The sequence below is a fragment of the Equus asinus genome, chromosome 4 (genome assembly GCF_041296235.1).
Source record: "Equus asinus isolate D_3611 breed Donkey chromosome 4, EquAss-T2T_v2, whole genome shotgun sequence".
NCBI classification, from domain to species: domain Eukaryota; kingdom Metazoa; phylum Chordata; class Mammalia; order Perissodactyla; family Equidae; genus Equus; species Equus asinus.
In genome coordinates this window covers 62,461,493-62,749,107 of record NC_091793.1, presented here as the reverse complement: position 1 = coordinate 62,749,107, position 287,615 = coordinate 62,461,493, and the positions used below count along the sequence as shown (strand labels likewise).

At 49.8% G+C, this 287,615-nt stretch overlaps 2 protein-coding genes and 3 long non-coding RNA genes across 30 annotated transcripts; 2 read left to right on the top strand and 3 right to left on the bottom strand.

Annotated features, from left to right (window-relative positions):
- The first annotated feature begins 33,439 nt into the window (after positions 1-33,439).
- TEX51 (testis expressed 51) lies at positions 33,440-36,778 on the top strand. Its single transcript, XM_070506608.1, has 7 exons — positions 33,440-33,638; positions 33,737-33,811; positions 34,049-34,138; positions 34,500-34,583; positions 35,713-35,788; positions 35,876-35,921; positions 36,731-36,778. Exons 1-7 carry the CDS (start codon positions 33,440-33,442, stop codon positions 36,776-36,778), a joined length of 618 nt encoding a protein of 205 aa, XP_070362709.1.
- A 128,751-nt stretch (positions 36,779-165,529) lies between these two features.
- On the top strand, positions 165,530-168,344 carry LOC139045074 (uncharacterized). The gene is made up of 3 exons (XR_011502733.1): positions 165,530-165,814; positions 166,158-166,239; positions 167,638-168,344. It is a non-coding gene; the product is annotated as an uncharacterized lncRNA (long non-coding RNA).
- A 2,050-nt stretch (positions 168,345-170,394) lies between these two features.
- Positions 170,395-181,598, bottom strand: LOC123285349 (uncharacterized). Of its 2 annotated transcripts, none has more exons than XR_011502735.1 (4): positions 181,471-181,598; positions 178,589-178,694; positions 170,923-171,012; positions 170,395-170,530 (listed from the first exon to the last, which is right to left on the bottom strand). It is a non-coding gene; the product is annotated as an uncharacterized lncRNA (long non-coding RNA). The 2 variants fall into 2 exon arrangements; XR_011502734.1 differs by lacking the exon at positions 181,471-181,598 and adding an exon at positions 179,511-179,639.
- A 624-nt stretch (positions 181,599-182,222) lies between these two features.
- BIN1 (bridging integrator 1) lies at positions 182,223-237,614 on the bottom strand. Of its 25 annotated transcripts, none has more exons than XM_044769179.2 (20): positions 237,292-237,523; positions 211,049-211,129; positions 204,423-204,477; positions 204,098-204,192; positions 203,508-203,603; positions 202,303-202,410; positions 201,422-201,514; positions 197,489-197,574; positions 197,211-197,286; positions 196,431-196,513; positions 195,011-195,055; positions 193,131-193,278; positions 191,587-191,715; positions 188,299-188,406; positions 187,805-187,828; positions 186,670-186,777; positions 185,667-185,756; positions 185,327-185,437; positions 184,947-185,048; positions 182,223-182,794 (listed from the first exon to the last, which is right to left on the bottom strand). In XM_044769179.2, the coding sequence occupies exons 1-20, from the start codon at positions 237,373-237,375 to the stop codon at positions 182,687-182,689; spliced, it is 1,830 nt and encodes a 609-aa protein (XP_044625114.1). In that variant the 5' UTR covers positions 237,376-237,523; the 3' UTR covers positions 182,223-182,686. The 25 variants fall into 25 exon arrangements, with proteins under 25 accessions (XP_044625114.1, XP_070363489.1, XP_044625115.1 ...); XM_070507388.1 differs by lacking the exon at positions 237,292-237,523 and adding an exon at positions 233,914-233,964; XM_044769180.2 differs by lacking the exon at positions 195,011-195,055.
- Positions 237,615-241,174: 3,560 nt separating this feature from the next.
- Positions 241,175-287,157, bottom strand: LOC139045075 (uncharacterized). Its single transcript, XR_011502736.1, has 3 exons — positions 286,906-287,157; positions 283,357-284,089; positions 241,175-241,762 (listed from the first exon to the last, which is right to left on the bottom strand). It is a non-coding gene; the product is annotated as an uncharacterized lncRNA (long non-coding RNA).
- Positions 287,158-287,615: the final 458 nt, after the last annotated feature.

Here is a 287,615-nt window from a genome sequence, read left to right as displayed (position 1 = left end):
AGTAGCTAAGGATTATACATATCCCAGAAGGAGAAGAGAGAGAGAAAGGATCAGAGAGTTTATTCCAAGAAATAATAGCTGAGATCTTCCCAAATGTGGGGAAGAAACTGGACAAGCTAGTACATGAAGCTAATAGAACTCCTAATTATCTCAATGCAAAAAGACCTTCTCCAAAGCATATAATATTAAAACACTCAAAAGACAATGACAAAGAAAAATATTAAGGGCAGCAAGACAGAAGAAAATAACTGACAAAGCAACCCTCATCAGGCTTTCAGTGAATTTCTCAGCAGAAACCCTGCAAGCTAGGAGAGAGTGGAATGACATATTCAAAATACTGAAAGACAAAAACTATCAGCCAAGAATACTCTATCCAGCAAAATATCCTTCAGATATGATGCAGAAATAAAATCTTTACCCAACAAAAGCTGAGGGAGTTCATTGCCACTAGAGCTGCCTTACAAAGAAATGTTGAAAGGAGCCTTCCTACCTGAAACAAAAAGGCAAAGCTTTGTTTGTTACAAAGCTTTGAGCAAGGAGATAAATAGACAGAATCAGAAAATTGCAGATCTATATCAGAATAGATTAGTAAACACTTAATTATAACACAAAAAATAAAGGGAAACAATGCATCAAAAATGATGATAACCACTTCAATCTGGTAACAAACTCACAACATAATAAAGGATCATTTGTGACAACAAAAACATAGAAGAGGAAGAGGAGAAGGATGGAACCTGCACAGGCTAATGGAGATGGGAGGCTATCAGAAATGGACTATCTCATCTATGATAACTTTTATACAAACCTCATGGTAACCACAAAACAAAAAATCAGAGGAGAGTCACAAATCATAAATAAAGAGAAAACTGAGAAAATCATTGCAGAAAATCACTAAACTGAGATGGCAGACAGAAATACAAGGAAAAAGAAACAGTGGAAATATAGAACAACCAGAAAACAGGAGATAAAATGGAAGTATTAAGCCCCCATATATCAATAATCACTCTAAATGTAAATGGATTGAATTCACCAATCAAAAGCACAGAGTGGTTGGATGGATTAAAAAACAAAACCCAATAATATGCCATCTCCAGGAAACACATCCAAGCTCTAACGACAAACATAGGCTCAGAGTGAAGGGATGGAAGACGATACTCCAAGCAAATGGCAAACAAAAGAAAGCAGGTGTTGCCATACTTATATCAAACAAAGCAGACTTCAAGCCAAAAAAAAATAAAAAGAGACAAAGATGGGCATTATATAATGATAAAAGGAACATTCTATCAAGAAGACATAACACTTATTAATATATACACACTTAACAGAGGAGCACCAAAGTATATAAAGTAACTATTAACAGACATAAAGGGAGAGATTGACAGCACTACAATAATAGTATGGAACCTTAACACCCACATCAGTGGATAGATCATCCAGACAGAAAGTCAACAAGGAGACTGTGGACATAAATGGAACACTACACTAGAAGGACTTAACATATAGACAGCATTCCATCCAAAAACAGAAGAATACACATGCTTCTCAAGTACACATGGAACATTATCAAAGATAGACCATATTTTGGGAAACAAAGCAAGCCTCAATAAATTTAAGAAGATTGAGATCATGTCAAGCATCTTTTCTGACCACAATGCTATGATACTAGAAATCAACTACAAGAAAAAAACTGGGAAAGTCACAGATATGTGGAGAATAAACAACATGCTACTGAACAATCATTTGGCCAATGAAGAAACCAAAGGTGAAATAAAAAATACCCGGAGACAAGTTAAAGTGGAAACACAGTATACCAAAACTTATGTGATGCAGCAAAAGCAACACAAAGAGGGAAATTTATAGCAATGCAGGGCTACTTCAACAAACAAGAAAAATCTCAAATAAACAACTCACGCTATACCTAAAAAACTAGAAAAAGAAGAACAAACAAAGCCAAAGTCAGCAGATGGAAGGAAATAACAAAAATCAGAGCAGAAATAAACAAAATAAAGATTGAAAGAACAGTAGAAAGGATCAATGAAACTGAGAGCTGGTTCTTTGAGAAGATAAATAAAATTGATGAACCCTTAGCCAGACTTACTAAGAAAAAAAGAGAGAAGGCTAAAACAAATAAAATCAGAAATGAAAGAGGGGAAATTATAACAGGCATCACAGAAATGCAAAAGATTATAAGAGAATACTATGAAAAGCTATACACCAACAAACTGGATAACCGAGGAGAACTGGATAAATTCTTAGAATCATACAACCTCCCAAAATTGAATCATTAAGAAATAGAGAATCAGAATAGACCAATCACAAGTAAAGAGATAGACACAGTAATCAAAAACCTCCCAAGAAAACAAAAGTCCAGGACCAGACAGCTTCTCTGGTGAGTTCTACCAAACATTCAAAGAAGATTTAATTCCTATCCTTTTCAAACTATTCTGAAAAATTGAAGAGGACAGGATGCTTCCTAACTCTTTTTATGAGGCCAACATTATCCTGATACCAAAATCAAATGAAGACAACACAAAAAAGGAAAATTACAGGCCAATATTGCTGATGAACATTGATACAAAAATCCTCAACAAAATATTAGCAGATCAAATACAATACATTAAAAGAATCATACACCACGATCAAATGAAATTTATTCCAGGGATGCAGGCATGGTTCAATATTTGTGAACCAATCAATGTGATACACCTCATTAACAAAATGCAAAATAAAAATCACATGATCATCTCAATAGATGCAGAGAAAGCATTTGAGATACAAAATCCATTTGTGATAAAAAATCTCAGTAAAACAAGCATAGAAGGAAAGGACTTCAACATGATAAAGGCCATATATGACAAACCCACAGCCAACGTCATGCTTAATAGTAAAAAACTCAAAGCCATTCCTCTGAGAACAGGAAAAGACAAGGATGCCCACTCTCACCACTCTTATTCAACATAGTACTGGAAGTTTTAGCCAGAGCAATTAGGCAAGAAAAAGAAATAAAAGGGATACAAATTGGAAAAGAAAAAGTAAAACTGTCACTATTTGTGGATGACATGATTCTATATATAGAAAATCCTAAAGAATCCACCAGAAAACTTTTAGGAATAATCAATGAATACAGTAAAGTTACAGGGTACAACATCAACCGAAAAAAATCAGTTGCATTTCTATACACTAGCAATGAACTAGCAGCAAAAGAAGTCAAGATTACAATCCCATTTACAGTCACAACAAGAAGAATAAATTATCTAGGAATAAATTTAACCGAGGAGGTGGAAGACCTATACACTGAAAACTCTGGGACGTTATTAAAAGAAATCAAAAGAGACATAAAGAAATGGAAAGATATTCTATACTCATGGATTGGAAGAATAAACATAGTTGAAAATGTCCATATTACCTAAAGCAATCTATAGATTCAATGCAATCAAAATGACATTCTTCATGGAAATAGAACAAAGAATCCCACAATTTGTATGGAACAACAAAAGACTCCTGATAGCCAAAACAATCGTGAGAAAAAAAGAACAAAACTGGAGGTATCATACTCTCTGATCTCAAATTATATTACAAAGTCATAGTAATCAAAACACCATGGTACTGGCAGAAAAACAGACACACAGATCAACGGAACAGAATTGAAAGCCCAGAAATAAACCCACACATATATGGACAGCTAATCTTTGACAAAGGAGCCAAGAACACACAATGGAGACAGTCTCTTCCATAAATGATGTTGGGAAAACTGGACAACCACATGCAAAAGAATAAAAGTAGACCAGTATCTTGCACCATACACAAAAATTAACTCAAAGACTTGAATGTAAGACCTGAAACCATAAAACTCTTAGAAGAAAATACAGACAGTACATTCTTTGACATTGGTCTTAGCAGCATCTTTTCAAATACCATATCTACTCACAATAGGGAAACAAAAGAAAAAATACACAAATAGGACTACATCAGGCTAAAAAGCTTCTGCAAGGCAAAGGAAATCATCAATAAAAAGAGAAGACAACCCACCAACAGGAGAAAATATTTGCAACTATATATCCAACAAAGCGTTAATTTCCAAAATATATAAAGAACTCATACAACTCAACAACAAAAAAATGAACAACCCAATCAAAAAATGGGTAGAGGATATGAACAGACATTTTCCAAAGAAGATATACAGATGGCCAACAGGCATATTAAAAGATGTTCAACATCACTAATTATTAGGGAAATGCAAAAATGAATTTTACCTTACACCTCTCAGAATGGCTATAACTAGCAAGATGAGAAATAACAAGTATTGAAGAGGATATGGAAAATAGGGAGCCCTCATACACTGCTGGTGGGAATGCAAATTAGTGCAGACACTTTGGAAAACAGTATGGAGATTTCTCAAAAAATTAAAAATAGAAATACCATATAATCCAGCTATTCCACTACTGGGTATTTATTCAAACACAAAATCAACAATTCAAAAAGATTTATGCTCCCCTATGTTCACTGCAGCATTATTCACGATAGTCAAGATGTGGAAGCAACCCAAGTGCCCATCAATAGATAAATGGATAAAGAAAATGTGGTGTGTATATACACATGCACACACATATACAATGGAACACTACTCAGCCATAAAAAAGACAAAATTGCACCATTTGCAACAACACGGACAGACCTTGAGGGTATTATGCTAAGCAAAATAAGTTAGACAGAGAAAGACAAATACCACATGATTTCACTCCTCTGTGGAAGATAAACAGACACACACATGGACAGGGAGAACAGATTGGTGGTTACCAGAGGGAAGGGAGTTGGGTGAAGGTGAAAGGAGTAAAGGGGCACATGTGTATGGTGACAGATAAAACCAGACTATCGGTGGTGAACACAATGCAGTCTATATCAAATCTGAAATATAATGATGTACACCTGAAATTTACCCAATGTTATAAGCGAATATGACCTCATTAAAATAATTTTTAATGTGAAATAAACAGGCCTCTGATTATGTTTTTCTTTCAGCAATTTATCAACTTGACATAAGAAAATGCTTAAAAGGGAAATGTTTCTATGCTGCTGTACACTTGTACTTCATTGTGTGTACTGCCTACTCAACAGTTGGCCCTACTCAACAAATCAGTCCTTAATTTTGTAAAAGGAATAAAACTGAATTTTTTTGAAAAAAATTGCTAAAGAGTCAAAGAAGCAGAAAAATGTACACATAATCAAGAATAAACAAGTCAGTAATGTAGATGCACAGATCACTTAAGTTTTGGAATTAGAAGACAATGACTTTTTTTAATTATTTTAAGCGTATTAAAGAATTGAGAGGAAAAAATGGATAGAATGGGTGAAGAATTTCAGGAGAGAAATTTAAGCTATAAAATGAGAACCAAGCTGAAAATCTAGAACCAAACACAATATCTAAACGAAAAATATGTTAGACGAGTTAAAGTCAGACAACATAAAGAAAGAGGATCAGTGGATTCCAGGCATGTTCACAAAAGTTATACAAGCTAAAACATGCAGAGAAAATTTTTTTTAAAGTGTCTGACATATATGGGACAATATTAAATGGTCAAACGTAGGTGTCCTGGAAAGAAAGAACAGAGAGAAATGGGGCAGAAGAAATATCGAAGAGAAAATGGCCAAAATTTTTCTAAAACTTGATGACAGACCTAAACTAGAGATCAAAGAAGGCCAACTAGGATGAATCCAAAGAAGACCACTCCTACACACACCACGGGCAAAGGGCTGGAAACAAAAAACAGAAGAAATCTTTTTTTTATTATTGAGATATAACTGACAGACAACATTATCTTAGTTTCATGTGTACAACATAATGACTCGGTATTTATATATACTGCAAATTGATCACCACAGTAAGTGTAGTTAATATCTGTTGTGATGCATAGTTAAGAATTTTTTTTTCTTCTGATGAACACTTTAAGATTTACTCTCTTAGCAACTTTCTAATATGCAATACAGTGTTATTAACTACAGTCGCCATGCTGTGTGTCACATCCCCAGGACTTATGTATCTTATAACTGGAAGTTTGTACCTTTTGACCATGTTCACCCATTTCACTCACTACCTACTCCACCTTTAGCAACCACTACTCCATTTTCTGTATCTATGAGCTTGGTTTTTTTTGTTGTTTTTCTTAGAACCGACGTATAAGTGAGATTACATGGTATTCGTCTTTCTCTGTCTGACTTATGTCACTTAGCATAATGCCCTCAAGTTCCATCAATGTTGCCACAAATGGCAGGATTTTCTTCTTTTTTATGCCCGAATAATATTCCAGTGCATGCGTGCATGCGTGCGTGTGTGTGTGTGTGTGTGTACCCCACATTTTCTCCATTCACTCATCCCTGGATGGACACTTAGGTTGTTTCCATATCTTGGATATTGTAAATAATGCTGCAATGCACATGGGGGTGAATATTTCTTTTCAAGTTAGTGTTTTCTGTTTCTTCAGATAAACCCCCAGAAGTGGAATTGCTGCATCATATGGTAGTTCTATTTTTGATTTTCTGAGGAGCCTCCATACTGTTTTCCATGAGAAAATCTTAAAAGATCCAGAGACAAAGGGAACTTTACATTTAGGGGAACAACCACATTTCAGACAGGAAAAAAATGAAATTGAGAAGACAAGAACGCAATCTCTAAAGTAGAAAAAGGGGAAAAAAGCAAACTTAGAATTCCGTGTCAAATAAAAATCACTTCTAAAAATTCAAACTTAAAAATGCGTTTTTCAGACAAAAACAAAAAATGAGAAAACTCTTTGCTAGCAGACTGACACTACAAAAAATGCTAAAGGAAGTCCATCAGACTGAACAGAGAAATGACGCCGGACGAAAACCAAGATCTGCCAGGGAGAAATAAAAGGTACCAGAAACGGTAAACATATAAAAATATTGTTCTTTTTTTTTTTTTTTTGAGGAAGATTAGCCCTGCACTAACATCTGCTGCTAATGCTCCTCTTTTTGCTGAGGAAGACTGGCCCTGAGCTAACATTCGTGCCCATCTTCCTCTACTTTATATGTGGGACGCCTGCCACAGCATGGCTTGCCAAGCAGTGCCATGTCCACACCCGGGATTCGAATCAGCGAACCCCAGCCCACTGAGAAGTGGAAGCTTCGAACTTAACCACTGCACCACCAGGACGGCCCCTAAAAATATTGTTCTTAATTAATTTTTAAAAATTATTTTCTGTTCGTGGCAAAAAAAAAAATACATAATAAATATGTGGGATTTATAATATATAGAGAAGTAAAATATAAGGCAATAATAGCTAAAAAGGCTGGAGGGAAGAGAAAATTACTTTATACATTAAGTAATAGAATTACTTATGGTAGATTGTGATAGAGCAAATAATAATAATAATACAAAGAAATATAGCCAAAAAACCAACAATGGAAATATCTTTTAAATTACTTAAATATTTACTCCAAAAGAAGGCAGGAAAGGAGAAACAAAAGAATAAAAAATGAAAGGAGCAAATAGTGAGAAGACAGACTTAAATCCAACAATTTCAATAATTTCATTAAATGGAAATTGACTAAGCATTCAACTTAAAATGCAAAAATTGTCAAACTGGATTTGAAAAACTAATTCCATGTTATTCATAAAAGACAAAGTTTAAAGCTAATAATCAATACAGATTGAAAGTAAAAGCCTGAAGAAATACATAGTTCGGGTGACATATCACTCCTAATGTGTGTCCCCTGATAACAGGGCTTCAGAATACACGAAGCCAAAGTTAACACATTGAGCAGAAGCAGACAAATTCACCCCTAGAGTTGAAGATCTTAAAACTCCTCTCTCAATAACTGATTTTAAAAAGCAGATGTTAAAAATCAGTGGTATATCAGTGAATGAAACAACACAATTAACCAATTTGATCAAATTGGCATCTATAGAACACGGTACCCAGGAAATTCAGAACACGCGTTCCTTTTAGGTGCACATTGAACAGTCACCAAAATAGACCGTGTGCTGCTCAGTAAAACACGTCCCAAAGGAAATGTTCCAGAGCGTGTTCTTAGATACTCTCAAAGTATAGTAGAAATAAATAAACAAGAAATTATTTTAAAAATTAACTCCCCCAAATATCTTGAAACTTGAGCAATTGACTTCTACAGAACACCTGAGTCAAAGAAAAACTCAAAAGAAAATTATAAAACATTTTTATCCAAATGATAATTAAAACACATATTAAAATGTGTGAAAAGCCACAAAAGCACAGCTGAGAGAGGAATTTATAGTTTTAATTCCATGTATTAGGAAACAAGAAAGTTCTAAATTAGCTTCCACCTCAGAAGCTAGCAAAAGAAAAGTAGATTATGTCCAAAGCAAATAGAGAAATAAAAAACTAATAAAAATGAGAGAGTGAAAAATAAGCCGATGGAATGGAAAATTGAATGGCCATGAAGAAAATCAGCAAGGCTAAAAATTATTTCTTTGGAAATACTAATAAAATAACACAAATTGTCAAAAAATAAAAGAAAAAAACGCAAATTACCAATATCAGGAATGAAATAAAATCAGGACTGTCCTGCAGACATTACGAGGATAGTAATAGAATATTATGAATAACTGTGTATCTATGAATTCGTTAACTTCAATGATGGGAAGTTTCTTGGAAAATACAGCTTTCCAAAGCTGTCACAAGAAGAAATAGAAAAATCTGAACAGCCTTCTAACTATTTTTCTAAATGGAAACCATAATTTAAAATCTTCCCACTTTAAAAACAAACAAAAAAATCCTCCTAAAGCAGACAAACAATACTTCAGACCCAAATGGTTTCATTTGTGAATTCTACCAAACGTTTCAGAAAGAAATAATACTAATCTTACACAAACTCTATCAGAGAACCAGGGAGAGACATTCCCAACTCATAATTTTATAAGACCAGCATAATCCTAATATTCACACCTGCCAATAACATACAAGAAAAGAAAATTACAGACCAACGCCCCTCATAAAGAGACACAAAAATCTTCAACAAAATATCAGCAAATTGAATTCAGAAATAGATGAGAAAGATAACATATTGTGACTAATGAGGTGTATTATAGGGGCGGAAGGTTGGCTGAGGTCTGAAAAATCAGTGTAATTCAATACATCAGCAGAACAAAGGAGCAAAACCAGGTGATATTCTCAACAGATTCAGAAAAAGCACTTGTTAAAATTGAGTAGCAGTTCATAATAAAAACTATCAGCAAATACAGAAGAAAATTTCCTCGATCAGGAAAGAAGCATCCATGTGAAAAACACATAGCCAACATGTATACAATAAAATGTTAAATCTTTGCCCCCTAAGACTGGGCACAAGGCAAAGATATCCAGTCTTGTCATTTCTATATACTATTGAACTGGGTAGTAGTTCACTAGAGCAAGAAAAAAGAAAAAAAGAAGGATTTGAAAGGAAGAAGCAAGGCTTTCTGACATGACTGTATAAGAATCCAAAAAAATCTACAAACTACTTGAATAATTAGTGGATCTAACAAGGTACAGGAGAAAAATTCAATATAAAATGATCAATATTGTTTCTAAGCACTAGCAACAAGCACATGAAAAACGAAATTTAGGAAAAAAATACCATTTTCAATAGCATTGAAAAAAATCAAATGGTGGGAATAAATTTAACAAAAAGTAATGTGCAAGACTTCTATACAGAAGAGTACATACCATTTGTAAAAGAAATTAGAGAAGACCTAAATAAGTGGGAAGACATCTTGTGTTCACGAATTGGAAGAGTAGGGTACAGATGCCAATTCTCACCCCAGTCGACCTATAGATTCACTGGAATCCCAGTCAAAACCCCAGCAGGATTTGTTGCACAAACTGGTAACTTGATTCTAAAATTTACATGAAAGTACAAGGGCCCAAGCCATCAAAAAAGAGAACAAAATTGGAAGAATTATGGAACCTGATTTCAAGGCTTGATCTAAAGCTACAATTATGAAGGCAGTGTGGTATTAGTTTAAAGATAGAAAATAGATCAAACACACAGAAGGAGTCCAGAAATAGACTCACAAAAAATAACCAGAAAAAAATCAACTCTGGATTTTACTTCATGTAGTTTGCAAAACTTTCTTCAAGATGGATCATAGACTAAAAGATAAAACTGAAAATACACCTGAAGGAAAAATGGGATAATATTTTCACAGTCTTAGGATTTCTTAGACAGGTCACAAAAGCATTAAGCATAAAAGAAAAAACTGATAAATTAGACTTCGTCAAAATTAAAATCTTCTACTCATCCAACAAAAAGAAAAGACAAGCCACAGACTGAGAGATAATAGTTGGGCTGCATATATCAGACAAAAAAGCTATCTCCAAACTATATAAAGAACCTTACAAATCAATAAGAAAAAGACAACCAATTATTTTAAATGAGATAAAGCACACGCCCAAATAGCCGATAAGCACATGAAAAGGCGATCAACATCATCAGCAGGGAAAGGCAATGACGCCCCCACACACCTGCCGAAAGGGCTAAAATTTAAAAACTGACAAACCCAAGTGCTGATGAGGAGGTGGAGCAACTGAAGCTCGGGTACACTAGTGGTGGGGTGGTGAAGGGTGCAAAACGCTTTGGGAAACTGATTAGCAGTTTCTTTTGAGGTTAGACTCAGACCTACCCACACCTAAGAATTTAACCAAGAGAAATTAAAATGTAGGCTCCCAAGAGAACTTCCGTAAGGATGTACAGCAGTTTTATTGATAATAGCCCAGAAATAAAAAGAAAATTGTCCATCGACAGGAGAATGGATAAATTTGACATATTTAAACAAGAGAAGTCCCAAAAAAAACTAAAAGGATGAGCCACTGATACATGGATGAATCAAGTCTCGAAAACATCATCTAAACGAAAGAAACCAGACACATTCTGTAAATAGGATGTTCAAGAGCAGGCAAAACTAATCTACAGTGAAAGAAATCAAAACTGGTTACTTTGGGGCCGGCCCCGTGGCCGAGTGGTTAAGTTTGCGTGCTCCGCTTCAGCAGCCCGGGGTTCACCAGTTTGGATCCTGGGCGTGGACCACCACACTTCTCACCAAGCCACGCTGTGGAGGCATCCCACACAGAAGAACTAGAATGACCTACAGCTAGGATATACAACTATGTGCTGAGGCTTTGGGGAGGAGAACAAATAAATAAAAGAGGAAGACTGGCAACAGAGCCAATCTTCCTCAAAAAAAAAAAAAAAACTGGTTACCTTGGGTAAGAAGAGTTAAAGGTAATTTCAGGGCTGATGGAAATAGTCTAGATTCTGATCTGGCCGGGAGTTAGCAGGAGTGCACGCTTATCAAAACTACTGAACCATAGACCGAACGTCTGTCTATTTCACTCTCTGTGAAAGCCGCCTCAATTTAAAGGTAAATAATAAAAGTGTTTTAAAGAGAAGGAACGACAGAGGAAACTTGGAGGCGGGCTGCACAGGAAAGTCCTTCAGCCTTCTGCTACAAACGGGAGCAGAGAAGCAGTGACTGATGAGGCAAGAGCAAGGAAGACAATTTTGTTTGTTTGTTAAGACAAGAGAAATGCCAGCACAGCTGCTGTTGTGACCCAGGAGAGGGACACGCAATGCTGGAGTGATTTCCTCCAGGAGACGGAGGACGTGGGCCCCGGACCACAGCAGCGGGACTGACTTGAAACAGGAGCAGCCCAGATGGATCATCCACGTACAGGGCGGGAGGGCACCGTTTTTACATTTTTAAATGGTTAGGGGGAAAAAATCAAAATAAAAATAGTATTTTGCAGCATGTGAAATTTGAATTTCTGTTTCCACACGCAAAGTTTTGTTGGAATACAGCTACGCTCGTTCATTCGGGGACTGCCCGTGGTGGTTTTCCTGTGACAGCAGGCAAGCTGAGTAACTGGGAGAGAGACCGCCCAGCCCACAAAGCCTAAAATATTTACCGTCTACCATCTGGCCCTTTACAGCAAAAGTTTGCCTGCTAACATGACTGCTGGGCAGAATGAAGCGTTCACTGAAGGACTGTGAGACGCATCGATGTCATGCTATGTTTCTCTTTATCTGTAAATGTGGCCATAAAAAACCAGGCCCCTAGTTAGGTCACAGTTTGGTTGTTGATTGAATTAAATGAGATCATGTATATAGAGTGCCAGCAAGAGTGAGTACTCACTCAACATGAAAACCCCAGCCACCTGCCACCACTTTGTCCTCCCGGGGCTAAGATGCGTGGATGATGTGAGGTTCAGAGATTGCGGTGGGACTCGAGGCAGACGGGGCTGCTTCCTGAACCATAGCCCCCGAACAACCCTCTCCTCCATAAACTGGCTTTTTGCATCTCCATCCCCTGAGAGCAGTTTTCTGTGGCCCTCTGGGTAGCTGGTTGGCTTTCCTACCCCAACCTGAACTCAAACTGCTCTAACCAAACGCTCCTAATCCGCACTGCGAGAGGAAGCCGTGACCCAGCACGTGTGGGCTCCGAGCCCAGGGTTCCAGCCCCATGCAGTGGAGTGCTCCGGAAGAGCCCCTGCACCCTACCACCCCACCCCCACCGCAGGGGTCCTTCACAACACAGCTGTGTAAAACACACGCGAGAAAGAGTTTAGGGGGATCCTAGGCGTCACTGTAATGTCCCATGAATGAGCATTGCCATTGCCTTTTTAAGACATTTTAGAAATTTTAACCCAGTGGCAAAAAAAAAATCATTATTTTCCTAAATTTAATTGATTTAGTAAACTCCTCATGGTTCGTTGGATTCAATCCTGTATCTGTGATCTTTCTGGGTCCATTACACTCATGGGATTCAACTTCATCTCTTCTAACTCATAAAAATCTCATCAAAATGGAAATAAAACGCAATTTGAACTTACTAATGAAGATGCCTGCCTTGGCTCCTCAGCACTCTAAATTAATGGCCTCTCACCACCCCCTCTTTGTTGAGGACACTTTAGTCCTGTGCCAACTAGAGGGAGAAAGAAGAGGTCGTTGTCATGAGTGGCCCTGTCATTCCAGCTGAAGCACCACCCACGCGGGACCCTGTGGAGGGAGGTGAGCCTGTCCACGAAGACACCACTGGCTACAGCCAGCTCCCCGTAGAGATTTTTTTTAATGAAAGGAAGAGAAAGCACTGTCCCAATTAAGGAAAAGTGTAAAACCAATTCTGAGCTGGCACCTGCACCCTGTGCGATGGGCCACATGCCCAGGGCTGCCCCACACCCATCCCCGCTTGTGCTCCTCCCACACACCACGCATCCACCAGGGACCGCCTGAGCGTCCACTCAGGACAGGCCTTGCAAACTTGTGACAACCTGGGATGTAAATATGATTACCACCACTTTCAAGTGAGAAAATCGAGGACTGAAAAAGTGTTTAGCAACCTGTTCCCACTCACACAGCCAGCAGGGCTGATTATGACATCACAAGGTCACGTGATGATGAGCAGCATCACTGGCCTATCCAGCATCTGCTCCCCGGCCAGGCCTGGCACCAGGTGCTCCAGGCTCGATCTCAGTCAGTCTTCCCAGCTGCTCCAGTGGTGGGGATGGTTATCAGCCCACTTCACAGATGGGCAAATAAGGAGAGACGCACTGGCTCCCCGAGGCCACAGGGCTAGACGGTGGCTGACCCGTCTGACCCGGGGACAGTGGAGTCCCTGCTCGGTAGCCCATACAGCCTCCCATTACCACCCCCACACCTGCCCCTGGAGATGCCCCCAAGACTAACATGAAGAATGGACTCCCTTCTCTTAGAACACACAAGAAAGATTGGTACTTCTCAAGTTGACATTTTATTTAATCCAGGTGCCTCGGAGCATACCCAAACTTCTCCCCAGGAGGAGAGACTGACAGCACGTCCGAGACCGGGGGCACATTCAGCCTTTCCAGTCCTGCTTCCCAGCCTAAGCTCTGGTCTTGGATCCTGCCCTGTTCCCAGACACTGAGAGGGGAAAGAAAGTCCTTTTAACTGGTCCCCGAGACTCGTGTCCCCAGAGGTCGTCCATCGGGCTATTCACTGTGTTCTGCTCCCCAGGCCTTCTGGAAGGACTGTGCTCCCTGTCCCCTTAAATTAGATGACTTACCCTGACCAGTAAAAAAAGAGATAAATAATGTGTGCCACATCAGGGCAGAGGTGTTAAGAGGAAGTGCACAATTCCCCACATTTCTTTCCACGTCCCAGTGATGAAGGAACCCATGCTGAAATGGGGCCTCTGTTAGCCCGGATGCCTGAGTGACTATGCAGAGCGGAGACCGCTGCCAACCTTCATTGTGAGGAACACTACATTCCTGTGTAAGTAAAGCCGCTGAGAGACGCGAGGTCGTTTGTTGATGCAACATAACCCAGCCACACACAAACATACACTCCTACAACCCCCACACATGTACACACACACACTCCCACAAGCCCCACACACACACTCCTAAAACCCCGCTCGCCCTAGGATCTGTTTCCCTACTTACAAGACTTCTAACACCAAATGTGTGGGCTTTCCACACCAATCAATTCTCCAGTTCTCTGTGGACACCAACTGGATGTGTTACAATTTAATTCAGTTCTGACACTAACTACCCAAAGTTAGCACAGACCCCACAGGTTAAGGGCTCAGTGCCACAAGACTATTCCCGTGTCAGACGCCAGTGGGTCTCCCGACTCCTCGCGCTTCTGTCTGACTTGGCTACAAATCAAGGGCTCCCACAATCCCTTGCTCAGGTTTGGTGATTTGCTAACAACTCACAGAACTCAGGCAAACGGTTTACTTACTGTTACCAGTTTATTGTAAAGGACACAAGGGAACAGCAGAGGGAGAGGCACATAGAGCCAGGTCCAGAAGGGTCCCGAGCACAGGAGCCTGTGTCCCTGTGGACTCCGAGTGAGCCACCTCCCAGCACATGACACCTTTCACCTCCCAACACTTTCACCAGCCCGGCTCTCCAACCCCCGTGGTTAAGGGTTATATGGAGGTTCCATTACGTAGGCGTGGTTTGTCACATCATTGGCCATTGGTGATCAACTCAGTCCCCAACTCCTTCCCACTCCCTGGAGGCGGAGGAGTGGGGCTGAATGTTCCCGCCCTCTGATCACATGGTTGGCTCCTCTGGACACCAGCTCCCATCTTCCAACAGTCACCTCATGGGCATAAGCTCCGGTGTCCTTGAAAGGGGCTTGTTATGAGTGGCAGAAGATGCTCCTCTCACCCCGTCGCTCAGGAAATTACAAGTGTTTTAGTTGCTCTTGTCCCGGGATAAGGGGACGAAGACCAAAGACCTGTGTCAGTCACCCCATCCGCACACACTACTGCTTCCCTCCCACTCCGGGGGGCGGGAACGTTTGCTAAGCATCAGCAAAGTCCTGGTCCTGCGCTTGGCTGCAGGGAACAGATGAAGAAGGCATGGCCCCTGCTCCGACCAAACAGACAACAGGGAGACGGATATGTAGTCAGCAAACGCGTTTCCACTCCTTCCGCGGGGCAGGGACCACCAGGGCAACGGCTAGCTTTCGTTTTTTCAGAATCGTCTTAATAAAGTTGCGTAAAACTACCTCGTCCTCGTTAATGGTGGCAGATTAACTCCACACTCCCTCCACTCATTCACCCTGTCATCTCCATTCCTTTTCTCTCCCGTCCCATCGCCATTGCAAGGGCGTGCTGTGTGCCGGGCTCTCCTCCAGGGGCAATGCGGTGCCTGTGTGGGTGTCCACCAGATGAAAAATAGAGTTTGGACAGTCGAGGCATAGGAACAGCAAAAGTGAAAGAAGGTTAGAGGCAGTCTCTGCACGTTAGGTGTGCTGCCAGACAGGAGGTGCCCAGCAGGGAGTGTGGCTCAAGGTGTGACCGGCAGGTGAGCAAGGCCTGACTGGAACCTCCACTCGCATGTAATTCGCTGGAGCTGCGCACCTTGGGGCTTTTAAAGGACTTTGCCTTGGGGCAGCAGGGAGCTAGTTACTGGCCTTAGCTGGAAGGTACGTGACCAGGTGTGCCCTGGAAAGATCTAAGGGCGCTGTGCAGAGGCGCTAAGAGCCAAGCCAGTGAGAGGCCTGCTGAGCCGTGGCAGGGGTGAGGCCTGGGGCGCTGGGCGGGGGCAGACAAGAGACGACTGACATTTCAGAGCTAAGATAGAGTTGCCTCCTCACCGCTCTGTTTTCAAAGTGTACAGAGGTTCCTCAAAAAATTAAAAATAGAATTACCATATGATCCAGCAGTTCCACTTCTGGGTGTTTATCCAAAAGGATGGAAAGCAGAGTGTCTAGGAGACGTTTGCACACCCATGTTCATAGCAGCACCATTCGCAATAGCCAAGAGGAAAGCAACCCAGTGCCCATCGCCAGATGAGTGGACAAACAAAATGGAGTACGTGCGGACAAGGGCTATTACTCAGCCATAAGAAGGAAGGAAGTTCTGACGCACGCCGAAGCATGGATGAACTTGGAGGACATTATGCTAAGGAAAATAAGTGAGTCACAAAAAGACAAATACTGAGTCATCCCACTGATATGAGCTACCCAGGGTCATCAAATTCACAGAGGCCGAAGGTAGACTGGTGGTTGCCAGGGGCTGAGAGGAAGGGAAAAGGGAGTTAGTGTTTCATGGGGACAGAGTTTCCATTGGGAGGATGAAAAGGTTCTGGGGACAGATGATGGGGATGGCCGCATGACAATGTGAATGCGCTTAATGCCACTGAACTTTGCACTTAAAAATGGTTAAGATGGTAAATTTCATGTTAAGTGTATTTTACCACAATTTTTAAATGTGGTGTATGCATGCAATGGAATATTATTCAGTCAACCATCCATCCATCCATCCACCCACCCACCCGCCCACTCATCCATTTTTCCACCCACTCAACAAAAATTCCTTCCCATCTACCCTGTGTCAGACCCTCTGCTGGGTGCTGGAGGCCCAGAGAGAAAGCCAGGTCAGCAGCTGGGACAGGCACTACGTTGCAGGTAGACAAATACAGCACAGGATGAACCCGGCTGGGCCTCAGAGCCGCCCAGGAAGCCGGTCCCTGGCTCCCTGCGGTTGGAATTCTGCTCTGTGCACATGGCCTCGCCTAGAATTGCCTCCTACGTGTGTGTCTGGACTCCCCAACAGGACAGTACCCTTGGGGACAGGAAAGTGGCATTTATAGATTTGTGCCCCCCCACCAGTGAGGAAACTGCTGGCTGGAGAAGTTTGCGTGCACCAGGAGCCTCTTGTCCTGGATGCAGCATCCAGCACATTCGCTGGGCCCCGGAACTCGTCTGACTCCCTAACACGTCCTTCCTCCTGATGGCAAAGGTGAGTGTGAGCAAGGGACACAGAGGAAATCTGCTCCTAATCGGTTGTTTCTTCTGCCATTTTGACATCTATTCCCCTGTGACAGCTTCATGTAGTGGCTTTTCAAATCACTTTAAATCTTGCCATGTAATTAAAGAGAGGCCTGGTGTTCTCCCACTTGCTTTGGCTTTAGGAGCACATCGGGCAGGAGACGAGGGGCCAGCATCCCCCTGTAATCACCTCCCTGACCAGCTCAGAGGCCCAGGGGCTGGGTACTCAGCCCAGACTGGGACACGTCAAAACGAAGAGGAGCGAAGCACCCCAGGCCTCTCTCCACACAGCTAACGTGACAGTGCCTGACGCTGGATTCACGGGGCCCTCACAGGATCCACAGGATGGCGCTTTGTGGCCCCAAGGAGCAGCTGTCACCACAGCGTATCATCTTCAGTTCTGCAGGCTCCAGCTACAGGGGGGTGTACAGTGATCATGGCCCAGGAGGAGAGGGTGAGGCTTAAAAGCATTACTGCCACCGCATGCCTGGGGTCCTCCTGGCAGGGGCAGCTGAGACTGCCCAGCATGAGCCTGTCAGAGAGACGTGTGGGCTAAGCACAGCACAGTGTCGTAAATGGTGTCTATCCATTAACTTCTCCCATGATCACAACACACCCTTTACAGATGAGGAAACTGAGGCTCAGAGACACAGAGCCTTATGCCCAGGCACTGCAGCAGCCAGACGACTACTTCTACACACACTCTGTCCGTGATGGCTAATCTGATGTCTCAACTTGGCTGGGCTAAGGGGTGCCTAGATACTTGGTCAAACATTATTCTTGGTGTTTCTGGATGAGACTAACATTTGAATCTGCAGAGTGAGTAAAATAGATTGCTCTCCCTAATGTAGGTGGGTCTTGTCCAATCAGTCGAAGGCCTGAATGGAACGAAGCTCAACCTGCCTCCTGAGTCAGAGAGGATTCTCCTGCCTGAAGCCCTGCAGACTGCAGCACCAGCTTTCCGGCTCTGCAGCAGCTTCCAGCCCTGGACAGAAGCTGCAAAGTTGGCTCTGCAGGTTTTGGATCTGCCCGCCTCCATAATCGCGTGAGCCAATTCCATACACACGTGTACATAAGCTCTATTGGTTCTTTTTCTCTAGAGAACCCTAATCCACCATCTCTGACCACACACTGCCGGCCTCCAAGTTGGGGAAAGGCTGGAAAGAGGAGGAGGGAAGCCACCAAAGAGGCCGTCGGTGCTGGCAAAGGGGTTCTCACCAGGCCCCGTGGGTCCACCCTCCCCTCCCCCAGTGGCTGCCCTGGGTTTCTGCTGGGTCTCAGATTCCTCCTATGGGAACCGGGAAATATAAACCCCAGAGGTGACGTGGGCCGAGAGCCAGGTGCCTAGAGGGCCCCCAGCAATGACTGCTACTTCCTCTGAAGCACAGGCTTGGGCTGCTGCTGGTTTTCTGGGCAGCGGCTGTTCTGTGCTTCCCAACAGGGGCACCTTCCAGAGGGTCCTGAGCTGGGACTGGGGTGGGCTTGCGAGCTCTGGGCCCCTCCTCGGCCTCAAGCCTGGAGCTTTCACCCCCATGGAAGGGGACACCCTGTGCGGGGGGCGGGGTGGGAGGTCAGGGCCTCCCTTGAACCTGGCTCCTGGTCACATCCCGCACCATCAGATTGGGCTATGGGACTCACATCTTGTTTTTCTACTCTTACAACGTTTCTGCCTGGCCGCTTTCCCTGTGCTGACTCAGCAGGGAAAGAGACCGTCTGGGCCTCGAGTGGAAGCGCCCTCATCAGGCCGCCAGGGATGTTGCTAGTGTTCTTCCAAGGACGACTTCGGGGTGGGGGTGGGGCTGTGTGGGACTCCAAATGCTGCTCCTCCTGCGGAGGGTCTGGGCAGCAGGCAAGCAGGGACATCAGGGTCTGAGCTGGAACATGCTTCCATGCCTTGCACTGGACTGAGGAGCAAGGCCAGGTCCAGAGAGGCTGAGGAACCTCCAGATGTCCCAGAGTAGCCTACCCCAGCCTCAGCTGACCAACAACCCAGGTGCAAGTCGGGGGGGCACCAGCAAAGGGCCTCTGCCCAGGCGTGGCCTGGCACAGCCAGGCTCCATAGGACTAGTCCTGCCACGCATCACTGACTCTTCCAGGCCCAGTCCACTATCCTGACCCTGCCAGGCCCATCACCCAGAGCCCCTCCTGCCCCCTCCCAAGTGCTCAGCCTGGTGGTTGTGAGCTGGCAGACCATGCAGTTCCGTCCCCACAGTCCCCAGCATGCCCTGCCTAAACCAAGGGGTGTGGGAGCCTCCTGCTGGCCCCCATCACAGCAGGGGCCTGGGCCCTGCCCCTGCCGCTCCCTGGAGCTCCTCTTCTGGAGACCATCCCTTCAGCAGTGGATCATGCCTGGGCTCCAACATCTGGTTCCTGCCGGCCCCCTCTTTCTCACCTCCCCACCCCCTCCTTACCTTCAAGAACCCCCCAGCCCCTGCTGAACCGGTCAGGCAGCCCCTGCTCTTCTCCATTCCTCCTCCTGACCTCCAACCTCCCTACTCCTCGCTCCACACCTCCCTCCCCCACCCGCCCCTCCTCATTAGGAGTCCCTCAGGGCTCACAGGCATGGCTCATCTCCCCTTGGGCAAATGCACGTGGTGTGGCCCCAGCAGCCAAACACTCAATCTATTTTTTTTCCTGACTCCGACATTTGGCCCTTGGCTTCTACTTTAAGTTCCCAGTAGTCTCAGATCTCCAGGAGGGGCCCTCTCAGGCCCAAACCCCCAGTAGCCACATGCTGCACTCCAGACCTGCGCGCACACAGGTGCGTCCCTGCAGAGCGTCCTCCAGCTCCTGGCTCACAGGGAGGTCGAGTCCTCAGACCACCTCCAGAGTGCATTTCCTTCCCAAGTAGCTCACAGTCCAGCTGAGTGTTACACTCGCACAGGGAGTGGGGGAGCCAGCCTCGCCCTGCACAGTGATGCTGCAACGGAGACTTGGTCTGCCCTGGATGGGGAGGGGCTCATGGGTGGGAGATGGTGTCTGTGTGCATATGTGTGGTATATGCATGTGTGTGTAGTGTGTGGTATATGTGTGTGTGCATACGCGTGTGTGGTGTGTAATGTGTGTGATGTGTGTGATGTGTGTGGTTATGTGGTTTGTGTGTGCATGTATGGCGTGTGTGCACACATGCATGACTGCTTTGTGTGTGGTGGCAGTGTGTGTGTGTGTAGTGGTGTGTGTATGTGTATTGGTACATGGGTGGGATGTGTGTGTGATATGTGTGTGCGTGTGTGTGTGTGGTCTGTGCTGTGTATGCACACATGCGTGCACGTGCTTTGTGTGTGTGTTATGTGTGTGTACTGATGTGTGTATGTCTTGTGGGATTTGTGTGTGTGCATGTGTGTGACATGTGTGCATTTGCATGTGTGTGTGTGCATGCTTCTGGGGCTGTGGGGGGAGGGCCGCCTTAGACGAGGAAACCATTTCTTCTCATCACTGCTTACGGGGGCTGAAGGGCAGAAGGGAGGCGTCTGCAGACACACCAGTGGAAGGCAGGAGAGGAGCTTTCCTCTTGGAGCCACCATTTCTCAGCTGTGTTGCTTTGGGTGCATTACTTAGCCCCTCTGAGCCTCTGCTTTCTCTTCTGTAAAATGGGGATCAGCACACGGGCCTTGCAGGGTCACACATTCTCCATGTGTGAAGAATCTGGGCAGTGCCCGGCGCCAGGAGGCCTCAGTCCTGACAGAGCCCAGCCCTGAGCCCATGGCCCCCCAGGAAAGCGGGAGTTAAACACTCAGCCGTCAGCCAGAGAGCAGGGAAGCCCTGCCGCTGGCTCAGTGCCGGGAACGGTAAGTGCAGCGTGATTATGTAAAGCGCATAAGCGATTTCCAGCATAATTAAGATGGATGGCTCCAATAATCCTGCAGGGCCCCATTCCGAGCCGCAGTACCAGGCGTTCACAGGGAGTTTTCGTGCGCTTTGCTTCAGTGAGCACTGGGGCCCATTAAAGAAATGCGTGGAAGACCAGGTTCTCCAGCCAACTGCCCTGGACCGAAGGCAGCAGGGGCCTCAGCGCAAAGCCCCAGGGGAACTCGGCAGAGCCCCCGTGTCCCAGGGGAGCCGTGGTAACCGCACCCTGCAGGACAGAGCCCTTCTCACGCTCCCTCTCAGACGCGGTCTCCATCACCCATACGCCCCTCTGCTGGACTGAATTGTCCTGCTACCCACCTCGTAAGAGAGGAGAGCTCACAAAAGAAGAAACTGAGGTCCCCAGAGGTCGTGTGTCCTGTTCAAGATCACCAAAGACAAGATCAAAGTCAGACAAAGGGACCTAAACGTGATGGGGTTCAGTCTTCCCCCGTGGCAGAAGTCTCTTCTGTGGCACCCGGCCAGCCTTCCGTCCTGTCACAGCTCGAGAGTGAGGGTGCTGAGGAGTCCACTGCAATAATATTGACTGCTGGCAGCCAGCGTAATTATTATTATTGCTATTGTTATTATATGCAGTGCTTACTATGTGCTAGGCTCTGTGTCTAGCCCTTCAAATTAACTATTTTAAATAATCCCCACAAGGACTCTGTGAGACAGGCATTGTCGGTGTCCCCAGAGGGGAAACGACATGCCCGAGGCTGGTTAGGGATGCGCTGAGACGCTGCCTGCATCTCTCTGACCTGGAGCCCACAGGGGAGGCGGTCAGCAGGTTGTTCCTCATGAAGATACGAGTGGTCTGAAATCTACCTATCAGAGAACCGTGCTCCCTCACAGCGGGGGGTCCCCCTCTGCCCCTGCAGAGGCTCTCCTGACTCCATCCACTCTGGGGGCCTCCCACCCGCACGCCCACCCCAGGGCCCAGCCCCATCTCCCCAAGAAGGCGGGCTCCCATATCTTCCACCCTTCCTGAGAAGGCCTTGGTTCCTCACTGGGCCTCACTCTCCCCATGGCTGCGCCAGCAAGAGGGCTGCCCAGGAACCGGGGCAGGACACTGCCCTGCACCCCATACAGCACCCATCCTCTGGGCCCTCCCTCTCCTCTCAGTGGTGGGAGTGCAGGCAGCACTGGCTCCAGGTCAGAGACCTGGGTCAGTGCCTTGCTCTGCCCATCACTAACCGGGCAACCTTGGACGGGCCATTCGAAGCTCCCTAAGCCTCGGTTTCTCCATCTCTAAGATGGACACAGAAGTGCCTACCACACACGGCTACCAGGAAGACTGAGGGCCAAGATGTCTGCAAAGCTTGATCACTGTCCACTGCCAGCCTCCCAAGCCCCATGCCAGTTCTGCAAGAGGCTGAGGCAGGTGGGAGTGCATGGGGGAAGGGGCCCTGCTCCGAGGGGTTTGGCTCTTTGCCCCTGCAAAGCACCCCTGGGGCTGCAGACTTCATCAAAATGCTAGGATGGGGAGAAACAGCGAGGAGGAGAAGATTAAGCTGCAGATGGTCAGTGCCTTAGAGCCTGAGTGGATTGATGGGGCCTCCTTGCTGCAGGAGGAGCCTTCCAGGACAGCTGCCCAGGCCTTGAGAGAGGCCTGAAGTCCAAGCCCCAGCTCCTGCGACTCTGCAGAGCCCACAGGGACAGACTGGGAGGGACCAGCTTTCCATGACACCCCACAAGCCCTCCCTCAGGACCATGACCCACAGTGCCATGGGGAACCTAAAGAGTCTTCCTCTTGGTCCTGGCCTCAGCCTCTTTGGGCCCCAGGCACACCAAGCCTCAGGCCACCTCATCTTACCCCGCGTCACTCAGACCAGAAACTGCCAGACACAGCCAGCCGTCCTTGGTGGGCACTGGGTGCCTCCTAGGGCCTTAAACACTCTCAAATCTCCCCGGGCGGAGTCACCTGCTTGGTCTAACGCTCCTGGGCTGCGTGGGGCTGTGTGCAGAGCAGGGCTCTGGCCGGGGCTCAGATGGCCTCACCTCTGTGAGGCCCCGGCAGACCCCTTCCCCTCTCTGAGCCCCGCTTTCCACACATATAAAATTAGGGTAGCGACACCCACTCACCTGAGCTTGCCCATGCGGTGGGGCTCCGTCTGCGGAGCACACACCCAGACTTCCTTTCTTTTCCCATCTCAGCCGCCCTCCAGCCGAGCCACAAAGCCCTGCAGGAGGGACAACAGGGGACGAGACAGTGACCAGAGTCACCAACTGTCCCCAAATAGTCCCTCCTTGGGTTTCCTGAGGACATGACAATTACCTAGGCTGGAGCTTTGGGTGGGTTTAAAACCCTTTTAAGATTCTATAAGTGACTTTTGATAATAAAAATTAACAAGCTGGAAAAATAAAACTGTTCACCCAGACCGTGGATCTCGGCATCAGAGACATCTAGGTTTTTCTCTGCTGTCATCACTGTGCCCGTAGGAGTGACTCAGCTGGCGCCCATCATGTGGGGATGCCCGCACCACCTCACATGTGGGCTGGGTGGTGATCACCCCTGCTGGTTGCCAAGCTTCACCACCTCTCCTCAGGGCGGGTCCTCAGCAGAAGCACTGTTTCTGGCCACTCTGTGAGGTGACATCTTTGTAAGGTGACCACATCTTTGAGGTTGGGAGAGGCGCTGTGACTAGATCGGCCCATGACACGTGAGTGGAGGTGGCACCTGCTGCTTCCAGCTGGAGCCTATCAGGACCCACACGAGACCAGCCCAGGGTCCCCTCTCCCTTTGGCGTGGTGCCTACAAGGTCCAAGAGGGGGTGCTCCAGCTGCCCGGATCTCTGAGTGGCTCTGATGAGCAGAGCCCTGGTCAACCCATAAGTCTGAGTAACACAAAGGACAGGTCTTTGGGTTTCTTAGGCCACGGACAGGCGGGAGTGTGGCCAGGACAGGAACCTGCCTACCTGGACTGATCGAATTACTGTAAGGATTAACTGTGACCATGTGCAGAAAGCACCTGGCTCACAGCTGGTCCTGAAATGACAACTGTGTCCCCATGAAGCTTCAAATTTGGAGGACAAGTTCCTTCCTTCCCCAGCAAGGAAGTCAAATATCCCCAGCAGAAAGGATGTGCACTCGTGCATACTGAGATGTCCGTGAGGGGGAGCAGGTCTTTCCCCCAAAGCCCTGTGGCTAGGAAGGCATGAGAACACTGAGGCTGCAGGCTCAGAGCCCGGAGCAGCGGTGGGAAGAGGCACAGGGAGCAGGCAGCACGCCCCCATCCCCACCATGGAGACCCCCAGCGCAGAGGCACCTTCTTCACCACTTCGCAGGACCTCATATCAGAAAACAAACCCACAGCGCTGAGGAATCCCTGGATCCAGCTTCAGAGAGGGAGCATGAAGGGCAGCAGGGAGAGCTGGTCATGAAGCCGGGAAGCGAGGAGCAGGAGCAGGAGCTGGCAGGCAGCAGCGTGCCACACCCAGCCCAGCCTCCCGCAGGGGAAGGCAGAGCCCTCCCAGCCACCTCTCCAGGGCTCTCCCCTGGAATCCCCTCCAACTGGCTGCAGAGCCGGGGATCCAGCCCTAAGGACAAGAACAACCAGCCTTACTGCATAACCGCTGGGGGCTCGACCCTGGGCTCCACGTTCCACATCCACTACAGTCCACTCTTCGCCTTCCCAGCAAGTCCTGAGGGCACCATCCGCACCTCCCCCGTGTGGAAGGCTCTTCATTCTGTCATCTCTGAGGAGCTCCTAGCACGGCCCTTGGCAAGCTGCTGGCACACCACATATGTCATTTCACAGACATGTGGAAAAGGCCACATGCTGCACGTGACACCCGGGGAGGCTGGGAAAACTCACCCAGCAGCCAGGAGCTGGGGCTTCTCCTCTGTAACAAGGCCTCTCAGAGAAGAGGCCTGGCGTGACTTATTCCCAACAGCTTAAATGACTGTTCAAATGCCAACAGCAGTCAGCTCCCATGGTCTGTGCTGGCTAGCTCTTAGATGAGAAGCAGGTCCTAGTGTGTACACTCATTGTGTGTGTGTGTGTGTGTGCATGCATGTGTGCCTGGGGTGCTAGTCATGTGGCCGTGCTCCCAACAGGAGGAAGACCCAAACACTACTGTCTGGTACCTCATGTTTCCGATGATGCTGAGAGGCTCCCTTGAGGAGCCGTCCCCTGGCACACCGGTCTCTAGCAGGAGGATTCCCATTGATCGTGCATATCTGAAGGGCTCTGAGCCTTGAGCATCACGCCTGATATATAGTATGCACTTTATGATGCTTAGCAATTGTTAGGTGGCAACTGGGACCTGCTGCATCCGGGTCCTTCCAAAGAGGAGCAAAAGGACTCAGAAGGAATTGAGCACCTAGCTTATGTTAAGCATTTCGCATATATCTTCACAAAACCCCAGGAGATGGCATTCTGATTATCCCCATTTTCAAGATGGTGAAACTGAGGCTCAGGGACATGTGGAAACTGGCCTGAGATCACAGAACAAGGAAATGTCAGAACATGATTTCAAACCCAGATCAGGCTCAGGGAAGATCACGTGCACATTTACTCCCCTGGCTCCTCATTTCCACCAGGAGGAAGTGTCATGATGAATCTAGTCAGCCTCTTCACCCTGTCCCCCTTGCTTCTCGGATGGTGGTGGCAGATGGCAGTGGTCACAGCATCCATTCACCTGGTGGCCTGAGCCTGTGACCCTCTGTTTGGCTGACCAAGTTTGCATAATCAGGGTCCACTTGGAGACCCAAAACTTCACACACAAGTCCCCGGGACTGGGGACCTGCAGGCAAGAGCAGGCCACCAGCACTTTGGTTTCCTGCCCTGACTGAGGCCTAACCCAGCTTTGCAGAGACCTAAACTATACACACTATTGGGCTTCCCCTGTTGGTGAACAAGTCTGTTGGTTGCGTTTTTTGCATAGAGCCTGTGTTCCCCATAACTCGTTGCATAAATGGGAACAGGCCAGAGGATGGTTTTCCTCTGTGCCAGGAGCCTTAGCTGGAAACACTCAAGTGGCCAAGGGCCAGAGTCATAGGAGGCTTCCTCACGCACATCTCGGTATCCAGGCTGAAACATTCTCAGGCTGGACTCGGCTGGACTGTTCACCAAGTGCCCACATGTGGCCTCTTCCTATGGCATGGGCTTCTCCCAGAGTGGCGGCTGGGTTCCAAGAAGAAACTTCTTGCTTCCCGAAAGCAAGAGTGAGCTTTCCAACAGAATCAGCAAAAGCTGCATGGCCGTTTCTGAAACTAGACCTGAAAGTCACAAAGAATCACCCCCGCTGCTTCCATTAACGTCAAGGAACTCATAAGGCCAGCCCAGACCTAAGGGAGGGGAATTAGACCCAGCTCTTGTCGGGGAGTATCCAGTTCCCATGGCCTGAGAGTATGTGGGTGGGAGACAGGCCACTGCCGTCCTTGGAGAAATACTGCCTGCCGTACCCCGGAAGGGAAGAAGTGTGATTAGTCAGATATGGGGACCAGAGCCCTCTCCTCTTATAACAGTGCTCCTGATAGCTCTACTACCCTGCTCTGACCAGGGAGCACCTCAAACAGAGGGGCAGTCACTCAGCTGGACCAGGAGGCACTGGACCCCCTGTAGTGTCACCAGTCCCAAGAAATGGGCGTTGGAAGGCTGGAGCTTCATTCTGCCCAGACAAGGAAAACACATGCTGGCAGAGAAGGAAGTGAGCACAGCTCTTGCAGCACAGTTCTACCAGCAAGTATGGGCAGGGAGCCTCCTTCATCCTTCAAAGTGGCATGTGCTCCTGACTTCAGTGTGCACCACGGCAGCCTCCAGGGCCAGCTCGTCAGAGGAAAGAAGTTCTAGTCCTCAGCAGAGCCATGGCCTTCCAGCAGCCAAGGGCCCTGGCCAGCCCCTAATAAACACCAAAAACCAAGGTGCATCCCAGGGTAGGGTGGACACATCCCATGCCTGGGGGTCCTCTGTCTCTTCTCCAATTTCTCCAGGGAAAGCAAATACCCGACTTGGGAACTGGAGCCTTGTCCCATCCAGATCACCTTTGACCCATACGAACGCAGCCATTGTCTCTCCCTGTCACATTTATCTCAGATTGTAGACCTATCTTCAAGACTTCTGGAAAGACCCCATCCTTTTGTGCAAGAAACCTCATGAGAAAGAACTTACTGGAAGGAGAGGAGATGAGCAAGCTTGCTTCAGCGGCTGCTGTACTTCCCCATCAGAAGAGAGGAGGTGGCATCGGGAGCTCCTCAGAGCCTTAAAGCACGGACATTCTGCTCTGGACTTGTGGCTGAATGAGAGGAGCCATTTCTCCTTCTTCTCCAGGGCTGTGCTTGGGGCCAGGGTCTCATAATAGCAATCAGGAGAGTCCCGGGCTCTCGGCAGGGAGCCAGAACCCCCAGCATCCAAAACAGGGAAGAAGAAGCTGAGAACATGGGGTGTGGGAATGGCGGTGGGAAGCTCACCTCCACAGAGAGGAGCAGACACTGCAGGTCAGCTGCATGAACTGTGCTCACCACCACATGGGGGACATGCCCTGGGGACTGCCCAAACTACTGACGGCAGGAGAGGCAAGAGAGCCACAACCTCGCAAAAAGGAGACGACCTGAAGAAACGCTATGGCAATTGTGACCCTATATTTAAAAGCAGGCTGGTCAGGTCTGGGGGGAACACAGCTCACACTGAGTTTTAATGGCACTTTAAATCAATAACAGAAAACATGTTCCAAATCAGCACACAACTAATTACCTAATGAAAACACAAACACGGCCATCACAGGATCAGAGGACGCAGAAATCACTGTGGGACGGAGAAAACTGAGTGGGCTTTATGGATGCAGGGGCTGAGCTCAGTGACCATAAAATGGAAAAGCTCAAGAGATATGGGGTGTGAGTGTGGAGTGGTGAGCACTGGACTGGAGCACACAAGGTCTGAACTTGAACCCCCATGGGGTCCTACTCGGAGCCTCAGCTCACTCCTGGGAGGAATGCACGGGCCGCACTGAGTCCCGTTAAGGCCATACACCTCTAGCCCTGCATGATTCTCCAGAAGCAGCAAGGACATGGCCAGGAGCCCCTTGCCTTGTTGACCCTCCAGCCATGGCCCCTGATTGTGGAGAGAATGTCTCTGCCCAGCTTCAGGGGTGGACAGGGGTTGTCCTACAGATGCCTGAGGTTGCCTCCTTGAGTACCAAAGGATGGTGGCTTCAACCTTTCCCGGAAGAAGCATCTCATTTCAAATTCCTCCCAATTCCAGTCAAAATTCTTGTGATGGTCATTAAAATTACATGAGTGACTTCATGCAATTTTAATGTTCTCTACCAACAAATTCTGCAGGAGAAATCCCCCCAGGCGTCGCCATTGATCATTCTAAGTAGATACAACAAAGCGTTTCAAGACAGCAGTTTTAACCGGAAAGAAAATGAAATGAATATTTCATTTATGATAGGTCATCTGGTCAGGAATTTTTTCTAATTTTTTCGTTAAAAAATCAAACAACTAAATCCAGCCTCTTGTAAAGGCATTGACCAAGCAGATACCAACCTCTTAGATTTATAAAACATTCTTTCAACCAAGTTTCCTTGTAAGAACTGATCAGGATTTACCAGTCAATAACCTCTAAGACAGTTTTGCCAACCAAGTGAGTTAATTTGGTCATGCACTTCTCGAAGACAGATGCCCTCATAATGTTCTTCTTGTCCCCAGATCTCTCACTGCTACTAGCCTAATATCCCCACAACTCAGCAGCCATGAATCAAATGCTTGCACCTGGAAATTGAGAACCTCTCAGAAGATTCCAGGAGAACCCAGAAGCATTACAAAGTCTAGATCCAGGTGAATTCAAGCCAAAATGTTAACGAGTAAAGAGGACTGGATGTGCTCTTGCTGTCCAGTGAAGAATCTGGCTGGCCTTTGTCCCTGGTTCCTAGGAGGTAGCTTCTAATTTCTGAATGATTGGAGTGTCTTTGCTACTTACGGTGCAATTAGTGCCGAGTTTATGCTAAGGAGATGACTCAGGGTGGGGGCTGGCCAGGCCAGAAAGACCAAGAGTTTTGGGACTCGAGCTACATGACATCAGCCCAACCTCCAGGGGAGGGAGAGAGATGGAGATCAAGCCCAGTCATGTAGCCCGTGATTCCATCAACCATGCTTACGGAACGAAACACCAATAGAAGTTCTGGATGCTGAGGCTCAAGTGAGCCCTGATTGGTGATGCTCATCAGTGTGCCAGGAGGGTGCCACATCCCAAGGTCACCGAAGCGTCACATCTTGGACCCTCCCAGACTTTCCCTTCTGTGTCTCTTCATTGGGCTGATCTTGATTTGTGTCCTTTATAATAAAACTGTGATCATGAGAATAGTGCTTTCCTGAGTTTTGTGAGCCTTTCTAGTGAATTATTAAAGCTGAGGGGATAGTGAGAATTCCCATATTTGTAGCCAATCGGTCAGAAGTGAAGATGGCCTGGGACCCCAGAGCTTGTGGCTGGTGTCTGAAGGGAGAGCAGTCTTGTGAAGGACGGTGCCCTTAACCTGCCGAGTATGCGCTAACTCCAAGTAGTCAGCGTCAGGATGGCCCTGCAGCTGTGCCTCCAACTGGCTTACCTTCACACTAAGGGGCTGTGGGGAGGCACAATTTCTTAGCCCAAATTGGTGACTAATCGTGTGGGGAGAGGGGCTGAAGACCCCACTACAGGTCCAAAGAGCAGATCTTTGGCGTTTAGTGTGTAGTAGGCAGAATTCTGAGATGGTCCCCAGGATTCCCGTGCCTGGTGTCCGCACCCAGTATGATCCTCCCCCCATGAGCATGAGGCGGCACTGTGAATACGGGGATTTCACTCCTATGATTAGGCTATGATATATAACATCACGATTTCAGCCTTGTGAAACTCTGAGTAGAGAACCCCGTTCAGCCGCGCCCAAACTTCTCACCCATAGGCACCATGAGAGGATAAATGGGTGTTGTTTTAGGACACTAGGTCTGTGGCAATTTGTTATGCAGCAATAGGAAACTAATATGAGGGGAAATCTGTACTGGTAGGGGAAGCAGAAGGGTATCAAACGCAAACTTTGCCAGCGTCAAAGGTGATCTAGCTGCAAATTCTGTCCAGCCAAAGACAGAGAGGTGGTCTGAGAGGAGAGCCATCAGAAGGTGAGAGAGGCGTGAAACCATCTGCTAGGATGGGAACGTAAAGGAACTCTTGGGTCAGAGGGAAGATGTTCGGCCCCAAAAGAAGTTTGATTTCTGTCTTCAAACCCTGGATGAGCTATCCCGTGTCAGAAGTATTAGATGTGCCCAAATGGCCGGAGGCACAGATGGATGTGGTCTCAACATAAGGAAGAGGTTCTCACACCCCAAGATGCCTAGCAATGGAGTGCTACCTTATTATTTAGACTCCTAATTCAGTTAAAATTTCTAATTCATTCCAAGGACACAACATACAATTGAATTAAATTAGAAATAGGAGAAATCAAGGCAAACAAGCAGAGACTGGAAAACGAATAGGTGGAGAGATGATACAAATCATGGAGGTGGGGGGATTCAAAGCTCCCCCAGCCCACAGCCTCTGTGACTCTACATTGAAATGTCACTTCAAAGAGTCAGTACCACCTCAGCTGATTGAGGCTAAGGCTGTGGGGGTGATCTGAGATGGTATTGTGCCAGGGACAAGGTGACACCTGAATCCTGCCCTCCTTGCAAGCCTCCCAAAGGAAAAGCATGAACCAAGGAAAGAGAAGATGCCAGCACACTCTAGGCTTTATTGCCAAACCTCAGGCAGAATTCTGCCAGGCATGACTGCCCCCTGTCGAACACTCTCTTACTGAAGCAGGGGTTTCCTGACAGCCTAACGCCAAATCACGCTAAACACCTACTCTAATCACTTCACTCCAAAACAAAAGCCCGAGGCTAGGACCTCATCACTTCTAATTTGAGAAAAGGCTATTCCCACCAGGGAAAAGCAGAAGCGAGTCAATAGACCAAAGCAAGCCAGGAAAGGAACCCAATGCCCGGAGGGAGCTGACCTAGGCCACCCACTCCAGACCTTTCTCCAGCCAGGGAGAGCCAGTCTGGACTGTCTGTCATCCTGGGGTGTCCTCTGACTGTTTGATGGAAGTTCTCTTCACTTCTCTGCAGGATGAGCTCCTCCACTTCCTGACTCCCATGGCACCAGCTTTCCTGCTTGATTTGCTCATTTAGTTGGAGCACATCCACCAGCAGCTCCCTGAGAAAAGGCAGCAGAGGTCAGTTTTAAACCTCCCCTGGCTGAAGTAGCATTCGTCTTCCTTCCTCTTTGATTGGTGTTTTACTGAGTGAAGAATTCCAAGATGGGACTATTTTTCTCAGAGCGTGAAAGCATTGCTCCACTGTCCACTGCTTTTTTTTTTTTTCTTAAGATTTTATTATTTCCTTTTTCTCCCCAAAGCCCCCCAGTACATAGTTGTATATTCTTCGTTGTGGGTTCTTCTAGTTGTGGTATGTGGGACGCTGCCTCAGCGTGGTCTGACGAGCAGTGCCATGTCCGCGCCCAGGATTCGAACCAACGAAACACTGGGCCGCCTGCAAAGGAGCGCGCGAACTTAACCACTCGGCCACAGGGCCAGCCCCAAGTCCACTGCTTTCTTAGATGGCTCTTGAGAAGCCTGAAGACATTCTGATTACTGGTCCCTGTACAGGGTCCATTTTTTCTGTGTTTTTCTTATTCCTAGCACTGGATGCCTTCTCAGAGGACCCTTTCAATCTGGAAATTCATGTCTTTCAGCTCTAAAATTTCTTCCTTGAAGCATTTCTATCAGTTCCCTGTTCTCTCCTCCCCACACCCAGGCTGGGTGGGTGACCCAAGGGGTGGTGGTGAAGGTCGTAAGCAGCAGGCTCGCATGCTGTGTACCTCTGAACCCCACCCACGCATCGGGGCAGGGAGCACCCGCTTTTCCCAGCCTTGGTTCCCGGGGATCAGGGCCTTCCTTTCCAGAAGCATTGCCTGAGTAGAAAACAGTAGGCTCATCCCCTCACCCCAAACCTGCCCAGAGCCAGTGGGAGAGCACGGTTCAGCAGAACTCGGACTCATCTCCTCGCCACAGAGCACCCCCCCCGCCCCCCACCGCCCCCCACCGCCCCCCACCGCCCCCCACCACCAGCGCGGCCTGAATTCACCCAGGCCACCGCCGCTTCCTTGGGCAAACCTCATCGCCCCTCCTCCCGATCCCTGCGCCTGTTTGTACCTCCCACCCGACTTCTCTTATAAATAACTTCCTCCGCCCACCCCCCGCCCCCACCCCGTTGTCTCTGTGCTTTCTTTCTGAAACTTGTGTTGGATGCTGGACCTCAGGAACCGATTGTCTAATTTTACCTTTTTCTTCCTGATTTCTCAACTCTGTCTTTTCGTACTGCTGCCCGGGAGATTTCTTAAACTTTATCCCCAACACTTCTATGAAATTTTAAATTCCTGCTGTCGTATCTTTAATCTACAACAACTCTTTCTTGCTCTCTGACTTTTCCTTTCACAGAGCAGCCTCTTCTTGTTTGGGGAAAGCAATACTTTGTCTATTTAATTGTAGTGGGTTCTACATTTTCTTCTGCTTCCCACCATATCTTTGTACCCTTTCTTTTCCCTGTGGTTTTTGTTTGCTTTTGTTTTGAATTCTTGCTATTGGTTTTTTCTCTTGTTCCTGTTAGAAGCATTCCTCAAATGCCTGATGGCTTCCGGCTGCCCATAATCCAGCTTGAGGCACTCAGAAGCTGGCTAGAAGCACAGTGTGGAAGGACTAAGCTTACCAGCTGAGGAGTGACAAGGGTCCCATCGGCTTTTTCACTACTGAAGAATACAGAGTTTTTCTTTTCTTCAGTGCATGTTGCACACAAGAACTGCTGCCCCAAAGACGGCTGGACTTCTGTCTACACTGTGGTGGGAGCGGCTGTCCACGCCCCTTTGGCTTGGCCAGGCAAAAGACAGCTGCAGTTTTCATGTGCCATGACAAAGATGTGTGAGGAAAAATGATCCCTCTGTGCTGCCTTCTCCCGGCCTCTCAAATTTCAGCCTGTTGAACTATTCCATGCACCATAAATGCCATCAAGAGAGCCGAGCACCAGCCACAAGGCAGCGCAGCCATCCCTCTGGTCCTCCCAAGAACCCTCCCTGAGGACCATCTGTGACTCCATCTTCAGAGGAGGGTACAGAAGCCCCGACTTGGGTCTGACACCAAAGCCTGGGTTCGTGCCATGGCTGGCCCTCACCTTACCCTGTGGAATTTACTTGTGTTCTTCAAAAAGAATGGGGTTCCCGGGGAGACAGGGCACCAGCATTCCATGTGGAACTGCCCGACAGGGTGAGAAGGGCACAGAGAGAAGACCCCAGAAGATGCTGCTTCTCCTGCTGGGCTGTCTCCTGCCTGCCGCCAACGGGAGGAGCTGCTTCCACTGCTGGCCAGAACTGCCAGCCTTGATAGACTACGACCTGCAGATTCTTTGGGGCACTCCAGGGCCCCCCGCAGAGCTCTCCCAGAGCCTCCACTCCCTGTTCCTGGAGGCTCACGACTCCCCGGAAGCCTGGTATCTTGGTGAGGCACAGCCCCGAGACGAGGCAGGGAGGCTGGCTCTGCACCTGGCCTGGGGTCTTCCTCCCCTGACTTCCCTTTGTCCCGCATCCTAATCTCAGATGAGGATCATCTGGAGGAAGAAACAGCCAAATTGTTCGATCACGTAGATCAAGCCATTAAGAAGTTGCGAGATGGTGAGGAAGCCACCTGTCCAGGGCCCAGGGCTTGGGTTAAGAATGCCCGGCTGCGGGGCGTTCCCCAGGATGCCATTGGCCTGGGTGGGGAGACGGATGCAGCGTCTATCTGGGTGCTGCACGGAGTTTCTGTTTAGGAAAACTGGTTTGAATTCCCCACCTTAAGAAAGTTACGTGATTGATTCCACCTGTGAAATGTGGGTGATAAACGCACCCTGTCCCTCCTACTCCACCCAGATAAACCGTTACTTCTGGAAGAGATTCGAGTCCATAAGCAGCTGTTCTGCGAGAGGCTGGATGAAGTATCCGAGGAGTTGATGGAGAAGGGTGAGAGGTGGGGCTGGCCCCTGCCCACGGCCCGGCCCCCTCACCGCCCAGCCCTCCACCTCCCCAAAGCCTCGAGGAGAGCAGAGTCCAATCTGTGGCCCCCTTCCAGGCCCCTCCCCCAGGAGCCCCATCCCTGCCCCCTACTGGGCACCTGTCCATACCTTCCCCAGCTCCACCTCCTGCTCACACCCTGACCCCTCCCGGCTCTGTCTGCCTCCCCCCGGCGCCTCAGTTTCTCTACCGTCTCACCCTCCCGGGCAGCCTGCAATGCATCCTGTGGTGAGTATCTCTGCGGACGGGGCCTGGGCAAAGGGTGAGGGGCGCCTGGACCTCTCTAAGGTTCCTGCCCATCCTCTCACAGACCTACTCTTCCCACGGGAGGTCATCAACTGTGCCAACTGCAGGACACACTTCCTCACCTGCAAGGACCCCACCCTCTGCCCAGGTCAGTGGTCCATCCGGCCACCCGCTTCCCCCACTCCACCCGCAGGCCCATTGTTGTCTCTATCTGAACTGTCTTCCTCCTCTGCCCAGCCCTGACCTCTTCCTGCTCTCCATCCTCACTGGTGAAGGTAGCCCCTTCTGGGATCTCTCAATTCCACGTGTCCAGCCTCAGAGCCATAGGGCCACCTGCCTCCAGGACATCTCCACTGGAGGTCCTCAGGTCCTCAAAGCCAGCATGCCTGGAGACATGTCCCAGCCCATCACCACCCCAAAATCTGCTCTCCCCTGGGGACCCCTCAGCAAACAGCCCCACTCACGCCCTCAACCTCCTAAACCAGGAATCTCCCTCCCCCTTACTCAGCACACGTAATCACCAAGTCTTCCTAAATGATTCTTAAATATGTTGCCATATTTTCATCCCAATGTCCACCACTCTTCTCCAGGCATCTTCATGTCACCTGGATTATGGCAACATCTCCTAGCTGGTCTTCCTGCCCCTCCTGGCCACATCTTCCTCAGCAACCAAGGAACTTTCTCAAGGAGCAAATCCTAGCTATAACACTCCCTCTTTATAACCTTCAGTGGCTCCCAATTGCCCCCAGACAAAGCCCACCCTCCTGGAAGGCCCCGTGTGAGCCGTCTCTGCTGACCTCCCACCGCCCCTGACTCCCCAGCCACACTGAGCTGCTGACACACTAGACAGCTTCATGCTTCTGTCCTTGAACATCGTGTCCGCTGCCTGGAACACAGTTTTGCCTCTTGACCCTCTGAACTGAACTCCTACTTGTCTTTCAAAGTCCAGCCGGAAGTCCTGTTGCCCAGGAAGCTTTCCCCCGCCAGCTCCCACCCACCCCCTAAGGCTTATCAGCCCCCTCGTGACCACTTCTCCTCTGCCCTGTCCCCTTCCCTGGGACAGCACACCGTGACTGTTTGCCTGTCTCCCTCCTAGAGAGCAGGGCCCTGTCTCACTCGTCTCTAAAGTATTCCGGGCACACAGTAGGTGCCCAGTAAGTGTTTGCAGGTGAGTGACTGAGTGAGCAAGTAAAAGAAGAGAAGAATGTGGCCAGCTCTCTGAGCCAGGACGGCGCTGACTGTTCCCCTAACGCCTGGCTCCCCTTTCACACCCCCAGCCGTGACCCGGAGGACCCTCGTGTGGGCTGTGAGCCTCGGCATTGCTCTGCCCCTGGCAGCCATAGCTGGAGGTGGGTGAGTGACTTCTCCAAGCCCCAGCGTCCCTGAGGAAGACACAGCTACTCCTTGACTGACCCAGCTCCCCCCTGTTTCCTGGTCCAGATGTTACGTTTGCTGGCGCAAGAAGAAGAAGAAGAGGGCAGAAGAGGTACTAGGGAAGGGGACCCCTGCAGGAATCCACGGCCCCACAGAGGGAATGCCGCCTCTGCCTTGGGGGTAGGAAGGCTGGAGGCCCCAGCTCCGGCTCCTGGGGTCTGACATCCAGAACAGAGTAGGATCCAGGGTCAGGACTCACAAGGACCACCCATCAGCCTGCCAGTGTGAGCAGACTCAGCGGGGGCGAGGGGCCCAGGACACAGCAGCTGCCGAGCTCTGGGTCCCTACCAGATGCACAAAGTGTCCTCCGCCCATAGCTGCCATTGTCCCTCTGCAGACTCACTCTCCACTCTTTGCCACCCTGCTCCCTGACCCGTACAGGCTACCCACATGGCCCCTTTGGCCTCAGCTCCTGGTTGGGTTCGGCCAGCTGGAGGTCAGAGGGTCAGAGGCGAGGCCCCGCAGGGGTCAGGGTTGGAAAGCCAGCTTCTTCTGTCTCAGCAGGGACCTGGCAGCCCACTCATCTCCCACAACTGAGCAGAGGCCGCAGTTGCTGTTAGGAAGCTCTCTCGTCTCTGGGTTCCGGTAACGCTCCCTCCCCTGACCCCTCCCACCTGGGGTGGTAACAGCTCTGAATTTCCCAGGCCCAGGAGATCGCACATTCTCTTGTGGTTTCCCTGCGCCCGTGCCTTGTAAATGTCCGTCATTAAAACACCCTCCTAACTTTCTGATGGACTGTGCCATCTCCTTCCTGCTGGGCCCTGGGCAGACTCGGCCAGCACTCTGGTCTTCCCCACGTGGTCCCGTGGGACTGTTCCATCTCCTCACCCTCCCCCACTGGTCCCCACCTTTCCCTTCCAGAAACACCACTCTGCCACTCTCCTGGTCCCAGCAGCGGTGGCGGCATAGGCTCTCAACAGCCTCACCTAATTCCAACACCAGAGACGACGGCAGGGGTGGCCTGGGTCCCTCGAGGGGTCCCTGTGTCTGAGTGTGGAGCAGAGGCAGCAAGACACCAGCTGAAGGCCCCAGCTAGAGCAGGGAGTGGCAGAAGAGCACAGGAAACAGGCTCCAGTCACAGTGACAGCAGCGCTCACCCGCGTCCTAGCCAAGATGTCGCCCTGAGACACTGAGGTCCCCAGGGGGTCACTGGTGCTGCTGGCAATGAAGTTCCCCTGGCTCTGCCCGTGGGAAGACTTTGCACCCTCTTCCTCCATCTCCCTCCACTTCCCTTTCCTTCTTGGCCCCCGAGGCCACCAGGTTAAATGGAATCCCCTTGTCCCCCAGGCCCAGCCTGGCACCTTCCCCTCAACCCCGTGCCCCACTCACAGATTCTCCCAGCCTCTCGGCCTCAGCCCAGGCTCTCCCCTGAGACTAAATGGAACCTCTCCAGCAAACTTGAGCCACCAGGTCCAGGGCCCTGGTCAGCAGGTCAGCTCCTGGGGGCTGAGGGAAGCAGGCCTGAGGCTAGAGCTGTGGACAGGCAGCCCGGAACCTGGACTCAAATCCTGGTTCTGACACTAAGGCTCTGGGTTGCCCCCTCTGCATCCAGTTTCCCCATCTGAGCATGGAGAGAGGGATGCAATGCTATTGCCACGCTGGTATACCCTGACCCTCGAACCCACTGGGTTCATATTTGCCATCCCATATTTGCTCATGCTGTGGGTCCAGATTCTACATGCTAGTTCCCCTCTCCTCCTGCAGTCCATGGAAATCCTCCCAGGACCCATGGGCTAGCTCCTCAACAAGACCTCATGTGTCCCTAGGCCCTGCTGCTACTCCCCCTGGAGCTGGCGGCCAGGCCAGAAGCAGGCTGACTTCGGCAGCAGCATCCCATCCCACTGGAAGGGCCACTCCTTGGGCAGGGGCGGGGGCACTGCAGGAGACCCAAGCAAGATGTAAACAGACCATAACCACACAGCCAGGGGAGGGAGCGCTGTGACTGTCAGCAGCCATGGGTGCCCAGCTACAAGCATCTCCAGCTCCCCCAGCGGGGGATCCGGGAAGGCCTCCCTGAGGTGACGTCTTCAACTGCAGAGAGGCTGGGGAAGGCAGGGAGGGAGGGAGGAGCATTTCATTGAAGGCTCAGGGTTGCAGCGGAGGTATGAGAGATCCTGATAGGGTCGAGCAACTCCAAGAAATGCAGTGTGGCTGGAGGGAGAGGGCCGGGTGAGACGTGGTGAGAGGTGAGGCCCGTGGAGGCTCACGAGCCTGTGCAGGCCTGAAGGGAGCCCGAGAGAAGAGCCCGGGACAGCAGGCAGCAGGGAGGGCTGCGGGAGAGGCAGTGGGGTGTTTGCCAGTAGCAGGCCCGAGCCCCGGGGAGAGGACAGAGACACAGAGTGGAGAAGGGCAGGTGCTCCCTGAGCAGATGTGGCTGCAGGGGCTGGGAGCTGAAGCACCCCTTCCCCCCAGCCCCGCAGACCCACCCCGCCTCACAAAGCTGGGGAGGGGTCCACAGCTGTAAGGCGTTTTGGAAAGCAGAAAGCACCCCAAGGACATAGCCGATGCTATGTGGTGAGGATGAGCTCGTAACCATTCTGGGTGACGGGGCCAGAGACCCCAGGCGCTGGTCATGGACGTCCAGCAGACTGGTTCTCCCCACACGTCTGTGAAAGCTGGCTGCCACCCAGGACCTAGGAAAGGCCAGTCCTCGTGTGGAGATGTCATTTTCCTACTTGTATTTAAATTGGGACTTAGACCCTCCCCTCAAAAGTACCCAGAGCAACTGTTCTCTGATGCATGCAGTAAAAATAGGAAAGCCTGGTTATGATTCATGAGAAGTGTGAGTTGGTGTGTTTGTATGCACGCATCTCTTATCAACAGATTTTTATTTGTGGGCATATTTGCATGAAAACTCGCTATTGAATCCTGCTAGAGCAGGAAGATTAGGGAATTCTGAGTCAGGTAAACCTTGGTCAAGGTATCGGCTCTGGGGGCTTTTGCTTCCAGTTACGATGGAGCGGCTCGTCGCACAACACTCCACCAAGGGCAACCAAACGTAAATATGTCACAAGTGCGAAACAAAACCAGAAGTCCTGGCACAGAAGAGGTAGGGCCAGTGGGTCCACGGTCCCAGCAGGCAGGCGAGCGCTGTGCGGCCAGCCCATGCTCCGCGGCGCGGCCCCAGCTGCGGGGAGCTGCAGAGGCACAGGAGGAGAGCCCTGGGGGCTGGGCTGGGGACCACCTGGAAGTTCTGAGAAACCTACAGAGCATGCAGCATCGTCATGAGAATAAGAGGGAGAATTGGGAGCTCCAGCTTGCTCATGTACAACATGAGGGTCCAGATGGCTGAGCAGGGAGGCGCAGAGACTCAGGCACACCGTGGCCGTCTCCTCTCCCACCCTCCCCGTGCACATCCAGGCTTGAGCAGCACAAGGCTACAGACAAAGAAATCAGGCAAAAGATCTGAACTGCAATTGATCAGAGATTCATGTGCTGGGGAAATAAAAATTGGAGTTCACAACCCACACAGAAAGACCAGCTTTGACAAATATCTAGGGGATTGGTTGGAAAGGCAATAGCCTAAATGAGGGGGATTGCCAGATGCAGACCAATCCTTACAAGTGTGGAGCCTTGACAAGATCAGAGACCGATTCTTCCTCCCCATCACTGCTAGAGCATGAAGTGAATATTTGCTGAAGGAAAATAATATCGCCTAGAGCCACAGCTGTATTTCATTTACAATAGCCAGTATTCAAACAAATATTAACAGAAATACCAAAAACAGAATCAGGGGGAAAAGAAAACAATAGAAACCAACCTACGAGTGATGCAGATGTCAGTTATCTGATGTAAATTTTAAAATAACGGCGATTGATGCATCCCAAAATAATTTTTCCAGCTTTATTGAGATAAAATTGACATACAACATTGTGTTAGTCTAAGGGGTAAAATGTGTCGATTTGATGCACTTACACATTACCAATGGTTACCGCCATAGCGTTAGCTATTATCTCCATCACCTCACATAATTACTGTTTCTTTTTTGTGGTGAGAACATTTAGGGTCCAGTCTCAGCAATTTGCAACTATGGAATGCAGTATTGTTAAGTATAATCACCATACGGTACCTTAGCCATATGGTACCTTAGATCTCCAGAACTTATTCATCTCATAACTGGAAGTTTATGCCCTCCTACCAACAACTCCCCATTTCTCCCACCCCCCAGCCCCTAACAAGCACCATTCTACTCTCTGTTTCTATGCATTTGGCTTTTTTAGATTCCACACGTAAGTGAGATCATACAGTATTTGTCTTTCTCTGTCTGACTTATTTTTCACTTAGCATAATGCCCTCAAGATCCATCCATGTTGTTGCAAATGGCAGGATTTCCTCTTTGTCCGGGCTGAATAATATTCCATTATATATATAATGTCGTCTTTACCCATTCCTCTGTTGACAGACACTGAGGTTGTTTCCATGTCTTGGATACTGTGAATAATGCTGCAATGAACATGAGAGTGCAGATAGCTCTTCAAGAGCGTGTTTTCATTTCCTTTGGATATGTACCCAGAAATGGGACTGCTGGATCTTATGGTAGTTCTATTTTTAATTTTTTGAGGAACCTTCATACTGTTTTCCATGGTGGCTGCACCGGTTTATATTCCCTCTAACAGTGCACAGAGTTCCCTTTTCTCCACGTCCTCACCAATACTTGTTACCTCTTGTCTTTTCGATTGCAGCCATTCTAACAGGTGTGAGGTGATGTCTCACTGTGGTTTTGATTTCCGTTTCCATGATGATAAGTGATGTTGAGCATCCTTTCATATACCAGTTGGCCATTTGTATGTCTTCTTTGGAAAAATGTCTATTCTAATCCTCTGCCCACTTTTTAATCAGATTGTTCAGTTTTTTCCTATTGAGTTGTATGAGTTCTTTATATATTTTGGATATTAATCCCTATTAGATATATGATTTGTAAATATTTTCTCCCATTCCATGGGCTGCTTTTCATTTCGTCAATCATTTCTTTTGCCGTGCAGAAGCTTTTTAGTTTGATGTCATCCCACTTGTTTAGTTTTGTTTTTGTGGGTTTTCTTTTGATGTCAAATCCAAAAAAATCATCTCCAAGACCAATGTCAAAGAGCTTTTTCCTTATGTTTTCTTCTAGGAGTTTTACAATTCCAGGCCTTATGTTTCAGTCTTTAGTGCATTTTGAGTTAATTTTTGTGAGTGGTGGAAAATAGGAGTCCAATTTCATTCTCCTGGTTATCCAGTTTTCCCAACACCATATATGGAAGAGAATATCCTTTCTGCGTTGAGAATTTTTGGCTCCCTTGTCAAATATTGGCTGACCACATATGTGCAAGAGTCTGTTTCTGGGCTCTCAATTCTGTTCCATTGGTCTGTGTGTCTGTTTTCATGTCAATACCACACTGTTTTAATTACTATTGCTTTGAAGTATAGTTTGAAATCAGGAAGTGAGATGCCTCCAGCTTTGTTCTTTCTCAGGATTGCTTTGGCTGTTCTGGGTCTTTTGCGGTTCCATACAAATTTTTGGACTGTTTTTTCTAGTGGAAAATGCTGTTGGAATTTTGACAGGGATTGCATTGCATCTATAGATGGCTTTGGGTAGTATGGACTTTTTAATAATGTTAATTCTTCCAGTAAATGAACATGGTATATCTTTCCATTTATTTGTGTCTTCTTCAATCTCTTCCACCAAAGTTTTATAGTTGTTTATAGTGTATATAGTTTATAACGTATAGATATTTCACTTCCTTGGTTAAATGTATTCCTAAGTATTTGATTGTTTTTGATGCTATTGTAAATGGGATCTTTTTATTTATTTCTTTTTCAGATATATCGCTTTTAATATATAGACACACAACAGATTTCTGCATGTTGATTTTGTATTCTGAAACTTTACTGAATTCATTGATTAGTTCTAAAAGCTTTTTGGCGGAATCTTTAGGACTTTCTATATATAAGATCATATCATCTGTAAACAAAGACAATTTTACTTCTTCCTTTCTGATTTGAATGGCTTTTATTTCTTTTCTGCTTGATTGTTCTGGCTAGTACTTCAGTACTATGTTGAATAAAAGTGATGAGTGCAGGCATCCTGTTTTTCTTGATCTTGGAGGAAATGCTTTCAGCCTTTCACCTTTGAGTATGGTGTTATATGTGGGCTTGTCATATATGGCCTATATTATGTTGAAGTATGTTCCTTCTGCCCAATTTGTTTAGTGTTTTTATCATGGAAGGATGCTATATTTTGTCAAGTGCTTTTTGTGTATCTATTGAGATGATCATATGATTTTTATCTTTCATTCTATTAATGTGGTGCATCACGTTGATTGACTTGCATATTTTGAACCATGCCTGCATCCCAGGGGTAAATCCTGCTCGATCATAGTACATGATCCTTTCAATATGGTGTTAAATTTTGTTTACTAATATTTTGTTGATAATGTTTGCATCTATATTTCATCAGAGATATTGGCCCGTAATTTTCTTTTCTTGCGGTATCCTTATCTGGCTTTGGTACAGGGTAATTCTGGCCTCAAGAAATGGCCCATTAGTTTCGTGAACTTGGATGTCTAAATCTCTCCCCAGGTTTGAGAAGTTCTCAACCATTATTTCCTTAAATAAGCTTTCTTCCCTTCCTCCCTCTCTTCTCCTTCAGAATGCCAGTGATGCATACACTGGTTCTCCCCAGGATACCCCATAGGCCTTCTTGATTCCTTTTCATTCTTTTTTTCTTTTTTGCCCCTCTTATTGGGTAATTTCAGTTGATCTGTCTTCAAGCTCACTGATTGTTCTACTTGGCCGAGTCTGTTGTTAAAACTCTTTATTGGATTTTTCAATTCAATTATTGTACTCTTCAATTCTAAAATTTCTGTTTGGTTCATTTTTGTGTTTTCTATGTGTTTCTTGGACTTCTCATTTTGTTCTTGTATTGTTTTCCTGATTTCATTAAACTGTTTATCTGTGTTCTCTTATGGCTCTCGGAGCATCTTTAGAACAGTCATTGTGAATTCTGTCAGGTAATGCATGGATCTCCATTTCTTTGGGGTCATTTACTGGAAGTTTGCTTTGTTCCTTTGGTGCTGTCATGGTTCCCTGATTCTTTATGAGTCCTATAGCCTGTGTAGGTGTTTGCTCATTTGAAGAAGGAGTCAGCTCTTCCAGATGTATGGACTGACTTCAGTAACGAAAGACCTTCATCGGGTGTGTGGGGGGCGGTGGGGAAGACATGCTGGAATGTGCTCTGACCCAAGTCTAATGGTGCAAGGCACCAAGTTTTGGGGTATGTAGTAGGACCAGATTTGGAAGAGAGGGAACAGGCATAGTGACTTATTGGCTCAGACCATTGGGATCCACAGCGTTGACAACAGTGTGGTCCTTAGCAAATGCAGCAGGGGTTCCGCAAGGCTGCAAGGCTTTTGGGGTCCTCAGCAGCACATCCTCATCCAGCGCCACCAGGTCCAGGTGATGTCACCCATGCAAAAGTAGTTAAGATGACTTTTCAACAAATGGTGCTGGAGCAATGGGTCATCTATAGGCATCTATGAGCCTGAACTTAAGTCTCACACATTGTTACAAAAATTAACTCCAAATCGATCATGGGGTTAAATGTAAAATATAAAACTTTTAGTGTAAATCATAGAAAATTTTAAGAATCTAGAAGAAGAATTCTTAGTTGACACCAAAACACAATTCATGAAAGGAAAAGTTGATAAATTGAACTTCATCAAAATGAAAACTTTTGCTCTGTGAAAGACCCTGTTAAGAGGATGAAAAGACAGGCTACAGAGAAAAGATGTACAAACCACATTTCTGGCAAAGGACTAATATCTAGAATATATACAGAATTCTATTTTTTTTTTAAAGATTGGCACCTGGGCTAACAACTGTTGCCAATATTTTTTTTCCTGCTTTATCTCCCCCCCCGTACACAGTTGCATATCTTAGTTGCATGTCTTCCAGCTATGAGATGTGGGACACCGCCTCAACGTGGCCTGACGAGTGGTGCCATGTCCGCGCCCAGGATCCGAACCCTGTGCCGCCACAGCGGAGCGCGCGAACTTAACCACTCGGCCATGGAGCCAGCCCCTAGGATATATACAGAATTCTTAAAACTCAGCAGTAAAAGTCAAATAATACAATTAGAACATGTTCAAAAACTATGAGAGACATTTCATAGAGGAGGATATACAAGTGGGAAATAAGCACATGAAAAGATAACCAACATCATTAGACATTAGGAGAATGCCAGTGAAAGCCACAATGTGACACCAGCACACACCTATCAGAGTGTACACTGGCACTCTAACACCAACGATGTCAGGTGCTGCTGGGGACATGGAGCGAGCAGATCACATACGGTGCTGGAGAGAAGGTAAGACCGTACAGCCATACTCTGTGTGGGGTGGGGCATGGGGTGTGTGCACACATGCCCCCAGAATCCACAGGTTTCTAAGCACTTTCACTAGCAGGGTCGTAGGGTGGCCCTCCTCTTAGCCAGTATCCAGATGCCACCAACATTCCTGCTGATGAGCAGGGAAGTCTTGGAAAAAGGCCCTTTTTCAGGATCTGGCAATGTTCTTGTGTACTTCCAAGCCTGACTAGTCAGTCTGGAGCATCCTAGACAAGAGCCCCAGCTCCCAGCGGGGCTGCCCTCCACTCTCCCCTCCCAGCCGTCAGCAACACCTCCCAACCACAGCTCGGCCTGAATCTCCTGGTGTTGGTTTTCCAAATCTGCCATGTGCCCCCTACCTTCTATCTGTGGTCACACTGAGCCTCTCCCTCAAGGAAGCTCGTCTCATATTGTCCTAGCTCCACCACACACCCATCAGAGACTCTGCTGGGCAGGAGGAAAGCATCTGAAACTTCTCTAATTTCTATTCTATGAAGATGCTTGTCACTTTATCTCATTTAACCGTAACAACATGGAGTAAGCATTATAATCCCCTTTTCGCAGTTTGCAGTTGAAGAAATTGAGACCCAATGAAGATGTTACTTACTCAGGCACGTCTTCTTTCCAAAGAGCATTCCAGACTTTTCCATGGAGTCTGAAAGCTGGAAAGGAGATGTGGAACCTGGGAACTGAGGTGAAGTCTTACCCTCCACCCTTGCATTCCCGCCCAGCAGCCATGATGTGTTGCCTCTGCCGGTGGTCGTTTTTAGCAACTAAAAGGATGAAATCTAGTCCTCTCACGCATGTTTCCTTTCTCCTGCCACTGCCTGGTTCACAATGGAAAATGCCCACAGCTTTTCTAAATCAATTTTCTGGTTTCTGTTTCTTACTCTCTCACTTATTGAGCACCTTTGGTTGCCAGGCAGTGTGCTAGCTTCATTGCATAAATCATGCCTGGTCCCCAACGTAACCCCATGAGGATTAGGTTATTTTCCCATTAGGCGTCAGACCCAGCTCTGCTCCCATCAGCTGGCTCACTATAACGTGTGGACGTGTGTGGGTGGCATGCACTGGCAGACATACCCTCAGAATACACAAGATTCATAGAATATACATACATGTGGTCATATCTCAGGCCAAGGCCCAGAGACGTTAAGGAGCCAAAGGTCTCCCAGCTGGTTCACGAGCCAAGATTTTAACCCCAGCCCATCAGCCTTCAAAGACCCTGTACTAAGCTTTCCTGCTATCCTGACTTCAGAGCGAATCTGCTGCATGCAGGGGATCAGGAGGGGGCGCCAAAAAGATGCAGAGCTGTTTCGAGGGACTAGAACCTTAGCAGAAACGGGGCCGGTTATTGAGAAATGAAAATGTAAGGCTCATCCTGTCAGAGGAAAGCCATCAGCAATCTATGGTGTTAGCTGATGGAACCTCCTTGACTGGGGTCCACCTCCTTGATGAAAGAGACGTCTAAACAGAGACAGGGGCATATCTTCACTTTTCTTTGCAGCTAAGGATCTGGATTTTTCTATGACTCAGGAAATTCAGAAGGCTTTCACGTACGTTCATAGTTCTGGGGTGGGCAAAGCCTTACCTTTACCAAAGTGCCCATGTGGACACATGGAGACCACCAGACACTCCTGGAGACTGAGCGCATATTCCGCAAACACACAGCCTGCCAAAGGAAGGGAGCCGTCGGAAGCTCCCGGAAGGAGCGGCCATAGTTAGAGATGGTTCATTGCCTCCCCTCCCTGCTGCTGGCCGCAGGAACGGGGTCCTGCACGTCGCCCAGCTGTTTCACATCACTGACATCTTTATGACCACGTTTTACATGAGAACGTGCCACCTTTCTCCCCTTCTCGCCCCAGCTCTGCCTTCCTCTTGGGACCTCTTTCTTGTTTGTTGGCTTCAGTGTGATTTGTCAAATCTCCCTCTAACTGGGCAAAGGGAATAACACCTGCATGTGTAGGGATGGGGCTGGAGGGCTACAAGCAATAGGAGGGTATCTCCAAGAGCGAATTGAGTCTGTTCTTGTGATTCCCAAAAAAAGAAACTGAGATGTGGAGAGGTCAGCACTCAGCTGATTGGTAACAAACAGAACAAGGTGCCATCTCCTGGTCCAGTGCCCTTTCCATTGAGGCATGAGCCCTTCTTCAGGAGTGATGGAGTGTCATTCTCCATCTCCAAGCCATAGGAGCAAAGAACTCTAGGCCCAAAGGGCCCAGGGGGTGTTTCTTTCTGGAGTTACTGCTCTAGCTCCACCACTTTTTGAAGACAAAAGTGAAAGGGATAAAATGACTCTGAGAAGAGGGATTTGTTTGAAGTTCTAGAACTTTCTGACTTCTGGGGACCAGTCCATGCTTGAGTGAGCTGAATGGTGAGGGAGGGAGGAGGCAATCTGGGAAGCAAATATCAACTCCATGGAACCAAGCAGTATTGAACATACCACTTATTGGTCAGCTACCGTGTGCCAGGCAGGTGATTAACGTTAGCCCTTTTTAATCTCCACCTTGACCACGTGAGCTGTGGACCCTTATCCCTATTTTGATGATGGGAAATCCAAGGTTCAGAGAGGTTGGGTCACCTACTCAAAGTCACGTAGCTAGTCAATTAACAAGCTGGGTCTGTGCCAACCCAGAGCCCTTGTTCCTTCTAATGTACCACATTGCCTCCAGCGATGGCTCCCCAACAATGAGACAGCTGCCTCCAAGAGGCTGGCTGCTCACCCAGAAAGGGTCAGGCAGAGGGGAATGGACTCCAGGACTGTCAGCTCTCTCTGACTCTGACCCTTGGACACCATAGTTAGAAGCACAGATGCTGCACCCAGGTTATGAGGGTCCCATCCTGGCTCCATCACTCTCTAGCTGCATGATCCAGGGCAAGTTACTTAATCTGCTTACTGCTGACCCCCCAGAGAGACAGCCAAACAACGTACTGATCTAGCAAAGTCAGGTTTATTGCTCCTTGCAGTGAGGGGAGCCACAAGGAAGGGCAAAGGTGGGATACTTATAAGGTTTGGGTGGTCCAGTTCAGTGTAGCTCTTCCAAAGCATGGGACCTAACTGGCATTGTGCAAAATTCATGATACAATAGGATTGGTGGACACAGCAAGGAGGGGACTGTAAAACAAGTCCTTGGAGTGTAAACAGATATTTGATGAGCTCAGTTGAGCAATCCATTTTGCTTAGAAGGGGCTACCCTCTTGAGGGAAAGTTGAATAGTCTATTACCCAGAAAAATGGATTTTCAGGAAGTTCTGAAACAAACCACAAAGTTATTTGCAACTTCACCTTCCTGGGCAAGAATGTCCTGCAGTAGCAAAGTCATGTTAGTGTCAAATGTCCAACAATAAAGTCACATTAGTGCAGACAGTAAGTTCTGGAGTGTGAATTATTTCAGTTCTTACTCCTGTTCCTCAGTGTTCTCATCAGCACAATGGGGAGAGTGGTGGCACCTCTTTTTTGGGGCTGCCGTGAGAAATAAGGTCATGTGTATAAAGACCTTAGACCAATACATGGCACTTGGTAAAGATATTAGTCTGCTCATGCTGCTGATATTGAACATCTTAATCTCAAGTTCGTGTGCTGATGCACAGTCAGCCAATCAGACATCAGTGCTTGCAGCTGGAGAAAGGTTTATTTGAATTGGCCAAAACGAGAAGGTGGGAGGACAGGTTCTCTCAAGTCCACCTTAACAAGAGAATAAAGCAGAGTTTTACAGAGCTAAGGGCTTGGCAGGAGGAGTTTCAAGAAACAAAGGAGTCCCCCGTGTTTCTTTCCCTCCAGATCAGCCCTTGGGCAGTCTGACTTCTGGGCTCAACAGCAGCTGGGGACTGGTTATCTGGTGACGGGGTAACCTCCTTGAAGGTCTTCTTTTTCTTCTGCAAAACAAGCTCATAAATCCGATGATCCTTGAGTCACCCATCAGGTTAGACAAGGAAACAGCAAATTAACAAGACTAACTTCTTTTCATCTATGTCTGTGTTGGGAAGAGTTGAAAGGTAATCTTACTGGATATTTACGGTAACCCTCAGGTACCTGGCTTCATGGCCGTAACAAAGTGCCACAGACTAAGTGGCTTAACAGACATTTATTTCTCACAGTTCTGGAGCTGAAAGTCCAAGATCAAGGTGTTGGCAGGCTTGGTTTCTCCTGAGGCCTCTCTCCTGGGCTTGTTGATGGCCATCTTCTGGCTGTGTCCTTACTTGGTCTTCCATCTGTGCATGTCTGTGTCCTAATCTCTGTTTATAATAAAACCAGTCATATTGGACTAGAGCCCACCCTGGTGATCTCATTTTATTTAATTACATTTTTAAAGACCTCACCTCCAAACACAGTTGCATTCTGAGATACCTGGGAATATGGGTTCACACAACACCCATAGCTTCAGCTTATCGATTTTATGGGGGAACACGATTCAGCCTGTAACAGCAAGAATGTGCTGATATGATCATTTCATCGGATCCCTCAGCTGTCATGTGCCCAAAGGGCCAGACTAAGCTCTGGCTATGCTGGGCTATTTCTCATTCCTCAGACGTGCCGTTTGCCTTACCATGCTTTTCCTCTCTGCCCCCTTCAGCTGGGTAATTCCTACTCAATTTTAAGGGCTCCACTCAACCCCTCTTTTCTCTAGGAACCCCCCAGGACACCCCAGGCCAGCGCAGACTCCTGCTCTCCACAGCCTTCCTCAGCTGCCTTCTGCTCCAGCACTGACCCCGCCGAAGTGCCATTGGGGGCGGTCTGCTGGGTGGCGTCTGTCTGCTCCACAGAACATGGAACGCAGGCTCACTGCCACGGGTACCTTCCCACCTGCCTCGTCTTGTGCCCCTAGTCCCTGGCGCCAGGCCTGAAAAATGCTTAACTAATACTTTTTGAGTAAATCAATAAGCAAACAATATGAACAAGTGAGTAAATTTCCCTGGTTGTTTTTCCCTGACGAGTTACTGAATTCATTGGTCACTTCATACAAACGGATCTCACAGTTCCTACGAACGGGCGAAAGAAGACGCAGCAAGAGGACACCTGACTGCAGAGACGTGGACCCTGGTCTTAGTTGGGACAGGATTCCTCCCCATCATTCGTTTGGGGTGAGCGGGGCACCGAGCTGTGGGCAAAGGGAAGGGTGCTGGGGCGGCCCAGGCTGTTGCTCCTGTCAGGTGAGGGGTGGAGCTGGGGAAAGACCTTCCCCTGCTGTGAAAATATGGCTCAGCCCCGACATGCTGAAGGGCGGCTTGGCTGTTTATTTGCATCACAGGCATTCTGTCCTTCTTCCGGTCCTCCACCTCCGCTTCCAGTGCGGCTGCAGCATCACCGAGTCCCTGCCCCAGTTCCCACCGCCTATCCACCCTGCCCTTGTGTCTCTCAGGGAACAGACCTCACACTCAATGAGGGGGACACCAGTGCTCGGCACTGCTCCTCCCTCGAGCTCTTGGGCTGCACGTGAGCCTGGGTCTGCTAAACTCCTCGGGGTCCATTGGTGGCCCCGCTGGCTGCTTCCTGGAGGGACCAGTTCCTCCTACCCACCCCTGTCTTGGTACACGCCCTTCTTCCTGCCCAGAGCCCCCAAAATGCACCAAAATGTTTGCAATGCCCACTCCACCGCCTCACTCAGGATACACCTCAGCTCGCTGGCCCGTGTGGGCTACATCTGCTTCCTTCCTTGTTATGACTTGGCTGCTACGACAAATTCCCACAGTCTGGGCGGCTCAAACAAGAAACACTTATTCCTCACCGTTCTGGAGGACGCAAGTTCGAGATGAAAGGGCCAGCAGATGCTGTGTCAGCTGAGAGCCCACCTCCTGGTCTGCAGACGCCGTCTTCTCACTGTGTCCTCACAGGACAGGGACAGCATGCTTCTCTCCCCCACCTCCTTCGAGGGCGCTGTTCCCATTCCTGACCAAATCAGCTCCCAAAGTCCCCTCCTCTTGATGCCGTCACATTGGGGGTTAGGATTTCAACACATGAATTTGGGGGGGACATAAGCACCCAGTCCAGAACATTCCCCCTTCTGAAAACTGGGGGACACTGGCCCTCCCAACACCATGCCACCTCTCTGTGCTGCTGGCGACTGGAGGTGGCGCCAGGCTCTGCAGACACTCACCGGAGCACTCACAGAGGAGCAGCCCCAGTGCTTCGTGGACCTCACGCCTGACCCTCGCCCGTGCAGGTGCAGACCCATCCCCTTGGCAGCCATAGCAGCGTGCACCTGAAGGGCTGCCTCACACTTACCGTGGTGACCATCAGCTTGGCTGAGCCGAGCCCGAATCCCTGGGACACTGTTCCCTAGTACTTCCAGTTGGGATGGGCCATGGGAGCACAGCGACCAGTTTGTGGTTTATGCTCGGGGTTGGGGACGGGGGGGGGGGGGGGGGGGGGCGCTGCAGGTGCTTTTTCAGCTCACACACGTCACTGCTCATTTGCTGACTCAGCTCGTCAGCACCAGTGGCTGGGCCTGAGCCACTTTCCCTGGAGCCTCCAGTCCAGGTGTGGATTCAGCTCTGTGACTAAGGCCACCAGCTTCTCTGGCGAGACAGCTCTCTCACCATGTTTGAGGGTGGTGGGAGCCCTCATGGGCTCCCCCTATTACACACTGTAGGGGAGGACAAACTATTCCTCTACCCTTCTAGGTTCTTCTGGCAGGTCTATGAATTAAATTGACACAAAACAGAAGAACAGGAAAAAAGCAAACAAGTTCAATATCGTGCACATGGGAGAAACCCAGGAAAACTGACTAACTTGCCAAAATGGCCAAAGCCACCACCTTAAATACCATCTTCAGCTAAAGACAAAGGAGGATGTTGCGGGTAGTGGTTTGGGACTTCAAAGGGGAGGAAGGCAATTCATATGGTGATGGGAAAGCAAATGTTTGGGAAACAAATGTTGACCATTCCCTGCAGAGACAGTAAGAGGAGAAGAGGACTTTGATCACAAGGCCCTTGCAGGGCTCCTCCCTGTCTACCACCCCTAGTTCATCATAGTATGGTTGTCTATGGTGACAACTCCTTCCTGGGACAGGCCTTCTATCTTGAATATTTTTAGGCAGTTAGGGGGAAGGTCGAAGTTTCTTCCGGAGTCTTTTATTTTTAAAAATGATCAAGTCAAGGGGCCAGCCTGGTGGCATAATTGTTAAGTTCGTGCACTCCACTTTGGCACCCTAGGGTGTGCAGGTTCCCATTCAGACATGGACCTACACCAGCACTCATCAAGCCATGCTGTGGTGGCGTCCCACACACAAAATAGAGGCAGAGGGCCACAGATCTGAGCTCAGGGCCAATCTTCCTCACCAAAAAACATAATCAAGTCAAAGAAACACATTTTGGGGTGGCAAATTCTGCTCTCCTTCTTCCCATCCTCACTGAGCACGTCAACCTCCAACAACAGACACACCAACAAGGGCCTTCCAGAGGCTGCTCAACCAGCTCACACAGCCACCGCAGCTCAAGCAAACAGCTGGCAGTTCTGCTGCTCTGACTGAGTCCTGGCTGACTGACACACTTACCAAGCCAAAGTCTGGCCACAGTGTTCAGCATGCCGGAGTCAGGGCTGGGGGCTGGTTGGATGCCCCTGGTGGCCAGTGGCCGGCACGTGTGGAGCCTGAGCCCGTCTCCTCTGGAAACCCTAACTAGCCTCAGGGACAAAAACTGGACTCTTGCTCCCAGCTCCCCACTCCCCACATTTCAGCACACCCCCCCGATGCCCCATCCCCACCATCTGTTCTTTGAGCACATTTTCTACTGACGGCTCAGGCCACGGCTCTGTGCTCACCAATCGCCCCTTCCGGGCACCTCTGGGGTGACGATCATTGTGTATGGGGTTTCTATGTGCCAGGAGAAGCACAGAGTCAGTGCCAGTGTCAGCCCCCAGTGCCTGCCACCACGGCCCACTGAGACGGCTGCTGTGTTTCTCCCCATTTTATAGGTGAGGAGCTTGAGGCTTAGAGAAGTTGAGGACTTGATCTCATCACGTAACAAGAACGTGGCAGCGCTTGGGTTCCAGCCCAGGACCGTCTGCCTGTGTGACCATTTCACCAGATGGCCCCCTAGGAGCCGCCCCAGGCCTCTTGCTGGTCTCCCCATGTTTCAGTCACACAGCTCTAGGCCAACCCTTGGACCCTTTTATAGACGACCGAGCACATTCATTACATGTGGCTTCTTGTTAGCTTCCCCTCACACCAGATGGGAGTGGCTGCCACCTGGATGCAGCTTCCTTTCTGATGTGAGCAGATGTTACCTGGGACGCCACCACCCAGACCAGGCTTGGCCTCATGTGGAGCAGGCAGGACCCCCAGAGGGGGCTGGGACTAGGGAGTAGGGGGTGGTCATGAAAGGCCTTCAACCTGAGACCAGAGGGTGGGGGTCAGCCCACAGGAAGAGCTACAGACAGCCCTCCAGGCCAGAGCATGGCACGTGCAGGAGCCCTGAGGCAGGAGAGAACCTGGCCTACGGGGGGACAGTAAGCATGGTGGTGCCCAGTGGGTGAGGAGGTGAGAGGGACGAAGGCGGGGGCCGGGGCCCAGATCATGCAGAGCTGTGCAGTTCATGCACAACATTTGGATTTTTTGAGTGTGATGAGAAGGCACTGGAAGGTTTTATGATCTGGCTGATGCCTTCAACGGCTAATGGTAGGGAGTGGAAACACAGAGTTCAGAGTGGGGAGGATGAGCGTGGGGGCTCCCTGAAGACCAGGAAAGAAAGACCACCGTCCCTTCTCTGGAGATGTGCAAGGCTCTGAGCAGCACCGTGTGCCCGGGCAGACCCTCCCCCAGGGAAGCTGAGCAGCAGCCCTCGGCTGTCCATTGAGCAGGTCGCTCAGGATGGAGACGATGGACAGGCGGCTGCGAATTAAAAACCCTCATGTGCCGGAGCGCTTGTGGCTTAGGCTCTGCGGATCCTAATGCTCAGAGAAGAGTGAGAGATACCAGAGTGTTTGTAAAAACAATTCCTAAAGGGTCTCCGGTTTCCAATGGAGGATTGAATACATTTACCTAACTTCGTCTTCCTGAAACTCCATTAAACTATATTGAAGAATTTCTTTTTAATCATAAACCTGTAGGGACGAGGAGAAGAGGAAAGAAGACAGTAGCAATTAAACTTGGTAGCTGGAGGGCAGAAGTATGGAGGCAACTGAACTAGCAGACCTGAGACAGCCAAATCTGAAGGCAGAAATAGAGAAAAAGGAGACTGTGGCGGAGTCCTGAGAGCCAGCGGCAGAGCGAGGGGTGGGGGGCACGCAGTGCGAGCGGTGGGCCTGGCTGCAGCAGTAAGGGAGTCAGCACATGGAAAATGAAAGCAAAACAAAACGGAACGCTGACTGAAGTCAACCTGTGGTTATTACCACCATGCGTGGGCGATTTTAAACAATATTTCTGGTAAAATACTCCTTATAGTGTTTCCACCCCCATTCCCATCCGTCTCTGCTGGGAGTTCTCAGGACTGGCAGCACCAGAGCCCTCTGCCCTCTGGGCAAGATGAGGCTGAAGGAAAGGCTGACGAAAGTGCTCAGAAGCCCCCTCCCGACAACCCTCCTCCACCTCCTAGAAGCCTGGGTGGGGGTGCCAAGCACAGGGGAGGGCATGAACATTGGGCCAAATGGGTGGTTCAGTGACCGTGTGTGTGGGATGCTGACGCCGAGTGCCCCAGGCCCTGTATCCAGAATGCCGGCAGTGGACTCTGACTCGACCATTAGCCATGTCTTTTATTTTCTAATGTTTGATTTGTGGGGCCTTGCCAGCCCTGGAGGGATCTGCAAAGAGAGAGCAAAAGACTCTCCTTCAAGGACACCTTCCGAATGCAAACCGAACATCCAGATCTCACGCCTCAGCCCCTCCTTTCTGGGCCCTCACACTCCAGACTGCCATCCGCCTGCCCTCATCACCTCAGGGTCAGATGCCAAAGGTGGGACCGGCCCTACGCCCCAGAGCCCGCTGAGGTTACCCACACTACCCAATCCTAGGCCTTCTTAGCCTGCTTCTCTTGTTCTTTCCTGTAGAAACCACCATACAGGCTCTTACCCGCGTTTTTCCCTTGTCCCCTCTGTGGGCTGACGACCCTGGTGCTTAACCATGTGGCCCTGCGTGCTGTGCTGGGCCTCTTGTTCCCAGGGATCTGTGACTGTGAAAAACTTCTTCCTTCATGACAGGCATTTCTGTGTCTGCGTGTCTTACCATCCACTGGCCGCTTTCTATTTCTCAACCTGGGTGATGGCTTGGTGGATGTGCATTTCATTATTGTTTTTTAACTTTTTATTAAGACTATGATAGTTTACAACCTTGTGAAATTTCAGTTGTGCATTATTGTCAGTCATGTTGTAGGTGCACCACTTCACCCTTTGTACCCACCCCACCCCCCCCTTTCCCCTGGTAACCACCAATCTGTTCTCTTTGTCTACATGTTTAACTTCCACCTATGCGTGGAGTCATACAGAGTTTGTCTTTCTCTATCTGGCTTATTTCACTTAACACAATTCCCTCAATATCCATCCATGTTGCTGTGAATGGGACAATTTTATCCTTTTTTATGGCTTAGTAGTATTCCATTGTACATATACACCATATCTTCTTTATTCAATCATCAGTTGATGGGCACTTAGGTTGCTTCCATGTCTTGGCTATTGTGAATAATGCTGCAGTGAACATAGGGATGCATGGGGCTTTTGGAATTGCTGACTTCAAGTTCTGTGGATAGATAACTACTAGTGGGATGGCTGGGTCATATGGTATTTCTATTTTTAATTTTTGGAGAAATCTCCATACTGTTTTCCATAGTTTCTACACCAGTTTGCATTCCCACCAGCAGTGTGTGAGGGTTCCTTTTTCTCCACAACCTCTCCAACATTTGTCACTTTTTGTTTTGGTTATTTTTGCCATTCTGCCAGGTGTAAGGTGATATCTTAGTGTAGTTTTGATTTGCATTTCCCTGATGATTAGTGATGATGAGCATCTTTTCATGTGCCTATTGGCCATCCATATATCTTCTTTGGAGAAATGTCTGTTCATGTCCCCCGCACATTTTTTGGTCAGATTGTTTGATTTTTTGTTGTTGAGCTGTGTGAGTTCTTTACATATTATGGAGATTAACCCTTTGTCAGATACATGACTTGCAAATATTTTTTCCCAATTATTGGGTTGTTTTTCTCTTTCAATCCTGCTTTACCTTGTTTTTAAGAAGCTCTTTAGTCTGATGAAGTCCCATTTGTTTATTCTTTCTATTGTTTCCCTTGTCTGAGAAGAAATGGTGTCCCAAAAGATCCTTTTTATACTCATGTCAAAGAGTGTACTGCCTATATTTTCTTCTAGACGCCTTATGGTTTCAGGTCTAATCTTTAGGTCTTTGATCTATTTTGAGTTTATTTTTGTGAACGGTGAAAAAGAATGGTCAATTTTCATTCTTTTACATGTGGCTGTCCAGTTTTCCCAGCATCATTTGTTGAAAAGACTTTCTTTTCTCCATTGTATGCCCTCAGCTCCTTTGTCGAAGATTAGCTGTCCACAGACGTGTGGTTTTATTTCTGGGCTTTCAATTCTGTTCCATTGATCTGTGCGCCTGTTTTTGTACCAGTGCCATGCTGTTTTGATTACTGCAGCTTTGTAGTATGCTTTGAACTCAGGGATTGTGATGCCTCCAGCTTTGTTCTTTTTTCTCAGGATTGCTTTAGCAATTGGGGGTCTTTTGTTGCCCCATATGAATTTTAGGATTCTTTGTTCTATTTCTGTAAAGAATGTCACTGGGATTCTGATTGGGATTGTGTTGAACCTGTAGATTGCTTTAGGTAGTATGGACATTTTAACTATGTTTATTCTTCCAATTCACGTGTGTGGAATGTCTTTCCTTCTCTTTATGTTGCCATCAATTTCTTTTAGGAAGGTCTCGTAGTTTTTGCTGTATAGGTCTTTCACTTCCTTGGTTAAATTTACCCCAAGGTATTTTATTCTTTTTGTTGTGATTGTGAATGGGATTGTGTTCTTGAGTTCTTTTTCTGTGAGTTCATTGTTAGAGTATAGAAATGTTACTGATTTATGTAAGTTGATTTCATACCCTGCAACTTTGCTATAGTTGTTGATTATTTCTAAAAGTTTTCCAATGGATTCTTCGGGGTTTTCTATATATAAGATCATGTCATCTGCAAACAGCCAGGGTTTCACTTCTTCATTGCCTATTTGGATTCCTTTTATTTCTTTTTCCTGCCAAATTGCTCTGGCCAAAACCTCCAGTACCATGTTGAATAAGAGTGTTGAGAGTGGACACCCTTGTCTTGTTCCTGTTCTCAGAGGGATGGCTTTCAGTTTTTGCCCATTGAGTATGATGTTGGCTGTGGGTTTGTCATGTATGGCCTTTATTACGTTGAGGTACTTTCCTTCTATACCCATTTTATTGAGAGATTTTATCATAAATGGATGTTGGATCTTGTCAAATGCTTTCTCTGCATCTATTGAGATGATCATGTGGTTTTTGTTTCTCATTTTGTTAATGTAGTGTATCACGTTGATTGACTTGCGGATGTTGAACCATCCCTGTGTCCCTGGTATAAATCCCACTTGATCATGGTGTATGATCTTTGTAATGTATTGCTGTATTCAGTTTGCCAAGATTTTGTTGACAATTTTTGCATCTATGTTCATCAGTGATATTGACCTGTAGTTCTCCTTCTTTGCATTGTCCTTGTCTGGTTTTGGGATTAGGGTGATGTTGGCTTCATAGAATGTGTTAGGGAGTGCTCCATCTTCCTCAATTTTCTGGAATAATTTGAGAAGGATAGGTATTATATCTTCTTTGAATGTTTGGTAGAATTCTCCAGAGAAGCCGTCTGGTCCTGGACTTTTATTTTGAGGAGATTCTTGATTACTGTTTCAACTTCTTTACTTGTGATTGGTCTATTCAGATTCTCTATTTCTTCCTGCTTCAGTTTTGGGAGGTTGGAAGAGTCTAAGAATTTATCAGTTTCTTCTAGTTTGTCCAATTTGTTGGCGTATAGTTTTTCATAGTATTCTCTTATGATCTTTTGTATTTCTGTGGTATCCATTGTGATTTCTCCTCTCTCATTTCTAATTTTATTGATTTGAGTCTTCTCTCTTTTTTTCTTAGTGAGTCTGGTTAAGGGTTTGTCAGTTTTGTTTGTTTTTTCAAAGAACCAACTCTTTGTTTCATTGATCCTTTCTACCATCTTTTTTGTTTCAATTTCATTTATTTCTGCTCTAATTTTTATTACTTCTCTCCTTCTACTGACTTTGGGCTTTGTTCTTCTTTTTCTAATTCTGTTAGGTCTCATTTGAGATTGCTTATCTGAGGTTTTTCTTGTTTATTCAGGTGAGCCTGTATTGCAATGAATTTCCCTCTTAGGACTGCTTTTGCTGCATCCCAAATGAGTTGGTATGGTGTGTTTTCATTTTCATTTGTCTCCAGATAATATTTGATTTCTCCTTTAATTTCTTCTATGATCCATTGTTTGTTCAGTAGCATGTTGTTTGGTCTCCACATTTTTGCCCCTTCCCCAGCTTTATTCTTGTAGTTGATTTGTAGTTTCATAGCATTATGGTTGGAAAAGATGCATGATATTATTTCAACCCTCTTGAATTTGTTGAGCTTGCTTTGTTTCCCAAGATATGGTCTATCCTTGAAAATGTTCCATGGGCACTTGAGAAGAATGTGTAATCTGCTGTTTTTGGATGGAGAGTTCTATATATATCTATTAAGTCCATCTGGTCTAGTTTTTCATTTAATTCTGTAATTTCCTCATTGACTTTCTGTCTAGATGATCTATCCATCGGTGTTAGTGGGGTGTTGAGGTCCTCTACTATTATTATATTGTTGTTGATATCTCCTTTTAGTTTTGTTAATAGTTGCTTTACATACTTTGATGCTCCTGTGTTGGGTGCACATATATTTATAAGTGTTGTATCTTCTTTGTGGAGTGTCCCTTTTATCATTATAAACTGCCCCTCTTTGTCTCTCTTTATCAGTTTTGCTTTGAAGTCTACTTTGTCTGATATAAGTATGGCGACACCTGCTTTCTTATGTTCATCATTAGCTTGGAGTATTATCTTCCACCTCTTCACTCTGAGTCTCTGTCTTTGAGGCTGAGGTGTGTTTCATGGAGGCAGCATATTGTTGGGTCTTGTTCTTTAATCCATCCTGCCACTCTGTGTCTTTTGATTGGAGAGTTCAATCCATTTACATTTAGAGTGATTATTGAAATGTGGGGGCTTAATGTTGCCATTTTATTGCTTGTTTTACAGTTCTCTTGCATTTCCTTTGTTTCTCGTCCCATGATTTTTGGACTACCAATTCAGGTAGGTAGTTTCCTATATTGGCTTTCTTCTTATTTGTAATTTGTGTCTTTATTCTTGTTATTTGTTTAGTGGTTACCATGTGGTTTGTGTAAAACATCTCATAGATGAGATAGTCCATTTTCTGATAGCCTCTTATTTCCTTAGATTAGGCCTTTCAATCCCTCTCCTCTTCCCCTTCTAGGTTGTTACTGTCAGGTTTCTTTTTTCTTCCTTCTTGTGTTGTGAGTTTGTGGTTAAAATGACAAGATTATATTTATTCTTGGTGTTTCCCTTCCTTTTATCTTTAAAGTTATACTTAGCCCTTGCTAACCTGTTGTGATGAAGAGCTGCAACTCTCTGATTTTGTCTTTCTACTTATCTCCTTTGCTCTGGGTTTTGTAACCCCTTTCCTTTTCTTGTTTTTTCAGGTATGAGGGTCTTCCTGAGCATTTCTTGTAGGGGAGGTCTTGTGGCAATAAACTCCCTTAACTTTTGTTTATCTGGGAAAGTTTTTATTTCTCCATCATATTTGAAGGATATTTTCACTGGATAGAGTATTCTTGGCTGTAAGTTTTTGTCCTTCACAGTTTTGAACATAGCATTCCACTCTCTTCTAGCCTGTAAGGTATCTGCTGAGAAATCTGCTGACAGCCTTATGGGGGTTCCTTTGTAGGTTATTTTCTTCTGCCTTCCTGCTCTTAGTATTTTCTCTTTGTCAGTGACTTTTGAAAGCTTCACTACCAAATGCCTTGGTGTTGGTCTTTTTACATTGATAAAGTTTGGAGATCTACTGGCTTCTGTCACATGGAGTTCCATCTCTCTTGCCAGGTTTGGGAAGTTCTCAGCCATCATTTCTTTGAACAGGCTTTCTGCCCGCTTCTCCTTCTATTCTCCCTCTTGGATACCTATAATCCCTATGTTGTATTTCCTAAATTGAGTCGGATATTTCTCAGAGAGTTTCTTCATTTCTTTTTAGTCTTAGTTCTCTCTCCTCCTCTCTCTGAAGCATTTCTATATTCCTATCCTCCAAATTGCTAGTTCTGTCTTCCATATTATCAACCCTACTGTTCAGAGAGTCCAGATTTTTCTTAATCTCCTTCATTGTGTTCTTCATCTCCAACATTTCTGATTGGTTCTTCTTTACAGTATCAAGCTCTTTTGTGACATAGGTCCTGAATTTGTTGAGTTGTCTTTCCGTATTCTCTTTTAACTCATTTAGTTTTTTAATGATGGCTATTTTGAATTCATTGTCATTTAGGTTATAGATTTCAGTGTCTTCAGGATTGTTTTCTGGGTACTTGTCATTTTCCTTCTGTTCTGGAAATTTAATATATTTTTTCATACTGCTTTATGGCATGGATTTGTGCCTCCACATAGAGATGAGTTTAGTTACTGATTCCACTTGCTTCTGCTGGAGGGGGAGGGGAAGTGGCTGTGTAATCTGCACTGAGAAGGATCCCTGTCAGCTGTTGCTGACCAAACCTGAGCCCCTCTTGTGATCACGGTGGCCCTGTGGGGTCTCTCATCAGCTGTAGGGACAATCGCAAGGGGGCCTTGGGTTGCTGGTGCCTGCTGTCACAGACCGCCTAGATACACTCCCTCCTTAGGGTCTGCAGTGGTGTTATGGGCTTTCACAGCGGCTGGGAGCAGGTTCACCTAGACTCGCAGCTCTGCCACCATCAGGTACCACAAGGTCTCACTTATCCACTATGGGCTACAGCAGAGCTATGGGTATCTACTGCAGACTGTGGTTAGCTCACCCAGCTGTGCCACTTCTGCCTCAGGGCCTTCCAGCCTTGTGAATGCCAGGCGGGGCCTCTCCACTAATGCTGCACAAAGGCTTTCCCTGCAGCTGCTGTGGGACCATGGATTTTCCCCCTGGACCATGGAGCAAACTCGCTGGGGCTCAAACTTGCCACCACCCACTCCCACAGTCTCTCTGGGTCTCCCTTGCCCCCTCAGGGCCACAGCAGGACTTTGTGTGTTAGAGGCAGCTGGCAGGTTGCTGTGCCAGCTGGGGTCCTTTTGCCCCAGGGCCTCCCAGTGCTCTGAATGCTGGGCGGGGCCTCTCCACTAATCCCAAGTAGAGGCTTTCCTTGCAGCTGCTGTGGGACCGTGGACTTTCCCGCTGGGCTAAGGAGCAATCACAGGGGCTTTAGGTAGAGCTGTAGTCACCTGTTTCCACCATCGCACCACCAATGTGCATGCATACCTGCTCTTGGTGCCATGGCCATGCTATCAGCATGTCAGCTGGTAGAAAGTCATTTGCAGGTACGAGGCTGTCTGGGGGTAGGCGAGTTTTCAGCTATCTCCACCCCCTCCCGGGGGGAGGTCCATCCACCTTCCTATGTATAGCGGTGCAGGTCTCTCAGGCGTCCTGAGATCTGTGTGGATATCCTTTGTTAACCGATGAAAGTCCAATTAGCTGTAGTTTGAAGGGGGACAGACAAAGAAAACTGCTCACTCTGCCATGTTGCTGATCCATTATTTTTTTAATTTAGATATTATTTAAATAACATTAAAAGTCACCCTTTTAAAGTATACAATTCTGTGGTATATTCATAGGTTATGTACCCAACGCCACTATCTCATTCCAGAACTCATTCATAACCCCAAAAAGAAGCCACATATCAAGGGGAAGATCCAAGATGGCGCCATGAGTAGTCCTCTTTGTCTCTCCCCCTTCAAGTCTACAATTATTTGGACACTTATCGCTTGACAAAGGATATCCAGACAGCATCTCAGGACGTCTGAGACACCCACGCGACTATACATCGGAAGGCGGACGGACTTTCCTCTGGGAGGATGTGGAAATAGGTGAAAACTCTCCAACCCCGACGAGCAGCCTAGTACCCACAAGCGGCTTTCTTCCAACGGACGCCCCCAGAGGATCTACACACATCTAGGGCAGGAGCGAGCACACAACAGAGGAGCGACAGTGGAAACAGGTGACCAGAACCCTACCTAACCCCCCCGCAATTACTCCTAAACACAGAGGGAAACTTTGGAGTTGCACACCTGAGCCCATGGGGAGAGTCTCTCCCCGCCATTGGTGGGGAGACCCCGCCTGGTGTTCGCGGCACCCGGAGGGTCCCAGAGAGAGTTGCTGAGGGTACGGAGGTCTCCCAGCTGCCGTTGCCCGCCCTGTGGGAGTAGGGATTGCCGGAGATCTCGGAGAGGACCGGGGCTGGGGGAACTTTCAAAGGCCGGCTCTGTGACGGAGGGGAAGCTCTGGAGTTCCGCCCAGGCAGCAGACAAAACTCTCTGTCTGCCATTAGCAGAGGGGCCACGCCAAGCATTCACGGCTCCGGGAGAGGCCCGGAGAGAATCCCAGAGGGCGGGGTGACCCCCAGCTGCCGTTGCCCGTCCCGTGGGACTAGGGATTGCCGGAGATCTCAGAGAGGACCGGGGCTGCGGGAAGTTTCAAAGGCCGGCTCTGCGACCCGGAGGGGAAGCGCTGGAGTTCCGCCCGGGCAGCAGACAAAACTCTCTGTCTGCCATTAGCAGAGGGGCCACGCCGAGCATTCACGGCTCCGGGAGAGGCCCGGAGAGAATCCCAGAGGGCGGGGCGAACCCCAGCTGCCGTTGCCCGCCCCGTGGGACTAGGGATTGCCGGAGATCTCAGAGAGGACTGGGGCTGGGGGGAGTTCCAGAGACCCAGCTTCGTAGCCTAGGGGGAAACCCTACAGGCTCACAGCAGCCTTAGGGAAAGCCTCTGCACAGCACCAGTAGAAGGCACCCAGCCGCCAGCCATAAGGCTGGAAGACCCCAGGGCAAAAGCAGCATAGCTAGGTGAACTAACCACAGACGGTAGAAGATGCCAATAGCTCTCCTGCGACCCATAGAGGACAAGTGAGATTTTGTGGGTGCCGACAGCAACGGAGTGACAAATATAAGTGATCCCACCCCTGGCCGCTGGAAAAGCCCATAACACCGTTGCAGACCCCAAGGAGAGAGCACATCTAGGTGGGCTGCAACAGTAGGCACCAGCAGCCTGAAGCCCCCTCTGTGACGGCCCCCACGGCAGAGGAGGGAATCCAAAGGGTCACTGTGGCTACGAGGAGGGGCCCAGGACCAGTTAGCAACTGCGGACAGGGTTCCTGGTTGGTGCAGTATAAACAGCTGCTCCCCCACCGCAGCAGGTGAAACAAGTGAAAGGAGCAACTAAACTCTATCTCCATGTGGAGGCACAAATCAACAACATCAAGCAATATGAAAAAATACATTAAATCTCCAGAACAGAAAGAAAGTAACAAATACACAGAAAACAATCCCAAAGAAAATGAGATATATAACCTAAATGATGATGACTTCAAAACAGCCATCATTAAAATTCTCAATGAGTTAAGAGAGAATTCTGATAGACAACTCAACAAGTTCAGGAGCAATGTCATAAAAGAGTTTGATACGATAAAGAAGAACCAAACAGAAATATTGGAAATGAAGAACACAATAGAGGAGATTAAGAAAAATCTAGATGCTCTGAACAGTAGGGCCAATAATATGGAGGAAAGAATTAGCAATTTGGAAGATGGCAATATAGAATTGCTGCAGGCAGAGGAGGAGAGAGAAGCAAGACTAAAAAGAAATGAAGAAACTCTCCGAGAATTATCAGACACAATTAGGAGATGCAACGTAAGGATTATAGGTATACCAGAGGGAGAAGAGAAGGAGAAAGGGGCAGAAAGCTTATTCAAAGAAATAATGGCTGAGAACTTCCCAAATCTGGTGAGGGAGATGGATCTTCAGGTGACAGAAGCCAATAGATCTCCAAACTTTATCAATGCAAGAAGACCAACTCCACGGCATATAGTAGTGAAGCTAGCAAAAGTTAACAACAAGGAGAAAATACTAAGGACAGCCAGGCAAAAGAAACTAACCTACAAAGGAACCCCCATCAGGCTATCAGCAGATTTCTCAGCAGAAACTTTACAGGCTAGAAGAGAGTGGAATGATATATTCAAAAATCTGAAGGACAAAAATCTACAGCCGAGAATTCTCTACCCAGCGAAAATATCCTTCAAATACGATGGAGAAATAAAAACTTTCGCAGATAAACAAAAATTAAGGGAGTTCATTGCCACAAAACCTCCTCTTCAGGAAATCCTCAGGAAAACCCTCATTCCTGAAAAATCCAAAAAAGGAAAGGGGCTACAAAACCAAGAGCAGAGGAGATAAGTAGAAGGACAACAACAGAGAGTAGCGGCTCTACATCAGAACAGATTAAACCATGGGACGAGAAACAAAGGAAACTGAAGAAAACCGGAAAACAAGACACAAAATGGGAGTGGTAGGCCCCCACATCTCAATAATCACTCTAAATGTAAATGGATTGAACTCCCCAATCAAAAGACACAGAGTGGCAGGATGGATCAAAGAACAAGATCCAACAATATGCTGCCTCCAGGAAACACACCTCAGCCCCAAAGACAAACACAGACTCAGAGTGAAGGGATGGAGAACAAGACTCCAAGCTAATAATGAACAAAAGAAAGCAGGTGTCGCTATACTAATATCAGACAAGGTAGATTTCAAAGCAAAACAGATAAAGAAAGATAAAGAGGGACAGTATATAATGATAAAAGGGACTCTCCACCAAGAAGACATAACACTTATAAATATATACGCACCCAACACAGGAGCACCAAAATTTGTAAAGAAACTCTTAATAGAACTAAAAGAAGACATCAACAACAATACAATAATAGTAGGGGACCTCAACACACCATTAACACCAATGGACAGAACATCCAGACAGAAAATCAACAAGGAAATTATAGAATTAAATGAAAAATTAGACCAGATGGACTTAATAGATATATATAGAACACTTCATCCAAAAACAGCAGGCTACACATTCTTCTCAAGTGCACATGGAACATTCTCAAGGATTGACCATATTTTGGGAACCAAAGCAAACATCAATAAATACAAGAGAGTTGAAATAATATCAAGCATCTTTTCTGATCATAATGCTATTAAACTAGAAATCAACTACAAGAAAAAAGCAGAGAAAGGTGCAAAAATGTGGAGACTAAACAACACACTTCTCAACAAACAATGGATCATTGAAGAAATTAAAGAAGAAATCAAATTTTATCTGGAGACTAATGAAAATGAGAACATGACATACCAAATCATTTGGGATGCAGCAAAAGCAGTCCTAAGAGGGAAATTCATCGCAATACAGGCTCACCTCACTAAACAAGAAAAAGCTCACATTAGCAACCTCAAACGACACCTAACAGAACTAGAACAAGAAGAACAAACAAAGCCCAGAGTCAGTAGAAGGAGGGAAATAATAAAAATAAGAGCAGAAATAAACGATATTGAAACAAAAAAGACAATAGAAAGGATCAATGAAACAAAGAGTTGGTTCTTCGAAAGAATTAACAAAATTGACAAACCCCTAGCCAGACTCACCAAGAAAAGAAGAGAGAAATCGCAAATTAATAAAATTAGGAATGACAGAGGAGAAATCACAACAGATACTAATGAAATACAAGAGATCATAAGAGAATACTATGAAAAACTATATGCCAACAAATTGAACAACCTGGAAGAAATGGACAAATTCCTAGACTCCTACAATCTCCCCAAACTGAATCAGGAAGAAATGGAGAATCTGAATAGGCCAATCACAAGTAAGGAAATAGAAATGGTAATCAAAAACCTCCCCAAAAATAAGAGTCCAGGACCAGACGGCTTCTCTGGAGAATTCTACCAAACATTCAAAGAAGACTTAATACCTATTCTCCTCAAACTGTTCCAGAAAATTGAGAAAGATGGAGAACTCCCTAACACATTCTATGAAGCCAACATCACTCTGATCCCCAAACCTGACAAGGACAACACAAAGAAGGAGAACTACAGGCCGATATCACTGATGAACATAGATGCAAAATCCTCAACAAAATTTTGGCAAACCGATTACAGCAATACATCAAAAAGATTATACACCATGATCAAGTGGGATTTATACCAGGGACACAGGGATGGTTCAACATCCGCAAGTCAATCAACGTGATACACTACATCAACAAAATGAAAAACAAAAACCACATGATCATCTCAATAGATGCAGAGAAAGCATTCGACAAGATCCAACACCCATTTATGATAAAAACCCTCAGTAAAATGGGTATAGAAGGAAAGTACCTCAACATAATAAAGGCCATATATGATAGACCCACAGCCAACATCATACTCAATGGACAAAAACTGAAAGCCATCCCTCTGAGGACAGGAACAAGACAAGGGTGCCCACTTTCACCACTCCTATTCAACATAGTACTGGAGGTGCTGGCCAGAGCAATTCGGCAGGAAAAAGAAATAAAAGGAATCCAAATAGGTAACGAAGAAGTAAAACTCTCGTTGTTTGCAGACGACATGATCTTATATATAGAAAACCCCAAAGAATCCACAGAAAAACATTAGAAATAATCAACAACTACAGCAAAGTAGCAGGGTATAAAATTAACGTGCATAAATCAGTAGCATTTCTATACACTAACAATGAACTAACAGAAAAAGAACTCAAGAACTCAATCCCATTCACAATCGCAACGAAAAGAATAAAATACCTTGGGATAAACTTAACCAAGGAAGTGAAGGATCTATACAATGAAAACTACAAGACTTTCTTGAAAGAAATTGACGATGACATAAAGAGATGGAAAGACATTCCTTGCACATGGATTGGAAGAATAAACATAGTTAAAATGTCCATACTACCTAAAGCAATATACAGATTCAATGCTATCCCAATCAGAATCCCAAGAACATTCTTCACAGAAATTGAACAAACAATCCTCAAATTCATATGGGGCAACAAAAGACCGCGAATTGCTAAAGCAATCCTGAGCAAGAAAAACAAAGCCGGCGGAATCACAATCCCCGATTTCAAAACATACTACAAAGCTACAGTGATCAAAACAGCATGGTACTGGTACAAAAACTGGTCCACAGATCAATGGAACAGAATTGAAAGCCCAGAGATAAAACCACACATCTATGGACAGCTAATCTTCGACAAAGGAGCAGAGGGCCTACAATGGAGAAAAGAAAGTCTCTTCAACAAATGGTGCTGGGAAAACCGGACAGCCACATGCAAAAGATTGAAAATTGACCATTCTTTTTCACCACACACCAAAATAAACTCAAAATGGATCAAAGACCTAAAGATTAGGCCTGAGACAATAAGTCTTTTGGAAGAGAATATAGGCAGTACACTCTTTGACATCAGTTTCAAAAGAATCTTTTCGGACACTGTAACTCCTCAGTTGAGGGAAACAATAGAAAGAATAAACGAATGGGACTTCATCAGACTAAAGAGCTTCTTCAAGGCAAGGGAAAACAGGATTGAAACAAAAAAACAGCTCACTAATTGGGAAAAAATATTTACAAGCCACTTATCCGACAAAGGGTTAATCTCCATAATATAGAAAGAACTCACACTGCTTAACAACAAAAAAACAAACAGCCCGATCAAAAAATGGGCAGAGGACATGAACAGACATTTCTCAAAAGAAGATATGAATATGGCCAATAGACACATGAAAAGATGTTCATCATCGCTAATCATCAGGGAAATGCAAATCAAAACTACACTAAGATATCACCTTACACCAGTTAGATTGGCAAAAACATCCAAAACCAAGAGTGACAAATGTTGGAGAGGTTGTGGAGAAAAAGGAACCCTCATACACTGTTGGTGGGAATGCAAACTGGTACAGCCACTATGGAAAACAGTATGGAGATTTCTCAAAAAGTTAAAAATAGAAATACCCTATGACCCAGCCATCCCATTACTGGGTATCTATCCTAAGAACCTGATATCAGAAATCTCAAGAGTCCGTTGCACCCCTATGTTCATCGCAGCATTATTTACAATAGCCAAGACGTGGAACCAGCCTACATGCCCAGAAACTGATGATTGGATAAAGAAGATGTGGTATATATACACAATGGAATACTACTCAGCCATAAAAAAAGACAAAATTGGCCCATTCACAACAACGTGGATGGACCTCAAGGGTATTATGTTAAGCGAAATAAACCAGTCAGAGAAAGACGAACTCTATATGACTCCACTCATAGGTGGAAATTAGTATATTGATAAGGAGATCTGATCGGTGGTTACCAGGGAAAAGGGGGGGTGGGGGGAGGGCACAGAGGGGGAAGTGGTGTACCCACAACATGACTAACAAAAATGTACAACTGAAATCTCACAAGGTTGTAATCTATCATAACAATGAAAAAAAAAAAAAAAAAAAAAAAGAAGCCACATACCTTAGTAACCATTCTCTAGTCCCCAGCTCAGCTCAGCCCCAGGCAGCCACTAATGTGCTTTCTGTCTCTATGGATTTGCTGTTCTGGACACTTCACATAAACGGGATTAAACAGTGTGTGGAATTGGTGCCCAGCTGCTTTCCCTTCACGTCTTGTTTTCAAGGCTCATCTGCGTGCAGCATGCATCATGACTTCATGCCTCTGACTGTGTGACTCCCTCGTATGGATAGAGTGCATTTGTTTACTCATTCACCAGTTGAGGGACTTTTGGGTTGTTTCTCCCTTTGTAGCTATTATAAACGACACTGCTCTGAACATGTGTGTAGAAGTTTCCGTGTGGACATGTGTTTCCAGGTGTCTTGGGTACATGCCTAAGAGTGGAATCACTGTGTTGTATGGTAACTCTACGTTTAACTTTTTGAGAAACTGCCAAATTGTTTTCCAAAGAGGCTGCACCATTTTACGTTCCCACCATCAGCGTGTGGATTCTAATTTCTCTACATTCCCATCAATACTTTTTATAATTTTAAAAATTAAAATTAATTATTTCCTCCCTTCATTATTCTCACTCATGGGGCCACTTACTTTTCTTTGGTAGCACTACTTACCTCAGCTTCTAATTGTATATTCATTTGTTCTTTAGCTTGTTTAAAGTCTGTATCCCCTGGTTAGGCTGGGAGTTTTATGAAAGCTACTGGCTGCCACAATCAGCACTTAGCCTGGGGCCTGGCACATGGTTAATGCTCAATAAGTAGCTGACAACTGGATGGGTGGATGATTAACCCCTAAGATGGAAGAAAGAAGAAGGCGTGTGGACTTGCCCGCCCCAGGCAGGGTCAACCGCGGGGCAAACAGCCCGTCCCTCCCACCCTGTGCCAGACCCTGGGGTAAGCACCAGCGGCACAGCGTGACCAGGAAGGGACCCTGCCTGATGCCTGAGGCAGGCCTGTAAGGCGGCATTTCCCTGCATGTGATCAGCCCCATGATGGAGAGAAGCACAAGATGACTTCGAAGCCCAGAACAGACCCACCTGCCCGGCACAGAGGTCAAGGAGCCTTCCCGAAGGAGGTAACACTGGTGTGATGGTTAGTTTTACGTGTCAACTTGACTGGGCTAGGAACGCCCAGAGAGCTGGTAGAACACCATTTCTGCGTGTGTCTGTGAGGATGTTTCTGGAAGGATTAGCATTTGATTCAGGAGACTGAGGAGAGAGATCCGCCCTCACCAATGTGGGCAGACATCATCCAATCCGTCGAGGGCCCTAATAGAACAAAAAGGGAGAACTTTCTCTCTTTCTCTTCTAGGCTGAGACGTCCATCTTTTCCTGTCCTCGGACACGAGAGCTCCAGGTTCTCGAGCCGTTGCGCTCCGACTGAACACACCACCACTCCCCTGCTTGCCGACGGTAGGCTCTGAGACCTCGCTGCCTCTGAGTGCGTGAGCCCGTTCCTAAACAAATCTGTGCGTATCCTATTGGTCCTGTTTCTCTGGAGAACCCAGGGCTGAGGCAGGTGGAGGGAAGAGAAGCAGAGTCTGAACTGAAACCCACTGTGGGATCTCACTTGACAAAAACACCATGTCCACCGACTTACCATCACTCCTCTTTTTCCTACGCAGCCGAAAATTCTTACTAGTGACAGATATTTGGCTCAGGCCACAGAGGCACGCTACATTGTCCTTGGAATGTCCTGTGCGTGGGCAGCGTAATTTGTGCTGGGAGAGGAGAGGCAACAGCAGGGGAGGGCGGAGGGGCCGGGAGCCCACACCCACACCCCTGGCCGGCCCTCCCTCTCTCTGGGGCAGGCAGTGGCCTCACCCCGGGGACCCAGTGAGGTTCTCGCTTCAGGACTCCCCTGAAATCAACGACATCCTCCATGCACAAGGCAACCAGCCTACATCTTCCACAAAGCTGTGACCACAGACCATAATTAGAACCCCTGCCTGGGTTGCAGGGGACATTCCAAGGGCCCTTTGGTGTCCCCATTTTAAAATGAATGCAAATGTCTAGGAGAAAATTAAGTGGGAAACACTCTCTGGTTGGGAACTTTGTAGCTGAACTCTAAAAGGGAATATGAGCCCCTCACAGCCAGGACACGGTCTTGGGGAAATTCGTCTAAAGGGTCTGACATGGTCTCAAGGCTGCCTCCCAGCTGCGTGGCCCTCTTGCCCCCACCTGGGCAAGTGTTCCCACCTGGACACCTCCTGCTGCTGGCAGATGCTGCGGGAGACTGCTCCCAGCTTCACTGTAACCCCGCACAAGACAGAGCCTTGCAGGCCCAGAGGGCAGAGCACAGCCCAGGCTTACATGAGACGAGGACCCTCACACACTCCCAGCGTGTTTGAGCTTGACCAACCAAAAGATCTGTGCCCCTCCTCCATGAGGCTCCCAGGCCTCGCCACACTCAGCTCCCTGACCTGAAGGCCGCTCTGCCCTGACGCCGTGTTTGGGATGGTTCTCGAGCTGGCCCCGTGCACAGTCTCCTGGATGACTGCGTGCAAGGGAGAGAGGGGCAGATCCGGGAGGCAGGGGACTGCGCTGCCCAGTGGGGGTGACTCGGGAGGGAACAAATGCCAGCAAGACGATGATGGCGGCGATGATGACAGCCGACTTCCCCAGAGCACTTTCTCTGAGCCGGCCCCTACGCACATGATCTCAGTTCGTCCCCTGGAGGCTCTGAGGTTGGAGACACTGTTCCTTCTCGGCAAATAAGGAAACTGAGACTCAGAGAGATGTGGCACCTTGCCCAACGTCGCACAGCTAATAAGGACAGGAGCCAGGTCTGTGTGACTCTGGAACCTGCGCTCTTGACCCCGTGCTCACCCGCGGCCCCTGGACGGCTCTGCTCCCAGAGGGGCTCTTTCCCCAGCTCGGGGAGGGGAGGCCTGCACACTAGTGACGGCCCAGCTACATGGTCCTGGTGGACGGCAGGCGGCTGCAGGGGACAAGTGGAGACGGTCTCCCAGCACCGTCAATGACTGTGGGAGTCAAAGGAAAGAGCGCCTTCGGAAACTCTAGCCTGGAAAACAAGCTGAGGGGGAGGCCACACCCCGCACTGCGCTGCCTGTGCTGACACAGCAGAGGACCGTGCTGACACAGCAGAGGACCATGCTGGACCGCAGGCCCCGGGCTCGTCCTCCTCCCCGCCCTGCCCTGTGTCCTGCTCCTGGTGACAGAATGGCATTGGGTGCTTGTGCTGCACCCCTACAGGCTGCATGTCTCACTAATAACCAGGCATCACCGAGGGCTGGCCACTCTTGTGCCATGAGGCTGGCCTGGCTGTGCTCTGTGCCCAAGGTGAACAGGGAGCAGAAGCTCACCCCTCTGAGCCGGCCTGGAGGGTGAGGCCCCAGAGGGCCGCTCTGCATCCCAGCCCCCCGCAGAGCCGGGGTGCCCCCGGCAGGAGAAGGGAGGACACTCCCCCACCTCAGCTCACTTACTCCTCACGACGACCCTGGGAGGTGGATCTGATACTTCTCCCAGGCCTGATTTCCACCCCTTTCAGGATCACCTCCCTTTGGGAAGCTGGGGGTGGCAGTGGTTTCTCACCAACGACTGCTCCTCCCAGTCTAAGGGAAAACAGCCCAAAGGTCTTCCCCGGGTCTCCTCCTGGGCACAGACCCCGACTTCTTTTTATAGTGCAAATCAACCACTGCCTACCCACCCTTAGGGGAGCTGCAGGCCCTGTCCACAGAGCCCCCTCCCTCCCCAACAGCCCACTCCCCCAGTCTGAGACCCACCCTGGGGACTCAGGCAGGAGAAGCCAGCATGAGCTCAGGGCACAGGTCCACTGCATTTAAGCGCTCTCTCCAGGGAGAGTTTGAGCTACGCCCTCCATTGCCCTCTGTGTTCTGGATGTGAGCAGGTAACCGTTCTCTCTCTCTCTCTCTCTGTCACACACACACACACACACGCATCCCTCCCATGGGTAAGCATGAGCCCTCCGAGGGGATGCAGCCTATGCAGAATACACCGATGGACCTGGAGTCAAATCCAGTGAGCAGACAGGTTTTGTTTGGACCACAGAATATTTTCTAATTGACTGCAAATTTTTAAAATTCAGGAGATTTCACCCTAAAATCTTGATTTTCAATTTTTCTTCCAAAAACAGAATATAGAGCCTTCGGGGGCCCAGGTTTGAGGGAGCCAGAGCGAAGGCTCCCAGCAAAACAATGGCAGCCAGGGCCAAGGAACCCCGACCCCTGGGGCCAGGGCAGCTTTCCCCAGGCCGTCTCACCCACTGGTTCATCCCTGCTGCTCCGACCCTGGCAGCCCCAAGCTTTCGCTCCCAACCTAAAGCAATAGGAAGAGAAGAGTCATTTCCTTAATTCCCCCACATAAGCAAAAGGCTGCCCCCCGCAAGGTGGAGGTAGTGCGGTGACTTATTACACAAGGCTGCCTCTTTCCTTTCATGCATGCTCCCCATCTTCCCCACTTTCAAACTGTGTCCTCTCTAACCCTCTAGGAGCAGGCGCCGTGAAGGCCGGAGGCTCTTCATGTCCACTCTCGGCTACACAGTGGCCCCGCCGGCTCTGAGAGCCCTGCGCAGAAGGGCCAAGCCAACTCTGGGACGCCACACCATCTTCCTCCCTAGTTGTGGCAGGCAAGTGGGACAGCCATTGAGTCAATCACACCTAGTGCCTAGGGGAGGCCCCGAGGCCCCGAGAAATGGGCAGGGGGGCCCTGCCCGCCCATCATGTCGGCATCGAGCTCAGGGAGATGGAGGTAGACTCATTCAAAATTTGGGGATTTTTTGCTTGCCCCACCCCAGGCCACTCCCCTGTTTTTGGTTCACTCAAAAGCCCCACCTGAGATAAGGCCTCGGTGGGTGGGTGGGCTGGCAGTTCACAGAGGGTGCCCCGTTCACAACTCTGCGGGGCCTTGCCTCGCACACCAGCCTCAGTGCAGAGACACTCGTCCATGAGCCCCACCCTCCCCAGGCCCTGAGGCTCTTGCAGTGCCAGCATTTGGGCAACATCACCACGTCTGGGCTGCCCCAGACTAGGCACTCTCCCCCCACGCTACTTAGGGCCTTTCCATAAGGCCCCAGCTTCCAGGAACTTAGCAGCTACAGGGAACCAGGGAGGTGGCCCAGCTAGGGGGCCAACGTGAGCTTGACCAGCCCAAAGCCCCTGCTCACTGCATGTCCCCAGACATCCGACAGAACGCAGCAATACCCCCAAAACAGCTACCACATCCAGTTTGGTCAGAAGAAGGTATGTGGATATAACACAATCATTTAAACGACTTCAAAAAGTGTCTAGTCAAGACCTCACTTGAGTTCTGTAAGGATTCAGTGAAGGTCTAGATTGGGGGGAGGAAATTGTGACCCACTGCGGGGCAGGGCTGGGGCCTGAGTAAGGCGGCGAAGGGTGGAAAAGCGACCAGGCCAGTGGCAGTGTGAGCCATTCAGGGCCCAGGAAAAGCACCCTGTCACCTTCCATCTGCGCCCTGACGTTGTAGCCCTGACGACAAGGGCTTTCCGTCCGTCCACGATCCTTGTCCTCACCGTCAGGTTGGAACGCTGACTAACGACCTCAGCAGGGAAGGACGCCCAAGTTCGTGAGCTGGGCTCTGCCGGCATTTTCCCCACAGCCTCGCCACGCGCGTCTTACTCTAATGCTCACCCTCAGCTGCAGCAAAGAGGAATCAATAATTGTGTCTGAATTTGCACACGCCATGGAGCCGTTCATCAGGGGCTTCCTGTCACAAACGCCTTCGGAGGTTGACCGCTACGACTCCGTTCTCCGCAGCAACCGCCGAGCGCCCACCGTGCCAAGCAGCGCCCGAGGCACCAGGGAGGCGGGCACGCATGACGTCATTCATACCCTGGAGGAGTCCACGTCTAGTAGGGACACATGTGAGAACTCACTACAGTTCAGTGAGATCGACGACGATGTAAAAACTCTCACCTACGAAATCCAGCTCTGTCTGAGCAAACCCATCACTGTACGGACCTAGTCAGAGAAGCCACCGCAAACAGGGACAGACAGATCTGGAAACAGAATGAAGACCACATATTTTCCAAGGCGACTGCTAACTCCGTTTTAAAGATCAGCTCTCTTCTGATTAATTACCTAAGAAAAGAGAAGATAATAAGCCCATTTAAATGGAATTTTGTTTAAATACATGGTCTGGCATAAGATTTAATGAGGCCACTTTTTGAAGAGTGTTTAAAATTACAATTTTTGCTAAAAGAACATTTGTTGAGGTTCAATAAATCTGTTGCATGTGGATGTGAATTTTTTTTTAATAAATCAAATCTCCCTTCAGTAACTCAAGGCTAACACTGACAATAACTGTCTGATTGCAGCCTTAATGGTACTGCGACGGGGACAGTACACAGAGTGCGTGTCAGGCGTTTTACAGTTAATAGCATCGCCTGTAGTTAGGAGAGCTGATCAAGAGAAGAGAATGTTTATTATTCCTATAATTAAAAAGAACAAGTCACACTCCATCTTCATTGAAGGAAAATGGTCCTGTTAGGATGTTTATGTGAGCCCACCGCCCCGTCATCATTCTCCTTTTTTATTATTCTCTCGGAACAGCTTGCAAGGCCTCCGACTGGAGCCTTCAGAGGCCAAGTGAAAACCCAACAGAGAAGGATGCTGGCTCCAGGACCACGGGCCACGGTTCTCTCTGACACCCCACTTAGTGAGCCTGTTCAGTCATTGCCCACCCAACCCAGCACACAGGCCAGTGCCCTAGCCGTTGCTTCTTGGCTTACCATCTGTTCTCTCTTGAAGGAAGGTGTATCAGTCAGCTATTCCTGTAAAACAGACCACTCCAAAACTCCGTTACTTAGAACAACACTCATTCACTATTCTCACATCTGCCGGTCAGCTGGGAAAGGTGGCTGGTCTAGGACGGACTTGGCTCAGCTGCGGGTCTGGCTGGGTTTGACTTCTCCCTGTGGGTAGGGCTCAGGTCTGTTCCAGGAGGGGACAGCAGTTGCCAAGTGGAAGCTCCCGGCATGAAGATGTTGAAAAGACAAAAGCAACACCACAAGCACATTCCAAGCCTGTGCTCACCTTTGATGAGCTAACACTCCATTGGTCACCGTTGGTCACACGGCCATCTCAGCATGCCTCCATGCAGCTGGAGAATAGTTGTCTCCATACCTGCTGACTACTCCTTGACGCTGACACAGCGCGTCCTATCTCTATTCAGAGAAACGCATGCATGCCTTCGCCGAACGCCCCAAAGCCTCACCCAATCAGAGTGCAGCCAGGGTCTCAGGACTGCATCAGGGCCACATGCCTCCTCTTCACCCAGAAACCAAGAACCGCAACTGGGCCAGAGACCTTTGAAACGCTACTGGGAAAATACTGCCCGGGGAGGGACTGTCCTTTGATTAGGCCCTGGATCTGCTCCCTGGAAATAGCCCCAGTCTGGCCCGTCCTTCCTGAGTTTATCCCTTCCCCGGGGCAGCCTATGGAATGCGGTGAACAGCGGCTGGATACGCACAGAAGGGCAGGCCAGCCGGCCCTCGACGAGCCCCAGTGGGGCGGGGATGGTCACCACGTGCGGGGATCACACAGACAGTGTTGGTGGAGGTGCAGACGGGAGGGCTGCACCTGCCCACACAGAAGAGACTTCTCTGAGCAGGTGACCCCCAAGCTGGCACCTTAGACGTGAGCAAGAGTCAGTCTACTATAAGGACCAGGGGAGGGAAGGGCAGACGGGCAGAAGGCACCACACGTGCGAAGGGCGTGGCAGCTGGGAACGGCACGGGACAGTCAGTGAGTTTAAATCCATGCAGGGAACACCCATGGAGGGTCTGCATGAGTGTGTGTTAGTGAGTGTGCATGTGTGTGCATCAGACAGAGGTGGGCAGGGCAAGGGCAAGCCCTGTGGACGGGGCTCTGTCTGCCAGGCGATGGGAACCCATTCGGGACTTCGTTCATAAGGAGCATGCTCCCATCATACTCACAACCCAGCAGGAGGACAGGACCAGGCAGGGACAACAGGAGCGCCCGAGCTGGTGTCATTAGGCATAACTAGCCCCAGAATGCTGAGAGGCCCGTGTGGCACGTCGCATCAAGTCACACACTTGATGAAGGAGCATGGCCGTCTCCCGGCATCTCAAGCCCTGCCAGGGCCTCAGTGATGAATACAGAGCAGCTGGAGTTTCCTTTCCCATCGGACCTTAGAGCTCTGGGGTGTAACGTAAATAACCACATCACCGACAGCACTGCACGGAGGGAATCAAATCTCTGCTGAAAAACAAAAAAAGACCTCAGGCCCTCCAAGGCTTGTGCTGGAAGAAGATCTCAGAGGTGAGGGCAACTAGACCAACCCTGAAAGGAGTCCGGCCTCCCTTGTCCAGGGTCTGAGGCTCATTTCCACCAACACTGGCACCCCGTCCATGGGCGATTCCATCCTCCTTTCACATTAACCGCACTTGGCTTCCCAGACCACAGCCAGGAGAGGTGGACATTTTGAAAACTCTGCTGAATCCTGAGGGAGGTCAGTGGGGAAACAACCGAGAGAACAAGGTGCCCAGCAACGGGCGGACTCTCAGGCACAGGCTAGGATCCCGGCAACCGAGCATCCTCCGGGTCGGCAGCACTTCACGTACCACACCGACCCTGCCTGCAACCCTGCGGACCACTCTCCCCTCCAGGAGTGGCTCCCCACTAAATCTCAGGCCTGAGAATAAGCTACAAGGAAGGACATCATCCCATTACTCCATCATCACTAAGACCCACGCCTGCAAGGGGCAGTGATGAGGCGCAGAGGGTGAGGGGATCCTTGAGACTGTTTGTGCAGGGTTGTTAGGGACGTTTCAGAGGGGATTACAGATGGCGACTCCGCCCCTCACTCGCCTCCGGGTAGTTAGGAGGATCCTTGGAGGCAGGGAGCCTGGGCACCTGGGAATCCGGACACGCAGGGGGAGCGAAGCAAAGGGCCCAGGAAGGCTGCCCTAAACCACCGCATGTGCCTGAGTCTCACCTAAGCGCCATCACTTACCAGCTGCTTGCCTTGAGCAAGTCTTTCCATTTCTCGGAAACCTGTCATCTCATCCAAAAGCCAAGGTTATTCCACCAGCTCGCAGGGCCGTCGTCAGGAGTAAATGAGATCATTCTGAGAACATTTCTAATAGACGGACTGGCCCACGGTGGGCCTGGATAATAAATAGGCTGCATCTCTTCCGCAAACTCCATTCATTGTCAGATCGGGAAGAAAGTTCTAGAAGGTCACGTGATCCACCCCAGGGTCCCAGCTGAGAAATGGCAAAGACGGGCGTTGAGGGCAGGGCCACTTCCACCAAAGCCCATCTTCTTCCCCTCTCTGGAAGGAGCTGAAGAACAGTAGGCAAGAGTTACCAACCGTTAAGGGCAGTGTCTCCCAGGAGAGAAAGGATCATTAGATCATGTCAGGGCCTCTAAGCCCCACACAACGGCTTCTGCCAGCTGGCCACCCCGACTCCATGAACTGTCACAAAGAGTAAACGAGATAATGCATGAACACTCAAGCCACAGAGTAGAAGGTCAACAGTAGTGGCCGTTACGATGTTCTGATGACACAGGGTTGCCTCTCTTCTGTACTAATTTTCTGTGGTGGGTAACAACTTACCACACACTTAGTGGCTTAAAATGACACTCATCTATCCTCTCACAGACTGTGGCTCTGGATGTGGGCGTGGCTCACGGGGAACCTCCGTCAGGTCTCACAAAGCTGCAGTCAGAGTGCTGGCTGGGGCTGCCATCTCGTCTGAGGCTTGGGGTCCTCTTTCAAGCTCACTGGGAGAATTCAGTTCCTTGCTGCTGTAGGACTGAGGCCATCGGGTCCTAGAAGCTGTCTGCCACTCCCTACCACGTGGCCCTCTCCACACATGCAGTTTGCTTCTTTAAGAACAACAAGTGGGCTATCCCTGAAACATGAAGCTGGCTGATACTACTTAATTATAACAGAACATTTTGAATTTAGGCGAAATGGCGCGTTCGGGACATGAGAGTGTTGCTTGGCTTTTAGCCTATCTTCTTAGTGTGCTGGTGACTTCCTTGGACTGGGGCAGTCCTGCCCTGCGAGGCCTGGCCATTCGCCTTAAGAGTCCAAACGTCCCCAGTTGGCCTGATGGATGGATAGGGTCCAGGCCTCCTCGATCCAGGAGGAAAGCAGATTTTAAGAGCTAGAAATGCATCTGACCACACGACAGGACGCTGCTGCTTGGGGGCTGTCCTGGGAGCACCGCTGCCTAGGATGCTTTCAGTTACAAGAAAATGGAAGCCTAAGCCAAGCGGGCTTAAAAGTAAGGAGGATTTGTGATCCTAACAAGGAGAGAGGCTGGAGGTAGGGCAGGCGGAGAGTTGTGTGAGCCTCCAGGTCCTCAGGGACCCAATTCATTTTGATCTCTCCACTCCTGCTCCCTGTGGCCTCAGCTTCATGGTAGCAATATGGCTGCCTCTTCCCTAGACATCACAGCCTTACTCCTCTCCGGCCCTGCCCTTAAGAGGCAGGTACGTTTCTCCCTCTGTGCATAAGGCTTCTAAAGTTGGATAAAAACGGGAATACCACTGAGAGTTGACATGGGATGTGTCCTACTGTGCTTTGTGTAGAGGTTCAAAGGCCCTGGGTCTCCTCCGGCAGAGCCTCGGACTGTGTGGTACCTGGGCAGGTGGCATCAACAGCTGCCTCATAAATGCCGCTGTCCTGAGAGAAAACCCAGAACCAGCCTGGGAGGGATAAACAAAGCAAGTGAAGAGAGAGACTCTTGGCTTACAAACACCCAACCCCACATCAGGCTACGGGCAGCTCCAGGTGGGACTGGAAGAGGGTGGTCGGTGTGATGTGTCAGCACAGCCGGCCTGTGGTCCTGAGCTAGTTAATCAAATGCTAGCCTAGCTGTTACTCTGGAGGTATTTTGTAGATGTGGTTAACAACTTCAATCAGCTGACCTTAAGTAAAGATTACCTCTGTAATGTGAGTGGGCCTCACCTAATCAGTTGAAGGCCCTAGGAGCAAAACTGAGGTTTCCTGAAGAAATTCTGCCTCAAGACTGCAACATCAGCTCCTGCTGGAGTTTCCAGCCTGCTGTCCTGCTCTACAGATTTCAGACTTGCCAGCATATGTGTGTCTGCGCGCGCGTGTGTGTGTGTGTGTACATATATATAAGGCAACAGGACCACAAACAGACTGGACTATGAGTCTTTTTCCATGAAACTGGCTGTCGAAAACCTCCACTGACACAGAACCCGACCGGACTCTGACCAGGAAGAGTGTTTCTTTACAGCAGGGACACACGGAGTGGGAAGAGACGGGGTGGGAACCGGGCAGCCCTGGCTGGAATCCCAGTGGGATGCACGGGGTGACTCTCTCAGCCTCTGTGAGCTTGGAGACTCGTCTAAAGACGTGGGATACTGACCCTCAGCAGGGTGGCGGTGGGGACCAGTGAAGCCGTGGATGAAGGCCTGCCACAGACGGGCAGCTTGAACGACTGTGTATTTCTCGCAGTTCTGGAGGCTGGAAGGTCAAGATCAAGGTGTCAAGAGGCTTCATGCCTCCCGAGGGGTCTCTCCTGGGTTTGCAGCCTGCCCTCTTCCCCTGGTCCTCACATGGCCTTCCTCTGCGCACACACCCCTGCTGTCTCCGTGTGTGTCCTCCTCTGCAGACACCTGGGAGACTGGACGAGGCCACCCCAACAGCCTCATTCTAACTTAGTCACCACTTTAAAGGCCCTGCCTCCAAACAGTCACATTCTGTGGTACTAGAGCCCTGGGCTCCAACATTTGACTTTGGGGGGGACACAGTTCAGTCCACAACACAGAGAATGTGGATTTGTCCCAGAAACTGGGGAATGGGCCGTGGCGCAAACCTCATTGGAGGACAAGTCTGCAGAAAGGCAGTTCGCCAGAAATCGGGCCTCTTCTCTGGGCTGGCCAACTTCATCCATCCGTGACACGTGCCCGGAGTTCTCTCAGGAGCTCACACCGTCTTCCCTGGAGGAGGGGAAAATCCAGGACATCCCCAGAAGCGACTACTTTGCTGCTCCCCGCCCCGCTCTGGGTCCTGAACCCCTGGCCTGGGTGAAGCAGAGAGGCACCCCACAGCCATGGTCTTTGTATGTTCCCACCCCTTCCAGCCAGTCTCGGAGCAGCTAAGGAGACTGGCCGGTGGAGTTAGCTAGTTTTTGGATGTTTTGGGCATGACTCTGAAATGGAATATTATGTAGCAAATAAAATGTCAAAGTTGTTTGTTAATTTTACTTTTAAAAGATCAAAGATTTATAAAATCATGCACATCACAATTGCATTTTTAATTAAATTACGTATTTGTATGAGAAAATTCTCAAAAATCCCATGTTATGATGCTTACAAGCACCACCTCTACATGCGAAAATTTCACATAATTTTTTCTGGTTATGCATGTTTTCTGCTATGGCCATGCATCACTCATGGGGGAGACAGTTGAGTGTGGGCCCTACAAGTTCACAATGCACAAACGAGCTTTCACCACCCAGTCTATGGATTTTTGTTCCTGGCAGCCCAAACTGACTCAGACAGAAGCCCCCATCCTGACGTCAATTACCCCAGGCCAGATTGGACGCTCCCCCGTGTGGAGACTCGGCCCCAGCTGGTGAGGTAGAGAGGCCAGCAGACACAGGACATCTCAACAGATAATTTCTTCCCTGTTGGGCTGGCGCTCGTGACCCTTGAAGACAGGAGCTTGGAGCCCAGTGGAGAAGCTAGATGGCTTTGGGCACCTGTTCCAACTCAAGTCTGAGGGGAAGACCATGGCTTCTGTAAGGAGGGTCTCACAGATTTGCTTTTAGACAATTTCTCACTTTTTTTCTCCCATGGCCAGTCCCGTCACTATGCGAGAGGTGTGTGGGAGGAGGGCAGCTACAATAAGCCCTTAATTAGTTGTGAAATCAGTCCCAGAAATATGACAGGATTTATTTGGCCAGGAAACAGGATTCTAGGTCTCCACACTAGAGGTTTGTTATTTTTAACATGAAGTCAAGAGAGGAAATTCTCTCAAGATAAGGACCATAGTCAATTTGAACTCAGTTGCTTTCTCAATTTTACAGCAGTAGAAGCTTGGGAAACTCAGGGAGAACCATTTGAAAGGAGAAAATCAAACCATAAAAAACCTCCTTTCACCCAGGTTGGGAGTGGATCAGAACTCAAGCAGACGGAGTACAGGCAATGGCATGGAGGGCAGGTGTCGGAGACGGAATGAGAGACAGGAGAGGGCCAGGTCATAGGGACTTGCGCGAAATGCTGAGGTGCTTGAAATTCATCCCACAGGCAAGTCAGCTCCAGATAGCTCAAGGCAGAGGTGTGACATGGTCTGATTTGCAGTTTAGAAAATGAAGGAGAGATGATAGCGAAGGAGGAGTCAACAATGACGCCCTGGTTTCTAGCCATCGCCAAGAAAGAGAAGCTGCGCTGGGGAGCAGGTGGAGTGGGGTGGGGTCGGGGGAGATGGCGAGTTTAGTTCAGGGCGTGTTGACTTGTGACCTCTGTGAGACATCCACGTAAAGCATCCTGGACACAACTGGTTGTATAATTGTAAAGCGCAGGAGGAAGAGCTCTGGGCCGCAAACACGGCTCTGGCAGCCATTGGCATGAAGCGTATACTAGTTCTTCCTCAACACTAACAACCAGATCATCAAGGCGTCCCGTTTCACACCCTCAGGCCTCCTTCTCCCCAATTCCTCAACTACCCAAGAGCCGCGGTGGCTCACTCAGACCAAAAGGGAGACAATCCACAACGCGGCAAGGGCCCCAGGGCCTGTGGCAGAGAGGACTGCTCTCCCCACGGTGCACGGGCCAAACACGGTTCAGGGCTGTGAGGCTGGCACGGCAGCCACGTAACAACAAAGCCGTGTGCCCGGTCAGCACGGTCTTCTGAGGGAGGGAAGTGTGCCTCACCACCCCTTGCTTCCCTGCCAAGCGCAGCCCCAGCGGCCCCTGACCTCGCTGGTTGCCTCCTCTCCCAGCTGCTCTCTCCCGCAGCCCCGCTGTGTCTGAGCTGGCTCAGATCGCTGCCCTCCGCGACTGCGCACCAGCCCCCCTCCCAGCAGCCCCAGGCAGCTGAAGCCATTCGTTCTGTGCCGCTCTCAAACAATTCCACTGCCTCTACGCCCGCCCGTGTGGATGGCTTAGGGTTACTTCTTGAGTACGCTAATGACTCACAAAGAGCACAGTCCACATAATTCAACATTCTGCAAGTACCAAAGGGAAGCCATGGAAGTCTCCTCCCGCACCGGCCTCCTGGACTCCGGGTTCCTCAGGCGGCCAGTAATGGGCTTCTGGAGCCCAGCTCCAGGCGCACTTTCTGGCTGCATAAGCATCTACACACACAAAAAGCAGGGGGCTGCACAGCCTGGTCTGCACCTTGATTTTTTTCATTTAATAATATATCTCGGAGATCGTTTCAAATTAGTGCTTAGAGAGCATTCTCATTCTTTTTACAGGTGTGTTATGGACATATACTAATATCATAATTAGTATAGCCACTTCTCTATTGGTAAACACTTGGCCTGTATCCCTTGCTTTGCTATTGTCAATAATGTTGTGGCTAATAACTATGCTCAGATGTCATCTCACACATATGTAACAAACTCCGTAGGATGACACCCTACAAGTGAAAAGGCTGGGTCAGTGTTACTCTCTCTCAGAAACCACCCAGGAGACTCGCCAGCACTTCTTTCCTAATACCAGAAAAAATAAAATATAAGCTAGTGTCATCAGAGAAGAGAAGACAAACAGCAGACACAAGATGGCACTTGCGCCCAGAAGACTTAGATACGGCATGGGCAAGGCCAAGTAATGCACGGGTGTGGCGGGTTGGCCTCCCCAGGAGGCAGACCCTGAGATGGAGTCTAAGGGGCAGGGGCATTTCTCAGGGTATTGCCTGTGGAATCTGCAGCTGTGGAAGGGAGGGGATGAAAGCTGGAGTGGGCAGGGGAGAAGTCAGGCGGCCATGTAGGCCAACACTGAAGTGATTCGTCAAAGGTGCACTGCATGGGGCCAAAATAGCTGACCCTTATTACCCTGTTTCCATCAGTCAGTGGTACTTGCTACCCCTGACAAGGGGACCCTGAAGCTGAGGGAATCCCCTAGACAGCTGAAAGCTTTATGCCAACAGCACCCATAACAGCTTGGGCAACAAGCCCTTCCCTGAAGGGAGAGCTGAGCAGTGCATCTGCATGTCCATCTCAGCAAAGGACAAGCCGTCGGAAACAGCAACAGTTCATAAAGAAGCAGATTAGAAAGAGCCTGGGAAACATTCCTGTGTAGGGAGAGATGCAGGACGTCAAGGGAGCCCATGGCTCAGTGAAACTGGTAGTGGGATCCTCTGCTGACCCACAAAAAGACAGCTGAATGGTATAAAGGGCGTGACTGAGTGATCAAGGTGTGAACTCCAGGCTCTGACCTGCAGGATTCTAACCCTGACACTAACCAGGTGTGACGTGGACAAGTAACTTATTTTCTCTGGACAACCATCTCGCTTCACTCAACTGCTGGGAGCTGCTCTCCGTGGTGCTGCTCAGCAGTCCTCCCCACCCTCTGGGCCTGGAGCCACACAGGAGAAAGCTCACTGGGTCGAGGGGAACTCCAAGATGATCCAGTTTAACCTCTCTGAGCTTCAGTCTCCCCATCCATAAAGTGCAGGCAGTAAAACCTACCTTCCATGGCTGTATGAGACTTTGATGAGGAAAAGATATCAGTCCCTGGCACACAGCAGGAAACAGTAGCCGCCTGGTTTAATATCGTGGTTATGGAAAGAGGTGACTTTAGAATTTGAAAATTCAACCTTCGTGAAAACAGGGCTACAGCTGATCAGGACCTCAGCCTTCTCTTTCCCTCTCTTCTCTCTGCCCTTCTCCTTTTCCTTTCTCCCTCCCCATCCTCCCCTTCTCCCTGGAATTCTCTTCTTGCTAAATCCGTGCCTTCCTTTTCCTCCTTCTTCCGTATTTCTCCCCTGCCCTCTCCTCCTCATCCTGTGCATCACGTCACAGGGCCTGAGTCTTAGGGACTTGGAATAAGTCAGTAAAAGCAGTCTTCAATACTTCAATGCATCATGCCTCCCTGTAAACACACTCTCTCCCCATGCTGTCACTATTTCCCCAGCACCTGGCCACATCCCCTTCTCCAAGGCTCTGCTACCTACTGGCTCTCAGTCAATCCAAAGACAGGTCATTATGTTTCTATAGAGACTCTGAGTTGAAAATCCTGGGAGATCCAGAGCAATGGAACACCACTGAGGTGCTTCAGGCCCACATCTGAATATACAAGGACGTGCACAATTGTGTGTAAGTTCACATAACCAGACTTGGTGCTGCATTTCTGGGAGACTGAGAGAAGTTTGCAGAGTCTTCAGGTCCTCAGCAAAGCTAGTCAGTTTCCAAGTGGCTCTCAAACCCAGTGGTTCTCAAAATGCATCCCCAGACCAACAATGTCAGCGTCACCTGGGAATTTGTCATAACACAAATTTCCAGCCCCTATCCAAGATATTCTGAATCAGAAACTCTGGGGCTAGGACTCAGAAACTTGGGTTAACAGGCCCTCCAGTTGATTGGGGTAAACACTCAAGTGTGAGAATGACTGCCCCACACTAAGAATTTTAGGGGGTGGGGTTGTGTGGTGGGCTATACAGAAAAAGCTGGTCCTGGGCAGGGCATTCAGCTTCTCAGCCTCCTTCCACCCTCTGCAACAACTAGTGTCACCTCCATTGTCTCAGTGGACCACTGCCACATTAGCATCCCTGGTTTGCCCAGACCCAGGTTCCTCAGCTGCTAGAAGATGCTTCTCAGGGCACAGCTCTGATCATTCACTCTCCTGCTCAGACACCTTCAGTGTCTCCCCTTTCCCCTAGTGCCAAGTCTAAACTCCTCAACAAGGCCATCAGATGAGCACTCAGACCAAGAAGCAGTGTGCCCTCTCAATTCATCTCCAGTCACTCCCAACCCAGATCCTGTCACTGAATACACTGTGCCCACTCAGCAGTCTCTTCACCTGAAATGAACCAACAACCCATTTCGAATCTGACGTCATCCATGAAACTTCATTCTCTCAGGTTCTTTCCATATTTCTGCATCTCAGACCCTCCTTCTTGTGTTCATCATAGGAACCTCCATGGGAAGGATTTCCTTTTTCTAAGACCCCTAAAATCACATTCCTTTGTCTTAGCTGGACAACATCAAGTCTACAAGGAGAAGGATGACCCTCTGAATAGAGGGACTGGCAAGTAGGACATGCCACAGTGAGGACACAAGCCTCATGAGGACAAATGTTTTAGAAGAGAAAACCACCTCCCGCATAAACCATAGAGGATTTTGTAGAAAAAAATTCAGCACTTAATAAGCTGCCCTACTGTTGGCAAAAATTAGTATTAATTTTAGTGGCCTCAAACAGTGACATTAATAATCATGTCAGTGGGTCTCTACTTCTGCCCTTGCAAATTTGCTAAGTGGCAATTAAAAAGCCGGAATCTCTTTCTGAGTGACAATGTTAACAAGGATACCATGACTAATTCAGAGGATCCCAAATGTTAAGGGAGTGCCTCCTCTCCACTGAGAAAACCCCAATTATGACTAAGAACTCCAGAATTTGATGAAGGAGGGGCCCAGAGAACGGCCAGACCCACTGGAGATGGGAAGCGCCCCACGGGGAAGACCACAGGGGAAGCCCATCAGCTAGTCGTGTAACAGCCAACACACACAGCTTACTATGCGCCAGTCACATTCCCAGCCCTTTACACTCATTGCCTCATTCAGTGCTTACCCCTCCTCCACGAGGGAGCTGCCGTCAGCATTACTATTGGCAATACCTCCTACTGACGGATGTATTGTGTATTCACTTTCACTCTGATTTAAATAAACCAACGTTGACTTCAATGGCTCCAATGAACCCAGTTTTGATTTTCTGGTTTGTTTACAACTAAACTGTAGTTACTGTGGGGTTGAGCCATCATTCATTCATGCATTCATTCATTCATATATTAAGTCTGGAAATACATATTAGGTGCCCACTATAAGTGCAATACGGTGTCTTATTGAGCATGTAAAATGAAAAAGTTCATGATACATGTGTCCAAAAAGTCCTCTTATTTTCCTCCTGGGAACACAGTTTAACTGCATTTTTGAGTGCCCTGGGAGTTAATCTGGGGCTGTGTGACTGAACTAAGATGAAGGGACAGAGGACAGAAGTGGAGTACACCACCTCCAGACTTGGTCCCCACAAATCTCCACTCCGTTTGTTACCAAACCAAAGTGGGTTCGCCTCTGGGCGAGTTAAATCAGACTGTCCTCCAGAAGTGGTTGTCTCACGAGGTAAAGCACATTTGCAGCAAATGGGAGACCAGGAGGAATCATTTCCAAACTCATAGCGTCCCCAACTAAAGGGAAGCAGGGACTTTTGTTTTGGACAGGGAATGAATATTCAAAAGGGAGAGGTGGGTGTTCATTTGCACAGGCTCAGTCAGAAAACACACTTCCACATACACTGTGGGTTACACTAATAAGGCCTGAGCTCCTCCTGGAGAGCTCTTAGCATTAAAAATAAGGCCAAGGTCATAGGTGCAGCTCTCGTGGTGAGGCCTGGTCTGGTTCAGGATGGTTGGTGATTGCATCTCCCTAACATAACAAAAGGGAAAAAAGCAATTTGGAAAAACAGTTTATATGCTTCCAAACCCAGCCTTGAGTTCCTCAGGGCAAGTAGGCAGCGAGACATTCTCTTTTCTTCGTCCGGAACGTTGGTGGCCCCATTTTGAAGATGGCAGGACCACGAGAGAGAAGGAACACAGTCCTTGAACGGCTGCGTGGAGCAGGTCATTCACCAACCACATCAGAGTCAAGTATGACAAATAAAAATGGCAAGCAGTAGGATATATTGGAGTATATGAGGAAGCCATTTGGTGTAAACCTAATTCGGCCTGACTTTGTTTTTTCCAAAAGGGCCTGACTGTGGCTATTGAGCACACGTTGCATATCTGCTTAGACATTTCCTATGGCCAGAATAAAGGCCCTTGAGATAAAGGTGCAACTTCCCCCCACATTGGCATTTCCTTAGGGATAAGCATCTTTCCTTAGGCTAGGAACTGATTGCTGCACTCACCTTTGACCACCCAGCTCACCTGTGACCACTCAGCTCGAGACAGCAGACCGGCCATCCTGCTGTGTTCACCGAGACAGCAGACCTACCTGATATTTCCATCAATCGCTGTGCCAACAGAGCAGTCTCGCAACTATTGTAAAAGGGACATTTCAATCCTATGTGAAACATCCTGTTTGGGGGTATATAACCACTCTGTGCACCCCACTTCTTTGGTGCCCTTTCTTCCTTTGGGAAGAAAGGCCCCGGGCCATGATCCTCAGATTTCAGCTCAGAATAAACTCACCCAAATTTTCATTTATAGATTGGTTATGGATTATTTTCATCGACACGTAATTAACACTGTTTTGTGTCTCCAGCTGCTGAGATTTGGAGGCTTTTTGTTACAATAACTACCATTGCTTCCCTAATAATTATGATAAGTTTCTGAGATTTTGAGCAACCGATGTTCAATTTTTGATGTCAACATCCTTGCTGTACTATTTACAAGCTTTGCGTCTTTGAAGCAAATTATTTAACCTCTGTCAACAGTAATTTACACATTGCAAAATGGGTCTAAGAAAATTTAAAATATAAATAAAATATAAATACCCCCAATGCTGCCCCCGGCTTGCAATAAGTGCTCAATTAATGGTGTTTAGTTATCTCCTTGCAATCCTTCAAGTTCAAAATTTCACAAAAGTGAATAATACTGAACGAAGGAGGAAGATGACTGTGTTCTCCTCCTTCCCTTGGGAGCAACTGAGTCCAGGATTTTGACGGTTTGGCTTCACACTTCTGTATTCAGCAGGGAATGCTTTATTTACCTGGACGTAGACTAGAATAGGTGTGAATTCCTGGGTAACAGTTCTACAGGACTGACATTAGCATTTCAAAAAGCTGTCAAATGGCTGATGGGAAGTGTTTTCACACACTGTCTAATCTCCTTTCACACATCTCTGCTCCAGGCCGGATGCTTTTTATCACCTGCAGAAGGAATTGAATAGCTGTGAGCTCCGAAGCCATGAGGCTCACATCATATTTTAGCATTTCAAAGAGAAATCAAAGGAGCCTTTAGAAAGCATATTTCTCAAAGTTATACCTGAGTTTTTCAGCCTTGTAGGAAGTAAGTTTTTGTCTAAGTCCAGAAACAACTGAACTAAGAAATATTGACAAACCACAGTTTCACAGCTAGAGGACCTCAGGGGTCAGCAGGGCCCCTTCCGCCATGTGTTGATGACGTGGCCCCTCAGCCTCTGCTACATGCTGTGGGGGAGGGGAACTCAGCTGCTGGACCCCACTGTGGGACCACTCTCACTGAGGAATTTTCTTCTCCTAGGGAACATATGCTTCCCTAAACATCTGCCAATCTATTCTGGTTGTATGCTTTATGTAACCACAGGACTGTCGATGAAAATAATCCATAACCAATCTATAAATGAAAATTTGGGTGAGTTTATTCTGAGCTAAAATATGAGGACCATGGCCTGGGGCCTTTCTTCCCAAAGGAAGAAAGGGCACCAAAGAAGTGAGGTATACAGAGTGGTTATATACCCCTAAACAGGATGTTTCACATATGGTTGAAATGTCCCTCCCACAATAGTCACAAGATTGCCCTGTCGGCACAGCGCTTGATGGACACAGCAGGTAGTGGGGCTGCTATCTCGGCGGGCGTAGGAGGAGGCAAGTCTATTGTCTCGAGCTGGGTGGTCACAGGTGAGCGCAGCAATCAGCTCCTAGCCTAAGGAAAGATGCTTAATCCTTAAAGAGATGCCAATGTTGGGAGGGGGAAGGAAGTTGCACCTTTATCTCAAGGGCCTTTGCTCTTGCCATAGGGACTATCTAAAGCAGATATACAATGCATGCTCAATGGCCTCGGTCAGGCCCTTTTGGAAAGACAAGGTCAGGCCAAATTAGGTTTACACCAAATGACTTCCTCATATTCTCCAATATATCCTATTACTTGCCATTTTTATTTGTCAGGACCAACAGAAGAATTTGCCACCCCCAAATATTCCTCTTTGGCACAAGAATTATTTGGTCCTAATTATTTTTAAGAACCAGCAGACACAGTGAAAGCTCTGAAAACCTAGTAGAAGTTACTCATTTGTAAGGAAAATTTGCATTTATAAGAAACATCTCCATCTGCAAGGGTACGGTCCTCTCTGTGCCAGGAAGGAGAGGATGACTAAATCTCTTGAAGGCCTTTAATACACAAGGCAATGACTTAAAATCTACAGAATGACTTTACTCTTGTTCACTATGCTCACTTCATCTTAACAACAAAATGTTAAAGCTATGGTGCTTTTCAGCAGTGGCAGGACAGCTAGGACGATGAGCAGAAGAGATCATTTTGATCAGCCAAGCGACACATCCCGCCAGTGCTTCCGCACACCAGCTGCCCTCCGGGACACCTGAAGCCCTACCCCATGCCCTGGCTCAAGAAGACAGAGTTGAGAGCCTTTCCTTCTGTCTCCTTACCACTCAATTGCATAATAAACTGCTTCTTCTCTCACAGACGGGAGTGCCACAGCATTGGCTTCTGTGCACATCAGGGGGAAAGCCCTTGCTGGGTGACAATAAAACAGAATGAGCTAGGTTCCCTGTTAGGGGACAACCCTCAGACATCTCAGGGCAACTGTCACAAATTCCCTTCACTTCCACTTCTACTATCCAGCATCCTCATTCCTTTCCTTTGTCCCTGACAAGCCTTGATTGGGTCCCTTCCCAGAAACCCTGGCCACTCTCCTGCTGGTGGATTTTTGCATTTCAAAGAGAAATCAAAGCTCCCTATCTTAGAAGTCCCAGCTCCATATGAGACTACACAATGCCAGTCCCAACCTCCTCCACCGATCTGGTCACTAAAATTATTCAGGACCTATACCAACTCCTCTCAACCCTGAAGTTGTGCCTCTGGTTTCCAGAACCCAAATGACACAATTTTACTCACTACTAGTGAATTTTATTTGAAGTCCTCATTCTATATTATTTGAAATCTTGATACTGTAGGGGAGGAAGATGATTTTCCCTCTACCGTTCTGAGTTCTTGGCGGAGCCCTCCTGTAATAAAAGGCAGATTAACAAGAGAAAAACAGAAGTTTATTAACATGCGTACCTCATGCATACATGGGAGATTCCCAGGAAAACTGAGTGACTCCCTGAGATGGTCCAAGTCACTGCCTTAAATACCATCTTCAGCTAAAGACCAAAGAAAGATATTGGGGATGGGGGGTGTGAGGGCAGTGGCCAGGAGAAGCTAGTTATAGAAGGTTACCGGGGGGTCGGTCTGGTGGCACAGCTGTTAAGCATGCACATTCCACTTCTCAGCGGTCCAGGGTTCACTGGTTCAGATCCTGGGTGCAGACATGGCACTGCTTGGCACACCATGCTGTGGTAGGTGACAAATAAAAATGGCAAGCAATAGGATATATTGGAGAATATGAGGAAGTCATGTGGTATAAACCTAATTCAGCCTGACCTTGTCTTTCCAAAAGGGCCTGACCGAGGCTGTTGAGCATGCATTGTATATCTGCTTTAGATAGTCCCTATGGCAATAGCAAAGGCCCTTGAGATAAAGGTGCAACCTCCCTCCCCCTCCCAACTTTGGCATCTCGTTAAGGATTAAGCATCTTTCCTTAGGCTAGGAACTGATTGCTGCGCTCACCTGTGACCGCCCAGCTCGAGACAACACACTTGCCTACTGCTACGTCCCCCAAGAGAGCAGACCCACTACCTGCTGTGTCCATCAAGCGCTGTGCCGACAGGGCAATCTTGTGACTATTGTGGGAGGGACATTTCAATCATATGTAAAGCACCCTCTTTGGGGGTATATGACCACTCTGTACACCTCATCACTTTGGTGCCCTTTCTTCCTTCGGGAAGAAAGGCCCCGGGCCATGGTCCTCAGATTTCAGCTCAGAATAAACTCACCCAAATTTTCATTTATAGATTGGTTATGAATTATTTTCGTCGACATAGGCATCCCAAATACAAAGTAGAGGAAGATGGGCATGGATGTTAGCTCAGGGCCAGGCTTCCTCAGCAAAAAGAGAACTAGCAGTAGTTAGCTCAGGGCTAATCTTCCTCAAAAAAAAGGTCACCAGGAAAAACAGTAAACAGGGTGAGGTTTGTTATGCAGATTGAAAACAGTACCTTCTCCATTGATCAGAGTTTCTTGTGATTTAGAGTTGTCCTGATACTGTCTCAGCACAGGGTTGACATAGGGAAGCCATATGGTAGAAAAGAAACCATATTGTAACTTTGAATGACCTCTGATTAGCTAACCCAGACATGCTCTGTAGATTTTTATGGCCCCTCCCAGCTGCTTTAAGATGATAATTTTTGTTCTTTTGAGCTCCTTAGGAATGTGATGACCCCCAGGCAGAGAGTCTATGCTGATCACCATCGTCAATGACAACTGAAAGATCAGAGTACAGGACATTGCTCCATTCTCTGATGCACATCCAGTAAACAAAGGACTATCAGGAACTGGGACCAGATGCCTCCCTCACCCAGAGACCAACCCCCTATATGCTGCCTGTAGTCTCTTTTCTGTAAGACGGTTCTTTTGGACATTAGTCAACCATCTTCCCCCTTACTAGCAAGCTGTAATAAATCCCTTTTCTTCCACCATCTTGCCTCTTTGGCTACTGGCACATCTTGCAGCAGGCAGACGACTCACTTTGGGCAGTAACAATCCTTCTCTTCCCTGCTATAGAAAGGAAAACACCCTTACAAATGGAGATTTGTAAGTATTAACATGCAAATGCACAGGAACCACCCCGCCCAGACTTTGGTCTTTCCTGCATTGAGTGATACCCTTTATGTGGTGAGAGTCAAACATCCCACATAGCTTACTGACCACATTAACATGCCTTTGTGATTCCAGCTCTTCACCACCATAACTTTACTAGTCTAGGAAACTCTTTTTTTTTTTTTTTTGAGGAAGATTAGCCCTGAGCTAACTACTGCCAGTCCTCCTCTTTTTTGCTGAGGAAACCTGGCCCTGAGCTAACATCCATGCCCACCTTCCTCTCCTTTATATGTGGGATGCCTACCACAATATGGCTTGCCAAGTGATGCCATGTCTGCACCGGGATCCGAACCAGCGAACCCTAGGCCACCAAGAAGCAGAATGTGTGAACTTAACCACTGCGCCACCGGGCCGGCCCCTAGTCTAGGAAACTCTCACCCAGGAAGATAAAAATTGCAAATAACTTTATTGTTCAATCCATGCACTTTCTGAAAGACCATCAATTCTTCAAAAGAAAAACCAAATGCCAATTTACAACCTAACACTCTTTGGAGACTTTGCCCCAAAATTGTCTCCTTGCAATGCCCACCAGTTCTAAATTTTGTGTCATGATCCTTACCCAAACCTAACCTTGTTGCTAATCAAGACTCTCCTTAAACCAGACTTAAAATCTCAGTAAGTGTCCCAGCTTCACCCTTTCTCCTCTGAGACACTAGGACTCAGCTGTCAGGGTAGGGTTTTCCCTTGCCACAGTAAGCAACAAATGCCTTTGTCTCACAAACAGGTTATTTTGGTGACATTTGGGAGCTATTATTCAATAATAGCGGGGGAAAATAATGCCCATCTCACAAAACCATTAGGAGGATTAAATTTTTTTTTAATTTAAAAAAAGAATGTTAATTGCTGTGTTTGTGCTACAGGCTCAATAAACACAGTACCTGCCCCACGTTAGATACCTTGAATATAATTAATCAATAGAATTGGTTAATAACAAGCAAGGCATTAAGACTTTCCCTTCCCTGAGCCTCAGATCTGAGAAGCAGAGGAAGGAAGTTGGAGGCATAGACATGGGAGAGAGATGAAGACAGGGGTTTCACACCTTTCAGCGAGGTGTCACTGTGTAAATGCACTACTGTCACCAGAAGGCTTGGATGTCTAAGGTAACAAAGGGCAGCTGCCTGCCGAAGGTTCATGCTCCCCTTCCTGTGGATATGGGATATGACTGGAGAGAATCATCAGCCAGGACAGTATCACTCAGGCTCATGCATCCAGGTAGGGTCTGTCTCCTTCCTCCTGCAGGGGTGGAAAATTAACTTTCCCTGTACCTTTCTAAGTTGTCAGCTGAGGCCCTTGTAAGAAAAGGCAGCTTAATGAGATAAAAACAAACAGGTGTTCATTAACATGTATATCTCATACATACATGGGAGATACTCAGGGAAAAGTGAGTCACTCAAAGAGGTGGCTTAGAATTCAGGCTTAAATACCATCTTCATCTAAATCAAATCAAGAGGAGTGCTGGGTGGGGCGGGCAACTCATGGGAAGGAGGCCAGGGCGAGCAAGGTAAACAAGGGTGAGGTTTGTTTTACAGATTTAAGTCAGTGCCTCCTCCATCAATAAGATTCTCTTGTGCTTTAGGGTCAAATTTCTCTTCCTGGTACAGAGAGGGAGACGTCCATACAAATGGAGATTGCCTTTATAAATGTACATTTCCCTCATAAAAGGGTAACTTCTGCTCTATTTTCAGAGCTTCTCCTGTGTCTTCAGTTTCCCAAAGTAATCCTTATTCCATAGAGGTATATTTAGGGGTGGCATGTTCTGGTCTCGTACTCCACCAGTGGAATGAGACGGCCAGTGATGTGGGTCAAAGCCAAGACAAGCTGCTTAAAAAGGGTCTTCGTTCTTTGCTTTATCCTTCTCCTTCTGCTGCATAAATGTCGATGAGCGTGATGGATTGGTCCCACTCTCCCCAAGGCAGTAGTGTCTCTAAGCTCCAGAATTTCACATTTCTGAGGGTTAGGAAACACACAGCTCCCCTCCCCCAGCCCCTGTGTGAGCCACACCATCCTGGCTTCAATCACCCCCACCAGGCCAATGGTTTCCCAAGTGGGCCCAGAGCAGACTCTCTGTTGCGTCCCACACCTGCATATCCCACGGCTGCTGGACACCTCTGCCGCGTGTCCCAGAGACACTCTCAAGCCTGAGTCACCGCCTTTCCTGTATTTGCACACCCCAGTTCATGGAAGGGCATCATCAGCCACAGGGGCCCAGAAACCAGAAGCACTGGGAGTTCCTCTGCCTCCTCACTGAACCCAGGTTCTGTCACCACCATGTTAGCTGCCCCACTCGGGTCTGGGTCATTCCTGCCCGACTGCCACTTACGCCCCATGACTCCTCCTCTGACTGGGTGCCCACGCCCTCCAAAGCTCCACTGCATACAGTTCTCCTACTACCCATAGCCGCTGCCTGGCGATCACCTGGTTACAGGAACAGTCACCATAAGCATCCCATCCAAAGACTAACACGCAAAGCATCACTGGGGGCTGCGCTGAGGACGCTCAGCCAAATTGGCCTAAGGAAGACAGAGGGGCATGAAGACCAGGCACAATCCCGTAGTTACACTTGGCTAAGAGCTCCCATCAGGGAGAGGAAGGCTCCAAAGTCCCCGGACGGCGTGCACAGTCTGTGGCCTGGAGCTGTCCCTAAGGGAACTGTGCAGAGAGCACTGCTACCCCTCAGGCTCAGTGAATCTCTTCACCATGTGCTCAAAGTCCTGAGCTAAGCTGACTCCTCCAGGGAGCACTCTGGGCAGACCCACTGCCCACGTGGCCAGGAGGCTGAGGCCCAAGGTGGCCAGGACACTTTGTGGAAAGCTGACTGAACAAGAGGGGTTTCTTTTCTTCTTCTTCTTGGCTTTATTGGATTTTTTTTACAGTTGTATAAATAGCACATGCTCACTTTTAAAAAAAAGGCAATGCTGGCCAGGTGGCATAGTAGTTAAATTTGTGTGCTCTGCTCTGGCAGCCCAGGGTTCACAGGTTAGGATCAGGTGCAGACCTACACACCACTCATCATGCCATGCTGTGGTGGTGTCCCACATACAAAGTAGAGGAAGGTTGGCATAGATATTAGCTCAGGGCCAATCTTCCTCACCAAAAAAAAAAAAGCCAAACAGCATAGAAAAGCGCAAGGGGAAAAAGTAAGAATTGCCTGAAATCATCCCGCTGTGACCATCCTTGCACGCGTCTCCCTGGCAGGTTCAGTGTTTAAACACAGTGCTCAGACACTTATGTTTAAGTTCACGTAAATGGAGATTTTTTTGTTGAGCCGGTGAAGTGAAATGTTAAGAGCGGTTCTCTGGAGCCAGGCTGCCTGGGGTCCAGCCAACTTACTAGATTTGTCACCATGGGCAAGTCATTTGACCACTCTGTGCCTCAGTTTCCTCATCTGCAAAATGGAATTATTAGTGTGGTAGCTCCTTCATAGGGTGGTTTAGAGGACTGGATGAGCGCCCTATGAAACAGGTACCATCGCCCCATTTTATGTTTATGTTTGTCTTCTAAACATGGCGTCTGCTTCCCTGGTACGCTCACCTGCACACTTAGACTGGCTGGAGTGTGCCGAGCCTGTCTTGTGATCTTTTCTGCAACAGTAGGAGACATCCAGAGCCCACTGCCCAACACCCGGGACATCCTGTCTTCCCTGTGGGTCCCCGGGTTCCCCGCCTCACAGCCACTCCCGGAGGCCCCCAGCCACAGCTGCTGGTTGAGGCTGCCAGCTGGAATCACCCCCTCTCCTGCTCCCACCTGTCCCTCTCCAGCCTAAGCCATCTGGGCACCTGCAGCCGGGGCACAGTCCCCCCGGAGAGGAGGCTCACTCTATTGGCAGACACAGCCCCCAGCTATGCTGGCCCGTCATGCACCCTGCAGGGGCCCCTCACTCGCTGTGCACCCCCACTTCCCACACCCCTCATCCGAGAAGGATCAGCCACCTCCTGACAGGCTCCCACCTGCATCTCCACCTGGCTCCAGCTGCCGCCACTGTCCCTTGTGGTCCCTCAAGCTTAGGATCAACTCTAGGCTGGCATGGCAGCTGCGTCCCCCACAGGGCTGTTGTCTCACTTCTCTGACCACCAGGGAGTCCTGTGCTCCTTGAGGGTCCTGACAGAGCAAGTTTCTTCCCTGAACCGCACCTCAATTTCCCTGTGATAAAATGGGACTGTTGCATGAAAAGGCCTCCAGGGTCCCTTCCACCCTGACATTCCACACGGAGACCCTGCCCCGAGCTGTGACACAGACTCTGATCCTGTTTTACGTCCCCAGGAAGCTCTGTCCTGCTTTTGGCCTTTTGTCAGCAGCCTATGCATCCTTCACCCCTTCCTCAAGCGCCCCTCTTCTGAACTGGCCCTCAGCCCCTCGGTGTCCTCCTCACAGAGCCACCCAGCACGGGCAGTGCTACAAGCACGGGTCTCAGCACAAACTCTTATTCTGAAACACAGCCAAGTCCAGGCTCTCCTTCAAAAGGAGACAACACAAAACCGAGGAGGCTGGTGCCGTTTTCACTGTTTCCCCCGTGTCGTGTCAGTCTCAGCCTATCGACTCTGTGTGAGAATTTCAGCTATTCTATATTTTTATTTTAGCCAGAAGAGTGGATGTGTGGTGGTATTTCATTGTGGGTTTGTTTTTTATTGTTGTTTTCTTTTGTATTTCTCATGACTAATGAGAATGAGCACCTTTTCATATACTTACTGACCACTGTAATATCTTCTTTTGTGAAGTGCCTGCTGAAGACTTTTCCCCACTTTATAATTTGGGTTATATGTCATTTTTCTTATTGACTTACAGGAGTTTATTATCTATTTTATATATGAGTCCTTAGTCAGATATATATACTGCAAACATTTTCTCTAGGTCTGTGACTTGCCTTTTCACTTCCTGATGGTGTCTTTCGATGAGCAGACATTATTAATTTTTGTGAAATTCAATTTGCCAATTTTTCTTTTCTGGTTAATGCTGCTGTGTTCTGTATAAGCAATGTCTGATTTCCCGAAGTTTATGAGTACATTCTTTTATGTTTCGTTCTAGAAGCTTTATAGCTTTACCTGTCACATTTAGGTTTTGATTCATTTTTGTTTATGGTTTGAGAAAGGGTTCAAGGTTCATTTCAGTTTTTCTTTGAGGATATCCCATTGTTCCATCACTATTTATTGAAAAAAAAAAAACCTTTTATTTATTGCCCCCAGTGAATCGCTTTGGTGACTGTTAAATATCAGTTTTCTGTGCATCTGTGGATCTATTTCTGAATTCTATTCTGTTGCTTTACTCTTAGGTCTTAGGACTAAACTACCTTGATTTCAACTTCACAGTAAGTCTAAAACTCAAGTACTTTAAGAACTCCAACTTCATTCTTCATCAAAATTCACTATCGGTGGGCTGAGACTGACACAACAAGCGGAAACAGTGACAACGGCGCCGGCCTGCTCAGTTTTGTGTTGTCTGCGCCTCCTTTTGAAGGAGGGTCTGGACTTGGCTGTGTTTCTTAGCTATTTATTCTAAATCCTTTACATAGGTTTTAGATTCAGCTCATGAATTATAATTTTAAAAGTCTGCTAGGATTTTGATTGAGATTGCATTGAATCTATAAATCTATTTGCAAAGAATTACCATCTTAATAATATTGAGTCTTATGATTAAAGATATTACAACTCTCTAGGTCAACTTTTTTCAGTAATGTGTTATAGTTTTCAGTGAAGACATCTTGCATATCTTTTACTTTATCTTGAATATTTTTTTAAATTTATTCCTAGGTGTCTGGCATTTTTAAACACTGTTATAAATGGGAGTTGTCCGTTTTATTTTCCAGTTGCTTGTTGCTGGTATATAGAAACACAACTGATTTGTGTCACGTCCTCTGAAAAAAAGGGCACTTTTCCTTTAACCCTTTCCAATCTGTATGCACTTTATTTCCTTGTCTTATTTTATTTCACTGTCTAGCATCTCCAGTATGATGTTTAATAAAAGTTATAAGGCCAGGCACCCTATATTGCTTCTAACCTAAAGGAAAAAACATTCAATGTTTCACAATTGAGAATTATGTTAGCTATAGATACATCTAGATACTCTTTATCAAATTCAGAAAGTTTCTTTGTATTCATAGTTTGCTGAAAGGATTTATCATAAATTGGTTTTTGCTTTTATACAATGCTTTTTCTAAATCTTTGGAGATGATCATATGGTTTATCGCCTATGTTTTGTTAACTTGGTGAAATATAATAATTTAGAAATGTTAAACCAACCTTGCATTCCTGGATGAACCCCAGTTGGTCATGTTATAGTATCCCTTTTAAATATTAGTCAATTTGCTTTGCTCATATTTTGTTAAGATTTTTGCATTTTTATCCATTGATCTATAATTTCTTTCTTTCTTTCATCACATTTTAGTGGTTTTAAATATGCTCTCCAGGTGGGACATCAGCAAAATGGCAAGCTAAGAAGCTCCAAGCTCTCATTACTCCAAGGAAATGTAAAAAAGGAAAAAAAAACAGAAACTGTCTGAGCCAACTTCATCTGAGCTCTGAAGAACAGTCAAAGATTTAGAGCAACTAAGCAAATACCCAATCAAACAAGAAAAGCATGCCATCCTCAAAACAGTAGGAAAGTTTGGTGATGTTTGTACTTGCCCTTACCGGACTCCCTCCCTGGAGTGAGAGAATCTTGGTCTTCAGCAGTGGGACCCAGTTTCCACTTTTCTCCCTCCACTAGAGGAAGCAGAGCAGACTGTATTTACAAATTCTTGTTACGTCTGTTCTAACCTGACCAGGGGATGCTTAAAAGACTGGTGTGGGAGGCTCATCTGTGTCTTGCATAATTCAGAATGCTGGTAGAAAAGGCAGTGGGCATTGCTCAAAAAAGCTACAAGGGGATTGCAAAGGCACAGACTCCTGGGACAAAAGGTTATAGGTGGAGACATACACTAAACCATCTGAGGCCTGGAGAAGCTGGGATGAGACTTTTTAGGAAACTAGGACATTAAAAATCAGCCATATATACAGAAGAATCTAGAAAACCACTCCCATGACAGACAAGATGTGTGCTCAGAAAAAACCTAAGAAGACCTTAATCTTCGACCTGGAGCTGATCTCTAAGCTCAGAGAAAACTTATCTAAGTGGTGAAAGAGTGCCCAGCAGAGAGCCAATCTGAAAATACTGGGAGGTGTGGTTGTTCTCTCTTTGGGGGTGGGGTTTCTTAATGTTTTTTTGTTTGCTTGTTTAGGTTCATGGTATTCAAGGAAATATCTGTCAAAACATCAGCTGAACCAAGCTAAAGGAACAAGATTTCAGTGATCACACATAACGAGGAATAGTCTGAAAAAATAATCCGGAGAAGTCTGAAAACAAGTGGACCAGCCTTTAACAATAAAAAAAAAGAGAAAAATGCTGGGAAGGGGGAGAATCTATTTTCCAGAGTTACCACATTATAATAGTCAAATTAAGCAATATTCAATAAAAAAAAAATCAGAAAGCATAGAAAGAAACAGGAAAATAGGTCTCATTCAAAGGAATGAAAGAAATTGATGGAAACCATCCCTGAGGGAGCCCAAAGGTCAGAATTACTGCACAAAAACTCTTTTTTTCTTTCATTTATTTGTTTATTTTCGGATGTACATCATAATATCTTTCGAATTCTTTGAAGATTACATCATGTTCACCACCTGAATGCACAAAAACTTTAAAATCACTGTATTAAGTATGCTCACAGAGCTAAAAAACCCACAAAGAACTAAAGTAAATGGGGAAACAATATATAAACGAATCAGAATATCAACAAAGAAACAGAAATTATAAAAGGGAACCAAACAGAGACTCTGTCAGACAGAGAAAGATAAATAGTGTATAATCTCACTTATATGTGGAAGCTTTAAAAAAAGCAACAACTCATTGATACAGAAAAGAGATTGATGGTTGGCAGAAGCAGGGGTAGGGAGATGGGTGAAGCGGGTGACGGTGGTCAAAACATACAAACTTCCAGTTGTAAGATAAATAAGTCCTGAGGATATGGTGCACAGTATGATGACTATAGTTAACAGCACTGTATTGTGTACTTGAAAGTTCCAAAGGGGAGATTTTAAAAGTTCTTGTCACGGGAAAAAATTGTAACTATATGTGGTGATGGATGTTAACTAAACTTATTGTGTTAATCATCTAACAATATGTACATATGTCAAATCTTTATGTTGTACATCTAAAACTATGACAGTGTTATTTGACAATTATATCTCCATGTTTCTAAAAGATTAAAAAAAAGAAATTCCAGAGATGGAAAGTACAATAACTGAAATGAAAAATTAACTACAGAGGTTCCACAGCAGATTTGGCCAGGCAGATAAAGAACCAGCAAATTTGAAGGTAGACTATCAAAATTATCAAGTGTGAGGGGGCTGACCTGGGGGCACAGCTGTTAAGAGCACACGTTCTTTTTCAGTGGTCTGGGGTTCTCCTGTTTGGATCCCGGGTGTGGACATGGCAGCACTTGGCAAGCCATGCTGTGGTAGTCGTCCCACATAGAAAGTAGAGGCAGATGGGCACGGATGTTAGCCAGTCTTCCTCAGCAAAAAGAGGAGGATTGGCAGAAGATGTTAGCTCAGGGCTAATCCTCCTCAAAAAAAAAATTATCAAGTGTAAGGATCAGAAAGAAAAGAGAATTTTAAAGAAACATGCAAAGACTAAAGGACTTGTGGGACACCATCAAGCAGACCAATCTACTGATTCAATGAAATCCCTATGAAAATTCCAACGGCATTTTTTTGCAGAAAAATTCATGTTAACATTCGTATGTAATCTCAAGAAACTCTGAATTGCTAAAACAATCTTGAAAAAGAACAAAGTTGGAAAAGTCACACTTCCTGATTTCAAAACTTATTACAAAGCTATAGTAATCAAAACAGTGTGGTACTGGCATAAAGACAGGCATAAAGACCAAAGGAATAGAATATAGAATGCAGAAGCCCTTGCATATATAGTCATTTGCTCTTTGACAAGAGTGCCAAGGAGGAAAGGACAGTCTTTTCAACAAGTAGTACTGGGAAGGCTGGATACCTACATGAAAAGAATGAAGTTACACCATATACAAAAATTAACTCAAAATGGATCAAAGACCTAAACACATAAAGCTAAAACTATGCAACTCTTAGAAGAAAATATAGAGCAAAATGTTCATGACATTGAATTAGGCAATGATTTCTTGGGTCTAACACCAAAGGCAAGGGCAACAAAAGTGAAAATAGACAAATTGGACCTCATAAAAATTAAAATCTTTTGGGGCTGGCCCCGTGGCCGAGTGGTTAAGTCCGCGCACTCCGCTGCAGGCGGCCCAGTGTTTCGTTGGTTCGAATCCTGGGCGCGGACATGGCACTGCTCATCAAACCACGCTGAGGCGGCGTCCCACATGCCACAACTAGAAGGACCCACAACGAAGAATATACAACTACGTACTGGGGGGCTTTGGGGAGAAAAAGGAAAAAATAAAATCTTTAAAAAAAAAAATTAAAATCTTTTGTACGTCAAAGGACACTATCAACAGAGAGAAATGCAACCCACAGAATTGGAGAAAATATTTGCAAATCATATATCAGATAAGGGATTATGATCCAGAATCTATAAAGAACTCCTAGATCTCAACATCAAAAAAACAAACCCAATTCAAAAATGGTCAAGGGACTTGCATAGATATTTCTTCAGAGAATATATACAAATAGTCAACAAGCACGTGAAAAGATGCTCAACATTACTAGTTCTTATGGAAATGAAAATCAAAGCCATAATGGGTACCACTTCACACCCACTAGGATGGCACTTATCAGAAAAGCGGAAAATAACAGGTGTTGGTGACGCTGGGAGAAGCTGGAACCCTTGCTCCCTGCTGGTGGGAATGTATAATAGTGTAGCTTCTGTGAACAGTTTCTTCCTCAAAAACTTAAAAGTATGATCTAACAATTTAACTTCTAGGAATGGACCCAAAGAATTGAAAGCAGGCCCTCAAACCGATACTTGTAAACCAATGTTCATAGCAGATTATTCATCATAGGTAAAAAGTGGAAACAATCCAAGTATTCATCAGATGATGAATGGGTTAACAAAAAAGTGGTATATACATACAATGGGATAGTATTGAGCCATACAAGGAATGAAGTTCTGATACGTGTTACAGCATGGATGAACCTTGAAAACATTTTGCTAAACTAACTAAACCAGACACAAAATGACAAATATTGTATGATTCCCCTTATATGAAGTACCTAGAATAGGGAAATTCATAGAAACAGAAGCAGCATTGAGGTCACCAGGGGACTGCGGGAGGGAGCAACACAGAGTTAGTATTGAATGGTACAGAGCTTCTGTTTGGAATGATGGAGAAGTTCTGGAAATGGTTAGTGGTGATGGCTGTGCAATATTGTGAATGTACGTAATGCAACTGAGTTATACACTTAAACATGGCTAAAAAGGTAAATATTATATTATGTATATTTTACCACGATTTAAAAAAAAACCCATGTCCACAAATTTTTATATTTGTCCTTTCAAGTGATGGAGCCTAAAACCCTTTCCTTGAATGTACTCACGTCTAACATATAGAATAAAGCAGAAGTGATGATTTACAACTTAAGAGACTAGGTCCTAAAAGGCACTATAGGTTCTTTGCTCTCTCACTTGAACTGCTCCCTCTGGGGGCAGTTAGATGCCACGTCATAAGGGTGTTCCAGCAGCCTGTGGAGAGGACTATCTGAGGCAGAGGTCTCCTGCCAACTGCCATGGGAGCGAGCCATGTGGGAACAGATCCTCCATCTCCAGTCAGGGCGTCAGATCACTGCAGCCCCTGCCAACATCCCATTGCCATTTAAGGAGCGATCCTGACCCATAAACACCCAGCTAAGCCTCTCCTGAATTCCTAATCTACTGAAACAGTGAAAAAAGTTGTTTGTTATTTTAAGCCTCTAAGTCTGGGGATAATTTGGTTTTTGGCAATAGATAATTTTACTCAATACGTAAGCTTATAGTTCATTTTCACTTAGTGTAATCGCTGATGGGTTTGCATTGAATTCTACCATCTTGCTTTTGGTTCCTATTTGTTCCCTCTGTTCTTTGGTACTTTGTTTCTGTGTTCCACTTTCCCTGCCCTTTTTTGGATTTATCAAGTAGTTTTATATATTCCATTTTATCTACTCTATTGGCTTTTAGCTGTAACTCTGAAATTTTAAGTGGTTCCTTTGAGGATTATAATAGGCATCCTCAAATTATAGCAGTCTAGCTTGAATTAATATTATAGCATTCATATAAAATATAAGAACTTTACAACAGCATAATTCCAGTTAGCCCCCATTCTGCCCCTGGTGCTTTTGTTGTCATATATTTTCCTTCTACATATAGTATTAATCCCATCATATATTTTTATTTTGTTTTAAATAGTCAATAGTCCTTTAAGAAAAAGACAAAACATCCTTTTATATTTACTCACATATTACAATTTCCAGTGCTCTTTCTCCATTCTTGTTAATCTGACCTTATATCTGGGATCCTTTATATTTACTCAGAAACACTTTCTTCAGCATTCTTTGTAGCTTAATTCCAATGGCTACAAATTGTCTCAGTTTATATTTGTCTTAAAAAGCCCTTTTTTCCCCTTTGTTTTTGGAGGATATTTTCACTGGATGTAGAATTCTTCACTTCCAGCTTCTTATTTTATTTCAACATTTTAAAGATGTCCTTCTTTGTCTTCTGTTTCCATTGCTCTTCATGAGAAGTCAGCCTTCATTATTCTTGTTTTCCCCTTAAAGTCATATTGCACACACACACTGCAACTGCTTTTAAGATTTTCTCTTTCTCTTTGGTTTTCAACAGTTTGACTATGATGCATGTAGGCATTTTTCCTGCTTGATATCTGCTGAGCTTCTGCCATCTGCAATTGATGTCTTTCATCAATTTTGGAAATTTTCACCCTTTATCTCTTCAAATATTTTTTCTCTCTCCTCTACTTCTGAGACTTCAGTAGCTCACATGTTAGACTATTTGACATTGATCAGTCTTAGGGACTTTGGGGTAGGTTGTTTTGTTTTGTTTTTTACTTTCCTTTTCCCTCTTACTCATCACTTTGTTTAATTTCTACCGACTTGTCTTTTAATTCACGGATCTCTTCTTCAACCACATCCAGTATAGTGTTGTCAACCCAACAGGCTTTTAATTTCAAGGAGGACATTTTTGTAGAATTTCTACTTTTAAAATTTCTTTTAAGTTTCTATTCCTTTGATGAAACTTCCTGTCTGTTTACACATTTTGTTGACCTTTTCTACAAATTCTTTAAATAATTTATAGTAGTTATTTAATATTCTTGTCTGCTAATTCCAACCTCTAGATCATTTCTGAGTTTACTTCTATTAACTTCATTCTCATCATTGTAGGTTGTATTTTTCTACTTCTTTGCATGTTTGGGTTTTTTTTTAATTATATGCTGGACATTTTCAATAACACTCTGTAGAGATTCTGGGTTATATAATCTACCTCATAAATAATGCTATGTTTTGTTCTGTTGGGCAGTAAATTCCTGGCAAGAAGAGTATATTTCAGATTTATTCTTAATCTTAGAGTATTTCCTCCAGAAATGTAGACTTTTCACCTTAGCTCTCACCATTCTGAGATTTACATTAAAGGTCTAGTATGTTCAGCAAGGTCGCTCTGCCTGGGCCAGAACTCCAGTGTCTCCCCACCACTTTGCAACCTCAAAAAACTCTGCTTGGGTCTAATTCCATGTTCTGATTATGTTGCTATGTAACAAATTACCCCCAAACTTAACAATTTATTTTTTTTCCACTTTTTCTCCCCAAATCTCCCAGGACTTAGTTGCATATTTTAGTTGTGGGTCCCTCTAGTTGTGGCCAAACTTAGCAATTTAAAAAAACATTTTCTTATGCTCTTCAATTCTGTTGGTTGGGAATTCATGCACAGAAGAGTAAAATTGATTTGTCTCTGTTCCACATTGTCACAGGCCTCAGCTGGGAAGGTTCAAAAGCTAAGTCTACCTTGACAACTTGGGCTGGAATCTCCTGACCTATCTGGTGCCTGGCTTTAGATGACCTGAAGTCCACAACTACTGACCAGAGTGTCTGTCTAGATGTAGCATCTCCACACAGCTTGGGATAGCCAGAATGCTTACATAGCTGCTCATGGCTCCAAGCACAAGAATTCTAAAGAACAAGATGGAAGCTGAACAGTCTTTTGTTGCCCAGCCTGAAAAGTCACACATCATTTCCCTGTTCTTTACTGTCTGAAGCAATCACAGCCCATCCAGACTCAAGGGGAGAAAAACAGCCTCCATCGTTTGATAGGAGCATGCCAAAGTCACATTTAGAAGAGCATGTGGGATAGGAGATACTGTTGTGACCATATTTACAAAATACAATCTGCCACAGTCCCCCAGCAGCTGTTATTGGCTTCTCAGAGTCTTTCATCACACATGAGAGAATTGGGATTTGGCAAAGTTCCTAGGGGATTTTAGCAGCTTCTTCTGTGTGGTTCGCTCCTCTCTGGTGCCCTACCCATCAAATTCCAGCCACTTAGCAGCCTCAAATTCCAGTCTCTGTTTCCTCTGCTCAATAAGACTTCAACCTTCTACCTGAGCTCTATTTTCCTATCCTGTGGCTTGAAAATTGCCCCCAGAGTGAAAGCCAGGGTAAATGCAGAGCTTATCTCCCGTGCTTCTCTCTAGACTCACAGTCCAGCACTGTCCTCTGTTCAATGTCTGAAAATAGTCATTTCAAATATTTTACTCCATTTTATAGTTGCTTGCTATGAGATGGTGGGACAGACAAACTCTAAAATGGCTCCCAGTTACCTCTGACTCTTGGTGTTCACATCCTTGTGAACTCCCTTCCCTTGAGTATGGGGAGGATCTAGGCAAGTAGAATATGTCAAAGATGATGGGATTTACACAGTCATGTGTAGATGATAAATGGTCATGTTATACACGACTGTAGACCTTGTTTCACTGCAGTCTTTCTCTTTCATTTGCTGGCTTTGAGAAGTAAGCTGCCATGTTATAAGCTGGCTATGGAGAGAGCCATGTGGCAGGGAACTGGCCATGGTCTTTGGCCAACAGCCAATGCGAAACTGGGCCCTTAGTTCAACAGTCTGCAGATGAACTAATGAGACCCCATCCATGCCCAACACTTTGACTGTAGCCTTGTACATGACCTGACAGGAAAACAAAAAACGTGCATCCACTCCTGGATGTCATCTGTGGGCAGAGGTGTGAATGTTCTGATAGTTCCAACCTCTGAGTGTGTACAGTTGGGGTACTGTGGCCAAGGCCATGCCTATGACATCTCAGAGAAAGGTGTCTGGCTGCCCTCCCTCCAGCCTGAGAAGGGCAGCTGGTCTGAAGAGGATGTGTGTCCTGAGGCCCATCCACTCCAGAATCAGGCCCGTCTACACCCTGGTCCCCCTGCCTTTTGCACTGGGTCTCTGATTTGCAGAGTCTTCTATCCTTCCTCTGGTTTCCCATAGCTGTTCCTTCTGTGCACCCCATCCAAGATCGACACAATAATGCCACCACCTGTTTACAGGTAATCTGAGCTCCCCACGGGCTGGGGCTGCATCTTAATCATATATGCAGAACAGAGCCAGACACACAGTAGAAACTCAGGTGTTGAAAACAGTAATGAATTCATGAATGGATGGATTCATGGATTCATGGAAGGATGGACAGGTGCGTAAAAGGATAAATAACTTTTATCTCCCAGTTCCCAGGTCCTATCCCCACTGCCTAGAAGTTCCTTCAATTTGTTCCCAGCATCCTCTCTCTGACTCCTGGTTCCTGGCAAGACATCCATCTTCCTCCACTGCCCGGTAGGACTCAGAGTTGCTCATAGTTTCAGGTTCCCCCTTCTGACAGCAGGAACTTCTTGCCAGCTGGAGCTGCCCCAGGCAGGACACACTGCCAGCTTGACTCCCTTCCTTCTTGAATCCTCCCAGAGAGCCAGCTTCCTGCTCACCCCCACGCCCTCCATAAGTGATGTCAGAGTCATCCTTGTCCTACTACTCCGAAGATTCCTGAGCTGCAAACCAAGCATGCCTTGGCTTCCCAGGGAGCACAGTGCAGTGGCAGAGGCACAAGCTTTCCAAAGGGGAACGGCCTTGGGTTCAGAGCCTACCTCTCTGCCTCTCTAGCAGGATGAATCCTGCAAGTCACTAACAGGATTTCAGTTTCCTCATCTACAATTTTACCCGGCTCACAGGGTTATTTTGAGGATTAGAGGAGGTGAACGTAGAGTATGTGAGCCGGTACATAGTAAGCTTTCAATTAACATGTTTCCTTCCCTGGCAAAAATAACCCTTCTCTAGCAGACCACTGGACCACTGAATAAGAGCCCCCTAGATTCCTCTACCCTACTTGCCTCAGCCACTCCATCAGCCTGCTCTCCGCCCCGAGACTCTCTATGGGGTTTTAAAGGTGTGTTAAGGTCTTGTGAAACAAGTGGTAGCTCTTACTATAATATATGGCTCCATTTGACAAGGGGAGACTGAGGCCCAGAGACATTAAGCACCAAAGTGGATCAAAGATGGCTGTGAATTCCTTGTCACTCTGTTTTCCCTCTCCTTGAATCTGGACTGGCCCTGGGACTCCTTAATCAGTAGAAGTTGGTGGCAATAATACTCTGCTTGCCTGGGAAATGGACGGGAAGTGAAAACTTCCATTTCTTCCCTCTTGGAACATTCCCTTTAAGGATGCTCCCTCTGGGAACACAGCCACCTTGGAGTGGCCACATATGGGCACTACCCACAGTTGGCAGCCCCAGTAGTGCTCCAAGTCGACAGCTGTCACCAACTGCCAGCCATGCAGATGTGCCATCATGGATGTCCCAGCCAGCTGGGCCCTCAGACAGTAGTAGCCCCCACCAACACCATGTGAGGCAGAAGAACTCACAGAGTTGCAAGATGATAAAGTGGCCTTTTTAAGCCACTGGGTGTTGGGGTGGTTTGTTGCAAATATGTAGCTGAATGAGTGCATTGATGACAAGGGTCACACACAGCTCATGTCTGGGCCTCCAGGGCCTGTCCCAGCTGCGTAGGGAGTAGTCAGGTCTTTGTTGGGGCAGACACACCTCTCTCACCTACCCTGTGCCAGAAGTGCTTTGATGCATTGCCCTCCATAGGCTGCAGAGCCGAACGTGGGGCTCTGTCTCCCCCTTGCTGAGCAGAGCGGGCACTGCAGAGGGCTCCCTGCCAGGTCTGCATCCCTGGCCACCATCGGCCCTCCCTGGCGCTGGGCGGGCAGCCAGCCCCAGAGACCTCCCCCTGCCAGGAACGCTTGGCTGTGAGGCAGGGCCTGCGGTGTACTAGCCCCTGCTGCCAGGGCCACTATCAGAGCAGCCAGCCCCTTGCGCTCCTTGGGGCTGCCAAGGGGATTTGAGTGAAGAGTAGGAGGCATTTTCCTAAGAATCAGGAGCTTCCAAGTGGGAGATGGAGTGCAGGGCGGGCAGTGGAGGGCAACTCGTCGTCTAAAAGCCTGCCAGGCAGGGCCAGAGGACATCAAGTGGTCGTTCCCTCATCGGGATGAGACATCACAGGGCCGGATGGGGACAGTGGGGAAGAAGGAGTGGGGATCAGGAGGCTGAGGCGGGTCAGCCAGCCCCGTCCCCTCTACCCACAGGGCATGCCACCCCAAGTGTAAATTCTGGATTTTTTATTGTGGTAAAATACACAAAACATAAAATTTACCACTTTAACCATTTTTAAATAGTACATTTCAGGGGTATCAAGCACAGTCGTAAGGTTGTGTAACCATCACACCCACCATCTCCATAACTCTTCTCACCCTCCACAACTGGAGCTCTGCTCCCCTTTAGCCCTCCCCCAGCCCCTGGTGACTACCCTTCTCCTTTCTGTCTCGACGAGTTTGACAACTCCAGGCACCTCATAGAGGTGGAATCATACAGTATTTGTCCTTTTGTGACTGGCTTATCTCACTTAACATAATGTCTTCAAAGTCTGTCCGTGTTGTGCATGTGTCAGAATTTCCCTCCTTTTCAAGGCTGCTGCATAGACCACATTCTGTTTTTCTAGTCATCCATCGGTGGACGCTTGGGCTGCTGCCAGCTTTTGGCCATTGCAGACAATGCTGGGATGAGCAGGGCGCACACAGGCCCTAGGCTCTGCTCGCCTTTCTTCCTGGATGCTTTTAAAAGTACTCATTTTCCCTCCATTGACTGTAAAATTTGGAGATGTAATTATTCCCGCCTGCCTACCTGGCTGAGGCGAGATTAAGAGGCCCACTCCCAACCTCTGGCCCTGACCTGTCAGGTCTGCTCCAACACCCCCTCTGTCCTACTGAAAAAAGCTGGATGCTAGGGAGGGACAAGGACATGTCCATGGTCACACAACACTCCACAATGGAGGCTAGCCCGGCTCCCAGGCAGCCTGTCCTGCGGTGGGTTCCAGGGCCCCTCCACAGCCCTGTCTCATGGCCCAGAAGTGAGAGGGAGAGAGAGTTGAGGAGGAAATGCAGGAGACGGTGGAGAGGAGGACCCAGCAATTCCCGTGCCCAGCAGGGAACGCAGCAAGAGAGCAAGAAGTCCTCTTCCTGCGGGAAAGAGCACCATGACCAGTGAGAGGGCCAGCCCAGGGGCATGGTGGTTAAGTCCAGCACGCTCGGCTTCAGTGGCCTGCGTCCAGTTCCTGGGTGCGAACCTACACTGTGGCCAAGCTGTGGTGGCAGCTCACATAAAAAGAGAGGAAGATTGACAGCAGATGTTAGCTCAGGGTGAATCTTCCTCAGCAAAATTGAAAGAGAAAAACTGAAACTGGGGACAGCAACCCAGTCATCAAGAAAAGGGTCTATTATTCCTGAATGGGAGGGTGCTGCTCTGTCTCCACGGAGAGCAAAGGGCGAAGGAAGGAGTGTTGCCCGAAGAGAGTGGAGGCGGGCCAAGAGGCGTCCAGGAGAGAGTCCTGGTCTACCCCTGACTTGCGAGAGCAGCTGCATCGGCCCTGCTCTGGTTTGGCGCCTCCACCTGCACACGAGGACAGTGCCCCGGGTCACTCCTAAGTGAGCGCTTCTCTTCTTCTCTAAACCCCATGGTCCCAGTGAGTGTGTGAAGACACTCCTGCTGCTGGGGTTGGAAGAGGGCAGGGCCTGCCGGGTCATCAGCACATCTTTAGGGAGCGAACAGGTAAGGCGTGATTTTAAAAGCCTGCAAGTTTTAGAATCCGCTCCCCAGCCTCTCCAGCCATGGCGGCTGGCTCTTCTCAGCCCCAGCCCGCCTTCCAGGAGCCCGCCAATGGCTGGGCTAAGGGCCCATCCTGGGCCCCAGGCCCCTTTCACATGCATTTCTCCACCTCATCCCCTCCCTTCAGCCTCCACCTCGCACACGGCTCTGTCTGCTTTAAAGGAGCTTTTTGGGTGGTCTGCCCAGGACCCCACTTTCACCAGCTAGAACTCTGGGGAGAACAAGGAGAGAGGGCATCCCAGGACCTCCCTCTGGGGAGCAGGAGCCACTACAAGCGGAGGTGATCAGAAACCAGACAGCTTCCCCACGCCTGCTCCTCTGTCTGCTTTCTCCCAGCTCCTCGCTTTATGCTGAATGGCCAGTCGGGGGAGCATCCGCACTTGGTCGAGGGTTCTGGCACCATGGCTGTGTTAATTTAATTCCGGTGAGGAGCCCCTGGGAGCCAGGGTCCTGTGTTTGCGTGGCTCTGCAGGACCTCTGGACTCCTGCTGGGCCCACCGAGTGAGGGCAGTGGCTCCAGACAGTCCTGAAGGAGGCTGAGGGTGGGAAGACTGGCACCGCTCAGGGGAGAGGCGACAGGGAGGCTCACACCGAGAGGAGGGAATGTGGCAGCAGTGTGCCGCATCTGACTGAAATGTAATTAGAGCGTAATGTGAGCTGGAATGAGCGAGGACTCCTAATTGATAAATGCGTTTCTGCTCCCTCACGGCTCCCAGCCCAATGCCATCACAGGGGCTGTTCACACTCTGGCACTGCCGAGCAGGCCAGGCTCCCCGACCCACACTGCAGGGCAGCCGGGCAGCCGCCGTGGGGACGTCACTCTCCAGGGAAGGCCTTAGCCGAGACTCCCCGAGGTTCCTCTGCTCCTCATCGCTGGGGTCACATCGGGTACCAGAAGCAGGAGGAAGAGCCCACGTGGGGAGTCCTCCACATGTGGTCTCTCCATTGACCCTCCCAGATGGTTTCATGTTTTCATATCCATTTTATAGGTGAGAAAACAGGCTCAGAAGCTGAACAACTCTGCGCTGTCACCAGCCAGTCACTAGAGGAGCTGGGGTTGCACGCAGGAACATCTGCCTTCAAAGCAGGGCTTCTTTCCACGGCTCTAATGCCGCCCGCACTGCATCCTCCACAAGACACACTTCTCAGGAAAGAGCGAGGGCACCGTCTGCAATAAAACAGCTTCCCGACCATGGCAGATTCATCCAGAAGACATCCGACCTTGCAGAGCGATGCAAGGCTTTCTCCCTGGAATGAGAATTTTGAAAGGACAAACACAGGGGCGGGGCATCGTTACTGGGCGCGTCTCCGGTTCTTCCACTGCTGTCTGCGCCCATCAGGCCTCTCTTCGCTTCTCCACTATCCCTCCAATATATCTGGGGATTTGGGAGGGGTTTTGTTGGTTGCTTCATTTAGATAGAGCAGGTTTCTGTGGCTCGCAACCACAGAACTTTAACACACATCTAAAGAGGTCTGAGAGGTGTATAGACAGGGGCGTCGGGCATTCTACTCCAGCCAATTGCTTACAGCTTATCGTTCCTCATTCCCAGTGCTCACCCACTCCAGTTGGCCAGTCCGTCTCTGCTAAAACTGAGCTCACACAAGCCTGTACCCAGGCCACTCTTCTGCATACAGGACTCCCCCCGCCCTCAAACTCCTCTTTTCCTCCAACCAAAGAAATTCTACCCATTCTCAAAGATTCATCTCAACTACCTCAACATACTCTGAACAACTATATACCAACAATCCAAAATAATAATCAAGCCCAATGTACCTTGCTTTGTATTGCCATTTACTTGGTTCATAAGGCCTTTGATCACTGAAACCTCGTACTGTCCTGGCCCGTACAACAGAGATGGTCAAGCACAGACTGAGGACAGAGCAGATGCACTGAACTGCTTGCGAGGGTGGCCTGGCAGAGACTGGTACCGCTTCATCAAAAACTCTGTTACCTTTTGCAGCTACACTGCTCGTCCCAGAGCCCCTCGTGGTCAGGCATGGACACGTGACTGTGTTCTAGCCAATGGGATATGAGCAGAAATGATGTGCACACTTCCAGCCCAAGGCTTTAAGAAGTGGGAGTGCCCACCCACACCCCCCTTCCCCTTTCTTCGGCTACATGCAGACAACGATGAGGCCCTAAGTTCTGAAGCATCGTGCGGAGGAAGTCTCCTGCCAACGAAGAACACCTGCTTTGGACAACTCCATAAACGAGAAATAAACTTCTATTGTACTTGAGCCATCCTACGTTTTGTGGTCTGTTAGGGCAGCTAGTACTCCCTACCGGCCACAGATGATGATCACCATGATGCTGGAGAAGGTAATGGTGGCTGCAGTGGTGATGATTGTGAAGATGGCTGGCAACTGTGGGGATGGCAACAATGGTGGCAGTGATGGCGACAGTGACAGTTTCAATGATTATAATGATGTGGCTGGTACTGTTAATGACTGTGACAGAATTATAGCAATAGTAACTTAATAGGCTGCTGATGAAGACTTCCCCTGTCACCACAGAACTAGGACTCAAAGCTGAAGGAAAAGAGTCATGAACTTCTCCCTATTTAAACAGGTCACCAATATTTGGGCAGCAGGCACTCCCTCAGAGACCGGCAAGAGTAGGCAGACCCAGGCCTGCCTTGATCAACTACCCCCCACTTCCACCCCCACCCACCTACATCTGTGTAAATGACTGAGGAGGAGGGGAAAGGAGTCCCGTTGCTGAGGATGCAGTATGTGTGTGGTGCTAGGCTCCTCCCTCCCTAGCCTTGCCCCACCACAAAGCCAAGATTTGGGTGTGCGGGAGGAGATCACCAAGATGCCTACAATGAGGAAGGACCTGCATGTCCTTCTCCCATTGAACATCAGCCCCTGGATCAGGCCCGCGCATGACAAAGGTCTGTGGTTTCCACCTGGGCTGGGTGAACTGAGCTGGACCACTCCACCAGTGCCCTCCCCACAGGGCAGACATCCAGAGGCAGGAGGTGAGGGGATGTTCTGCTGGTGATGGGAGCTGCGGGGGCATGAGTCAGTCCTCACCCAGACCTGCCATGCTGGGGCCCTGAGAGATGCAAAGGGTCTGCGGGGCCCTGCAAAGAGCCCACATCCCTCAGCGTGCGACGTGCAAATCCGTGAGAGAGCCAGATGCGGGCATCCGCCAAACAGAGCGTACCCGTGCCTGTTCCTGGGCAGTGAAGGCCACCCCAGAGGGGCTGCGACAGCAGCAGTCTACATTAAAAAGGAAAAAAAAGAAGTGTGTGCCTCTTCACTCCTTCCTCCTCACTGTCGACATGGGAGTAGCAGGGACTTGAAGAGGAGAAGGCGGGGTCTCCTGATCAGACTCCAGCTCCCCCTCCACTTCAAGAAGGCAGGCCCCTGCCCTGGGGCAGTTGGGAGAGGGGAGGGCACGATACTTTACTTGCATGACAGTGGGATGCTAACTCTGGTGGGCTTGTGCCAACAGAAAGGACAAGATCCCGGGGTAAAGGCAAAAAGGAAACTGTGCAAGATATGCTTACAGGCCGGGAAGGGGAGAGTCCACAGAGGACAGATAAGGCGTTTGTTGGGGGAAATATAGCCTTTTTATACTGCTACCCCACCAACTGGAGTCGCCAATGGACTGGTCACGTGAAAAATGGGAACAGAGGTGATTCATCACTTTTTTCATGAAACGTTTACCAAATGGCCACTCACTTCCAGGCCACGTGCTGATGGGGATAATGTTGGCAGTGACCACCACAGTGAAAGTGATAATAGTTCGTGAGGGTCTCACTTAGATGCCTAGGGCAGTCTGAGTTCCCTCGGCCCCTGCTGGACCCTGGGCCTTCTCCCCCTGTAGTCACGAATATTTGTCAGGATACTGGTGCACACACTCTAATAGAGACCCAATTTAATAAAGATTAAGCAGGATGGACGTTTATTGCTCAGTCATGGAAACATCCAGGTAGCTGACCTTGGCCAGTAAGGCAGCCCCAGCTCATCAGTCTCTGTCTACCCACTGCTCTGCCATCTTCATCAGCTGGCTTCTATCTCCAGCGCAGCTCCGGCCCTCGGGTCCACGTCCAGCCAGTCAGAAGGAAGAAAGAGAAGGAGAGGCCACACACCTTCATTTAGAGGGCATGACCCAGAAGCTGCAGGTGTCATTTCCACTCACATTCCACTGTGTCACATGCTACACCCACTAGCAAGGATGCTGGACTGGCATCCATTACTATGTCAAAGGAAGAGAAGGTTATTGAGGAACAGATAGCAGCCTCTGCCACACAAGGGTAGCTCCATTAGCCAAAGAGACCTTTTAAAAACTATAAATTGGATCCTATCACCCCTCAAATTAAAATCTTTCTAGTCCCTTAAAATAAAATTCAGTTGCCCGCCACGGCCCACGAGGCCCTGTGAGATCTGGCGTGTGCCCTCGCTCACACCTCAGCTTGTGCCTCACCCCTTATTCATGATGCTCCGCCCGCATGGCCAGATTCTGGGAGACTCCTGGAACATCCAAGCGCCGTGCCATGTTGGAGCCCTTGGGTTTTCTGTTCTCTCTGCCCAGAACGCTCTCCTCTCCGCTCCGCTCAGGCCGTTCTTCCTCCTCATGCAGGCCCAGGTCAAAGGGAAGCTCTCGGACGGCCTTCCCCGTCCACTGTATGTAAGGCAGGCCCCCGCCCGCCCACCAAGTACTCTCCAGTGTGTCTCTTTAGCTGCTTCCTTCAGGGGTCTCATCACCCTCTGTAGTATCTTGCTTCTTTCTTTGTTTTCTTATTTACTGCACTTCTCCTCACTGGAATGTAAGCTCCCTGAGGACAGGAGCCCTGTCTGGTGTGTTCGTGGCAGAGTCCCTGAACCCAGCATGTGTAGTGACACAATAAATATTTGTTAAACACCATTGCGGTTCCGATACCTCCTCCTTCCTCTCCAACAGTAACTCTGTCAATCCATATTCCCCATCATGCCTGAAAAGTAGGCAATTTGGCCCCAAGAAGACCCCTGAATCCATCTCCCCACCAGCCACTTGGTGGAGAATGTCTGGCTGACTCCTAATTCTTACCCCATGAAGGCACCACACAGAACAAGAGAGAGAAAAATGGCACGCGGTTCCTGATATTAAGGCCTGGAAATCACGTTGCTAAGAAACACAGCCCTGTGAATGTGTTGGGCTCTTCCCCCGAGTGAAAAAGTGAGCGGGTAAAGCAAGGGGCTCCGTGTGAAGAGGAGCAGGAGCGTCACCCCCTGAGGCTAGTGGTTTGGGCAGATGAGTAAATGTGAAAATAAAGGCCTAAGGCGAGGAAGTGGGCGAGCCAGCCGCAGCTGCAGAAAGCACTCAGAGTGGCTGTCAGAAGAGTGAGCTGTTTTCTCAGCCCCAGCTTCACTCACTGCATGAACAAGGACAAATGGTGCCACCTCCCGCAGCAGAAATCTCTCCATCTGTTTTCTATGAGGGTTGGACTGTCATGTGTAAGGTCCCTTTCAGTTCCGATGGTCCGTAGGGAGGAAAGGCTTTCTCCCTCCCTCTTCAAACCCAGCAAGCCACTGTGCTGAATGGCTTCTGCTCCAGGCTCCTCCTTTCCCCACGACTCTGTGGTTCTTTTCTAATCAAACTCCTGTTTGGTGCATCTCGGAGCATCGAACACGGCAAAGGAGGCTGGAGAAGGTCCCACTGCTGGTCCAGCGAGCTGGCGTCTGTGAAGCAGCCAAGAGTGGCTTCTTCCCTTCTTTGGATCCTCTGCCACAGGAAGGCAAACATCTGGTGCTCTGTTCCCTGAGCCGCACACCAGCAAAGGAGACAGGAATCACTTGCTCAACAGGCAAGAAATTCCTAACACATGTGGAGACCTTTGATATCAAGATCCCTTATTCATGCCCAGGGAACACTGTGAGAGCATTCTTTCTGACTTGGGGGAAAGAAAACTCCAAACTACTTGTCGGGGTTCCCCATCAAGGTCTATCCACAGAATAAAAAGGGAAATCCCACCAAGAGTTGGGAACCAGAAGGACAATAGAAAAAACGATGACCAGATATTAAGCGTCTATTTCAAATCCATCCCTGGATTAGACGCTGTGAGTGACGATGTCCAGGATGGAGTGACAGCTTTAAAATATCTTTACATCTCCCAACCTCTAGGAAATCACAGGATAATGCAGACTGAGAGGAGGTCTATGAGGGAGATGTGGAGGTAATTTTCTTTCAGAAATGGACTTCGAAAAATGAATAAATTTCTAGAAAAACAGTACAGACATAAGGAGTAGAAAATCTGAAGAATCCTATAATGATTAAAAAACCTAAAACTTTAAATTAAACAAAAATATTCCCACAAAGCTCCAAGCCAAATGGCTACCCCAGAAAACTGTAACAAACCCTTAAAGAAGAAACAAAGCCATTGTTATACATAAACTTCCACAGATATAAAAATGGGAAACACTGCCCTAGTCATTTCACTGGACAAATTCATCCTTAAATAGAGTGCAAAAATACTTTTAAAAAGGAGCAAAATAAATCCAATGATATATAGAAATGGTAATATGTCATGAAATGCAAGGCTAGTTTAACACTCCAAAATCAATTGACGTAATTCATCATATTAACGGAATAAAGGAGAAAAACCATATGATCCTTTCAAGAGATACCAAAAAAGATGCGCGTGATAAATTTTAAGATCCGTTTCTAATAAAACTCTCAGTAAAGTGAAAATGAAGGGAAATGTCCTAAATCTGATGAAGAACAAAATTAACATCACACTTAACAGTGTCAGAACCAACACTTTACCCCTAGGGTCAGGAAGAACACAAGAACAGCATTCTTACCGCCTCTACCCAACACTGAGCGGGAGGCCAAGCAAAGAAAAAGAGGTAAAAGGCATCAAGACTGGAAAGGAAAAAGTAAAACTCTCTTTGTTCACAAATGGCATGAGTATATGTGTTGACAATACAAAAGTAAAAAGCTAATAGTTAAATTTTGCAGGAAAGCAGGATACAAGGTCAATCAGTATATGAAAATTGATTGTATTTCTGTACACTAGCAATAGACACTTAGAAATTTAAGAGATAACGCCATTTATGTTAGCATCAAAAAATATCAAGTACCGAGGAGGTGATCCCACGCCATGCTGGCCCTAGCCTGGGCCTGCTCGTGAAGGCCACTCAGCACATTTATCCTAGCTTCCTACTGCAGCACGACAAGTTACCCACACACAACACCAATTCATCACGTAGTTCTGGAGGCCAGACCTTTGCACCAAGCAGCTGGATTCTCTGCTTAGGGTCCCACAAGGCTAAGGTCAAGCTGTTGGCCGGGCTAGGTTCTCATCTGGAGGCACTGGAAAAAAATCCACTTCCGACCCCATTTTGTTGTTGGCAGAATTCAGTTCCTTGCAATTGTAGGACTAAAGTCCCTGCTTCTTTGGCTGTCAGTCAGGAGCTCCTGGAGATCTCCCGCAGTCCTTGTCACAGCGCCACAGTGACTAGCCAGAGAACATGTCTACTTTTAAAGGGCTGACGTGACTAGGTTAGACTCACCCAGATAATCTGCCAATCTAAGGTCAGATGTGCCATACAAAGTAACCTAGTCACAGGAGTAAACGTCATCATCTTCACAGTCCTCGGGGTTGTGCGCAGCTCGAGGGTGATCTCGGGGAACATTTTAGATCCTTCCCAATACACTCCGCCCTCTGGCCCCTAAATATTCACATCCTTCCCAAATGCAAAAACAAATTCACCTCCTCCCAAGGGTGACAGCATTCTCAGCCCATTACAGCATCCAATCAAAGGCTAAAAATCTATAAATCTCATTAGTTCAAAAGTCCAAATCTCATCATATAAAATATCTACTCAGGGGTAAATGAGACTCCCGGGTGTAACCCTTTAGCGGCGCTCTTGGGCACACTTCTGCTCATCTGGGAAATTAGAGAGTTATCTGCCCCAGCACTCCCGTCATACAAGCGTGGGACAGCTATAGGGTGAGAGTTAGAAGCATTCTGGTTCAACTAAGGGGGAAATGGAAGGTAAAATAGTCACCAGTTGAAAGCAGTTTTGAAATCCACCAGGCAAACACCAGCAGGAGGTCCTCCATTGGCCTCAGGGCCTGCGAGTCAGCCTCTGGGGCTCTGGGCCCCACCTCTGAGTCATCCTTCCTCTCCCACCTTTGAAAGGGAACACATGTTTCCAGCATGCATTGTGTCCATTAGACAAAAGCCACATTCACAGATCATTTCAAGATAATCCCTCCCCTTTCGTGGACTTCCTCTGAGATGGCTAAGGAGCAAACCTTCTGAGCATTCTAGAAGCCCTCTGGTTTGACTGAGAAGACCCATGAGGAGCTCCCTTGATCCTGGAGATTGTCTGTGGCTGAATGTTCTGACCTTCTTTATCTTGTCAAGGTTTCAGCAACGGGCTGGCCAATCACATACGCGGCCCTTTCTCTAAGGCACACTTCCGGCAGTCACTTATGACTTTTAATGTCTTTTGCCACGTAGAGAAGGGGAGAATTTTCAAAATCATCCAGTCCCAGTTCCTCTTTGTCCAACAGTTCTTCCCTCAACTTACCTCTCTCCTCTCTCATTTCACTAAAAGCAGAAGGAAGATGCCAGGAAGTACCTCAAGCACTGTGCTTTGAAATCTCCTTAGCCATCTACGCACGTCCACCCCTTAGGGTTTTGCTCCCGCATAACCCCAGACAAGATTTTGCTAAGATTTCCTAACGAGGATGCTCCTTCCTCCCATTTCCAGTAACGTTCCTTACTTAATTCTGAGCCCTCACCAAGAGTGTTCTCAAATTCCAGATTTCTATTAACTGGCTGTTCACCGCTAATTTAGGTTTTCTCTCAGGCAATTTAGGATTTCTCTATAATGCTCCCTACTTCCTTCTGAGGCCTCACCAGCCGCATCTTTAATGTCCATATTTCTACTACCAGTCTGTTCAAGGCAATTAAGGGGGTTTTCTTCCATATTATTTCCAAAAATTCTTTCAGCTTCTGTCAATTGCCCAATTCCAAAGAAACTCCAACATTTTTATTTAAATTTTTTGAGATCAGTGAATGTTCACATGTAAGAAATAATACAAAGAGATCCCATGTGCCATTTACCCAGAGTCCCCCAATGGTTATATCTTACAAAGTATCACAACTGGATAGCGACATTGATACAGTCAAGGTGCAGAACAGTCCAAAATGATCCTCATGCCACCATTTTATGCCCACACCCAGCTCCCTCTTCCCTGGTCCCTGGCAACTACTAATCTGTTCTCAATTTCTGTCATGTTGTCATTTGGGGAATGTTATACAAATAGAATGACACAGTAGCTAACATGTTGAGATGGACTATTTTTCACTTGGCATCACTCCCTAGGGGTTCCTCCGAGTTGCTGCCCGCCTCAGTGGTTCATTCCTCCAGTCGCAGAGTAGAATTCCACGGGGTGCAGGCGCCACAGTTTGTTTAACCACTCGCTCCCTGCAGGACATGGGTTTTTGCCATTTGGGGGCTATTAAAGCTGCTATGTACAGTTTTTGTGTGAATATTTTTCATTTCTCTGAGATAAATACTTGAGTGTGATGCTAGGCGCTATGGTAGTTAAGTGTTTAGTTTTTTAAGACACTGCCAAATGATTTTTCAAAGAGGCCGTAGCGTTCTACATTCCCATACACAACATAAGAGCGATCCGCTCTCTCTGCTTCCTTGCCAGAGTTTAGTGTCATCATTATTTTTCACTTTAGCCATTCTGAAAGGTGTGTGATGATACCTCATTGCACTGTAATTGGCCCTGACTAATGCGTGGACATCTTTCCATATGCTTGTCTGCCATCTGTACATCTGATTGGTGAGGAGTCTGTTGTGATGGTTGTCCATTTTCTAATTAGATTGCTGCACAGTTGTGAAAGTCCATTATATATTCTAAATACTAGTCCTTTGTCAAATATGTCGTTTGCAAATATCTCCTCTTTGCGCTTTCATCTTTTTTTCTTTTCTTTTTTTTTTTTTTTGAGGAAGATTAGCCCTGAGCTAACTGCTGCCAATCCTCCTCTTTGCTGAGGAAGCCTGGCCCTGAGCCAACATCCGTGCCCATCTTCCTCTACTTTCTATGTGGGACGCCTACCACAGCATGGCGTGCCAAGCGGTGCCGTGTCCGCACCCGGGATCCGAACCAGTGAACCCCGGGCCGCCAAAGCGGAACATGTGAACTTAACCGCTGCGCCACCAGACCGGACCCTGCACTTTCATCTTAACAGGATCTTTCATAGAGCAAATCTTTTAATTTTGATAGAGTCCAATGTACCAATTTTTCATTTTTGGTCTTTTTGGTGTTAAGTCTAAGAACTCTTTGTCTAGCCTCAGATTTAAAAAATGTTTTCTCCTATGCTGTCATTGAAAAGTTTTCTAATTTTACATATCCATTTAAATCTATGATCCATTCTGAGTTAATTTTTGTACAAACCGTCAGATTTAGATCGAAGTTTTTGTCGGTTTTTTTTGTTTTGTTTTGTTTCTTGCCTGTCTATATCAAATTTCTCCAGCACCATTTGTTGGAAAGGCTGTTATCCCTCTATTGAATTGCTTTTGCACCTTTGTCAAAAATGAGTTGAAGATACTTTTGCATGTCTATATTTGGGTCCTCGAACACGGTCCACTGACCTATGCGTCTGTCCCTCCGCCAGCACCACACAGTCTTGATTACCATAGCCGGATGGGAAGTTCAATATCGGGCGGAGTGATTCCTCCCACTCTGTACTTCCTTGTTAAGATTGTTTTAGATGGGGCCGGCCCCGGGGCGCAGCGGTTATATTCGCACGTTCCGCTTCGGCAGCCCGGGGTTCACCGATTCGGATCCTGGGTGCAGACATGGCACCGCTTGTCAAGCCATGCTGTGGCAGGCGTCCCACATAAAATAGAGGAAGATGGGCACGGATGTTAGCTCAGGGCCAGTCTTCCTCAGCAAAAAGAGGAGGATTGGCAGCAGTTAGTTCAGGGCTAATCTGCCTCAAAAAAAAAAAAAAGGATTATTTTAGCTATTCTAGTTCTTTTACCTTTCCATATAAACTTTAAAATAAACTTGACCATGTCTACAAAAAAAACGCGTTGGAGTTTTGATAGAAATTGCACTAAACCTGTCTATCAAGCGGGGAGAGTTGATATCTTTACCACGTTGACTCTTCTAACCCATGAACACGGTGAGTCTGTCCATTTATTTAGATTTTTTTGATTATTTTCATCAGGATTTTATAACTTTCAGCGCACATGTCCTATACATATTTAAAGTTTATACCTAAAATTTTCACTTTCTTTGGATTGGCTGTAAGTGACATAGTGCTTTTGATCTCAGCTTCCATATTGTTGGGATATAGCAATGCAATTGGTGTTTGTGTGCTGATGTTGGATCCTGCAACCTCATTCAGCTCACTTGTTAGTTCTAGGAGGTTGTTTGATTTTTTTCTATATTCCTTGGGATTTTCTACGTAAATGATCACGTCATCTGTAAATCTAGACAGTTTTATTTCTTCCTTTGCAATCCGCATGTCTTTTATCTCTTTCCCTTGCCTGGTGGCTAGGACTTCCAGCGCTGGATTGAGTAAGAGTGGTGAGAGCTCACCTCCTTGCCTTGCTCCCGATCTTAGAGGGGAAGAATTCAGTCTAAGTCTGATGTCAGCCGGAGAGTTTTTGCAGAAGCTCGTTATCAAGTCGAGCTAGCTCCCCTCTATTTCTGACTTGCTGAGACTTTTTACTACGAATGGGAGTTGGACTTTGTTAAATGCTTTTTCTGAATCTTAGCGTGTTAATACAGTAGATTACAGTGACTTTAGAATGTCTAACTAACCTTGCCTAACTGAAACAAATCCCACTCGGTCATGGTGTATGGTAATTGTTATATGTTGTCAGATTTGGTTTGCTAACATTTTTGAGCATTTTTTGCATCTAATTCATGGAAGATATTGGTCTGTAGTTTTTTGAGTCTTTTGTTGTTACCATTGAAGTGTTTTTGTCTGATTTGGTATTAGGATTGTTAAAAACAAGAAAACAGGCCCAAAATGGCTCACTTCAGCTAAGCCCACGTCACTAAGCAGAGACTGAACTTCATTACACTTTCGGCCTCTCCTGGATGTGGACCCTTAAACCAGTCAGTCAGGAGCCACCGGCTCAGCGCTAGTGAGGGCATCTGCCCGATGGACCCCGTCAGCCCCTAAAGGAAAGTGACCTGGCTACAGCAATCCACTCTTCGCTGGTGTAACTTTGTGCCCCCTTCCTTGTGGCTGGACAAGTCTTCTGGGGCTCCTTTCTATCTGCTGGACGGGATGCTGCCCAACTCATGAATTGTAAATAAAGCCAATGAGTTCTTTAAGATGTACTCGGTTGAATGCACTTTTTAACAGGATAATACCAGCCTCGTAAAATGAGTTAGGAACTGTTTCCTCTTTTATAGTTTCTAGAAGAGACTGTAAAACCGGTGTTTATTTTTCTTTAAATGTTTGGTAGAATTTTCCAGTGAAACCATGGAGACCTAAGGATTTCTTTTGGGAAAAGCTTTTTAATTACAAATTCAATTTCATTACATTGTTTCATCTTGATTGAGTTGTGGTAGTTTGCAGTTTTTGAGGAATTGGTCCTTTTGGTCTAAATTGTTGAATTTATGAGTGTAAAGATAGTCACAGTATTTTCCTTATTATCCCATTTTTAGCTACAGGCTCTGTACTTATATTCCATTTCACTCTTATATTGATGATTCCTGTCTTCACTTTTTTAATCTTTCTCAGTCTTGCTGGACATTTATCAATTTTATTAATATTTTTTTAAAAACCAGCTTTTTTGTTTCATTGATTTTGCTCTATTGGTTTCCTGGTTTTTTTCTGCTCTTACGTTTATTATTTCCTTCCTCTGTTTACTTGACATTTATTTTGCTCTTCATTTTCTAGTTTCTTCTTCTTTAATTTTTTTCCTTTTTTTTTTTGGCTGAGGGAGATTGGCCCTGAGCTAACATCTGTGCCTATCTTCCTCTATTTTATATGTGGGATGCCACCACAGCCTGGCTGACAAATGGAGTAAGTCTGTGCCCAGGATCCAAATCTGCTGACCCAGGCCACTGAAAGAGCATGCCAAACTTAACCACTACACCATAGGGCCAGCCCCTTTAGTTTCTTTAGGTAGACATTTAAATTATGATTTTAAACTGTTCCTCTTTTCTTATGTAAGCATTTAGTGTAGTAAGCTGTAAATTTTCCTCTCAGATTTGCCTTAGCTCTGTCCCACATATTTCAATATCTTACATTTTCATTTAAATTTAGCTTTTTGTATTTTTTATATTTCTTTGAGACTTATTCTTTGACTCATATATTACTTATACGAGTGATTTTAATTTCAAAGTGCTTAGAGATTTTTCTGTTGTATTTCTATTTTGATTCCATTACAGTCAGAAAAACAACTCCATGTGATTCCAATTCTTCTAAACTTGAGGTTACTTTGTGGCCCAGAATATGGTCTATCCTGATATCTGCTCCCTGGATGCCGAAAAAGTGTGTATTCTGCTGCTTTCTGGAGCGTTCTGGAGATGTCTGTTAGGTCTAGTTGGTTTCTGGGTTAAGTCCCTAATTCCTCTGGGTCTGTACTCTGTCATCTCCGCTCTACTCCTGAGCCCATCCAGAGAGTTCTTTATTTTGGTTATTATATTTTTCCATCTTCCAATTTCCATTTGATTCTTTTTTATAACTTCTTTCTCTTTGCTGGTATTTTCTACTGTTTCATTTGTTTCCAGAGAATTCATGATTGTTTGTTGAAGCATTTTGATGATGACTGCTCTAAAATCCACGTCAGATAAACCAACACCTGATTCATCTCAGTGTTGCCCTTTGTTGATTGTTTATTCTCATTCCTGTTGGGGTGTCATCGTTTCTTAGTATGATGAGTGATTTTCAATTGCAATCTGGACATTTTGGAAATTATATCATGAAACTCTGGCTCTTATTTCATCTTCCCTTTTTGAGCAGGCCGTCTTTCTGTTGACATGTAAAGGGCCAGTGGCTAGGTATTTGCAGCTTCCCACTGGGCTCACTGACAGCACTCCCGCAGAAGCGGGGCAGTGATTGGCACCGTCTCCATGCAGGTGGGCGGGCTGGCAGCTTGGCTCCTCCCTCAACCCCCAGTGACACCTTCCAGGTAAAAAGGAGGCAGCAAGTGGTACAGCCTCATTGCTTCTAAGTGGGGTTGTACGGTCAGCTCCCTGCTGGGCCCTGCGGCCGCCTGGAAGGGGCAGGAGAGGCTGACTCATACTGCCTGTCTGCTGCAGGGTGGAATCCCAAGATCAGGGGAGCTGGCTGGTGCCTGCAGGGGAGGGGGAGCTGAGTACCAACAAGCCCGCTTCCCATCACCTCATTCCACTTCCTTGATGCCAGAAGAGAGTGGAGGCTCGTCCTGCTACCACTGCCTCGTTAAGTTTTGTAGGGAGGAAAATGTTCTTCCCCTGCTGTCGCAGGCTCAGTGGCTGGGGTCCCTGAATCAAACTAATAAAGACAAATTAACAGGAGAAAAAATCGTTTATTTATGCATGTAATGTGCATACATGCAGGAGAACTCGGTGATGAATATCTCAAATGGGCGGTTAGAATTCGGGGCTTATATGCCATCTTAACAAAGGATAATAAATTTTGTAGAGAAGTGACAAGACAAAGAAAAAGGGTTTGGGGTTCCCAGGAGCAGTAAATTGGAAAGGTGAAAATATGGGGGAAACTAATGGAAGATGAGGATTATCTTAGTAAGGATTGTTTATGCTGACCCAACTCGGTGCCGACTTTCTGTTTCTAGCGATAATGACTGTTTTCCTCGTGCGTCCCGGTGTAGGCGAGAGGAGGAGGAACACCTTCACAAAGGGAAATTTACGCCCTGCTTTTAGGCAGAAAAGAGGAAGGTGGAGAGCTTTTCCTGTGTTTGCTGTTTCTCGTTGCCTTCAGCTCAAAGTAACCCTTATGTCAAAGTGCCCTATTGGGGGTGGCATGTTCTGATCCCCCCCAGTTTCACTGCTGCTGGTGGGGGGGAGGTTCACCCATGGCTGGGCCGTCTTGGCACGCCCCTGGCAGGGGGACTGAAGTGCCACCTGCTTCCACACTGCTCAGGAGGACCCCTGCCCAGCCACACTGAAAGTGTGCTGCCGTTTTCAGCACTGTGTGGCTGGAGTAGGAAGGCTGTTGCCGGAAGGTTTCCTGTTGTTAGGCAGCCCTGTGCCTGGGCCTTTGGCTGGGAGGGAACAGGCTTTTCTTGGAGCCTTTCAGTCTGTGTCTGCTGGTGGGTCACGGTCAGAGGGTCTACAGTGCGCTGTGGGGGAGATGTGAGAAGCCACAGGACACCAGGGAGCTCACTGCCGTGTCCTTCCCCGCGTCCTGAGCCCCTCGGCAGTCTGCCTTCTTTGCGCCTGTCAGAGACTTCCCATGGCTGGTTGTTGTGTTACCTCCCAGGTCTTCTTGGTGTATGAGGAAGGACCAGGGAGGAACAGCATTGCTCCAGGTCACCAGAACTGGACGTTACCACCCATACCCACATTCTAGGGGTTTGCCGCAACAGCACCACACTTTCATACCAAAATTTGTATTAGTTTTCTGTTGCTACATAACAATTACCACAAACTTAGTGGCTTAAAACAACACTGCCTCACGGTTTCTCTGGGTCAGAAGTGCAGGCACGACACGACTAGATTCTCTGCTCAGGGTCTCACCGGGCACGCAGGCCTCATCTGGGTTCAGGGTCCTCTGTCAAGCTCGCTGGTTGTTGGCACGATTCATTTCCTGGCTGCTGCAGGACCAAGGTCCCCGTTCTCTTGCTGGCTGGGGGCCAGGGACCACTCTGAGCTCCTAGAGGCTGCTTTCAGGTCCTCACCACACGTCGCCTTCCACGTCGTCAACAGACCGCCTCCCGCAGGTTGATACTTCTCATGCTTTACATCTCCTTAACTTATCCTTCTTCAGCCAGCCAGAGAAAACCTCCCGCTTTAAGGGCTCATGTGATGGGTCAGGCCCGCCTGGATAACGTGTCTGTCTTTAGGTCAGCTGTGCCACACGGCAGCCTAGTCACAGGAGTGAAATCCGTCGTCCTCTCACTGCAGGGATGATGTGGAGCCACACACCAGGGGGCAGGAAATTCCGGGGAACGTCCCAGGGGATCCTGCCCCCACAGCATCTCTCCCCAGCTCCCTGTTCACTGACATCACACTGTCAGCTTGAAATCAACCATGGCGGGAGTATTTACACCACAGAAATTAGCAACTGCTGTCAATCAGGGCTCCCCTCCCTCGCCCCTGAGAGCAGGTTTACCAGCACACTGATGAATAAATTGAACACACGATGTGCGAGACCTCTACCACTGAAAACTGTCAAGCATTCTGAGGAAAAATAAAAATGATCTAGGGCCGGCCCGTGGCCAAGTGGTTAAGTTCACGCACTCCGCGTCAGCAAATTCGCAGGTTCAGATCCTGGGCGCGGACATGGCACCGCTCATTAGACCACGTTGAGGTGGCGTCCCTCGTGGCAGAGCCAGAAGCGCCAACAACTAGAATACACAACTATGTACTGGGGACTTCTGGGAGAAGAAGAAGAAGAAGAAAAGGAAGATTGGCAACGCATGTTGGGTCAGGTGCCAATCTTTAAAAATGAAATAAAACAAAGAGGATCTAAACAAACAGAGGAGCTGTGCCTTGTCCATGGGTTGAGAGACTTGGTGTTGTGACAATACCAGTTCCCCACAAATGATCTGTAGGTGAAATCCAATCTCAAGCAAAATCTCACTGTGTGTGTGTAAATTATTATGTGGTTCTAAAATTAACATGAAGGGGCCAGCCTAGTGGTATAGTGGTTAAGTTCATGTGCTGTGCTCTGCTTTGGCTGCCCAAGGTTCACGGGTATGGATCCAGGGCACAGACATACTACCGTTCATGAAAACCACGCTGTGGCAGTGTCGCACATACAAAATAGAGGAAGACTGGAACAGATCTTAGCTCAGTGACAATCTTCCTCAAGCAAAAGGAGGAAGACCAGCAATTGATGTTAGCTCAGGGCCAATCTTCCTCACCAAAAACAAACAAACAAACAAACAAACAAACAAAGGAAAAAATACAGTTAATATGGAAATGCAAAGATCTAGAGTAGCCACGACAATTCTGAAGTGGAAGAACAAAGTGAACAGACCACCAGATTTCAAGGCTCACTCTAAAACCACAGTAATAAGGGCAGTGTAGCCTGGCATAGGATAGAGACATAGACCAACGGAACAGAATTTTTTAAATCCCAGAAAAAGACCCCCACATATATTGTCATTTCATTTACGACAGAGGCAGCACTGTGATTCAGGGGGGAAGGAGGATTTTTTCAATAAATGATACTGGATAATTAGATATCCATATGGGAAAAAATAAACCTTACCCTTCCCCCCTACAAAAATGAATCTGTGATGGATCACAGACCTAAATGTGAAAGGTGAAACACCAAATCTTCTAGAGAAAGATATAGGAGAATAGCTTTATAAACTTAGAGTAGGCAAAGATTTCTTAAACGGAACACATTGAAAAATGAAAATAAAATTAGAATTTATTAAGACTAAGAGCTTCTGTTCACCCAAAGACATCATGAAAACAGTAAGAATATGACATGGACCGGAAGACATTTGCGTTACATAATCCAGCACAGGACTTGGATCTACAGGATTAAAGAACTCCTACAAGTTGGTTATTTCTTAAGACAGTCAATCCCATAGAAAAATACGAAAAGCCTACAGTCTTTTCTTTATAAAAGAGAAAATCCAAATGGCCATGTATATGAAAAGGTGGTCAACATCATTACTCCCATTAACCAATTTAGGGAGGAAAAATATAAATTAAAACCATCACAGGATACCACTATATTCCTAGAAAAACTAACAGGGACTGACAGTACCAAATACCGGCAAGGAGATAAACTCTCATACGTTGCTGGTGGGAATGTAATTAAGACAACTTTTACTCTATGACCCAGCAATTCCACTCTTGGGTCTGTTCACCAATAGTAATATAAAAGAATCTTGATAGTGACTTTATTCATAAATGGGAGACAACTCAATTACCCATCAGCAGTAGCCTGGGTATACATTTTACGGCATATTCATACAAAGGAATACGACACAGCAAGGAACAAAAATGAGCTATAGCCACACACAAGTGAATCACTCCCATATAATAATGAGTGAAAGCAAGCACAAAAGATTATATACTATATGATTCCGTTTGTATGAAATTTAAGAAGAGGCAAACTAATCCTTCTACATATATCAAAGGCATTTTGGGGATAATTAGGGTAATGTGAATAAGTACTGGATATCTGATGGTATTAGATGTCTGTTAGTCTTCTTAGGTGTGAAGATGGTATTGATGGGGATTTTTAGGCTGCTTAATTTTAAAACAGTTTATGATGAGGATTTTAAGGCTGGTTACTTTTAAAACTAGAGATAAGAAGCAGGCTCCAAGGAGTGGAATTTGTTTGCTCTTTGATCAGAGGCAATTGCATTTGTAAAGGAAATCTTCATGCCTCCCTCTCTGGAATTTGTTTTCCCCTTGTTGGGAAAACATTTACATTTCTAAGGGAAACCTCTATCTGTGAAGATGCCTCCCTCTCTGAGCCAGGAGGAAGGGGGGATGGCCTTATCTTTGAAGACTGTTTGGCAACCTCATGTAACTGACCCCCAACCCCAAAATCCTCCTTTGTCTTTAGCCGAGGATAATATTTGAGCGGTGACTTCTGCCATTTACTCAATCCGGTTTGATTTGTGGGACCACCAAAAGGCCAGACCAAACGGGCACTAATAAAGAGATAACTCACACACACCTATGCCTTAAATATTGGCCCCAACCCTCAGTTCGGGGCAGCAGCAGCAGCAGCAGCGGCAGCAACAGGAGCTCTGACTGCCCGTGGGTCCTGTCCCCACGCACCAGCTCTGCCTGCCCATGGGTCCTGTCCCCATGCCAGCGGGGGCAGCAGCAGCGGCTCTGCCTGCCCATGGGCTCTGTCCCCATGCCAGCGGGGGCAGCAGAAGCAGCGGCAGCAGCAGAAGCTCCGACTGCCCATGGGTCCTGTCCCCATGCTATTCCACACTATTCTCTAAATAAAAGAGCACTACTGCCAGATCTTGAGAGTCTAAGAAATCTTTCTTTCGACTCCTCGGCTCACCGACCCCGCATCAGTATTATCTTTCATCTGAAATAATTAAGAGTAAAGTGTCATGGTATTTGCAACCTATTTTTAAACAGTTCTTGTGAGTGTGTGCAAAGCAGAAACTAAGATCGTCTACTATTTTTATTTAAAAAAAAATAAAGCTATTTCCATTTTGGAAAAAATAGGAAAGAACTACAGATTTCTCATAAAAAAACAATATAAACACTTCAGTTTGGAATAAATTTCTAATCAGGGCATAAAGGGAAAGATTGACATATTTGAGTATATTAAAATTAAGAACTTCTTTCATCAAAAGATATTGTTAAGAGAGAGAAAAAATAAGCCACAGAATAGGAGAAGATATTCATGAGAAGATATTCGCTTTACAATAATTCATTAGGCTGCAATTTATATCTTTTATGTGCTTCTCTATAAGTTTTTGTATTCCACAAAAGCAAATAAAAAGGCTGAAAAAAGATATTGGGCTGTAGAGGACCAGGCCGGATTCGACTCAGCCAGCGGTGGCTCCCAGGAGGTTTTTATTATGCTTGTTAAATGGGTCATTTAGCTGCAAGGAGGAATCCCATTGTTGCCTACGGAAGTGTTAAAAACAAACAAACAAACAATAAAACTGACAAGCAATCTTCTCCAAAGTGCTGGGGAAGAAGAGCCCAAGGCTGGGAAGAGGTGGGGCCCCACTTGGGGGGCACCCCCCCCATCCCGCCCGGAAAATGTGACACATGATGAAGCTAATTAATTTTCCCTGATTGGCATGAAAGTTAATTTGCCCAGAATTATTCATGCTGGAGAGTTCCAATTATTCATCTCCAGCAAAATGCAAATCGAATTTTGTGCAAAGAGAACAAGGAGGAGGCCAGAGGGAAATGGTGGGGTGTGGTGGGCAGGCTTGGGTTGAGGGAGAAGCGGGGAGCCAGGTGGCTGGGGCCAGCCTGCCTTCTCCCTGAAGTCTTCTCCCCTGGGAAGACACACTGAGACAGAGAAGCACATTGGAAGTGCCCACTGTGAGGCAGCTGCATTCATCGTGTCCTGATGCTGACTCCAGAGAGAATACTGATGCCAGGGAGATCCCAGAGACGCTCGCCCAGCCAGTGCTAGTGCTGGCGACAGTTGCATAACAAAATAAAATGTGCTCTATACGCATCCTTGCCTGTGATGGGTGTTCAATAAATGTTTGATGATTCACTGCTGCATTATGCACCTTCTGGCAGACCGCTAAAAAAGTCCCTCTGTATGAACAATAAAATTCATTAAGTTATGCAAGAAATATTTGTTACACAGCTACTCTGGGCCCAGCCTGTGCTGGGTGCCAGGGATGCAGCGTTTACTCCCTCCTGGAGCCCACTGTCTGGTGCTGAGACCACAGCAGACCATTAGAGCGGCTGGAGACATTCTTAAGGAGGAAAGATGTGCAAGACCTCTACCACTGACAAACACAAAGCGTTGCTGAGTGAAAACGAAGGAGACGTAAACAGGCGGACATGAGAAGGACCCAGATCAATCAGGGAGGTCTTTAAAAAAAAAAAAAAAAGATCAATCTCCTCTACTGGCTATCAAAACATTATAAAAATTATGATGTATTGTCAGAGTTCTCCACAGAGAATCAACAGGATGGGTACATGCAGAGAGAGATTTATTTTAAAGAATTGGTTCATACAATTGTGGAGGCTTGGTAAGTCAAAATCTGCAGGGTAGGTGAGCAGGGTGGAAACCCAGGGGAGAGTTGCAGTTTGAATCCAAAGATAGTCTCCTGGCAGAACTCCTTCCTGCTTAGGAAAGGCCAGTCTTTGTTCTATTAAGGCCTTCAACTGATTGGATAAGACCCACCCACATTGTGGAGGGCAATCTGCTTTACTCAAAGTCCACCAATTTAAATATTAATCTCACCCAAAAACACCTTCACAAAAACATCTAGAACAATGTTTGAGCAAATGTCCAGGCACCATTCTCCGGCCAAGTTGACACATAAAATTAACCATCACAGAGGGCAAGAAAGCAGAGTGTTGGCACAAGGATAGACAGATAGGCCAATGGACATATTAGAAATTCCAGAAACAAACTCACAAATAAACAAACACTTGATTTATGATAAATGTGATACTGCAGAGTGCTGGAGAAAGGCCAGCTTTGCATCAGATGGTGCTAGGACAACTGGATTTACAGATGAAAAAGAATAAACTTGGATCCTTCCCTCCCCGCTCTCAAAAATCAATACCAGGAAGATTGTGAAAAGAAAAATGATAAATATTTGAGCAGCCAATCTAGGAGAATATCTTCCGTGACTTCAAGGGAGAGAGAGATTTCTTAAACAGGACACAGCAGGCACTAAACATAGTAGAAACGATTAGTAAGTTTAACTACATTAAAATTAAGAAATTTGGTTTCTAAAAAGACTCTATGAGTAGTGTGAAAAGCAAGCCACTCAGTGAAAAAAGGTGAGGAGTGACAAAAAGCCTCCTCCCAGAATATGTAAAGAATTACCCGAAATCAATAAGAAAAAGGCAAAGAACCAAGTCGAAAAATGGGCAAAAGACTGGAACACACACCAGATGAAAAAAGAACATCCAAACGGCCAACAAACATACAAACTCAGTTCATCCTCACTGTTAATCAGGGAAATGCAAATTAAGACCACAGGGAATAATGCCACACACCTGCCTGACTGGCAAAAGTTTAAAAGTCTGACAATATCAATATCAGTGAGGACATGGAGCAACAGGCCTTTTGTACATTGCTGGTTGAGTGTGAAATGGTGCAGCCACACTGGGAACAGTGTTGGTAATATCCAGTAAATCTGACCCCGCAATTGTACTCCTAGACACAGACGCTACAGAAATACTTGCTTATGTGCACTAGAATACATTTTGGAAAATGCCAAAATAGCCAAAGTGGCCACAACACAAATGTCCATCAGTGGTAGAAACGATAAAGAAACTGAGGTATATTCATGCAAGAGAATACTATATAGCAATGAAAATAAATGAATCATAGATATACAGATACACAACATAGATTAATCTTCAAAACACAATATTCAGCAAAAAGAAATCAAACACAACAGAATATCACTGTGTAATTCCATTGTATAAAGTTGAAAAATAGCAAAATTAAATTATATGTTTAGGAATGCATAGCTAGGCAGTAAAACAAACACAAAAAATTGATAAAAGGAATGCCATGGAAGCTGAGAGTGTGGTTACTGCTGAGGGGAGGAAGGGAGGATGACTGGGGAGGGTCAGGCAAGGGCTGCTGGGAGTGGCGGTACCCTATTTCTTTGCTTGGGGCAATTACACAAGTGTTTGCCACAGGTAGTTAAGCTATATGTTTGTGTTTTACATACTTTTTTGTATGTTTACTATAATTAACAGTAAAAAATGTTAAAACATTTCAACTTTTATATTGTGCCATAAAAAACAAAACATTCAATGGATGAGTTAAATAGCATATTATACACAACTAAAGAGAGAATTGGTAAACCGGAAGAGAGATTTGAAAAAATAACTCAGAACACAGCACTGAAAGACAAAGAAATGTGAAAATATGAAAGAGAGGGTAAGATCAAGATCAGAGTAAAAAGAACTTATTTACATCTAATCAGGTTTCTAGAATAAGATAGTAGAGTTTCAAGAAAAGATATTCAAAAAGATAATGGCTTACAGTTTTCTAGAATTGATGAAAGATACACATCTTCAGATTCCAAGGTCCAATAAATCCCAACAGAATAAATGAAAAGAAATCCAAATGCAGGCATTTTGTAGTGAGAGTGCAGGTAGCTAGAGACAGAGAGAAGATCTTAAAATCAGTCAAGAAGAGGAGAAAGATCGGTTACAGAGAAACAAGAGTGAGATCAGTTAGTTTCTCAGGAAGAACAAAGGAAATCAGAAAGACTGTGGAATAACATCCTCATGATGTTAAGAACAAAGTGATTGCCCACACAGAACTTTATACTCAGTGCGTTAGTTTCCTAGTGCTGTCATAACAAATTAGCACAAACTGGATGGCTGACAGGAACAGGAGTTTACTCCTTCACAGTTCTGGGGGGCCAAAGCCAAGGCGTCGACAGGACCGTGCTCCCTCTCAAGGCTCTAAGGTCGAGTCTTTGCTGCCTCTTCTTAGTTTCTGGTGGTTGCCAACAATCCTTGGCATTCCTTGGCTTGCAGCTGCGTCACTCCAGTCTCTGCCTCCAGCATCATATGACCTTCCTCCCCGTGTCCCTGTGTCCGAATGTCCCCCTTCTTATAAGGATACCCTCGCTGGATTAGGAACCATCTTAACCCAATACCACCTCATCTTAGCTTGATCACATCTGCAAAGGCCCTATTTCCAATGAGGCCACATTCACAGAAACCAGCAATTAGATCTTCAGGGGCCACAAATCAACCCACATCACCCAAAAAAACTATCTTTCAAGACTGAGAGAGAAATTCAGAAATTTTCAGACCAAAAACTGAGAAAGTTTGCCCTCACAGAAATAAATCTGAAGGATATGCTTCATACAGGAGTAAAATGATTACAGATATAATATGGGAGATATAAGAAAGAATAGTGAGCAAATAAATTTTTAAAATGTGGATAAATTCAGAGGCTGGCCTGGTGGTGCAGCAGTTAAGTTCGCACGTTCTGCTTCAACAGCCTGGGGTTCACCAGTTTGGATCCCTGGTGCAGAACTACACACTGCTTATCAAGCCATGCTGTGGCAGGCATGCCACATGTAAAGTAGAGGAAGGTGGGCACGAATGTTAGCTCAGGGCCAGTCTTCCACAGCAAAGAGAGGAAGATTGGCAGCAGATGTTAGCTCAGGGCTAAAGTTCCTCAAAAAAAAAAATGTGGACAAATTTAAACAATCAACTTATAAAGCAACAATAATAATGTTTTATTTACATCTATTCAGGAGAAAAGAAAATGTACATCTACAAAACAAAACAAAAACTTGAATAAAAATGTACATGGCAGTATTATTCATAATAACCAAAAAGTGGAAACAACTCAAATGTCCATCAATGGATGAATGGATAAATAAAATGCGGCATATCCGTACAATGGAATATTATTCAGCAATAAAAAGGAATGAAGTACTGACACATGCTGTGACGTGGATGAACTTTGGAAACGTTAAGTTAAGTGAAAGAAAGCAGTCACAAAAGATGATACATTGTATGACTCCATCTGTAGGAAATGTCCAGAATAGGCAAATCCATAGAGGCAGAAAGTAGATTAGTGGTTGCCTGGGGCAGGGGGAGGGGAAGAATGAGGAGTGACCTCTGTGGGCATGGGGTTTCTTTGGGAGGTGATGAAATGTAAAATTAGATTATGGTAATGGTGTACAACTGTGTAAATATACTAAAAAACATGGAATTACACATTTTAAATGAGTGAACTTTACAGTATGTAAATTATATCTCGATAAAACTTCTTTTAAAAAGTGAGAGAGAGAAAAATATTGAAAAACAATAGCATATAGCTGCTAGACCTTCAGCCGTCGCATAATTGTCCCAACAGGAAGATGAAGGCAAGGAAGGAATGAGCTCGGCCGTACTTTAAAGAGGCTTCCCAAAAGGACTTGCTTTTGCACCTCATTACCCAGAACTTACCTGAGCTGTCACACAGTGAGCAAGGAAGGCCAAGAAACATGGTTTATAACCGTACACATTATGCCCCAAATTTATGTGGAGCTCAGTTACAGCAGAGCAGGAGCAGAATGGATGGGGAAAGGCAAGCAGCACAGCTTCCACATCCTCTACCTTTGTCTGGTGAGATCTCACGCCCGAACCCTTGAAACAACACGACAGACAGCCCCGAGGGGGACTACCTTTAATCTGCTTCAACCCGTGTGCTCGTCCTGTCAGAGAGAACTGAATCCAAGCTGCGTGAGGACTCTGGGGCCTACGTGCACTTTCTGCTAAGGCTGCCACTCAGAACCACTTCTGTTTGCACCTTTCACCCTTGCGGCCCTTGGGACCTGCAGGAACTCGGCCAGCGGACACTCAGCCCATGGCAGAGAGGCATTCTCTGCCCCCCACAGGCCCTGCACGTGTGCTGCAGACTGCCTGTCTCTAGCCTGAGTTTATCCTTTTTCTGGACATTACTACAGCAGGAGTAAAAGCATCACACGCCAACAAGCTAAATTGTTGCTGCTGTTTCACCAACACGGCACGTGGCTCACATCCTGAGGTTCCCAGGGACCTGGGGGCTCCCGTGTTCCCTGCTGCAGAGTGAGGGCTGTCGGCTCTCCACCCGCAGTAGCTCTCCACCCGCAGTGTCTCTCTGCCTGTGGTGTCTGTGTGCTAAGCGTGCAAGCCAGACTCCTCCACTCTCAGGTTCTGCTCCTTACAGCACCTTGCCTCCAAATTCAGTGAAGAATAGATGTGGAAGGTCATTTCAAAAAATTCCACCATAAGATATAATAATCCTTACTTACCAACATAGCTTTAACTATATAAAGCAAAAATTGGTAGAATTACAAGGATAAATGAAGAGCCACAATCATGATGGGAGGTTGTAACAGGCATTACTCAAAAACAAGCTGACGGGGGCAGGGGGAGCAAAGATGTAGAATAATTGAAAAATGCAATAAACAATTTTGATTTAATGGATACACTCATATAAATCCTTTACCCAAAAACTAGAGAATGCATATTCTTTTCAAAATCTTATCATTGAAGACACCAGTAAAATAGATAAAGCCTTGACAAGAAGGACTAACGGAAAAAAGGAGTATGTCCAGAATAAGTGACACTGATTGGGAAAGGGGGAGGCACATAACCACAAACAGAGCAGAGATCATTTTAAATCATTAAAGATTACTAATAACTTTATGTGAAAATATTTGAAACTTAGGTAGAAAAAATATAGTTACCAGAAAAATATAAATTACCAAACCTGGTTCAAGAAGAAAATTAAAAACCTGAATGGGCTTTTAGCTATTACAGACATTGAATTCGTATTTAAAATTCTATCTACAAAATAGACTTAGTTTAGACAGTTTTCCTAGTGAGTTCTGCTATACTCATTTTATAAGACTAGTAAACCTTGAATACAAGACAGGGAAAGAACAGATAAAAAAGGAAAATTATAGCCAATCTTACTTTTGAATGTGAATACAAAAATGCAAAAAATAAACAAATCCAGAAAGAAATATCATAAACATTCAAATTCAGACATATATACACCATGTGTGAATATATGCTAAAAGAGAAAAACAGCAAAATAATATCAGTAAATGAAGAAAAATCATTTTATAAAATTCAATGCTCATTTATGACTTAAGAAAAAAAATCTTAGAAAATTAGAAATGAACCCGCATTAACGTGGCAAAAAGCACATCTCAGAAGCCTGCAGCGGCAAGTGTCAATAGCACAACAGCAGGTGCAACCCCTGGGAGCCGGGGACAGGACAAAGACGCCTGCTGTTGGCTCCCTGTGCTCAAGGCTATCACCACTGCCATTTACCATCATCCTGGAGCAACTGGACATCAGAATTACATCAGGAAAATAAGTGTAAGGATGAGAAAGGAAGTTTCACAAAGTCACTATTTGCAGATGATGATTTAGAGATGTCTTAAAGAGATCTACAGGAAAAATAGTGGATCGACTGAGAGCACTCAGCAGGTTGTTGGAGTATTCCTATCCAACAGCAACAACCAATTAGAAAATTAAATTCTAAAAAAGACATACTGAAGGAGTGACATCAGCGTCATGGTGGAGTGAGCTTGCCTGGGACTCTCTCCCCTCCAACATACAACAAAAAGGAGCAACCATATTCCAATAGAAAATATCCTAATAGCACAGAAATCCTCAGAGAGTCACAGCACCCAAACAATGGAGGACGGAGAGGCTGGAGCACCCCTCTGACGAGCTGGGACAGGGTGAGAGAGAACTTCGCTCCCTCCCCTAAAGACTGGGATCGTTGCAGCAGGAGGCTCTGTGAGAGAAGGAGTCGGGGAGGGGCCGTATGGCCACAGGATCACCCAGGACTCCCTAGGGCCCTTGCAGCCTAGAGGGAAGCCCTCTAACGGGGCAAAAGATTTCACGTGGGGTGACCTCATCAAGCCGAGACCCCAGGAGACCAGATAGCAAGAGCTGATCAGGAAATCCAGGTCTGCACACAAGAGAAAGCACACCCCCCAACTCATCGCCGCTGTGCCATGCCCTCTCGGCTGAAGGTAGAGGGCTCAGAATATGGGGCTCTCAACCCCCATCTAGTGGCGATAGGCTGTAACTGCAACCGAATAATATCACAATGGGGAACACTCATACTTCCAGCATCGGGCAATTCATCAAAATGCCAGACCAGAGGGAAAACAATAAACACCCAGAATTATGCTCTGAGGGCTCAGAAGTAAGTAAACTAAACAACAATGAATTCAGAATAACTATTGTCAAAAAACTCAATGAAGTAAAACAATATAGAGAAACGATTCAACGAGTTCAGGAGCTACTTCACAAAAGAGATTGAAACTATAAAGAAGAATCAATCAGAAATACTAGAGATGAAAGACACAATGGAAGAGATAAAACAAAATACTCATTCGCTGAATGCTCATGTGGACACCATAGAGGAGCGAATCAGCATAATCGCAGATAGACATGGTGAAATGCTCCAGACAGAGGAGGAGAGAGAGCTGAGACTAAGAAGAAATGAAGAAGGTCTCTGAGAAATATCTGACTCAGTGAGGAAATGCAGCATAAGAATTATAGATATCCAAGAAGGTGAAGAGAAGGAGAATGGAGCAGAAAGTGTGCTCAAAGAAATAATAGCAGAGAACTTCCCAAATCTAGGGAATGAAAGACAAATGTGTGTGGAAGAAGCTTTTTGGATCTCCCAGATTTGTCAATGTAAAAAGACCTACCGCAAGGCATATAGTAGTAAAACTGGAAAAAATGAATGACAAAGAAAGAATACTTAGGGCAGCAAGGCAGAAGAAAATAACCTACAAAGGAACCCCTATCAGACTTTCAGCAGATTTCTCTGCAGAAACCTGGCAAGCTAGGAGAGAATGGAATGACATATTTAAAACTTTAAAAGATAAAAATCTTCAGACAAGAATACTCTATCCAGCAAAAATATGCTTCAGATATGAGGGAGAAATTAAATCTTTCCCGGAGTAACAAAAGCTAAGGAACTTCGTAGCCATGAGACACCCCCCGACACACACACACAAGAAATCCTCGAGAAGGTCCTCATACCTGAAAAAAGGAAAAAAGGGAGAAAAAGGGTCACAAAACACAGAGTAAGGAGACAGATAGAATCAGAATAGGATAGCAAATATACAACTGTAGCATTAGGATAAAGGGAAGGAAAACACCAAAAACAAAGACAATCTTGTCACTTTAACCACAAACTCAGAACACAAGTTTGAATAAGATATGAGAATAAAAACTCAGGAGGGGAGGAGGAAAGGGACTGAATCAGTTTATACTAAGGAAATAAGAGGCCATCAGAAAATGGACTATGTTATGCAGGAGATTCTGAATACAAACTTCAGGGTAGCCACTAAACTTAAAAGCAAAACAGAGACAAATAATAAATAAGGAAAAAAACTAAGAAACACAGCATAAGAAACTGCGGTAATCAATAGGTAGACACACAGGACGAGAAACAAAGGAAATGCAGGAAAACCAGAAAACGAGTGACAGAAAGACAGCATTAAGCCCTCATACATCAATAATCACCCTCAATGTAAACAGAGCTCTCCAATAAAAAGACACAGAGTGGTGAGATGGATCAAAGAACAAGATCCAACAATGTTGCCTCCAGGAAACACACCTCAGCTCCAAGAACAAACACAGGATCAAAGTGAAGGGATGGAAGACGATACTCCAAGCTAATGGCAAACAAAAGAAAGCAGGTGTTGCAATACTTATATCAGACAAAGTAGATTTCAAGATAAGGCAGGTAAAGAGAGACATAGAGGGCCAATATATAATGAACAAAGGGACACTCCATCAAGGAAAAATAATTCTTATAAATATCTATGCAGCCAACACAGGAGCACCGAAGTTCATAAAGCAACTATTAACAAACCTAAAAGAAGATATCAAAAATAACACAATAATAGTAGGGGACCTCAACACCCCACTCACATCATTGGACAGATCATCCAGACAGAAAATCAACAAGGAAACAGTGGAATTAAATGAAAAGCTAAAACAGTTGGACTTAATAGACATATATAGAACACTCTATCCACAAACAGCAGAATACACATTCTTCTCAAGCACGCATGGAACATTCTCAAGTTTGGACCATATGTTGGGAAACAAGGCAAGCCTCTATAAATTTAAAAAAATTGAAATAATAACAAGCATCTTCTCCAATCATATTGCTATAAAGCTAGAAATTAATCACAAGAAAAAAGCTGAGAAAGGGACAAGGATGCAGAGATTAAACAATATGCTATTGAACAAGCAATGGATCATTGAAGAAATTAAAGAAGAAATCAAAAAATATATGGAGACAAATGAAAACAATAACATGCCATACCAACTCATATGGGATACAGCAAAAGCCATATTAAGAGGTAAATTCATCGCAATACAGGCACACCTTAACAAACAAGAAAAATCCCAAATAAGCAATCTCAAACTACACCTAACTGAATTAGAGAAAGAAGAACAAACAAAGCCCAAAGTCAGCAGAATGAGAGAAATAATAAAAATCAGAGCAGAAACAAATGCTATGGAAACAAAAAAGGCAGTAGAAAGGATCTATGAAACAAAGAGCTGGTTCTTTGAGAAGATAAAATTGACAAACCCCTAGCCAGACTTACAAAGAAGGATCTATGAAACAAAGAGCTGGCTCTTTGAGAAGATAAAATTCACAAACCCCTAGCCAGACTTACAAAGAAAAAAAGAGAGAAAGTTCAGATAAACAAAATCAGAAATGAAAGAGGAGAAATAACAACAGACTCCACAGAAATGCAATGGATTATAAGAGAATACTGCGAAAAACTATATGCCAACAAAATGGATAAGCTACAGGAAATGGATAATTCTTGGACTCCTACAATCTCCCTAAGCTGAATCAAGAAGAAGCAGACAATCTAAACAGACCAATCACAAGGAAAGAGAATGAAACAGCTATCAAAAGCATCCCAAAGAATAAAACCCCAGGACCTGACAGCTTTCCTGGAGAATTTTACCAAACTTTCAGAGAGGATTTAATACCTATGCTTTTCAAGCTATTCCAAAAAATTAGGGAGGATGGAACACTTCCTAACACATTCTACGAGGCCAACATCACTCTGATACCAAAGCCTGACAAGGACAGCATGGAAAAGGAAAACTACAGGCCAATATCGCTGATGAACATAGATGCAACAATTCTCAACAAAATTTTGGCAACCTGAATTCAGTAATACATCAAAAGGATCATACATCATGATCAAGTGGGATTCATACCAGGGACAGGGGTATGGTTCAACATCCTCAAATCAATCAACGTGATATACCACATCAACAAATTGAGGAATAAAAACCACATGATCATCTCAATAGATGCAGAGAAAGTATTTGACAAGATCCAACAGCCATTTATGACAAAAACTCTTAACAAAATGGGGATAGAAGGAAATTACCTCAACATAATAAAGGCCATATATGACAACCCACAGTCAACATCACACTCAGTGGGCAAAAACTGAGTGCCATCCCACTGAGAACAGGAATGAGACAAGGATGCCCTCTATCACCATTCTTATTCAACACAGTACTGGAGGATTTGGCCAGAGCAATTAGGCAAGAGAAAGGAATGAAAGGAACCCAAATAGGGAGGGAAGAAGTGAAACTCTCACTGTTTGCAGATGACATGATCTTATATACAGAAAGCCCCAAAGAATCCATTGGAAAACTATTAGAAGTAATCAACAACTACAGCAAAGTTGTAGGGTATAAAATCAACTTACATAAATCAATAGCATTTCTATACTCTAATAACGGGCTAACAGAAAAAGAACTCAAGAATACAATACCGTTGAGGGCTGGCCCCGTGGCTGAGTGGTTAAGTTAGCACACTCTGCTTTGGCAGCCCAGGGTTTCGCAGGTTCGGATCCCGGGCACGGACATGGCACCACTCATTAGGCCACGTTGAGGAGACGTCCCACATGCCACAACTAGAAGGACCCACAACTAAGATATACAACTATGTACAGGGGGAATTTGGGGAGATAAAGCAGAAAAAAAAAAAGAATACAATACCATTCACAATTGCAACAAAAAGAATAAAATACCTTGGGGTGAATTTAACTAAGGAAGTGAAAGATGTATACAATGAAAACTATAGGACTTTCCTGAAAGAAATGGATGACGACATAAAGAGATGGAAAGACATTCCATGCACATGGATTCGAAGAATAAACATAGTTAAAATGTCCATACTACCTAAAGCAATCTACAGATTCAATGCAATCCCAATCAGAATCCCAATGACATTCTTTACAGAAATAGTACGAAGAATCCTAAAATTCATTTGGGGCAACAAAAAGACCCCAAATTGCTAAAGCAATCCTGAGAAAAAAGAACAAAGCTGGAGGCATCACAATCCCTGACTTCAAAACATACTACAAAGCTACAGTAATCAAAACAGCATGGTACTGGTACAAAAACAGGTGCACAGATCAATGGAACAGAATTGAAAGCCCAGAAATAAAACCACACATCTATCAACAGCTAATCTTCGACAAAGGAGCTGAGGGCATACAATGGAGAAAAGAAAGTCTTTTCAACAAATGGTGCTGGGAAAACTGGACAGCCTCATGTAAAAGAATAAAAATTGACCATTCTTTTTCACCATTCACCAAAATAAACTCAAAATGGATCAAAGACCTAAAGGTAAGACCTGAAACCATAAAGCTTCTAGAAGAAAATATAGGCAGTACACCCTTTCACATCAGTATTACAAGGATCTTTTCAGACACCATTTCTTCTCAGACAAGGGAAACAATAGAAAGAATAAACAAGTGGGACTTTATCAGACGAAAGAGCCTCTTAAAAACAAGGGAAAGCAGGATTGAAACAAAAAAACAACCCACTAATTGGGAAAAAATATTTTCAAGTCATATATCCGACAAAGGGTTAATATCCATAATATATAAAGAACTCACACAACTCAACAACAAAAAAATTAAACAACCCTATCAAAAAATGGGCAGGGGACACAAACAGACATTTCTCCAAAGAAGATATATGGATGGCCAATAGGCACATGAAAAGATGTTCATCATCGCTGATCATCAGGGAAATGCAAATTATACCCACTAGAATGGTAAAAATAACCAAAACAAAAAGTGACAAATGTTGGAGAGGTTGTGGAGAAAAAGGAACCCTCGTACACTGCTGGTGAGAATGCAAACTGGTGCAGCCACTATGGAAAAGAGTAGGAAGATTTCTCAAAAAATTGAAAATAGAAATACCATATGACCCAGCCATCCCACTACTGAGTATCTATCCAAAGAACTTGAAATCAGCAATTCCAAAAGTTCTGTGCACCCCAATGTTCATTGCAGCATTATTTACAATAGCCAAGATGTGGAAGCAACCTAAGTGCCCATCAACTGATGATTGGATAAAGAAGATGTGGTATATATCTACACAATGGAATACTACTCAGCCATAAAAAAGGATACAGTCGTCCCATTCACAACAACATGGATGGACCTTGAGGGAATTGTGTTAAGTGAAATAAGCCAGATAGAGAAAGACAAACTCTGTATGACTCCACTCATAGGTGGAAGTTAAACATGTAGACAAAGAGAACAGATTAGTGGCTACCAGGAGAAACGGGGGGGTGGGATTGGGCACAAAGGGTGAAGTGGTGCACCTACAACACGACTGACAAATAATAACGTACAACTGAAATTTCACGAGGTTGTAAACTATCATAACCTCAATAAAAAGTTTAAAAAAATAAAATTAAAAAATTAAAAAGACAGACTGACCTTAGCAACAAAACAGTCAGGTACCTGAGAGTGACTCTAACAAAATATGTGCAAGGCCTTTAGAGGTGAAAATTTCAAAAACTTTATTAAAAGAAAAAGAAGGCTTAAATACATGGAGAGAGAAAGCACTTTCATGTAGGGGAAGGCTCAGTATCAAAATGATGGCATTCTCCTCTAAATTAATCTATCAGTTCACTGCAGTTCCAGCTAAAATCCCAAATGATTACAGATGCAAAATATTATGCCATTTATTTAACTACCCTGCTCTCCCCCGTTGCTTTTCCATTTGCAAGCTGTGGGCTCCTGGTCTGATTTCTTTCCCTCCTCTTGTGCTAACTAAAGGAGTTCTAGTCTTTAGTCTCAGAATGACAGGATCTTATAAAATGTTGGCGAAAGAAATCTCAACAAGAGGGAAATTTTGCCTTTCCCAACAGGTGCATAAAGTAACATTATGTATCCTTACTTTTTTATTTTTGATAAAGTCATCTTGAAAGATGCCTGGATTTCAGAAATTATCACTGTGGCCAAAATAACTTTTAACTCCTAAAAATGTGATTCTTATCCCTTTTCTTCCTTAATAATTTATTTGTCCTGGTAAAAATGTTTAAATTGACATCCTTGATTCCAAAAGATAAGTATTTGGGCTTTTATTTTTAATTAAGACAGAAGATGAGTATTTCTACTTTCCTCTTCTCTTGCTTTCATAAAACTTTAAAAAAATAAAATCTCTAAGTCTGTGGAATTTCTCATCTGCACAAAAAAAGTGAACATTTCACCTCATTTAAATTAATAGTGATGGAATTTGATAAACTAATCGTAAAATTCTTTTGGAAAAGTATAGCAAACCAAGTTTAAATAAGAAGGACAAGGGAGTGGTCTGTGCCTTTCATACGTGAAGACTTCATAAGCCACACAAATTGTGACAACACGGTATTGTGCAGCGTGACAGGCTGGAAACAGACAGGCTGTCTCTGCTCAGATGCTCCCTTCCCTGACCGCCCTCTGAATGATGCCTCCCTTCCACACCTCTCCACCCCCCAGTCCTGCTTTAATTTCTTCATGGCACCTCATCACCTTACTTATCAAATACTTACTTGTTCATACAGGTTTCATGTATCTTTCCTATTGAATATAAGGAGTATTACCAGAGATAAAGGATTTTCCTAGTAATAAAAGAGCCAATTCATCAGGAAAACATAACAATGTTAAATGTGTCTGCCCTTAATAACAGGGAAAATTAAGAAATACATGAAATTAAGAAAATATATGAAGCAAAAACTGACAGAATAAATGGAGAAATAGACAAATCTACAATCATAGTTGTAGATTTTAATGACTTTCTCCATAATTGATGGAACTTTAGACAAAATATCAATAAGCATATAGAAATGTAAACAATACTTCAACCACCTTAAGCCAGGGCTTCTCAACCTCAGAACCACTGACATTTTGGGCCAGATAATTCTTTGTTGTGAGGGGCTGCCCTGTACATGGTGGCACATTTAGAAACATCTAAACCCATCTCTACCCATTACCAGTAGCACCTTTCCTCCAGGTGTGACACCAAAAACATCTCCAGATGTCACCAAACGTCCCCTGGTTGAGAATTGCTGGCTCATCTAATGGACATTTATAGAGCACAGGAACCAAGGCACTGCATTTTCAAGCATACATGGAGCTTCCACCAAAATGGACCACACATCTCAAGAGATTTCGAAAGACTGAAATTATGCAAGAATGCTCTCTGGTCAAAATGGAATTAAGTTAGAAATCAGTAAAAATATCAGAAAAATCCCTAAGTAAACAGAGTGATAAAAACAAAATATCAGTATTTAAGGAACACAGCTTATGCGCTCATCTTAGAAAAGAAAAAAAGGTTTAAAATCAGTGACCTAAGATTCCACTTTAAAAACTAGGAAAAGAAGTGCAAATTAATCCCAAAATACATGTACAAAAGAAAATAATAAATGTAAAAGAGAAATCAGTAGAAACAGAAGGCAAACAACCAACAGAGAAAATAAAACTAAAAGCTGGTTCTTTGAAAAGATGAAGCCAATCAGTAAGCGCCTAACTAGACTATGAAGACAAGGAGAGGGGAAAACACACAGCACCCACAGCCACAAGGGGAGAGAGGACGCCACTACAGACGCTACAGACACAGGAAGGAGAACACAGAAATGCTATGGGAAACTCCCTGACAACAAACTGACAACCTAGATTAGACGTCAAATTCCTGGAAAGATGCAAATCACCGTAACTAACCGGGAAGAAATAGAAAATCTGAACAGACATTTCTGTTTTCAAAAATGTTTTGTAATTTAAAACCTTCCTCAAAAGAAAACTCCAGGCCTGGACAGCCTCCCTGGTGAATTCTATCAAATCTTACACAAACAATTTCAGGAAAGAGAGAAGGAAATACTTTCCAACTCATTCCATAAAGCCAGTATCACCCGCCAATGTATTTCAAGGACCATGAGCAGGAGGAGTTTATCTCAGGAATATAAATTTAGGGTTAACATTAAAAAATAACTCACCACGTTAACACAATAAAGGAGAAAAAAGTCATATAATTATATCAATTGATACATAAAAAACATTTGGCAAAATATAACATCCATTCATGTTTTAAAAAAAAAAAATTAAGGATATCAACCTGATAAAAGGCATCTACAAAAAACCTACAATTAATATCATACTTGATGGTACAACACTGAATGCTTCCCTTCTAAGATCAAGAGCAAGGCAAGTATGTCCACTTCCCATTTCACTTCAGCATAATAACGGGGATCCCGCCCAGAGCAAGAGGTGGAAAAAATAAATAAAAAGCCATGAAGATTGGAAAGAAGTAAAACTGTCTTTTTTCACAGAAGACTTCATTGTTTACACGGAAAATCTTAAAGAATCTACCAAAAACAGTAAGAACTAGTAACTAAACTTAAATTTGTAGGATACAAGATCAACGGGAAAAAACTCTTTTCTTCCTTGTCCCAGAGGATTCAATCTCTTTTTTGATTTTTATTACAGCTTTATTAAGGTATAATTGACATATAATAAACCATACATGTTTAAGTCATACAACTTGGTAAGCTTTGATACATGTATACACCTGTGAAACCAAAACCAAATCAGGATAATAAACATGTCCATCAGCTCCAAAAGTTTCCTGGTTCCCGTTTGTAACCCTCTCCCTCACACATCTCCGGACAACACTGGCCTGCATCCTGTCACTACAGATGTTTGCATCCTCAAATCTAACATCAATGGATTCACGTGTGTAGTATGTACCTGTTTGTCTGAATCCTTTCACATGGCATAATTCTTTCGAGATTCACATGTTATAGCATGTATCAATAGTTTGCTCCTTTTTATTGCCAAGTAGTATTCCATTGTATGGATATACCACAGGTTATCCGTTCACCTGTTGTGGACTTTTGAGTGGTTTCCAGTTTGAGGCTTTTACAAATAAAGCTGCTAAGAACAAGTCTTTGAATCAACATATGCAATTTTATTTCTATACATGAGCAGCAAGTAAATTCGAAAATAAAATTTAAAGTACAATACCATTTATAATAGCATCCAAAAAAAGCAAAAATTGCTTTTATTTCTATTCGAAAAACATTTTTAAATTTTTATAAAAATCTTTCTTAATAGTATAAAGAACTAAGCCTTCAAACTAACTGGAAGGCTCAGCCGCCTCTAGCTTTCTCGCCTGGAGGGTCCAGATGACTCTGCATGGCGTCATTTGGCGTGGGAACAGCTGTCAAGCAATGGTTATCATTGCCTCGTTGCATCCTCTATGTCTCTGTTTCCGAAACCAAACATCATTACACATTTACTGAGAATATTTTCTGACTCATGGGTGCATTATATGAAGTTCCAGGTTAATCATACTTTGTTTTACAATTTCAAGAAAGAAGACGAGAGAGGAGGAGGGAGAGAGATAAGGGGAATAAATGATGTAACGCTGGATATTGCCTCTTACCGAAAGCTGAGACTTACAGACGTGTGGTTCCAGAGAGCCTAAGGCACAGCCTCAGATGCGTGAGTAGCAAGTCTCAGCTTATTCTTCTGATGGCCGTAAGCTTATTTGTTTTTCTTTTTTTTAACGGTGGTAAAATACACATAACACAAAATTTAGCAAACTATTTTTAAACGTACAATTCAGTAGCATTAAGTACATTCATATTGCTGTGCAACTGTCACCACCATCCACTCCAAGAACTCCTTACATCTTGCAAAACTGCAACTCTATGCCTCTTAAACAATAGCTCCTCCTTCCACCCGCCCCTGCCCCACCCCCTCCCGCCCCCCACCCCCACCCCCCAGCCCCTGGCAGCTGCCATTCTACCTTCCGTCTCCATGATGCTGACTACTCTAGGGAACTTATACAAGTGGAGTCGTACAGTACTCATCTTTTTGTCACTGGCTTATTTCCCTTAGCATAACGTCCTCAAGGTTCATCCATGTTGTGGCATACATTAAAATTTCCTTCACTTTTAAGGCTGAGTAATATTCCATTGTATGCACGTACCATGTTTCGTTTATCTGTTCATCTGTCAGTGGACACTTAGGTTGCTTCCATCTTTTGGCTATTGCAATAATGCTGCTACGAACATGGGAGTACAAAAGTCTCTTTGAGACTCTGCTTTCAGTTCTTTTAGTGGAACTGCTAAATCATATGGCAGTTCTGTTTTTGATTTTTTGAGGAACACTGCCACAGCAGCTGTGCCATTTTATGTTCCCACCAACAGTGCGCCAGGGTTCCAATTTCTCCGCATTCTTGCCAGCACTGGTCCTTTTCTGTTGCGTTTTCTCTTTTGCAGTAGTCATCCTAATGGGTGTGGGATTGTATCTCGTTGTGCCTTTGATTTGTACTTCTCTACTGATGCATGATGTTGAGCTGCTTTTCATGTGCTTATTGGCCATTTGTGTGTCTTCCTTGGCAAAACGTCTATTTAAGTCCTTTACTCATTTTTTAATTGGGTTGTTTGTTTTTTGTTGTTGAGTTGTAGGAGTTCTCTATATATTCTGAATATTAATCCCTTCTTAGATACATAATTTGCAAGTATTTTCAGCCATTCTGTGGTTGCCTTTTTACTCTTTTGATAGTGTCCTTTGATACACAAATGTTTTTAATTTTGATGAAGTCCAATTTGTCTATTTTTTTGTTTTGTTACCCATGCCTTTGGTGTTATATCAAAGAAATCATTGTCAAATTTAATGACATGAAGATTTTGCCCTGTTTTTCTCAGCTTTATAGTTTTAGCTCTTACATTTAGGTCTTTGATTCATCTTGAGTTCATTTTTATGAGTGGTATAAGGGACCAACTTCATTCTTTTGCATGTAGATGTCCAGTTTTCCCAGCAGCATTTATTGAAAAGACTGTCCTTTCACCGTTGAAGGGTCTGTGCATCCTTGTCAAAAATTATTTGATCATATGTGAGGGTTTATTTCTGGGCTTTCTATTCTGTTCTGCTGGGCTATGTCCTTGTCTTTTCTGGCAGTACCACACGGTTTTGATTATTGTAGCTTTGTGGTGAGTTCTGAAATCAGGAAGTGTGAGTCCTCCAACTTTGTTCCTCTTTTTCAAGATTGTTCTGGCTGTTCATGTTCTCTTGAGCTTCCATATGAATTTTAAGATGCATTTTTCTATTTCTGCAAAAAACATCATTGGGGCTTTCGTAGGAATCACATTGAATCTGTAGATTGCTTTGGATAGTATAGCCATCTTAGCAATATTAGGTCTTCTAATTCATGAACATGGGATGTCTTTCCATTTATTTACGTCTCTTTAAATTTCTTTCAGCAATATTTTGTAGTTTCCATCGTACAAGTCTTTAACCTCCTTGGCTAAGTTAATTTCCAAATATTTTGTTCTTTCTAATGCTTTTGTAGATGGAATTGTTTTCTTAATTTCCTTTTAGAATTGTTCATTGTTAGTGTATAGAAATACAACTGATTTTTGCACATTGATTTTGTATCCTGTTGCTTTGTTGAATTTGTTTATAAGTTCTAACAGTTTTTTGTAGAATCTTTAGAGTTTTCCACCATAAGATCATAACGTCTGGAAACAGAAATAATTTCACTTCTTCCTTTCCAATTTGGACACCTTTTATTTCTTTTTCTTGCCTGACTGCTCTGGCTAGAACTTCCAGTAATATATTGAACAGAAGTGGTGAAAGTGGGTGGCCTTGCCTTGTTGCTGATCTTAGAAAAGTTTTCAGTCTTTCACCATTAATTATGATGTTAGCTGTGGTTTTTCATATATGACTTTTATTATGTTGAGATAGTTTATTTCTATTCCTAGTTTGTTGAGTGCTTTTATCAGGAAAGGCTTTTGGATTTTGTCAAGTGCTTTTTCTGCCTCAGTTGAGGTGATCACGTGCTTTTCTTTCCTTCGTTGTGTTAATGTGGTGTATCACCTTGATCGAGTTAATATGTTGAAATTGCATTCCAGGCCTAAATCCCATTTGATCATGGTATATAATCCTTTTAATATGCTGCTGAATTCCCTTTGCTAGTATTTCGTTGAGGATGTTTTTATCAATGTTCACAGGGATATTGGTCTGTAGTTTTCTTTTCTTGTAGCATCTTTGTCAGATTTGCTATCAGGGCAATGCTGGCCTCAGAATGAGTTAGAAAGTATTTCCTCCTTTTCAATTTGTTGGTAAAGTTTGAGAAGGACTGGCATTAGTTCTCATTAAATTTGGTAGAATTCATCAGTAAAGCCATCAGGTCAAGGGCGTCTCTTTGTTAGGAGGTTTTTGATTACGATCCTATATCTTTACTAGTTTTAGGTCTATTCAGATATTCTGCTTCTTCCTGATTCAGTCTTGGTAGGTACTATGTTTCTAGGAATTTGTCCAGTTTATCTAGGTTATCCAATATTGGACATACTACTGTTCATAGTAGTCTCTTATAATACTTTTCATTTCTATAGAATCGGCAGTAATGATCCCACTTTCATTTCTGATTTTAGTAAGTTGAGTCTTCTCTCTTTCTTCTTAGTCTTATAAGCTTATTTTTAAAGTGTGGGTTTGCTTAAAACGAGCTCCCTCAGAGGGTGAGTGAGTAAGTGGGTAACTGAGTGAATGCATCATATAAATCCCCTCTGAATATCCCACTGCCCCCCACCCACCATGTACGGACACTGAAAACAGAAAAACAAGGCTCAGAGAAGAATAAAATCTTGAAAGTCAGTTTTCCGTAGAGACTCATTCAGAATATTGCACACCAACCTCCTGCACCCAGTCCATTCTCAGTCTTAGCCTTTTCTTTCCAGCTCTTTGAAAAGTCGTCCCCAGTCCTGAGCCAGTTTCTCCTGGCTGGAGGAAAGGCAAGCACCTCCCGTTTAGCACAGACTGGCCAGCTGCCTTGGGCCCACATCCCCGCCCTCCCTGCAGTGGGGCTCGTTCCTGCCTCGGCCAGGGTCCTCTTCTCCTGCCCTGGTGCAGCCTCACGCTGCAGCCCCTCCTCTCCTCCAGGCACAGGCCTCTGTGTCCCAGGCTGGGGCATTGCTTCAGGGAGTGACTGATCCAATGAAGTTATCCAGGCTAAGACCCTAATGACCACAGCAGCTTAATGGTCTGCCGCTCATAAAACACGTGAATTTTAATTCAGTCTGAATGCATTAAGCCAAAGGAGGAAATAACCGAGTTTCATGTGCCGTGGCAGGTTGGTGGAAGGAATGGTTTGGGATGTGCGAAAGACCGTCTTAGTAATGGCCCTGGTATTGAGCAACAGCTGAGAAACTGGAAGCCCTGGAGAATCCTTGGAACATCAGCTGCCACAAGGCTCAGGGCTGGAAAGTGGGAGAGAAGAGGGATGGCAGAGGCAAACTTTGGAGCAGCCGAGGATGTATCACAAAATATTTCCAAAATGCCTGGTCCGTCCTTTCGCCCTCCCTCCAAGGATTTCAAAAGAGAGTCTCAACACATAGCATGCTGGGTACGTTGGCCCCAACTGGGAGTCACTGAAATCAGTTTTGACTTGTCTGGTGACCAACCTGCCCAGTTTGCCTGGGACCTTTTTAATTTTAGCACTGAAAGTCTCATTTCCCAGGAAACCACTGAGTTCCAGGCACACTGGGATGGGTGGTCACCCTGGATCTGAGAGAGACCTTTGGGATCCCACTGAACCCACCCTGCCTTCCCAGAGGTCCGCCTGTCTCCCCCGAGCTCCCATCCTCCGAGGTGGCACTCCAGTGCTGGCTTTTGCATGGCTGATAAGACCAATTATACCAAATATACGGCCTGACACAAGCTAGGCCAATCAGAGTTTGAGTCCCAGAAACTGAGGTTGGAATTCAGAGAGAGCAACAACACCAATGGCAAGAAGATTTGTTAAGGTGATTCGAGTACTTACCATGTGCCAGGTTTTGTTCTAAACGCTCTGTTCGTGGTACCTTATTTAATCCTCACGCTAACCCCGTGAGGTAAGTGCTACTGTTATCATTTTGTTGCAGGAATTACGTGGCACACCCAAGGTGGTGCAGCTAGTAAATGGTAGGCCTGGGGTTGAAATCCAGGCAGTGCATTTCCAGGATTTTCTCACTCAAATATTTAGTCTACCCAGCTTGCCCCCTCTACTTGGTTTCTACTAGGAAATGAGTCAAGTCCCAGCTGAGCAGCCATGTTTTTCCATGGTCTGGAGGAGCAGAGAAGGCCAGTGGCGGGGAGGGGGGTGGGGGAATGTGGAGGGGGGTGAGAGACAGAGAGGAGGGGTCCCGTGCCCCCAGGGCTGGGAGCCCCTCGCACCTGACCACATCCAGGTTTGGTTCCAGCACACCTCGGCTTGGGCGCCTCCCACCCCAGGGCTCTGTGAGACACCTCTGAACCCCTACGTTTGTGTAGAAGCTGGTGGGGCTAGGTTTCTGGTTCCACCAACCAAGCAGTCCAGTCTACGAAGACTAAGAGGTGATAAGGGATGGTGGTCAAGAGCAGCTGAGAATAACACTTGCTGAGCGCAATCCTGGCTCCCCACTGCCTAGAGAATGTCCCTGGACAAGTTCTGTGATGGCTCGGAGCTTCGGTTTGCCTCTCTGTAAAGCATGAGCACAATTCCTCCTTCATACTCGTCCCTGGGAAGACTGAATGAGATGAACTCTGCAGAAGAGAGATCTGTCTCTCTGTGAGCCACCTGGCAGGGTCTCCTTCTCCCCCGGGAATGGGGCATGGTCCCTCTCTACCCCGCGCAGGGGATGGCAGGGAGAGCCAAGGGCTTCTGGACAGCAGGCTCTGAACCTCTGAATGGGGGACTCAGCTGGGCTTGGTCCTCACCTCTGCCTGACATCCCTGAGGGAGAGCAGATGCCCCAGGGGCGGGGCGGGCCCAGAGTGATCTAATTTGAAGCCTGCAGGACTGGAAAAACTGAATCCTTTGACCCAAGTGGCAGTGAGTGCTGGCAGAGGACTGGAGGAAGGCTTATTAGCAGGAGGCAAAGCCGGGCAAAGACTAACTGTGCCTCCGCCCCTCCACGTATGCCACTGAGAGCACTTCCAGCCCCACCACAGGAACAGCTGTGATCACTAGGAAGTTCTCCCTCGGAGCCAGCAGTAGGGTTGAGGGGACACACACAGGCACACACACACCCCCACGCACGACCTGGAGGCCACGATGAAAGTTGAAGCCTTTAAAGTTAGATACAGGGCAGTGGTTCTCAAAGTGTGTCCCTGGACCGGCAGCATCAGCAGCCCCTGGAAATGTATTAGGAAAGCAAATACTCAGCTTCCCGCCCCAGATCTGCTGGATCCAAAGCCTTGGAAGGGCCCAGTACTCTGCTGTAATAAGCCTTTCACATGATTCTGGTGCAGACTCAAGTTTGAAGAGCACAGATCTGAAAATAATGGAAAGAAAACAATGGCTTGTCACGAGGAGGCAGAAACTCCCAGACTCAAAGATTATAATCAGACAAGATCTCTGACCATGAGACCAGCCTGAAGCAAACACAAGAGGCCAAGCCTGGCTGATCACACTGTGATCGCCCCAGCCCTGCGCAATACCCAGACCAGCAGGAAGTGGGCAGTGCTGCAGCCTGCAGACAGAGCTCCCCAGAGCCCGGATCAGAGGCCTCACAGGGGGTCCCGAGTCTCGCAGGGGGCCTGCGGGGGCTGCTCCGCGGGTTGGCCCTGGAACAGTCCCCAGTCCTGTGCGAGCTGTAGGCCCATGACAGCCATGAGCACATTCCCGTGCTCCCCTTCTCCAACACGCAGAGTTTCTTTCTTAACAGCTATCCTGTTCCCACTCCGCCACTGCACATGGGGTGTGCCGGGCCGAGTGGCAAGTTTTTCAGCCATAGGAGGCTTCACTGGAAGGCATTCCACCTGGACTGAGTGGAGTAGTGTCCAGACGCTGAGGTCCTGGAGCAGCATTCCGGGGTGATGACATTTCAGCATCGTCTCCCTTGGGGAGTTTCCTGTGGGTGTGAGCAGGTATGGGGGATGTTAGCAGCCAGGAGAATAGACCCCGGTGGACACTGACAGCTGCCTCCTCTGTATCCCTTTTACCCTTCTTGACTTTCATTCAACTATCCACCATCCCCCACCCCATGATTCAAGGGAAGCCAGCCTGCTCCCTGGTTCCAGGCGCTGGGCCCAACTTGTGCAAAGGTTGTCCAAACACCCTCTGCAGGAACCGGCTGGGAACGTGGTCCCAGCCAAACACAGCCTCCGGCCCACAGAACAGACGCACGGCCCAGCTCTAGGGGAGGGGCAGCTAGAGTCTTCTGGGCAAATGTTTTCTTACTCTTAAGAAAGGCCCACTGGAATTCTTTCTCTTTCTTACATCAAAATTTTCCCTCTCTTCTGGCTTAATCTCATCACAAAGAAACATACTCTCATTCCTCTCACCTTAAAAAAATACTCTCTTGTTCCTTTTCCCCTGCTAGTTACCCCCATTTCTCTGCTCCCTTTGCAACAAAACTCTTAGAATCGCCCATACTCACTGTCCCCAATCTCTCTCCTCCCGTCGTCCCTTAAATCCACTGCCGGACTCCCAGCCCCACCACTGCACTCACGCTGCCTCTGTCAGGCTCACGACACCTGATGTGGCTGAACCTGATCTCAGTCCTGCTCCCCGTCCACCAGACAGCCCTGGACACAGCAGTAACCAGCTCCTTCATGTCCCTCTTCACTAGCTCCCAGAACATCACGCCCTCCTGGCTGTCCTCCTACCCCACGGCTGCTCCATCTCCCTCTCTGCTGCTGAGCCCTCTTCCCTGACTCCTCCTGTTGGGGTTCTGGGGCTCAGTGCGCACTTCTCTCTTCTTCCTGCACTTCCTGTTAGTCTCATTCAGGCTCATGGCTCCAAGGACCACTCATTTGCCCACAACTCTGGAATTTAGACCTCCGCCCCAGACCTCTCCTCTGCGCTCCAGGACCCCTGCACACCGGCCTGTCCGCATCTCCACAGGATGCCCCGTGGGCACATCATCCCTAACAGGTCCAACGTGAGCGCTCCCCCAAGAACACTGCACCGTGTGGTGGTGATGACAGCTCCATCCTTCTGGTTGCCAGACCAAAAACCTGGAGTCAGCCCTACTGCTGTCTTCCTCCCCCGCCCCCCCAGCTGATCCTCCAGAAAATTCTACTGGCATTGGCTTCAAAACCTGTCTAAAGCCTGACCACTCCCACCACCCCCATTGCTATCACCCTAGTCGAAGCCTAGATGACTGTGGTAGCCTCTTAACTGGTCCCCCTGCTGTTCCAGCAGCCAGAGGGAGCTTTTCAAAATGCATGTCAGATCATGTCACTCCTCTGCTCAAAGCTCTGCAGTGACCCCACTTTACTCAGTAAAAGCTGAAGTCCTTACAGAGGCCACCACCTGGCCCCATCACCCCAACCAGCGTCTCCTCCTGTCTCCCCTCTCCAGCCTCCGCTGCAGCCACACTGTCACCCTTGCTGCTCCTGGGACCGCCGGGCGCGTGTTCACCTTCGGGTCTCTGCACCAGCTGCTCTCCTGGTCTGAACACTCTTCCTCCAGGAAACGTCTCCATGCGGCCACCCCTGATTAGCGTATTGAATCCCGGACCCTGTCATCCCCTTCACCCTCTTTGTTCCTGTGACTCCCTAAAACCCCATCGTAGACCGATTGCCCGTGGGTACCTGCGTCTACCTCCCCTGCCAGAAAATGAGCTTCATGAACAAGGCCCCTCCACCTGCTCGCCCACTGACTTTACTCCAGCGCCTACAATGGCACAGTGCATGCAGCAGGCACCCAGTAAATCTTTGTTGAATGAATTAATGAATGAATGAGATGGTTTCCCTTCCTCTGGACAATAGATAGAGGCACAGACGCAAAGGCCAAAATGTGCCCCAGCCTGAGGGCTGCTCCCATGCGTAGGAGAAGGCAGGGAAGACTGGGCAGGATGGGTGCCAGCCGAGGCACTGAGACGCCCCGCCGGTTAGTTCCCGGTGCTGGCTGAGCTGCTGGAGCCGGGATTTTGCTGCTGGCAGCTAACACGCCTTCCGTGTGGGGGGTTTGACAGTCGTTTGCCAAGACTTCAAGCAATCGCTCCACGTGGTATGGAATGAAAGTAGTGACTGACAGCCGGCGGGTCGGGGTCAGGGCTGCTGGGTTTCAGATTTGCCACCCCATCAGCCTGTGAAACCCCCAAAGACTTGCTTTTCCTTCTGCTGACTTCTGTTGGCCACACTGCGGGCTCCCACGCAGGATTTATTCTAATATCATCTGATGTCAACAACGGCCCTCATTAGCATGCACCTCAATTAACGATTCAACAGGCAGCTGGAAATAAACCCCACGCTTGCTGGCCACTCAGGAAGTGTCAGCCATCAGAGGACACAGAGTCAGATCCTCAGTTCCAGCTCCTCATGTCCTCGTGGATGACCTGGGCTGAGCCCCAGGCTTCTCTGAACCTCAGTTTCTCCACTGTGAAATGGGCAGAACTGAGATGATGATGTCTGCGCACTGTTAGCCCCTGGTCTCAGCATGGTGGTCCCCGGGGATCTCGGGACAGTTTTGCTGTCATTCTACTACTCTACAGCCTCTGGGCCTTATGCCACCTGTGCTACCAGTCTAACCTCCCCCGCCAGCCTTTAGGCCACTGACGTGGCCCTTTCTGCCATCCACACTGGTCGTCTACATGTCCCTCTGCTTGACCAGGGCCGGGCGCCTCCCAGAATGCTCACCCCCTACTTTCTTCCTACCCGAACACCAACCATCTTTCTCTTTCCAGGGTTCTCCTGGTTCCTCTGGGAAGCCCTCTCTGATCACCAGCTCAGCTTAGGCTCTCCTTTCTCTTGGGCCCTACAGGTTTTGGGTCTATCTCCCGTCTTTAGACCACTGTGCAAACGGTGTAGAGTAAAACTTCCACTAGGCTCCTCAGACTGCTGACCAGTCTCATGCCTGCAGCTTGCAGAAGTCTGCCTGTGAGGCAAAGCAGTGATGTGATGAGAACATAGACTGCATAACTGTGTGACTTTGGGCAAGTTACTCAACATCTCTGAGCCTTAGCTTGGTTGTCAAGAAAAATGGGAATAATAGCATGTGTTTATGGGGACACTATGAGGATTAAAGGTGAGAACATATATAAAGTACTCAGCACAGTTTCTGGACCCCAATAGGCACTTAATAAATGGAAACCAACATTGTAGTCACCATTGGAAGGGGCTTCTTTCCTGTCTGTCGCAGAACCTACGTTCCAAGTGTTTTCACTAGACTGTGCTAACCGATGCTTTAAATTAATTATAAAATATTCCAGTATCTACAAAACTGCCTCTCTCTATGATGGTTCTAACTGTGCAGAGACGTCAAAGAGGGGACGTGAGCACTGCCACCACCTCCTCCCACCATGACACTGTTCTCTACTGAGCCTGCGTCTAGCTTCTTTCTTGGCACAGTTCTCAGAGCAGACACTGCTACAAATCAGAGTTGGCAAATGGTGTGTAGTAAAGAATGTGGCTGGTCTTTGTCCTCGGTTCCCGGGAGGGAACAGCCAAGTCCTTGGGATTTCCTGAGTGGAGGAGTGTCTTGGTTATTCACAGTGGACGCAGATAGTCTGTGCCAACGAGGTGAGTCGTGCTGGGCCCTGACACAGTTTCTGGAAGGAGCTGGCCACACCAGAAAGACTAACCATGTGATTGGAGGGTTGGGGCTTTGAGTCACATGATATCAGCCCAGCCTCTGACCTCTGGGAAGGGGAGAGGCTGGAGATCGAGTTCAACCACAAGGCCATGATCAATCAATCATGACTATTAATGAAAGTCCAATAAAAACTCTGGACATGGAGGCTGGGAGAGCTTCCTGGCTGGCGAACACACTGAGGTGCCAGGAGGGTGAGCATCGGCACATTTGGGGCCCTCCCAGACCTTGCCCTGTGCATCTCTTCATTTGGTGATTTGTATCCTTTATAATAAAACCACAATGATAAGTATAGTACTTTCCTGAGTTCTGTGAGTCACTCTAGTGCATTCTTGATCCTCAGGTGGTTGTGGGAACTCCTGATTTGTAGCCACTTGGTCAGAAGTACAGGTGGGCTGGACCCTAGGAGCTTGGAGTTGGTGTCTAAAGCAAGGGGAGTCTTGTGGAGGATGGTGCCCTGCCTGGGAAGTCCGTGCTGACTCAGTGGTTCGTGTCAGGATGGCGCCGCAGCAGAAGAGAACAAAGGTGAGGCTTTTATCTCATCAGTCAAACGCAGATACTGTGGGCCGGGTATGGGCCCAGCTGTGGGCCAGACCAGGCACCTACAGTGGAGGCAAGAAGAAGATGAGGGACAGTCCTGTGGTCCCACCCACAGGTGCTCAGGAACAAAATCAACCCAGGGTCAGCATGCAAAGCAGAAGCCGGGCCCGAGCCGAGCTGGGGATATCCGAGACCTGGAGAGAGAGCAAGAGCTGCTGCGTCTGTCCACCTTTGCCCAACTCCCTAATGCTCTTGTGGGCCACCCCCGACCTGCGGGGGGTGGGAGCAGCAAGGATTCCAGCTCCTGATCTTCTGGCGGACAATCCTTGGAAGTGACCCCATTGTCCACAGTGGCAACCTCAAAACCCCACCTGATATTGGCCTGTCTCCTTCCCTGCCTCAGTCTGCCCTGTTCCCTCTCTCCTGCTTCCCTTCGGGCTCAGCTCCCAAACAAGCTCCCTGCACGCGAGTGCTCCTTAGAGTCTCTTTCTAGGAGAGCAGAACTGAGGCCGGGCCCCCCCATGCTGTGCTCCATAGTGCAGCTGGGGTGGTCGCAGCCTCCCCCGCCTGGAGGGAGGGAAAATGGCGGTATGGCCCTCCCCAGGACAAGAAGGTCCTGGGTGGGGCAGGGGGGTGGGGGCTCCAGGGCCAAAGGGGAGTTCTGATAACAGACACACAGGGCAGAGTGTTAGAGTGGGCCACAAACACAGCGGGAGCCACTTCAGTCCTTCCCAACACAAAGGCAGAGCTGGACAAGAGGACCCCAAGGACCCTGCCACAGGGAAGGGCACGGGGAGTTCAGGCCCCACTGGGACCCAGGGCAAGCTGCTGTGTCCCCAGGCTGGAGTCCTAATGACCTCACGATCTGGGGCCCTTGCCAGGCCCACCTGCAGAGCAGCTCCCAGCCTATGGCAGGGCCGCTTCCCTGCCTGTGCAGACCACACCATCCAAGGGTGCTTTCAAGGGGCGAGGGTGGGCGCCCACCCTGCTCAGTGTCAGCCAGGGAGAAGCGGAGGTTTCCACAGCCGTCCACCTGGGGCGCCCCGTTCTAACTCACAGAACAACCCGCCTGCGCCACCAGAGGCTCTGACTCCCGTCACCCCAGAGAGCTCGGAGGGAAAGACCCCCAGGAGAAGAGACCCTGGAGAGCGAGGCTTGCGGGAGGAAGCATACCACCATCGGCTTCACTCTCGGGGCCCTCTCCAGAACCCACCGCCAGCCCCTCACCTGGGGAAAGGTCCAGCAGAGACTTTAGGGGGTGAGGGAGAGTATGTGGGAGGACCGCTCTCTATCCCCCCAAAAGGGGGCTGTGGAGCGGATGTCTCCCCAGACCCTGCTTCCCCGGCTGGCTTGTGGGCTCCTGATGGGCCAGCGTGTCTTGTGCTCTGTATGCTGGGCCCTCCAGGGGGCTGGGCACAGAGCAGGTGCTGCTGAATGGATGACAGCCCAATGCCTCAAGACCCTCGCTCTCCACTTCCACAGCGAAAGCCGCCTTCCTTCACAAACGCTCTGCAGTGTGTCCTCTTACGTGGCCCGAGCGAGTGCTGGGCCCTCCCACGCCTGCATTGCGCCTGTTCATGCCCCGCCCCCGGAGGATGCCCGCCTCCAGCCCCCTCCCACTATCCATCCTTAAAGGACAGGCCCTCTCACCCCACCCCGCCCAGCAGGAATTCTCCCCTGGCTTCCGTCTCCCTCTGCGTTTTGTGGCACGCAGTGAAAGGTCCGCTTTGTGGCATGCAGACTTTCAGCTCTAGATGCCCCTGTGGCAGAGTCAAAGCAAAAACAAAAAAAAAGTCCATGATAAACAAAAAACCAAATTTCCATTAAAGACGGGATCAATATTACTGATTTTTCTTTTTGCCTCAGGCTCCAATATGACTTGGCACTAATCCTGTCTTTATTTAAAATTTTGATATTTTATTTATCATGGAAATTTTGCCTTCTTTTTTTAAAAGATTGCATTAAAATAATATATATATATGGATTACTGAGTTCTTTGGCGACCTTCTAAATTTTGCGCCAAAGGCGACTCCCTCACTCCCTAGTCTCCGGTCCCAGCTGTGCCCCAAGACGACCGTACTGGACCTTCTAAAGGAGGGTGGCTCCCAGCCAGCCTGCTCCCTGCTGACTTCACAGGAGGGATGAAAAGCAACCTGAGCCAACAGTCATGGAGACAGCCTTGGGCGAGGCGATGAGACCAGAGAGGAAGAGAGAGGAGAGAGAAAGAGACATGCAGAAAGAGAGAAGAGGAGACGACAAAACATTAATGAGAAGAGAAGGGCTCAGGGTCCCAGCCACTGATTGCAGGAGTTTATGCAGATGACTCCCCGCCCGCGGATGCAGCCCTGGGCCCTGATTTGAAGGCTTTCCCTTCAAAGAGCTAATATTTGTAATTTACCAGTCACACACCAAAGAGGGTAATTCAGTAGCTTCTAAAAACAAATCTATGGTTTACTTGAATTCTCTAATGAGTTGATATAATCTCCTCAGGGACCTAAAGTACAAATCAATTTACAAACGCGTTTCTCGCTCCCTGCAGTGGCCCGCCACGTGCACTGCTGAGATTATCTGTGACAGAAGACCCCCCCGCCCCCGTAGAGGAAGACGGCCCTCCACACGCAGGGTGACCAGGCGTCGCAGTCTGCTCAGCATAGTCCCACTTTGCACCCGTCGTCCCCCTGTAATTATGAATAGCACGCCCTGTCACTCTCAAAACTGGCCCAGTTGGGACCAGTAACCTGCGTGGTCACCTGGTCACTACATGATGGCTGCATGAGTTCTCTGAGCCTCACAGCACTCCTCTGGGGAGGCAGAACAGCTGGAATTATCTCTACAGATGAAGAAACCCAGGGTCAGGAAGGTTTGGATCCTACCCAAGGTCACAGAACTACTAAATGGAGGAGACGGGATTGGAAGATTGATCTACGTTCCGTGTAACTACTACCGGCTTCGAGGAACAACTTACAGCCGACAGACTTCAGAACCAGGTCAGAACCCGCACAGATGCCAAGCCACAAATACACCCTAAGGCACCAATAATGCGTAGGGCTCCTGGGCTTTGCAAACCAGACAAAGGAGGCCACTGGCAGCTAAATGAGCCAGTTTAGTTTGTCAAAACCCAATGTTCCCATAATGGCAGCCCCTCCTATTTTCCAAGCGGTAGATTTGTGCTATTCAACCAGGACAAACTCTCCCCTCTCCCGAGTCTCTGTTCCACAAGGCTGGTGCTAAGTAACCCCCTATGAGCCAAGCCCATTTTCCTCGGGGGAGCTAGAGTCAGAGCAGAGAAGGGGACAAGATGAGGCAGGAGTGATGGGCAAGGGTCAGACCACGTCAGGCCTTGAAGGTCCTGTTAAGGGCTGTGGTTTCAGTTGCAAGAGCAATGGACAGCTACTGAAGAACCGTAAGCAGGGGGCAATGGAAGGCGATCCAGGGAACTGAAACCCCACAAGAGTATACAGTCTGGCAATGGAGGTGAAACTGATCAGACTTGCTTCAGATTGGCTCTGGGAGGGAAGAGGAGGAGGAGGAAGTGGGTTAAAATGACTCCCAGCTTCTGGGCGGAAAGCTTTCATCAAAGAGGAGCAGGTTTGGGGGCCTCGAGCCGTGTATTCTATCCTGTGTGGTGGGCCAGAGCTGAGGGGCTTTCAGAAATCCGTGGTAGCAGCCAGGTAAGCAGCTGGGTATTTACGCAAAGCTCTGGGGAGAAGTCTGGCTAGAGATTAAGGAACGGCAAGTCACCTGCATATACACGGTAATTGCACCTCATAGCAGCTCCCAGGGCGTGGGTTCACTCAAGGCCATGGCCTCCAGCAGGGTTTGGAGTGAGGCCAGAGTCTGGCTCATTCCTTTGCCGAAAAGACAGCTGGCCAAAGGAACTATAAGATTGCTTGGAAGCTAGAGTATTTGCACACCAAAACAACGTCTTCCAACACTCCATCCCTTCTATCTCCTCAGACCATTTAGTCTTTCTGGGCTATAGTGACCACCACCTTGGCCAACCCCGAGCTGTCCAGACCCCCAGGTCTAGATCCTCTCTTCTTGGAAACTCTTCAGTGGGCTTGTTTCCAAAGTGCTCCCCGTGAGCCCAGGAGGTGGAGGAAGCGCTGGAGGCCGGGCACCCCAGCCCCTCTCTGCGGGGAGCCCCCTTCCTCCAGGGCTTCTCAGGCCCAGCAGGCTGCTCGGAGGTCGGAGGTCGGCTGCATCAGCCCACTGAATCCCCACCACCTCCTGGGAGACCAGGGTCATCCCCAGTGGACAGACAGGAGGTCAAGGCACGCTGCCCAGTGACACAGCTGGCAGGAGAAGGCTCGCACTGGAACCGGCACCTCCGAGACAAGATGGCACGAGTGAGTCACGGGGGACGTGGCCCAGCGTGGCCAGTCGGCAGCAAGTCAGAAGTGCACACATTTAGACCTTCGGCTCCGGCTTCACTTTCAAAAGGAATTTTTCCGCTTTCGTTTTCAAAGGGAATGTTTGAGAATTCTTGTTTGTAAAGGTTTTCAACCTTTACTTCAGCCGGGTTGTCACCCCAACATATCAGTGCCAAAAAAAAGTTCACGGACAGTGAATCTGCTGGAATCAGAAACTAAAATTCATAGGAAATAGTATGGAGAAAAGCTTGTATTTAGGCTTTGTTTTGAAAAATAAAAATAAAGATTATAAAAATAATATGATTTCATCTTATCTTAAATAAAACCTGGCTTATTAGTATAATGACTCCTATCTTCTGTGGATTTTTTTTTTACCTTTTATTATGAAAAATTTCCATCAGAACAATAAAGAGAATGGTACAACAAAACTCCATTATCTATTACCTAGATTTAACAATTGCTGACAATTTTTATATTTACTTTTACAGATATTGTGACATTTCAATGTGAATCTTTTTAAAAATGACATTTACTTACATAGACACAAAATTATCATCACACTTAAGAAAATCGATAAAAATTTCCTAATATCATCTAATACCCAGGCCACATTTAAATTTCCCCCTAATTATCCCAAAAAATGTCTTATGGTTGGTTTGTTCAAAGATCCAGTCTAGAACCACTCATGGCATGCAGCTGCTGTGACGTCTGGGTATCTTTTAATTATATATTGCACTGTCCAAAACGGTAGACATGTGCCACATGTGGCTATCTGAACTAATCAAAAATAAATAAATGATAAAAAATGAAATAATACTAAATGCAGCTCCTCAGTCTCACTAGCCACACTTCCAGCATGTAACAGTCACACCTGTGATAGAACATTTCCATCATCGCAGAAGACCCTACTGCACTGGGCTGATCTAGAACGTGCCCTTGTTCTAGGTACCCTGGCTGTCATCTTTTTATATATGACACTGGCCTGTGGAAGAGATCTGGCCAGCTGTTCTGTGGAATGCCCTCGCTTCTGGATTTGTCTGCTTGTTTCTCAGAGCATCGTTTAACTTGTTCCCCTACCCTCTGTTTGCCTATCAACTCCGCCCTAGAGCTAAAGCTTGAGTGAATGCGGTTCTCGGAATGCACAGCGAAAGCACCCTGTTGATTGGGGCGGAGGAGTGATTCTTCCTGCCGAGCGTGTGCTGACAGTACCGTGGTGGGACCAGGTGCCCACCTTACACTGCATCTGTCCAGTACAGTCACACAGCATCCCGGCCTCATGGCTTGGACACTCAAACTGTTCTGTTCTAATGCACACAGGATTTCTCCAAAGGCACATTCAACTGCTTCACAAAATTTTGCACCTTCTGCAAGACCCTAATCTGGCTCCACAGTGTATTTGTGCTGATCCAGCCACCACTGAAGGGCTGGGCAGCGGGAGACCTGATAGCCAGGAGGCAGCAGAGGGAGGGCCTGAGTCAGACTAGGGTCCCACGCACGAGCCCGTGGTGAGCGTTCTCACCTGACGGCCACATCAGCTGCCTCATACACGCTCACAGCTGTGGCCTCTCAGACTTTTTTAAATACCTCCTTTAAGGAACTCTGATAAACAAAACTCAAAACTTTTAAGATAAACCATGGGGGATTTTTTATTACTTATTTGAATTCTTCACTTTAAAAAATTGTTAAAATGCATTGAAAGGTAGAAATCATAAGAGAAAAGTCATCACAAAGGTCTAAACCAGTACAAGAGACTCATGAAATAAAGTATGTTTCAGCCACACAACGGAGTACCAAGCAGCTAAAATTAGGAATGAGGAATATCTCTACATACTGATATGGAGAAGAAATAAATAGGCAAAAGAAGCAAGCAGAATATTTATAATATGGTACATTTTATGTGAGAAAATGAGAGAGAAAATAGATGAAGACGATGATAGAAAGATAGATACCTTGATAATTTACTTATAGTATCATAAGAAACAATGGAAGGATAAACCAAAAACCTTCTTTTAAATAGTTATCTATTGGGAGAAAAAACAAACAAGATTATGGAAGCAAGACTTCTACAGATGTAACTTGCTAAATAGTTTTTATTTTGGACTTTAAATATTTTACATAATCTTTTAAAATTTAGTCCCAAAAGAAAAACAAACAGTCCCTTAAAATTTGAAAGTAAACCGAAATGAATGAGCTAACTGCGTAGAAAGCGTGTGGCAAGACTCGAAGTGGCTTTAAACACAGCATCTTGACTCTACATCCCAAGCAGGAGATATTCCACGGGTAATAAAAAAGGAAAGAAACCGTAAACTGCATTCAGTAGTTATATTATTAGTATTGATATTTTTATTAAATGATTATGATGCCAGCATTAGACACCAGAATTTTCAGCATAAAAATGATATAGTATAAAATCAAGGAAGTTAAGTAAAAATCCTGTAATCTTAAAAATGAATTGGAAATAGCAGTATGAACTCCTACTGTATTTTTCTCTTAAACAATAGTCTCCTAGTTCTGTCCACTGAAAGGGCCTGGGAGCAATGACACCCAGTAACAATGAGACACTTAGAGGACCACTTACCAGGGAAGTTGGCTAAGTCCATGTCTAGGGTCAAAATGTACAAGAGACTGGGTCATCTTCCCGTACCAGAAAGCAAGGGAGCCATCGAGATTGATGAGGTCACGTCAAAGTGACATACGACAGCACAGGACCCCCGGAAGCGGCTGTTCAGTAATGGAAGGGTCAACGGATGGTTGCAAGTCTCATCTGGGAGAGGGGTGGGGACTACAGGGTGAGGGCAGAGAGGGAGGACCCCAGCGCCCACAGGGCTCGCCAAGGTGGGCACAGCGTGAGGGCGGGCTTCAAACCCAGCCTAGTGGGGAGAGCCTCGTGTGCAGAGAACAGAAGAGTGAGCACGCAAGAACCTGCGTGTCTCAGGGGCCCCACCATCCGCAGGCTCCGGAGCAGGAGTGAGTACCCAGCCGGCGTGGGCGGTGCTTGGCCGCCAGACTCAGCCTGCACGAGGCACCAAGAGCAGGTGTGGTTCAGGAACTACCGGCCAACCGCTCTGGAGAGGCGCTGCCAGGCCGGGAGCCGGGAGCCTGGGGTCGCGCCGGGCACACTGCCCAAGCCCCTGCCTCTGCAGACCCGTACCCCGATGATCCCCGGCTTCTGCAGCCCTCGCCACCACCCCCACCCGCGGTTCCAGCCCCTTGGGAATCTTCCCAGCAGCCGAACCCACCGCCTCCTGCCCGGGCCTGGGCTCAGCCCCTCCGCCAGGGACCTGCCAGACCCTGCGTCATTGCGTCACCTCGCAGGGGTCTTCCCACCCAAGACTGCCTAGGGGGCCCTCCCTCTCCCCGACGGCCTCTGGGTTCTAAGCGGAAGCTGGCTTTGCACAGAAGTACCCCCCGACCAGGCCGTTTCCGCCTTGCTGGGGGTCTCCCTGCGCCGCCCTGCAGTCCCTGCGAGCTGCTGCCCGGCGCCCGAAGCCGGGGTGGCCTCCCCCGCGGGTGGTCCTCCGCAGCGCCCAGCCTGCCATCGCCCGCTCGGCCCGTGGGGGGCGTTTGCTTGTTCTCGAATCACGTGGGTCCCCCGCGAGCGCCCTGGTTGGCGCCTGGGACCCGGTGGCCCTGCGCCCAAGGATGTGCGCGGGCGGAGACGCAGGGGCTCGGCCGGAGCTTCCTGAAGAGCCCTGCGGCTTCCCCCCGCGTGGGCGCGGCTTTCGGTGGGCGCCCTGGGATAGCGTCCTCGCTGACGTTCGGGGCCGTGAGACTTTCCGCCTCTGAGCGGCTGCTGACTGTGGCATCCCTGTGGTCTTACTGTTCATCTCCCCGGAGACAGTGAAGTTGAATAGTTCTCACGTGTTGATATGGTATTAGACATTCTCTTGGGAAGTGTCTGTTCACCTTGATATCGAACCTGAAATGAGTTCGCTCACCCCTTGTGCACCTGGGTGTGGTGGAAGAAAGGAATTTTATTTTTGCACAGGGTTGAGCAAGGAGAGAGGGCAGCTAAGGCTGAAATCCCAAACTCCCGGAAAAGCTAAAAGGAAGGGTTTTTATTTGGGGTTTTAAGTAGGGGAGGGGGAGCATATGGCCTTGCTGGTCCGAGCTTTCTCACCAGCCTGTCTTTGGCCTTGAGACTACTTGCAGAGAGGAGGGAGCCCGTGAACCTGCTGGTCAGCAGCTTCCTCACCAGCCTGTACCTCTTTGCAGGGAGGAGATAATCCAGGTGCTTGTCCTTGACGGTGTCTGTCTCCATGGAGGATAGTGGATTCTGGAGCCAGGAAGCCAGAGAGTAAGCAGGAAATGAGTGTTTGGGTTTTAACCCCATATATGCTGGGTTTAATGTGGGGAAACTGATATCAGGGTCGATATCAACCTTTTTGCCCATTTTTCCTGATTTATTTGAATTGATTCTTATGTCGTCTTGGTAATCAATGTGTTGTAAATATTTTACTCATTTCTGTTGTTTTTTCATTAGTGGAATTTTTTATTTCTTGATTTTCGTGTTATCTATTTCAGTGCTTTCAAACTACCTGTGGTTATGGATCAGTTTTTTGTGGGTTTTTTTGTCTTTCTTTTCTGTCAGTGGCAAACCAATATGTTCTAAAATAAATTGGATTATTAATAAAAATTTTTAAGTGACATTCACAATCTAAGCCCCATTTTTTAGTTACTAGATTAAACAGATATAAAGTATACTGTCAGATTTACATAAACGTTTCTAAAAGCTGGCTTCCAGTGTGTCCACTCGCCCAGTCACCAACTGGAGCCGGAGTTTACAGATGCCCCACTCTGAGGTTTTCCTCCTACCACTTTGAAAGCAGCTGAGTTTTTCTTGTTTTTCTCCTCTAGGCTCAAGGCTTTTTAAGAAATGTTTAAGAAATGTTTCACTATCGCAAGGTCATGAAGATATTCTCTTTTATTTTCTACTATCTTTATAGTTTTACCTCCCATGTTTAGATCTTTACTACATCTAGAATAGATTGTGTATTGTGCAAGGTAGGGATTTCATTTCCATTTTTTTCTCATGGATTTCCACTTGTCATTTATTGAGAAGCTTGTGATTCACGTTGTCGTATCGAAAGTCCATTAATGTGTGGGTCTGTATCTACAGCCTACATTTTGGTCCATGGTCTGTCTATCATGCATCATGACGTGCTGCCTTATTACTACGACTTTAGAACAGGTCTTGGAATCTGGTGGCTGAAGTCCTCCTCCCTTGTTCTTTTTAAGCATATTTGTTTGGCCTTTGCATCTCCATACAAATTTTTGAATGAATTTGATAAGTTCTACCAAGAAGCTTGTTGTAATTTTAATTAGAATTGCATTAAATCTATAAATGTATTTGGAGAAAATGACACATTTAACACTACTCGGTCTTCCAATCCGTGAACACGGTTTCTCTCTCCATTCATTTAGGTCTTTTGAATCTTTCCACATTAAAAAAAAAAAAAAAGACACAGGAGTCAATTTGAAGGGGCTTGCACTGGCTTAAGATGGGACCATTTGAGCACCAAACAGTGAAGTGAAACATGACAAATATATAAAAGTCCATGAGTTCATAGAAACACTCTTAAAAACTCTTTGGTCACCATTAGAATTTGTTAGGATGTCAACTCATTACTCTGAAAATTTACAAGTTGATAAATAATGGGACAAATCAAGCATTCATTCCGTCTATCTCTTACAGACTATATTGCAGAGGAACCAAAGAATCCATGAGGTGAAATTCCGATGAACTTTCTAACAGGAGAATCCGGTTGACCCCACCTGAGCTTACTGACCTATCCTGTCACAACTCAAAGTAGAAGAAAGACGATGAGCCTCCCCACTGGGCCACGATGGAAAGCACAGCACCATCTACAAAGGGTTCTTGCCTTTAAAAGTAAACCTGAATCCAATCAAGTCTCTGAATCCAACCACTAGCTTTTAAGAAATACAGAAGACAAAGGAAGAAGTTAAAGAAGGCCTCTGGGCAGCAATCAGCCACATCTAGGATACAGGACATCCTAGAGATGCAGAGAACAAACTAGTTTCTCCAAGAAATCAATGGCATTTTTAATAAGAATAAAGAATAAAGCAAAAAGAACCAAGGATATTTAAGATATACCCAAACGCAATGTGTGGGTCTTGTTTGGATCCTGATTCAGACAAATGAACTCTAAAAGACCTTGTTAAGAATTTGATCAGGCTAAGGGACTATGGGATTTGATAACTCGTGTATTAAAGAATGGCCCTGCAAATGTTACTCTATCATAAAAATGTAACCACTCTAATTGAATTTAGAAGCAATATTAAAATTATTCTTTTGGTGATGCTTCCTAGATGTATTAAATAAAATATTTAAAGTAGCAATTGATTAAACTGCAAAACAATAAAGAATTTGATCGTGAACTGTATACCAGATGATATTTATTGAGGAACAGTGTTTTAATTTTGATCGGTGTGATAATGCATGGTGTTAGTGTTTTTAAAATGCCCTTGTTAACTAGAGATGCATAATGTAGTATTTATAGGCAATACATACTGTCTGATTTTTTTTAAAGGACTCCAGTTTTTAAAAAAATAATATGAGAGAAGGGATAGCTCAAATAGAGATGGCAAAACCTTGATAATTATTGGTTGGGGGATGGGTACATAAGAATTCTTCATTATATTATCCTCTTATGTGTATGCTTAAAATTTCCCAATTAAATGTCTCTTATTGTTTTGAAGTTAAAAACAAATAAATCCAAAAGTCAGATAAGGAGCTAAGACAAATATTTGCAATTTATATAATAGTCAAAAGGTTAATATATGGTCTAGATAAGCTGTTCTTACAAAATGTTAAAAGTGAGCACTCTAATAAAAAAATGAGTTAAAGACTTGAAAAGGCAATTTACTATATTACAAATGGCTAATAAGCTTACAAAAATTAGAGAAAGTCACTAATTATTAAAGGAATCAAATTAAAAGAGTGATGAAATATTATCTTGAAATATTTTTTACATCATTGGAATGTGATGAGAAGTAGACACATCTGTACCACTGCTGGCCGGATTATAAATTGTAAAAACTTTCTGGCAGATAATTTGACAACATGTATCAAAGACCCTTAAAAACGTGTGCCCTGGGCTCCTTGGAGAAGTTGCTGTTTCTAGGACTGGGGCAGGAGATACTCAAGACAAGACTGGAGTACTTGTAGCGCCAGACAGTGAAGGGGTGTCAGACAAAAATTCCTCACAATGATGGGGTTACGTCAAAGGGACCCAGGAGTCAAGTGAAAGAGCTCTCAGTGACCAAAGTTGCAACAATTTGAGCCAGCAAATAACGCAGCATTGGATGATAACCCAGCCTGTGAAATCAATAGCCATGAGTCCCTTCTGATAGAGACGAACAACTGAATGAATAAATAATAACATAAATGGGGGAGAACAGACAAATCTCGCGTACATTCCAAATAATTTGTGTAACGCTTCTCCCTCAAAGAGGAGGCGCCTAACTCCCCGTCCCTTAGGTATGGGTTGTGCAAAGTGACTTCATTCCGAAGACCATGAAAAGAAGGGGAAAAGAGTAACTTTACAGTGGAGAAACCTAACAAACCTCAGCCAGGTGACGCGGAGGTCAACATCAACTGTGACAAGTCATACTGAGAGTGTGCACCCCTGCTATGAGGTCATGAAAAGGGCATGTCACCTCTGTGGTCTTCAACCCAAAACACATAACCCCAGTCTAATCATGAGAAAAAACATCAGACAAATCCCAACTGAGGGGCATTCTACAAAATAGCTGACCCCTCAAAACTCAGAAACAGGGAGGTCTGAGAAACCATGCCCGCCAAGAGGAGCCTGGGGAGACACAATGACTAACGTCCCGTGGGATCCAGCGGAGATCTGAATAAAGCATGGGCTTCAGTTAAAAATCCTGTTTCAGTGTGGGTTTGTTAATTGTAACAAACGTATCACACTAATGTAGGAGGTTAATAATAGAGGAAATTGGGTGCGGTGGATGGCAATGCTCTGTACTATCTTCACAACTTTTCTGTAAATCCCTGTGTTCTAAAATTAAAAGTTTATTTTTAAAAATGAATGCCCTTTGACCCAGAAATTCCATTTTGGGAAGTGTATCCTGAGGAAATCGATAAGGATGTAAACAGAGAAGAAGTCATAGACGTGAAGGTTGTAACAGTAGAACCTGGAAATAGGGTGAGAGCCCAACGACAGGAGAGGTCGGTGAGCGACAGTCGGTCCACACAGCGTACGGACAGTCACCAGCCGGCGGAAGGCTGCTCCAGATACGCATGGAGCTGAGGTCTCCATACTTAATTGTAATTACAAAATAATAGATAGTGCTATTATATTTGAAAGTATAGTAAAATATAGGTAAATAGAAAGACCTCAAAGTACATACACAAAGAATTAACTGAGGCTGTGTTGCTTTGGGGCGTTTTCTGATTTTTCTTTAATGAGCAGGCTGAAATTCCCAGGAAGCAGCTGGTCTGGCCAAACTAGTAGGTTCGCAGCTCACGTCCACTCTCACTGGTCAGTGCCGGAGCTTGTCACCATCTGTGCTGTTTTGGCTGTTAAAAACTTTTGAAATCACTTCTGTAATAGAATAATAATATATTCATTTTTTAAGCCTTATAGTATGCAATTCTGTGCAAACTCTTCTCACACATTCGAGATAAAATTTTATTTGTGAATGTTCTGTGCAAGTTTCCAAAAAAGCCAGGGGAATAGAGGGACCCCTGTGCAACCCTGGAGGAAGCCAGCCAGCCCAGTCCTGGGTGATGTTGCCCTCCCCTCTCACCCCCTCCTCGGCCCCACCCTCCCCGGCACTTTCAGTCTCTCTCCTGGGAGGAAAGTAGTCAACTCAGAGGGGCAGGGCCTAAGCCAAGCGTGGACAACGCCCTGAGCCACAGCTCCTTCCCGCCTGAAAAACTCGTTAAGCACCTGGTGACCCCGAGTCACTGGGCTTGGCCAGCAGTTGCTGTTACCTGGCCTTCCCTCTGTGACAGGCGTGCTTCCTGCATCCTTCAGTCAGGAACACCTTCGGCTGTCCTTAGTCGGGCGACCTGGCAAGCAACCTGGTGGAGACAGGAATTAACTTGTGGAGGGCTAATGGTGATGAAGGTATTTCTGTCCGTAGCAATGGAAATGAGTTTTATCCAACGGAGAATAGAAATCTCTGTAATCAATTATTTGAACTGGCTCTCTTGTTAATTCGTAGTTAGATAAAATCTTTGACGTGTGTTCATTTTATATTTGTATGAGAGTCATGACTTTACTTCAGTGAAAATTATCCGTAAGCAGCTTCCGAAGTCCCCCAGGACACCCGGGGATTCGCTGGTCAGAGCCCGTACTGAGCACCGGAGACGGGCACTTCCCAGCTGAGCTCGGCCGTCGCCTCCCGCTCCCTGAGTGAGCCCCAGCTAGCAATGGGACTCCAACTTCACTCGCCCTGTGTCTCTATTTCTAGTTTTCTAATCGTTACCGAACTTGTGTTTGTGACTTTATTTCTGGCTCATGCGTGACTGATAAGTTATTCTCCATTCTTGGCAACAGGGGTTGGCAAGTTGGTTTTGTGGTCTGGCCATTTGGTGATCTCTATTACCGAAGGGACGATAGAAATCTAGTCCCTCTTGGGTGAGAGACAACAGAAAATCCAGCTTGTTAGTCTTTTTACGTTTGTCTATTTTGAGCTCAAGAATTTAATGCCCCCTGGGAAGAAAAACAGCTCTGTGGGATCTGGGATTAGTAAATTTTGTGTTTTCTTTTGGCCTGTGGCTGAAGTGTGGACCTGAAGCGAAAATCTCTCTGTGCGTCTGTGTGTCCATGTGTCTGTGAGTTTATGGCTGAGAAAGGCCTTGACATCTTGGTGTGTGAGTGTGAAATATGCTAGATTAATATGGCTCTTAAATTAAGGGAGCTCAGTTATGATTAGTTTAGAGAAAAAAATTAAGCATTTATATAAATCTAATATTCCTAACTCATAATACTTTCAATGTGTTAGGCTTTGGGGAAATATCCTTCATAAAGAAACTGCTAGCTTAGAAACTTTTTATAAATTCAAATTCATATAAATAAGGTAAATCAAATTAGCTTAATAATTTTGATTTTAAAAAAACAGGTAGGTTTTTTATCATCATTAAGCATAATGCAAAGAAACATTTTTTGTTTGATTTCTCCTGAAGAGAATAGTTAATCTGAGCTTCCTAAATAGTTCACTGATCAAAAAGCTAACATTACTCTTAGAGGTTACAAACTGTAAATTGATGTTACTCTAAATTGAATCATTATTCACACAAACTTATCATATGTTTTGTGGTGTATCAGATTAAGTAAATTTCCAAGATCTTCAGATAACTTAAAACCTTAAACTGGTATTGAACGGAGCTAACTAGTGATAATCATTGGCTACTTACTTAGGTAATTTCTAAGTAAGATATAAAACTAAAACATAATTACTGAGCATGACTTTACATACTTTTGCTTCCTATTTTTCTATGTTACAGAAAGACTGTATATTTGGGTCACGTTAGGACACGTATTGGTGTTTCCACTCTAAGAAGGAGCAGAGGGATGCGTGTGGATGTCTGAGCCCCCACCCCCCATCCCCTCCAACCCCCCACCTCGCGTGAGTCTGCTGGGTGGCCGGCAGGCTTGCGTGGGATCATTCTCAACCTTCCACCCATCTGCCCAGTTTTTTCTGTGACATAGGAGTTGGTTACTTTGGGTAAAAGTTATCATTAATATGGGTGGTTAATGTTATACACGAAGCAGCAGTAACGAAGAAATACAAGTGTGTATGTGCTTCGGTTTTGTGAGGCTGTAAAGAGCAGTTTTGTTCCCAAAGGTGAAAGGTCACCCTGAAGGACAAAACTGAAAAGTGAATTTCGTTTCCCTTGGCTTGTAATACCTGAGTCTGAAAGGAAACCATGAAATACGTTAACGTTTTGGCCCAGTTCACTCCCCGTTGATGGACTTGCCGCCTCAGTTTACTGATTAGAGCCTTGGGCTCCAGCGTGAGAGGTGGTTCCTCACCCAGGGTTCAGTCTGCCTGGACAGCAGAGCCTGTGTCTTACCATAAAAATTGCTGTGCTTTATGTTGACTTTATGTCCTTGATTATTCAAAAACAAAACACACACAAAACCTCACTCGTGAAAGAGATGCGCTTCCTCAAAATCATATCACCTCGCTGTTCGCCTTTACAACCTTTCGTTATTACTAGACGGGTGAGCAAGACTTGTTTCTCGCTGGCCGGGCCACGCTCCTGATCAAGGCCCTGATCTGCTGTGGCCAATCTCCGGATTCCCCCCCTCCCCCCCACTCCCCCGAGGTCAGATCCTAAATATAGAAAGGATGAAGTAAAACCTTCAGATGTCTTCACCTAGAACATTCTTTGAAACTTCCCAGAGGCCCTGGAAGCTCACAGTGGTTTGCTCTTCCACCTTATGAAACAAGGGGGACACTAGGAGTAACGATGTTTGTTTAAAGGGTCCCCAGAGCTGCCTGGGAAGAGGTGTCACACCAAAGAGACCCTCAGCCGCCCAGGGTTATTTTGTGTTGGTAAATGTCCTCGATATAAATACTCCAGAAGCTGCCGGCTCTATGGGAAGGCCTGAGGCCGGTCAGCGTCCTCACCATCCACGGCATCTTTTACCCTCAGGGAGACACTGACCAAGCTGTGGTGTAGTTATTTCCCAACAGAGACGCCTGCCCGCTCCAGCTTTGTATCACTGTTGCTGCAATAAATGAACCACAGTGTTGTCTACAAGTCACTTTTAGATGACTCTTCTGTTTGTCTGGAAGCTCCGCTCTCAGCTACAGGCCAGACCCTGTGTCCTGCATAGAAGGGCAGCCTGAGGACACTGACACTCCAGTGACTCCCCTCCTGGGGACAGACTGCTGAGCTGAGCTCGCCTGGACGGCCGTCCGCCCACACCCGCGGCTGGATCAGGATTTCTAGGACTCAGATCAGAGCAGGAGCTTCTTGAAAGCAGGCAGTGAATGAGAATGGATTGCTCAGGACTGAATGAGGCCATTTTATTGTTGTTATTTCTTGGAATATTGTTGATGTTGCTTTAGCCTTCTTTCGTTTATAGATCTGTGAGGAAACCATTTCTCTTCCTTCTTAGCCTACAGTTTAATTGGTTTTGCTTTTGTAAATTGAAAGGAAACAATTACATTTCAGAAATGACTAAAGTCCCTGGGTACCCCATCCCCATGTCCCTCCCTCCTCAGAGGTAGCTATTAATCTGAATTTTATATGTATTATTCCCATGCATTTCTAAACACTTTGTTATATGTAGACATCCATTAGTGATAGATGGCATAGTTTTGCAAGCTTTCAATCTTCATAAAATTGGAATCTATCTCGGCTCTCCTCTGAGCGCCCTTGTCCAGGGGGAGGATGGTGGACGTCGTTTCTGAGGTTTGTCCGCATTGATGTGTGTAGCTCTTGCGCGTTCATTTTCCCCTCTGCGTGTTCACTGGGTGACCACACTACCCATTTCCTGTCGGTGGACGCTTGCGCTGTTACCATTGCTCGTTTGTATGAGCAGAGCTGCACTAAACGTTTTGTACAGGTCTCATGACCTACTTATCAAGTAGAAGAACTTCGCATGGAAACGGCACTGTTTTTAGCTGCTAAACAGTTCACAGCTGGCATAAAAAGAAACATTTTTATCTGATTCTCATTGACCACCCCCCCCCCCCCCCAGAATTCAGAAACTTGCTTAGTTCCCTCAACCTTTCATGGAAATGTAGTTATTGTTATAGGTTCAATGAGAAACTGCCCTCCTTTTCGTTGGGCTGTAATTGGACTGTGCATTTGGGATGCGATACTCGGGGATGATGCTCAGTTAATCTGGTATGATGAGCCACTGTATCTAGAGAATCAATGCCACGAGGCCCTCCTGGGAAAGCGGGCCGGTCCCAGCCCCACAGGTGGGAGGAAAGGGAGCTTCCGCAGGTCAGGAGCATTCCCCCGCCTGCGGGACTCGGAGAAGAGAGGAAGCCAGCCAGTCATCTGGTGGTGACAGCTCCTTGGGCTCTGCTTCCTAGCTAATAATAGAGGCTTTTAAAAATCTGGGCTGACGCTCATGAAAACATCCAGACAGAAGCTCATTCCAGGCCCTGGCAGTTGCTCAATGCTGCACAGCTCTCTAGATTTGAAAGCAAACTCAAGGAGGTCTGCAAATTAATGAGTATTCTTACTGCACCCATGTAAATAATCAGGCCAAACCTAATGAGACGTTTTGTTTTGTGATAAAGAATAATTTTTGGAGATTATTATGATCCTGGGAGAGCAAGAAGAATGTTTTAAAAAATTGTGAGAAACTTTAAATGGGGGAAAAAATTACTGTGTCCCTTCCGTGGCATTCCGGCCATCAGCTAGTGGACCCCGGGGACTGTGGGACTCGGTGGGGCGCCTGCCTTTGACTGTCGGGCTGGGCTGTCTCGCCGTTCTGTGCAGACCGAGGTAGCTGGCGCAGGGCGGCGGGACTGCGTGTGAGTCCCGCTCAAGGCAGGCCGTGAATCCCGTCCAGGAGCGACTAGAAACTCCAAACCTCCGGTTCTCGTTTAAACTGCCTGAATGAAGCATCTTACTGGTTCCTCATTAATTCGTTACATAAAATGTGTTGCTTTTCTATTTGTATGAGACATACGTATATACATATGTATGATTTTACCATTTTAAAAATATTCTGTAATTCTTCTTAATTCACCCAACAACCCTGTGACTTGTGTTGTCACCATTTGACAGGAAAACAAAGTGAGGCCCAAGCAGCGTGGCACCATAAAGGCTGGACACGCATCGCCAGAGCCCAGCTCTTAACCACCCCAACGCCTGCTTCCAGGGCCTGAAGACACCCCAGACGTGTGCCTGAGCCATCGCCCGTTGTCCTCAAACCTTCTGAAGTCACCGTTTCCTCTGCTCCTGAGTGAAATGGCTCAGTGTCCCTTCCTGCAAAGTTTGAAAATCTCAGCTCAGCTCGGCCCCACCATCTCCCAGGACCTTTGCCGGCAGAGGCTGGGGGAGAGGGCGTTTTCCCTGCGCTCTCTCTGTCCTCCTGTCCCAGGAAATCCCTCTGCCCTAAAGCCACTCTCCGCTCCGCCCTGGGTCCGCTCCTACGGTGCTCCTTCTCCCTGATTTCCTCAAAGCCACACTGACACACTGAAGGGTCAGAATTAACGGTGGTGGGATTTTCAGCCCAGCACAGAATTAGAAACGAACCCGGAACTAGTCCTGGGCGTCCTCCAGGCTCCTCGGGTGTTTGCTGCCTGGTGTCCTCGCCGGCGGTCCTCCACCAGGCCTGGCTCACTGCCTCCTCAGGCCCGTCTCCCTCCAGCCTCTTCTCCTTCTCTCCACCCTTCCCCTTTGGGGGTCCTCACAGCCACCACCCTCCTCCCCCACAGGCAGAGGCACAATTCCCTTATCATGCGGAACAACCCCTCTCTTTGGCTTCTCCCCTCCAGGCCACGTGAGGGAGGAAGAGGCAGCCTTCAGAACCAAACATGATTATGAGGTATTTTGTTCCCCACAAATGACCATTGGACTCGGAGGAATGCTTGCTTCCGTTCCGACTTCAAACTGTAGGCATTTTTTCAAATAGAAGTCGTTTTCTTCCTATTACACAAAAATCAAATTCCCACAGAAGATGATAATCTGTCAGCGTGGAAGGCATCCAAACCACGCTGCCGCCACCTGCAGATGCTGGCCAGAGGGGAAGTTCTGGAACATGCTGAGCAACTCTAGCCTCTTGTTAGATTAAAGACACACACACGACACACGATTCTAAAAGATGAATCTTCACTCGGATGAACTGCTGGCGGAAAAACTATGGACACACATCCTGCAAGGTAACCCCTGCCTCGGGATCTCAAAACATTCGTGTGAACAAAAGAAAGATTGGCAGGTTGCCAGACAACAGGGGGCATCAAACTGGCACACCAACAGTCGGGCAGAGACCGTCTGCATGAGCCTGCGTCCGCGGGGGCACCTCGGGGCTCTGCCCACGGTCGGCTCTGCACAGCTCAGCAATTTGATTACAACCGATCGCATCATTGGCCTCCTCACTCAAATGTGCGGAGGCTGGGTTCCAGCCTCTAAGTGGCTGCTGGAGGTCCTGCAGAGTGCTCTGAGCAGAGTCAGGACGTATTCTGCTGTCCCTTCACCTGTCCACCACCCTGGGTACCATGTCAGAACACGGGCTGACATGGAATGAGACAGCCGTCGGCCGTGGCAGACTCGGAGCCTACAGAGCTGACCAGGCTCAGCCGTTGGGTCAGATCTGACCAGGTGAAATGCGGCCAGGAGAAACGCCAGTCTGCCCTTGAGTTTTTAAAAACCACAGTCCAAAAGAGACAAAACCAGAAACAGGTTACCGGGGCGGGGTGATGGGATTATGACTCATTTATTCCAGTTTTTAGTAAGCAATGCCCTGTGGCTTCTGCAACAAGCAGCAGTGGCCACGTGGCAGGGACCGAGCAGAGCATGATCGAGCATGGCACTCTCTGAGCACCGGAGCCTAGGCCTCGACCAGGAGCCAGGGGACATGGAGGGCTCACTCAGGGGGATCAGAGGAGCGGGCCAGCTCCATTCCCTACGAGCCGTGCCACAAGTGCCATGACAGACTGATGGACGGATGAGGGTGAGCTCAGAGGAGGCGGCAGGAGAGCGAAAGGCGCATCTGTGAGGGGCACTCAGCCTCAGCGTGGCAGAGAAGGTGGGATGGCGGGCAGAGGCCACACCCTCAGCCGTGCTACTGAGACAGTAAATCCAAGGCAGGGAGCGGAGGAAGACGGGGCAGAGAGATGGTCAGCGTCTGGGTAAGGGACTTGGTCTTGTGTGGGAAATGGAGCCTACTGGAGGGTTTAAAGATGGGAAGGATGTGGTCAGAAATGAGTTTCTGAAAACTGGTCCTGGCAGCCATGGTGCCCTCCAGGGATGGACAGAGGGAGACGCCACATAGGCAGTGAGACCCAGCAGGACACTAGCGCCATTCCTGCAGGAGGAGATGACAAGGCCTGAACGTGGAGGGGGATGGGAAGAAACAATTTAGAACTCTTTAAGAGGCCAGAGGACTAGGTGACAGACAGAGGAGCATGAAGCACTCAGGAACGCTTCAAGTAACAGAAACCCCCACAAATGTGATGGGGTGATTTCACACACAAAAAAAAGATCAGGAGACAGCAGTCAGGTTGAAATGAACGTGGCTCTGTAATGCCATCCCTCCACCTTTCCCCTGCACCATCCTCAATGAGTGGCTCTTTGTCCTTAAGCATGTGGCCTCGGGGTCACAAGATGGCTGCTGCACCTCCAGCCCTCATTCCAAGGCAGGGAAGAAGGCAAGGGCCTTTCTCTTAAGAAGGCTTTGACTTTTCATTTGGGAAGGGATGCAGCACCCATAGCTGCAAGGAAGGCTGAGCGACTTCAGTGGAGTTCATTGGTACCCAGAACAAAATCAGAATTCAGTTAGGGAGGAGGAGCAGATGAGTATTGGCTGGGCACTTAGCAGCATCTAGGGGGCGCCCCCGGTTTGACAAGCCAGTTTGGAGGCACATAAAGTTTGAGGTGCCCATGGGCATCCGGGGAAGCTGGGCAGTTAGATGAAGTTAGCTTCAGGGGCACCTGAAGCTTGGGTGAGGACGGTCACCTGAAGCCATAGACTCAGGATCACCAGCTCATAATGAAAGATGACCTTCCGGAAGTTTCCGAGTCCATTCCACGAGTCTGCTCTAGAAACTGCACGTCCTCTAGACCTACCAAAACAAGAACGGGGCATGGTGTCAGGCTTCCAGAAGAGAGAAATCCCATTGCCTCAGCTCTGGGACAGTTTCTGTGGGTGAACCTTGGCCCCCGTGAGCTGATGCGCTCCTCGGGGGACGGCTGTGCCTCCCTCCTGGTCCCCTGGCAGTGCACACAGGGCAAGACTAAACACACAAGGTCGACAGACAGAGCGGCAGGACCTCTGCTCACGCTGTGTTCCAAGCCCTTCCTTTAGCAAGGCTCGCCGTCCATCTTTGCCACTGTGGTTGACATAGCTGCTGGCATGGAGATGCGCCCCTTGTGCCTTCTCCCACCAGCACTCAGGACCCTCATCTGTGATCAGAGCTGCCAGGAAGGTGGCCTCCTTGCTCATTGTTAATCATCCATTTAGTTAGACCGACAAGGGCCTTCCCTCAGTGACTGGCCCTTCCGCACAACCAGAGCCAGGCCTGGACTGTCCCTGGCAGCAGCCTGCCCGCGTCCTCCCACGGGCCCACAGTGGCCCCTCCTGGGGAGCCCAGGGACCCAAGAGCAGGCCAGGCAAGGCTGTCTGGACCATCCCTCCCCTTCTCTCTGCCTCACTGACCGAAGGCAGCTTCTGAAGAAGGGGGATCTTCTCAAACGAAGGCGTTTTGCAGCTCCTCAGCAGTCACGCCTGCAAAACCCCTTCTTCCTCCTCTTGCTGTTGGTGGTCAGGCCACCCCACCCCCGCCTCCCTGGCCCCTCCTCCATCCTCAGCCACAAGCTCTCCGCAGGTGCCCTCATGTCCCCTGGTCCCAGGCTCCACCGCGATGCCCCTCAGCCCCTACCTCTCTCTCCCAAGCCCCAGGCTCCCCAGCGAGAGCTTGAATCCCACAGGCATCTCCAACTCAGCCGGCCTCGCGCCCAGACCTGCCCACTGCTCCCCTTGCATCTCTCTGCCTGACACAGGCGTCCCCTGCACCAGCTCCTGGGGACCCGGTGAACTCCGAAGGCTCCACGGAGACTCCTCCTCCCATAGAGACCTGGGTGGAAGCTCCTGTTCGTCTCCAGAACCTTGAACACAACACCATGACAGCCCCTGCTGGGGTCCTGACAGTTCTTGTCTGCTTTCCCCCAAACTGTGAGCACATCAGGGGCAGGAACCACTTTTTTTTCCCTTCTTCCCCCCAAAGTCCCCCAGCACATAGTTGTATACTCTACTTATAGGTACTTCTGCTTGTGCTATGTGGGACGCCGCCTCAGCATGGCCTGATGAGCGGTGCCATGTCCGCGCCCAGGATCCGAACCGGCGAAACCCTGGGCCGCAGAAGCAGAGTGTGCGTTCTTAACCACTCGGCCACGGGGCGGCCCCAGGAACCACATTCTAAGCTTCTCTGTAATCTCAGTGCCTATGTGGGAAATGGTGAGTGAGGGAAGGAATGAATGAGCAAGTGAATGAATGTTCAGGACACTGGATCCACAGAGATGCAGGTGCATCCCCAGCCACACGAGCCTCCAGCTGGCTAAGGAAGCTCACACTGCTACACCGCCTCCAGCGCTGGGGCGGGTTCTGGGCACGGAGGCGCGGGGCGGGTCAGAGCATCGGATGAATGCTCCTCCTGGAACACGGAGCAGCAATCCGCACGGGTCTCCTTCCCCCGTCACGCACTGACCCACCTGAGGTGGACCCTCTGGATGGAGTGAGGAAAGTAAGGGTCTCCCAAGTGTCACACACTCACTCTCACGACACACTCACAACACACACACACCCCTACTTGTAGTCTCCATCCAGTCATGTTCCCTGGTCTCATGGCTCTTTCTGGAAGCCATGGTGGAGTGCACATTCTGGAGTGCACTGGTCTGAGCTCCTAGAATCCATCCCCCCTTAACCTTGGAAGCCATACTCCGATTTTTGGTTAGGTGTCCACCCTCCCTCACCCAGGCTGGCCCCACCTCCAGCTCTAGGCCTTGTAAGTGTGGGGCCAATCCAGAGGTCAGCCCAGCTCAGGCTTCAGGCCAGCTGCTAACCCACCTGGGCAGGGGCTGCACCCGCATCCCTACCCCAGAAGCTGTCTCTGCAGGGCCAGTTCCCTCCCACCTGCTACAAGGAGCTCCCTGCAGGCCCCAACACTATGAGACAGAGCAGGGCTTGTCCTGACAAATCACCCAGCCGCAAGGGGAAGGACCCCCTTGAGGATGAGGGGGTAAAGCTCAAAGCCACCATCTGATACACCTTTGAATCTCATATTGTGATGACCCTAAGGCAAATGCTTTCTCCTGCAGAATGTGTCTAAATTTTTCATTCTGAAATAAAAGTGAAGACACTGCTGTTGGCACCATGGCTGCATCCCCCACATATCCAGCCCAGGGTTTCACCAGTTCGGATCCTAGGCGCAGACATGGCACCGCTCATCAGGCCATGCTGAGGCGGCGTCCCACATAGCACAAGCAGAAGTACCTCTAAGTAGAGGATACAACTATGTACTGGGTTCAGAAGCAAAGTGGAGCTAGCCAGGTCTGGGCTTCAAGCCTGGCTCCACCAGCAATTAATTAGCTGACGTCCTTGGACAAGAGAATTAACCTGTCAATGTGGAAGGAAGGAATGAAAAGTTAAAGCCTTCAAAGCAGGAGTAACCAGAAATGAGCTCCCATGCCCCACTTTGCTCATAGAAATTATGGTTGACACAGCCAATACTGTCAGCCACAGGAGAGGGGAGGGCCACAGCAGTGACGATCTTGCCACCTGAAACAAAGTCCAAGGGTTTTACCCCAAAATAAAGCTATGCTTCTGACATGCATCCCCTTCACCTGATTTATGTCGAGAAATCCCTTCCACGTGGAATTCCAGCTGGTCCCCAGGCCCATGAGCACAACTCCAGTGGCTTCTGGGAGAGCCCCAGGCCACTGCTACGTGTGCCACATGCTGCTCAGAGCAGCCCACGTCGATGAGGAGCTGAAGAACCGGGGCTGCGCACCGTGGGGGCCTTGACCTTGGAAAGGACACAGGCAGCTAGAAGGAGGAGAAGCTGGGTGGGCGGAGCTTGCCCTTCATGGCCCAGCAGGCTCAGGGCTCCCCTAGGAGCCTGGGGCCAACCGCCCAGGTTCAGAAACCAGTCCCACACTCACCAGCAAGCCACCAAACCTCCTTGGGCCTCAGTGTCTTCCTCTGTGGAGTGGCGTCCTAGCACCTGACCCCCACGCCCTCCTATGTATTAAATTATGTCACTTAGGGTGGCACCCAGTGGACACAGAGCTGGCTGTTCAAGCCGGTCTTCCCTTTCCATCATCCGGCCCCATTACCTGCATCCTAACCAACCACCAGTAGAAACACCAGAGGACAGGGCCTGAAGCCAGTGGTCAGGTCTGGACCCAGGCGAACCTAAGAGGAGGTGGTGGTCATGCAGCTGGCAGAGGGACTGCCAAGAATCGAGCCTCTTGCCCAGCAGCACCTGGCTGGGGCGAGGACCTGGGGGAGGACTGGCTCGGAAGAAAAGCCACAGATAATCACAGTTCCATCGCACCGGACACAGAAACGGAGAGAGAAAAAATAAATGCACACGTTTTCTGAGCGTTGACAGCTTTTGTTTCATTTTGGTTTGAACACTAAGATTTATTTCAAACGGCACACAGACGGGCTGCGGAGCGGGGTGTCTGGGCCCCGAGGTCTCTGGAGAGACGGGACCCCACCCGCAGCAGCTGCCGGGGGGGAAAAGAGGACCCTCGCCAGGCAGCACGCGGAGCCCCCGGCGGCGCGCATGCGCGGCGAGCCCGGCGGGCGGGGCGGGCGCCGGGAACTCAACTAGGGGACACAGCAGCTTCAGGAACACTGGTGACGCCACCGGACTTGCCGAAACCAGGCTCTTTGGAAAACAACCTAACCCTCGGGAGCACACCTCTTGGCTTAGGTCTCTCCTCTGGATTTCCCTTTGCTTTTCAAAAGTTTAAAAACAAAAACGGAAAAAAACACACATTTTTCGGGAAAAGTGTTCTTCACACGCCCAGAGGGCTGCAGCGGCCGCCGCCCTCACTGGACTCGCTCGGTGAAGTTCTCGGGGAAGACGCCCCGGCACTGCTCCAGCTCCTTGTGCTGGTTCCAGTCGCTCTCCTTCACGCCCATGAGCCAGCCTTCATCCTGCGGGGAAGGTCATCCAGGTCGCACAGGGATGGGGGAAGAGGCACGTGGACTCTACAGGTGTGCATCTCGCTTGGGACACGCTGGGAGGACGTCTTCTCCATCTGCCGGTTCATTCCCTCTAACCTGTCAGCCCGCCTTGAAGCACGCCTCGAAGCACGCCTCCTCCAGGCAGCCCTCCCTGCCACTCCCACGGGACCCACACGACCAACTCCAGGAACCATGCCGCCCCTCAGCGGGCAACTACGGCTGTCACTGGGGAAATCTCGCCCCTCTGGGAAGGCAGTCTGACTGCTGCACTGGGCTCATGTGTCTCAGCAGCTCCCTCAGTCCCAGGCCAAGGAGCCTCCCACCATCCGGTGCCTACAGAGGACACGTGCCCGAGGAGCACATCAGCTGTCCTTCTAGTCTTCGACACACTATTCCAGGACATTCTGCTGAGCACTGACCAGTGAAAGGCTTCTAGAGTGGCCTGAAGCTGCCCCACCCTGCCCTCCAACCTGAACTTGGCCTTTGCTCCATACTGACCCCCCCACAGGAGTCACCTACCCCAGCCATCACAACCTCTCCGGCCAGACCCTGACCCCCAGGCCTGCAGTGACCCTACACCCTGCCATGGCTGAGGCCATCGCTGCCCCTACAGCTGGGCCATGCCTGGGACCCCCTGGGTCTTTGTTATTTCACTCGTGTCATCACCTGCCTTGTCACAGACCCTATGGATGTCCTATCTGAGCCACTGCCTCCCACCCCAGATGACCCCCACTGTGGGCCAGGGGCCAGGATTCTGCCTTTTTTATTTTTAAACATTGGCCCTGAACTAACATCTGCTGCCAATCTTTTTTTCTTCCTCTTCTCCCCAAAGCCTCCCAGTACATAATTGGATATTCTAGTTGTGGGTCCTTCTGGCTCTGGCATGTGGGACACTGCCTCAGCATGGCTTGATGAGTGGTGCTAGATCTGGGCCCAGGATCCAAACTGGGAAAACCCTGGGCTGCCAAAGCAGAGCACCCAAACTTAGCCACTCGGCCATGGGGCCAGCCCCTGCGATTCTGCTTCTGAAAATCCCACCCAGCCCGGGGCTGGCCCACCGAGAAGATCAGTGGGGACCTAGAGGTTTAGGCAAATTGGCCGATTCAGCAGCAGGGCCAGGAAAGCCTGTTACTCAAACCTCCCAGCCCACTGTGGCCTCAGGAAGTACCTGGGGTCCTCAAGTCCCAGCCTAAGACCCCCATCCCAGGTTGGCCCCCTCCCAGACCCAGACTCAGCCACGCCAACAGTTAAACCACAGGGGTGTGCTGATGGGTAAGTGGGCCCTCTGAAAGCAGAAGGAGCCCAGCCAGGACCCCAGGGACTGTGGGTGTCACCTGGGCATCAGCATGGGCACCCTGACCACACTGACACTCCACAAAGGCTCACTCGACACCCACATGAGGCTCCTGCTGAGGGGTGGCAGCTACGTGCATAAAGCAGCTGTGCAAACCCAGGAGGGCCCTTCTGCCTTGCTCAGCACCAGCCCCAGACCCAGCGGGAGGCCCTCTGAGGACATTAACCAACGAGGAGAAGCTACAGCAGGAAGAAAAGGGTCTGGAAGGCATCTGGGGTGAGTAACAGCTGGAAACACGGCTAGGGGCGTTCAGGATCCTGCCAGAGGCCACACGCTGCCCCTGTGGGTCCTGTGTGCACAGGGGCAGGGTCAGCCTGGAGGGCGAGGCTCGCAGGGCCAGTGTGAGCTCAACGTGAGCTGCGGAGCAGGCCCCTTGGTGGAGGGTTCATGAGGGGCAGCCAGGGATCCTGTCCTGGGAGGGAGGCTGGGGGCGGCAGGGAAAGGAGAAGGGGAGAAATGATGAAAGAAAGCAGACAACGCTGGAGGAAAGGAGGGAGAGGGAAGCAGAGCAGACAGAGTTCTAGGAAGAAAGAAAATGAGAGACTGAGAGGGAGTCAGGCAGGAGAGCCCAACAGAAGGCGAAATGTGGCAGGGGAGACAGGCCAAAGGGGCAGGAGAGAGATGGGAGGAGCCAGGCAAGAGAAAGAGGAGCACGGAGGGAGGGAGGAGGGAAGGGACAGGCAGGCCCTGGTCCCTGCCGTGGGGCTCTGCTGCCCCCTGCTGGCCACTCACCACCACAGCGGGCCCAGCCCCAAACCAGGGCCTCACCTGCTCCTCGGGGTTCTGGAAGGGGATCACCAGCACCACATCACCAGCCTTGAGCTGCAGCTCGTCTGTGTCAGTGGCCGTGTAGTCATGCTGGGCCTGCACCTGCAGAGGTTGGGGAGAGCTTGACACCCTTCCCTCAAAGGCCCCGGGTCCCACCTGCGGGCCTTGTGGCTCTGGGGTGATGCACCGACATGGTGACCAGGAGCCTGTGACAGCAGCAGGACTAGGGCTCAGATGCCACCTGGCCAACTGGGTAGCAGGGGTAGTAGGGGCAGGCCAACTTGGGGCCAAGACATGGCCTCTGGGGTTCAGGGTCCCCATCTGAGGCACCAGGGGACGGTGGCAGACAGCAGCTGTGGGGTCTGCTGGCCTGGGCTCACCTTGAACATGAACCCCGGGGGCAGGTCCACACGCCCAGCCACGCTGCCGCCCTCCACGGTACCGTTCACAGCTGCAGAGAAGGTCTCCACCACGACGGCAGGCAGAGAGCTCTGGGGAGGAAGCACAGGTCAGCGTGGGGCGGTGGGCCCAGGGGGTGGCAGGGCCCCGGGGGCAGGGAAAGGGGTGTCTGTGCTGGTTCCTCGACAGGAACCACGACCTGGACCAGCACAGAGCAAGGAGTGCAGGTGAGACACAGGGCTGGGAGCCGCGGGCGGGAGGACAGAGGGACGGACAGACAGCAGGGAGGAAAAGACAGGGCCTCGGTCCCTGTCGTCTTACGGAGGCTGCTTCACTTGCTGCCGTCTCCCGGGGCTCCTGGGCTCCAGCCGCAGGTTGAGTCCCACCCGCCACCTCCGAGGCCTCCGATGGCTGCAACATAAATGCCAGCATGGGTCAGACACAAGACGCGCGCCACGACCGGGACAGAGGAAGGGGCCACGGAGGGCGGCACCCTGAGTAGCAAGAGCTGGCCAGTGCCTCCACACAGGTCAGGGAGCCCCTGGAGGAAAGGCAGGTCCCGGGCTGGGGACGCAGCTGCAGAGGGTGCTGGCAGGCACGAGATTGCAGAGTGACCTGCTGCTGAGAAGCCCAACACAGGCCCCTGGGTGCCTCCCGACCCTCGCTCACAGGCCGTGCCCTCTATGCCCAAGACCTGGCCAAGCCTCAGCTTCCTCCCACCCGACCAGCCGGGCCCGCCCCTCACAGGTTGGCAGGGGTCTGCTGAGTCAGCACGTGCCCGTCCCAGCCAGAACACAACTCAGGACAGGCCAGAGCAGCCTTTGCCCAGCCCTGGACGCCTGCTCCCCAAGGAGGGAGCAGCACAGCACCAGGCACGATGGTGGGGCACAGGCAAGGCAGAGTGGACGCTGCCGGCCTCAGTCAGGCTGACCTCAGCCAGCACCAAAACTCGGCCACCTCCGAGCTCCGGGAGCAGGCACTCAGCCTTCCTAGCCCCCATTTCCTCATCTGTAAAAGGGGGAAATGTGTCTGTTAGGGTGAAGATTAAAGGAGAAAATTCTGGAAAGTAGGTGCTCTAAACGCTCTTCCCTCCCACAGCAGGGGCTGGGGTGGGGCTGGCAGGTGGGAAAGGGGCTGATCTGACCCCAGCCACCCCTAGCATGAGCGACAAGCCCCATCCTAGGCCCTCCTGGCTCACGGACCTGGCCTCACCCCCACGCCCATAGTGGCCTTGTCCATCCTGTGCCCCGTCCTCTGGGCTCCCCCTTCATGCTACACCCTCAGAAACCAGGGACAAATGAGGGGCAGGCAGGTGGGCACTTACTTGGGCAGGCCCCAGCTCGGCCGTCTGGCTGGGCCAGGCCACAGCAAAGGTGCCCTCGGCAGCACTGGGCTCCCTGGAAGGCAGGCCGCCCGCTGGACTCTCTGTGGGCTAGTGATGGGCCGGGGAGAGCAGGGCGGGGGCGGAGGCGGGGAGAAGGTGTTGACAGGGGCACGAGACAAGAGAAGACTGTCATGAGCCACCCAGCGTTGACAAAGGGGAGTGAGGGGTGCCTGTGGCACACAGCCTGGCCGAGCCCAGGAGGGGCAGACGCAGACCCCTGAAGAGACGCCCACTCCCATCTCCTCACTCCTACCACTGCCAAGGGGATGGACAGGCGCAAATGTGCCACCCGCAGCTCAGCACAGCGACGTCCATTCGGCAAATGGCTCTGCTTGCTCACCCCAGGCTTTCTCTGGCCTCCTCCAGAGAGAAACTCTATTGTGGAGCTTTTTCCTCCGAGCTCCCAGGATCTTGGGCTGCTGACACCTGCACACCAGTGCCCCCACTCCTGCAGGAGCTGTGTCACCAGTCATTGGGCAAGTCCCATGCCCTCCCTGAGCCTCTCTGTCAAGCCACCAGGTGACGCCGACACGTGCCGGGCAGGCCCTGCTCACAGAAGGGCCCCTGACCTCACCCTACCTCTCCTGCCTGTCACGTCATCCCTCCATCCCTCCTCTGTCCCACCAGCTCCAGATGCCACTGCCCTGCGGGGCCCCTGATGACAGAAGGCTCCTCCAGGGCAAGGCCCCTCCCCTCCGCGGCCCTCCTAACCCACAGGCCTCGGCCCAGCAGGAGGCACCCTCTCCAGCCTGGATGGCAGCTGGTCACTGTCTAGGGCCACTCACAGGCCCTGACAACTGGCCCAACCATGGAGGACCCTCTTCTCAGGCTAAACCAAGGAGCCCCTTTCCATGGAGCCTGGCTGAGGGCTCTGTGTCTCCACGGGGGCGCGAAGCAGCAGATCAGCTGGAGACGAGGCAGCTGCGCCAGCTCCCTGTGCGTGTGAGCACGGGCCGGAGCATGTGTGTGCGTGCACCTGTGAACCGTCAAGGTGCAGGACGAGGCGTGGCGGGCCCAGCACACACAGGAGAGCAGCTCCCCCCCTGGGGGTGGCCACAGAGCACACACGGCTTACCTCCCAGAGGTCCCAGGGAATTGGCTGAGCGCAGCAGAGGGGAGAAGGACAGAGTTAGCACAGAGGTTAGAGACGGCAGTGGGCAAGCATTCCCCAGGGTCACCACCCCACGCCCGCCCCAGGGCCCTGGAGCCCGGCAGACACGGAGCTGGGCTCTGAGGTCTGCGAGAGCCAAGTCCTGGACACGTCTCAGGGGGCTGAGACCCCAGGCAGAGGAGCACCCAAGCACGGGGTGCTGCCAGGAGAGGGGCAGGCGCTGAGACAGACCGCCAGCTGCCAGGCAAGTGTTCAGCTGGCCCCGCCTCAGGGTCCTTTCACTGGCCTGGGTCTGCTCTCTCGCCTTCCCATGGTCAGGCAGGACTGGAGGAGCCATGGGCCAGGGTATGAGTGGGAGGACAGCCTGGTGACCCCAGGACTCCCAAAGGCCTAGACCTACAGAGGCCCGCGTGGCCAGCGAGCAGACACGAGCCCAGGGCTGGTGGGCTCAGACCAACCTGACCAGAGGGCGTGGGCGCCTTCACGGGACTCGCCACAGGCGGGAGGGGGTCAAAGTCCAGGTCCAGCAGACTGGCCTGCTCCGAGAAGGGGCCCGGGGCCTCAAACTTGGCGGCAGCAGCAGAGGAGGAAGGCAGTTAGTGACAGGTAGGGACCGTCGACACAGGCACACACAGCAGGCACTTGCACTCAGGGACACGTCCAGCCCTCACACGAAGGGGTGCTGCCCACGCCACACACCCTGGCACAAGCCTGCACCACACAGGATGAGGCCTGGAGCCCACCTCAGACATCGGCCACAACTGCCGCCCGACCAGAGCCAAGCCCCCAATCCCCCCGTCTCGTTCTGCAGGCAGACTCAGGCTGCCCTGTGCCTGCGCTTCCTCTCGGCTCCCTGGGCCCACAGCTGCCCCACCTCGTCCCTCCCCGAGATGTAGCACAGCTACAGCCGGCTGGACAAGACAACCTGTGGTCCCCCCGACCTGGAGGGCCTCTAGGACAGGCACAGGCCTCCCCTCACTGCCCCATACGAACAGGTCACCCTGTGGTGACAGCTACCCACCAGTCAGCTCCAGGGAGCGAGGCCAGGGCTGAGGCAGCACACGTTGCCTAGGGGCCCAATCTTAAACATGGGGGTCCCCAGCACCTGGGGGACCCATGTTCAAACTGCAGATCCTGCCCCCACCAGCAGAGAGTCCCACTCAGGGGGTCTGAGTGCAGGCCAGGAATGTGCACGCAGCAGGCATGGCCCCAGGAGGCTGGGAGGGGGCCCTGTTCACGTTGTGAGAAACCAGCCCCACTGTAAGCCGTGCCAGACAATTGTGGGAAGAAAGGGTCTTTCTCAGAGCCGCTCACAAGGCTGCCAGGCTGGGTCCACAGGGGACATGCTGCCCTCACAGGAGGAGGGCCTTGCTCAACTGCTGCAGCCTTCATGTTGGACGCAGCTTTCCCTTTGGAGGCCATGGAGGACTTTGCCCAGGTCCTAGAGGACAGAGCTGGCTCGGCCCCGGGGCCTCCTCCCCCACCCTCCTGCAGCGCTGGCAGGCACAACCCCACAAGCCCAGGCGAGCCCAGCTTCCGGGCACCCAGCACTGACAGCAAGCACCCTCCAGCCTGCCTCCACCGGAGCCTCCATCAAGAAGGACCCGAGAGCTGAGAGCGTGGGGAGGAGCTCCCCAGAGAGGCCTTCATAGCTGAGCTGCAGCCTACAGGGAGAGACCAGACCTTCGCCCTGAGAAGGCTTGGTGCCAGCCATCCCGCAGCTCGAGGCAAGGCCTCCATGCCGGCCAAGTGCACTCACTTTCCAGACAGGGGACCCCAGGCCCTGAGCCCCTGCCCCAGGCTCACCCCCAGCTCTGACTTTCCTTTACTTTGAGCCCTGTCCCATGAGCCTGGGGGAGGGTGGTCACTGCTCAGTCCCCACAGCCGTGCCGTCTCAAAATCACTGAGTGCTCAGGACACCACGAGTGCACGGCCTCCAGGTGCCCTCCCCCCAGCTGGTGGGCAGCACTTCTCTCCTCTAGGTAGCCCCACCACTCGCCCCTTCTCAGAAGTCAGCCAAGTCCAGACAGCCACCCGTCATGCTCCAAGCGGACAGGGTCACCAGGCCAAAAGACAGGCTGTATCATCCCTGCCCCTCCTCCCAGGCCAGCCTCCCCACCCTGCAGGACAGGGACTGTCCTTCGGCACGGGACACAGGCTACTCACCACGACCCAGCAGAGCAGTGGTGTTAGCACAGCATCATGGCAGGGGACCAGCCCACCCCGGCCCCAGGCAGCAGCACCCACAGGGCACACTCCCGCCCTCGCCAGGCAGAGACCCAGTTCCCTGAGCAAGTGGAGGAGGCAGCAGGGGAAGCATGCAGTGAGCATGGAGGGGCACACCCAGTGCGTGCGGTCTGGCTGAGGTCAGGCCCACAGGTTCCTCCCCCGTTAACTGGGGACAACCGCCTCTGAGAGGACGGCTGAAAACCCAACCAGGTCGTGTAGGTAAGTGGCTGACACCATTCCCTGCTCAGCGTTCACTCACTCTTGCTCACCCCATCTCCCTCGTGTGCAACCTCACCAGCCAGCAAGCATCTCAGTAGCAAGCTACCCTGGAGGTCCCTCTCCCCGCTCCCCCCACCCCGGCTCCAGGAGCACCTCGGCCAGCCTCGGCCACCTTCTACAGAGAGGGGCTCCTGCACATCCAGCCCTGGGCCAGGGCTTCCCCGCTCTGCCCACCTAGCGCCTGTATTCAAAGTTCCTAGTTCTAACCTGAAGTCCTCCCTGGGGGCTTGAAGCCCCTCGCCCCTAGGCCCCTTAGCAGAGACCACTGTCCTCAGTTCCCAGCTACCTCTCCATCCACACTCACCCCTCTCGCCCGGCCCCTCACCTCCAGGCCTCAGGGCTTGTGCAAAGGAGTCTGTGGGAGGCAGAGCCCAGAGACCAGGCAGTGCTCCAACACGGGCCCACGTGGGATTAGCCTGGGAGCAGCCAGTCACAAGAGGCGAGACCCCACATGGAAAGGGCCCTGGCTGTGAGGCCTGGACACCAGGCTCCGAATGTCTAGCACACTGTGGACCCTGCAAGCTGAGCAGACAGTGTGCAGCCCACTCCAGTGCTCCCATGGTCACCTTCCCTGCTCGGCCCTCCTTCTGTCCATCTGTAACAGGCATTACATGCCTTCTTAGGGCATTTACAAGCAGCAGCTCTGCTCTGAAGCCCAGCCACCACCCCACATCCAAGGGCTGCCAGCAACTCTGGGAACTAAAGTCTAGGTGCCTTGGCCAGACCTTCCAGGACCTTCCCAGCTGCCCCTGCTGCCTGCTCTCACTGCCTCCCACAGCGGCACCCTCCCAGCACACAGAACTCCCAGAAGTCCCTAAGCCCTTCTCTCACCCCTCCTGGGCTACGTACAAGCTGCTGTCTCTGGCTAAAGCACTGTGTCTGCTCGTAGCCGCCTGCTCCAGGAAGCCTTCCCTGACTGGCCCAGGTCCTCCGTGTTCACTGCCCCTTTCGACCAGAACATCAATGGAACCGCGAGGCCATTGCGGAGCTGTCTGTCTCCACTAGAACGGTTCACCTGTGTGCCTGCGTCTGGCCACAGTACATGCTCAGAGATGGATGAGGAATGATGGAGGAAGGGATGGATGGATGAGCGAGAGGGAGGCTCAGGGTCAGTCTCTCCAGCCAGCTTCTTGGCTCTTGAGGCAGAGGCCCAGGGCGTGGGATGAAGAGGGAAGGCCATGCACGCCTGAGAGAGCAAGAGGAGGGAAGAGAGCTGGGCCGCGGCGGCCGCGGCTGACCTGGGAGGGGGTGGTCACGCTGATCTCAGGGACAAACGTGTCGTCAAACAGGCTGAGGATCTGCTCCTGCTTGACCTCCTTGGACGGGGTGTGTTTGGGAGGCGGAGGGACTGGTGGGCCTTTCCGGAGCTGTGGGTCGGCAGCGGGTGAGGGGGTCGTGTGGGGAGGCACAGCAGAGCGTCGGGGATGGGGACAGACAGACAGAGACAAAGCCACAGTTAGTCACACCCAGGCCACAGCCCCACCCAGGCAACCGAGAAAGACAGAGCAGGAAGAGTCACTGCTCCCCAAGATACAGACGCCAGGACCCCACGGCCACCCTGGGGGAGAGTGAGGCAGGGCATCCAGGAACGCTGTGCAGAGAGGAGAAAGGAGGGGGAGGGGAGAGGACGGGAGGGGAAGAAGAGAGAAAAGAAAAAGAGAGCAGTACAGAAGAGGGAGAAAGCAGGGAGCAGCCGCCCGGGCCACCCAGGGCCGCTGTCGGAGGGTCTGGGCTCCTGCCCACCCAGGTGAGAAGCTGGAGAGAGAAACGTGGTGGAGAAACAGCCCGGGTGCCCGGCCTGCCCTCCAGCCCTACTTTCCTGAGCCCAGACCCCTCTCTTCACCTCCTGCAGGAGGCCCCCGTCAGCCTCTGCTGTCACATGTGGAGGCCGTCACCTGTCAGGGCCGGCATGGAGCCAGCAGAGACCCAGGAAGAGGGTCACACGTCTGCCCGTGTGGGGGGACCTCAGGCATGTCACGCAACCCCCCGAGCGTGGGTTTCCTCACTTGTCAGCTGGAGCGATGGCAGCACCTGCCTCAGGGGGCTGTGAGGATTCAGTGAATGAAAACACGGACAGCGTGGGCACAGTGGCCAGCCCAGATAAGCGCTATTCAAGTGTGGGCTCTCATCACGGCTCTTAACATCATCATCCTAATCAGCGTGGGCCGGGTGATGGCCTAAAACCAACAGAGCCACTGCCAGCAGCAGACGCTGGGGAGAGACTAACAGGGCTGACAGGCCAACAGAGGCCACCCTCCTCCCTCCCTTTCCAGCTCCTGGGGATGCTGTGGAAACCTGGAGAAAGCTGGGGGCACGGGGCCTGGCTTCTCCAGGAGGGGCAGTCCAGAAGCACAGAGCCTGCGACCCCTTGTTCACCTCACAGTCTCCTCACTGAGCCCTTTCCCTTGCTGCCCCTTTAAAGATCCTGCAGGGCCCCATGCAAGGGAGACGGCCAGGAGGAGAGAAAGGCAGTCACCTCCGCAGACTCTAGATGCTGGGAGCTCAGGGCCCAGAGCCTGTGTCTCAGGAGGGAAGGAACATGGAGACAGCAAAGTACCCCGCAGGCCAGGGAGAGAGGGAAGGGAGGGCACTGCGCTGGGGGAGGAGGACGCACAGTCACAGATGCCCCGGAAGGAGGCCAAGGCCACCAAGATGAGCCTGGGCCGGGCAAGGCATGAGTGAGGCCAGGGTCCAGACCCAGGCAGAGGACAGAGGACTGGGGAGCAAAGCAGGAGGAAGAGACAGAGGACGAGGAGACAGGCCCCTGGGACATGGTGCCTACCTGTGACGGGGACTTAGGGAGGGCGGCCCCGGGTGTGGCCACACTGGCTGGCTCGGGCTCATGGTTGACTCTGATCTCGGGGGTGGCGGCAGGGGAGCCATCTGGCGGAGGTGAAGGGCTCTTGTTCCCTTTGGCAGGGGCATTGTCGCTGTGGAGGCAAGACAGGACAGGGAGCCTGATGGAGGAAGGCCACAGTGTAGGAGACGGAATGTGTAAATACACAGGTGTGCGTGTGACGCACTGTGCACGCGCAGATGCCCCACGATCCAGGTGTGAAAATGTGTGTGCACATGTGTATGAGCTTGCGTCCATGTAGATCAATGTGGGAGACTGCGGGTGGACGTGTGTCCACAGATTCACTGTGAGAATGGGATGTCCACGTATGCATGAGTGTGGGTCCTTGTGCATCCATGTGTGACCAGCACGTCGGTGTGCATGAGGATGGGTTGAAATGAAAGGAGGTAGGCAGGAGACCACAGGTGGTCGCAGCAGGGGCCTGCCCTGGAGAAAGGGCTGGTCTGCGGTGCCCAGGGGAGCGGCCCCCTGAGGCCAGCCCAGCGCCCACAGACCTCTTGGGGCCCCACCCTCCCCTCACCCAGAGGCCGAGCTCCAGAGCGGGAGAAAGCCAAACCTCCTAGAGGCAGAGAGTCTCCTCCCAGACATCACACAACAGCCCTGTGCCCAGGGCGGGCCCCAAGGCTCAGCCAGACCACAAAGGCCTCTGGGCTGGGGCGTCCCCCACCTCACAGCCCTGCCCCGGGGCTGCCACCCCCATCCAGACCAGGCCTCACTGTCTCACCAGTGCTCCCACAGGCCCTGCAGGGAAGGCGCCCGGGAGACCACCGGCAGGGTGTGAGGGAGGGCACCAGCCACCGTGGGGGTGGTCGCCAGACGAGAGTCTGCGGCCTCCAGGCCAGACGGTTCAGGACCAAAAACAAGGGCGAATGTGTGCATAACCCGCCCCGTGGGTACAACGGGAGCAGAAAATAAAAACCTGTATTTGTACCTGCACCAAGAAACACTAGGCCAGGCACTGGCTGAGACGAGCTGCTAGCCACAGGCGGCTGCTCAAATTTATACCTAAATTAAATGAAATTAAAAATTCAGCTCCTCAGGCACACTGGCGACATCTCAAGTCACCTTGACAGTCACCTGAGGTGAGCGGCTACTGTGGTGGACAGGGCAGGTCATGGAAGGAAACGAAGGGAACCAGTGACCATGTCACCTGGGGTGGGGTGGGGTCACACGATGGAACAGATGTGTGAGCGATATCCATAGTACCTTCTTGTCTTTATTGAATTTATGTTTTCTGGGAATGTACTTGCCTTGCGTCACTTAACAACAGGAATATGTTCAGAGAAACGTGTCGGTGGGCGATCTCGTTGTGCGAACGCCACAGAGCACGCTTGCACACACCTAGATGGCACAGCCCACTGCACACCTAGACCGTGCGGCACTAATGCTACGGGGCCTCATCACACGTGCGGGCCATCACTGACTGCCACGTCGTTATGCAGCGTGTGACTGTACACACGAACCTAGCACACACACACGTAAGTTTACAAACCGCCCGTGCTGCAGCCTCTTTCCCTGAGCCTCCCCAGGCCCCTGCTGGCTACATTCTCCACCTGTTAATGCCCCTGGGGCGCGGCCCGGCAGACTCGGTGCTGCAGAGGACGTGCTGCCCTGCGCTCGGCTGTCCGGCCGCCCCCATGCCCCCAAGAGGCCCTCTACCCCCAACACGCACACGGCACAGCAGCCCGGCCATAGCCGGCCCTCGGGAAGGCGGGGTTAGTGCGCCCTTGGAGAGGGCTAGGCGCATGCAGGGGCCGGCGGGCCGGGCTGGCCCAGCCGCACAATGCCGCACTCACTGCCGGTACCTGTTCTTCTTTCTGCGCAGCCGGGAGAACAGTTTAGTTTTCTTTCTGTGGGACGGACGGGACGTGGAGGCCTTCATTTGAGGGAAGTGCCAGATTCGGGGCTGGCCTGTCCCCTTCCCTCATCAGCAACCCCTCTGCTCAGAGGACAGCAAACGGCCACAACCTCTGCCACCACCCGAGGCCACGAGAGGGCCTGACCCTGAGCGCGGGCCGCCTCCTCCCCAGGGCCTGCTGGCCTCGCCACTGCCAGGTGCCCTGGAGCGCTGCTGGCCAACAGAGCACACGAGCCAGCAAGCTGGAGGAGGGCACTCAGGGGCTCAGAGGACCAGGAAGGAGTGGGTGGCTGGCCAGTGGGGGCTCCCGGGAGAGGAGGTGACTGGGCCACAAAATGGGCCACTATGCTTTCAGGGGGTCACGAGGCTCCACATCCCCACCTCTGCCCTCAGACCAGCCACTGTCCAGCAGGAAGGAGCCTGGCCCACGTGCAGGCCCAGGATGGCCACCACTCACCGCCCTCCTCACCCATCCTGGACACCCCTTCTGTCCCCTCCAGGCCAGGCAGCTGCAGCGCAGGGGGGCCGGTCCTCCTGGGACCTGGGACCCCGTCCTAGTCTCTAGGCCACCCTCTCCCCAAACCCTGCGCTGTCACCTGCAGGGCCCCTCTCTAGACCACGTTTTATTTTCAGGGGCGAAGAAGAGCAATAACATTCACTGAACACCTTCGCAGCCCTAGGTAGTGCCCCAGCTGCCCCAGCAAGCAGACAATCACCCCCTCTCATAGACAGGAAAGCGAGCTCCCCGGTGCTCCACGCTGAGCGACGCCCGGCCACAGAGGAAACGAAATCTGGACTCGCTCTTGTTTCCCCTGAGCCACAGCCAGGGGGCAAGGCACTTGCCCTCCTCGCTCACAGGCTCCCCTCAGGAAACAGGGATCTCCTGGCAGGGGGAGGACCCCCACCCCACCCCGAGGCCAGAGCCAGAACAGGAACGAGGACAGCTTTGCGGTGTGCAGAATGCCGCCTTCCAGGGACTGGAACCTCCCAGGAGCAGGAGAAGGAAAAAGTGGCGCTACCCCTCTGCTCTAAGAAGATGGCTCACTTCCCAGAAGGCTCCACGTCCGTCAATCATTTAGTCCCCACCCCCCCACCTCCGAGCTGAGCAGGCGCCCTGACTGCTCCTGCCCCACAGATGAGGAAGCCAGGACGGTGATCTGCAGACTGACCTCTTCATGGGACACCCCGGAGCTGTAGGGGGTGCCCTCCGCAAGTCCCCTGAGCACAGGGAGGCAAGCCAGAAAGGCGAATCCCAGAGGGACGCAAGAACAAGCCTCGTCTGACCTTGCATGAGTCAGCGAGCACCAGGCGCCAGCCCCCACCACACCTCCCCACGCCCATGCCGCAGGGCAGTGGGCGCCACATACCTGGGCTGGGCCTTGACCGTGAAAGTGTTGCTGCCGTGCTGTTTCTCCAGGCTGACCAGCACGTCGTTGAGGTTCTGGTTGAGCTGCAGAGGGCAAGCAGGTGGGGGTGGTCTGGAATCCGCCACCATCACTTCATCCCTCTGGACCCTAGAGGCAGAGCCAGACCCACCCACTGCCCAGAGGGAGGGAGCTGCCAACACGGGGTTTCTCCAACTCGGCTTTAACAGTATAACCGTTAAATTAAAATGAAAATAACACAACAGAGGAGTGTAGGCTAATCAGACCCATTGTTACAACAGATTCTGACAGATAAAGCAGACTTGTTTCAATATGTTAAGCAACATGGGAGAAAAATTAAAAATTGAGAAAATTCTAGGAATCTATTATTTGCCTACAAATTGGGAAACTACCGTCATTCTCTGACACAGAGCCCCCTTGGTCAGGGTAGCCTGAGAACACGTTTACTGTCACAGGGGGGCTGGCTCTGTCCAGGCAAGGAGAATAGGTCTGGGAGCAGGGCACAGGCCGGGGCCTCCCCTCCCGCCCCTGCTCCCAGCCTCCCCAGCACACCCAGCCCCTCCCAGTGGCCCAGACTCTCTGCTTCTTGAGGGTGGGGGCTAGGCGGCTCCTCCCAGAGCCCAGAGGGGGCACTGTGTTCACTAGTATGTGCCAAAGCCCAGCAGGAAGAGGGAGCTCAGCCTGCCACTCCATGCCTCTGAGCCTGGCCCGTCAGGGGGGAGCACGGCGGAGGCCCTGAGGCCCACAGTGACCAGGGCATACCTTACTCATCTCCTTGTGGAAGTTTTCCTCCAGGCCCGCAATGCTCTGAAACGTGTTGACATAGAAACCTACACGGCTGCAGGAGCGGGGGGAAAAGGGCAAAGTGAGCACACAGGTCAGGGTGGACAGCCCAGGAGAGCCACACACGCTGATACACCTCCACTACCACCAGAGACACAAACCCTGAGGGCACGGGGCACCCAGGACAGACACACGTGACACAGCCACGCAGCCTCGAGGGGAGGCCGAGGCTCAGCCCTGCCACCTCTGGCCCTCACCTGTTCCACAGGGATGGCAGCTCCTCCTGCAGATCCACATTCATCTCCTCAAACACCTTCTGGGCTTTGATGAGCTCCTCCTCGGCCTGAGGGGCAGGACAGGTCATCCCCCTCTGCTGAGCCTCTGTCCCAGCCAGCCCAGGCCCACCCCCAAGACCTGTGCCACCCAACCTTCCTCTCTGGGACCAGGACTCTTGGCAAGATGGAGGCTGAACTGGATGTGGACGCCCAGGGAAGACCCCTCAAACAGCCCCTCAGGCCCTTGCAGCTAGGCCAGTGGGGGCTGTTCCAAGAAGGGGAGAGCAGAGCAGCCATGGCAAGAGGGAGACCCCCCCTATCTGGCCCAAGTAGGCCACAGGGGAGGCAAGGGATGAACAGGGCACAACAAGAAGGCAAGAGACAAGGGGCCTGGGGGGCACAGTAGGGGCACAGAGGCAGACCCAGAGCCAGTCAGGTGGGGGCCCTGCCCGCTCCCCCGGGAACCCCTCTCCAGCTAAGTGTCAGCCTGCTGCCCAGCTCTCCGGGCCTTGCTGTCCCCTCCTGAGGATTCCTTTCCCCTTTCTCAAGACGGCTCCCACTCAGCCTCAGCCACCAACCTGCATTTCACCTCCCTGGGAGAGGCTTTCCTTCCCCCCCTCACCTCCCCCCACCCCTCTCTCCTCTGTGACCTGTCCCCACCCAGGCAGAGGGCAGGGCCAGGGAGGAGGGAGCTGGGCTGCTGGGCAAGGTGCCTGTGCCCTCCCTGAAGGCCTTCCCCAGGGCAGGCCCTGTGCCCTCCAGGCCTGCTTACACCCACCAGGTGGTGGCGCTAAGGCCCCATCACAGAGCAGAAGGACATAGGGAGCAGCAGGCACCCCCCTCTCTGAAGGTGGAGGGAGGGCCAAGGGGAGGCTAGGGTGAGTCACAGGCCCCTCCAGAGAAGGGGCTAGCTCCTTCTGGACAGCGCTGCTGGAAACAGTGACTCAGGGGGGTGACTTGGATTCAGGGTCTGAGTCACAGCCCTGGAACGTGGCAGCTCCGCCCAGGAGAACACTTCCCCCCAGCAGCCTCACGTTCTCAGGCCTTCTGGCAAAGGCAGCCAACCGGCCTGACGGCCAGACTCTCACAAAGCCAGGATTTCTGCAAGCCCACCCAGCTGTCCCATCCCGCTTCAGGCACCAGATCAGCCCAAGTCAGCCCCTCCCCTGCTGTGCAACGACCCCCCCCCCCCGCCACCTCCCCCGCCCCACCCCCGGGCTGAGCTGTGGTGACTTGGGGGTGCAACTAGAGGAGAGAGGGGCCACCATCGCTCCTGACTATACAATTACCTTCAGGTTGTTGGAACCTGCTAGAGTGGGCATGAGCTCCTTGCCTAACTTTTTAAAATCTAATTTAACAATTAAAGGTAGAATAGGAAAACAAAAATGTCTCTAAACACGCATGCCTTAGGCCACTCCTGGAATAGCCCAGATCTGGTGTGACCTCTGAGCCATGGCCAGGCCATCCCTGCCCTACTCCTCTGAGCACCCCAGTGCCTGAGCGGGCGCTGCTCACAATGGCTTGTAGAACCCACAAAATGAGCGACCCCACAGGACCAGCCTCAAGCGCCTCGCACTCTTATACACGCCTCCCACTCCACTGCAGAGTCTGGCTCAAATCCCGTGTCCCCCCACTCCACCTTGACCACCCCAGCTCCTATACCCGCAGAGACCACTTCTCCGTGAGCATTCAGCTGCCACCCCACCACCCTGGTCCCAGCTCCCCAAATGAACAATCATGACAGTGAGAATGTTGACGGCACAGCTGCTCACTGCTGTGCGCCAAGCCCTGTTCACACGTCCCAGCAACAGAGCAATGCTGCAAAAAACAGAGCAGCTCCGTGTTAGAGTTCCTGGAAGTCAGGGCTGGAGTCTTTTATTCCCTTTGGGTCACAGTCCTCCTCCTCTTCCAGCTCTTTCAGAAGCACATGGCCGGGGGGGAAGAGCTGTCCACTGCGGGGAGCATTTGCAGCCCCAGTGGCTCTGCTGCATGCTTCTGGGCACAGAGCGCAGACCCAGAACGAACTGCTCCTCAGGCAGCAGGGCCCCAGGGGCCTGCAGGCAGGTTTTGGGAGACTGGAGCAAGTGTGGAAAGCAGCTCAGAACTAGCCCAGGGGACACCTGGAGCTGGTCAGCCCTAGAGAGCACAGCCTCACAAGGCTGCACTGTCTCCCCAAAGGTAAGTCAGCCAGCAGGGCCCCAAGTGGCCCAGCTCATAGCCAGCCAGCTGCCCACAGGAACTCTGAAGGCTCCCCAGCTTCCAGCAGGCATGTGGCAGGTGGGGGCAGAAGGAAGTCACGCTCAAATAAAAATTGGATCCAAGTGGGAAAGCCAACTCGGCTGAAAGGCCAAACATCTGCAGCCTGACGTCCGAAGACGAGGTTGTAAGCCTTGGCCTCCCTGCCCTCCCCGGGGCGGGGGCCTCCAGCAGGATCCCCCAGGCCCAAAAGCAACTGCAGAGACCACCCTAGGCCCCACAGTCTCCCAGGGGCTTCTCCCACCCAAGAAAAATGTTCACCTGGCCTCCTGCCAAACCCATTTCAGAAAAATTATGCAGAAACCCCGGCTGTGTGTCAGCAACCCCATTCCCCCTCCAGCCAGAAGTCCTGAGCTCTGCAGGCAGGACAGGCCCACTCCAGCCCTCGCTCCTCTTCCACCTCCTGCAGCAGAGGAGGATGTGCGCCTATCGACGGCTAGGCCACCTTCCCCAGACCCTGAAAATCCAGGGCCACCCGACCTCAGGGTGAGGCTGTCAACAGTTCAGTGCCTCCAAAGTCAGCCCACAGCTTTGGCCTAAAAGAAATCAGGCAGCAGGTCAGGTAAGAAATTGGGCCATGAGCCCTGCTGAGCCCAGAGCTCTCCACATCACCGGCATTCAACATATGTGGGTTGAAGATGATGAAATCAGGAGGTGGTCCAGAGAAAACGCAGCAGCTGCCCAGAGGGAAACCCAACCTCCTGGGTCGGGCGTCTGTCACTCCCTCCCACCCTGGGATCATGAAGGGGCGCTAGAGTCATGTCAGTTTCACTGCCGAGAAAACCACAAGGCTGTCTCTCCCAGGCACTGTATCCAGCGGTCCCTGGTCACACCCTGCTCACCCAGGACCTGGCCCATGCTAAGGGCAGGGGCTGAGAAGAGTGAAGGATGGCCAGGGTAGCAGGATCATTCAGGAGTTTTGTACAAAGAGCCTCCTCTGGAAGCCTTCCAGGACCACTGTGGTTCGGACTCTTTGCCCTCCATGAAACTCACAAAGAGCCGACCCTCTAGGCCCCAGGTGTCAGCATCCCAGCCAGACTGAAAAACCCTCCCAGTGTCCCCTCCAGGGGCCCACAGGTCCCAGGGGTCCCCATGAGTCTGGCCAGCTGTGGCAGGACCACCCACATGGAGCCCCAGGCCAGGGAGCTAGGATAATAATGAATGACCCAGGGCTTGAGTCAAGCAAGCCCAAGCTCAGCCACTAGGCGGCTCTGGGAGCCGGGGCAGGACATTGTGCTTCTGTGGGCAACTTTGTCTCCTCAGTAAATTCAGGATAGCCTCACAGTTCTTATAAGGGCTGAAGGACAAGCACGCCAGGACAGGAGCCTTAGTGACATCACGTCCCTCCTGGTAGGAGCCTCACAGAGGATAAGCATCTCCGAGGCTTTCCTGAGTTCCTGGAGGCTAGAATTTCAGAGTCTCAGGACTACAAAGACCCAGGTCAACCAGTGCCCCAGCCTCTCTCTGCCTCATACATTTGACCTCAGGTCTCCCAGCAGACGCATCTGAAACAGCCCTGCCTCCCAACCCGGGAAAGGAGCTGAGCCCTCCCCCACCCAGGGGCAGTGCAGGGCAGCTGGGCAGACAGGCGCCCAGTGCCAAGGACAGGACAAGAGACCAGAAGGCGCCAGCACGTGCAAGGTTAGAAGCCAGTGTCACCTGATTTCGGAGCAGGTTAGTTTGAGCTACGAGATGAGCCTGCAGTTTGCCTTGGCACCACTGGGGGGCGGCTTTCTCAAGCAGCGAGACAGGCTGGGGGTGGGGAGGGGAGGTCAAGGCAAAGGAGAGTGGAGAAACAGGAGGGAGACGGGAGAGAGAAACAGAGACACAGATATTAAACACCAAGTCCAAACATCCCAAACGCAGAGACAGACAGGCTGGCCACCCCCCAGGGGCCGGCCCCCGACAGCAGGGAAAAGCCCTCTGAGGCTGACAGAATGAAGGGGAGCCCCAAGCGCGGGCGGAGACGGGGGGTGAACTCCAACTGCAAAGCAAAACGTGAGAATCGTTAGCAGGGGCAGAGGGCTGGGCAAGCGCGGTCGGCCGCTGGCATGTGGAGAGTGTGGCCAGCCCTAGCCCCAGCCCCAGCCCCTGGCTTGTTCCAGCTGAGACAGGGTCACATCAGATCCCGTGACGGAATTCCACTCGGAGTACGCCAGGCCGGGCGGGCCTGGTCCCAGTGTAACCCAAGCCAGGTCTGCTCTCATTCTGGAAAGTGGCCAAGTGGCCTCAGGGCGGCCAGAGGGGCCAGGGGCCAGGGGCCAGGGCAGGCACCACAGGATGGGCCAGAAGTGGGCCCTCACCAGGCGTCCTCCCACTTCCCCGCCCGGGGCCAGCACCCCCCCACCTCCCCAGCTCTGCGGCCTGGGACTAGTCACGGCTGCACAGCCCTCACAAGGGGGCTGACTGCTGCGGCCAGGGGAGCGGTGAGAACCAAGGCTGCAGAGGGGCGCGGGGAGCGCAGCACAGACGGACAGCTCCTCCTGGGCTCCCCGCTGCGCCTCCCAGAAGACTCCCCCTGCCCGCCCACCAGCCCTCACCTTGGCGATTTTGGCTTCATCCTTCTTTTTGGCAGTTTGGAGGGACTCGAAGTGGTGCCGGGCACTGTCGTAGTCCACCAGCTTCCGCCCTCGCTTGGCGATGCGTGACTGGGGGACAGATGGAGGAGGAGGGGCTGAACAGGGCCTGGCACTCATGCTGAGGAGCTGACCCAGGCTGGGCCCAGAGAAACCGGGTCGTGGGCGCAGGGCCGTGGATGCAGCCGGAGGGCCCAGGGCAGGAGACCCCAGGCTCACCGAGTACATCTAACGCATGCTTGAGACACGGGTGCTCAAACGCTTCTGGTGGCAACAAGCTCACCCCCTCAAGGCAGTCCATGTCCTCTGTGTCCTTTCTCATAGAGAGGTCACACCGATTCCTTGCAATATTAACCCATTTGTCAGCATCCACCAGCCGGTACTGTGTGGGCTGAGCCACTTTCCTGGCCTGGCCCTCAGCTCCTTAAAGACGCCTCCTGGGCCCCAGGCTTATCTTCTCCAGGGCCACCACTGCCAGCCTCCCTTCTGTACTTCCAACAAGGCACCTTCGGGAGCCTGAGGCACCTGCAGTGGGTAGCCAAGGGGGCCAGCATGGAGCACCACCCCCTCCCCAGGGGACAGGTCCAGCACAACGGTCAACACCTGGGCTCGACACCTCTGCTTCCAGGGCCAAAACACTCAGGGTCCCACTCGCCTCAGTGGAGACCCTGGCACAGTGACAGTTTTAGCACATACTAGGCCCAGCAGAGGCAGCTGGCTTTTTGAACATCCGCAATCATACAAATACCCCAGAGAGGAGGCGACACACACAACTGCACACACCCCTTCCAAGCACACACAGCCTGACACAGGCACACTCAGGCACACACGCCCAGGCCTGGATCCCTGTAATACACCATATCCAATCCTACAGTCTCTCCTCAGTGGCACAGCCACACACACACACACCAGGGGTCTCACTGTAGCCCAGAGTCCCAAAGGTACAGGCTCCCAGCTCGGAAAGGCCCAGGTCTGGGGAGGCAGGGGGCTGGGGGGCTGCACAGAGAAGCAGCCCTTGAGGGACGGACTTCCAAGTGAGGCGATGCCTGCCCTCAGGGTAGAGTCCCCCAGCGCTGCGCCAGCCCCACACCCGTTCCTCTCTCCCTCTCCAGTTCCTTAGCCTTGCTGCCGGCCCAGAGCCGGGCAGATCTACAGACAGCACCTCTCACCTTGATGTCAGGGAACTGGCCCAGGTACGTGTCCATGGTGAGCAGCGCCTGGTCCACCAGCTTCTGGTGGAAATCCATCCAGAGCAGGTCGTTGTTCTGAGGGAGGAAGAGCACGTGAGTGCAGCACGGGGGCTCGGCCACCCGGCTCCCAGCTCTCCCTCCCAGGGCCGGGGGCAGCCAAGCCCCATCCCTTCACAGCTCAGTGTCTTCTCAGAACCTCAGTTTCCTCATCATTGAAATGGGGGGTAATGACTCCTGCCCTGCGGCCTTTCACGGCATGACTGTGAGGATCAGATAAGCCCAGGGCTGGTGGGGTCAGGGAAGGAGGCCGACTGAGTCATGAGACACAACACAGAGCTAAGGAATGGCCACAATGCATTACCTCACGACAACCCACCTTAGTGTGAGGGCGTCAGAGGAAAAACATGACCCTCAGAGACGGCAGGTGACTTGCCCAAGGACACACCGCATGTGAGTGCCCCAACAGGAAAGGCTTGTCCAAGAGGGTGAGACAGAATGGGACAGGCCAGCAGCAGCTAAGGCCAGAAGGGCCCTGTGGGCAGGGCCAAGACCACCTGCCCGGCACTCACCTCGGCAATCTTATTCGCGTCGTCCCTGCCAGGCCAGTCGGGCTCATACACCTCCTGCAGACACTCGTTCAGCTTCTTAGAGGCCTCATGCATGGCTGTGGGCCAAAAGGGTCACTCTGCAGCCAGGGCCACTATGGGCCAGGGACGCAAGGGGACCTTTGTCCCAAGGCCAGGAGGTATGTGGGCCTCCACAGACAACCCTTGTCCCCTCACCACAGACCCTGCCACCCCTTCCCAGTTCTGCACCCATCAGCTCCACAGGGGGAAGTCCCCTCACTGTGTCCCATAACGCCCAGCCCACCCAGGAGCCCCACCTGCCCCTTACCTTTGACCGAGGCCAGGTAGGTCCGCAGATCCTTCTGCAGTCGAGTGCCCTCGGTCTACGAAGAGAAAGATGGGAACAAAGTGAGGCCCTCAGGGCCATGTGCCTGACCCTGTCTCCTGCACTCTCACGTGGACAAACGCAGGCTGCTCCTCACAACGCCACGGACCAGCTGTCCTCATCAGGGCATTGAGAGGACAGGAAAAGACAGATGTGCGAAAGTCCCCGGGCGGGACCTGGCACAGCAAGACTCGGAGCAGAGCACTCTCCCCTCTGGTCACAAACATGCACCAAGCACCCACTGCCTTCTTGGCACCGCGCCTGCCTCTGGAGCCCGGGGCCCTAAGGGACATTAATACTGAGTTTGTCAGCACCTGCCCCTTCAGGGCACTATTCTCAGCCCTATAAGGAAGGCAGGAAGACAGAGACCCCTCCGCCCTAGACAAGACACAGGTGCACGGCCGAGTGACACACGACAGCACACAGGAAAGACAAGATGGGCATGGACAGGCCTGCCTCAGATGACCACGGGCCAGGTGACCAACCAGCACAGGAACAGAGCCGGGAGGTGCAGCAACCACCGGACACCTCGTTCCAAACGCTTTAGGTGGTGCCTGAGACCAGCAGGCTCCACGGCATCGCGCCAGGCAAGGAGGGCCCGGGGTGAGCCTTCACGGGGTCAGCAGGGCTGTGATGGACAGAGGACGGCCCCACAGGGACTGGAGACCTCAGGAAGCAGGGCAGAGAAGAGTGGGAACCTCTCAGGACACGCCAAGCTGAGAGGAGGATGAGGATGGAGACGGAAAGGTTGAGAAGGGAGAGCAGGCCAGCTAGTGAGGCCCCCTGAGCCGGGAGGGCAGCCCCCCGGGCTTCCTGAGACAGCAGGAGGAGCAGAGAGTGTGGAACCGTGGGCGACGCCTCAGTCCCCTCTGGGCCATCAACACCATAGAAGGCAGGAGCGGGAGAGCTGAGCTCCAGGTGGGAGGGGGGCGATCAGGCTGAGGCCAGCAGGTGAAGCTCAAGACCACCCCGTGAGACACCAAAGCTCCCAGAAGCCATGTGAAAATGGCAGAAAGCACACACAGGCTTTGGGGCCATGAAGACCCAGCTCTGTTCCTTACTAGACGTGTAGCCGTAAAAAGTGACTAAGCCTCTCTCAGCCTTGTCTCTTCATCTGTCAACTGGGGAGAATGATCCACACCTGGCAGACCATAAGCAAATGTGCTTGCAGTGCCCGCACGGCGCCTGGTACACCTAGGTGCTGGGGGAACAGCTTCAGTGAGCCGGACCAGATCCCAAGCCTTGAAGGACAGCCTCAGAAGATGGGCTGGACCTGAGAATAATGATGCGGAGCAGAGGGGTGACACGAGGAGAGCAGGGCCTCTGGGGACCATGGGCAGCAGTGGCCAAGGCTAGCCTCTGCCGGGCAATGGCACCCTCCTGGCCTCTCCCTGACCTGAGGCCTTCCACACTTCCCCACCCCTTTGTTTTGGATTCCCTCACCCTGGTGGAGGGTTAGATAGACACACACACAGTGGCTGGCCAGGGTTCCAGGGGACCAGCACCCCACAGAGCACCGGCCCAGAGCTCCTACGGAAGACGGAAGGTGGTCTCCACCCCACAGGTCAACACTCCTGCCGAGAGCAAGCAGGGCCGCGGCCCCCTCCCCAAGCTCCCCCAGGCACCCCCAAAGCCGAGCAGGCCCTCCCTCAGAGCCAGGCCTGCCCCGCCCCTGGTGTCCTCAGAGCATCGAGCGACAGCTGCACCCTGATGCTGGCACTTTCCAGGCACCGTCCTCTCGACACCTCTGTCCCACCTGACAAACGAGGAAACTGAGAGGTGCAGTGACTCACCTGGGTTGCAGAGGGACTGGTGGAGTCGGGGACCCTCCGGGGCTGGGCCCTGGGCCCCGTCTGCTGCAGGGTCCCAAGGGGGCCCCAAGAACACCTGTTTCCTCCGATGCACACCTCCCGAGACGGCGAGAGGGCATGTGGGGGTTCAGGTGCCCGGAAGATGTCGCACAAGTTCAAAAGAAGGAGTGGAGAGGAGAACAGCAAACCCTCCCCAATACTCCTTCTACCCCAGAACAGAGTATACGCAATTCTTAGGAACACCAGAGTTGGAGGCCGGCTGACACAGCCTAAGGAAGAAGAGAAAGGCCAGTCCCCGAGCACACCGCCCTGGACCCCCGTCAGGGCTCGGAGTGGACGCTGTGAGACGGGGAATAAGGAAGGCCCATCCCGCTCGCTCTCGCTACCGCCTCTCTAGTCCCAACAGTTCTACGCTCTGGGGATGAGGACTAAAGTGTATTCATGATGTAACGCCACTGTATTCCTCTGCTGTCCCAGAATACTCCAGACCCAGCTTCTCTTCCTGCCAGGCCTCCACCATCTCGCCCCCCTCCCCACCATGCCCAGCACCTGTCTACACGGCACCCTGCAGAAGGGGTCACCCGTGGGGTGGGCTGCTGCGCTCGCCTGGGCCTCAGGCCGTACCAGGGCCCCTTGTGCTTCCCAAACAAGGCCGCGCTGTGAGCAGGCACGCTGGGCACAGATGTGAAGGAGCCGCCCAGAGCTCTGCCTCCCGTGGGCCAACTGCAGCTGGCCCCCAGGCCGTGTTCCCCAGCCAGTCCCCAGGGTGGGACACAGCTCTCCCCGGCCCAGGGTCCCCGGCCAGCTGCCTCCTGCAGGGCAGCGCCCAGACCAGCCAGCACAGAGAGTGTGTGTTCGCTTCCAAACGGGCTCCCGCAGCCCCCAAACACAGTGTCTCAGAAACAACTCTCCGGAGGCTCCCGGCTTGAACACGCTCCTCGCAGAGAAGCTGGGGGAAGGATAAGGGCCACTGCCCCTCGGCCTGCTCTCCTGGCTCTGCACTCAGGGGTCTGCAAGGGCATCACAGCCCAGACCAACACCTACTGCAGCTCCGTGGGGATGGCTCAGCCAGCACCCCACGTCCCCGCTGCACGGCCATCCAAAGGGTGTCCCTTGCCTCCCCTGCCATCAGCCCCCACCGGTGCCCGAGCCCCCATCTTCCCAGTGGGCCTAGGGGACAGGGACGTCCCCTCCTGCATGGACGCCCTCTGACCCCAGCTGACTCTTGTCCCTCTGCAGTCAATGCCAGAGGATCTCACTCAATAGCCAGGGATGCCCACGTTGAGCTGAGCCGTGGGTGGGCCCTAGGGGCAAGAAGGAACCAGACCTGCCCCACCTCAGTGACAGACATGCAAACAGCAGTGATGAGCCCTGGGGTGCAAGCTACAGGTGGCCCCCAGGAGGAAAGCATGGCCCACTTGGAGGACGCAGGCTGGCTTCCAGGAGGGCCTGAGCTGGGTGTGCAGGACTTGAGGGCACAGGGCAAGTGGGCCATCCAGGGTTTCTCAGTGCAGGGGCAGAGGGCAGGGGAGCTGTGGCTAGTGCTGCATGGGCCCAGGGTCCATGTGGCATGGGTCCCTGTAAAAGCAGGTAACAGCAAGGTAACCTATCCCTGTCCGAGGACCCACTCCCACAGGAAGGGGGTAGGAAATTCGCTTCCTTGATGACCAAACCCCCTGCCCTCCTTGGCCCTAAATGGCGCTGGGCTCACTCGCTTGGTGTTCACAGAGCAAGAGCAGGAAGGCACTCAGCTTCCAGCTTCTCCAGCTCAATCTTCACCCACCTCTCCCAGGATCCCCCAGGCCCTGCAGGTGGGCTGAGGCCAAGCCCATGGCAGCTTCCCAAATTAACCCCCTTAAGAGAAGTGAATCCTGACACCTACCCCCAGACGCCAGTCACCCCCTATATCAGTCAAATCCAGAGCTGCCTTAACCCCCAAGGGAGGGTCACCCCAAGCCTTGAATGTGACCTCAAATTCGCCCCCTCCTGCTACCTCCCTTGGCCCCTGAAAAGCCAGCCTCTCCACCCAACCTGAGGGCACACAGAGCCCCAGCTCAAGTGACCACTCCATGTCCACAGCCAGGGAGCCACCACTGACTACCTTTAGCCCTGGTCTCACCACCCGCTGCCTCTACCCAAGGACCAGTGAGTGACTCCTTGCCTGGAGCCAGGGACCCGGAGGGGGTGACTCAGGGACGAAGGGAAGAGCATCACTCTGGCCAGCTCTGGGGCCAGGCCACAGGGACCCTCAGCTCCCAGACCTGTGGTTCCCTCACCTTCCACCCAACAGCTTAGCCTGCTCTGGGGAGCCCCTGCCACCCCCAGCCCAGCGCTGCAGCTCAGGGGCTGCCCGAAGATTTCTTCCCAGCCCAGCCAGTTGCCCTCAGGACAGGGACGCAGCTCCAGAGAAGGACCTGAGAGTGGACAGATCAGGATTTAAATTCCCAAGGCCCCCACCCCAGCTGTATGGCCTTGGAAGAGTTGCTGAACCTCTCCAAGCCTCAAGTGCCTCATCTGTAAAATGAAGAGAATATGAGCATGCCCTGAAGGATCAAGGCTCGTGTCTATAAAACCCACAGCAGCACCTGGTCCACAGGAGGTACTCAAGTAGCAGTGTTCCCTAAAAGGCTTTCAGAGCACCCCACAACCTGAGGAAGCTGGCAGAAGAGGGCAGGTGCTCCAGCAGCCTCCGGGAGACAGAATCAAAAGCAAAGACTTCAGGCTTCTTATTCAAGCCCTCATTTTGCAGGTGAGAAAACAGAGGCCCAGGAGGCAGGGGCTCACTCAGGGCCACAGAGGAAGTAGACATCTCTGTCACGAGGTCCACTTGGGCCTTGAAATGCCTCCCACTACTGCCCTAGGGGACAAGCAGCCACAGGGACTCCCATCCCTGCCACAGGGAGCCTCGTGGCTGAGCTCCTCTGAGAGGTGAAGGTGCACTTGGCCCTGGGGCTTTTTCCAGAATGCTACCTGACTCTTTCCCAGCATGCTCCCTGCCTCTCTCCCAGCATGCTGCCCAGTCCTCTCCCAAGATGATCCCAGGCCCTCTCCCAGTTGATCCCCAGCCCGCTCCTAGCACGCTCCCAGGCCTCCACCCAGGATGCAACCAGGCCCTCTCCCAGCATGCTCCCAGGCCTCCACCCAGGATGCAACCAGGCCCTCTCCCAGCATGCTCCCAGGCCTCCACCCAGGATGCAACCAGGCCCTCTCCCATCATGCTCCCCAGCGCTTTCCCAGATTGCTCCCTGGCCCTCTCCCAAGATGCTCCCAGGCCCTCTCCCAGCATGCTCCCCAGCGCTCTCCCAGGATACTCCCTGGCCCTCTCGCTGGATGCTTCCAAGCTCTCTCCCAGGATGCTCCCAGGCCCTCTCCCAGCATGCTCCCCGGCCCTCTCCCAGCATGCTCCCCGGCCCTCTCCCAGCATGCTGCCCGGCCCTCTCCCAGCATGCTCCCCGGCCCTCTCCCAGCATGCTCCCCGGCCCTCTCCCAGCATGCTGCCCGGCCCTCTCCCAGCATGCTCCCCGGCCCTCTCCCAGCATGCTCCCAGCCCTGGCTGGTGGGCTGCCAGAGTTCACCAACGGAGGCCCCCTCCCCCAGGCTCCATTCCAGCTGCAGGGGCTTTGGAAGGCACCATCAGCGCTTTCTGAGGCCTCAGACATGGACAGGGAGCGGGGTGAGGCCTGGTTCCTCCCAGCCCCCAGCCCGGGCCCACCTGGCCTAGAGGAGCTTAGACGCTGACCTCACTCCCCACGCCCATGCTCATTCCTCGTGGCCTCTTCCAGCCTCCATCCCCATCTGTCACTCACTGGGGCTGGCCGGCAGAAGCCACAGAGCCACGGCCCCACTCTCCCTCTCTTCCTGCTACCTTAGGCCTCCCTAGGGAGCAGAGAATCGCCAGGGTCATCTCACGTCCCCCTTCCACTGTCCTCAGATAGAGCCACAGAAGTGTCTTATTGTAGACTCAGCTGATCTCCATGGGGGAAGGTTTCAGGGATAATCCATCAGGGTATTCAGAGCCCTTCGGTCAGGAAGTCCTCCCTTGGATCTAACCACTGCCCCCAGGCTGCCAAGGTGATCAAGCCCCTTCTGTCACAGATCCCTGGCCTATAGAAGGACTTGGTAAGGATGCCTTTAAAGTCCCTTGCAGTCTTGGGAACCAGACAAGTATGAGTCTGAATCTACTTCCAAAGCTGGATGGCCTTGGGAAAATTACCCAAGTTCTCTGAGCCCCAAGTGCTTCACCTACACAAGAGGAACGATGACACTGGTCGCCTTATGGGGTTGTTGGGAGGCATCCACAAACAGTCTACAAACGGCCGGCCCGGGACCTGCCACACAGCCAGGCACAGTCACTGCACAGCAGGGGCCCAAATCAAATCTGTCTGGCCCAGCCTCCCCAATAAGCCCTGCCATGCCACTCTCACAGGAAGCTTCTACAGCTCCCAGCTGCCTTGATATTCAAGTTTTTCCAGAGCATGGCCACGATCTATTGCCTTCTCCCACCCAACCCCCATACCCCACCCTCCCTTTCTGTCTTACCAAGGACCTAAAGTACACCTGACCCCTCTTCTTTCCCAGGGTCCACGCCCTGTGCCAGTGCTCTCTCCTCCAGGAAGTCTTCCGTGGCCTCGCCAGCCCACACTGATTCCCCTTCTCCAAGCTCCCTTACTCCACAAATTCGGCTCCTGACATTTTCCACCTGGCAGCCACAGTTGCATTTTCGCAAGCTCCCTAAGGCCAAGGGCCACCCACACTCACCAGCTGCTTGTTGAAATTCTGGACACACTGTTCAAACTGCTCATCCTTTGTCTCATCTGCCTTCCCCAGTTTCTGGAGGACCTGCCAAGGCAGAGGGAGAAGAGAAGAGTGTTACTCAGAGAAAAAGAGTGGCCAAACCAAGAGGGCCCAGTCTCCGATACCACAGACCCCTCCCCACCCAGCCAGGGTCTGGGAGCCACGGCCAACAGCACTGGGGACGGTCAGGAGGTCTCGCAGCTGCTGTGACCCCCCAGGGCAGGACTGAGCGCATCGAGTCCTGAGACCTCTCCACCCTCTCTCCAGGGCTCGCCCCTCGGCCAAGAGGAGGACCTAGGACAAGCCTGCCGTCACCACCGGAACCAGGAGGAGGGGGATTCCAAGCCAGCACGAGGGGCGGGCACCTCCTTGCTGATCTCACACTGCACCTGGGCTCTCCGCCCCTACCCCGGCTGCTGGAAAGTGAGCTGAGCATGAGACGGGCCAGGTGGGAGACACAGGACTCCACTTCCCGAGCCCAAGGCTCACGAACAGCACGGGGAGGAAAAGCCGCCCCTGAGCTGGGAGGCGACACCCCACGACAAGGAGGGCAGCGAGGGCGCTGGGGCCTGGCTCTCCTATCACTAGGAGTGAGCGCCCCATCTGACTAGATTTTCAGATGGGACCTGCTCCAGCCTCCTGCTCTCTCCTCCTCCACCCAGCAGGCCATGCTGGGCTACTCCTGGCACTCACACTCACACTGACACACACACGCATTCACACACACACGGCCTCACGGCCACATGTCCTACTCCCAACTGGAAATCTCCCTTCTGGTGACTCACAACTGTCCCTTTTCAGCTGTGTCAGGGGAGAGGAGGTGGAGAGTAGAGGCAGGGAGATGGTGGTAAATGCAAGGAAGGGGATCCATGGCGAAGAGAGGGGGAAAGACCTAGAAAAAAAGGAAGCTGGACCAGGAGCCTGAGAGGAAGCCCTCACCAGGAGGGCTGGCCCACCAGACCCTCCCAGATCCCCCTCTCTCAGATCCTGCCAGGTCCAGCCCCAGAGCTCTCTCTGTTAAGAGAAAAGAGAGAGAAAGAGAGATAGAGGGAGGGAGGGAGCGAGGGGAGGCAAAACACACAAAGAGGGGTGAGGGCCATGGGAGAGAGAGCAGGGAAAAAGAAAGACGAGAGATGGGGGCACAGAAAGGGGATGCTGAGGCAGAGATGGGGGTGGCTTTGCAGGGAGAGAGGGAGGCAGTTCCCCTCCACAGCCCCGGGCAGGCACCTCCACGGGAAGCAGAAAGGACAACATTGAAATGATCAGCAGAGGCAGCAGCCAAAACCCAACGAGAATGAGAAGGAAAACAGGTGGCAGTGGGTGGGGCTGGCAGGTGGAGGGAAAAGGAGAGCCCAGGGCAAGGACGAGCAGCAGGTGGGGCTGGGCCCAACAGGACCAGGGGAGCCTGTGAGCAAGCGGGCCAGGCCGGCAGCAGTCCGAGGCCAGCAGGTCATCACCAGCACTCCCCTCATCTATGTCCTCCTTTCAAAGTCCCTGAAGTGGGCCACATTGCCTGGAACACAGTTTTGCCTGCCCAGGACCCAGGCCAGGGTCCTGGACTGAGGGCTGCCCAGTCCCAGAGCAGAGCCTGGACCCTTGCCACCCGTGACTGGCCCTGGGCTGGCCTGTGCTGCCCTGTGGCACTTTCTCCCGCAGTCCCAGGAGCCACGGTGAGGCCAGTCAGCTCTCAGGCCCTCTCTCTCATTGTGTAGTACATTTGGCCCTTTCTCACCAAGCGCCTGCTCTGTGCCCAGCCCTGGGTGTCTCTCTTGGGGGCAGCAGAGATCAAGCAGACCTGGGTCCAGGCCTGAGAGAGAGGGAAGTACATGGGACTGTGGGAGCCCGGGGTGGAGATCCTATCCAGCCTGAGCAGTCAGGGAAGGCTTCCTGGGGGAAGTGGCAGCTCAGACGGAGGCGAGGGCTTACAGCAAAGGTAAGGAGACCAGACAGATGAGGTACATTACCGGGGAATTTTGAATTGCTCAAAGTGACTGGAGGTCACAGAAGATGGTGACAGAGGGTGTGAGTGGGGGGGGGAGGCGCTGGGGGTGCTGGGGAGTGGCCCACCAACACCTTTGTGCTACAACAGTCAGGACAGTCTACCAGGCAAGTGCAGCTGGATGCCAAGGGCTGACACCGGGGGGAGAGGAGAAAAGCAAAACAAAACTGCCATGAGCAAGAAAGCCGGTCCTCCCACAATCCGCAGGCCCCCATTCTCTAGGCAGCCATACCCAGTGGGTCCTGCAGGAACAGGACAAAGCCTCACAGGGCCTGCCCCGCTCAGCGCAGAGCTGGGGTGGGTACCTCACCCCCAGCAGATGCCCACCCCATGGCCCACCACTTGCAAAGAGAGAAATGGGCCACCAGGTGAGAAAGAGCCTCCAGAAGCCATCAAGGGCCACCAGAATGAGCCAGAGGCTCCAGGGAGCAGGGGCAGGACCGGCTAGCCCGCAAGGCAAGAGGCCTGGGGAGGCAGCCCTGGCCAGCCCCCCAACTCCTTCTCCCTGAGGAGATGCGCTCAGTCAGCAATGCGCTCAGCCCCGGCCTGCCATCAGGCTCCCGAGGGCTCCCAGGCCCCAGGTGTGCAGACAGACACACAGCCGCCCACTCCCCGGACACAGCTGCGAGCCCCACCCACACAGCTGAAGCCTCCAGGGAGATGTGAAGGCCCTGAGAAAGGCCACCACCGTGAGACTGGGCCAGGCCGCGAGAAGGCCCCTGGGAGAAGGCACTGTCTCTCTCAGAGCCTCAAGTGCCTGTCTGAAGACAGAGACACGAGCACTGCCCTCAGGCTCAGCCTGTGAAACAGGCCTCTGCCCCTGGCTGTGGTACATACACAAGTAACAGCCATCCCGAAAAGGCCTCAGAGCAGCCTTCCCACAACCAGGCGCAGGGCCTGACACCAACCCACCCTCAGGCCAGGCCCAGACTGACCGCATCCCGAGATGCCAGACAGATGTCACGTGCACACACGCTGTACACATGTACACGTGGCAGGCACGCACTCACAGCAAACTCCTATTCACCTGTCAAAACCTTGCTCAGGCAGCACCTCTTCCGTGAAGCTGCCCCTGCCCTCTCTCTCCCCTACACCACTCCATACCACTTAGGGCCTGGGACCTACTCTCCTCATTGCTAGACAATATGCCGGAGTGTCCGCCTCTGGCCCTGCCCCAGTCACATGAACAGCCTGAGGTTGGGGAAGTGTCCAGCCCTCTCTGTGTCCCCAGCTCCTGCAAGGGCTGGGCACAGGGTGGACACACAACAAATTCTTGGCAGCGGCTGGCTAATCTGAGCTGCGGATCTTGAGGGCACAGTTGTGACCTTGAACAAAACACCCCATCTCGCAGCCTCAGTCTCCTCCTATGTAACATGGGAGGGTCAAGTATGGAAAGCACTCCCCTGACACACGGACAGTCCCCAAGAGGCGGCCGTCAGAATTAGGACCAGACCTGGCCTTCGTGTTCATCTGAGGTCTGCTTCTGGGTAATCTGGGCGGGCTCCAGCGGGTCCCGGCCCTGCAGAGGCTGTGTGGAGGGGATGACCAGCACGGAGGCTGGGCAAGGCTCCCGGCTCCGTGTGACCTCAGGCTAATGCCTCCCCTCCTCTCCACACTTCAGTCCCCACCTCTGACATGGCAGTAATCACCGTGACACCACGTGGCCAGGGCTCAGGAAAACGCCAGGTCAGTGCATGCTGGCCTGGGCCAGGTTTCACCTGGCTGCACGCACTGCCCAAGTCTATAGAGGGGAGGAGGACGCGCAGCCTGGGGCCTTGACCTCAGGGAGCTCCCAGTGTGGCTACTGGAGGGAAAAACAAGTGGGCACCACCAGCCCCAGAAAAGGACCAGGACAAAATTCAGTCCACCAAAATCCCACAGCCTGGATGGCCACCCACTTCCTACTTCCCACCCTCCATAGCTGGGCCTCCTGCCATGCCCCGGTGCTGGGGAGAGGCCTGTCTGACTGGCCACTGGGGCCAGACTACAACCACCCTCCCTGCCACTGAGAAGCTGCTCAGCCATGCCAGGACCTGTCCCCGTCCCGCGGGGAGGCCCCAAGGCTGATCTCTCCAGCCCCCACCAGCGCCTCCATCCAGCCTGCAGGCCCACACTCAGAGCCCCCTGCTTGCTGAGCCAGAAGCTGTGGCCATGGCCGCGGGCACACAGGGGCTCCCCCACCCAGCACACGGTTAGTGGAGCGTCCCCGTGCCAAGCTCACAGACAGGCCCCGGGGGCAGCAGGGGCCTCCGGGGGTCCAGGTGGGCCTGGCCCCCAGGGCTCAGGGGACTGGGGATGACTGAGCTGGGTTTTGAAGGATGAGCAGGAGTTAGGTGAGCAGGAGGGCCCAGAGCACTGTCAGGACTCCCACTCTCTCGGTCTCTCTCATGCGGCAGGGGGCCCCACGACCCTCCTGGGTCACCCTTATCACAAAGCTTTCTGGACGCTGCGATGGAGGACAGGTGCACCTCGGGGTTAGCCCAGGGGGAGGGAGTGGGGATGAGTGCAGCAGCCCTTGTGCCAGCAGTCCAGGAAGGCCTCTCAGCACCACCCCGTCTCCTGTCACCACATCCTCGGTTCAGCCAGATAAGAGTGGAGCTGAAGTGTCTCAAGAGGGACAATCCAGGGCAGGGCAGAGAGGAGCTGGTGGCACCATGAACCTCCTTCTGACAACATTCACAGTTCAGCCTCACTGAGCCAGGCAGCGAAGGCCGGCAGCCCCTCCCTGGGGCCCCCTGGGGCTCAGCAGGAGCTTCCTGTGGCGGAGGAGGGGGGTGCCCCTTCCCCAGTGCTCAGCTGTGGCCTTTCTCACAGCCCAGGGCATCCTCAGAGGCCAGGAATGGCCTACTCCCCACTGAACAGGCGGGTGTCCTGCCAAGCCCTCTCCTGGCCTCTGACTAGCCAGCAAACAGCCCCGGGGACAGCAAGCCCACGATGCCAAGTGCCACACTGCACGGCCACCAAGCCCAGAGGGACAGGAAGACCCCCCAGGGCCAGTCTTGTTTGAACAAGGAGCAGTGTATCACTCACTGCCCACGGAGCACAGCACTTTACAGACACCAAGCACTCCCTCACAGGTAAGTGTCTTCACCTCCCTGTGACAATGGCTGGTGACCACAGATAACTCAGGAAAGAGCCTGAGGTCTCACAGTCAGGAGTAAGCACGGAGCTGCTCTGCTGCTCCTGGGCTCCAACACTGGAAAAGGGGCTCCCACAGACCCCGCCCTGCCCAAGCCACTCGAGCCCAGCCGACAGTGCAGATGAGCATGTCTGCAGGCGCTCGCCCTCTGGGCTGACCCTGGGCACCCTGCTCGGACCGCTGGGCCCTGAGCTCCAGGTGATCTCTCCTGGAGGCTCTGACCGCACCCTCCTCCCAGAGAGGGGCCGGGCCCTCTGCATTGGTGGGACACATGCCCACATATGAATGGCATGGCAAAGCACAGAAATAAGTACTTTCTAGAACCCAAGGCTGAGGAGAGGAGCCAAGTCCAGGGTCCCCGGAGGGAAGCCCAACAGAGGCAAGGCCCGCAAGCCCTGGTCGCCAGGCTCTGGGCCAGGCAGGAAAGCTGGGGGCTCCTCCAGCGGCCGGGGCACCCCTAGTCACGGCTGCTGCAGGAGGCATCTCACACGGCCAGCAGAGATGAGGACCCACCCACCCCTCACCCAGAGCATCTCCAGAACCCCAACCCACACACACACACTCACACTCACACACACTGGCAAGGACCTCATCCAGCTCCCCCCAAGGAACCCACCACCCAGCAGCTGAGACGCCCTCGGACCTGGACCTTTCTCATCACCTCCTCCCGGCAGCCGCCTGGCCGCGCCTCAGTCAGGGCTGGTCACAGAGTGAGCCGCGCCAGGGCAGCTGGGCGTCACCACCCCACTTCTTCCTCCCAGCAGAGCTTGTGGTCAGGGGACCACAGCGACAGGATGCACATTCTCACACCCTCACAGAGGCCCCAGGCAGGCAGGGGCAGGCAGACAGACAGACAGATGGACAAGCAGCTGGAAGGCCAGGTTTTCCCACTGATCACTCAGCACACAGCTGGGCCCTGTTCTGAGGGAGACACCCCAAGAGGGAAAAGTGACGAGGGGACACCGGAATCAGGCCAAAGGCCCCCTGGTGGCCGGAGCTGCTCCTGGGCAACCCCAGCAGCCGCCCTCTGGCCCCATCACTGTATCCCAGCTGAGTCCACACCACCTGGTGTGTGCTGAGCATGGTGGGGCTGCAGAGAGACAACGGGCTCCTCCAACAGGCCTCCAGGCCCAGGGACACCCCTCGGCCTGGCTGAACCCTTCTTGGCCCTGGGCTGCAGTCCGAGCCCCTCGGCCTCTTCTAACGTGGGCATATGGCACTCCCACTTTACGAGCGAGGAGAGGAGGTACAGAGCACTGAGGCGAGCTGCACACTGGCCAGGAGTGGACCCGGTCTCCTGACTCCTGGGTCCTTTCGCTGGGTGTGGGTCCTTTCGCTGGGTGTCGCTCCTTGGGTGTGGCTCTGGTCCCAGGGCTGGCAGTGTCTACAAAAGGGGGTAGCTTCCTCTTCTCACCCAGCCAGGCGCACCCTGCTTCTCCCCCGAGAGCCCAGTGAGCCCACTCCCAGGGAGGTGTCGGCAGCTCCGCCTCAGGGCGGCAATGCCCGGCCCATGGCTGCCAGCCTGCAGACAAGGCTGGCACAGTTAGCAGCCCCAGAGCTGCTGCTGCGCCCTTAGGGTAGGAGGGGACCACGGAGAGAGGGGCTGGAATGAGGGGCCTGGCTTCCCCAGGAAGCAGGCAGTCCCCCGAACCCTGGGCCCGGCTCTGGCCCCACGGTGGCCAGTAGCGGGGAGAAGCAGCTCAGGGTCCTGCGTGGGAGCCGCGCCCAGGGCCCAGAGAACAAGTCCCAACACACGGCGGAGAGGCCCTGGCCAGTGGCACCCGCAGCCCTCCTGCTGCACCAGGCTGGCCATGCATCAGCCTTTGCCTGATCACTTTCCAAAGACTCGATGAATTTTAAGAAAGATAAATGTTGAAACACTGGCCTTGGGCAAGAGCCAGGAACAGCATTCCACCCCCAGGAGGCAGGAGGAATGCTCCCAGCTCTCAGGCCCCCATGCAGTGCCTCCTGCACACCCACAGGCTCCCATGCACACACGCTCCCTGACAGGGCTCCTGCCCATAGCCCTTCAGTGGCCTCTGGGCACAGTAAGAAGGTGGCAGGAACCACAGGGAGGCCAGGGAGCCAGGCAAGGAGCAGAGCCGATGCCAGGAGGTGCTGTGAAAGAAGAACCCAGAATGAGAAAGGGGCGCAGAGAGAGAACCAGAGAAAGGGAAACCGACAGCAGCTCAGGGCTTGAGCAGGCAGGTCTGCTGGAGGGAGCAGGAGGGCCTCCCTGCGCCAGCTCCCTCCCCCAACACCCCTGCAGCAGGCTGAGGGCCTCATCCGGTCTCCTGGGCCCTCTCTCTCCCCATCCTCCGGATCTCAGTTTCCCCGAGACTGGCAGCGAGGTGGTGGCAGGGGCATTGGCTCTGGGGACAGCCATCGGCCATCCTGCCTTCCTCCCAGGGGAAATGCCGCAAGCTCAGCTCACACTCCAGAGGGGACCCCGCCCCAGCAGATCCCATCTCTCAGGTGCACCCCGCACCCAGCGCCGCCCAGCCGAGCTCCCCAGGGATTCCAGCTGAGGGCATGGCATCTGCCCCTCCCTCTAAGCTCCAGGATGGTGGCACTGCAAGGCATGTCCCCAGGGAGCCTGATCCAAGGGCCCACCTTGAGGGGAGCCCACCACCCTTGACAGCCCCTTACAGTTGGCCTCATAGCACCAGGGCATCGTGAAGTGGCAACTGTGGGTCCCATTTTACAGATCAGAAAACAGGCTCAGAGAGGTCACTTGGCTAACGAGTGGCAGAGCCAGGAGCTCAGACCTGATGGATTCCAAAGCCCAGACTCAACTTGTGAGTCTCAACTGGGGGTACACAGACCCTGGGAGTGATGGGCGGCGTGTCCAGGGTTTACTGCAAAAGACAGACACTCCATCTTGCTGCTTCCCAAAAATCTGACTGGTAGAGAGAAGACCTTTGTGACACAACCAAAAAGATGGGTTATGCCCGAGAATGTGAAGTTTGCAAAGACTTTGGCAATGAAATAAAAACTAGAAAAGCAATTCCAGGTTCCTACTGGCCAACTGAGCGGGCTGCCCCCCAGGAAGCTCCAGACCTTACCCCGACCTGGAGATCTGTTTTTTTTTAACATGTCCTCACTCATGTTCTGGAAGTTGCTGTCCCCTGACACCCGTCCACAAAGACGCCTCCTTTTCTGAGGGCCCCTGGTAAGAACAGCTGACTGACCGAGGAAGCCAATGGGCCTGTCCTGGGCAACTGTCACCAAAATGGTCTCCTTCCTCCGCCAGGGACTGTCCTTCTCCTTTACGAAATACTGGCGAGAGTAAAAGGGTGTTTGGTTTTCCTTTTTTATGTCCTTAAACTGGCTCCATAAAAACTTGGCCGCCACCCACCTCAGCCCCACAGCAATGCCCTGAAATGACATGGTGGGTCAATAGCCAAGCACAGGAGGACCCCTGCCCTCCAGGGCAGGCCCTTTCCACAGGCCCCCCCGAGGGCTGGCAGCCCACCTGCCCCTGAGAAAGGGGGCAGGGTCTCCTCCTCCACAGCCATCTCTCCAGGTGGAAGGGAGGGCTCCCCCCAGGTGAGAAGTTTCTAGTTGACTCAGGCCAGAACCCCCCCTCCCCCTCTCCTTTCTCCCTCCCTCCCAGGGAGCCTGAAATTCCAGCCAGCTCAGCAGATAAGCCTGTGGCCAGCAGCCAGGGTGGGGCCACCCAAACCCCGGAGGAAGCTAGGGTGGGCTGGGGTGGGATGGGGAGGCCCAAACAGCCCAGAGCCAAGCACGGGGAGCAGAGGCAGCAGGCCAAGTCTGGGGAGGACGGGCTGGGGCGCCAGGAGGGGCCGGGCTGGGCCAGCGGAGGGCAGACGGGGGCCACAGAACAGCACAGCCACCCATCCGAAAGCGTCCAAAAGCCTTCAAGTGTTCCCCACATCCTGTGAGGAGAGCAAGGTGCTCCACAGAGGGAGAAACTGAGGCTCAAAGCCCCTGGTCTCAAGGTTAAGTAAGCAGGGGCCCATCAGGTCCCAAACCCAATCCTGGAGCCAAGAGAGCGAGCCGGCATAGAGGAGCCCAGCTCCCTCCCCTCAGGGACCTCCCAGCAAGCAGAGCCCATTCCCAGTCATCAGCAGAACCAGACAGGCGTCCACATGGGTAGGAGGGCTTCTGGAAGGGCCAGGACCACCCAGACGGAGGCTGACCACCCCCTTCCACAATCAAGCACCACCCAACTACCCAGGCCTCCCCCCAGCCCCACTCCTGGGGAGACAGGAACTTATCACCAGCTTCTCCAAGCAGCCCAAGCGGCCCCACTTGACTTCGCCCCTCACAGACCAGATCCAGCGCCCCTCCACAGTGAGGAGTCCCCACCCCTGGACTCTGAGACTCATCCCAGGTGTGAGGGCTGGGCTGGGGCTTGGCTCCTCCTGGACGCCCTCCCCAGCCTGGATGGCTCTGCTGCAGGGAGCAAAGCAAGGCCCTGCCCTGGAGGGCCAGTGCACCAGGCATGGGGAAGCATGCCCATGGTGACAGACATAACTGACATGTTTGACATGTTTTTACAGCTGGTCACGGGCTGGGGCCTAGGGAAGTGACCTCTGAGCAGAGACCTGGTAAAGGAGAGAGACACTAGGCTATCTGGAGGAAGAGCAAGAGCGGGCCAAGCAGAGGCACAGCAGGTGCAAAGGCCCTGGGGTGGGAAAAGCAAGGCCTGTATGTCTGAAGAGAGGGGAAGAGCGCAGAGGAGGAGGAGGATGCCCTGAAACAGCAGGTGCCAGGCTCCATGCTGAGCACATTGCATGATCCATCAATCAATGCACTCTATAGCCTTATGAAGAAATACTATTCTCATCCCCACTTTGCAGATGAGGAAACTGAGGCACTGCTTTTCAAACTCCCCAGGGTCACACAGCAACCAGCCAGCAGGATGGCCAGGAGCCACACTCAGAGCCGGGCTCCAGAGGCGACACATTCCAATCCCTGCACAAACGGCCCTGGCTGGAGCCCGGAAGCCTCGGAAGCCTCGGCTGTGAGACTCTGGCTCCGATTAGGAAGGCCTGGAGAGCGCTGATCTGAATGACAAAAAGTCCCGGGACAGCCTGCAGGGCAGGGGCTTGGGCAGGGACAGGAAGTGGTGAGAAGCGGTCAGATATGGTGACAGAGAGAGAGGTGAAGGGCACCCCAGGGTTGAGCAGCTGTCACCATGTGAGACGGGGACACCTGAGGGTCATGGTGAGTTTGAGGTACCCAGAGAAGTCACAGGGGGGGTCAGAGGGGCCAGGATGACTGGGGCGGCCAGGACAGACTCCCCCGTCAGGCTCCCACCTGCCCCCTCATGGCCCAGCTCAGGGCAGCTGACTAGCTCACAGTGTCTGGTCCAGACAGCTGGCTAAGAGAAGGGGCGGGAGGGCGGGAGGGAGCGGCAGCTCCTGCTCTGGACCTCTTCTGGTGGGAGAGGCCCTGGGTGGAGGTGCAGGGAGCAGGCTGTGCCACCTGGGCAGGGAACTTCACCTTTCTGAGCCCTGAGCCCCATCAGTCAAATGAAGCCAAGCCCTCTCCCTCAAGGGGGGACTGAGGATGAAGTGTGGCTGTGTGGCTAAGAGGGCCCAGCACAGAGTGGTGGCTGGCTTCCCTCCTGCCCCCTTATCCCCATCTTGACCTGGGATTCCTCCCACCCAAGCCAGAAAGCTCTGGCAGCTTCTCCCACCTACTCACCACCCTACCCCCATCCTGCCCCCGCCCCCACCCCACCCCCACCCCCAGCCCACACATGCCTTGCCTGGTGCCTGGTGCCTGCCGCACCTGTTCCCCATGACTCACTAGGGCTTACACACGGCATTCCTCGTGGACAGCTACCACCCGCCGCCCCACCTCCCTCTCCCGCCCCAGCCTGCTCTCAGCAGCCTCCTCACCCCAGGGCTCTGCAGGCCCCCGGCCCGCTGACAAAACGGGAAGCTGGTAAAGGCCCCATGGAAAGCAAACAGCAGCTGAAAGCACCAGCCTCTTAGGACCAGCAGCAGCCTCCACAAGCAGCTCTGAACAGAGCAGCTCTGAAGGGCCCAACCGTCCACCTCCCAGCGCCACGCCCGGGGGCAGGCCTCCTGCAGACAGGTTCAGAGGCTCCCGGCCAGGGCGAGGTCCGGGGAGTTGGTGATGCAGGGCCACTCGGGGCCTCTTTTGTCGTGCTGGGTGGTGCCTGCTGAGGACAGGCAGGCCTCACCCTTGGCCCAGCCCTCCACACCACCTGTTCAGAGAAGTGAGCACAGTGGCCCAGAGCCACCACCCCACCTGGCCCCTCCAGGCAAGTGTGGGCACTATTCTCAGCCCAGCTCCAGGACGCTGGCCATCAACAGAGGGGTGGGATCTGCCCCTCCAGTCACCCACCTCCCACCAGCCCCTCATCAGCTGCTTCCTGAGCTCAGCAGGGAACAGCCTGTGCAGAGAAGTGAAGCACCGGCCAGCCCTCAGCTCAGTGGAGCACAGGGCCAGAGGCAGGGTAGGGCAGGTGAAGGCGCCGCCTGCATCCTTCCTCCCGGGCCAAGAAGGCCTGACCTGGGCAGGACCACAGGCTCCCCCACCATGCTCCCCCTGGCCCAAGAAGGTCTGACCTGGGCAGGACCACAGGCCTCCCCACAATCCTCCCACCTGGGCCAAGAAGGTCTGACCGGGGCAGGACTGCGGGTACCCCCACAAACCTCCCCCCGGGCCAAGAAGGCCAGACCTGGGCAGGACCACGGGCAACCCCACAATCCTGCTCAGGAAACCTGGCTTCCCTACTGATGCCAGGCTGTGTGGGCCCTTCCTATCACCTCCTCCAGGTAGCCTTCCCTGATCCCACCCCAGGCACAGGGACTCACATGTCCCTCTGGATCCCTAGGCCTTTGTGTACATCTGCTCCTGTCTGAGAAGCTTAACCAAGTTATTCGTTTATTTTACCAACTGGAATCCTCCACGTCTACATCTGTCACATTAGAACTATTAAACAGCACCTAAAGGACAAAAGATCTGTGGCATTTTTTCCAAACACAATGCTACTATTTTGGTTATTGTTGTCATTTTGTTTTTCAAAGGAGTCAAAGCCCAGAGTCAGTTTTAAACAGCTCCCACCCACTCCTGCCCAAGGAAGCACAGACACGCATACCACGCGCACGCACACACACAAACACACACACACACACACGTGCACACATGGCAGTGCTGAGGGCCACCCCCACCCCTCCCCAGCCCCATGGCCACTCCCATGCCCTCATTGGCCTGGGAGCTGCGCTAAGGGACTCCCTGCCTCAGCCCGGACTGTCCACAGTCCCAGTAGCCGTGAGGGCACCCCACTTTGCAGACAGAGGATCATGGGTGGGGACTCGCTGGTTCAGGGCCCCACAGCTCAACATGGTGGCCCTGCCCCCAGCCCAGGGTTAATTCTACTGCATTTCACCAGAGCGGAGGCTGCAGGAGAGTTGGAAAGGGACTGGATGGGGAGGGGGTGCTTGATCAACCAGTAATAGGCTCAAGGGACGCTGAAGGAGGAGGGGCGGCAGGGGGAAGCAAGAGGGGACTAAGAACAGGCTAGGGGTTCCCGTGGCTGCCCTGACCCTGTCAGATGCAGGGGATGTCCAAGGGAACAGGGGGGCTCTGCCAGGCTTCCTCCTGCGAACCTTGCACCCCTCTATTCTTGCACTGGCAAGCCGGCTGGTTTTAGAGAAATAGGGGGGCAGGGGGAACTGTCCTCCCACTCCCAGCAGACGCAGGAGGTCAGTGCACAGCCAGCAGGAGCAGGGGCCTCCCAGGCCCAGCCTGGAGACTGCAGGGGACAATGCAAGAGCTGCCAGAGGCCTGGGCCAGCTACCATCCTCCAGGTCCCAGGGGCCCACCTCCATAATCGGAGGAGGGAGGTGACACCAGGTAAGCACAAAAGGCCCCTCCATCTCTGACTGCCCAGGGTTCTGGGAGCCTTAGCCCTGGAGCCCCGTCTCACGGCTAAGGAGGCCCTCAGGGATCTGGCCCACAGGCCTCCACTAGCCTGGATGTGCTGGCTCCCTCCAGAGGCTCCAGGAGAGGCAGTGAGGACCAGGAGGGGTGGCAGAGACCACGCGCGCGTGCACACACACACACATGCACCCACAAGACGGAAGAGGCCCCGAGAAATCACAGCAAACACCAGCACGCCCTCTACGCCTGTGGGGAGGGGCTGCCTCTCCTGGGCTCAGCCCACCTGTCCCCTTCCTCCCCAGGGCCCTCTATACCAGGAGAAACAGTTCAACAGTAAGGAAAGCTGAGCGGCCAGAGTTACCAATTCCTTTAATAAAAGACAAAATCACAGTCCTATGCCAAAGGAGGAAAGTAGAAAAGAGCAGATGGGGCAAGGCCTGGGGGATGCCGAACCCCAGATCCCAGGACGTCGGCCCCTGGCCACCTCATGCTACAGCTCTGGACACTTTGATCATCTCCGAGCTGGAAGGGATTCGTACTGCCACAGGCAGAGGGCCGGGGGTGGGGTGGGCTGAAGGGGGTGGGAAGTGGGGGACCCCTCTCCAGCCAATCCCCTCCCCTTCCTTCCCCCCTGAGGCCTCAAGCCCCACTATCTGGAACCCAAGCTGGGGCTGGCCTCCTCCACTGCTGTGAGGGCCAAGGCCAGCCTGGACCTGAGCAGGATGGCCCAACAGGACACATGCAGAGGGCATAGGCACAGCTGAGCACCCCACACCCACCTAAGGCACCTCGGCCACCCCACCCCAGGGGAGGGCTGGGCCCACGAGCCAGCACCCCAGCCTTCAGAGGCCTCAGGTGTGAAATGGAGACACCCCTCTCCCATTAATCCTCACAAATAGGAAAACCGAAGCTCAGAAGGGACTAGCAACTTGCCCAAAGTCAAGGTCCTGGGAGGAGCAGAGCTGGGATCTGAACCCGGTGGGCCTTCCACTTTGGCACGCTGTATGAGGTGCTTTGCAAAACCCTTCCCTTCCCTGACACACTGGAACCTCACACTCCAGTTCACTTTAAGGGCCTGCTCTGTGTGGGTGTCAGGGTCACCAGCTTCCCAACTCGAAAACTCGGGGTCTAGCAGGGAGGCCAGTTACACCATGTTATGGAAGAGCAAGCCAAAGCAAGAAGGGGTCAGTAACTGCCCCCAGTCCCAGAGGGAGGGAGGGGAGAGCAGGAGCCAGAAGCCCGGGTCTCAGCGTGCACATCTGCTGCCCAGAGGCCTCTCCCTCCACCAAGTTGCCCAGGAGTGGCACTGCACCGGCTGCAGAAGGTGACGTGGTCTCCCTGGTTTCTTGCGGCGCACAGCGGGCAGGGTGACCCGCGAGTGCAGTGGCACAGTCGGGCTGCAGGCATTGGGTTCTGTCCTGCTGCTGAGCACGGGTTTCCCATCGTGCTGACTCAGCTCTCCCAGCCAGGCCCTGCAACCCTGCACCCACGTCTCAGGGCGGCCTCCACAGTGCCCAGGCCAGCAGCGCCAGGACCAGGCACCAGGGGGGCCCCACCCGTCCACCAGATCCAGGGCAGTGCTGCCCCCAACATCCTCGGGAAGGGCCCAGGGTCCCCCTGGGCTGTGGCCTCCTCCAGGCCCACAGTCCAGCCAACCAGGAGGGCTGGGCTGGTCAATTTGGGGACGGTAGTGACATTCCAGCTCAGCCAGGCCAGATTCCAGAACAGACTGCTCCACTGAGTCCTCGGGGGGAAACGGAGGGACACAAATAAATAAACTCCCAGCTTAGTTAATATTTCAGAGAAACAACAATATTTGGGTCTTGTCCCAGGTTCACCAAATGCATCCAATTAATCGTGGATTCTGTTTCTCAGTTTAGATCAAGACTCAACCATTAACTCGTCCTTCAGTCTCCCCGACCCACAGGTGGCCCTGTTCCCACTCTGTCTTCGTGGGAGGTGGGAGCTCGGGTATCTGTGCCCAGCTCTCCCTCTACTTGAGGCTCCCCGGGGAGTGCAGAGTCCAGCTAGCTTCGTCCAAATCTGACCCTGACCCTCTGGGGTCCCTCAACTCCTGCGGGAACCCAAGTGGGGGGTCCCAGCACCATGTGGAAATCCCGACCCAGTGAAGGGCCAGCTCTGCAGGGTCACCTTCTCCTTTGATGTGCTGGCCTCCTGGGGCAACCAAGGGTCCCACCCTCCTCCCATATACACACACACACACACGCAGGCCAGTGCTCACATACACACGCACACACCCAGATCTGCCCCACGGGGCAGCCCTCACACACTGATTTTCATTTGAAATCAGCCACACTTGCACTGTAATGGTCTCTTCGAAGCATCCTCTCACTCCCTGGATGCAGGGATGGGGGTGGCAGCACCTGGGAAAGGCCAACCTGAGGCCACGCCTGATGGCTGTGAGGGACCCTGAGCCTCAGTGTTCTCATCTGCCAAACGGAACCACAATCAGTGCTGCCTACCTCACTGGTCATCAAGAGAAACAGGAGAAAAATGGCAGGCATGCAGGATCTTAGTAAATCACCAAGTGCCACGGAGATACTAAGATCGTTCCCTCCTCCTGAACCATCTGGAGCCAGCTGGACCCGGCAGAACTCAGCTCTGCCGTCACCCCTTTCAGGAGCTGGGGATTCACCTTACTTCGCTGACGGGACCCCGTGCTCCCCAGTTCTCAGACAGACACACTGAGGCACGGTGGCCAGGCCAGCGCCCACCCAGGGCTCTCAAGCCCGGGTGCTTCTGCCACACATCCGGCTTCTCGAATGAAGGAACGAATGACGGGAGACCCTCACCTCTGTCCCCAGTTCTGGGCCCCTCATCCGGCCCCTCACACCCCAGCCCCACCCCATCCCTTCACTCAGGCCCTGGCTCAGGGGCTCTGACCTCACTCCTCAGGGAGGTGATGCCACCATCTCCCAAATTAGCTTTCTCAGGGAAAGGGAAAAAATGCATTACAGTTCAATTTCAAGAATCCCGTCCTAAGCAAAGACAAACAGCTCAAATCGCAAAAGCCGGAATGGTCCGCGTCTGTGGGTTCTCAGGTGTGGTTCCCAAGATGCTCCCTGGGAAAGAACAGCCCCTCCAGGGACCAGGCACTGGCCACATTCACTTCCGCTGGACCCTCCCCACAAGCCCGTGGGGCAGGAAGTCCTGTTCCCATTGCAGAGGAGGAAACGAGCGCTCAGAGAGGGCATGACTTCCCCAGAGCCCCAGACCAGGCAGGTGGTCACTGGGGCCACACTCCCTCTCTCTGAGGATTAGAGCCCCTCTTTAGGTCAGTCTTCCCCACACACACCTCTTAGCTTTCTCCTTCTCTTTACCCTGTGCAACCCCTCCTCTCCCCCACTACAGCTGCCAGTGGCCTGGGGCTGGGTGAGCGCCCTCATCCACCCAGCACCGCTATCTGGCCCCTGAGATAGTTATCAATGCGCTAGAGGACATGTCCTGACAGAGTTGATGCCATCTCAGAACAGGGAAATAAGGGAGCCACGGCAGGGGGAGGGGGGTCCCCTTGAGGGGTCTCTCTCAGCCCAGGTCTCCCTGCACCAGGTCTGTCCCCAGTGCCCAGTGGCAGGCCCAGGCATGTTGGCCATGGTCCTGGGGAGAGGCCAGGCTGAGCAAAGGGTCCAAAGAAAGTAGCAGCAGCTGTTGGAAAAAGGGGCCGGGCTGGAAAAGGCTTTCCCATTACCCCATCCCCCTTCAGGCCCCACAGCCACAGGCCTGAGTGGAAACCCCAACCCCCCTCAGCAGCCAGCTGCTGCCCCCTGAGCCTCCATCCACTCCCCACCCAGCTGTCTGCACTGGGAGCCAGGGTCCCCACAGGAGAGCATGACCACTCGTGCTCTGAGGACCCTCCCCAGCTCTGACTCAGGAGCTAGGGGACCCCCACATGGCCATCTGGTCAATGACCTGGCCTCGAAGGGCAGGCACACAGGGATACCTTGAAGAGGGGTGAACTGATCCACTGACAGCCCTCCCACCTGTCAGGTTCTACAGGCCTCGCGGTGTCACTCTCCCCTCAGTGTCCCTTGGGGTCGCCCAAAGACAGAGAAACAGGTATGCACGGAATGTGGGGACGCACAGGTTGCTGTACACCAGCCTTTCCAGCAAGGCTGGGGGACAGACGTCACCCAGCCCCTGCGATCCCAGCCCTGACGGGTGGACTCCAGGATGGCAGCCCTGCCCCAGACCCCCTGCACCTTCCTGGGCACGGCTGGATTCTAGCCAGGCTGAGGTCACTCCCTCAGGGGCCTCAGACTCACCCCTGCACCCTGGCCTCCTCCTCTTCCTCAGAAAGCCAGGGATTCCTGCAGCCCAGGATAGTGAGACACTGGGTCCTGAGCTGTGCCCAGACTGGGAAGCGGACGGACGAACGGCTCAGGCAAGATCTGAGGAAGAGAGGCGAGGACGCTGGGCACAGGGGTCTGGGGGCAGAGCCTGCCGTCCCTCTCGGCCCCCCAGGGCCTGGTCTCCCTCACCTGTCTTTGCAGACTCAGGCCTCGTCCCACCCACCCCCCCACACACAGTCCAGCCACCCTGAACAGCTTCCAGAAACAGCCCTTCCCACCCCACAATCTGCCTCCTTTGTCCTTCAAAGCCAGCTCAGGTGCCGCCTCCGAGGAGCCTTCCCTGACAGCCCAGGCTGGCTAGGATGCTTCTCAGGGCCCAGGGCCCTCGCCCCTTCTCCCCTCAGATGTGATGGGCACTGTGTGCGGGGCTGGGAGCTCCTTGAGGGCAGGGGGCGTCCTCTCCCCTCGGACCCTTGGCGCCCCAGCACCCTGGCCCACAGTGGGCAGGCCATAACCGAGAGAACAACAGGGATAAACCAGGTCATCAGGACCGGGAGCCGATTCAGTGTAAGAGGCTGAGGCTTCCAAAACAAGGAGCCAGCGGAATGTCCCGCAAAGGGGCCCTGGGGGCTCGGGGGGTGGGGGGGCCTGCAGGGGCAGGAGACATGAGATCCCAGCCCAGCCTGGCAGCGCCCCGGGCCAGTGGTGGCTGCCACGGCCCCGCCCACACCCCCCCTACACCTCCCCTCCCCCCGGCTCAGCCCCCCATGCGGCGGCCCTCGCACTGCCGAGGCGCAGAGTCTGCAGCTCATCGCCCTTCTGGGGCGAGGCAGCAGTGGGGACCTGGCCCGCCATGCCAGGCTCAGGCACAGCGTGGGGCACAAAGGCCCACTCCTGGGCACCACGGACAGTTCTCAGCACCCAAGCCTGCTGCCCACCCCCAGGCTCCAGACCCGCCCTCCACCCATGGTACAGCCCCATCCCACCATCTGCTGTGATACTGGGACCTGGGCCAGGGACCGGGGCAAAGGTTAGCTCCAGGAGGGAGAGGGAAGAGGCCCAGCAAAGAGAGCGGAAATGGGTCTGAAGGCAGCAGCTCACGGGCCCTAATAGTGAAGTCTTGGGTCCAGCAAACCTCACGGAGCCCCAGATCAGTGACCCCCAGAACTCTGTCAACTAAAGCCTTCTCAGGTTGAAAGAAGACTCCTGCACAGGGCCCGGGCCAAGCCCGCTTTGGCATCTGACCTAAAGCCAGGCCAGGCTCCCCAGCAGGGCCCCAGGCCCCCAGTTTCTGGGCCCAAGCACTGCAGCCCCACCACCACCCTGAGCCATGTTACTGCGAGAAAAGGCACTGTGCAGTGATGCCCGGGTCCCTGGGAACAGCCTGTGGCGGGTGGGATGTGCCCCACCAGTCTGACGACAAGACCTGAGCTCCAACCACTGCCTTGCCTGCTCTCTGACAGCCTGAAATCCTGCAGCCTCAGCTCCACTACCCGTCCCTACAGCCTGAGCCCAGAGCCTCCCGGGTCTCTGCCGGTCTCTGCCGGCCGGAGGCCAATCTCCCCCACACCTGAGAATCCGTGCCTCCAGCAACAAGTATGCATGAGGTGCATGCTGAGCTGGGGAGGCCACAGCGACTGCAGGAGGCAGGATCCACCCCACGGAGCAGACAGTCTTGGGGGCCTGCCTCAAGCCTGGACCCAGGAGAATTGCTTCCCTACTCCACACGTCCCGCCCACAGGGTAGACGCCCTGGTGCAGCGGTCCCAGACTTTAGATTCCACACCAGGAAAAGTCTTCCCAGTATGCGTGTGCCTGTGGTCAGCGGCACGACTATTTCCTCCTGAAGAACATTAAGAAACAATTAGAATGACCATCATTTCATAAAAGAAACATTGTTGCAACAACATAAACAGAAGTGGACAGATATAATCTCAGAATAAAGAGTGTTCCTTTACAGTGAATAACCTGGATGCAGCCTTTATATTTGTGAAAACGCTTTCACACACTCACCCCAGTGCCTCATTTTTGCTCATTTGCAGTAGAAACCCGGTGTCTAGACTTGCATCAGGAAACCCGAGGCAGCCCCTCACCCCGGAGCCCACTACACATCCCAAAAGGGGAACGGCCACATCCCAAAGTGTAAACCTAGACCCCAGGTGGGGACCCAGGGGGAGACACGGGGCCCCAAATCTCATTCACTGGGGGAGGGGGCTGATCTTGGGGACCAAACCTGTCAAATGACCCCCTAAGAAACCTTCAGGGTCAGGAGAGCCTCGAAGGAGACCTGCTTCTCATTTGCATGTCTCCAGGCCTCCCCGCGGCCCAACCACCTCCTCACCACCAGAGGGGGCAACCCAGACAGCTGGCCAGGACAGCCCGTAGGCAAGTCTCGCCCCTGCTCTGAGCCTCACCTTCTTCACCTGCTGAGTGGGAATCACACGGACCTTACCCGGTCGCAGTGAAAGTTTTACCCGCAGCTGGGCCCCAGCAGGCACACAGGAAACCATGGCTAACTGCTATTAAGTTAATATTTGACAAAGGCTTCCCTTGGGGCAGGAAGAACCTGTCTTTCTCTTCTCAATTCCCCATCCCTGACCCCCGTCACTGCCCAGTCCAGAACCGTGTGGCCTCTTTGGGAGGTGGCAGCCTCTTTGAGAGGCCCCAGGAGCCCAGGTGCCAGCCAGGTCCCAAAGGCATGCCCTTCCATGGCACAGGAACCACTCCCTTAGGGAACGATGAGCTCCGCCCTTTCCAGGAGTCCCTCCAGCATGTATCCGTTTAATCTGCACAACACCCCCCATGGCACATACTCACTATTTCAGGTGAGGAAACTGAGGCTCAGAGAGGTCAATGTGACTTGCCCAAGGGTAGTAATGCGTGGGGAGGGATTCAAACCCAGCTCGCTAGAGCCTGAGTGGTTTCCCCTGCACAGAGTTGCTGCTTAATATGAAAATCTTACAACCGGCCCTCCCAGTCTGGGCCCTCTTTGGTGCCTTCCCACTCCTCCTTTAGCGGCCCCTCCCACCTCCCCAGTCCTACCTCCTGGGCGAGAGCACCTGCTCCCAAGCTGCCCAGGCCTGTCCTCTGTCGATGCCCTGTGGAGTGATTTTAGCATTGCTGTCCTTTGTTTGCACTTTTAATCCCAACAGGAGACTTGCCAAAGAGGCATCCTTAGAAAAACACAACACACCAGGGTGACAGCCTCCCTCCCCCAGGTGCCCTCTCACATGGAGACCAGAAGCTTCTGCTCAGCCTCTCCCCACCCGCCCAATGCCCTGCACTGCGCGAGCGCCTCCTTCACATCCACACCCGAGTCCTGAGCCCCGGCACTGGAGATGCCCAGGAGCCGAGCCCGTCAATCAAATGCCACTGAGGAAAAGCTCTGGGCCACCTCCTGCTTCACTGCTCCGAGAACCACCTGCCCCACAGGTGTCTGCCCCATGGCTGTCTCCCCAGCCAGAACGCCAGTCCCCTGGGGGATTCGGTTTTGTTTAGCCCATACCCTCCATCCCCAGAAGAGTGCCCAGCACATTGTGGGCGCTCAATATTTGTTTCCTGAATAAAAGAGTGAATGAGAAACTTCACCAGGACTTTACTGACAGCCAAGTAAAGCCCAGAGAGCAGCAGACTCCCCAGGGCCACGGTCTGCATGTAGGCAGTCAGGATTCGCCCCAGACATGCCGATCCCCCCACTGCAGGCTGCCCCTACACGCAGAGCCAGGTGCACGCATGCGCACGCACACATGCAGACACCACTCCAGGACTGGACGACACCACAAACCCTGATCAGCCCCGGGCTCAGCGGGGATTAGCTGTCTATAGAGGCCTGTAATGGACACTCCGAGGGAGAGGGTGGGAGAGCCTGCGCAGAGAGGCAAGGGGTCCAGCATGGGTTCACCACACTGCCCTGCCGCACAGAGCTGGCGTTCAACGGGCACTTGCCATGTGCTGGGCACCTGTCCAAGGCTTCTCTCTCCACAAGAAGCCTGTGAAGAGGAACCCTTCATCCCCATTTGTACATGAAGAAACTGGGCTCAGGAGGCTCCTGCAACTTGTCCAAAGTCCCAGCTAGTGAGGAGAACCCAGGAGCACCAGCCTGTCATTCTCACACACTCTCTGCCACGTCCTTGTCCCCTCTCCTGCGGCAAGACAGAAGTCTAGCACTGAGCGTGGGCCCCAGGGATTCTAGAACTCCATGGAAAAGCACCACGCAAGGCCTAGATTGGGACAGAAGCAGTCTCCTAATGTTGTCCAAGTCATACACACAGCTTGTAAAGAACGAGCTGGGCCAAGACCGCCGAGGCCGGAGGCCAGGGCCTGGTCAGGCTCCCAAGAGCGAAGGGGAGCACGGAGCCCAGGACGGGCGATCTGCAAAGACGGGAGAAGGGTTCGAACCACAGCTTCACCGAGAATACGAGGGATACATAGATTTCCCCGGCATTCAAGACTTGACCACAGCTAGCCCAAATCTACCCCACAGCCACCCCCACCACACCCAACACACCCCACCCCTTCTCCCCAGGAGGAACGACAGCCTCACTGTCCACCCTGCGCCTTGGCCCACAGCTGTCTGTCCTGAATACCTCCTCCTGCCCCGTTCAGGCCCCTGGGCAAAACAGCCTGCCCCGCTTTGAGCCTTCCAGGGGCCAGCGGGCTCTCCTGAGTCGGGTCTCAGCTCTTCCCTGGACCCCATTGGGTGCACTGGGGCTCAGAGAAGTCTGCAGCCATGCTTCCAACCTCTCCCTTAGCCAAATGTCCCCTGAGCCCCCACCAACACCCCACCCAGAGAGGACACCCGCTCAGCAGCCTTCCCTCCAACAGGCACGATGAACCATCTACAGAAATAATTCGGGTTCGGGGAGGGGTTGATCCGAGCCTGGAGAGGTGCAGAGAGCCTTGGGCAAGCTCAGAGGAAACAGACACAGAGCAGAGAGACACAGACACAAGGAAAAGACGACGGGTGGGTCCGGGGGCGGGGGAGGCGGATGAGAGACAGGAGCAGGAAGAGGCCTCAGACACTCAGGGACAGAAAGATGGACGCTGAGAGGAGGAAAGAGAAATGGAGAATGTGGGTGGAGGGGAGCAAGGTCAGACTAGGGCCTGGGCAGTGGGGGGCGGGGAGGGGAGCCTAGCACCTCCAGCCTCCAGGAGACCTGGGTGGGCTCCCGGCCCAGAACACCTGCTCCGTGGGGTAGCGTGTCATTCTTAAGGCTGCCTTGAGGATGAGGATTGGTTGTAAAGGCCTCTCTCCTACTGAGGCCAACATGGCTACAGCACGAGGAGACCCTGACCACCCAGATGAGCATGGGGCCATCACGGCCCTGTGTCAGGGTTCTATTAATAACTGTCATGGCACCTTTCCTCTCCTGAGCATCTGCTCCAACATGCCAGGGCTGTGCAGTCCACTGACAGCCCCGGGCCCGCCCCCTCCCAGCTGGGCCTCCCACTCCCAGCAGGCTGAGGGCGGCCATGGAGACAGACAGAGTGCACACCTCCAGGCCTGCGAGAGCCTTCTGCCTCGTGCTCATTACCAGCCAGCTCTGTCAGGACAACGCCAGCCTCCCCACTGCACACTCCATGAGGCCTTCTGGGCGGTGGACCTCAGGGGCAAGCAGGCCAGACTCCACCCCCGCCCCAGCTGTCTCTTCTCCCCAACATGCCCTCCCCCAAGGGGCCCAGCCCGCCAACCTCTAATCCTCTGTCATCTGACCCAGGCTCCACCCTAAGTTGGTTCTGCCCAGCCACCTTATTGAGGCCCAAAAATGGACAGAGTCATTTATAGAGGGTCCGACAAGCCAAACGCAACGGGAAGATGACCTCATGGCACCCCTCAGCCCAAGCTCCCGGCAGACACTCTGCACCCCGGGCACTCTGGGAACGCTGGGGCTGGGAGGCCAGCAGTGACAGTGCTGTGCTGGCAGACCCTGACGACCCTTCCAATATATTCTCACGCCCTCCTCACGCCAGGGCCAGAGGCCGCGGGAGCTTACAACAAGCTCCACGCCGGCTAGAGCCACGTGCACCCTGCTCCCACTGCCCCCTGGGCTCAGCCCAGGCCCAGGCACACGGCACACATCCCAGGCAGGATCTGATGAATGAGGGAAGGCAGAGGAGCCAGGGCACAAACCAGCCCACTCACAGACCTGCACCAGGGCTCCCGATCCAAGGCCCTAAACATCCTTGTCGGTTCATACACAGACACTCCACACCCGCCGGGGCCAGGTGGACACCTGCTCTGCTCTCAGGGAGCACCCAGGCTAGCGGTGGAGGCGGGCGGGCTGCTGGGTAATGCTAAGCCAGGACCCATGGAGAGACGCACTTAGCTGGGGGCACAGGAGAGCTAGCCCCACAGGCACCAGAGGGCCAGCTTTCCTTGCCCACTCTGCCACCCTCTGAGTCCTGGTGGATGTCCGCGCTAAGAGGGGATGTGTGGAACTTGGGAGAGAAGAAAAGAAGAGGAGATATGGGACCCTTCTCCCTAAGCGGATACCATCGAGGCCCCCCAGCAAAGCCACTGCCTGCCCCTGGTCAGGAAACGCCCTCCTATGGCAACAGGACAACTGGAATTGCCCTGCTTCTGGCTGATCTGACCTAGGTGAGGTGGGGGCGAGGTGAGGGGGGGGGGCAGGGGTGCCTGTGAGACCACCAACAATTAAAGTTAGACGTCGAAGTCAGCTGTGGTCCTGAACGCCCCACAGATGCTGAGGAGGCAGCAGGGTGAGCGGCACCTAGGCTGTGACGGACTCTGAGCCACAGGAGGGCAAAGGGGAGAGGCTGGCATGGCTGGAGGCCTCAGGCTTCCCAGGACGGGTACTGCAGCTGGGCCCACAAGCGACAGCCGAAGGAAGGCTACTTTCTAGACTCAGCCAGGATGGCTGTGGTGCTGCTCTGGCTTCTGATGGGGGAGGGTCTCCGACCACTGCCCAGGGACAGAGAGCAGCAGCAGCACTAAGCAACTCCAGTCCCACACAGCCCAGGCTCAGGCAGGGCCAGCCCCTGAGCAAGGCCAGCATCCACAGCTGACCAGCTGTCAGCCCACTGCCCCTGGCCACGGAACAGGCTGGAGAGGGAGGGGTGGCAGCTCAGTGGGGTCAGCGATGATATATTGCCACTTACAGGGAGGGGACGCAGCCCATGCCTACTGCCCCTGAAATTACTGAAGGATGTGCTGCAGAGACAAGGCATCTGAGCGAAGGGCACACAGCAGGAGCAGAGGGGAGCCAGGGAAGGTGACAACAGTGCGGTGAGGGCAGGGCTCTTGTCTCAGCTAACCCTCTGCCTCCCACTCCTCCTCCTCAGCCCCTTAGGAGCCGGAAGCAGGCTTAGGCCCAGAGCTGCCTGCTCCAGACACCTAGATGGATTACTCAGTCACGGGAGGGGGGAGGAAGCAAGGGCAGCAGCTTCTGCACCCCCCCCCACCACCTGAGCATGGAAGGCTTCCCAGCCCCCAACCAGCTATCTGTGGGGCTCTAATCCCTCCTCCGGCCCTGGGAGGGAGGGGGGGACAGCTGGGGCAGGCCAGATCTGGAGCTTGGCTGAGGGCCCTTCCCTCCCGGCACAGGCACCCACCTCCCCGCCTGGGACCACAAGGATGAGCAGAACTCTGAGGGAGGCACAGGGGAGGCTCCAGCCGCCGCCCCCCCACCCCATCACGTGGCCGCATCCCTAGGGAGCCCGCGGGTCTCAGCTGCAAAAGTCATTGTTTATAAACAGCCACAGGCCCGGCAGAGCAAGGCGGCTCGGTCCCCGGGCGGGGGTTCCCACTCGGCCGCGCGTCGGGCGGGAGAGGAGGCAGACCCCACTGGGGGGAGGCCACCCTGGCCGGAGCACAGATTCTGCAATCTCAGATTTCAGAGTCGGAGTCGGCAGGGGAAGTGGCGTCAGCTGCTGGCGTGATCCAATTCAATAAAGCAGAGGTGGCTTGGGATGAAAAGCGGAGCAGGCGCGGACCCCCGCCCCCCAATCCTGCATTTCCTGCACAGTCCGGGTGCCGCGGGAAGCTCTGGCTCCAGCCCCCCGCCTGCGGCCAGCTGCTCCCGGGGCTGAGGGGTCGGGTTTCCTGCGGCGCCCTCCACGCCCCAGCGGCCCACTGCCCGTCGCCCGGGCCAGTTCCCCACCCCGGCGTGGGCCCCCAAATCCAGAGCCGCCGCCCCCTCCTGGGCCGCCGGAAACGCGAAGCCCCTGCTCGGGCGACGGCACCTCCCCGAGGGTGCGCAGCCTCTGCTCCCTGGGGCCCCGGCCAGAGCGTCCAGGCCGCAGGCACCTCTCGGGAAAGGAAACTCGATCCCTCCTTCAGCCGGCGGGGAAAGAAGGTGGCGAGGCGGGTGGGGAGCAGGAAGAGCTCGGAGGCCTGGAGCGAGCGCGCCGGCACCCGCGGGCCGAGCGACAGCCTCGGGATTCCCGGAGCACAGCGGCCCTGGGGGGCAAGAGGCAGGCTCCCTACGCCGGCGCCGGCCCCGGCCCCGCCTGCACGGCCCGCGTGGCCCAGGAGGGCTTGGAGCGCCACCCCGTCTCCCAGCCTCCCGGCCCTGGGTCCCCAGAGCGGGGTGAGCCCGGACCTCGAGCCCCGAGAAGAGCGTGGGCCGCCACTTCTCTGCAGACGTGCGGCGAAGACACAAAGCGCCCGGGGGGGGGGGGGGGGGGGACTGCGCCCTTTCCTGCCCCCGCCGGGGGTGGGGAGACCGAGGACGGGGACAGGAGAGGGCGCCCAGAGCGCCGGGGACCGCAGCCTGAGGAACCCGCCGAAGGCCCTCAGCAGCGGTCGTCCGGAGGTGACAGCGCCCCACACCGGGTGAGGACCAGCCCCCGGAGGCGTGGGTCGGGGGACAGGTGGCCCGGACAGAACGGCGGCCGGGCTCGGGCTCGCTCACCTTCTCCTGCGCGCGAGTGAGCTTCTTCTGCACGTTGCTGGCGATCTTCCCCGCCGTCACCCCCTTGCTGCCCATCTCTGCCATCGCGGCCCAGGCCTCGCCCGCGGCGGGCGCCGATCTCGCAGCCCCGGCCCCGGCCGCGCGTCCTGCCCCGGCTGGCGCTCCACGCCGCGCACTGGCCAGCCGCGCCGACTGACGGAGGCGGAGCGTGCGCCCGGCGAGCGAGCGGGCGACGCCGGGACCGCGGGGCGGGGGGGGGACGGACGGACCGACTGCGGGGAGGAGGGAGGGGCTGGGCCTCCGGCCGCGGTCAGCGCCCCCCGCCCGCCCCCTCCGGACCAGACACTGCCTTTTAAAGGGCCACTCCGGGCGCCGGAACCGCTCGGCCGGCCGGGAGGGAGGGCGCGCGGGTGCGGGGCTGCGGCGAGCGGGACTCCCGGGACGCTCCCATGACACCGCCCCGGGGCGGGGACTCAAACGACGGTCCCGGGTCCGGCGCCGCCCCGCGCTGGGTCCTCCTCCTAAGTAGTCACCTCCAGCAGCTCAGGAAAGGAGGTCAGATAGAGAAGAGGGGTGCTTTCGAAAACCGGAGATAAAGTGCGGCGATTGTGCGCGCCCCTGGAATCCGGAGCCGGGGCTGGGAGGGGGCGGCCGGAGCCTCCTCTTCTCCCCGGGGCTTACCTCTGGCCCCACGCTGGACGCTCGGCCCCCTCCCGGCCTGCAGACTCACGGTCTCGACCTGTGTTCTCTGGGCGCCTCCGGAAGATATTCACATCTCTGTCCCCGGCGCCTGGTCCCAGGCCAGCCAAGGCGCCGGGTCTGCCAGTTTGCTGATAATTATTGTTACAATAACAAAACCTAACATTACTGAGCGCTTACTGTGTGCCCGGCACTCTGCTAAGTGCCTCGTCGACAGGCAATATCGCGTTCAGCCTCCACGACCGCCCTAGGAGGTAGGGGCTGGTCTCATTCCCATTTTACACGCGAGCCCCCGAGAGGCCTGCAGCCAGATCTCTGGCTGCACCCCAGGCTCTCGACCACTCTACCCTGGGTTGTCTTCTCTTCTGTGCTGGAAGGAAAGTGATTACTGATCGTTATTCAAAGAGAAGAGAAGTTCGTTGATAACCGTCTTTGCCGACAGACCAATGACACATTTGAAATGAATAAATATGTATTGAGACTACTGAGCCCTGAGCCCCTCACACTCCTCCCCCAAATCATGCCAGGGGCTGTGAAGGAGGCCACTGCGCTGTGTGGCCCTGGGCCTTTCCAGGGGCCTGTGGGCTGAGTCGCTGGAGAGAGGAGACCTGGAGGCCCTGCTGAGGCGAGCGGACAGGAGCCAGGCCAGGGGTCCCTGGGACCCTCTGGAGGAGCAGGACTGGCTCTTGCAGACCATACACCAAGCCCCCATGCAGGTGGAGAATTGGGGTCCAGAAATAAAGGGTTCAGCCTGGGTCCCGTGGCGGGGTCTCTGCTCAGGAAGGCCCCTGCACCCCCTCTGCCTGCTCCTGCTGGTTCTCCCCACTACTGCTGCACCCTCGAGGCGAATGTCTTCATCAGCCCTTCCTCCTGGCCTACTCTTCTTCTTCTTTTGCAGAAAGACAGACAGGCTCTGGAGCTGCCGAAGGCCCTCCTGAGCTGATGCCCTCAGCTGACACCCCGAAGTGCTGCCCAGAAGCCCCAAGCGCTGCACGAATGGAGAGCATTTGCTCAGAATTGTTCTTATAAATTCACGCCCGATTCGTGAGTTGCCAAAACAAAACCTAAAGCAGCTTTCTCCTAAAAGCAACTTTCACTTCACGATCTCTCTCCTCCTGATGTTATGTTTGTCGTTTTTCCAACCATTTCCAAGAGTACTTTCTTTCAACGCTCTCTGAGGAAAGGAGGAAATGAGCAGAAGCCACATCGTGTTACGGTCAGCCCCCAGGGATCAGTGGGAGAGTCTGGTTCACTCGACTCTGGCGCTTCAAAATATTGATTGACAAAAAAATTGGAAGCAACTTAAATGGTTATCAGCAAGATGGGGTCAGCTAGCCGGCACAGCAACCAGAGGGGCCATCAGGGGACAGTGTGAAAGAGCCATTACAGAGACCATCCCCATTATGGTAAACAACCACCACCATTATGTAGCAACATGAAAATCATGCTTGTGGGATAATTACGAGTGAAAAGAAGACAGGAAACTGTGCATGCACTATCCTTGCAACTGCATGAAAATAAATAGAAAGTCTCCAGATCAAAGACCCCAAAGAACCATGCACGAAGGAAATAGATGTATTAGGGTCAAGGCATCGTGGCTGATTTCTTCTCCTTAATTTCCTAAATATTCTGTAATATGCTATATTGCCTTCATAACTAAAACACACACACAGCTCTATCTTTCAAGAAGGTAATTCTTATCTGATCTCTAGATCGGAAAGATTTTTCTACACACAAAGCATTGGAGGATATATTGAAATAAAAAATGTTAGTTTGGGGATGCATAAAAATTAAAATATTTTAAGTTCAAAAAATACCATTAACATGTAGGATCAAAGTTTGGAAGGAAATGTTCCACAAATGTTACTATTAAGTCCAAAGGGTAGGAATGTAGATTTTTACTTTCTTCGTTATGATTTTCTATAGAGTCTGATTTTTTTACCATGACACCCCATTGTTTTTACACAGAAAAATAAATAAATAAACAAAGCTATTTCCCTTTTGAAAAGAAATTTGACATAAAAAATTAAATTGTAAGAAACTAGGGAAATGATTTTCAAAATAAAATAGAACCCTTACAACTCATGAGAAAAACGTTAAGATCCCAACCTATAAATGGCAAATGGCACAAATGGACGAGTCACAAAATTGGAGATTCTGATGATGACTAAATAGGTTTTAAAAGTTCAGTCTTACTAGAAAAAAAAGGTCATTAGATCAGTGAGCTACTGTTCCCGCCCCCACTTTCATCCAGTCAGCAAATCGGTTTTCTTAATTACATTACTTAAAACCAGAGAGATGGATGCTCTCACATACTGCTTCTGAGAGTGGAACAGACAGAAAATTTCTGGAAAGCAATCTTGCAATATGTATTAAGAATCATCAAAATATCCATATTCTTCAACCCTAGAATCCCAAATCTAGGAAATACTCAAAATTTCAGCAAAGTCTTAATCCCACAGGTGTTCATCACATTATGATAATCCCAAACTGCAAGCATGCCTTAGTTGCGATCGATCGTTGTCCAGGTGTGCTCCCTGCTCAGTCTCCCAGCATTTCTGAGCACTGCTCGGTCCCAGTCCTGGGCTCAGCCCTACAGGATCCGCAGTGGGGGCAGGGAAGCCCCTTCCGGGAGTGAGCCTGTGTGCGTGTGCAGGGCAGGATGGGGTCTGGTAGGGGTTGGGCGAGGCCCTTTGAGGGAGGGATGTTGAAGACCTGATGTCATGGGCCTTGACCAGAGAACAAGGGGAGTCTGCTGCCTGGAGGAGCCCTCAGATATCAGGGTGTGAATAAACGAGCAGACAAGCAAATACCCAATGTGATGTTGCCCTACTGCTCCTGCCCCTTGGCGCTCAGGCTTCCCAGTGCCTGCATCCCTCCAGCTCTCCACAGGGAGACCCCGGGGGCGCAGCTGTCCAGCCCACCCCACACCACTGCTCAAAGGCCTATTACCGCCTGTGATTAACTAAACTATAGTATAGTGGTGCATGAAATGTTTACCCGAGCAATAATGCTCACGAAGGTTTTGTGATGGGAAATGCCTACAATGTGTCGCTAACAGAATAATGCAGGATATGAAAGTGTATAACAGTACAGTGCCAACTGCTATCCACATGTGGCTGGCGTCTCTGGGTAGAGCAATACGGCAGGAGATTTTTTTTCTCTCTTCTTCCTTTTTCATTTTCCAAATTTTGTACATGTACTATTTTTGTAGTCAGAAAAGAAATGCTGTTAGAAATACAGGTTGAAATGACGAAGCTGTCCCCTAGGATGCTAGTTGGGAAACCACAATGTGGGGGAGCATGTGTGCCGGGCCTGCCGACGTGCACGTCTGAGCCTTGAGGTCTGGGGAAATGATTGTTTAAACCATGAAGAGCTCAGATGAGCACAAGGCAGTCCTAATTTACCTTAGAGAGAAGAGAGCAGCGCCCCACGGCTCCTTCTATATTCTGAGAACTGAGGAAGAGGCTCTGAGCTGGCACTGGGACCACCACCACAACCATCATCATCATTCTGTCTTAGAAAGCAAGGTTCTTTGTTTATACTGTTTGACTGTCAGAATAACCCTGTGTTCCATAACAGTAGGACTTTTTGCCACCCTTTTATGGATGGAGACTCAGAGAAGACGGGTTCACCTGAAGGCGCAGGGCTGGTAGGGCCTGTGCTAGATGCTTTCGCGCCTGGCATCTCCAGCGTCTGGAAGAGACCAGCTCCATCCCTCTCTCCTGTGATAGTGGCTTCACCTCAGACAGACAGGAGGATTCAGAAGAACCTAGAGGCAGAACCAGAAAGCAATTTGTCTTTCTAGAAGCATTATTTTAGGGCAGCATACTTGTGATACGGCGTCCAGGAAGGGCTGCCTGACCCACATTATCCTTGCTCCCTCTCGTGTATCTAATGTCACCGTGATATTATGGGAGGGGCAGACAGACCTGGAATCAGAAGTCAGCTCCTCTATTTATCACTTTTTCCTCTTTGGGTATGTTATTTAAACTGTTTAAGCCTCATCTGTAATATGGGGGTAAATTACTTCTTTAGATTATTGTGGAAATAATTAATAATGTATATAAAGCCCCTGGAATATTAGAAGTCACTCTGTAAACGGTGCCTATATATAGTGGGTGGCAGATGCTATAAATTTGGTCTGCCCAGCTAATCGTCCTGCTTTCTTTGTGCGCTCCTTCCTCCTTTGCTGTGGTTTGCTGCAGCCTTGTTCCTGGCACCATGATGTGCACATATGCCTGGTGAGCCATTTGTCAAGCCATAACATTTGGGTCAGGGATGAGCACATGACCCAAGCATAGCGAGTGAGAGTCTTCCCCAGGCTTGTAGGGATATGTGCTGCGGGACACAGAAGTTCTTCTTTCCACTAGAGCTGCTAAGATGGGAGGACGTGAGTCTAGAGGCACCAGAGGCCAGCTTGCCCACCACGTGAAAGATCCTGCCTTGAAGACGAAGTCAACAAAAGTTGAAAGTTGGAGGGATGGGGATAGAGAGAGAAACAGAGAAAGACAGACGTAACAATATTGTCTGAGAACTTGGTTCCAGGCATGCCCGAATCCTGCCCACTCCCCACCTCCAACTATCCAGCCACACAAACCAATACGTTTTTTTCTTGCTAAAGCCGATTTGAGGCCACTTGCAGTCAAAAGAGTTATCACAATAACGTCCTTCTGAGAGACAACCTCACGAATCCCTAATGGTACAGCTGGCTTCAGGGTAGAGTTTCTCTTGAGTGCCTCTACCCAGTCCATCTGAATTAATAGAGAATGTCCAAACTTGGACAGTTGTGAGTGAAAAGGGAAAGAAGTAATTACACCCAGATAGCAGGTGTAAACCAGGACCGTCCTGGGCGAATTGGGACGAGTGAGTACCTGGGTTAAGGGGTAGGAGTTCACAATAAAAGTGGACAAGGAGGCTAAGGACAAGCAGCTCAGTCTGCGCTCAAGCTGGTGCTGGACACTGGTGTCTGTCCATTCTCCCCGGCCTGTCCAGCCGTCCTTCAGGGGATCCTTGTGGAGACGGGAGTCAACCCTCTGGAGGACCTTCTGAAAGTGGAGTTTCCTCGGACTTCACCTCCTGCCTTCCAAACCTACTGACCCAGATGTTTAGCTCCAGTCTTGATCCAGTTTAACCAGGCCCGGCAGGAGGGGCCCGGGGAGGAGACCAGTCATTGGGCCATCAACTAGCTCCAGGGTATTCCTAAGGCTTCTGGGAAACAAGGCCTCCAGCGAAAACCAGTTACTACCTTTTGCCACTAGCAAATAAAGTCTCCAAGAGCAAACTTTTTTTACAGTCATTGACGTGCTTGTGTTTCTTCTCCATGTCTTTAAACCTTTGTCGACCTGTGTGTGGTCCATGGTGTGGCTAAGACGCAGTAGACAGAGAAGATGACAACAACAACAGAAGGCCTCCGCTCTGTGGTTAGTTGTGTGACCGTGGGCCAGTCCCGCTCCTTTAAATGGAGCAGAGATGCTCACCAGGCAAGGCTGCTGCTGAGGATCAGAGGTAACCCCGGCAGCCCCTGGCCTGGAGCGTAGCGGCCTCGGTAAGTGGTCCTTACTTTTCTGACGTCGCACTCTGAGGGCCAGGAGCAGGTGTCTCAGTTATTCTGCTCTGCGGCCCTCTCTGCTGGTGAGACACAGTAGGTTGACCTTTGCCAGCTATGCAGACGGGTAAATAGAGGTGCAGAAAAGCAAACAGCCCTTTGCCCAGCGTGCCTTCCGTAAATCCCCGTGGAGTTCCTTTAGACACTGAGACTCCAGCCTTCGGAAATGCTCCCCGGAAATTTACCATAATCATCTTTGTACTATCTGTGGAAAAAACAGTTTCCTAAGCCAAGCGCGGTGACAAGATTGCCACTGTGTGTTTGAGCATTTGTAAAGCCTCATTTATCTATAAACAAGCTAACAAGCTGTGGGAATACTAAGAGGGCTGCTGGTTCCTTGAAACTGGGCTTCGTTTTCAAGTTAGGAAAGCAGTTTCGGGTGTGTCACAGAGCCTTACAAATGTGAGCACCCGAGATGCGTCGGGAGCATCCTTAGAACACGGGTACGAGCACAGTGATCTTCTTCACAACATGAAAGAGTGAAAAGTTGCAGACAGCCTAAATGTCCAAGCAGGGGTTGGTTAAATGAGTTTTTAAATTTTGGTTTATTTATATTTTGAATATTAAGCTGCCATTAAAAATTGAGAAGTGGAACTTCTTCAAAATTTAAAACTTCTGCTCCTAAAGACACTATTCTGAAGATGAAGAGGTGATACACTCGGATAAAAACTACTCTTGACACATATACCTAGCGAAGGACTTGTATCTGGAATATATAAACACTTGTTATAACTCAATACCAAGAAGGCAAACAGCCCATTTACAAAAACAAAAAAAACCAGGCAAATGATTTGAAGAGACCCTTCACCAAAGAAGATGGCAATAAGCACATGAGAAGATGCTAAACTTCATTGGTCTTTCGGGAAACCCAAATAAAACCACATCGAGCAAACACTGCACACTCCTCCAAACGGCTGAAGTTAAAGAGGCTGACGACACGGAACGTGCGGGAGGACACGGAGCGACTGGAACCGTGCCCGGAGCCACTTCCCCTTAGACCAGATTCTCCTCTTTCCTCAGCATGAATTTTCCCTTTTCGTTCTTTTCGTCCTGCCTCTTCTACTGTGGGGGGGGGAGGGGGGGGATCATCATACACACACACCTGAAACCTAGCTGTGGGCCGGCTGGGTGTTTTACGTCCTGAGCGTCCTTGTAGTTGCAAATAAGCTCCTGCTGGAGGGGAGCCGCCCACCTCACCCCCCAGCCCCCGCACAGACAGGCCCCCGGTACCTTGGGACTTCGGAGGTGTCCTTCCTACAGACAAGCACACAGGTACCCAGCCCTCCCCCCTCGCTGCTTCACCTGGCACCCTGTCCCACCCCTCAGGCCCAGCTCACGTGTTGCCTCCTCCAGAGAGCCTTCTTCAGCCGTCTGACTCAGGCGGGGCTAGTGACCCTTCTCTGTACTCCCCGAATCCTGTTCGCCTTTCTCACACACCTACCACCTCCCCCTCCCCCAAAAAGTCTTTCTGCAGTCATGGGGGAGGCACCCGGGACCCTGTTCTTAACTCAGTTCCTGGCGGAGCATCCGCTCGCTGTGTTCCTCCTGGCAGGTGATGGCCAGATTGGGGGAGGAGGTTGTGCTTTTCCGGGAAGTTTCATTTCTTGCTCCCACTCCAAGTTGAGAAATGACAGCCCCCTCACAGAATTGTGGTTGCCTTTGAGAGACGTGACGCTCAGTTTGAGCCCCACAGTCTCCATCTGCAGCTCCGGGGGCAGAGCCTGCCTCTGGTTAGCTCCGACCCCCAGTGACCTCCATGAGGCCAGGCAGAGACCAGGCATTCAACAAATGCACTGCTCTGCGTGGGCCCCCCAGGGTCAGGGAAGGGCACAGCCCCCAGCAGTGGAGACCTGCCTCAAGCTAGTGTCTCATAAGTGGGCAAGATGCATTCGTTCAAAGTCACCTGCCTTTTTGTCTTTTCACATGTGTCCCACCTTGTCACCTGCTCTCTCTCTTTTGCTGCATTAAGCATGGATGTGATCTTATGGTTTTATAAGTCACTAGCCATGCTTCATTCACTTCTTTCCTGCTGACCTGTGTTACTTCTAATACCAGTTTCTACCACGCCAGCCCATTTCTCGGCCCCCGGGGACTGGTGGCAGCACCGAGGACGCCGCTGAGCTCTGACTGGTGGACTTTCTTGTGTCGGGGTGCAGCCGGGCAGACAGAGATGCACATTCACAGAGTGCAGGTGGCCACATCACTACTGCAATGAAATCATGTTTCTCGCATTTTATATTTTACAGAGCAGAACACAGAACATAATAGTTTTTGTTCATTCTGAGTAAACATCTGACAATGTCCAATTCAATGGGTTCTGCTCCCCAAACACAACAATGCTTCTTTAAATAAAAAGTGGCTGAAAATCTGTGCATTCCTAGGTAGTGGGGACAGACCTCAATCCACAGTCGTAGCTATGCAAGAAGTAATTGACTTCTTTTACTCCTCTCTTTCAAACCTTTATTCCACTGGCAGGGCCCTACTGGCCCCAGCTGCCATTTCTCCAGCCTTGGAAAGCCCTGGTCCTCACCTCTGTCTTCTGGCCACTTCTAGACCCCATGGTGTGCTCCTCCTCTCTCTCGCACCTGGGGTCCATTGTGTCACCCACACAGCTGCATCACAGGTCTGCTCCAGGGCATGGGATAAAGACTCTGCATCCCTCATGACTGAGATTTTAGGTACCTGCCTTTGGTGGCCTCTGGGGCAGGTGTTTCTCCCTCCATGTTGGGGCCATGGGTGACCATCTGAGGGGTCCTTAGGCCCGCCGCCCAGATGGGACGACACAGTTTCTCCTGCCTTCTGCGTGACTCTGTGTGCTCTGCCCTCAGATCCTGCCAAAGCTGGCTAGGATTTCCATCACTCTCCCTGTCCCCCGGGGATTGGTCCTGGTGGCACGGCCAGGGCCTCTCTCAGAACCTGGGAGCATCTAAGTTCTCTTCATTTCTCGGATCCTCCACCATCCCACCCTAAGAACAGCTCTGATCTGAAGGAAGAGGGCTAACTCATCAGACACTGCCCTCAGTCGGCCAGCTCTTAAACAGGTCCAGGCTTTCAAAAGTCTAAAGCCAAGAATTTGACCCATTTCTTGAGGCAATGAAAGCAAAGACCTCATCTGTTTGAACCAGGGAGAGGCGAGGGTAACAGCAAATGCTGAGGGGAGAATCAACGGTTAGCATTCCAGATACTGTCCTCTGTATATCACACACATGCACGCACACACAATGGGGTTTGCTTAAACTATGTATATGTGTATATGTAGTTACATGTGGAACTATGGCTACATGTGTCCGGTTGATGCAAATCCCACTGTAAAGATGACACAGGGGCTGTCTTTTACAGTCTAACGAGGCCCCAGCACAGCCTGCCTCTCAGCACAGGAACAGAGGCTGTTGAGAGTGGACTCCGCCCCCCAGGCTGTGACATCTCCCAGACGGCGCTCACTGAGCACAGAGCCAGCTGGCCCTGGACACAGGGGACACACACAGAGGAGAATAAAGCAGGTCCCTGCCCACAGGAAGGCCTCAGTCTGGAAGGGGACGGACAATACCCTCTAAGCACCCACAGCAGACGATAATCCGTAACGTAATGAAGGGCTGCCAGAAATTCCAGGAGTGGGAGAGCAACCCCAGTGAGGGTAGGCACTTTGAACGGGGTTTTGCGGACACCAAGGCACGCACCTTTGGAGGGAAGTGAGGTCCCATGGCGCCTGACCCAAGGTGCTCCCTCACTGCCTGGGGTGGGGGTCCCTGCAGGGCGCGCCGGGACAACAGGCCCATTCTGAAAACCCGACCTTGGGCACGTGGCCTGCAGAGACTAAGACATTCCCCGGCCGTGAGCAGGCTCTTGGCCCAGCAGCTCTGAGGATGCTATGAGGTGGCCCAGGCCTGGGCCCACCCTGCCCCAGGGTCCAGGCGGGGACAGTTTGGCAGCCAGGAGGAAGCTGTGTTCCAGGGATTCTTGGAAGGGGCCTGGCCTGGGCTCTGGAATCATGATAGCTGCATCGTGTCTACACAGCCCTGGTTAACCGTGTCCCCCAAGACTGCCTCCCTCCAAACCCTCCTCCAGGCCTCCCACCTCCCGCCTACATTGCCCTCTGGGTTGGACCCTGGCTTTCTGCCTCCAACCTGCCCTCCCCACTACCTGGGGAGATTTTTCTAAAATGCTGATCTGACCATGCCAGTCTCCTGAGCTTCGTGGCCTCCTCGGAGATTTTAGAATAAGTTCTAAATACTCAGGTTAACACCCAGCCTCCTGTGGACTAGCTCCCACCTGCCTCTGCGCCTGCCTCTCCTGTGCTCTATCCCTTTCTGCAGACCCTCACCTCCAGGCCTCGGCACCATGTCTTCCTTCTTTTTTTTTTTTTTTTTGAGGAAGATTAGCCCTGAGCTAACTGCTACCAATCCTTGTCTTTTTTTGGCTGAGGAAGGCTGGCCCTGAGCTAATATCCGTGCCCATCTTCCTCTACTTTATATGTGGGACGCCTACCATAGCATAGCTTGACAAACAGTGCCATGTCCACACCCGGGATCCGAACCAGCGAACCCCGGGCTGCTAAAGAGGAAGGTGCGCACTCAACTGCTGCGCCGCCGGGCCGGCCCCTGGCTTGCTTATTTTTTCACTGTCGAGTTTTGAGAGCTCTTTATATATTCTAGACACTAGTCCTTTGTGGGATACGTGGCTTGCAAATACTGTCTCACCGTCTGTAAGTTATCTTTTCTTCCATTTAGCAGCGTCTTTTGCAGGGCGAAGGCTTTGATTCTGAAGTCTGGGTGTCCATGTCTTTCTTTTAGGGATGCTCCTCTGGCGTCGTGTTTAAGAACTCTTTACCAAGCCCTAGGTCCTGAAGATGTTTGCCTACATAATCTCCTAAAAGGTATAGTTTTAAATTTTACATTTAAATCTAGAATTCATTTTGAGTTAATTTTGGTAAAAGATGTGCAGTGGAGGGGCCGGCCCCGTGGCTGAGTGGTTAAGTTCTCTTGCTCTGCTTTGGTGGCCCGGGGTTTCTCTGGTTCGGATCCTGGTCACAGACATGGCACCGCTCATCAGGCCACGTTGAGGCAACGTCCCACATGCCACAACTAGAGGACCCACAACTAAAAAATATACAACTGTGTAGTGGGGGGATTCGGGGAGAAAAAGCAGAAAAAATAATTGGCAACGGTTATTGGCTCAGGTGCCAATCTTTAAAAATAAAAAATGTGCAGTAGAGAGTGAGGTTGATTTTTTTTTTTGCCTGTTGATATCGAATTGCTCCAGCACCATTCATTGAAAAGACTCCTTGCTTCATTGGATTGCGTTTGTACCTTTGTCAACAATTAGTTGGCCGCACTTGTCTGGGTCTATTTCTGGGTTCTCTGTTTTGTCGCATTGATCTGTATGTCTATTCTTTTGCCAATACCACAGAGGCTTAATTACACTCGCTATATAATGTCTTAAAAACAGGTAGAACAGTTCCTCCCACTTCATTCTGCTTTTTCAAAACTGGTTTAGCTATTTTTATATAATAAAGAATTTGACTGACGTCTGTTGCTGGACTAAATCCTTGGATTTCCTGAGTAATAGGGGTGTCTGTTATTCATGAGCCCCTTGGACCCCACCTGAGTTTATGCCAAGAGACGAAATCACTCAGCCTGGGGTCTGGTCACCAGAAAGACCAGCCGTGTGGTTAGAGGGTTGGGGCTTTGGGCCACATGAGACCCATCCAACCTCTGACCTCTGGGGAAGAAGCGGGAACTGTGGACTGAGTTCGGTCATGTGGCTAATGATTCAATACATAATGAAACCCAATAAAAACTCTGGACACTGCAGCTCAGTGGGGCTTCCTGGTTGGTGAACACATCAATGTGCCACGATGGTGATGTTCCCTGATTCCGTGGGGAGAGGGCATGGCAGCTCTGCCTCCCCTCCCAGACCTTGTCCTGTGTGTCTCTTCGTTTAGCTGTTCCTGACTTCTATCCTTTATAATGAAACTGTAATCATAATCATAGCATTTTCCTAAGTTCTGTGAGTCATTCTAGGGAATCATCGGGCCTGCGGAGGTTGTGAGAGGCCCCCAATTTGTAGCCAGTTGGTCAGAAGCGTGAGTATCCTGGGACCCCCCCCTTGTGGCAGGGCTCTGAAGTGGGAGCAATCTTGTTGGGGACTATAACTTTTAACTTGTGGGGTCTGCACTAACCCTGAGTGGTCAGTATTAGAATTGTATTGTAACACAACCATTGGTGTCAGGATGGTTGGGATTGAAAAGGAATAGCTATTCTGGTTCCTTTGCCTTTCCGTATAAATCTCAGGATAATCTTGTTTATGCCTACAAAATTTCCTGCTGGGATTTTGATAGGAATTGCTTTATATATCAATTTTTGTGAGAATTGACATCTTTCTAATGTTGAGTCTTCCAACCCATGAGCACTCTATGTCTCTCCATTTATTTAGATCTTATTTGACTTCTTTCACCAGGATTTTCTACGCACACAATGATGTCACTTGCGAATAGGGATAGTTTTGTTTCTACCTTCCTCATCTGTATGCCTTTAACTTCCTTTTCTTGACGTATGGCCCTGGCTAGATCTTCCTGTACTGTGATGAATAGCAGTGGTAAGAGCTGACGTCTTTGCCTTGTCCCAATGTCAGGGGGAAAGCATTCAGTCTTTCACCATTAAGTATGCTGTTAGCCGTCAGATTCTTTTAGATGTTCTTTATCAAATTGAAGAAGAAGTTCCCTCTATTATTAGTTCTGAGAGTTTTCATCACAAGTAGGTATTGAATTTGGTCAAATGCTTTTTCTGCATGAATTGATATGATCATATAATTTTTCTTCTTTAGACTGTTGATATGATGGATTACATTGATTGATTTTGAGCCAGCTGTGCATCCCTGGATTAAATCCCACTGGGTCACAGTGTATAATTCTTTTTATATATTGCTGAATTCTATTTTCTAATATTTTGTTAAGAATGTTTGCATCTATGTTCATGCCACATATGATCATCTAAACACCTAACATTAGTATATCCTGAACGAATCATTCAGGGGTATATTTATTTGCAAATTAAGTCACTGAACACTGGCTCAAACACTTGAGTTTATTTTTCCTATGTAATAAGAAGTCTGGAGAAAGGCAGTATAGGGCAGATGCAACTTCAAGGATGGCGTCAAGGATAGAGGCTCCTTCCATCGTCTAACTCAGTTACTATAGTTGGTAATAGTTTGTAGGACTTTTATCCTCAAAGATGCAAGATGGCTGCTCACCTCTGGTTTTAGTTAGGGAGAAAGGGAGGGGCAAAGAGCAAAGGATTGAAGCTACATGCCCTCAGGTGTGTCCCTTGTGCAAAGGTTATCCAGAGGCCCCACCCAGTGAAGACTTTGGCTTTCGTCCATTAGCCAGAGCTGGGTCACATGCCATGCTTCGCAACAAGGGAACTTGGGAAAGCAAGTATTCAAGCTGGCACAGTGCTGTACACGTGGGCTACAGAGAGGAGGCAGAGTAGGCAGCTGCCAGTGCTGGCACCTGGATCATCTGCAGGACCACCTTATAACTGAGTACCGTCAGCCACATCAGGCTGGAACTCATGTTTCCGTTTAGGACCACACTGGCACCAAGTAAGTTACTGTGTCTCACAGTAAAGATAAAAGAATGGGCAGATTTTATACACCAATGTTGGCATGAAGTCAAGAGAAGGCCAAACAACTTCGCCATGCCCATAGGAAGGCCTGACCACAGTGTGGGGAGAGAAAGTGCTTGAAGAGCCGAGTCTTCTCATGCCACCCAGCTCCATGGGCCTGCTGCTCCTGGAAACTAACACAGCAGCAAGGGCTGGCATCCGACTGGTCACCATGCAAAGGGTGATTCTTTTCTAGAAAAACAATATCCTTCATCACATTAAATTTATGTTGTTATTTTGATTTTATCGGTTTTACAGTTTTTTCCAAAATTTTCCTAATGAAAAATTTCCAACATAAAGAAAAATGGAAAGAATAACACAACAAACACTCATACACCCATCACCTCAGTGCAACAGTGTGAACAGTTTGGCACATCTTATACATGCAGTAAAAGATTATATATATGTTATAGGCATATATTTTATAAACCATGTGTATAATATATTACATAATGCATATATAATTGATAAGTATTATATATAACTTAAATATATACATAACATATATGAACCATTTGGAATTAAGCTGCAGCTCTCATGACATTCACCCCTAGAGACCTCAGTGCACATCTCCCAAGAATGAGGAATTCTCCTAAATTACACTACCATTATCACGCCTCAGAAATTTAACAATAATATGTCTGATATCATCTAATGTCCAATGAATATTAGACCAGATTTGAGTTTACCAGTTGTCACAAAGATATTTATAGAGTCTTTTTTAAGCAGGATTCAGTTCAGGTTCACACACTGCATTTGTTGCTGGGACATTTTAATCCATTTGGAACAGCCCCCCACCTTTTGAGGGGATATGATACCGCCAGTTTGAAGAAACCAGATCAGCTGTCTTACAGGATGTCGGAATTATGTTTCCTCAGGGTTTGGTTTGGCTTGCTTCCCTGGCGTTCTGAGAAACTGGAAGCTAAGTCCCGACACCCTCTGGTGGGCTCACTTGACCTGGGATGCTGTGTGCTTCACATCACATCACAACAGGAGGTGCCTAGTGTCAGCTGATCCCTTTATTGGTGACCCTCAGTTGATCGCTTGGCTGTGGTGTTGACAGCCTGCTCTTCCCTTCGTGAAGGTATGTTTTCATCTTGCGGTTAGCAGACGAGCTGTGGACGGCCGTTTGCCATCACACAAGTACCCTGATTCCTAGCAGGCTTTCAGCTAATGGTTTTAGCGTCCATTGGTGACCCGTTACCAAATCAGTTATTTCACTGGGGAGTGTAAAGCGGCTTTTTCCTAATTCTAACATTTCTTCTACATTTCCTGCTAAAAGATAGTATAAATGCTTAATTCTTTTTCTTTATTTCCAGAGTAAGGAATTGGTATAACAGTCATCAATGGTGGAAGTGAGGTGAGTGTTTCCTCTTTCTCTTTCTCCCTCTTTCATTTTGAACATTGCTATGCACTCACGGGTTTTTATTTATTCAATGCTTTCAATCAGTTCAGCCCTTATTCTTTTTGACGCTCAAATTGTCCTGAATTTGGCCAGTGGGAGCCCCTTCCAGCTGGCTCCTTGTCCTCTTGAAATGTCCCTATTAACCTTTTTATTTGAAGGAATTGATTCACACAATTATGGGGACAAATAAATTTGAAATCTGCAGGGCAGCCCAGAAGGCTGGAAACGCAGGCAGGATTTTTACGTTATGGTCAGGCAGATGCCTTCCACTCCAGGAAACTCAGTTTTTACTCTCAAGGCCTTCAACGGAGAGGGTGAGGCTCACCCTTATTATCAATGGTCAACTCCTTCACTTAAAGTCAACTGACTGTGGATGTCAATCACAGCTACAGAACAGCTTCACAACGACACCTAGACTGGTGTTTGACCGAACAACTGGGCGTCATCACCTAGCCAAGCTGACACACAAAATCTGCCACCACAAAAGGCCTCCTTGCTCACTGACATAAGATATTCCGAGCTCACCTTGTATTTTCTCTCCATCCCTGGAATCAGCCGTTTCTCCAAGAGTTCTAATATCTTTCAGCGGAAAATGCTATTAGAAACCAAAACCCAGGTGCTGGCTGCGCTCATTGCTGCTGAGATGTGGCCACCCCTTTCAATAGACAGAGCTGGAAAATTCACGTTTTAAAAAACTGGACATTCTTATTGATATTTCCAATTCAAATTTAATACTACAGGGGGCTTTTTCCTCCTTATCTTCTTTGAGTTTATATTTGTACTTCTTTTCCCTTAAACTGAAAATCTGGGTTTCAACTAGTATATTTACTTATTTACTTTCTCCTACCACATGCGTCAAGTAATTTCAAAATTACGTTTCTAATATGACTTGGAGGACTAAAGCTACTAAATAAACTTTAAGATTTCTTTTCAGTTCTCTTGTCCTTGGAAGCAAAGGCAGGCATGCTAAACAAAGATAAAAATCCAACAAAAAGCAAAAGTAAACCTTAAGCCTCCAGGTTGTCCTGTAACTGGTACTCTCTCTCAGGAACGCAGTGTCACCCCTCGTGTTAAATGAATGTGATTTTGAGTTTCGCTGGTTTTGTAGTTTGGTTTAAATATGATTCCTAAATTTGTTTGGGTTTTATAGTAGTATAAGAGCTACCAGCATAAGAAGTGTATGCTTAATTTCATATTTGTATGTCTTTAAGAAGCATTACAGTCAAGAAGATCCGGGCACTAGCTTCAGGTGAGGATTGCACAGTGAGGGCAGTTGTGCACTCTTCCTACTTGAATAGTAAGAAGATGTACAGAGTGAGGGAAAAACAGCAAAACTTCACAAATTCAGTTTTGCATTTTTCTATAATGTGAACTCCTTTATAATAAGCCTGTATATTCTCACAAGCTAAAAAATAATAATTAAAGAAATAAAGCTATTTTTAAAACATAATTTAAGCCCACTCTTCACGTAGCAGGAATTTCTTCCTTTAAGAGATGGCAAACGCTGCTGTAGGCCCGGACCTGGCTTTTGGAAAAATGGAAAACAAACAAGCTCAGTAAAGAGTAAATATTCTCCCTGGTATCAGAGCTCACAATAAACAGGGGCCTCCCCAGAAGGAGAGGCAGGAGGGGGTCCAAGACGCCTGACTCATTCTTTCATGACAGAAAATGAAGGGCTTGCCTGCTGCCCTCTCCTCTCCACACTCTGGTCCAGCCAGCATAGCTGGAACCAACTCTGAGGCCCAGTTCTGCCCACTGGGTAGGTACTGCCCATCAGGTGGGTACAGCCCACCCCATGGGTACAGACCGTCTGGTGGGTACTGCCTGCCTGGTGGGTACTGCCATCCAGTGGGTACTGCCCATCAGGTGGGTATGGCCCATCTGGTGGGTAATGCCACCCAGTGGGTACAGCCCATCCAGTGGGTGCTGCCCATCTGGTGGGTACTGCCTGCCTGGTGGGTACTGCCCTTGTGGTGGGTGCTGCCCGTCCGGTGCGTACTCCCCATCTGGTGGTTACTGCCTGTCCATTGGGTACTGCCACAGACAGTACCCACAGCTTTCTCACTTCTGCCTGGGTGCCTGGTGCAGAAGAGGCTTTGGTCCAACATCTCAGTTCCCGGTGCCTGTAAACAAGCTCGGTCCACGCATGCGTGTGCATCCATATTCTTTTTAACCCTTTGCCTTCCGCCCGTCTTCCTTCCTCTCTGGCCTTCACACAATGGCTTCATGAAGCTCGACCCTGAGGGCTAGAAGGGCCCTCTGGCACCATCTTGTCCAGCCACCTCATTAAGGAGCCTGGAAGCCAGAGTCCAGAGAGGGGACAGCCTAGCAGATGGCCACACGTCTAGTAACACAAACTCCCCGCCCCAGTGCTGAGTCCTGTATTTCACTTCTCTTGTCCTCTGGCCACAATCCTGATCAGCTCATAAAATGCCTCCATCCCATGATTCCACAAGAGAGAGGAGGGCAGACTGTAGTCAGCTAACCAACAGGATTTTTCTCCCCTGTTCCTTGCTGCCTCCATTAAAGAGCTTGGGAAAGGTAAATCTTTACTTTGCCGGCCTCGTCTGAAACTGAGTGAATATTTGACACAGCTGGAAAATAGGACTTGCGAGAAAATTTTCTGGGATTGGGGAAGGTTTCTCCTTCTCATTATTAAAGGGAAATGTGCAGCTTTTCCTCCTTCATGCTGCCTTGAACACAAATAAAATGTCTGGAGCTGCAGCAGCTATTTTGCAATCACGAAGCAACAAGCAAGAGACTTGCAGGTAAACTTGCTCTGACATCATGGGTTGCTGAACCAAGGTGAATAGTTACCTGATTTGGAGAATTTTATTACATGCCTAGGCTTCTATAAAGAGTGTTTTCTGTTTCTTGTAGCAAAAAGCATTCTTAATAGATACATATGTACACAACTTACAAACACCTTAATTCAACAGATATTTACCAGTGCTTGCCATCGACCTGAATCTAAGGATGCAGACATGCATATGGCATTGTCCCTGACCCCAAGGAATTCACAGTGGCAGGACCATATTTTTGTTTTTCCCGCAATGCTGTAAGATAAATATTATTGTCCCCATTTGACAGATGGGATAAATGAAGGCTCAGAGAGGTTGAAGGCATTTGCTCAAGGTCACACAGCACTTAGAAGTGACACGTGACCCATATGGGGCAATCAGTCCATGAGCAGGCCAGGAACCAGAGAGATGGTTTACCGCGATGGTGAGCCTAACCAGCCAGGACTTCCTCAGACCCCCTCCCCCAGGTTTCTTTTTTCTTTCAATTGGGAAACCCAGAGATCAGGTGGTCAGCCAGGGATGCTGAAGTGAAGAGTCGTGAGGTGGAAGCACCCCAGCAGTGTGAGAGACTGAGGGGGCAAGGGGGAGAGGGGAAGAGGAGCGGGGAGGGGAGCGGCACCCGAGAGTGAGGAGAACAGGCATGCCCAGGCTCCCCTCCCCCCACCCACCCCCACACACCCCCTCGCCCGCCCGCGCCCCAGCAGAGGCTGAGGGGAGCTGGACCTGCCGCGCACAGGACAGCAGAAGCTGTAGGGACAGCACAGGAAGCAGGAAGAGACCCAGGTGCCCAGACCCAGAGCAGAGCCACAGGGACCCCTCCTGGGTCTAGACGACGTGGGCCAGCCGGCTGCCTGAAGCCCAAACAGCTCCACCTGGGCTCGCAGAACAGCATGACTGAGCCCCTCACGGCCGCCCCTCCTGCCCAGACAGTCCCTGAGCAGAGGCGCGGGAGGATGGGCTTCTGAGCGTGGGGGTCCCCAGCACCCGGGCTCCTCCCCCACAAAGACAACGTCTTTTTCTCCCTGTATTTACCCCGTGCCCTGCTGACTTCTCTGGAAACTGAGCCTTTAAATGGGCTTAAAAAGCAAACGACAAAAAAATAAAACCAAAACCTCTGTTCTGCTTTTTAAAATTCCCTTTTCCCCGTTTCACTTTCAGCAGACGTAGCAGGAGAAGACCAGGGACGGCATGGGGGGTGGGGAGGCTCCTGCAGACTGCGAGGCTGCACCTGTCCTGTCCTGTCCTCGTCCTGTCCTGTCCTCGTCCTGTCCTGTGCTGCCCTGGCCTCGTCTTGTCCTGTCCTGTCCTCGAGGCCTGCTGGGGCCGCCCTCACTGGAGCTGGACCACCCAGCCCACAGGGGCGACCCCAGGAGGGCCCTTGCTGCCCACACCCGCCCCATCCCAGGCCCGGGGCAGACACTCTCTCCTGTTGACAAGAACAGAGACAGCAGCCACCACTTGGAGCCTGTGCTCCAAGCTGGCACCGTGCACAGACCTGCACATTGCCTATTCTAACCCCCATATCAACCCTGGGAGGTCAGGAGGGGGAAACTGAGGTTCCGCGTGGTTGAGGGACTTGCCCGAATCTCTCAGATGGCCAGTGGGACAGTGGGCTGTGGCTCTGACTCCAAAGCCTGTGCTCTGGATCCCACGCCAGAGGCCACAAACTGGTGTCCCCAGGGCTGATTTCAGCCTGTACACAGTTTTGCTTGACTCACACAACTGAGGCCAGCGCAGTGTTTTAAATTTCTTTAGTTGTCAACATTTAGCTATCAGGAGAGTTTATATAAGAGCTCACATTTCTGGATTCTGTAGAAAAATCAGGCTATCAGGCCCCACCGAGCCCACATGCCCTCTTGGCTGAGCTGACCCTTTTATATGAGACCCTGCTCCCTAGCTTCCCCCAGTCCTCACCACTCCCTATTGCACCTCCAGCACAAAGGCAAGGGTCAAAGGCCACTGATCATCCTCCTCCTGGTCCACTCCACTTACTCAGGGTGCCAGCATGGTCCTGCGGACAAGTGAGTTTGGAAACCTGCACCAAGCTACACTGCTTTGTGGCTGGCTGGCTGGCTGGCTGGCTGAACAGATAGAAGGGAAGAGTTCAGTGGATCTCAGCTGCCTGCCCAGGAAGCATCTACGGACAATGGCCCAGCATCCTGTCAGCCAACTCACCAAGTCCAGGATGTCTATCTTAACAAGACAGCCTGGCTGCTCATCCCCTAACCCCTGAAACCCAGGCACTAAGAGTCCCCAGTACCACAGAATGACTCCCCTCGTTCAGCTGTGCCTGCTGGAGCATCACTGTGTGAAAGCCTGGGGCAGACAGGCCCTGGAGAAGCCCTCATCTGTAAGGAGGGCAGATGTCCACAGGTTCAGCCCAGGCTGGGCAGGCACACGGACAGCGTGCGGGCCAACTCACAGCACTGCTGTGAGGACGAAGTGAGGTGAGGCGGGCAAGCGCCTGCCCCTGCCCGGGGCCCTGTGCCAGCTGGCCATAGATGGCGGGAACTGGGGGAACGGCGAGGTGGCAGTTAGACGGCCACGTGAGCAGATGCCCCACTGGCCTGGATGCTGGCACGAGTTGAAATGGGGAGGCACTGAGGCACCAGTGGACAGAGAAGAGCTTGGGGTTGGGGTGGGGGAGGGTGGACAGGACGGGATCTTGGGGCAGCTGAGCGGGGAAGGAGGCAAGGCGTAGGGAATAAATGAGGAAGGGAGGGCAAAGGTCTGAGAGGGCAGCATGGGAGAGCCTCAGGCCTGCATCCCCAGATGCCCCGGGCCCCACAAGGTCCCCACAGGCCTCATCCGGAGTGGAAGTTGGTCATGAGGCTCACGGGAATTTTCCCTCCAGGCTCTGAAGTCACTGACAGCCCAATAATCTCTTCCTGCAGAGTCAGGCTGACACTGCTCTCCTTCCAGAAAGACGGGAGGCAGTTTGAGGAAGTATTTGCCCCCTCCCTTTCAAGGGCCAAAGCACCCTCCTCCTGCAGAGTCCCTGTGGAACTGAGGCCCGAGCCCATGGCCATGCTGCCAGGAGAGCTGGAGCAGATGGAGTGGGCTCTGGGAGCTGGAGGGCACACTGGGGAGAGGTGGGCTCAGCCAGGAAGGGTCAGAGGCCACCCATGTCACCCAGTCCCAGGGGTCAGGTCCAGAGATCATAGACACACGCATCCACCAGACACCAACATATGAACTGACAGTGAATCATCCAGCTGCCCAGGGCCCGGGCTCCCTCCGCGGCTGGCACGGCCATCCCCTCTGGGGCATTGCGTGGGAAGCCCAAAGACCTCTAGGAAGCTCTCAGTGAGACTGGCTCCGTGCAAAGGGAAACGGTTGGCCAACAGTGGCCCCTGTCCTCTAGCCGTATCACTCTGCTGCCCCCTCTTAGTGTGGCCCTGCCATGAGGACCAGGAAGGCAGGCTCTTGGGCTGAGGCCCCACCCAAGGCCAGAGCTCCAGGCTCACTGGCTGACCCCCTTTTCCAACTGCCCTTCTGGCGACACACGCTGTTGTCAGCCAGGCGCCGCTGTGCTGGTGCCTCTGGGCGGCGCCTGAAAGTGACCACGTCTGAGGCACAGGCACATCTAGGGGGACCCCAGGCCAGTCTTCCAGGTAGCCATCATCTACGGGCCCCTCTCCCAGAGGCCCCTGCTCGGCCCAGATGGGTGTGGGGTGTGGGCGACCTCACCCCGTCCAGGCTTCGCCAGTCTGACTCAATGTCGTGGGCGGGGATGTCCACCACTGCTCACTGCTGGGTCACTGGCCCGCTGACCAAGCCCAGTCAGGCAGCGGCACCCACAAATGGTAGGAATCTTCTAAAACATTTGATCTTGAACCCTGACCCGAGCAGCCTTAAACCACGAGGGCCTGGAGGCAGGACGGCCGCCCCAGCTCAGCCCTGTCTCACATGACCAGTTTGCCTCGTTTTCCTGCTCCACCTTCCCCTGCCGGTTTCTTCCTGAGGCTGCTCGGCTCACCTGACACAAAGCTGCTGTTTCTCCCTGCATCTCTCCTAGAGATCAGAGACAGTGCTCTGTGTGCGGAAGATGCACAGAAAAGTCAGCAGCAGCGGTGTGTGGTACCTTCACAATGCTGTACGGCATCACCATGTTCTAGCTCCAGAGCACTTTCCCCACCCCAGAGGGGACCTCGTAACCGTTAAGCAGTCAGCCCCCATCCCCTCGCCCCCAGCCTTAGGTAGCTACTCACCCGCCTCCTGTTTCTACAGATCTGCCAGTTCTGGACATTGCGTGTGAATGGAATCGTATCGTATGTGGGCTTTTCAAACTTAGCATCACGTTTTTGAGAAGCATCCATGTTGTCGCATATATCAGCATTTCATTCCTTTTTATAACTGAATGATCTTCCAAGAGTGATAGCTGTTCAGAAGCCTCACCCCCAAGACTCCTTACGTCTAGTTGGGCAGAATCCGGTCGCCTGCTCGTCCCTGACCGGATGCCTGGCCGGGCCAATGGGGTGACCCTTGGGTAAGGGCTGTCTCAGCCGCACGTCGGATCCCCTGGAAAACCCCGAGGCCGGGGCCACCCTAGAGATTTTGATTTCACTGGCCCGGGGTACCGGCACGGGCATTGGGATTTTTAAAAAATTGGTTGTTGCCATCATTAATGGTGGAGATGATGATAAGACGATGACAAAACCAATTAGTCAGGAGACAGGTGGAGGGAGCAGACAATGGCCCAGGAGTGAGGTGCTGTCAAAGACGACAAACCACACATTTCCAGGCTGCCACTCAAGCTGCAGGCTCCGCCCATGGTCAGGGAGCTGCCAGCCCTTCCTCAGGGCCCGTGTGGCAGGAGAGGCCCAGACCGTGTTGCGCATGAGTTCAGGGCAGGGTTTCCCTGCTCAGCTGCTCGCTGGGCCCCACAGGAGGGAGCTCCCCGAGGCAAGCTCCTGAGATGCAGGGCCCTGGCATCTGCATTTTGGTGGCCCTCCCCTCCCGGGGGCTCTGCCTCTCCCGGGGACCAAAGGTTGGGAGCACCAGCTTCGGCATTCGCCCTTCTGTGGAACACAGGCTCCGTTCCTCAGACTTTGCCCTGCGCTGCCCCTGGCTCCTGGAGCGCTCCAGCCAGGGAGCTCAGAGGAGGAGAGCCGCTTCCCTCTGCCTCCGCCAGGCCAGGGAGGGCGGCACCCCGTCGGTCATTATTTAGCCTCCTCTCTTTCCCTCTGAGCCTCCAGCCATAAGTAACACTGCTGGCCAAGGGCTCCTCTGCGCCGCCAGCTTTTGTCCTGCCCGAAACAGCACCTCTTCCAGCGTGAAGGAGAATCCGGGGAGGCTGGGAGTTGGCCCTCTGCTCCTGCCCCTCTCTGCAGCCTGCTTCCCTGTCCATCCCTCACTGCGTCTGCCCTGGCCGAGCCCTCCCCACCTGCTCCCTCCGCTCTGGAGAAAAGACACCCAAACTGAGACCCGAGGGGGTTGAAGATGGCTTTTCTGGAGAGTTTAATTTTAAAACAACAGTCTAGTGAAGAAAATAAATCACTCGTGGTGGATTGCTGTGGTGGTGGCATTTTCAACTTGACTGTCGCTGGGACCTAGGAAAGGCCCACGTTGTCTTGATGCTATTGTAACCTGGCCAGCATGCTAAATTCTCTTACTAATTTCACTCATTTGCCAAATCACTCCCTTGGGCTATCTAGGTGGAAATGGGTACTCTCTGCCAACAAGGACAGTTCTGTCTCTTCCTTTCCAGGACTTATGCCTTTTACTTCCCATTTGATCACAGGAATGTGTATTTTAAGCAGAAGCAAAATGGAAGGACAGTCTCCCTCCTTCTCAGCGCCTCGTCAGCCAGTTCCCCTCCCTGGAGCAGCCACTGCGACCAGGCTCTTAGGAGCCCTTCTAGAGATGGTCCACGCGTGTGCAGACACCTGCACGTGTCCTCCCCCGCCCCCACTCCCCACCAAAGGAGTCTTCCAGGTACCCCGTTGGGCACACAAGCTCTCCGCACTTAGCCATGTAAAACAGCAACCATCGCACGAATGAAGCCACCCCCGGCCGGGGAGGGAGTGTCAGGCTCCCGGGAATGGTGTCCTCTGCTCCAGCCGTGTCTGGCAGCTCGCCTGGAAAGGCTCAGATGCCTGGGGTTGGGGCCTCCCAGAGGCTTTCCTCTCGCGTGTCTGGCCCTGTGCTCAGCCGGGACTGTCGCCTGGACGTCCTCTCGGTGGTCTCTCCAGGAGGCCTGAGCTTCCACACAGCGAGGAGGCCTCAGGTCCCCAAGCGCAAATGTCAGAGGGGAAGGGGAAGCTGCACAGCCTCTGACGACCTAGCTTCAGGAGACACGTAGCATCACTGCGGGCAGCATGGCCACAGAGCTCTGCCCAGTTTCAGGGGTGGGGCAGAGACCTCCTCCCTCAACGGGAGGACTGTCAAAGGGTTTGTGGCCGTGTGTTCAAACCACCAAAGGTATAGTAACATCACATTATTATGCACATCATTTTGGGTTTTTTTACTTAATATACCTTGGCAAGCTTTATATATGCATTTATATAAAGTTCATATAAGGCTTCCATATTCTTTTCTACAGCTACACAGTAGCCCACTATAAGAATGTACCAACCTGGGGCCGGCCTTGTGGCAGAGGGATTAAGCTCACTCGCTCCACTTTGGCAGCTCAGGTTCGAGGGTTTGGATCCCGGGTGTGGACCTGCACATTGCTCATCAAGCCATGCTGTGGGGGCGTCCCACATACAAAATAGAGGAAGACTGGCACAGATGTTAGCTCAGGGCCAATCTTCCTCAAGCAAAAAGAGGAAGATTGAAAATAGACGTTAGCTCAGGGACAATCTCCCTCATCAAAAAAAAGAGAAAAATGTCCTGTACTTCATTGACACAGTCCCTGGTGGTTGATGGATTTGGTGCTTGCATTGCTTCCAGTCTTTCCTACGATGATGCGTATCCTTGACCACACGCCCTTTCCATGCCTGCAAGTGTATTTGGAGGATAATTAAGTTTGACACACGTTGCCAAACTGCTGTCGGCTGAGGCTGCGCCAGTGTATATTCCCACCAGCAACATGAGGGTTTGTTTACCCACGTTCTGTCCCGTCCGGGGGTTTGAACTTTTTGATTCTTACCAATATGGTAGGCAAAGAAGTTGTTCATTCTAGTTCAATTTTTTGCTTTCGTTGTGATAAAACACACACGACATAAAATTTACCATGTAAAATGGTTACATTCTTAAGTTCACAGCTCAGTGAAGGTAAATACATTCACCCAGGTACCATGCTGCAGCACGTACCAGAGTTTCCTTCCTTTTTACGGCTGAATAATCTTCCATCGTAGGCGCAGGCCGCATTTGCTTGTCTGTTCACCTGTGGATGGACGCTTGGGTTACTTCCAATTTTTGGCTGTTGTGAATAGTGCTGCCATGAACAGGGGTGTACAAATCTCTCTGAGATTTTGCTTTCAATTCTTTTGGGTATATACCCAGAAATGGAATTTCTGGATAAAATGGTAATTCTATTTTTTAAGTTTTTTTGGGAAACCACCATACCGCTTTCCATAGCAGCTGCACCGTCTTACATTCCAACCAACAGCGCACAAGCGTTCCAGTTTCTCCACGTCCTCAGCAAGACTTGTTGTTTTCTGTTTTGTTTCATCTTGTGTTATCATAGCCCTCTAACAGGTGTGAGATGGTATCTCGCTGTGGTTTTGATTTGCCTTTCTCTAAGGATTAGCGACATTGAGCATCTCTTCATGTGTTCATTGGTCATTTGTATATCTTCTTTGGAGACACGTCTATTTAAGTCTTTTGCCCATTTATTAATGGGACTGTTTGTTTTGTTGTTGTTGAGCCGTAGGCGTTGTTATGTGTTCTGGATACTAATCTCTTACCAGATATGTGATTCGCAAAGATTTTCCCCTCTTCTGGAGCTTGCCTTTTCACTCTGGTTGTTATGCCCTTTGCCTCACAAAAGTTTTTAAGTTTGATGTAATCCAACTTGTCTGTTTTTACTTTGGTTGCTGTGCTTTTAGTGTCATATCCAAGAAATCATTGCCAAATCCAATGTTAAGAGGATTTTTCTGTGTTTTCTTCTAAAAGTTTTATAATTTTGGCTCTTACATTTAAGTTTTTTTATACATTTTGAGTTCATTTTTGTGTATGGTGTGAGGTAAGGGTCCAACTTCATTCTTTTACATGTGGATATCCTTTTTCCCCAATGCCATTCGTTAAAAAGACTGCCTTTTCCCCCAGTGGAAAGTCCCGGCACCCTTGTTGAAAACCAATTGGCCGTGCATGTGAGGGTTTATTTCCTGGCTCTCTATTCTAATCCATTGGTCTGTATGTCTGTCTTTCTGCCAGTACCACACTGTTTTGGTTACTGTAGCTTTGTAGTAAGTTTTCCAATCAGGAAGTGTGAGTCTTCAAACTTCGTTCTTCTTCTTCAAGACTGTTTCAGTTGTTCAGAGTCCCTTGAGATGACATATGAATTTTAGGATGGATTTTTCTATTTCTGCAAAATCATTGTTAGAATTTTGATAGGATTGCATTAAATCTGTAGATTGCTTTGGGTAGCATTGCCATCTGAACAATAGTAAGTCTTCCAATCCATGACCACAGGATGTCTTTCTATTTCCTTGTGTCTTCTTTAATTTCTTTCAGCAATGTTTCATAGTTTTCAGTGTACAAGTCTTTCGTCTCTTTGGTTAAGTTTATTCCTTAGTATTTTATTCTTTTTGATGCTATTGTAAGTGGAACTGTTGTCTTAATTTTCTCTTGGATTGCTCGTTGTTAGTGTATAGAAATGCAACTGATTTTTGTGTGTTGATTTTGTATCCTGCAACTTTGCTGAATTTATTAGTTCTAACAGGGTTTTTTAATAGAATCTTTTAGGATTTTCTACTCTAAAGAAAAACTCACCTCTTTCATGTGTCTCCTCTACTCTCAATACTCTACTACAACGTATTATCTCACTTCTGACACCAGATGTATGGCTTTTCCAGACACCAAGCAATTCTGCAACACCAGCTGTATACCCTACAATTTAACTCAACTCTGACACTATCACCTTAGCATTTCATCTCTTATATTGCTATTGTAAGTAAAGTCATTTCTTCCATTATGTCTTCTGATTGTTGTTTATATATACGCACTTGGTTGATTTCTGTGTATTAATTTTGTACATACTCAAACTTACTGAATTCTCATTTGCTATAGTTTTCCAATAAATTATCTTGAGTATTCCAAGCAATCAACCATCGTATATACAAATAATGATAATATTACTTTTTTATGATTTTTAGAGCTCTGTTTCATTCTCCAGTTCAATTATGTTGCCTGATAAATCCAGAGCAATGTTAAATAGTATTGGCAACAAGGGGCAGCCTCTCTTCCTCCTGACCTTAACAGGAACATTTCTAGTGCTCCCTCATTTTGGTTGCATTAGGTATGTATTTTATTATGCTAAGTAAGAGTCCATCCACTCCTAGTTCATTAAATTATTTCATTAATAAAGGACATTGAATTTTATCAAGTACGTTTTCAGCATCTACAGAAAATATCTTATAATTTTCTAGACTTTTGATCTATTAACACATATTACATTTATTAGATAAACCCGTTAGTTATGGCTTCAGTGTATTTAATGTATGCTTTCCTTCTATATTTTAATGTTAGGTTGTAACATAAATAAAAGTTTATTATTGTTATATCATTATGAGTTTTTTATTTTTCCCCTTTAATGTTTGTTTTGCCTTGAATTCCATTTTTCTGACATTAATATCATTAGACTTTCTTCCTTTTTTATTAGCGTATATTCAACATATCTTTTTCCACACCTTCATTTTCAACTTTTCTGTCATTTTTTTTAGATATATTTCTTAGAAACAGCACATAGCTAGGTTTTGGAGATTTCTTTTCCTCCTGATTTGCTGTTTTTTCAGAAGACAGTTTAACCTACTCACCTTTATTGTGATTAATGACACGTGAAGGCTTTTTACCATTTCATTTTGTATTTCATATTTACCATGCTTTCTATTTTTACCCACTTTTTTCCTTTTTGTCAGTTGATTGGGTCTTCTTGATTTAATTTCTGATGTTCAAGTGTCTACTTTCAAATTTTAACTTTAATATCTGTTTATTGTTTTCTCCTCTCATAGCCTGTATAAGGATGTGCCTCTCAGGATCAGCCACCGGACACAGCCCCGGCCGGACCTTGGTCCACTTATGCTTCCTTCCTCTCCCTCTCTCCCCACTGGCAATGTTAACACCATTTGGAGTTTTGGTTCCAGGTGGCAGGTTTTTTTCAATCAAGACTGGTTGAGACATCAACAAGTTCTATTGGTTTCTTTATTCAGCACTGCTTCTTGACTCCTGTGGTTTTCTCTTGCATTTGTTTTCATCGTGCTGGAGTTCCTCCTCTTACAGGTAAGATTGAGGGTGATTTATTGTATCGTCCTTGGATGCCTGAAATTGTCTCTACGTATTTTGTCCTCGTGCTTGAAAGATAGCTTGGCTGGTTCAAATAATTTTCCCTTGGAACTGAAGATATTCCTGTGTGCAGTGCTGTGTTTGAGTCTGATATTAGTCTGCTTCCCTTTATGAGTAATGTGTTCTCCTCTGCTCTCTCCCGCATGGTCTAAGTTTCACCTGGCGTATCTATTCGTCGTCTTATTTTCTGTCTTGCTCGTCATGTGATATGAGGACTTTCATCTTTCGTCAACTTGGGAAACTTTCTTCTGTATTTATTTCAGTATTCCTCACCTCCATTTTCTTTATTCTTTCTTTCTGGAACTTCTATTTGATGGATACTAAAATTTCTGAATCTGTTCTTTGCATAGCCTAGCTTTTATTCTATGCTTTCTATCTTTTCTTTCTCTTTCTTTCTTTCTTTTTTTTTTTTGAGGAAGATTAGCCCTGAGCTAACATTCATGCCTATCTTCCCCTACTTGATATGTGGGATGTCTGCCACAGCATGGCTTGATAAGCGGTGCATGGGTCTGTGCCAGGGTCCAAACCAGCAAACCCCAGGCCACCAAAGCAGAACGAGTGAACTTAACTGCTACACCACCAGACCAGCCCCTTTCTTGTTCTTTTTTTGCAATGCATTCTGGAAGAAATCCTCAATCTGATTTTGCAGCTCACTTATATGCTATTATTCATTTGTGTACAACTTGTTCATAGCCCGTGGATTGAGGATACTTTCGAGAATCGTGTTTTCTATTTCTAAGATCTCAGACTGTTTCCTCTAATCACTCCCTGGGGACGTTGACTCTCTTGTCTAGCGTCTGCTCTGGCTGTTCTGCCAGCTGTTTTTGGGTGTCAGTGCCTCTGTTTGTTGTGCTCCCTGCCTCCTTCACAGTGGTTTTCCTCAGTGTTCAGTCTCTTGGTTGTGTGCTCGTCTTGGAGTTGAGATTCTTTGTCACCCAACCTATGGAAGACGTCTCCAGTTATCGTGTGGGAGGGATGATAGCAGGCAAGAAACAAGCTGATGGGAAGGTGTGCCAGTTTGCAGTGTCCGTCCCTCCTGGGTGGTGCCGGGCGTCTGTCACCTGAGCGCCACGTTGCTGATGGAGGCTGTTATCTCTGTTGCCGTTTGGCAAGGCGGGGAAGGTGGGGTGGGAGGAGTAGGTAGCTGGTTGTCTTGCTCAATCCTACTGCAACTGCCCAACCCATTACCCTGTCAGTTACCGCCATCCCATCCGTTGCCTTGAAGCTCGAAGCCCCTTCAAAGCCACTGCCTCCTGTCACAGGAGGTCTCTCCTGCACACGTTCTAGGCAGTGATGTCTTTCTTCCAACTCCAACATCTTTCTTTGTTCAGGAATTCCCCACAATTTCAAATCAACTGAGGTTACCCCTTCTTGTTTGCCAGAACATTTAAGGATTATGTATCTTTATCTTTTCTAATGTTTCTAACAATTTGGGATAGGAAAAAGTGGCTGGAATTCATTCTACCATTTTGAACTAATTTCTAAACAGGTTGTTCAAATGTTAACTCAGAGCAGCCCTATGAGTTAAGTATTAATCATTGCTCTCATTTTACAGACAAGAAAACAAGCTTAGGAAAAAAAATATATAATTTTCTCAAGATTTCACAGCTGGCAAAGAGCAGCACTGGGACTGGGACCCAAGTCTGTTCAACATTAAGCCCAGAGCTCTGACCCAGCTTCCCTTGCTGGCGGACTAAATGCAACAAGTCTGCTAATTGTTTCGTGGGGTCCACAAGAAGTCCCACAGCCTCCAGGTCTTCTGCCCTGGACCACATCTGAGGACCACTGCTGCATGCCATGTCTCTGACACTCTCCCACCATTACAGCCCCTAATTCTTGAACCTTGAATCGTTCATCCATTCATGTACTCATTAATTCACTGTTCACTTAGTGTAGCCTATGTTACAGACACTTCTAGAACAAAATAGACATGGTCTCTGCCCTCACGGGCCTTCCTGTGTACTAGGCAATTGCTCATGTTGCCGATGAAGATGCCAAAACCCGGAAGGAGAAGAGCTTGCCGAGGATCACAAGTCAGAGGCAGAGCTGGCATTAGAACACAGAATTTCCTTATTCCCACATCAGTATCCCGTTTGCCCTGTCTTTTTAAAATAAGCAATACATGAGTGTTGTTGGAAAATTAGAAAACACAAGTGAACAGTGAAGAGGGGAGTAAAAATCACCCATAATCCCACCTTGCAAAGGTTCAAGATCAACATTTCGGCATTTATCCTTCTACATATTTTTCTATGCATATGTGAGTTTTTTCTTAACAATATTTGTAAGGTTTAACAACATTTGTTTTATATTACAACAATGGAATCACGCTATATATACTGTTTCTCATTAAGAATATACTGTGCAAATATTCCCATGTCAATAAATACTCACCATCATCCTTAATTGTTGTATGATACTCCACTGTATGGATGTATTACACATTATTTAATCAATGCCCTATAATTGGAAATTAACCCTGATTTCCAATTTCTCATGATTATACATCAACCTTTCAATTAATATTCTCATATCTCATAATACTGATCTTCAAGGCAGACAGACTAGTCAATATCACCTTAGCCACCTGTGTGACCTTGGACAAATGTTAACCTTTTTGAGTCTGTTTCCTCATCTGCGAAGTGAGACAAATGACGTCTGTTGCACACGACATTTGTGGTTATTAAACGAGGTGAGGTACTTGAAAGTACGGTGTGGTTCTTGGTTCACTGTAGGTGCTAAGTTAACAGCTGCTGTGTGATGGTGACGACACGATTTGCCGCTTTACCTCCTGGGAGTCCTGCCTAGTGTAAGTGGAAACCCCGCCCACTTCAAGCATTCCCTAAAGGAGTTAGCTTATTTGAGCTTAGTGCCCGGGGATGTTCTAGAATAGAGCCAGCTCCAAGCTAAGAGGACTCCTCAGTCGCTAGCTTACCTGGGCCGCCCTCTCAGCATCTGCAGCAGCCCTCCCATCGCCGAGGAGCCCCCGGGCCGTGGCATTTCCAGGAGCGAGGGGTCTGGGGCGCTGCACATTAAGGGTCAGACCCCTCGACTCCAGAAGGACTAAGGCTGGCCAGGACCGGGGTCTTACAAGAGGCACTTCTCCTCTTGGGCCTTCTATCCAGAGAATTCTACCCAGAATCCCTAAGAAGGCCTGCGGGCTGCCTTCAAAAAGCCCCAATAATCCAATACCGTGGCAGACGGAGCCCAGCGCCTCAGGAGACGTCCCAGATTCACAGGAAAAGGTCGTTTTCTTTTTCTACTTTTATTGCTTTCACTTCCTGTTCCTCTTTGGTGTGGAAAGCAGGAGGCGCGGGAGAGAAAGCAGAGGGAGACAGGGACACGAAGGGGGAGCAGAAGGGGAACAGGACAAGGCTGCCCACCGCGGGCTGACGCGGGAGCAGAAGCAGCAGCACACCCGGCGACCACGAGGGGCCTGAACGCACCCACAAGTGTCTCTCTAACTCTTGCTGTGAGCTGGATGTCGATCCATTTTAGAGATGAGAAAGTGGTTCTAGGAGACTAACCACTGATGGTAATGGCTAATATTGATGGAGTGCTAATCGTATGCCAGGATGCTGTTGAACTCACTTAATTCTCACTAACTAGGAGAATAGATATCAATATTATCCCTGTTGGCAGAGGAATCAACTGAGTTAGCGAGGGAGAATCTGAAATTGGGTCTTTGGTCCCCTGAACGATCGAGTCACACTCTCTTCCCAGCTAGGCAAAGCAAACGGTCACTTGTTTCCTGGGCCTGCCCTCCTCTCTCGCCCCAGGGTCATATGGCACATGCTGGGGGTGTCCAGGGGTCCCCTCCCACCCCTCTGCCGGGCCTCTGACACAGACACACATTTCTGAGGCGTGGGCTTCGGGGATAGATGCCCTTTTCTCCAAAGACTTTCAGGAAAATCTGGAAACTGGCAAGCCCTCAGAATTCATTCATTCATCCTTTCATTTGTTCTCATTCATTTACTCAGCACAGGCTCACTGAGCGTCTGTTCTGAGCCAAACCCCGATGAGGTGCTGGAGACACAGGGACGAAGCGGACAGGGCACAATACTCCAGGGTGCAAATCATTTTCCCTCAGAATTTTGAAGACTTTGCTCCATTGCCTTCCAGCTGTCAATGTTGCTGTCTAAAGTTATTGAAGCATAAAATAAAAAGAATTTTTTTCAAACTATGTGTATCACTTTTTCAAACGACTAGTAAGTTGTTAGGACAAAAATACTCAAGTTGCTTGGACCTAACCACTGAATAAACGGAACTATTAGGTGTTTCTGTCAGCCCAGGAGGAGCGGTGAAAGAATTTCTGAGACGTGGACGGCACCATGACCGGGGGAGGTCTGGGGGGCTCTGCTCTGGGGGAAGTTCCTGCAAGGGCCCGTGCCGCCACATCGAGGGTAGGCAGCTGTTTTATATGCGAGTCCAAATTGCCTTCCAGAAGGTTTTCATTTGTAATCTAATCAACAAACTCTGAGAGGGAAACAGTCTCCAAGCAGCTGTGGTGTCAAGACTCCAAATATCTAATTTTCTCCCTCCAGGACTGTCTCGCACAACGAGTCCAAGGCCTTTCTTGGACCTGCCTTTTATTTCCACATGTGCAAATTACACATTATTCTTAAATCTGTGGGATTTAGGGATTTGTTAAAAAGCATTAGGAGGAAAGGCACCAACACGCCAACAAGTGTTTCTCTCTGGACAAGGAGTTTTCACTAATTATTCCTTCCTGCTTTAGAACTTCCTGTATTATCAGAATTTTTCACAATGGTTTAAAAGGATCTTTTAACAAAGCTCTGAATGTTTTGGATTGAATTTGTACCTAAGTTCCATTAACAAGAACTAAGGACACAGTACGAAAATATCCACTGCCTGTCATCCTCCTTTTGAGAAACGAAACCCCTGGTAATAAAAATAGCCTTTGCTTGCAGTTAGAAGAGAGACAATTTAAAAAGAAAAAGAAAAGGAAAAGCAGAAGGAAAACTGTCTGTTAGCAAGTCTAAATTCAGACAAATGTCTGAGGGGCTGAACGAAGGAGACGGTCCAGGCCCTGCACCCCACGTCCCCACACCCTCTGCGGGGCAAGGAGGGGGCTGGTGACTTTATGCAAGGCGCTGATTTTAGATGTGGCCGCAGATTAATTTTAGAAGGCCTTGACATTCTAACTGAGTCATCCCTGGGCGGCCTGTTTGGAACTAACGGGGCGAGCCCGATTCAAGCTGGCTGTCTTCTCAAGTGTCCCAGATCTCGGGGCTCTGCCAGCTCCTGGAGTCGGGAGGCCTTGCTCCCATCGGCAAGCGCCATCTCACACAGGGAGGGCCTGGACCATCAGTTGAAAGGGGCAGGACCACCTCAAAACACACAGAGGGTCCTGGAGCTCTGTTTCCCTGGGCAACTTGAAGACAGCTAGTGTGATCCCACCCAGAAAACCAACTCCACCCTTTCCATTACACCAGCAGCTAGAAAGCACCTACTGTCCACACAGATGGTGGGCAATGATTCCCAAACCTGATCATCCATATCTGCTCGAGAGCTTACTAAAAATAGAGATACCTAGGACCAGCCCCAGACTTGCAGATTCAGTACATCTGGGGAGGGCCCTGAGGTGTTCAGGGGTCATCCATGTCTGGGAGCCAATGCTGTGGGGGACCCAGAACCAAGAACACACAGCCTCTGCCCTCAGGCTCTCACAGAAACCACAAGATGGCCACAGGGAATGGACTATGCTGACTGAGCAGTCTGGGTCACGTGTCCCACTCCTGGCTAGGGTGGGGTCTCCTCCTAACATAGGGCCTGAGAGCAGGAGTCGAGTGGTTCCCCAAAGGAAATTGGAGTGGTTGTTATGGAAAAGGGGAATGGGTGTTGGGCAGGCGAAAAATAGCAAATATCTTCCTCAGTCTGCTATCCCAGCAGTTTATCACCCTGAGCAGCTGCAGCATCAAAGACTCCAGTAAGCATCCTGTAAGCGACATCATTTGTTTTCCTGCCCAGTACTGTTCCCACTCCTCTAAACACATATCCTTCCTTGGAGGATTGCCCCTCCCCTCATCCCTGTAGCCAGACCCACCTCCCGGTCTCAGTAATTGGTCCAGAGGTGGGCACCTGACTCAGGCTAGGCCAATCAGAGCCCTTCCCAGGGATTTTCTGAACTGGGAGCCAGGAAGAAGGCCCATTCTTCTTAGGTGGCAAATGTGTGAGGCCGTAATTTTGGAAGTTTCAAGGCCATGCCCTTCACTGCATGGAGAAAGCCAGTGGAAGAAAACGAAGGCAACATTCAAAGAGAAGCAGAAGCCACAAAGGAGAGGATGTCCTGGTCGCCCTGAGCTCCTAGTTCTGTCAACCCAGCTTCTACCCAAGTCTGAGTTGGGTTTCTGTCACAACTAAAGAATCATAACTAATATTCATGTTATATATATATATATATATATATATATATATATATTCAGTTTATCCCAAAAGTGGGTAAATAGGCTGAAAAGGAAATGCTGGGGCCAGAGCCCTTTCTCACAGCCCAACAGACATACTTCTCAGACTGATTATTCACCCACCAAATTCAGGTTTAGTCATTCAAGAAATTCAACCAGAGAGGTTTGGTTCAATAAAGGCATGCTTCCTGGAGGGGGGGAATTTCAGGCTGGATTTTGAAGGGCACGCTCAAAGCAGTCCGGCGGGCTGAAGATTTCTTTATTCCAGGAAGGGCTGTGTGCACTAAGGACTCCACACGAAGATCTGCAGAGGCACACGCACTGTACCTGCTGTTTCAGCAGCATGCCAGGTCAGGAAGGGCTCGGGACCCCTGCGGAGCACGTCCTGGGGGAGATGAGCTGGCCCCTCACCTGTGCATTCCCCTCAGATCAGGCGGAAGCAGAGTCTCCCCTGAAAGGTCTAGGGAATATCGATCAATAAGGCTCTCCACAAGCGCACAGAACTTTGTTCCCATAAAGCTGCATTCCCTCCCCTCTGCTTTGTGGTGTTGTTTTCATAGAAATCACATCTTTACACGTTCTGTGACCTTAACACAGATTTCTAATTATTGCTTTATGCAGTTGTCTTTTAGATCAGATGGAAAAAGAGAGTTACTAACAATGTACATTTATGCTGTCTTTTGTATTTACCTGTGTAGTTACTTTACTTTAACTACAAAAGTAACTCTTTTGTAGTCACTTTACGGGTGCTTTTTATTTCTTCATGTAGATTCAAGTTACTCTAGTGTTTCTTTTATTTTAGCCTGAAGGAGCTCCATCAATATTTCTTTATGTATCTAGGAGACAGGTCTCCTAGTGATGAATGTTCTCAATATTTGTTTACATGGGAATATCTTAATTTCTTCTTCATTTTGAAGGACAGTTTTGCTGGATATAGAATTCTTGTCTGACGGTTTTTTCCTTTCACCACATTAACTATGCCATCCCACTGCTTCCTGGCCAACATTGTTTCTGATGGATAATCAGCTTTTAATCTTGCTGAGGGTCCCTTGGACAGGATGAGTCACTTTTCCCTGACTGCTTTCAAGATTCTTCCTTTGTCTTTCTCTTTTGATAGTTTGATTATGATGTGGCTAGGCGGGGATCTCTTTGAATTGTCCCTACCTCAAGTTTGTTGAGCATTCATAAATATATATATGTCTTTGATGAAAAGTATGAAATTATATTTTTCATCAAATTTTGGAAGTTTTCATCCAGTATATCTTCAAATATTTTTCTGCCCCTTTCTCTCTCTCCTCGCCTCTGAGTCTCCCATTATGCATATGTTGGTATATTTGACAGTGCCCACAGGTCTCTGAGGCTCCATTAATTTTTCTTCATTCTTTTTTCTTTCTGTTTCTCAGACTGGATAATCCCAATTGAGCTATCTTTAAAGTCGTTGACTTTTTCCTTCTGTCTGTCCAAATATATTGTTGAGCCCTGCTGGTGAAGTTTCCTTTTAGTGATAGTACCTTTCACATCTAGCATTTCTATTTCTATATATGTATACATATATATGGCCATGTCATATTAAAATAATGTGTGAGAATGATGTCACAACAAACAGAGAACACCAATAAAGAGAAACTACATGTGATTGATAGGTATGTTTTCTTTCAGTATGACGTGGTTTCCTTTAGTTCTTTGGACACATTTAAAGTAGCTACTTTTATTTATTTATTTATTTATTTATTTATTTATTTATTTATTTATTCTTTTGAGGAAGATTAGTCCTGAGCTAACATCTGCTTCCAGTCCTCCTCTTTTTGCTGAGGAAGACTGGCCCTGAGCTCACATCCATGTCCATCTTCCTCCACTTTCTATGTGGGACGCCTACCACAGCATGGTGTGCCAAGTGGTGCCATGTCTGCACCTGGGATCCAAGCCGGTGAACCCCAGGCCACTGAAGTGGAGCATGTGCACTTAACTGTGCTATATCACCGGGCCAGCCCCTAAAGTAGCTACTTTAAAGTCTCTGTCCAGCAAGTGCAACAACTGGGTTTCCTCAAGGACATATTTTTCTTCCTGTGAATGAGCCATACCTTCTTGGTTCTTTCCATGTCTCACAATTTTTTGTTGAAAACTGGACATTTCAGATAACACGCTATGGCAATTCTGAAAGTCAGATTCTCCCTCTCCCCAGGGTTTGCTGTTCTTGCTACTGGTAGTGGGTTTTTTGTTTTGTTTGTTTAGTGCCTTTTTTGAACTAATTCTGTATAGAAGGTGTTCTCTTTCATATGTGGCCTCTGAAGTTTCTGCTCAGGTAGCCTCGAGGTCAGTTAATGATCAGACAGAGATTTCCTTAAACATCTGGAACCAATGAGACCCCCAGTCTTTGCTGAGGGCTGGGTGAGTGACTGTGTGTGTGAGTGTGTGTGTGTGAGGCCATGCCTTCCACACTCAGCAAGCGGTTTGCAAGCCTGGGAGCCTTCCCCTCCTGCTTGCACAGTCTCCAGGTCAGCCAGGGGCAGAGTTTAGGGCCTTCTCAGGTCTTTCTGGAGTCTGCATAGAGCCCTGAGCCTGCCCACAGCCCTGCACATGGCCTTCTAGGTTCCTGTGAACATTTCAGGGCTTTTCAATACTCCTGTGGACAGCTCGTTCCCCAGCTTTCTTCTTAAGCCTTTTGACTAGTCTGTTATTTGGCCCAACTGTTATCAACTGCCTGTAATTGTTTTCAACAAATGCTCCCTAGGAAAGGGGTTTTCACACTGTGTGTGCTCAGAATCTGGTCAAATACAGACAGCCTTGCAAGTGGGGATCTTCCAGGGAACCAGCAGGGGGTCAAACAATGGCAGCTGACTGGTAATAGGGCTTTGAAAGAGCTGCGGGCCAGTTCAGCTCCAGAGGTGGCTGCCAGGCTGCTGATTTTCTCTGCAAATGTGGGCTGTTATTTTTCAAGGCTACCATGGGGGATTGGACTAGCACAAAATAAAATGCCACAAAGCTCACCATTCTTACCAAGATTCACCCATTTTTCTTGAATAAGCATTCCTCAGATTTCTGCAAGCCTGTGGTTAATTTCCAGAGTTCTAAAAAAGTTGATTCTGACAGTTTTTGCCAATTTTCTCAATGTGTTCATAGAGAAAAATTTCAGAGGTCCTCACTCCGCAATTTTCACCAATCCACTTCATATTCTGCATTCTACTCCACAATATACCCAAGTGTTTTAATATAACCTTATGTGATTTTAAATTATTTACCGTGGGATGAAATCGACTCTCTCGAAAGATACATTGAGTCTCTTCTGGGACCTGACGCCCACCAGCACACCCCCTAAGAAGAACAGCACGTTGTAACCTTCTAATGGTGTGTTCTCTCCTCCAGCAGACAGTAACTTCCCCGGGTGCAGAACCAAGCAGCCTTCATTTCTGTCAACCACGCCTGGCACAGAACTTGAAAGAGGATGACTGCAAATGTGGAGCCAAAATGAGTGGTGCATGCTCTTATGAATCTGAATGTACCAACACGGGGAGGGCTAGCCAGGAACCCTTGAGGAGAACGCCCGTATGGCCCCACTGCTCTGAGTTCAGTGCTTAGACCCAGCTCTCACGCAAACCATGGTCGTTCCCAAACTGCGCGTTCTCTGCCGTGAGCTCTGAGAGGTTTCCTGCTGGGAATCACCATCTTGAAATTCCAGGTTAGAAGCCTCTGAGGCCACCAACGGATGCGTTTCTTTCAAAGTGAATCAAATCAAGTAGATTAGAGACGACTGTTGCCCAGGGCATTTCTATCACAGCTTCTTCCTCTGAACTCAAATAGCAATTGCTCGAAAGAACGATATAAACAGTGAACTCCAACGGCTGCAATCCAGCCAGTGCAAGTACACCTGTTTTTATAAAATTATAAAACCAGCAAGAATGATCTTTATGTTCGCCTCTGATGCTGCTGTTGAACATTATATATATACACTAAATACTTTACATATAGTATATGTATATTATACATTATGTTATATGGTTATAACATATATAGCATCTATAAATATTCAACAACATATATACATAGACACACAGAGTTCTGTTACCAGTCCTTTCAAATGCATGGTTAAAATACCACGATTTCTTGGCCACCGTAGAGGACACCATGTTCGGGGTCACCCAGCCAGGGGAGCTCTCTTCCTTTCTGCCTCGTGGGAGGCAGGCTTTGCCTCCCTATGCGGCTCGAGGAAGCCAGGCCCTCTTCGTCCTCAGTCCCCAGTAGCCCGGGGAGCTTACACGACTCAGGCTCAGCTGACTGGGTGCTTCTGCCAGAGTCATTGAGCCGACGAGATCATCTATCCTGGCGGAGGCGCCGAGGACCCAGGGAGGGTGGCAGTGGGTGCCCACTGGCAACGGTACCCACTCCAGACGGCCTCTGAGACAGGCCCTGGGCCGTGATCAGGCCACCCTTGGTCTCTGTCCTCTCTGCTCACAGCCTCCTGGGTGCCCCCCACAGCCGCAGTGCTCTTCTAATGCATCCGTGCCTGCCTCAGCAGCCAGGGCCATCTGCACCATGCCCCCCTCAGACCTCTGGCCATTGCTCACTCTTATTATAAATAGTCTTGTACGTTTTCTTCACGATTGGGAGCCAGGAACCCTCTGGGGTAGGCTTTGTGCTGACAACTAGAAATGGCAAGCAATAGGATATATTGGAGTATATGAGGAAGCCATTTGGTTTAAACTTAATTCGCCCTAACTTTGTTTTTTCCAAAAGGGCCTGACTGTGGCCATTGAGTAGGCATTGCATATCTGCTTTAAACATTTCCTATGGCAAGAATAAATGGCCTTAAGATAAAGGTGCAACTTCCCCCCACATTGGCATTTCCTTAGGGATAAGCATCTTTCCTTAGGCTAAGAACTGATTGCTGTGCTGACCTGTGACCACCCAGCTCACCTGTGACCACTCAGCTGGAGACAACACACCTGCCACCCTGCTGTGTCCACGAGACAGCAGACCCACCTGCTGTTTCCATCAATTGCTGTGCCGACAGAGCAGTCTCGTGACTATTGTAAAAGGGACATTTCAATCATATGTGAAACAACCTGTCTGGGGGTATATAACCACTCTGTGCACCCCACTTCTTTGGTGCCCTTTCTTCCTTTGGGAAGAAAGGCCCCGGGCCATGGTCCTCACGTTTTAGCTCAGAATAAACTCTCCCAAATTTTCATTTATAGATTGGTTATGGATTATTTTCGTCAACATTTCTTGGCGTAGTCACAGCAGGATTTCAGAGAAACCCACCGGAGACCACCTGGAATCTACACTGAACTGGCATTCGGTACCAATAAGGGCCCATTGAGCCCCCCCCCCCCCCAGATCACTGCATTCTTCAGGTGACCCTGGTGAGTTCTCCTGAAACCAGGAACTCCTTATTTTAAGTTGACGGTCCAAGAGTTTATATGAGCTGGTTAAGGTCTTAAGACTAGGTGTCTTAAGGGGTACTGGTACATACCCTAGGTAAGAGGAAGCTGGGAGGAATTTGCTAGGCCAGAGGAGCCTAGAGGGAATTTCTCAGGCCAGAGGAGCCTAGAGGAACTTGGGAGTGAATGGGGAATGCTGACCTTTTTAATTTGGCCTTAAATCAGAAAGAATTATGTTTATAAAGTCTGAACAAACTTCTTGATAGAGAAATGAGAGACTGAATGTGTTCAGCTCTGGGCCTTTACCAAAAGGCGTCCTTAGGTGACTAAGGACCTCAGCGGGAGTGTCAGAGGATCAATCCTCGCAACGTGCAGTGGTCCCATAGGGAACTCCACTCTCATTCACGGTAATTAATTACAGGCTCGTCCAGGGACACGCACATAAGGGCTGGTCACCCGGCGCTCTGAGCACCCATGGCAGTGTTAGACTGCCAGAGGGAGAAACCGAGGCACGTAAAAGAGTGTTTACAACCTTTCTATCGGGAGTAACACTCACAAGCAGCACACTTTCTGACCCATTACACTGTCCTTAGAAGTTGTTCGGACTTTATAACAAAACAAAATTAAAACAGAAGTGGGAAATTGAGCTTCTAAAACAGCCCGATCAGTTCCCGAATGGGCAGCCTTTCCTCCAGACTCCGGTTGGCTTCATGCTGTGACTGCAATTGCTTAACAAAGGGGGATCCCAAGCCAGATTGCTAAGGCCAAAAGAAAGAGAGAAAGAGGGTAAAAAAACCTGGGAATACAAGTTTTTCCACTGCGGTGTGCTGTGAGAACACCTAACTCAGAAATCTAAGGAAAATCTTTGTCCTATATGTCTGTCTGTCTGTGTGTGTCTATATATGTTACAAATGTGTGGTATTTTACCTCCGGATGGTACAATTTCTAAAGAGCTCTATTCAATTGACTTAAAGTAAGTGCTTACAAAAAGTTTTTCTAAATACAACTAACCCAAATGTCTTTCAAGTTAACATGCTATAGATTAATCTTTGCTTAATGAAAGTTTAAGTTGTTGGTTTGATTGAAAAGGCATGTCCTCAAGAGTTGTTGGTATTTGAATATGATGCAGACATGCAGCCTGGGTTTACTAATCAAATAAGCTCACGTTGTCTGTTAAATTCGTCAGCAAAATAATAGCTTTAAATGATAACTAATTTTGTCTAATGTCTCATGAAGTTTTGCAGGTAATATAAACATCATTATTGGGAACAAATGGTTTAGATATAAATGAAATAAGAGTTTATAGATAAACTTTTAGCAATAATTACAGTTTATGGCGTGTGTATTTAAAATAACTTCCAAAATCTTTTGGGTAACTTGAAATTTTGAAGTTTTGCTAGGTTAACGTAAATGAATGATAACATTCATTGAGTACCTAGATCATTTCCAAATAAGATATTAGACATTAATTACTAAATGTAAGTTTATCTACTTTTGGCTTTTTATTGCAGAGAGGCTAAAAGTGTTTGGGTGTTTTACTGTAAAGTGACGTGTTCCTAGAAATTATGAAAAGTATTTAGAATGCTGATATAAAACACAATTCATAATCGCTTACCTTTTTAGCGTTTACTATGGTCTGTTAAAGGTTAGTTAAGGAGTTCTAATATATGTGGTTAAAGCTACTAGAAGTTAATAAGGAAAATGTATTTATATTCAAGGAAAGTAAAGTGTAAGTTTTCAGTAAAGAAGGTATAAAAAGAATGGAAAAATTTTGTTTGATTGGTTAAGAAAGATAAATTTGTCCAAAAGTACTAGGAGGAAAAAAAAAAAGAAAGACTTTGGACTTTGGGCAAATTCTGAATGTAAAATAAAGTTATAGAAGGTTTGTGTAAGAGAAATTCAGAAAGGAGTTTTATGCCTGGTCAAGTTGGCTAAGATTAAAGTAAATCTAATTAAGCAAATGAGTTTTAATGTTAAAAATAAGCTGGTGCAGAAATTAAAATTTGGTTTTTCTCAAAGATAATTTTCTTAAACTCTTAGTCTGCTCTTGATAAAGAAGTTATAAAAGGTTTTTCCTTCTGAGTAAGTTTACAGAATATCTATGTTTTGTTAAGGTAATTTCCTAGGTGCAAAAAGACAGAGGTCTCTCTATTCAGGTTTTTTGCTGTTGTCACTTTGGTTAAATATCATGAGCCTTGTTTCATTGACCCTTGTTTTACAATGACAAGATCAGCAATCTCTTGATCTTGTTTAAGTGTTTTAAAATCTTTTGATATTTTTGACAAGCTTCTCCCTCAAAAAAAAATAGTCAAGTCCTAAATAAAGGTTTTCCTTTGACCTGGATGAAGGAAGAGAATTTCTCTGAGGATTTTCAGAGGGCCCCTGGGACTTCTCAAAGAAATTTGTTCTCTCTTCCTATGAAAGAGGGATACTAATCAGGCTTGTTCGGTATGCTAAATTGCATGGGAAGCATTCTGAAGTAAATGATGATAAAACTTCTTAGGTTACATTGTATAGGTAAATATTATTCACTATTTTAACCCTGCTACCTTGCTTCCAACAGCACAAGGGGAGAAGACCAGGACTGCATTCTATTGTTTAATTTGGTTTACAAATGGGTCTTACTTAAATGATAACTGAGGATGTTATCAAGCTGGATATGCTGTCCAGCCTCAAGAATGCCTGCTACTTTCTGTTAACTCTGTTAACCCAGTAAAAAGATTTCCTTCTACAGACTTAAGACATCGCCACAGAAGAAAATATATATATATACATAAAGGTTACAACAAAAGGGAAAAACAGTACTTTTGGAAACTTTTTCCCAGTGACTCATATAGCCTCTACTTGTGCCGTATGCCCAAAGTATAATCCAGAGAAGCCACTTCATGAGTCACAAGGCCACTTTCCCTTCCTAAGGGACCCTTTGAGGTATGACAATTGGACTTTGTCTAAATGCCACCATCTCAAGGAAGAATATATCTTGTAATGATCTATATGTTCTCACATTGTTTGAGGCTTTTCCTTGCAGAAGAGCGATGGCTTTGGGTAAATTATTATTGAAAAGCATAAATTCCTGTTTGAGGAATTCCTCCCGAGTTACACAGTGACTGGGGGACTCAAATCTATTTGTAACGTTTGGCAAATATTGCAGCATTTCCACTGCGCTTACCATCCTCGATCCTCAGGATTGGTAAAAAGAACTAACGGCACAACCAAAACTTAATTGGCAAGCTTTCCGAAGCATTTACTCTCTCACGGCCAAAAGCTCTTGTGCTCGTGTTCCTTCATCTTAGATCTGTACTTTTTGTAAACATCGGCTGACTCCTTTTGAAATAATAGTAAAACAACCTATGCAATTAGATGAAGAAATATATGAACCAACTTTGCTTAAGGGATATATTACATTGTTGTCATGGTCTTATTGAGGTGCTTAAAAGAAATGAAAGATTGGTAGCTGATTCTTTCACAGAGAGCTCCCAGAACTCAAGGATCTTGGACTATAACCTGGAGAATTTATTTACTGAAAGAGACATCAAATAAAAGACTCTATATAGCCCAGTTGGAAAGGGCCATACCAGGAGGAGAAGACGACGACATCTGTTGTAGACAGCTGTCCCAACACTCTGGACCAAGTCTGTATTCCTGACCTTATAACTCCTCATTTAAACCTTTGTTATGCTTAAACTGTATACCTACTTTATAATTTGTTTGGAATGCTATCATACTTAAAGTGATTAATTTGGAACAGACTGGTCTTGAAGGCCAGGCATTTATCAGGTGTCTCCTAATGGACTCAATGGTTATGTTAAACAAATCTTTGGCCTTGGCTACTGCCTGGATGGCTAAGACACTGCACCCTGAGGTTCCTTTAAAAGCAGGGAAGGAGTCAGGCTGCGTTAAAACCTGTTGCCAATCTCCCTCTCTTTAAGGCCAGATGGGCTCGTTCAGTGTTACACTGGTATGGCTATATTTGCAGCTATATTTGCTTCTTCTTTGGGGCTAAAAGAAGTCATTATTACATATGAAGGCTCTGACTAAATTTACTCAGGAAGCCCTTAATGATAGTCAAGCAGGAATACCCTTATTTAAATACTGAAATGTCTTTAATGAGAAGGGCTGTCCTTCAAAACAGAATGGCTTTAGATATTCTTACTGCATCCCAAGGTGGTACATATACAATCATTTGGACTGGATGCTGTGCTTTTATACATGATGACTCTCCAATGTGTCATCTCTGCCAAAACACATGAAGAAGTAGGTGGATGCCTTATGCGATCCTGCACCCAGTTTGATTTGTTTGGTTGGCTCCCTTTCAGTATTGGTTCCCTTTTTTGATCCAGATTGCAATTCCTATTTCTATTACCTATTGGAGTTCTTGTACTAGTCATAATATTCAAACTAATTGTTGTTTTCTTTAATCAGTGCTGTAAAAATAGCATACAAACTAGAGTAATGGTTGCTTGGTGACTCCAGATGGTTGATCTATCGTATAATCCTGGACAAATTTCCTTTTCTGATAAGGACTATTCCTAAGAACTCATTTTAAACTAATGTTTTCAATTATGTTGAGCTATTGTCATCATTACTGTACTTGTTCTATAATCATATACAATGTAAATGTGAAGTGTCATAGAAAAGCACATATATAATGTTTGTGCAACAATCTAAAATTAATTGAAAAGTACATAGCATATGAAATGCTTCCTCTGTTAATATATATACTTCCATACTTGTCCACTATTTCCCCCCAACATGGACAACTGGGCAGATAAATGAGATGAAAGCCTAGCACCGAGGGACATGATGGACCCAGGGCAGGCAGCAACCACCCTGGCGCCAAGGGACAATATTTTGATCATCAATGCTTTCTGTCGAAAGATTATAGATCAGAAGGGGTAAATGACAAATAGAAATGGCAAGCAATAGGATATATTGGAGTATACGAAGAAGCCATTTGGTGTAAACCTAATTTGGCCTGACTTTGTTTTTTCCAAAAGGGCCTGACTGTGGCCATTGAGTAGGCATTGCATATCTGCTTTAAATATTTCCTATGGCAAGAACAAATGGCCTTAAGATAAAGGTGCAACTTCCCCCCACATTGGCATTTCCTTAGGAATAAGCATCTTTCCTTAGGCTAGGAACTGATTGCTGTGCTCTCCTGTGACCACCCAGCTCACCTGTGACCACCCCGCTTGAGACAACAGACTGCCATCCTGCTGTGTCCACTGAGACAGCAGACCTACCTGCTGTGTCCATCAATTGCTGTGCCGACAGAGCAGTCTCGTGACTATTGTAAAAGGGACATTTCAATCATATGTGAAACAACCTGTCTGGGGGTATATAACCACTCTGTGCACCCCACTTCTTCGGTGCCCTTTCTTCCTTCGGGAAGAAAGGCCCCGGGCCATGGTCCTCACATTTTAGCTCAGAATAAACTCTCCCAAATTTTCATTTATAGATTGGTTATGGATTATTTTCATCAACAGTGCTCTGGAGTTGAAGCAGCAGCGTTCCGAGCCTTCGGAGAAGGTGGGCTCATGACAAGTTTCTATTTACGCACCCCGTGGCACATGCATCCTCTGGACTCCAAAGTTTCTCAGGAGCCCCAAATGCTGGCAGAACCAGCCTCTGCTTGCACTTACCTCCTCAACCCTCCACAGCTCCCATCTAGAAGTTCTGGCTCAAGGAGGCCTTGCAAACAACCACATCTGTCCACACTTGAGGGTCATTGTGCTGCTGAGGGGGTGGGACACTGCGAGGCTTCAGTGGGAGGCCTGGAACAAGGCTGCTTTCCCGAATGCAAAAGCAGGCATCCTCCTGAGGGTTGGTCATGGGACTCCCAAAAGCGAGCTCATTCATGGCCCTGCCCCGCCCTGCCCACCCGGGTCTAGTCCAGGGTGGGTGGGCCGAGCCAGGTCTGCGTGGGGAGGCCGAGGGCTGTGAGTCCCTGGAGGCCTTGCTGGGAACATAGAGGCGCTCCCCAGGGGCTTCTCCTGTGGGTGGAGGTCAGAAGGCCTAGGTCCCTGGAAAAAGGCAAGTGGCAGAGACCTGGAGAGCCCAGAAGTCACCAAGATGCCAGGTAAAGAGCATGTCCCTGCATAATTCATTTCTGTGCTTCCAAATAAGGAGTTTCTATTTCATTCTCTTCTTTTGTTTTAGTAAAAAGTACAAGCCACAGTCCCCCGCCCCATGCCATCATGTCAAATTATTAAGATCACTAATGAGGACATGTACTGCACAGAAATTCTGCTATGACTCCTCCAGCCACTGCTGTGACTTGTTCCAAATGTGCGATGAACGCTGCCAAGAGGACCCAGCGCCATGACACGACCCTCCAGTGCTGCTGGACTCCGTGTTGACACAAGTACACTCGGGCTGCGGGATGAGAGGCAAGAGGCCTTGAGAAGGCTGGGACAGCACAGTCAAGATGAAAAGCTCCAGAAATCTTATACGAAACCCCCAAATAGAAAAACAGGAAAGAACAACAAGACATTCAAATATATTTCATGAATTCAGTAGAACTTACAAGTTCACCTTCTAATATTAACTTATCATACTGCTAGAGTGGTGGAACCCTGGGGCCCTGGAACCCAGCCTGGCCATGCGCGACCCTGACCACAGACGCTGTGAGATAATGAAGGGGTGTTGCTTTAAGCTGCTATGTTTTGGCTTAATTTGCAACGCAGCAATAGATAATCTCTGTTATGACTTTCATGCAAAAGGTATTTTCTTCTTAATTTTTCCACTGTCAAATTAATATACACTCTTTAAGAAAATTTTAGGAGGAAAAACAAAGTAAAACCACCAAGTTTCTCACCATGCAACTGGCATCACGTTAATCATTTGATCTATTTCTTTTTTGCTTTTTCTTCTACTTAGAGGGCGTTTCGCCTAGTTACAGTCAGTCATTACATATGTATAACCTTTTTCCTGTTTTCTTTTAGTTAATACTTTTGGGTTTTGCTGTTCTTCTCTATTCATTTTATCCTGAATGTGTCTACGAGGTGTTCCGGATGGGGACAGATTTCACATTAACCACCTTACAGTAAACAACAAGCCTGTGGCCCCCCCTTGCTCCCGTCCTTCCGCGGTGACACAGTGAGAGCCAGAAGGACAATGTCCAGCGAGCGGCGGACACGAGGGCCGATGAGGGAGCATTTGCAGTGCAAACGTGTCCCTGGGGGCAGAAGCCTTAGAGCAGTGTGTGCCGTTCCCAGGCCTTGCCCTGCGGAAACGTGAGCTCGTTCCTCCAGCTCTGCAGCTCCCTCACTACCTTTGAGTTGTGAATGGACTTCTCAGGCTTGGGTTCAGCCCAGGATTATGGACTGAATGTTGGTGTTCCCGCCAAATTCGTATGCTGAAGCCCTAACGCCCAATGTGAGGCTGTTTGGTGGGGGCCCTGGGGCGGTGACTGGGGCTGGATGAGAGGGAGGCCCCGCATTGGTGACCTTACAAGAAGAGACACCAGCGAGCCGGCTTCCTCTGGTGCTCTCCCTCTCTCTCTCTCTCTCTCTCTCTCTCTCTGTCTCGCTCTCGCTCTCGCTCTCGCTCTCGCTCTCGCTCTCTCCGCCCAGCAAGAAGCCAGCCGTCTGCGGGCCAGATAGACAGACCTCGCCAGGACCTGCAGCAGCCAGCACCTTGATCTCGGACATCCAGGCTCCAGAACTGCGAGAGGTACATTTCTGTCGTTCACACCAGACAGCCTGTGGTACTTTGTTATGGCAGCCTGAGCTGGCTAAGACACCCAGGATTCCAAGTGTCAGCAAATTCGTTCAGAAAGCCTGCAGAAATGCACAAGCATTTTCTCTACACCCCCCCCATTATAAAATAATGGTACTTTTTTTTTTTATCAGCCCACGTTGCTGCTGAGAAACTTGGTCGTCAAGATTTCAAATACGTGTACCTCTAGAGCTGATCACGGAGAGATAAACGTAGTCAATGAAAGTGTTAAGCAAATTTCATCTATAGTCATGGCTTAATCTAAATCTGTAAGCTACATAGGATCAGACTGCTTTTTTTTAAATTGCATAACCACACGTGGGGTATACACCTCTGCTTTCCACCTGGATCTCAGAACGTCTTTCCTGGTTTCCTACCAAATAATCAATATTAAGGAATAAACACTCAAAACCAGGTTCTGCCCCGCCACACATCAGGGCCACCCGGGAGCTTCTTAGAGCAGCCGCGCGATCACTCTCTGGAGGGCAGGGGACCCTGCAAGGAAAGAAGTCCCAAGTACCGCCAGGAGCCGGACGCCACGGCCTCATGGGCACTTTCTCCTCTCAAAGCCACAGAAACATCTGGGAGGGGCTCACGGATGGACGACGGTGCCTGTGGGGCTCCAGGCCTGAGCACCATGCCTGGACAGAGAGTGCCTGGGCTGGGGCCCAAGGGCCTGGGAGACCCTCTGAGTGAGGAGAGCAGAGAGACCCCCGAAGGAGAGCCACGCCCAGGGCGCCTTGGCCTCCTAAGCTGGCCCAGTGAGGCTCCAAAACTCAGTAGCAGAACCAAAGCCTCTGCCCTGTGGCCGAATCTCTTCCTGATTCAGGAGCCAAGTCCCCTGTGATTCTGATGGCTCCCAGAGGCACCAGCGCCCCCAGTCCCTCCTGGGCATCTGAGAGCACATTCTTCAGGAGGGCCCTGGAAGCCACCCAGAAACATAGCCCAGGGCCTGTGGTCCAAGGTCAAGGTGCCCCATGTTGATTGCTCTCAGCAGAAGCCAAGGAAGGCGAGAGCTGCCTGTGTGCTCCGCCCCTGGTAGTTGGGCTGCCTTTCTGCTCTCGGCCTGACAGCCCTGCAGTTAGTTTCCATGCAGCAGGACTTAAAAATACTTTAAATAATGAAAAAATACCAATGTCTGGGCACTGCCCCAAACCAGTGAGTCTCGAGGGAGCAGCCCCCAGGCTCTTGGCATTGACTTCCTCGCGATGAGTCCCCTTATCCAGCCTCTCTTCCCCAAACTTGCATTGCAAAGATGACGACCACTCGGCCACCGTTTACGGACTCCTGCTGGGTGCCTGGCCCAGGGGCACTTGGAGCCATACCAAGAAGAGATAGAGGACACGCCAGCTTTGAGGTGCTTCCTCTTACAGGTTTCCAAAGTATAGTCCAGGCAAGCTGGAAATCCATGAGACCCCGTGGGTTTTTCGACCTCAAAATTGCTCTCATAATACTGCTGAAATGTTACTCACCTCATGTCCTTGCACTGACAGTGCACACAGTGCGGGTGGAGCTGCCCGGCTTGTGCACAGCTCAGGCAGCGCTCCAGACACTGCAGTAGTCGTTTGATTACTCACGACATAAGACGTGCCAATTCCTCTTAAGATTCTCCTTAATGAAGCAGTGAAAAATGTTAACTGTATTAAATTCAAGGTGGCATAGAGGTCTTCTATCGCACAGCCGAGTGTGATGGTCGTCTCGAGGAAGGCACCTGTGCGACTGTTGGTGTGCAAACCAATCTGGACACTTTTTTTCATGGAATACCATTTTTACTCACAAGAATAAAATCCCATTTTACTTGAAAGAATGACTGACAAACAATGGTTATTCAAACTTGGGTATCTGACAGACATGTCTTTGAAAATGAACAAAGTGAGCCTGTCATTTCAAGGGAAACAATGACAGTATTTGCTGCCAACAATAAACTTCAGGCATTCAAGCAAAAATTAGAAATTGACAAAACTTGCATCTGCCTTCCTGAGCTCGACAGCCTCCGAACATTTGAAGACTTTTCTGATGAAATTGGTGGCAACATTATCAAATTTGATTTTTTTAATATTATGTGATGAGAAGCGTCAACATTGGGGAAAACTGCCCCACTCAGTGACTCCTCCCTATGAGCCACGCGTGACTTTACATGTGGGGGTAAAAGATCCATTTGAAGCGCGTTAGACCAGTGGTT

What these genes read in the sequence shown, in the direction of transcription:
- TEX51 (XM_070506608.1), top strand. Translation starts at nt 33,440, where the DNA reads ATGCTGCTTCTCCTGCTGGGCTGTCTCCTGCCTGCCGCCAACGGGAGG. An exon ending in CCCGGAAGCCTGGTATCTTG is followed by an intron (nt 33,639 to 33,736) that starts GTGAGGCACAGC and finishes TCCTAATCTCAG; the next exon opens with ATGAGGATCATCTGGAGGAA. An exon ending in CATTAAGAAGTTGCGAGATG is followed by an intron (nt 33,812 to 34,048) that starts GTGAGGAAGCCA and finishes TACTCCACCCAG; the next exon opens with ATAAACCGTTACTTCTGGAA.
- BIN1 (XM_044769179.2), bottom strand. Translation starts at nt 237,375, where the DNA reads ATGGCAGAGATGGGCAGCAAGGGGGTGACGGCGGGGAAGATCGCCAGC. An exon ending in GCCAGTTCCCTGACATCAAG is followed by an intron (nt 202,411 to 203,507) that starts GTGAGAGGTGCT and finishes TCTGTCCCCCAG; the next exon opens with TCACGCATCGCCAAGCGAGG. An exon ending in CTGCGCAGAAAGAAGAACAG is followed by an intron (nt 193,279 to 195,010) that starts GTACCGGCAGTG and finishes TTGCCTCCACAG; the next exon opens with CGACAATGCCCCTGCCAAAG.